General features: G+C 33.7%; 3 protein-coding genes and 1 non-coding gene across 4 annotated transcripts; 2 read left to right on the top strand and 2 right to left on the bottom strand.

Moving 5' to 3' along the window:
- The first annotated feature begins 122,222 nt into the window (after window positions 1-122,222).
- Window positions 122,223-234,798, top strand: LOC139866688 (uncharacterized). The gene is made up of 4 exons (XM_071854983.1): window positions 122,223-122,375; window positions 122,501-122,836; window positions 122,924-123,266; window positions 234,431-234,798. Exons 1-4 carry the CDS (start codon window positions 122,223-122,225, stop codon window positions 234,796-234,798), a joined length of 1,200 nt encoding a protein of 399 aa, XP_071711084.1.
- LOC139869824 (small nucleolar RNA R71) lies at window positions 131,116-131,222 on the bottom strand. Its single transcript, XR_011766401.1, has one exon. It is a non-coding gene; the product is annotated as a small nucleolar RNA R71 (small nucleolar RNA).
- Window positions 234,799-241,673: 6,875 nt separating the features above from the next.
- LOC139866219 (probable phospholipid-transporting ATPase 4) lies at window positions 241,674-247,894 on the top strand. The gene is made up of 11 exons (XM_071854371.1): window positions 241,674-241,829; window positions 242,279-244,128; window positions 244,205-244,315; window positions 244,647-244,923; window positions 245,006-245,094; window positions 245,189-245,273; window positions 245,500-245,709; window positions 245,788-245,913; window positions 246,062-246,160; window positions 246,239-246,430; window positions 246,972-247,894. The coding sequence occupies exons 2-11, from the start codon at window positions 242,342-242,344 to the stop codon at window positions 247,668-247,670; spliced, it is 3,675 nt and encodes a 1,224-aa protein (XP_071710472.1). The 5' UTR covers window positions 241,674-241,829; window positions 242,279-242,341; the 3' UTR covers window positions 247,671-247,894.
- A 4,193-nt stretch (window positions 247,895-252,087) lies between these two features.
- LOC139866686 (uncharacterized) lies at window positions 252,088-253,123 on the bottom strand. The gene is made up of 3 exons (XM_071854980.1): window positions 253,112-253,123; window positions 252,508-252,787; window positions 252,088-252,122 (listed from the first exon to the last, which is right to left on the bottom strand). Exons 1-3 carry the CDS (start codon window positions 253,121-253,123, stop codon window positions 252,088-252,090), a joined length of 327 nt encoding a protein of 108 aa, XP_071711081.1.
- Window positions 253,124-266,557: the final 13,434 nt, after the last annotated feature.

The raw sequence follows: 266,557 nt of genomic DNA, 5'->3' as shown, positions 1-266,557 counted from the left end.
TTATTGCCTTTGCTGAACGACTTGTGTACTAGCTAGAATTATCTTCACAACTATCTTGTATCAAAGTTATTGTGTGCTATATTTCATGCTTTATGTAAAATAAGCGGTATTGTAAGTTTGTAAAATATTGTATAAAAGTTTGAACGCGAAATATTATTACAATCAGTTTTTCATATAGAATTGTAGTAGTTGAATTGTATATTAGCTACTAAGTATGAACTTAACGGGTAGGTACTACCCGAATTTAAACTTATAAAACGCTAATATGAAGAAAAAGCTTTTATAAATGAGTTCATATTATGCTACGAAATACTATTAACTACTCTTAATATTCTGTATGATTAACTTGTTCCATTTGACTATTTTGAAGGAAATGGCACCGACTACTCGACACACCGTGAATATGAATGAAGAGGAATTCCGTTCTTTTCTAGCTTCATGTAACATCCCGCCTTTTTCCGTTTAACTATTTAAGTTCCGTTATAGGTTTATAACACATCCCGTTATTTTGCGTTGAATTATCTCGTTTAGGTAATTTCCGCACCCGGTTTAAAGTTGAGGGACCAAACTTGCCAAGGGTTGAAACTTTTGACTAGGTCAAAGAGTCAACCCTCATTCTCATCCATTCAATCCCATCTCTTTCACTCTTACTACTTCAACTTTTCTCTCAACTTCCATACAAAGATTCATCATCCAAAATCGAGCTAGCGGTCGTCTTGCCAAACAAATTACATATTTGAACTCCTCGTGATCTCCTCTTCGATTCCATACCAACTTCATCTCATTTGGGTAACTTTCTAAAATCACTAGATTTTGTGTTCTTGATGTTTTTAACTTATAAAAGTGTTAATTAATGTCTATGGCTCAAATCTAACATGAATATATGATTTATATGCTCGATCTCGTTGTTTTAGTGTAACTAGCATGAACTTGAATTTTGGTGTGTGGTTCTTGAATTTTGGATGATCATATGTTGTTTGATGATGAAAGTTCATGTTTAAATTGTGTTCCTAACATCACTAGCTTCAAATTGGTATGTAGGTTGACATGGATTAGTTTCATAATCATGATTGTTGAATTTGTGATTTTGGGTTAGGGTTTGATAGAAGTAAATTGAATCTTGATGCATTAAATGCTTGATAATGTTAATTGTAAGTGTTAGGTTGTGTTGTATGCTTAATTACCTTCGAAACGGCATACCGTTCATGTAATTTGGTTGCCAAATCATTTAATTGCATTTATGACTTGTATGCATTGAATGAGGAACATTAATTGCTGTTTTTGGTTGTTGCAAGTGGAAGTTTGATTGATGATATGTGTTTAGTTGTTTTACTCGTCAAAATACCTTTCCAACGATGTATGATAGGCGTTATAAGAGTTTGCGGGTCAAGAGTTGTGTTAGAAAAGGTTTTGGTTCGTGCACACTTTGAAAAACTGCCAGAATTCTCTGCACAGGTACCCGCGCGGCGCGCCATATACCCGCGCGGCGCGCCGTTTGGGTCTGTCCAACATGGTCAAATTTCGAATAATGTTTGCTATGCTACGCACCTCCGATTCACATGTAACTTGTCCTAACATGCTCATACATGATTAAAAACCTCAGAAAAATAGTTCGGGACACGACCCGAACGTGTTGACTTTTCGTTGACTTTGACCGACCAAAGTTTGACTTTTTGTCAAACTTAACCAAATGATTTTTGCAATCTTCCTAACATACTTTTATACTTGTATCTTGCATGAAACTTGACAATTTGCTTCACATGCTATATTAATCGAGTCGTAACGAGCCATAGGACTAATTGAACATCTTTGACCCTTCGTGACTATCGTTATTGATACAACCTATTTGTTTAGGTCAAGACTAGCATTATTCTTTGCACACGTGACTTGTCGAAGTACTTTTTGGTTCGTGCATACAAGGTGAGATCATAGTCCCACTTTTACTCTTTTAAACTTACTTTTGGGATGAGAAAGCATAAACGATTCTTTTGAACTAAGTGAACACAAGAACGGGAAAACAAACATTCTACATACGAGTTTAGAACGAAAATCCTCAATCCGATTATCATTAGTTACATCAGATGGTGTAAGCGAGAACTTATGTTATATGGCCATATGGGTTTGACAAACCCTCATTCAAACGGTTCGCTACCGTTTACGAATGAAATATATTTTCGGGAACAGTGTTGTTCTAGCACTAATTGATGGGGTATTCAACGGACGGAACGTTAAGCTTTGATAATTGGGTGCTCGTGAATATTAACTTTTAGAATGTACTATGGCTTTATCGATGTTGCAAATCTTGTGGTTCAACTTACTATTACTCTTTTACTTATTTAAACCTATGATTTCACCAACGTTTTCGTTGACAGATTCTCTATGTTTTTCTCAGGTCCTTGAACTTAGGTGATACATGCTTCCGCTCATACTACTTGATACTTGCATTGGATGTCGAGTATACTTGCTTACGTGGAACGTCTTTTTGACTACTTTTAATCGTGTCGCACGTGTTTCATACAAACTTTAAACATTGTTATGTACTTGTTATGGAAACTACTTTTGTAAACTTTGAAATACCCTTATTTATGAAATGAATGCGACATACTTTTCGGTCAAACTTTGTTATAAAGACTTACGACCATGTAATGGGACCATACGTAGATGACGCCGTCATTTGACGATTTGTCGGGGTCGCTACAAGTGGTATCAGAGCTTTGGTTGTAGGGATTTAGAGTTCATTGGTGTCAACCCCGAGTCTTAGGGTACATTGGTGAGTCTAGACTACAACCGGCATATAGACTTGACATAGGAATTACTTGACAAATTGTGCATTTATACTCTAACTCTTCTACTCGTATCTACTCTTATTCTATCTAAATCTTGCGTTATATAATTTAATTGACACGCCACCTTGACTATATGATGTAATGTCGAATGCACATATGAATTAGGGTAATATAATTCCCGGAAATTATATTACGGTGACTCATATGAACATACCGACATTATGACATAAAGAATTTAAGGCGGGTCAAGGATAATTTTCTCTCTATCTTTATCCCATATCACGGTTAGTATTATTTAGAATACTAACCAACGGTATTATTTTGTTTTGAAGGAACAATGGCTCCTCGTCGTGTACGCCGCAATGAAACTCCCGAACAAGCTCTCGAACGGATGATAGCTACCGCCGTAGATGCGGCCATGGCCGGTCACTCTTCCAACAACAATAACAATAACAACAACCACAACAACAACAACAACAACAATGGGGCCGGTAACTCAAACGAGGGATGCTCCTACAAAGCTTTCATGGGGTGCAAACCTCACACTTATGATGGAACCGGTGGACCGGTTGTGCTTACTCGTTGGTTTGAACAAACCGAGGCCGTCTTTAGCATAAGCGGTTGTCGGGATCAAGACAAGGTCAAATACTCCACCCACACGTTCTCCGGTGTTGCTCTCACTTGGTGGAACACCTATGTTCAATCGGTGGGTACCGATGAAGCTCATGCCCTCTCTTGGGCCGATTTGAAAGAAAAGATGATTGTCGAATACTTTCCGCGCGAAGAAACCCGAAAGCTCGAGGAAGAACTAAGAGCTTTGAAAGCGGTCGGAAACGATCTTAAGGCTTATAATCAACGCTTCGCCGAACTATCCTTGATGTGTCCTAATCTTGTTAACCCCGAATCTCAAAGGATTGAGCTCTACATGCTCGGTCTTCCAAAAAGCATCAAACAAGGGGTGATGTCATCCAAACCCACTACTCATCAAGCCGCTATGAACATGGCTCGCCAATTAATTGAAACGGTTGACGAAATCGTAGTACCGGCTCCTAAGGCCGAGGACAAGTCGGGTGGCAACAAAAGGAAATGGGAAGCCACTCCCTCAACTAACTACAACGACAACACCTTCACCAAAAAGCCCTTCAACAACGACGGCAAGAAGGGTTATGTCGGAAACTTACCTTTGTGCAACAAGTGCCACAAACATCACTACGGCGAATGTAACAAGCTAATTTGTCACCGTTGCCAAGGAGTTGGTCATAGGGCCAACAATTGCACAAGCACCGCCCCCGTCGCTCGAAAGGGGCCCAATCCTCCAAAAACGGTCACTTGTTACGAATGTGGCCAAACGGGCCATTATAAGAACGAATGCCCGAAAAAGAAAACCAACCCCAACAACCGAGGCCGAGCCTTTAACATCAACACCGAGGAAGCCCGAGATGACAACGAACTAGTCACGGGTACGTTTCTTCTCAACAACTCTTATGTTACTTGCTTATTCGATTCGGGTGCCGATAAATGTTTTGTGTCCAAGACTTTAGCTCCTACCCTTTGCACTCCACCACACCCTTTAGATACTACTTATTCCATCGAAGTGGCCGACGGAAAACTCTTAAGTGCCGACACATACTACCGGGGGTGTACTTTGAAAATTTTGGGTAAGGAATTTGAAATTGACTTGATACCCATGGAACTAGGAAGCTTTGATGTAATAATCGGTATGAATTGGTTAGTCAAAACGAAATCTCACATTCTTTGTGATCTTAACGCAATCCGAATTCCTATCGAGAATGGTGAACCTTTGATCGTCTATGGCGATAAGAGTTGCACCGGACTCAACCTCGTTTCGAGTATTAAAGTTAGAAAACTACTCCGTAAGGGTTGTTTTGCGATCCTTGCTCACGTTAAGAAAGTCGAGTCCGATGAGAAGCACATCGATGATGTGCCAATTGTTAGTGACTATTCCGATGTATTTCCCGACGAATTGCCGGGTCTTCCGCCTCATCGACCGGTTGAATTCCAAATCGATCTTATTCCGGGAGCCGCACCCGTAGCGCGTGCACCATATAGACTCGCTCCATCTGAAATGCAAGAATTGCAAAGTCAAATCCAAGAACTACTTGATCGTGGTTTCATCCAACCTAGCCATTCACCTTGGGGCGCTCCGATTTTGTTTGTTAAAAAGAAAGACGGATCCCTACGAATGTGCATTGATTATCGTGAACTAAATAAATTGACGGTTAAGAACCGATATCCTCTTCCTCGCATCGATGACCTCTTTGATCAACTACAAGGGTCTTGTGTATATTCGAAAATCGATCTCCGCTCGGGTTATCATCAACTAAGGGTTAAAGGGGAAGATGTCTCCAAAACCGCTTTCCGGACTCGTTATGGTAGTTATGAATTCCTTGTCATGCCTTTCGGTCTCACTAACGCACCGGCGGTGTTCATGGATCTTATGAACCGCGTGTGCAAACCGTATCTCGATAAATTCGTTATTGTGTTCATTGATGACATATTAATCTATTCTAAAAATGAAGAAGAGCACGAACAACATCTCCGACTTGTGCTTGAACTTTTAAGACAAGAACAACTCTATGCCAAATTCTCCAAGTGTGAATTTTGGTTAAAGGAAGTTCAATTTCTTGGTCATGTTGTAAGTGACCAAGGTATTAAAGTCGATCCAACGAAAATCGAAGCCATTAGCAAATGGGAGACTCCTACTACTCCTACTCACGTTCGTCAATTTTTGGGTCTCGCCGGGTACTATCGTAGATTCATCGAAAACTTCTCTTTGGTTGCACGTCCTCTAACCGCATTGACTCACAAGGGAAAGAAATTCATTTGGGCGACCGAACATGAATCCGCATTCCAAATCTTGAAAACGAAGCTAACCACCGCTCCTATCTTGTCACTTCCCGAAGGCAATGATGACTTTGTTGTATATTGTGATGCCTCGAAACATGGTTTTGGGTGTGTCTTGATGCAACGAACGAAAGTCATTGCTTATGCTTCTCGACAACTCAAAATTCATGAACGAAACTATACGACACATGATCTCGAACTCGGAGCCGTTGTCTTTGCACTTAAAATGTGGAGACACTATCTTTATGGGACCAAGAGTACTATCTTTACCGACCACAAAAGCCTCCAACACATTTTCGATCAAAAGCAACTAAACATGAGACAACGAAGGTGGATTGAAACCTTAAACGATTACGATTGCGAGCTTCGTTACCATCCCGGGAAGGCAAATGTAGTAGCCGATGCTTTAAGTCGAAAAGAAAGAGCGGTGCCTCTTCGTGTCCGAGCCTTAAACATCACCATCCACACAAACCTTAATAGCCAAATTCGGGTAGCCCAAGATGAGGCTCTCAAGGATGAAAACCTTTCACACGAGCTCTTGAACATTCTCGTCTCTCGATTCGAAATTAGGGAGACCGGACTCCGATATTACGCCGGAAGGATTTGGGTGCCTAGTTATGGGGACCTACGAAGCCTTATTTTAGATGAAGCCCATAAGTCACGATACTCGATTCACCCCGGTGCCAATAAGATGTACCACGACCTTAAACAACTATATTGGTGGCCGAACATCAAAAGGGACGTAGCTACTTATGTTTCCAAGTGTTTGACATGTTCCAAGGTCAAAGCCGAACACCAAAGACCGTCCGGACTACTTCAACAACCCGAAATCCCGCAATGGAAGTGGGAAAGGATAACGATGGATTTTATCACCAAGCTACCAAAAACGATGGGCGGTTATGATACCATTTGGGTTATTGTTGACCGTCTCACCAAATCCGCACACTTCCTTGCCATGAAAGAAACGGACAAAATGGAGAAACTTGCACAACTTTACATTAAGGAGATCATAGCCCGACACGGTGTACCTTTATCGATTATCTCCGACCGAGATGGCCGTTTCGTTTTTAGATTTTGGCGTACCTTGCAAGAAGCGTTGGGAACGCGTTTAGACATGAGCACCGCATATCATCCTCATACCGATGGACAAAGCGAACGTACAATTCAAACCTTAGAGGACATGTTACGAGCTTGCGTGGTTGATTTTGGAAAAGCTTGGGACAAGCACTTACCTCTCGCCGAGTTCTCTTACAACAATAGTTATCACGCGAGTATTAAAGCCGCACCTTTTGAAGCGCTATATGGCCGCAAATGTCGTTCACCTCTTTGTTGGGTCGAGGTAGGCGACGTGCAAATCACCGGACCCGAACTCATTCACGAAACCACCGAGAAAATCGTTCAAATCCGAGATAGGCTTAGGACGGCCCGAAGTCGTCAAAAGAGCTATACCGACAAACGACGCAACGATCTTGAATTTCAAGTCGGTGACCGAGTAATGTTAAAAGTCGCACCTTGGAAGGGTGTAATCCGTTTTGGGAAACGCGGGAAGCTAAATCCGCGGTATATTGGTCCTTTCGAAATCTTGGAGCGTATTGGAACCGTTGCTTATCGTTTAGATCTTCCGCCTCAATTGAACTCCGTTCATCCTACCTTCCATGTATCTAACTTGAAAAAGTGTCTTGCCGAACCCGATATCGTCATCCCTCTCGAAGAACTTACTATTGATGACAAACTTCATTTTGTGGAGGAACTGGTTGAAATTGTGGACACCTCCGTCAAGACATTGAAACAAAGCCGAATTCCGATTGTCAAGGTTCGTTGGAATGCCAAAAGAGGACCCGAGTTTACTTGGGAAAGACAAGATCAAATGCAAAGGAAGTATCCTCATCTATTCGTGAATTCGGAAACGCAAGATCTCGAGGAAGAAACAACGACTACTACGCCTACTTAAATTTCGGGACGAAATTTCTTTTAAGGTGTAGGTAATGTAACATCCCGCCTTTTTCCGTTTACTTTTCCGTTTAACTATTTAAGTTCCGTTATAGGTTTATAACACATCCCGTTATTTTGCGTTGAATTATCTCGTTTAGGTAATTTCCGCACCCGGTTTAAAGTTGAGGGACCAAACTTGCCAAGGGTTGAAACTTTTGACTAGGTCAAAGAGTCAACCCTCATTCTCATCCATTCAATCCCATCTCTTTCACTCTTACTACTTCAACTTTTCTCTCAACTTCCATACAAAGATTCATCATCCAAAATCGAGCTAGCGGTCGTCTTGCCAAACAAATTACATATTTGAACTCCTCGTGATCTCCTCTTCGATTCCATACCAACTTCATCTCATTTGGGTAACTTTCTAAAATCACTAGATTTTGTGTTCTTGATGTTTTTAACTTATAAAAGTGTTAATTAATGTCTATGGCTCAAATCTAACATGAATATATGATTTATATGCTCGATCTCGTTGTTTTAGTGTAACTAGCATGAACTTGAATTTTGGTGTGTGGTTCTTGAATTTTGGATGATCATATGTTGTTTGATGATGAAAGTTCATGTTTAAATTGTGTTCCTAACATCACTAGCTTCAAATTGGTATGTAGGTTGACATGGATTAGTTTCATAATCATGATTGTTGAATTTGTGATTTTGGGTTAGGGTTTGATAGAAGTAAATTGAATCTTGATGCATTAAATGCTTGATAATGTTAATTGTAAGTGTTAGGTTGTGTTGTATGCTTAATTACCTTCGAAACGGCATACCGTTCATGTAATTTGGTTGCCAAATCATTTAATTGCATTTATGACTTGTATGCATTGAATGAGGAACATTAATTGCGGTTTTTGGTTGTTGCAAGTGGAAGTTTGATTGATGATATGTGTTTAGTTGTTTTACTCGTCAAAATACCTTTCCAACGATGTATGATAGGCGTTATAAGAGTTTGCGGGTCAAGAGTTGTGTTAGAAAAGGTTTTGGTTCGTGCACACTTTGAAAAACTGCCAGAATTCTCTGCACAGGTACCCGCGCGGCGCGCCATATACCCGCGCGGCGCGCCGTTTGGGTCTGTCCAACATGGTCAAATTTCGAATAATGTTTGCTATGCTACGCACCTCCGATTCACATGTAACTTGTCCTAACATGCTCATACATGATTAAAAACCTCAGAAAAATAGTTCGGGACACGACCCGAACGTGTTGACTTTTCGTTGACTTTGACCGACCAAAGTTTGACTTTTTGTCAAACTTAACCAAATGATTTTTGCAATCTTCCTAACATACTTTTATACTTGTATCTTGCATGAAACTTGACAATTTGCTTCACATGCTATATTAATCGAGTCGTAACGAGCCATAGGACTAATTGAACATCTTTGACCCTTCGTGACTATCGTTATTGATACAACCTATTTGTTTAGGTCAAGACTAGCATTATTCTTTGCACACGTGACTTGTCGAAGTACTTTTTGGTTCGTGCATACAAGGTGAGATCATAGTCCCACTTTTACTCTTTTAAACTTACTTTTGGGATGAGAAAGCATAAACGATTCTTTTGAACTAAGTGAACACAAGAACGGGAAAACAAACATTCTACATACGAGTTTAGAACGAAAATCCTCAATCCGATTATCATTAGTTACATCAGATGGTGTAAGCGAGAACTTATGTTATATGGCCATATGGGTTTGACAAACCCTCATTCAAACGGTTCGCTACCGTTTACGAATGAAATATATTTTCGGGAACAGTGTTGTTCTAGCACTAATTGATGGGGTATTCAACGGACGGAACATTAAGCTTTGATAATTGGGTGCTCGTGAATATTAACTTTTAGAATGTACTATGGCTTTATCGATGTTGCAAATCTTGTGGTTCAACTTACTATTACTCTTTTACTTATTTAAACCTATGATTTCACCAACGTTTTCGTTGACAGATTCTCTATGTTTTTCTCAGGTCCTTGAACTTAGGTGATACATGCTTCCGCTCATACTACTTGATACTTGCATTGGATGTCGAGTATACTTGCTTACGTGGAACGTCTTTTTGACTACTTTTAATCGTGTCGCACGTGTTTCATACAAACTTTAAACATTGTTATGTACTTGTTATGGAAACTACTTTTGTAAACTTTGAAATACCCTTATTTATGAAATGAATGCGACATACTTTTCGGTCAAACTTTGTTATAAAGACTTACGACCATGTAATGGGACCATACGTAGATGACGCCGTCATTTGACGATTTGTCGGGGTCGCTACACTTCAAACATAGCTGCAGTACAGGCTGCGCTACATACCAACAATAACCTTGGATCTAGCAGTACAGGAAATCGTGTAGGATGCACCTACAAAGAATTCACTGCTAGCAAACCTTTGGAATTTGATGGAACCGAAGGACCGATCGGATTGAAAAGGTGGACCGAGAAGGTCGAATCGGTGTTTGCCATAAGTAAGTGTACTGAAGAGGACAAAGTGAAGTACGCTACGCATACCTTCACAGGTTCTGCGTTAACATGGTGGAATACCTATCTAGAGCAAGTGGGACAAGATGATGCGTACGCACTACCGTGGTCAGCATTCAAGCACTTGATGAACGAGAAGTACCGTCCCAGAACCGAGGTCAATAAGCTCAAGACAGAACTTAGAGGGTTACGAACCCAAGGATTTGATATTACCACGTACGAAAGACGATTCACAGAATTGTGCCTATTGTGTCCGGGAGCATTCGAAGATGAGGAAGAGAAGATCGACGCGTTTGTGAAAGGATTACCGGAAAGAATCCAAGAAGATATAAGTTCACACGAGCCCGCCTCCATACAACAGGCATGTAGAATGGCTTACAAACTAGTGAACCAGATTGAAGAAAGAATTAAAGAACAGACTGCTGAAGAGGCCAATGTGAAGCAAGTCAAAAGAAAGTGGGAGGAAAACGGTGATAAGAATCACCAATACAACAACAACAGCAATTACAACAATAATCGCAACAATTATCCCAACAATCGCAACATCAATCGCAACTACAACAAATGGCCCAACAACAACAACAACAACAACAACAACAACAGCAACTACAACAATCATCCCAATAATAATAATAACCGCAACAACAACAACAATCAGAAGCAGCTATGCCAAAGGTGTGAAAAGTATCACTCGGGGTTTTGCACCAAATTTTGCAACAAGTGTAAAAGAAATGGTCATAGCGCGGCGAAGTGTGAGGTCTACGGACCAGGGGTTAATAGAACGAAAGGAACAAATGGTGTCGGAACGAGTAATGGCGGAGCAAGTAGTGTCGGAGCAAGTTATGCCAATGTAGTTTGTTATAAATGTGAAAAACCGGGCCACATTATTAGAAATTGCCCGAACCAGGAGAACATGAATGGACAAGGCCGAGAAAGAGTTTTCAATATTAATGCGGCAGAGGCACAGGAAGACCCGGAGCTTGTTACGGGTACGTTTCTTATTGACAATAAATCTGCTTACGTTTTATTTGATTCGGGTGCGGATAGAAGCTATATGAGTACAGATTTTTGTGCTAAATTAAGTTGTCCATTGACGCCTTTGGATAGTAAATTTTTACTCGAATTAGCAAATGGTAAATTAATTTCAGCAGATAATATATGTCAGAATCGAGAAATTAAACTGGTTAGCGAAACATTTAAGATTGATTTGATACCAGTAGAGTTAGGGAGTTTTGATGTGATAATCGGTATGGACTGGTTGAAAGAAGTGAAAGCAGAGATCGTTTGTTACAAAAATACAATTCGCATTATACGAGAAAAAGGAAAACCCTTAATGGTGTACGGAGAAAAGGGCAACACGAAGCTACATCTTATTAGTAATTTGAAGGCACAAAAACTAATAAGAAAAGGTTGCTATGCTGTTCTAGCACACGTCGAGAAAGTACAAACTGAAGAAAAGAGCATCAATGATGTTCCCATTGCAAAAGAATTTCCCGATGTATTTTCGAAAGAATTACCGGGATTACCCCCACATCGATCCGTTGAATTTCAAATAGATCTTGTACCAGGAGCTTCACCAATAGCTCGTGCTCCTTACAGACTCACACCCAGCGAGATGAAAGAACTGCAAAGCCAATTACAAGAACTTTTAGAGCGTGGTTTCATTTGACCAAGCACATCACCGTGAGGAGCTCCTATTTTGTTTGTCAAGAAGAAAGATGGTACATTCAGGTTGTGTATCGACTACTGAGAGTTGAACAAACTTACCATCAAGAACCGCTACCCACTATCGAGAATCGATGACTTATTTGATCAACTACAAGGCTCGTCTGTTTATTCAAAGATTGACTTACGTTCCGGGTATCATCAAATGCGGGTGAAAGAAGATGATATTCCAAAGACTGCTTTCAGAACACGTTACGGTCATTACGAGTTTATGGTCATGCCGTTTGGTTTAACTAATGCACCAGCTGTGTTCATGGACCTTATGAACCGAGTGTGTGGACCATACCTTGACAAGTTTGTCATTGTTTTCATTGATGACATACTTATTTACTCAAAGAATGACCAAGAACACGGTGAACACTTGAGAAAGGTGTTAGAAGTATTGAGGAAGGAAGAATTGTACGCTAAGTTTTCAAAGTGTGCATTTTGGTTGGAAGAAGTTCAATTCCTCGGTCACATAGTGAACAAAGAAGGTATTAAGGTGGATCCGGCAAAGATAGAAACTGTTGAAAAGTGGGAAACCCCGAAAACTCCGAAACACATACGCCAGTTTTTAGGACTAGCTGGTTACTACAGAAGGTTCATCCAAGACTTTTCCAGAATAGCAAAACCCTTGACTGCATTAACGCATAAAGGGAAGAAATTTGAATGGAATGATGAACAAGAGAAAGCGTTTCAGTTATTGAAGAAAAAGCTAACTACGGCACCTATATTATCATTGCCTGAAGGGAATGATGATTTTGTGATTTATTGTGACGCATCAAAGCAAGGTCTCGGTTGTGTATTAATGCAACGAACGAAGGTGATTGCTTATGCGTCTAGACAATTGAAGATTCACGAACAAAATTATACGACGCATGATTTGGAATTAGGCGCGGTTGTTTTTGCATTAAAGACTTGGAGGCACTACTTAAATGGGGTCAAAAGTATTATATATACCGACCACAAAAGTCTTCAACACATATTTAATCAGAAACAACTGAATATGAGGCAGCGTAGGTGGATTGAATTATTGAATGAGTACGACTTTGAGATTCGTTACCTCCCGGGGAAGGCAAATGTGGTAGCCGATGCCTTGAGTAGGAAGGACAGAGAACCCATTCGAGTAAAATCTATGAATATAATGATTCATAATAACCTTACTACTCAAATAAAGGAGGCGCAACAAGGAGTTTTAAAAGAGGGAAATTTAAAGGATGAAATACCCAAAGGATCGAAGAAACATCTTAATATTCGGGAAGACGGAACCCGGTATAGGGCTGAAAGGATTTAGGTACCAAAATTTGGAGATATGAGAGAAATGGTACTTAGAGAAGCTCATAAAACCAGATACTCAATACATCCTGGAACGGGGAAGATGTACAAGGATCTCAGGAAATATTTTTGGTGGCCGGGTATGAAAGCCGATGTTGCTAAATACGTAGGAGAATGTTTGACGTATTCTAAGGTCAAAGCTGAGCATCAAAAACCATCAGGTCTACTTCAACAACCCGAAATCCCGGAATGGAAATGGGAAAACATTACCATGGATTTCATCACTAAATTGCCAAGGACTGCAAGTGGTTTTGATAATATTTGGGTAATAGTTGATCGTCTCACCAAATCAGCACACTTCCTGCCAATAAGAGAAGATGACAAGATGGAGAAGTTAGCACGACTGTATTTGAAGGAAGTCGTCTCCAGACATGGAATACCAATCTCTATTATCTCTGATAGGGATGGCAGATTTATTTCAAGATTCTGGCAGACATTACAGTAAGCATTAGGAACTCGTCTAGACATGAGTACTGCCTATCATCCACAAACTAATGGGCAGAACGAAAGGACGATACAAACGCTTGAAGACATGCTACGAGCATGTGTTATTGATTTCAGAAACAGTTGGGATCGACATCTACCATTAGCAGAATTTTCCTACAACAACAGCTACCTTTCAAGCATTGAGATGGCACCGTTTGAAGCACTTTATGGTAGAAAGTGCAGGTCTCCAATTTGTTGGAGTGAAGTGGGGGATAGACAGATTACGGGTCCGGAGATTATACAAGAAACTACCGAGAAGATCATCCAAATTCAACAACGGTTGAAAACCGCCCAAAGTCGACAAAAGAGCTACGCTGACATTAAAAGAAAAGATATAGAATTTGAAATTGGAGAGATGGTCATGCTTAAAGTTGCACCTTGGAAAGGCGTTGTTCGATTTGGTAAACGAGGGAAATTAAATCCAAGGTATATTGGACCATTCAAGATTATTGATCGTGTCAGACCAGTAGCTTACCGACTTGAGTTACCTCAACAACTCGCGGCTGTACATAACACTTTCCACGTCTCGAATTTGAAGAAATGTTTTGCTAAAGAAGATCTCACTATTCCGTTAGATGAAATCCAAATCAACGAAAAACTTCAATTCATCGAAGAACCCGTCGAAATAATGGATCGTGAGGTTAAAAGACTTAAGCAAAACAAGATACCAATTGTTAAGGTTCGATGGAATGCTCGTAGAGGACCCGAGTTCACCTGGGAGCGTGAAGATCAGATGAAGAAGAAATACCCGCATCTATTTCCAGAAGATTCGTCAACACCTTCAACAGCTTAAAATTTCGGGACGAAATTTATTTAACGGGTAGGTACTGTAGTGACCCGAACTTTTCCATGTTTATATATATTAATTGAGATTGATATTTACATGATTAAATGTTTCCAACATGTTAAGCAATCAAACTTGTTAAGACTTGATTAATTGAAATATGTTTCATATAGACAATTGACCACCCAAGTTGACCGGTGATTCACGAACGTTAAAACTTGTAAAAACTATATGATGACATATATATGGATATATATATAGTTAACATGATACTATGATAAGTAAACATATCATTAAGTATATTAACAATGAACTACATATGTAAAAACAAGACTACTAACTTAATGATTTTTAAACGAGACATATATGTAACGATTATCGTTGTAAAGACATTTAATGTATATATATCATATTAAGAGATATTCATACATGATAATATCATGATAATATAATAATTTAAAATCTCATTTGATATTATAAACATTGGGTTAACAACATTTAACAAGATCGTTAACCTAAAGGTTTCAAAAAAACACTTACATGTAACGACTAACGATGACTTAACGACTCAGTTAAAATGTATATACATGTAGTGTTTTAATATGTATTTATACACTTTTGAAAGACTTCAATACACTTATCAAAATACTTCTACTTAACAAAAATGCTTACAATTACATCCTCGTTCAGTTTCATCAACAATTCTACTCGTATGCACCCGTATTCGTACTCGTACAATACACAGCTTTTAGACGTATGTACTATTGGTATATACACTCCAATGATCAGCTCTTAGCAGCCCATGTGAGTCACCTAACATATGTAGGAACCATCATTTGGCAACTAGCATGAAATATCTCATAAAATTACAAAAATATGAGTAATCATTCATGACTTATTTACATGAAAACAAAATTACATATCCTTTATATCTAATCCATACACCAACGACCAAAAACACCTACAAACACTTTCATTCTTCAATTTTCTTCATGTAATTGATCTCTCTCAAGTTCTATCTTCAAGTTCTAAGTGTTCTTCATATATTCTACAAGTTCTAGTTACATAAAATCAAGAATACTTTCAAGTTTGCTAGCTCACTTCCAATCTTGTAAGGTGATCATCCAACCTCAAGAAATCTTTGTTTCTTACAGTAGGTTATCATTCTAATACAAGGTAATAATCATATTCAAACTTTGGTTCAATTTCTATAACTATAACAATCTTATTTCAAGTGATGATCTTACTTGAACTTGTTTTCGTGTCATGATTCTGCTTCAAGAACTTCGAGCCATCCAAGGATCCGTTGAAGCTAGATCCATTTTTCTCTTTTCCAGTAGGTTTATCCAAGGAACTTAAGGTAGTAATGATGTTCATAACATCATTCGATTCATACATATAAAGCTATCTTATTCGAAGGTTTAAACTTGTAATCACTAGAATATAGTTTAGTTAATTCTAAACTTGTTCGCAAACAAAAGTTAATCCTTCTAACTTGACTTTTAAAATCAACTAAACACATGTTCTATATCTATATGATATGCTAACTTAATGATTTAAAACCTGGAAACACGAAAAACACCGTAAAACCGGATTTACGCCGTCGTAGTAACACCGCGGGCTGTTTTGGGTTAGTTAATTAAAAACTATGATAAACTTTGATTTAAAAGTTGTTATTCTGAGAAAATGATTTTTATTATGAACATGAAACTATATCCAAAAATTATGGTTAAACTCAAAGTGGAAGTATGTTTTCTAAAATGGTCATCTAGACGTCGTTCTTTCGACTAAAATGACTACCTTTACAAAAACGACTTGTAACTTATTTTTCCGACTATAAACCTATACTTTTTCTGTTTATATTCATAAAATAGAGTTCAATATGAAACCATAGCAATTTGATTCACTCAAAACGGATTTAAAATGAAGAAGTTATGGGTAAAACAAGATTGGATAATTTCTCTCATTTTAGCTACGTGAAAATTGGTAACAAATCTATTCCAACCATAACTTAATCAACTTGTATTGTATATTATGTAATCTTGAGATACCATAGACACGTATACAATGTTTCGACCTATCATGTCGACACATCTATATATATTTCGGAACAACCATAGACACTCTATATGTGAATGTTGGAGTTAGCTATACAGGGTTGAGGTTGATTCCAAAATATATATAGTTTGAGTTATGATCAATACTGAGATACGTATACACTGGGTCGTGGATTGATTCAAGATAATATTTATCGATTTATTTCTGTACATCTAACTGTGGACAACTAGTTGTAGGTTACTAACGAGGACAGCTGACTTAACAAACTTAAAACATCAAAATATATTAAAAGTGTTGTAAATATATTTTGAACATACTTTGATATATATGTATATATTGTTATAGGTTCGTGAATCAACCAGTGGCCAAGTCTTACTTCCCGACGAAGTAAAAATCTGTGAAAGTGAGTTATAGTCCCACTTTTAAAATCTAATATTTTTGGAATGAGAATACATGCAGGTTTTATAAATGATTTACAAAATAGGCACAAGTACGTGAAACTACATTCTATGGTTGAATTATCGAAATCGAATATGCCCCTTTTTATTAAGTCTGGTAATCTAAGAATTAGGGAACAGACACCCTAATTGACGCGAATCCTAAAGATAGATCTATTGGACCTAACAAACCCCATCCAAAGTACCGAATGCTTTAGTACTTCGAAATTTATATCATATCCGAAGGGTGTCCCGGAATGATGGGGATATTCTTATATATGCATCTTGTTAATGTCGGTTACCAGGTGTTCACCATATGAATGATTTTTATCTCTATGTATGGGATGTGTATTGAAATATGAAATCTTGTGGTCTATTGTTACGATTTGATATATATAGGTTAAACCTATAACTCACCAACATTTTTGTTGACGTTTAAAGCATGTTTATTCTCAGGTGAATACTAAGAGCTTCCGCTATTGCATACTAAAATAAGGACAAGATTTGGAGTCCATGTTTGTATGATATTGTGTAAAAACTGCATTCAAGAAACTGATTTCGATGTAACATATTTGTATTGTAAACCATTATGTAATGGTCGTGTGTAAACAGGATATTTTAGATTATCATTATTTGATAATCTACGTAAAGCTTTTTAAACCTTTATTTATGAAATAAAGGTTATGGTTTGTTTTAAAAATGAATGCAGTCTTTGAAAAACGTCTCATATAGAGGTCAAAACCTCGCAACGAAATCAATTAATATGGAACGTTTTTAATCAATAAGAATGGGACATTTCAAGTAGTACGTGGGCGAGTTTGTAACAACCCATCCCATATCGGCTATATAATAAAACTGTGAGTCCCTTATAAGCTTAAAGTAGTGACTAATTAATATCTCTCATCATGGTTTATAGTTGAAACCCTGAGATACCCGGTTAGTCAACTTCTATAGCTTATGAGAGACCATAACCACTCGAGGTGTGATGGGTACTCGGATCATGCATCTCCATGAGTTATCCTCGTGGGGTGTGATGAGAACAATGCTTGTGCATCTCATGGGATGTGGATCCTGAGTACTGATTATATGTTTCGGCCTGACAAGGACGTCAGAAATTTAAGTGGATGAGTTTGTAACACCTCATCCCACATCGGATAGAAAAAAGAAAGTGTTTGTCTGTAAAAACCTTGCTTTTTCAGTTTCGATTTATTGACTCGATCACATGCGTTACGAAATTATCGACATTATTTGCATTAAATATACTTTGTGCATACATATATTTTATTATATGATTAGGAAATTCTATGCCTAGGGTTATTATTTTTTATTTTTTATTTAATATATTTATTTTTTCAATCCTTTTTAATTACCTTTTGTTATTTTAATTTTTAATTAAAGTGGGTTGGAAATGGGTGTCATCGGGTCGAGATGGACCCTCTAATATATTAATAGACTAAAGATGGGTTCATATTGGACTCATTCCTTTTGGTTTCTCAAGACCCAATGGACCCGAATGGTTGGCCCAATGGACCCAATTTTTGGAGAATGGGTCTCTATTGACAGGTATAATTTTATATCTAAAAACATATGGTTGCAGGAGCTGAATGCCATGTTTTCTAAGCCTGTAGAAGATCTATTTTCGTTAGAGAGTGAGGTGGATGATGTTTCACTTATATATATAAATAGTAAGGGGACTGACATTCGTGTCCGTCAAGGTGCACAGGTATGAAGTTTCTTACGAGATGTCTGACGTTACGCATTAAAAAATAAAAATGATAATAAATATACAAGGTTTTGTGTCATATTTATTTTATTTTATTTAGAAAAAGAATAGTTGACGGGGCCACAATGGGCCCTTGTCCGATCCGCCCTCACTCTCCCAGATGGCTCGAAGTGTGTTCTTATTATATAGAAAGTCTACTAATTACAGTTATTTCATGAAACCTTACACCAAAAGTTGGTCGTTCTTTCTATTTTCTCTGCCACGACCGTCGACCATTATCGTCATCTCATCTCCATCATTTTTTGATCTTTAACCTTGATTTTAGTTGAAAATCAAGAATTAGCAATCCTACGACCGTGTTTCGTAGGTGTTCTTGCTACTTTATCGATTAGAATTGCAAGAACACTCAAACCCTTAATTTATAATCTAAATTATTTGATCTTATATGTCATAATATGAGTTTGGTTATAGTTTATGATTTAAGATTAAGTGTATACACGTATTTATTTTGTTGTTGTGATGTTTGGATTCATAGTCTGACTTTAATTTGACACGCTACTTGCAACGTGAGATTCATAGCCTTTTTTTTTTTTTTTACTGTTTTCAAACATAGAGTTGAGAGTACATGTTCGTTTTACTGTTTTAAATTATGGAGACAAGTACTTAAACTTACTTATAGTCATGAGTTATAATCCACAAAGCCTTTAGCTAGATTATGTTTGATTACAGGATTGTAAGCACGAATCATATAGATAGATATATCAGGTTTGACAATCCCTCCAAATAGAACTGGGTGCTTATTACTTCGTAGCAATACACTTGGCTTAGTGTAGACTTTTGTAGGGTACTGGTTGTATATTTCTATATGCATTCGTTATGCTTCTTATATCGGGTGCTCATGACTTATAAACATTTTGCGAACTATTTATACTTTTAATCTCGTGGTCCATACTTATACATTTACTTTTCATCATAAACCAATACTCTCTATTTATACTATATTTATCCATGTAAAATATTTTTAAAAACACCAAAAAGCACCTTCAAAGGCTATTAACAACTATATTTTCCTTTTAAAAAGCCAGTTCAAATGACATCGCGACCACGATGGGTAGCATCACAGTCGCGATGGGAAGACAAAAAATCATATCCTCGTTAAATGGTTAGATTCGATTTAGAACCGGTATTTTCCGAATGTTAAGAACCGATGGAACCGGTTCGGTTCTCCAGAACCATATGTGGCTAATGGAGAACCGTTTCCTCTAAGAAACGGTTTCAATTCTTGGGCCATATATTTTTGGATCTGGTTTTGATTCCCATCTACCCCAACCATCACCTTTAAACAAAATAACCTATAAGCTCGAAACTTCCTACGAACTTAACGGTCACCTTTAAGCAATATCGTTTTCGTTCGCCACCACCTAACGAGATTACACCTTTCATACCGTTTATAATGATCTTAATGTGACGACCCGGAAATTTCTGACCAAATTTAAACTTGATCTTTATATGATTTCGATACGATAAGCAAAGTATGTAATGCCGAGTCTAGAAAATTTTGGAACAGTTTACATGAATGCAATTGCCCTTTTACCATTTTCGACGATTCACGAATAATTGTTTTTAAATAAATATGTATATATATATAGGTATATATAATGATTCGAAATTATAAAAATATAATTTAAATATTAGAATTAAAAATGTAAAATAAGATACAAAATAAGAAAGGGTAATTTAAAATGAAGCTATAAATATATATAATTTCTGTGTATAATTAATATAATATTGTATTATATAAAATGTATATATAAATAATAATTACATATTATAAATTAAACTATTATGTGATTTAGTTATATAAAAGATAACTTAAAACTTGTTATTTAAAACTGTGTAGTTATTTTTAAAGAGTATACTGAATGTAATTGATTTTGAATATAATTCGTCAACGTTAACAAAGTATTAAAGGTATATTTTGAATTAATTTATACATAGTTAGTATAGTTACCTACTCAATATTTAAAAACATAATTTCATATATAATAGTTAAAAATATATATGTATATGTATATAAATATATATATATATATATATATATATATATATATATATATATATATATATATATATATATATATATATATATATATATGATGCTATACATAATTGTTAATTGTATGTTGTAATATATTAGAATGTATAAAATTCAATATAAATTATTATGAAATGTATATTATATAAGTTATATCACATAATCAATAATATGAAATACTAATATATTAAATATAATTAAAAGTAAAAATATAGTTGTATTAATAATATTATCATTACATCATTTTCATATTGGAATTAACATTAATATTAGTATTATTAATATTATCAATATTATTATGATAATTAATTATTATTGATATAACTACTAATATTATTATTAGTGTTATCAATATTATTATTATTACTAAAAATAATCAATTTTATTATTATCATTATTCTTATTAATATTATTATGATATTAATATCATTATTATTTCTATTGTTATTATAATTAGTTTCATTATTATTATTATTAATATTAATATTAAATATTAATGTACGTATTATTATTATTAATACATTTTTTTTAAAAACTGATATACATATAGCTAGATACATATATACCGAATCAGATATATTGTACAGATATGTAATTACAGATAAAAATCAGAAAATTACGCGTTTATAAAGCACTATCTTTTTATTATATATATATATATTTTTTTTTGTTTTCTAATTAACCCGTGAACTGATTCGACGTTCAATCATCACAATAAAACAATCCATTTAAGTGTTAAAATGAATTACACAACTCCTCCATTATCAAATATCACCTACATCAACAAGTATGGGATCGAAATCAGCTGGAGAACGAGGAAGACACCGTAGTCCCCTGTTCGTGTCTAAGTTTTCTAACAACCCAATTTCGAATCAAATTTTAAAAACTATAAATGCAATTATGTTGTAAATCTTCTACTCAAGCTTTCTGCAAAGTTTCAAAAGCCAATTCGTTATAACGAATCCGAATTGTTGAGTCAAAGTTTTAAATTCAAAAGTCAACAGATTTGTTCTTGGTTAAATTCGAGTTGTATTTGATGTTTCGAGTTAAATTAACGATTTCAATAGATTTTAGGAGTGATTTTAAACTTATTTCATGTTGAAACAATTGTCCAAAAAGATCTCAAAATCAAAATCATATTTTTTTTTGGGTTTGTTACGAACAGCAGCAGCAGCAGAGGCACTCTTTATATTTTTTTTCTTTCCTGTTGATCACAACCACACAACACAGAACATTTAAATCACAAGTAAAAGTCCTAACTTAATTATTGTCAGAATGGATTAGGGCATTGGTCGATTGGTTTGATTACATGAAGAAGATGAGAAGGAAAATAGAAACATAAATGGGTTAAGTATAATTGAAAACGAATTAATTACAGAAAAACAAGAATGGTCTGATGGTTAAGGATGGTTGCGGGGGAGCGAGAGGTCTCGGGTTCGAGTCCCGTTTGGTGCAGTTTTTTTATAAAAAGCTCGCAAAGGGGTATACACTCTTATTGTAATTCTATCATTATTATTATTAATTAATATTATGTTTATTATTGTTATTGTTATTGTTAAGTATTAGTATTGTAGTATTATTATTACTATGTATTAGGAACATTATTATTATTATTATTATTATTATTATTATTATTATTATTATTATTATTATTATTATTATTATTATTATTATTGTTGTTATTATTATTATTAGCATTATAATTATTAAGATTATTATTATTACAAACATAAGTATTATGATAGAAATCCATTTATTATTAGTATAGAAACAAATATGAATTTCATTGTTATTAATGTTATTACCAATATCATTTAAAATATCACTTTATCATTTTAATACTAGCATAACTATTATTATTATTAATATGATTTGGATTATTATTATTATTGTTATTATAAAAACAATACATGTTATTGTTATTATTAATATCATTTTTGTAATTAATAGTTTTACTATTATTATTATTAACATAAGTATCAATTTTAACAATATCGTTATTATTAATAGTATTATAGATATTAAGAAAGTTATTATTATTAGTAAATTATTATTATCAAAATTATTATTTTCATTACCATTACTATTAAATTATTCACTTTATTAAAAGCTACTATTATTATCATTATTATTATGAGATTTATTGCATAAACTATCATTAATATTATCATTATTATTAATATTAGTACTATCATTATTATTATTGTTATCACTTAAAATATTATCTTAAAACACTACTTTAACAAATAAATGATATTTATATATAAATATATTTAATATATATAACATAACAAAATTTAATATTTTTATGTACAAAATGAATATATGAAACAAATATATATTATTAATATAAAAAGGGTATAATTAATAAATTTATATATATTGTTTGATTACAACTATGTATATTAATAAATATACAAATGATATAGGTTCGTGAATCCGAGGCCAACCCTGCATTGTTCAGTTGTTCAATGTCATCATATGTATTTTTACTATAAAATACAGTATTGTGAGTTTCATTTGCTCCCTTTTTAAATGCTTTTGCAATATATATATTTTTGGGACTGAGAATACATGCGCTTTTATAAATGCTTTACGAAAAAGACACAAGTAATCGAAACTACATTCTATGGTTGAATCGTTATACCGGATATTGCCCTTGTTGAACTTGGTAACCTAAGACTTGGTGTTTATTATAATTGCCACCAATTGACGTAAATCCTAAAGATAGATCTATGGGCCTTGACAAGCCCCAGTCAGAGAATTTGTACTACTTTAGTACTTCGATGTTTATATGTTTGGGGATATTCTAGATGCATTTTGTTAATGTCGGTTACCAGGTGTTCAATCCATACGAATGAATTTTAAACACTTGCGAGTGTATGATTATTGATTAAATGAAATCTTGTGGTCTATTAAAATGATGGAAATGAATGTTTATGATAAACTAATGAACTCACCAACCTTTTGGTTGATACTTGAAAGCATGTTTATTCTCAGGTTTGAAAGAAATCTTCCGCTGTGCATTTGCTCATTTTAGAGATATTACTTGGAGTCATTCATGACATATTTCAAAAGACGTTGCATTCGAGTCATCAAGTTCATCAAGATTGATAAGAAGTCATTGATAGATTGATATATTAGGAAATGATATGCATGCCTGTTTAACTTTCGATGTAATAAAGGTTGTCTTTTAAAAACGAATGCAATATTTGTAAAATGTATCATATAGAGGTCAAGTACCTCACGATGTAACCAAGTGTAATGTACTCATCCTGATGGATTAGGATGGGTCATGAAACTTAATGTCATTTGTATTTCATACAAATATTTATGTGAATAAAGTTAATAAAATATTTCTTAATCAACGTCTTATCCTTGTTAGAAATAGGGTATGGTATAACAATCTGGATTGATATTGAATCGTGTGAAACAATTTACAATTAAGTATCTCCAGCATATCAAGCATCGAGTTATAGAAAATCCTAACTAGGATAAGATAAGACTTCAATTCTTTTCCAGGCAAGAAGAAATTGAATCAATATCAGAGTGATTTGTTTTTTTTTTTTTTGTATTCTTAGAAAGAAAGTAAATTTTTTGTTTTCTGGATAGAAAACCTGTTAAAACAGTAAAACATTAAAGGGTGCAATTAGCGGTTACAACCCTTCGTTTGGTGGAAAAAACTGTTTTAACGACCCGTCAAAGTACACTTGACGACCATCGTTATCTTGGTCCCACAGCTTAATCATAACTCTAAATGAATTTAATAAATAACCTTGCATTCTTTATTTAAAAATGATTTCCTATAAAGGAAACCTACCAAAATATGTTAGTTTAGAAAAACCATACATAAATACTTAACCAAAAGTTGACCAAAACAAAGTCAACAAACACCCACAATTTAATGTATCAAAATAGAATGCAAGTTAATGTTTAACAAAAGCTGTAATCATAAATATGCAACCCTCTAAGCACAGTGGAAGCAATCAATCATGAATCTGAGAATAAAACATGCGAGTAAACTGTCAACAAAAATGTTGAGTGAATTATAGGTTTAATATTGCAAATAATATTTAATTTAAACCATAAAATTTATGTTTGAAAACATAAAGACTCATTTTGGACCACAAAAATTATATGCTCAAAAACATATAAAAAATTATTCCATTAACACGTGAGCCACCTGTGTCAAACCCCGTCCTAATCCATCTGGACGAAGTCACCAACATCTGGTCCCATTGCGATGATCGACTCCAAATAATGTCTTTTCAATGAGCAAATGCACAGCGGAAGATTTCTTTCATACCTGAGAATAAACATGCTTTCAAGTGTCAACCAAAAGGTTGGTGAGTTCATAGGTTTATCATAAAACAATAAAATTCATCATTTTGATAGACCACAAGATTTAAAACCTGCATGGTACAAATGAGCCCGAATCCTATACCCACCTGTAATGTACATGCGATATCTTTTAAATACAGTACACCTTTCTCGTGTACGAAATCATCTTTCATAAATCTTAGTAACCGTACACATATCTTGTGCACCAAAATAACATACACATAACCTGTGTATAAAATCATTCTCTCGATACATAACATTCACTTTTCATTGCTTTCATAGCGTGGCTTGGTAACCGACCTTAATATATAATGCCCATAATAATATCCCCAAAACAGAACATCTCGTCTGTATAATAATCATATAAACTTCGAAGTACTAAACACCACGCCCACTAGCCCTTCCGTCTAGTGAACATTCTGGGTGGGGGTGTTAAACCTGGTAGCTACCTTTAGGATTCGCGTCAATTAGGTGTGCACTAATTCTCAAAATTAGTGATGTTCCCTAATTCTTAGGTTACCAAGCAATAATAATCAGGGGAAAAATATTCATATCAATTGTGGCAATTATCACGTCCACATAATTCAATTGTGGCAATTATCACGTCCACATAATTCATTCGAGGAATGTTTTGCTTGTGTCTATCTCGTCAAACATTTATAAAAGTATTTCATGTATTCGCAGTTCAAAATGTATTTCAAAAGCATTTAATAAAGCAGTTGTAAAAGTAGCGCATGTATTCTCAGTTCCAAAAATGTAAAGAGTAAAAGGGAATCAAATGAACTCACAATACGATATTTTGTAGTAAAAATATGCATACGACGGAACTGAACAATGCAAGGTTGACCTCGGATTCACGAACCTATATCATTTATATATATATATATATATGTATATATATATATATATACACATATATATATATATACACACACACATATATATATATATACATATATATATATATATACATATATATATATATATATATATATATATTAATACGCATAATTGTAATCGTACAAATTTATATATATATATTTATATATATATTTATATATATATATATATATATATATATATATATATATATATATATATATATATAAATTTATTAGTTATATCATTTTTATATTAATAACCTATATGTTTCAAATATTCTTTTTATATATATGTAAAATAAAAAATATTACTCTTGTTATGTTTTATGTATTAGATATATTTTTGTGTATATATATATATATATATATATTTTTTTTTATATATATCGTTTGTTTGTTAAAATTATAATACTATTAAAATAATATTAGTAATGGTAAAAATAATAATAATGATAATAGAGTTAGAAATGATACTTAACGATAAAAATGATAACTTAAATAAAAATGATACATTTAATAAAAATGTTGAATTTTAATAATAATGAATACTAATACTAATAACTATAAAAATAATAATTTTACTAATAATAATAATGATACTAATATTTATATTTTTTAATATTTGTAATAACATAATAATAATAATAATTACTAATAACAATTATAATAATAATAATAATAATAATAATAATAATAATAATAATAATAATAATAATAATAATAATAATAATAATAATAATAATAAAAACTACCTCAATGTATCAAGCCTAAAAAAATAAATGTCCATGCCCAGGCTCGAACCCGAGACTTCTCAAATAACAATAACATCCCTAACCATCAATCCATTTCCTGTTTTCTGATTAATGTCACGACCAGATATATATAAACTGTTTTCGGTTTTTAATCCGAAAAGCCCAATCAAGCAAACTGAATCATGGCCCAACAACTAAATCTTTTACGGCCCACTATGGTAAAACAAAAGAAAACATCCAGCAATTTAGAAACCCTTACGTTCAGCGCTTCACTAACATCTATAATCATCATCACAATTAAATTATTATATCTATCATCCTTCCGTTATCCTTCACCTTCATCATCATCTATCATCACTTAATATTACCATTTGATCAATATCTCGTCTTCACAATATCATCATACATTCGAATTATCAACATCATCATTATGTTACTTGAGTCATGATCCTCATCACTATCCTTACTCATCATACGGATCAAACATAATCATAATCATACTCAAAATCATCACCTCATCGTCATCAATATCCTGAGTAACATCTAGTTACCATTATTTCTAACAAGCAAAAACCATTTTTCATTCGAGCACATGTGTATACTATATCCGATTTGTAAATTACTACCAAGCAAAAGGATCGGTGTTCAATTAATTAAATCAAATCGGCCCACAATCAAACATCACGGCCCACATAGAGAATTCAATAAACAATTTAATACGAACCAAAAGTTGGAATAGCATGATCTTGGCCCCATTAGATGGGTTTAGCTTATTGAGAGCAGGTGAAAATGTAAAAGCAAATGAATTTTTATACCATTTTTAACTCAAGTGGAGAATGAGTCATCACAAGCAACTAAAAAGATTTCGGTTCTAGCTAGTCTAAATACGGAAATGGTGAGATCGACGTGATTAAGTGGAATGAGGGTCCCCATTCAATTATCATGAAACAAGACGTTCAAGTCCTTGAGAGACAAGAATACTCCTTGATGTCCCACGATCCATTCAATAGCTCGATTCAAATAACAATGGAATAAGAACAGTTTAAACGTCCCCATCCTTACACTCACGTCACATTCCACTATCAATTTTATAACACGAAATTACCATCTGGATAGATATCACTTTATGTGGTTTCGGTAGTCAACATGAATGGAAACAAAGAGGAGAAAACACACGAGTATGCAGTAGCTGCAAGGTGTGTTTAGTTTAATCTAAGTTGAATAACATTAAGCAAGTGTATCTCCACTACCTCCTTTAAGATTCCAAGTGGGGTTATTTAATTAGGGTTGTCGGCTTAAAAAAAATGCACGATAGCATCTTTTTAAAACGAGTGAATCATGGGTTTTATATGAAACATAACTGATACAGCAAGTTAAATAGGTGATGGTTGGGTTGGCTGAAACAGAAACGATAGCATGAATCATAATATGATCGACCAGGTAAGCAGTTTGTTTAGGGTGTTCAATGATGATTTAATAGTGGAGATTATGGTTCGAGTAAAACAGGAAACATATAGTACCTTTATGTGGGTTGTGATGATCTCACTTAAACACAAAGATAATAGTAATAATAGACGTATAGCAGTAATTAATTGGTTGTATAGCAGTAAAAACAGAAATGTAACCTACAGTAGCAGTTCACAATCATAACAATAGTAGCAGCAGTTTTAAATGATGAGTGATGATGGTGATTGTGGATGAAGGTGATGAGAGGTGGTGGTTCTACGAAAGTGGTGAGGGTTGAAAATGGTGTGGAAACATGGTGGATGGTGTGAGGTTGCCGAAGGTGGAAATGGTGTTGATTTTGGTTCCCGGTGGTGGTGACCATTGGTGTTGGAGATGGTGGTTTTGAAATAGTAATTAGAAAGCAACGAAGACAACGGGTGGTGTTTTGTGTTCACGTTCTAAAAGAAAGAAATAGTTACAACAATGGTGGTTTAATTCGAGCATAACAAAATTAATGGTGATGGATTCATGTAGTACACGATAGCATTTTAAAGATTGAATTCCGTGACTGCTCCAGTAAATCTTTTGTTGACATCATATATCATAACTAACACATGAATGACAGGGAAAAGAGAATTTGATGGCAACGTTTAACAAATATGAATGATTACATGCCTTTATATTTAATATTTAACTATTATTAATAAATATAATAATAATAATAATATTAATAATAATTATTATTATTATATTAATAATAATAATAATGTTACTGATAATAAATAATAATAATAATAATAATGATAATATTAATTATTAAAAATGATAATATCATTAATGATGATAATAATAATAATTATAATATTAATAGTTTATAATTATAATAATATCAGAGTAATAATGTAAAAATATAGATTTACGTATGAATGACAAAAATATTAATACTTTAACTATACTCCATCCCAAAGTAGTATATACAGAGTGTTAAAACTCATTCTAAGGTATTTAAATATATTTTAGAAACCCTAAGGTTTATATGCTTAATTACAGATAGACGTTATTTTTACTTTCTCATAATTTCGTATTTTAATTTGTTCAATACTACTCGAAACGAAATTCGAGTATTACAATCATTTAATATGTATTTTTGATATACATTATTTATATATTTTTATAAATAAATATACATATATATATATATATATATATATATATATATATATATATATATATATATATATATATATATATATGTATTTATTTTAATATTAATATCATATTTTATTTTTTTATTTTACATAGTTCATTAAAGTATATTATATTTTAAATTATACTTCAATATGTACATATCTATATATATATATATATATATATATATATATATATATATATATATATATATATATATATATATATATATATATATATATATATATATATTAAGATATATATATGTATCTATTTACAAATAGTTGTTCGTGAATCGTCGAGAGCAGTCGAAGGGTAATTGATTACATGAATAAAATTTCAACATTTTTGAGATTCAACATTACAGACTTTGCTTGTCGTGTCGAAATCATATAAAGATTAAGTTTAAATTTGGTCGGAAATTTTCGGGTCGTCACAGTATCTACCCGTTAAAGAAATTTCATCCCGAAATTTGATTGGGATGGTCGTGGTTAACAATAAGTATGTTTTCATGACTCATATGAGTTGATAAATAGAGTTTTATCATTATTGAGTAATATGGATAAAACGATTCGATTATGTGATGCGTACGAGTGAAGCTATCACAAAAGATTGAGATAGAGATTTAACTTTTGATGTAGTCATGGTGGTTTTCCGGAATTTAAGGAATTTAGAGATAATCTTCGAAATCTATATAAGATTCGGTTCTTCGGTGAATAAGGAAATTAGGATCCTCTTTAATTAAATGTAATCATCTGTCTCGATTACTTTGTCTGGTATTTCCTTTATAAATGAACTTCTTCCGTTCCATTATTTCCCACCACTCTCATTTTCTTTAATTCATACTTCCAAATCATCAATCACTATGCTTCATCCAGTTTTAATTCTAGATATCTTCCTGACTTTCATATCGATCATTCTATTTTTTTCATCTACCACCGGAGGGATCTATTTACTTCTACTATGCTCTTGGGTTTATTGTGTTTATCATACTCCCGTGTCTTTATATTGCTATTCGTATTAATGTACACGATTTGTGATTTCTGTGTTGTTGTCGAGTTTTATATCTTCCCTTATATTTCAGAGTTCTTTGCCTTTTTATTCTCCTCTCGACCTCTAGTAAAGCGAGTAACGATCCAGAATTCGTAAGTATGGAGTTTCGAATGATTATAATGTTTTAAGCACGAAGAAACGTATTCTCACGATTTGATTGGTTAAATTATCAGAATTACAGAAGATAGAACTATCAAGAATATATTTTCTTGATATGTTCGGAGGTTAAGTTAGAATGAAGGTGCAATGTAACATGGTACATGATGAGGGTGTGATCTACTGTGAACCATCATCACATTCCATTAGAAACTCAGCATGACTTACTGTAATATAATCACGTTGGCCAAGCGCCATTATATTATACTAACTCATGCTTCAATTTTCAACACTTCTCCAGAATTCATTCATAATTTTAAACTTGAATAGAGAAACTAAAATAGTTTTCTTTATGATGTAATACTGATAGCATGAAGAGATCATTAATTTCGGACAAGAAGAGTTATAAAAATATCCTCAGAAATATCGAAGATATTTATGATGATATTTTCAGAATTTCTAAGATCGAAGATTGATGAAGAAAGATTTTTCCATAAGATTTAACATGGGTACGGAGCAAGATATTCTCTAAAGATTTCATCGGATACAGAATTATCCAGATTCTTTAAATTTAGGGTTTGGTCCTTGTATTTGCCCTTGTCTCCTTCATGGTTAGCTCAATCCATTTTTTCAGTACCAAATTTTCTATCGAGCATTCCCAACACTCCATTCTTATTATCAAGCTTTTGACCATTAAGACCATCTACAGTTTTGCTGCTTCATCAGCATTCAAAGTTATCATAACTGAATCATTGGTTATCAATCCAAGGTGTTTCCATGAGTTTGAAGGGTTTGAATGAAGATTGTAATCGTCAAGATACAAAAGATTGTTTAAGATGAAATCAAGTGGCAAACTTGAGGAAATATTTAGTTTCATATGTTATAATCAATATTTTAATATGTTTTAATTGTCCAATGTTAGTAGTCCAATAGTTTAACCAAGACTAGTATATTATAAGGAAAAAGTCATAACGGATATAGGAACAGTTAGCTAGGATATTGTTAGCGTGGATTCTTAATAAAATTTCTCATAGTTAATTTGTTTGTTTCTAACAAATTTTATTTTGTCCAATGTTTTCTTCATTATGCCACTTGTTGGATTCTGATAGGTCAAAATCCAATTATGAAATCGAATGAAAATGGTTATTCTGTGGTTAACGGATTCGTATATCTGTGGATGTAAGTAAGATAGTAAATAACTGTTGGATCAGATTCGAAGAATGTACAGTGTAACTTATTAATGTGAAACTAAATATTCCTCGGGTATTACCTACCCGTTAAAATATTTTCACCATTATCAGTTTGTACAAAAGAATTTTTAATTACAATCTTTATGAAAACATATATACATATATATTTTCTTCAGATGCAATCATAGATTTAATGAGTTAATATGATATTAAGCTCATATGATTTTCGGTTTGAGCTAGAATAAGTAATCTCTAAAACTATTAGAAACCACATATTCTTCGCAGAATATTTCTTCAATGAAGTTATGGATCAATACTTCATCGTTCATTGTTGTTGGTACTCCTTGGTATCTATGGTGCGTATTATGTTATTGTTCGAGGTACAGATTGTAATGTTGAGGTATGGGGTACGGATATTGCTGTTGCTGGTGGTGATGGTACTGTTGATGCTGATGCTGGTGGTGTTGTTGATATCGGTGCTGTTGCTGAAGCTGGTAATTTTTGCACCATAATTTCCAAAGTTACTACTCGAGCGCGAAGCTCGTTAACTTCCTCTATTACCCCGGAATGATTGACGGTTGTAACAAGCGGATGAATAAGGTTTTGAATTTTGAGATAGTATATAATCATGGTGAGATGTTCGGAAAAAATGAGGGTGAAAATGGTGTTTCAGATAGGTACACTGGTAAGTGCTTCAGGTTCTTTGTCAAGAGGTGAATTTGGTTGGTGAAAGGATCGCCTTCTTCTTGTCTCTATTGATTAAGTTGACTACGAACGCGTCAGATGAATTGAGGATGGCTGATTGGTTGATTCATTCTGGTGACACTGCTTTCGGAGCTTAAGTGAACTGGTTGCAGAATTCATCTTACACAGTTAGATAAAAGATTTTCGATATGAAATGATTCTCCGATATCGGATGATATTCTATCTACATAGAATACCTATAATTAGTACAGAAGATCCCGTAGATTACGGAGAGAATTAAGGAAACATGTCAGACAAGGTCTAATGTGATGTGATACGAATTTGTCTGTACACCATCTATGCAATAATTGCAATAAGACGTGTCGAGACTGAAAATGATAGGTAGATATTTTTCGACAAAGAATGATAAGCAAAACTTTTAACATGAAGACCAGGTTCAAGTCCAAACTTATTAATATATCCTAACAACTACTAGGTCGAAGTCCAGACTCATTAATGCATCCTAACAACTATATGTTTAGACACACTAATGCAAGACCTGGTTCGCTAAGACCACCGCTCTGATACCACATGTCAAACCCCGTCCTAATCCATCTGGACGAAGTCACCAACATCTGGTCCAATTGCGATGATCGACTCCAAATAATGTCTTTTCAATGATCAAATGCACAACGAAAGATTTCTTTCATACATGAGAATAAACATGCTTTCAAGTGTCAATCAAAAGGTTGGTGAGTTCATAGGTTTATCATAAAACAATAAAATTCATCATTTTGATAGACCACAAGATTTAAAACCTGCATGGTACAAATGGGCCTGAATCCTATACCCACCTGTAATGTACATGCGATATCTTTTAAATACAGTACACCTTTCTCGTGTACGAAATCATCTTTCATAAATCTTAGTAACCGTACACATATCTTGTGCACCAAAATAACATACACATAACCTGTGTATAAAATCATTCTCTCGATACATAACATTCACTTTTCATTGCTTTCATAGCTTGGCTTGGTAACCGACCTTAACATATAATGCGCATAATAATATCCCCAAAACAGAACATCTCGTCTGTATAATAATCATATAAACTTCGAAGTACTAAACACCCCACTAGCCCTTCCGTCTAGTGAACATTCTGGGTGGGGGTGTTAAACCCGGTAGCTACCTTTAGGATTCGCGTCAATTAGGCGTGCACTAATTCTCAAAATTAGTGATGTTCCCTAATTCTTAGGTTACCAAGCAATAATAATCAGGGGAAAAATATTCATATCAATTGTGGCAATTATCATGTCCACATAATTCAATTGTGGCAATTATCACGTCCACATAATTCATTCGAGGAATGTTTTGCGTGTGTCTATCTCGTCAAACATTTATAAAAGCATTTCATGTATTCGCAGTTCAAAATGTATTTTAAAAGCATTTAATAAAGAAGTTGTAAAAGTAGCGCATGTATTCTCAGTCCCAAAAATGTAATGAGTAAAAGGGAATCAAATGAACTCACAATACGATATTTTGTAGTAAAAATATGCATACGACGGAACTGAACAATGCAAGGTTGACCTCGGATTCACGAACCTATATCATTTATATATATATATATATATATATATATATATATATATATATATATATATATATAAATATAAATATATATATGTGTGTGTGTGTGTGTGTGTGTGTGTGAATTTATTAGTTATATCATTTTTATATTAATAACCTATATGTTTCAAATATTCTTTTTATATATATGTAAAATAAAAAATATTACTCTTGTTATGTTTTATGTATTAGATATATTTTTGTGTATATATATATATATATATATATATTTTTATATATATCGTTTGTTTGTTAAAATTATAATAATATTAAAATAATATTAGTAATGGTAAAAATAATAATAATGATAATAGAGTTAGAAATGATACTTAACGATAAAAATGATAACTTAAATAAAAATGATACATTTAATAAAAATGTTGAATTTTAATAATAATGAATACTAATACTAATAACTATAAAAATAATGATTTTACTAATAATAATAATGATACTAATATTTATATTTTTTAATATTTGTAATAACATAATAATAATAATAATTACTAATAACAATTATTATAATAATAATAATAATAATAATAATAATAATAATAATAATAATAATAATAATAATAATAATAATAATAATAATAATAATAATAATAAAGATGATTAAAAAAAAACTACCTCAATGTATCAAGCCTAAAAAAATAAATGTCCATGCCCAGGATCGAACCCGAGACCTCTCAAATAACAATAACATCCCTAACCATCAATCCATTTCCTGTTTTCTGATTAATGTCACGACCAGATATATATAAACTGTTTTCGGTTTTTAATCCGAAAAGCCCAATCAAGCAAACTGAATCATGGCCCAACAACTAAATATTTTACGGCCCACTATGGTAAAACAAAAGAAAACGTCCAGCAATTTAGAAACCCTTACGTTCAGCGGTTCACTAACATCTATAATCATCATCACAATTAAATTATTATATCTATCATCCTTCCGTTATCCTTCACCTTCATCATCATCTATCATCACTTAATATTACCATTTGATCAATATCTCGTCTTCACAATATCATCATACATTCGAATTATCAACATCATCATTATGTTACTTGAGTCATGATCCTCATCACTATCCTTACTCATCATACGGATCAAACATAATCATAATCATACTCAAAATCATCACCTCATCGTCATCAATATCCTGAGTAACATCTCGTTACCATTATTTCTAACGAGCAAAAACCATTTTTCATTCGAGCACATGTGTATACTATATCCGATTTGTAAATTACTACCAAGCAAAAGGATCGGTGTTCAATTAATTAAATCAAATCGGCCCACAATCAAACATCACGGCCCACATAGACAATTCAATAAACAATTTAATACGAACCAAAAGTTGGAATAGCATGATCTTGGCCCCATTCGATGGGCTTAGCTTATTGAGAGCAGGTGAAAATGCAAAAGCAAATGAATTTTTATACCATTTTTAACTCAAGTGGAGAATGAGTCATCACAAGCAACTAAAAAGATTTTGGTTCTAGCTAGTCTAAATATGAAAATGGTGAGATCGACGTGATTAAGTGGAATGAGGGTCCCCATTCAATTATCATGAAACAAGACGTTCAAGTACTTGAGAGAAAAGAATACCCCTTGATGTCCCACGATCCATTCAATAGCCCGATTCAAATAACAATGGAATAAGAACAGTTTAAACGTCCCCATCCTTACACTCACATCACATTCCACTATTAATTTTATAACATGAAATTACCAGCTGGATAGATATCACTTTATGTGGGTTCGGTAGTCAACATGAATGGAAACAAAGAGGAGAAAACACACGAGTATGCAGTAGCTGCAAGGTGTGTTTAGTTTAATCTAAGTTGAATAACATTAAGTAAGTGTATCTCCACTACCTCCTTTAAGATTCCAAGTGGGGTTATTTAATTAGGGTTGTCGGCTTTAAAAAAAAATGCACGATAGCATCTTTTTAAAACGAGTGAATCATGGGTTTTATATGAAACATAACTAATACAGCAAGTTAAATAGGTGATGGTTGGGTTGGCTGAAACAGAAACAATAGCATGAATCATAATATGATCGACCAGGTAAGCAGTTTGTTTAGGGTGTTCAATGATGATTTAATAGTGGAGATTATGGTTCGAGTAAAATAGGAAACATATAGTACCTTTATGTGGGTTGTGATGATCTCATTTGAACACAAATATAATAGTAATAATAGACGTATAGCAGTAATTAATTGGTTGTATAGCAGTAAAAAATAGAAATGTAACCTGCAGTAGCAGTTCACAATCATAACAATAGTAGCAGCAGTTTTAAATGATGAGTGATGATGGTGATTGTGGATGAAGGTGATGAGAGGTGGTGGTTCTGCGAAAGTGGTGAGGGTTGAAAATGGTGTGGAAACATGGTGGATGGTGTGAGGTTTCCGAAGGTGGCAATGGTGTTGATTTTGGTTCCCGGTGGTGGTGACCATTGGTGTTGGAGATGGTGGTTTTGAAATAGTAATTAGGAAGCAACGAAGACAACGGGTGGTGTTTTGTGTTCACGTTCTAAAAGAAAGAAATAGTTACAACAATGGTGGTTTAATTCGAGCATAACAAAATTAATGGTGATGGATTCATGTAGTACACGATAGCATTTTAAAGATTGAATTCCGTGACTGCTCCAGTAAATCTTTTGTTGACATCATATATCATAACTAACACATGAATGACAGGGAAAAGAGAATTTGATGGCAACGTTTAACAAATATGAATGATTACATGCCTTTATATTTAATATTTAACAATTATTAATAAATATATTAATAATAATAATATTAGTAATAATAATTATTATTATATTAATAATAATAATAATGTTATTGATAATAAATAATAATAATAATAATAATAATGATAATATTAATTATTAAAAATGATAATATCATTAATGATGATAATAATAATAATTATAATATTAATAGTTTATAATTATAATAATATCAGAGTAATAATGTAAAAATAGAGATTTACTTATGAATGACAAAAATATTAATACTTTAACTATACTCCATCCCAAAGTAGTATATACAGAGTGTTAAAACTCATTCTAAGGTATTTAAATATATTTTAGAAACCCTAAGGTTTATATGCTTAATTACAGATAGACGTTATTTTTACTTTCTCATAATTTCGTATTTTAATTTGTTCAATACTACTCGAAACGACATTCGAGTATTACAATCATTTAATATGTATTTTTGATATACATTATTTATATATTTTTATATATAAATATACATATATATATATATATATATATATATATATATATATATATATATATGTATTTATTTTAATATTAATATCATATTTTATTTTTTTATTTTACATAGTTCATTAAAGTATATTATATTTTAAATTATACTTCAATATGTACATATCTATATATATATATTAAAATATATATATGTATCTATTTACAAATAGGTGTTCGTGAATCGTCGAGAGCAGTCGAAGGGTAATTGATTACATGAATAAAATTTCAACATTTTTGAGATTCAACATTACCGACTTTGCTTGTCGTGTCGAAATCATATAAAGATTAAGTTTAAATTTGGTCGGAAATTTCCGGGTCGTCACAACCTGGTAACCACTTAACCAATTCCACCCTTACATAACACAATATACACTGAACAGGTGTATCTTCAAATAAATATGAAGTACTAATACATTCCGATTATAAACTACTAGCGCAAATAGCTCAAAATGGGGTTGTCAAACCCGATAGATCTATCCATACAATTCGCGTTCACCAGTAGAAACCATTGATTACAATTCGAGATTAGAGAATATTTTTATTCGACTCACAATGAATAATTTAAACCAATTTCCACTTGTGTCCAATATGAAAAATAAAATGCATGTATTCTCATCCCAAAAGATATAAACTAGAAAAATGGGACTATAACTCACCTTAACGTAAACGAAGCAACAACACAGAAATGTGAACCGCAAATGATAAAGTGATCAAGAATGATCACAACGCCGACCTATAAATAAAGCAGGTCGATATAAATAACTAACTTAGGTCAAGTCTTAGTATGATAGCTATAGTACTTATTGCAAATAAGCATAGAACAACACTCGGTATGTTTCGGTAAGATCAGGACAGCGTATAACACGTACTTTCTATTTTTAGCAGGTTTTCATTTTTGGAAAGTATCTATTTTTGGAAAGTTTCTATTTTTGGAAAGTTTCTATTTTTGGAAAGTTTCTGTTTTTGAAAAGTTTCCATATTTAGAAAGTTGCTATTTTTGGAAAGTTTTTAACTTAGGAAAGTTTCCTTAATTAGAAAGTCAACAAAAGTCAAATGAAAGTCAAAGTCAACCGAAAGTTAACTCAAAAGTCAACCTTGGTCAAACTTAGTCAACATTAAATTTTAAAGTATAAATTATATTAATAATATAAGTTATAATGTTATTTAAAGTCATATATGTAAAATCATGTCATATCATAAGTTTAATTAAATTAAATTGAATTATTAAAGTTAACATAAGTTTGAATGATATAATTAATATAACATAATTATTTAATTAATTAATTAAATATTAATCATAATATAAGTATTATTAATGAATAATAGATTTTTAATCATATCATAAGTATTATTAATTAATAATGAATTATTAATCATATCATAAGTATTTAATTATAATTATTAAATCATAAGTATTTAATAATTAAATTATAATTAAATAATAACTAAGCCTTATAATGATTAAATAATTAATTAATATTTATTATAAGTCTTATTATAATAATCTCATAACATAAGTTTAATACTTATCATAAGTATTTTTCATTAATAATAAAAGTATTATTAATCATAAGTTTAATTAAAAGTTTAATTAAGTCATAATGTAATTAATAAATTATATAATATATATATATATATATATATATATATATATCATAAGTCTTAAATTAAAATAATTACTTTTATATCATAAGTAATTTAATAATAATGAAAATTATTATTTATATCATAAGTTCAAATTTTATAACCATAAGTTTAATTAAACGTTCGTCGGGTCATAACTTGAGTCCCGGGTGTCGGTTTTCGGTGAGTCTTATATATATCTTGGCCTAACCAAACCACCCGACACATTAGTACACGCAAGAACATTCCAAGAACAGCCCCCAAGTCATGACTAACAGCCATAATTCAACTTGGGACTTTAATCCGATCAAAAACATGTTTTAGTCATACCGGGTGATCCGTGGCTCGGATTTCGATGACCTGAACATGAAAGTTCATCCAATAATCAATCCTAATACACTAGTACATCCTAGATACTCTAAAAGTGGTCACAAAGTCAGACCAATCCTGAAGACATTCGTTTTTATCTTTTGATTTCATGAAAACACCATTTTAATCATAACTTAAGTTCCGGGAATCGTAATAACATGAATTCGGAGTCTAAAATTAATGTATTAATGAGAGGAACACATCTAAATACTTAAATTTAATAAAAACATCAGTTAATTTTACAGAAAAGACCAATTACTCCGCTGTCCAAAATCAATCAAACCAAAATCATGAATTAACGAGTGATTCTACGCATACAATCAATAATCCAACATCATACAAGCACTATACTATCATAATAACATATAAAAACAGAAAAATTAAAGAAAAATCAAAAAGTTATGGTTTATACCCTAATCAAGAATCAAAGAGTATAGACGCGTAGAGAACGAAGAGTATAATCCGATTATACAAGAAACCCTTTGATCCAAGCTTTAATTGATGATCAATTGATGAGATGATGGTTGATGGGTGACGGCCAAGAAAAAAGAAAGGGAGGAAGAGAAAAAATTAGAGAGAATTAGGTTTAGGTAAGAGTGGTAAATGAGAAATGGATTTAGAAAATGAAAATGAAAAATGAAAAATGGTTAGGGGAGGGGTACCATTCGGCCGAAAATAATAGGGTAGGCCCCACTTGTGGGCCACTTTGATGTTTTGATAATTTGCTTTTAGCCCGAACGCTCGATCGAAGCCCGAAACGCGAAAACGCTACTACACGATTAATTATTCGGAGAGATAACAAATACGCGACGAATAAAATATATAAACACTATATATAATCACATGACATCAAAATATCATATTTAAAATAATTTGGATTTAAAAATCCCAAAAGTTTGACCGTTGGTTTGAAAACCGAAAAGGTTCGCCGAATAGAAATCCACGACACGTAGAAACGTACAATTTAAAATACGAATACAAATATTCTTATAACACATAATAAATAATATATTATTACTAAAATAATAATATAAGTCATAAAAATGACGTGGCACAAATACCAATTAACGGACGTTAAATAACAAACGGTAAAAGATAACGGAAAAAGTAGGGTCGTGACAGTACCTTCCCGTTACGGAAATTTCGTCCCGAAATTTAATCACGTGCAGGGGTTGACTCACCATCTGAGAACAAATGCGGGTATTTATGATTCATCTGATCTTCACGTTCCCAAGTGAACTCGGGTCCGCGTCTGGCATTCCATCTCACTCAGACGATAGGAATTCTACTCTTCTTGAAGGTCTTAACCTCAATCCATAATCTCAACAGGCTCCTAAAAAAATGGAGTTATTTATCAGCATGAAGCTCCTCAAGAGGAATGGTTTCATCGGCCTCGACCAAACACTTCTTCAAATTCGATACATGAAAAACGTCATGAGCAGCACTGAGTTCTTGTGGCAATTTCAAACGATAAGCCACGGTTCCAACACTCTCAGTAATCTCAAACGGTCCAACAAAACGAGGATTCAACTTTCCTCTTTTACCAAATCGTACCACACCTTTCCAAGGTGATACCTTCAATATAACACGGTCACCAACCTGAAATTCTATATCATTCATTCTCTTATCGGCCATAACTCTTTTGCCGACTTCTGGCGGTTCTCAATCTTTCTTTCATCTGTACGATCTTCTCGGTAGTCTCATGAATAATTTATGGGCCTATGAGTTGAGCATCCCCAACCTCATTCCAATAGATAGGACCCCTACACTTTCTACCATACAGTGCTTCAAACGGTGCGGCTTTAATACTTCCATGATAGCTGTTATTATAAGAAAATTCAGCCAACGGCAAATATCTATACCAACCATTACCAAAATCAATGACGCACGCTCATAACATGTCTTCTAACAATTGAATGGTCCTTGTAACGACCCGTCAAAATCGTCATTGACGGCGTCATTAACTTAGGTCCTGTTACGTTGTCGTGGTTCCTAAATGAGACACGTTTGACCAAAATTATGTCGCATTCATTTGAAACGTACAAGACTTACAAAGATTAGTTTACCAAACGGATCGAAAACAAGTTTAAGTTTACAAAAGTAGTAATGTATAAATGAAATAAACTTGCGACATAATATAAGTTAAAAATCACGGTTGCTATAAATAGTGTAAGTATGTAAACAATATGTTTAAGTTTGAATACAAAAGTGCTATCGCTAGCGTATGCATGTATGCTTGACTCCAAACAAGTAATCAAAGTGTGCGGAAGCATGTATCAAGTAGCCAAGTATGAACCTGAGAAACATATAGAAAAACTGTCAATGAAAAACGTTGGTGAAATTATAGGTGTAATTGAAAACGTAAGTTTTTGAACCACAAGATTTTGTATTTCCATAAAATTGATCATCCAAATAGTTTGCATTCCAAAATAAGTTCGCGAGCACCCAATTATCAAGGCTTAACTTTCCTTCCATAGAACCCCATCACAATAGTGTTAGAACATACACTATTTCTCGAAAATACATTCCATCCGAAATAACGGTAGCGAACCGTCCGAATGAGGGTTTGTCAAACCCGTATGGCCATACAACATAAGTTCTCGCTTACACCCTGCAAGTGTAACTAATGATAATCGAATTGAGGATTTTTTGTTCAAACTTGCTGTGGAATATTTGTTTCATCGAACTTGTGTTCAAAACATAAAAGTAAGTAGTACAAGATGTAACCAGGTATATGTTTCTCAGCCCACGATTTAAAAGAGATAAAAGTTGTTGAAAAGGTGGGACTATAATCTCACCTCGAGTGCAAGAGTAATAAATGTACTTCACAAAGTAAACATGTGCATGAAAGTTGTTTAGCCTTGACCTAAACAAGTAAGTTATATCAATTAACCGGTTACGACACAAGGTCGGGCAAAATGTGTTCAATTAGTCATATGGCTCGTTACGACTCGATTAGTATAGCATGTGAATCACGTTGTCAAGTTTCATGCAAGAATCAAGTATAAAAGTACGTTAGAACGATTGCAAAAATATTTGGTTAAAAGTCAAACTTGATCAAAGTCAACGAAGAAGTCAACACGTTCGGTTCGGGTCCCGAACTATTTTTCTAAGCTTAGAAGTCATATATGAGCATGTTGGCCAAGTTTCATGTCAATCGGGGGTGCATAGCATAGCTAGAATTAAACGAAAAATGACATTTTTGGGCAGTATGCCTCAGATGCGCCTCATCCAAGGCAGATGCGCCGCATCTGTGTCTGGTTCAGCAATTCTGGGGCAATTTAACACTTAGACGAATCCAACTTCAAACAACCATAACTTATGAACCGTAAACATTCAAAACACGTATCTTATATCGTTGGAAAGGTATTTTGACAAGGAATACAACTAAACACATTTCATCAAACAGAAACATCATTTACAAAAACAAAAACCTTGTCGAATGATCGTTAAACGTTCAAAATCAAAGCTTCAAGTTCATAAAATGCATTTCTTGACTCGGGAATCCAATCTACACATATGATATGCCGTTTCAAAGGTAATTAAACATACAATATAACTAAACACTTACTAATAATATTTCATGGCATTCAAAGCATCAAAAGTTCATTTTAAAGTTCATCAAACCCTAACCAAAATCATGAATTCAATCATTTTGCAAATGAAGTTTTTCTAAATCAACCTACACATCAAAATGAAGCTAATGATGCTTGTAACACATTTAATACATGAACTTTAACATTAAAACAACATTTAATCATCCAAAATTCAAGATTAAGCACACCCATTTCAAGTTCATGCTAGTTTATGCAAAACAACAAGATCGAGCAAATAATTCATATATTCATGCTAGACACGAGCCATAGACACTAACTAACACCATTTCAAGTCAAAAACACGAATTAGAGAAATCTAGAGTTTTAGAAATGTTATCTAAACGAGATGAAATTGGTACCAAAATGTAGAGGATAATGAGAGGATCACGAATATGTAATTTGTTTTGTTGTAAGCCTCCTAGATCGAATTTAGATGATGATTTTGTGATTGAGGGTTTGAGAGAATAAAAATAGAAGTAATGAAATGGGGAGGATGAAATGAATGGAGGAGGGTGAAGGTTGACTAGTTGACCTAGTCATCCCTTTGCCCTCTTGGCAAGTTTAGTCCCTCAAGTTTCAAAGCAGGTGCGGGAATTAACCAAACGAATATTTTAAAAACGCTAGAGTAAACGAGTGATGTTATAAATAAATAACGAAAACATTAAGAACGTTCGTTAACGAAAGGTACGAATTTAGATAACAAAGGATATTATAAAAAAAAGACGGTGTTAAAAATAAATTTAACGGAAAAATGCGGGATGTTACAGTCCTTTCACTCTGACCATCTGACTGTGGATGATAAGCGGTGCTCATATCCAACTTTGTTCCCAAAGCTTCCTGTAAGGATTGCCAAAACTTCAATGTAACTTGACTGTCTTGGTCTGAAATAATAGATACAGGAACACCATGTCTTGAAAACAATTTCCTTCAAGTACAAACGAGTAAGCTTCTTCATCGAATCTGTTTCCTTAATCGGTAAGAAATGAGCTGACTTTGTGAGTCGGTCAACAATAACCTAAATGGTATCATAGCCACCCACCACTCTCGGTAACTTCGTAATAAAATCCATCGTAATACCTTCCTACTTCCACCCGGGAATCTCAGGTTGCACCAAAAATCCAGACGGTTTCTGATGCTCAGCTTTAACCTTAGCACAGGTCAAACACCTAGCCACATACGTAGCCACATTAGTTTTTAAATTAGGCCACCAATATAGCTCCTTCAGGTCATGATACATCTTTCGTGAACCAGGATGAATAGAGTACTGATAACGCCAAAATTACACATATTTATTGCCGTTATTTCGATCCAAAGTTGTTCAATTTGTATGTAATTGTTGTACGTATGTATTGTAATTCGTGTATATTTGTAAAAGTCCATTGTGAATGAATAAATGAAGACCAACAGCGAAAACAGAGTCAAAACGAAGATTGTACGCGTAAAACAGCCCGAAACCACTGAAATAGGTCCAAATGCGGCGCATCTCTCTTAGATGCGGCGCATCTCTGCACCAAATAACTCCCGACAGTTTCAGATGCGGAGCATAAAGAATTCTGGACCAAAACAGCCTCAGATGCGGCGCATCTGAGATGGATGTGGCGCATCTGCTCCCCTTCCGACAGTCCTGAGTGCAGAATCGAGCTGGAATCTACTGAACGTAAAGAGATGCGGCGCATCCCAAAGAGATGCGGCGCATCTGGTCAATTTCTGGCCATTTTACCTAACTTTTTAGCCTATTTAAGAGAGCCTTTGGTTACATACTTCATATACCTTCACTACTACGTCCTCCCTCTGTTCTAATATGATTTTCAAGGTTCAAGGAAGGCTGCAAGTCAATCTCCACTCTTTCAACATCAAGATTAAGCTAGGATCATTCATCACTATTGGTACTTTTGTTCTATATCTTTTAAACATGAATTTGAATTGTATTTACTATTCCATTAGTTCTACAATGATTATGTTTGGCTAAAAGCCTTGTGTGTTTGCTTCAATGTAAGATTTATGGCTTGGGATTGTTCTATACTTTGATGTTATGCTAGTTATATATATGTTTGATTGATTAAATTATCTAGTTCAACCATAAGAACCATTGTTATGCTTGCTTAGTTCATTACTTTAATTATATGGATTGCAAACCTATTAATGTGAGTTAACTAGGAAAACAATCTATACTTCAATACACCTAGTAATCTAGACGATTAGATGCATAACTTAAGTGATTTTGTTATGTGTTTAATTCGGTAATTTAATAAATTCCAAAGCAACATAGTTATGAAATTACCTCAAGTGATTGTTGTAATTTAGGTTTCACGTGAGTTTAACCGGGTTGAATCTAGTTAGTTAATCAATCTAAATCACCATGTTCTTTCAAAAGATCCATAGTTGTAATCATCCTTGTATCCTAGTTCAATTATGTAAGTTATGACTTGGTTTATGTGAATTTATCAAAGATCATAGCTTATACTTCAACACCTAGTGATCTAGCCACCTATATGTGAGTATAGGATGTTAATTGAACGATATTTAGGATATACAATCATGTAGTTTACTTAGAGTGAGTTTAGTAAACTAGGTTTTATGTGAATTCAACCACGAAAGAATCTTGTTGATTAAACATAGCTCTTAAGTTTATAGAAATTGTGAAATTGATATAAACTGCTCTATTGTAACTATTACATAACGGTTTTAATTATAGAAGAACAATCCCTGTCATTTATCAAACATAGAAGTAAACATCGCATTCTCATTCTTGTTAATTACTAAATTTATTTACTGTTTCGTTAAACGAAAATACAACTTCAAACACAAAACCCCCCTTTTAGAATAATTAATCGTGGTAAAATCTTAAAAACAAACTTCTCCCTGTGGATCGAACTGGTCAATTTACTTGCTAGTTACTGCATGATCGGGTTTTAGTTGCCTGTATTATGTGTTAATTATTAAGCATATTGTCTTCATTTTAAAGGTTATGTTTTGACACATCAACTTTTTGGTCATTATATGCTTGTATTGTTGTTACTAATCCTTATTCATGCTCAAATTTCATGCTTAATTGCTCAAAAATTTACTTTAGAAATTAGGGTTCTTCATGAATTTGGGGATTTTGAAAAAATGACCATTACTTGTTTAAATTGGGATGCTTTAGAGTTCAATTACTAGTATACATTGGCAAATCCGCATGAACCTTAGTTGAATTACACGATTACACAAATTATTGAATGTTAGGGTTCTTAAATTGGGGATTTTAACTTTTGTTGACTAAGTGAGTGTTCTAAGTGGAATTAAAGCAATTCATTGATTATGCTAAACTCATATACGCCTTAACTTAGTGTTTGTTCGAATTCAAAAGTTTTATTTGTGAAAGTTAAGGATTGTATGCTAACAATTGATTGCATATTGTTTGACATGCTTATTGATGAATGCTAATGGTTTCATATACTTGTTTTGGTGAAACTAATTATGCTAGATATGATTGAACTTATGAAGTGATAAAGATTATGAGTCATATTAGTACATGTTTGTTAAAAATGAGATAAGTACATCCATGATAGAATCATGTTTGACATGAGAGTTTGTGTAATGCGTACGATATAACATGTTCTACATGGTTTTGGCTTGTACAATATGAAAGATGTTTTGAATTTCTTTAACGCTAATCAACTTGGTTTGTTGTTTTGTTTTTTTGGTTTTGTTGTGTTTTTGTAGACTAGAGCATCATCATCAAACCCAAAATCAAAGAAGCAAAAAGCCCCGACAATTGTAGATGAGGAAACAAGTGAAGAAGAAAATGCTGTTGAAGAGGAAGAAATGGATATTGACAACTGGCAGTTAAATGTCAGTGGATTAACCACTCCGGATCCATGGATCAACGCAGTTTTGAGGCATCCGGAATATCATGAACGGATGAAGGCACTTCTACACAAAGACGTATATCCAGGGAAATATATCGATTGGACACCATTAGAAGAAGCCGGCGAATATCAAAATTTTCGCAACCTTTTTCGAGTAACGTATCAAGGCCATCGAATATATGCATGGGAAAACCTGTTCAGAATGCAAGAAAGAGTGTACCCACTTTTAGTCAAAGAATTCGTTGGTTCACTTAGGGTTGATTACACGTCACCAACATCCGGTACCTTTATGAGATTTCGTCTTGGAGGACAAGACCAAACATTAACACTGCTATAATTTGTAAAGGAGTTGGATATCTATGAAGGGTTGCCACATCAATTAATGCAAAATTACTTTAATCAATATATATACTATGTTTCTTCTTTTAATCATTCAGAAGCATGGGTGTATATGAGCAATAGCGCATATAGTGCAAGCAAGCAGACTTGTGGCAAGCTACGTACCTACGAGCATCGATACGTCCAAAGATTCATTTCAAGTACCATAAACTCTCGAAAAGACAGTAGTGAAAAAGTTACCAACTTGGATATCTGGTACATTCACGCGATAATGGATCAATCCCGTGTTCATATTCCACGAATGATTCTCACTTTCCTTCTCGAAGAAAGGAAAAAGATTACACCAATCATGGGCAGCCATTTTGTAACCAGGATTGCCCAACATTTTTGTATTAATATAAGTGGGTTAGAGGAGAAACATATGATTGCCTTTGATAGAGTAAGCTATACAAGGGCAAACATTTTGACGAGGGGGTCGAACGGCCTTCTAACTAGGTATGTAGATCCCGTAAACAGGCAACCACAACAACCACAACCGCAGCCAGATCCACAGCCGAATGTTGGAAGTAGTTCGGGTCCAGGAAATGATTGGGAGGCTTACATGGCGCGACAGTTTTCGGATTTGCGACTCCATAATGATCGAAACACCCAAAAGGTAATTGATCACTACGATATAGGTAACAGGGAGATGCAACATTACATTAATGTAGGGAATGATCGAACGCGATACACTCAAGCGGGGCAGCAAAATCAGCTTAACTGGATACATGAACAGACTGTGTCATATGCTGCAGATCCCGCTAACTATACCACCTCTCCTTGGCCTACATACGAACCATGAGTTCGAATGGGTGATCCATATCCTGCGCCTTATCCTCCTCCTCCTAACCCGCCTACTGAAGACACCGATGTCGTCCCTGCTCAAGCAACTTATCAGGGGTACAACCCCTCAATATTTCAGGACGACGATGCGGGAAACCAAAATGAAGGTGGAGCTAGCCCAAGTAACTCTTTTTAGGGATTCTTCTGAAGTTGACATGATTATTAGTGAAGTGTGTAAACGGTTTGATTGATGTTGGTTTGTTTCAAAAACAATTTATCTTTATGTTTGGTGTGTAATAACTTGATAGTATTTTAGATGATTGTAATTTGAATAATTTAGATAATTATAAGTGGGGTTTTTAGTACATGGAGTACACCCCTATTTATTTGTGTGAATCGTATGTTTGCTTTGTTTGAATTGATACAGGTGAGAATTGTGCTATATGCTGCATTTTTACAAAGACTGACAGTAAGTTCAGCACATACTTGATTGATGATTGTTTTGTGATTGCAAGAAGCGGATGATGTTCTTATGCGGGCATTCAGTTCAGCGCCATCATCCCGTAAACTTCGGTTTTAGACGTTGAAAGTAATAAACTCTCTTACACTCTCTAACCCTCTTGAATTTAAATTTTTCTGATTTCATGTAACGAGGGCGATACATGAACTCAAGTGTGGGGAGGAAGTTATAAATTCTTTCGGGTTTTTGATTTTGGTTAAAAAGGCTTAAAATGGTAAAAAATTTTAAACTTTTATCTTCATAAATTTAAATTTTATTTAAAATTTGTAGATTTTAAAACTAGGTGTATACACCGAAATTATTATCACAAAACAAATTAAGAAACAACCAAATGATTGAGTTATATTTTGTTAAAAATCATAAAACTAGTAGTCATATAAAAGATATAATCATCATGCTATACCACATTCTGAATGAAAAAGAATCATCAAGTAATTTATTGTTCTAACAATCTAATCCAATGCTCATCTATGTAAGGATTGTAAAGGAAGTCAAGTCTTCCAATATGACACACTTGCTAACTTATGTTAGAAGATGTAGTCCAGAACAGCTGTAGGTTGACGAAAAATCTTGAAAAGTCATCTCTATTATCGGCTGGAAATCCACCTCACCTCAGCATCAAACAGGGTTTTTGGTGGTCAAACTTATCCTAACCATGAGATGGATCTGTCTCGTACAATGGGGGGCACATTGCAAATTAGCTTTTAAGACTAATGAATCTAATCCCTAGATGGATGATCTCCGGAAAGATCAACCGCATCTATGTTGACTGCGGCCAACATACATATGCCATAACAAATTGAGGTGTGCAAACTCATGGTTCACCGATGATATTTGGACATGATATAGTTTCTTCCAAAAACTTATGTTATTTTATGAACTATATTGTGTAAAACCATTTTTAGGACATCCGGTTTCAAGTTCCATGATACTTCAATCATGGGGGCAAGTAGCTTACTAAGCGCCGACTGAGGCTTCGGTTTTCAGTTACCCTCAACCGGACTTTGAGGTTAAAATCGGAAAACTTGTTAGTGTAAAAAAAACTAACATGTCTAATTTTCAAAATATAAAAGGTTTTTCGTAAAGGTCCCAATTTCCCTAAGGATCCAAATTTTTAAGAAATGTGGACTTTAAAACCCACCTTTCGACTTTGGTGTGATTTCATTTTGTGTATTTACTAAAAGTGTGTGTATTACATTGTGAAATAAATAAAAGTGTGTGTATTACATTGTGAAATAAATAAAAGCGTGTGTACTCCTAAGGGTTGTGTATACTCAAAACGCGTGAGTTTGATTCGTGTGTGAAATAAAAAGTGTAAGTGTATATATTGTGACCCGAGTGTGTGTTCCACATAGCGTGAGTTATTGTGTTACTAAATAACTTGTGTATCTTGTGTACTATATCGAGTGAGTGTGATTCCCATTTTTGTGTTCTCAATTAAATAAGTGTGTTCACTATTGTAAGTTTCGATTTCTTGTAAGTCTTGCTTGAGGACAAGCAAGGTTTAAGTGTGGGGATTTTGATAACGCCAAAATTACACATGTTTATTGCCGTTATTTCGATCCAAAGTTGTTCAATTTGTATGTAATTGTTGTACGTATGTATTGTAATTCGTGTATATTTGTAAAAGTCCATTGTGAATGAATAAATGAAGACCAACAGCGAAAACAGAGTCAAAATGAAGATTGTACGCGTAAAACAGCCCGAAACCACTGAAATAGGTCCAAATGTGGCGCATCTCTCTTAGATGCGGTGCATCTCTGCACCAAATAACTCCCAACAGTTTCATATGCGGAGCATAAAGAATTCTGGACCAAAACAACCTTAGATGCGGCACATCTGAGATGGATGCGGCGCATCCAAGCCAGATGCGGCGCATCTATCCCAGATGCGGCTCATCTACTCCCCTGCCGACAGTCCTGAGTGCAGAATCGAGCTGGAATCTACTGAACGTAAAGAGATGCGGCGCATCCCAAAGAGATGCGGCGCATCTTGTCAATTTCTGGCCATTTTACCTAACTTTTTAGCCTATTTAAGAGAGACTTTGGTTACATACTTCATATACCTTCACTACTACGTTCTCCCTCAGTTCTAATACGATTTTCAAGGTTCAAGGAAGGCTGCAAGTCAATCTCCACTCTTTTAACATCAAGATTAAGCTAGGATCATTCATCACTATTGGTACTTGTAATGACCCTACTTTTTCCGTTATCTTTTACCGTTAATTATTTAACGACCGTTAATTGTTATTCGTGCCACGTCATTTCTATGACCTAAATTTTTATTTTAGTAGTTATATATTAATTATTATATGCTATGTGAATATTTGTATTCATATTTTAAATTGTACGTTTCTACGTGTCGCGGATTTCTATCCGGCGAATCATTTCGGTTTTCAAACCAACGGTCAGACTTTTGAGATTTTTGAATCATAATTATTTTAAATATGATATTTTAATATCATATGATTATATATAGTGTTTATACATTTTATTTGTCGCGTATGTGTTATCTCTCCGAATATTTAATCGTGTAGCGGTGTTTTCGCGTTTCGGGCTTCGTTCGGGCTTTCGGGCCACAAGATTTTAGTCATTAATCATTGTGGGCCATGTGGGGCCCACCCCCATTCAAAATTCAGCCAAAAATCCCCATGGGAGGGGTGAAGTGTCAAACTTTGTAACTTGACATTTCCTTAGCCTAACTTCCTCACTACTCTTTCATTTTAATCAACACTTTATTTTTTTTCTCCTCTCCTCTTATTCTCCTCCCTAGCCGTCGCCACCATCAACAAAAACATCATCATCTTCAATCAATCAAGAGCTTAGATCATAGGGCTTTTAGTATAATCGGATTGCTTTCGTTCTTCTCTACGCGTTCATATAAATCAATTTTTGATTAGGGTATAAACCCTAACCCTAACTTTTTGATTTTTCTTTAATTTTACTGTTTTTATATGATATTATGATAGTATGATGATTGTATGTTATTGTATTATTGATAGTATGCGTAGAAATGCTCGTTAATTCATGTTTTTGGTTTGATTGATTTGGGACAGCAGTTTGTTTGATTGGTTTTGTAAACACAACTGATATAAAAGTGAAATTAAAGTGTCTAGATGAGTTCCTCTCATCAAGACATTAATTTTAGACTCCGGATTCATGTTATTTCGATTCCCGGAACATAAGTTATGATCAAAATGGTGTTTAATTGGAATTAAAAGGTGAAAACGAATTGGTACAGGTATGGTCTGACTTTGTGACCATTTTTAGAGTCTTTAGGGTGTACTAGTGTGTTAGGATTGATGATGGGATGAACTTTCATGTTCGGGTCATCGAAATCCGAGCCACGGATCACCCGTTATGACTAAAACACGTTTTTGAGCGGATTAAAGATCCAAACTGATTAATGGCTGTAAGTCACGACTTGGTGGATGTTCTTGGGATGTTCTTGAGCACACTAAGGTGTTGGGTGGGTTGTTTAGGCGAAGATATATATAAGACTCGTCGAAAACTGATTCCCGGGGCTCAAGTTATGACCCGATGAACTTTTAAATAAAACTTATGGTTATTAAATAAAACTTATGATATAAATAATGATTTTCATTATTATTAAATTACTTATGATATAAAAAGTAATTATTATAATTTAAGACTTATGATATATATTTATTATATCATTTAGTTATTACTTATGATTTAATTAAACTTTTAATTAAACTTATGATTAATAATTCTTTTATTATTAATGGAAAATACTTATGATAAGTATTAAACTTATATTATGAAATTATTATAATAAGACTTATAATAAGGATTAATTAATTATTTAATTATTATAAGGCTTAGTTATTATTTAATTATAATTTAATTATTAAATACTTATGATTTAATAATTATAATTAGAAACTTATGATTTGATTAATAATTCATTATTAATTAATAATACTTATGATATGATTTAAAATTTTTTATTAATTAATAATACTTATATTATGACTAATATTTAATTAATTAATTAAATACTTATGTTATATTAAATATATCATTAAACTTATGTTAACTTTAATAATTCATTTTAATTTAATTAAACTTATGTTATGACATAATTATACATATTTAACTTTAATTAACATTATAACTTATATTATTATTATAACTTATACTTTTAAAATTAATGTTGACTATGTTTGACCGAGGTTGACTTTTGAGTTGACTTTCGGTTGACTTTGACTTTCAGTTGACTTTTGTTGACTTTCTAAATAAGGAAACTTTCCTAACTTAAAACTTTCTAAAAATAGAAACTTTCTAAATTTGGAAACTTTTCAAAAATAGAAACTTTCCAAAAATAGAAACTTTCCTAAAATAGAAACTTTCCAAAAATAGAGACTTTCCAAAAATAGAAACTTTCTAAAAATGGAAACCTGCTAAAAATAGAAACTTTCTAAAAATAGAAAGTGTGTGTCCGTACGCTGTTCCGATCAAACCGATGCATGTTGAGTATTGTTCTATGTCTACTTGCAACATGTACAATAGCTATCATACTAAGACTTGACCTAAGTTAGTTATTTATATCGACCTACTTTATTTATAGGTCGGTGTTGTGATCATTCCTGATCACTTTACTTCAATTGCTGTTCGCTTATTTGTGTGGTTACTTCGTTTGCTATTAAGGTGAGTTATAGTCCAATTTTTCTATTTTAAATCTTTTGGGATGAGAATACATGCAATTTATTTTATATTTTGGACAAGTGGAAGTTGGTTTAAATTATTCATTGTGAGTCGAACAAAGATATTCCCTAATCTGGTAATTGTAATCACTGGTTTCTACTGGTGAACGCGAATCCTATGGATAGATCTATCAGGTTTGACAACCCCATTTCGAGCTAGTCGCGCTAGCAATTTATAATCGGAATGTTTAGTACTTCGTATTTTGTTGTAGATACACTTGTTCGGTGTATATTATTTATTGTGTTTGGTAAGGGTAAATAAATGGTTAAGTGGTTACCGGGTAGCTCACGGAAAATGGAATAATATTTGTATATGTTTTCTAGCATATAATTTTGTGGTCTAAAAAGGAGTTTTTATGTTTTCAAACATAAATTTTTATGGTTTTTATTAAATATTGTTTGCAATATTAAACCTATAATTCACTCAACATTTTTGTTGACAGTTACTCGCATGTTTTATTCTCAGGTTCATGATTGATTGCTTCCGCTGTGCTTAGAGAGTCTGCATATTTATGATGGCAGCTTTTGTTAAACAATAACTTGCATTCTATTTTGATACATTTAATAGTGGATGTTGTTGACTTTGTTTTGGTCAACTTTTGGTTAAGTAATAATGTATGATTTTTCTAAACTTACATATTTTAGTAGGTTTCCTTTATAGGAAATCATTTTTAAATAAAGAATGCAAGGTTATTTATCAAATTCATATAGAGTTATGATCAAGCTGTGGGACCAAGATAACGATGGTCGTCAAGTGTACTTTGACGGGTCATTAAAGTTGGTATCAGAGCTCTGGTTGTAGGGAATTAGGCTGCATTGATGGCGTTACCTGAGTCAATAGGGTGCATTAGTGAGTCTAGTCTACAGCCCGACCTATTATATATTATTATATGTGATTATTTGTATCGTATTGCCATGTATATTGTTATCATACATACATCTCTGTTATGTTCTGAATCCGGGAGGAACTCCCATTCCGATTTAAACGTATTCTCCGACTCATGCGAGTTTATCTTTTATAAGAACACCTCGGATAGTGAAACCGAGGGATGTCATTCTTGACTTCTGAAATTCTCGACATTCCTATGTCATATATTATGTTTATGTGTTTGACGTTTGAGTTATGTTACGCGAGATGTCATTTTTGACTTCTAAATGCTCGGCATTTCAATATCAGCTATTATGTTTAGGTATATAACATTCTTGTTATATTACGTGCCTTTGTGCCGTTGTGCCTATGTGCTTTGGTTTTTGAACCGGAAAACGTCATTCTTGACTTTTAGAGATTCTTGGTACCTCGAAGACATTTTTATGTCATCGTTACTCCTATTCATTACTTTTGATGTTTTTGTCTCTTGTGCTATCCTTAGCACATTGTTTAAGAAATCGTTTTAGAGAAATTGTGTGGAAATTTGAGGTTGATCGCGTGTCCTGACCTCATGTAGTGCTATTGGAATGGAACTATGAATTAGTGAAATATAATGGCGTCAGGCCAACGTGATTATATTACGTTAATTCATAAAGAAGTCTCAATATTGTGACATGAGGAATAGAAAGTGAGTCAAAGAAAATTTTTACACTACTCATTTAGAAATTCCGATGTATTACATGGGTAGGAAAAATATTCATTATCTTATTTGTTGATATACGAGGAGCTCGTCTTAACTAGATTATCTATCTCATGTTCTACCCTTTCATAACTAGCTTGTTAGCAACGGCTTCGCTCGGGAACAGTTTTGGCCCAAGGACTTATGTCCTGATAATAGTCAAAACAACATTTAACTCATTGGTTTTCATGACCTCGTAACATTTGTTGGTCAAATGTCGCACGACGATTCAGGTCATTTACTCGATCTTTCACAATCTTACTTCAATTTATAACCTCTGAAATACAGATACTCTGTTTATCATCAGGAGTTTTACACATTTGTTTAATTGGGTGGTTCTCACAGATTTATGGGCGAATAGAAGTAATGAAATATTTTGTCATGTATACAATTTATAAAATCGTATATGTACGTATGAATTCAAATGAATAAGTTTACCTTAACCTATTTTGATTAGTACATACTAAATTATACCTTCAAAATTATTTTAAAACCACACCTTTATTGAGTTGTTTAATTAAGTCAGATTATTTTATTTAAAATGGTACACATTGTACATACTTCTAAATTACTAAGAACTTCGTTCCGTTTATGTTGTCACATCAAACGTTTAAAGCTTTTCAAAACTCCTTTGATTAATTTTATCAACTTTTCGCATTACCCTACAGAGTGTCTGGATCACAGTTCTTCTCATCCTCGGTTTAAGGATGAAACTTACCATTAAGTTCATTAATAGAAACTCTTATGCCACTTTGGATGCCGGTTTTATAAAATTTGTTGGAAAGTCTTTGCGCTCATAAAATTTTCCCTCTTATGGTTGGACATGGCCGAAACACGGACCGATAAATCAATTTTCTGGGATACGCTTGGTGGTCACCCTATTGTAGAAAAGGCGCTAGGTGGGTTTCTACCCCAACTGTTGTTATAATGGGTATCATGGATATATATTACACTAGACCGTTTGAGGAGTTTCTACTCTCAATATTCGCTGTCAACCGCAACACCTTCGTAAACATCAATCCTAGGATTCAATACTTTGAGGTGCACGAAATTATTTTTGGAGATTCATCCCACCTGGAGTCGACCATTCTTTATAACCCATGATTCGCGTTCTTTTCATCCGCACATAAATTTAAGAATATGGATGAATCCTAGATTTCCTCGCTCATTGAGCAAGGGAGTTCACTCTCGTTGAAATATCACACCTTTCGTATGTCTTCCTTTCGAAAATGTAATGAAAATTTACTTTGAAATCCATGATCCTCGTTATTTCCTTTGAGAGAATTGCCTTAAATATCTATGCCACTTATGTGACTACTCCATATATTTCTTCCTTCATTGTTGCAACTATATTTCATTCGTCCCAGTTCGTCCCCTTAGGGAGCCTCTGTTTTGTTTGTTAAGAAGAAGGGTGGATCGTTCCGATGGTGTATTGATTATCGTGAATTGAACAAGCTTACTGTTAAAAACCGTTACCCTCTTCCGAGAATTGATGATCTATTCGATCAGCTTCAAGGTTCGTCTGTTTATTCTAAGATCGATCTTCGTTCCGTCTATCATCAGTTGCGTGTTAAAGAATCTGATGTTCCAAAAACTGCTTTTCGCACCTGTTATGGTCACTTTGAATTCTTTGTTATGCCGTTCAGATTGACAAATGCACCTACTGTGTTCATGGACCTCATGAACCGTGTGTGTAGACCCTATCCGGACAAATTCGTTATTATTTTCATCGACGACATCCTTATTTATTCTAAGAATGCTGAAGAGCACGAAGAACATTTGAAGTTAGTGCTTGATTTATTGAGAAAAGAAGAGTTGTACGCTAAGTTCTCTAAGTGTGCTTTCTGGTTAAGAGAAGTTCAATTCCTATGACATATTGTTAGTGAACAGGGAATAAAAGTTGATCCTGCTAAAATTAATGCGATTGAAAGGTGGGAAATTCCAAAAACTCCTACTCAGATTCGTCAGTTTCTAGGGTTGGCAGGTTACTATAGAAGGTTCATTCAAGATTTCTCTTGTATAGCGAAACCTCTGACTGCTTTAACGCACAAGGGGAAGAAATATGAGTGGAAGGATGAACAAGAGAATGCTTTTCAGATTTTGAAGAAGAAGTTGACTACCGCTCCGATATTGTCACTACCTGAGGGTAATGATGATTTTGTGGTTTATTGTGATGTATCACGTCAGGGCTTTGGCTGTGTTTTGATGCAGTGAAAGAAAGTTATTGCGTACCCGTCAGGTCAGCTAAAGATCCATGAACAGAATTATACAACCCATGATTTAGAATTGGGAGCTATTGTGTTTGCGCTTAAGATTTGGGGACAGTATCTTTATGGGGTCAAAAGTACTGTGTACACCGATAACAAAAGTCTTCAACATATCCTTGATCAGAAACAGTTGAATATGAGGCAATGAAGATGGATTGAGACGTTGAATGATTATGATTGTGAGCTTTTATATCATCCGGGAAAGGCCAATGTTGTGGCTGATGCGTTAAGTCGTAAAGAAAGGGGCTGAACCTCGCAGGTTTAGGGCCTTGAATATGACAATTCGAACAAACCTCGCTAGGCAGATTCTTGAGGCACAACAAGAAGCCTTGAAGGAGGAGAATTTTGTAACGGGAATGTCCGAGGCTTGTGTAAACAGTTAGAGGTACGAACCGATGGTACTCGGTATTTTGCGGGGCGCCTTTGGGTTCCGAAGTTTGGTGATCTGCGACAACTTGTTCTAGAGGAGGCTCATAGGTCTAGGTACTCTATTCATCCTGGTTCAGGAAAGATGTATCATGATCTTAAGGAGCTGTATTGGGGGCCTCATTTGAAGGCTGATGTGGCTACGTATGTGGCTAAGTGTTTGACCAGTGCTAAGGTTACAGCTGAACATCAGAATAGTCAGGACCTTTGGTGCAACCTGAAATTCCCGAGTGGAAGTGGGAAGGTAATACGATGGACTTAATTACGAAGGTACCAAGAGCTGTGGGTGGTTATGATACCATTTGGGTGATTGTTGACCGACTCACTAAGTCAACTCATTTCTTGCCAATTAAGGAAACAGATTCAATGAAGAAGCTTACTCGTTTGTATTTGAAGGAGATTGTTTCGAGACATGGTGTTCCTGTATCGATTATTTCGGACCGAGACAGTCAATTTACATCGAGGTTTTAAAAGTCCTTACAAGATGCTTTGGGAACTAAATTGGGTATGAGCACCGCTTATCATCCACATTCGGATGGTCAGAGTGAAAGGACCATCCAAACGTTGGAAGACATGTTGAGGGCATGCGTAATTGATTTTGGTAATGGTTGGGATAGATACTTGATGTTGGCTGAATTTTCTTATAACAACAGTTATCATGCAAGTATCAAGGCCGCACCGTTTGAAGCTCTGTATGGCAAAAAGTGTAGGTCTCCTGTCTGTTAGAATGAGGTTGGGGATGCTCAACTCACATGTCCAAGAATTATTCATGAGACTACCAAGAAAATTGTACAGATTAAAGAAAGATTGAGAACTGCCAGAAGTTGGCAAAAGAGCTATGCCACAAGGAGAAGGAAATATATTGAGTATCAGGTCGATGACCGTGTTATGTTAAAAGTATCACCTTGGAAGGGTGTGATACGATTTGGTAAGAGAGAAAAGTTGAATCCTCGTTTTTTTGGACCGTTTGAGATTATTGAGAGAGTTGGACCCGTGGCTTATCGTTTGAAATTTCCATAAGAACTCAGTGCTGTTCACGATGTTTTTCACGTGTCGAATTTGAAGAAGGGTTTGGCCGAGGCTGATGAAACTATTCCTCTGGAGGAACTTCATGTTGATAAGCAACTTCATTTTATTAAGGAACCTGTTGAAATTATGGATCGAGAGGTTAAGACTCTTAAGCAGAGTAGAATTCCTATTGTTCGAGTTAGATGGAACGCCAGACGCGGTCCCAAGTTCACTTGGGAGCGTGAAGATCAGATGAAGCAGAAGTACCCGCATTTGTTCCCAGATGCTGAGTCAACCCCTGCACCTGCTTAAATTTCGGGACGAAATTTCCGTAACGGGAAGGTACTGTAACGACCCTACTTTTTTCGTTATCTTTTACCGTTAATTATTTAATGACCGTTAATTGTTATTCGTGCCACGTCATTTCTATGACCTATATTGTTATTTTAGTAGTAATATATTAATTATTATATGCTATGTGAATATTTGTATTCATATTTTAAATTGTACGTTTCTACGTGTCGCGGATTTCTATCCGGCGAATCATTTCGGTTTTCAAACCAACGGTCAGACTTTTGAGACTTTTGAATCTTAATTATTTTAATATGATATTTTAATATCATATGATTATATATAGTGTTTATACATTTTATTTGTCGCGTATGTGTTATCTCTCCGAATATTTAATCGCGTAGCGGTGTTTTCGCATTTCGGGCTTCGTTCGGGTTTTCGGGCCACAAGATTTTAGTCATTAATCATTGTGGGCCATTTGGGGCCCACCCCCATTCAAAATTCAGCCAAAAATCCCCATGGGAGGGGGTGAAGTGTCAAACTTTGTAACTTGACATTTCCTTAACCTAACTTCCTCACTACTCTTTCATTTTAATCAACACTTTATTTTTTTTCTCCTCTCCTCTTGTTCTCCTCCCTAGCCATCGCCACCATCAACAAAAACATTATCATCTTCAATCAATCAAGAGCTTAGATCATAGGGCTTTTAGTATAATCGGATTGCTTTCGTTCTTCTCTACGCGTTCATATAAATCAATTTTTGATTAGGGTATAAACCCTAACCCTAACTTTTTGATTTTTCTTTAATTTACTGTTTTATATGATATTATGATAGTATGATGATTGTATGTTATTGTATTATTGATAGTATGCGTAGAAATGCTCGTTAATTCATGTTTTTGGTGTGATTGATTTGGGACAGCGGTTTGTTTGATTGGTTCTGTAAACACAATTGATATAAAAGTGAAATTAAAGTGTCTATATGAGTTCCTCTCATCAAGACATTAATTTTAGACTCCGAATTCATGTTATTTCGATTCCCGGAACATAAGTTATGATCAAAATGGTGTTTAATTGGAATTAAAAGGTGAAAACGAATTGGTACAGGTATGGCCTGACTTTGTGACCATTTTTAGAGTCTTTAGGGTGTACTAGTGTGTTAGGATTGATGATGGGATGAACTTTCATGTTCGGGTCATCGAAATCCGAGCCACGGATCACCCGTTATGACTAAAACACGTTTTTGAGCGGATTAAAGATCCACACTGATTAATGGCTGTAAGTCACGACTTGGTGTCTGTTCTTGGGATGTTCTTGTGATGACCCGGGAATTTCCGACCAAATTTAAACTTAATCTTTATATGATTTCGGCATGAGAAGCAAAGTCTACTAAACTGTGTCTCCAAAATTTTGAACTATTTTCATGAGATCATTTTACCTTTGAGCATTTCCGACGATTCACGAACGATTGTTTGTAACTAAAAACGCATATATAAATATATATAAAAGCTATAGATATTATATGTCGAAATTTATATTTATAAAAGAAAATAACATGTCAAGTAAATATATATATATATATATATATATATATATATATATATATATATATATATATATATATATATATATATATATATATATATATATATATATATATAATACTTATAAATATATAAAACAATCAAAATTATTATACAAACACAAATGTTATAATGTATTTATATTAAAATGAATAAATAATATTCAACATATGTTATATGTGGTACAACTATAATATATACAATTAATATATTAAATATAATTATACATTAACAATATGATTTGTTATATTAAAATCACTATTATTATTTTCATTATTATTATTAATATTACTAATAATATTTGTACCCTTAATATTATTACATCTAATATAAAATATATATATATATATATATATATATATATATATATATATATATATATATATATATATATGTATATATATATATATATGTATATATATATATATGTATATATATATATATATATGAAATTGTGTATGATAAGTTGGTATATATAAATTGATATGATATTAATATTATTAATATTATTGTTATTATTAATAATATTATTATAATTAGTATTATTGTTATTATTATCAAAAATGATATTGTTATTATTGATTTTATAGTTATTATTATCAATACTTTTATTACTCTTATCATTATACTTATTATTGGTATTATTTTGTTATTGTATTATTAATAGTGTTATGATTGTTATTAAATTCTATAATTATTATTATTAGTATTTTTTTATATATTATTATTATTATTAATATTAATTATTAAAATTAATTAATAAAGTATAGAATAAAGGACCCAAATAATTCAACCAGCTGGCATCACGATGGAATTCTGTCTTCAGATTATTCTGTGTTCGATATCAATTTACCCATTACACAACAAATTCTGTTAGAAGTCTATATCAGTATCATATAATGCTTCCAATCCATATCTGATATTTTTTTCTTTCTTTTGTTTTCTCTCTGTTGGCATCGAATGAAACTAACAACCCAGTCCTCAATATAATAAATCTATTGCTCAGTGTTATCAAGGAATTCAGTCGTTTTTTTTCTTTCTTCTTACCCTTTATAGCAATTACAACTACTTTCAAACAGAACCAAGTTGGCAATTCAGTTGATTTTTTTTTATTTACGATAGCCTCTGTTGCTAACAATTTATCTCATAATTCGAAATTGTTTACCATTTCAAAAACTAAAAATACAGTCTTGTTGGAAATCCTCTATTCGTACTATCTGTAAAATTTCAAATTCTAATTTGCAAAATCGAAGATGAATTTCGAAGTCAAAGATTAAAAGTAAAAAGTCAACATATTGTGTTCTTGAAGAAATTCGAGGTTATGTTTATATTTCTGATTCAATTAACGTTTGAGGAAGATTTTATGAGTGAATTAAAATAGATTTTGTGTTATAACCTCTAGCTAAAACGTACTCTTAATCAAAGTTTAATTTTTTTTTTTAAGCAACAGCGACGACAACAGTATTTGATTCATTTTTTTTTATTTTTTATTTAATCTCAAATAAATGGTTAAGTGTTGGATATTTAGTCCCAAATTCGATTACGTATTAGTTATCAAGAATAGAAAAGAGTTTTGGAATGGATTGAATTGGTGAAGAAGAAGGAGTTAGAATAACACAGAATACTTGGTTAAATAAATATAGTTGAGAGTTTTAATCAGAAAAGCAAGGATGGTGGGATGGTTTCAGGACGTTAGAACAGAACGAGAGGTCGGGGGTTCAAGCCCGGTTTGGGCCTTCTTTTTTTAGAACAAGTTTTAAAGGTAGTTTCCTTATTAATATTTATTTCTATTAACATTTATATTATTATGAATATTAATATTATTGTTGTTACCAAGTATTAATGTTATTATTTGTTCATATTGTAAGTATTATGAAGAGTACGAGTTTTATTATTATTATCACAAACAATTATTATTATTATTATCATGATTATTAACTAATATGATGTAAAAGAAAATATAGATTTAGAACTATTAATATGATAGTAAATATGGTTATGATTATGTATTATAATTAGAGATTATGTATAATATAAGAAGAGATAGGTTTATGAGTAATTAGGATACGATAAAGGTATATAATGTAATTACATATGATATTGATAAGATTAGATATAAACTTGTTGCGTTCGTGAAAACGTTTCTGTTATATATAAGAGTAATATGGATGCGATTACGCTTAATGCTATAATTAAGATATTGAGTATTTAAAACAACGTTATTATTATATGGACAGGATATATATGGATGCTATAAGTTAAATCATAAAACTTAATCGTTATTATTTTTAAGTATTATTTTTATTATCTTTATTATTATTATTATTATTATTATTATTATTATTATTATTATTATTATTATTATTATTATTATTATTATTATTATTATTATTATTATTATTATTATTATTATCAATAGTAGTAAAACTGTTGTATTCATAATTATTATTATTATTAGTATTACTACCAATAGATATTTTTATATAAAAATACATTATAAGAATATTAATACCACATATCTCTTTGATTTTATTATTAACAAGATAGTAACTAAGCTATATATAAAATATATCAAATTAATAGGTACATATATATTTTATCATATATAAACCCTAATATAAATTATTATTATTATTAATATGTTATAATGAAAGATAAATACTAGTTAAATAAAATATATAAATTAAATATATCTGTATCTATATAATAAATAATTTAACAAGTATATCATTAAAAATAATAAATATATTTATTTGATTACGATTATGTGTTTTAATATATATAATTGATATAGGTTCGTGAATCCGAGGCCAACCCTGCTTTGTTCAGATGTTCAATATCGTCATATGTATTTTTTCTACAAAATACAGTAGTGTGAGTTTCATTTGCTCCCTTTTACTCTTTAAGGTTTTGGGCTGAGAATACATGCAAATGCTTTATTAACTGTTTTACAATATTTATATGCGTGAGTTTCATTTGCTCCCTTTTTACTCATTACATTTTGGGCTGAGAATACATGCAAATGCTTTATTAACTGTTTTACAATATTTATATGCGTGAGTTTCATTACTCCCTTTTTAAATGCTTTTGCATTATATATTTTTGGGACTGAGAATACATGCGCTTTTATAAATGTTTTACGGAATAGACACAAGTAATCGAAACTACATTATATGGTTGAATTATCGAAATCGAATATGCCCCTTTTTATTAAGTCTAGTAATCTAAGAATTAGGGAACAGACACCCTAATTGACGCGAATCCTAAAGATAGATCTATTGGGCCCAACAAGCCCCATCCAATGTACCGGATGCTTTAGTACTTCGAAATTTATATCATGTTCGAAGGAGGATCCCGGAATGATGGGGATATTCTTATATACATATTGTGAATGTCGGTTACCAGGTGTTCAATCCATATGATTGATATTTTGTCTCTATGCATGGGACGTATGTTTATGAGAAATGGAAATATGAAATCTTGTGGTCTATTAAAAATTATGAAATGATTATTTATGTTAAACTAATGAACTCACCAACCTTTTGGTTGACATTTTAAAGCATGTTTATTCTCAGGTACGAAAGAAATCTTTCGCTGTGCATTTGCTCATTTTAGAGATATTACTTGGAGTCATTCATGACATATTTCAAAAGACGTTGCATTCGAGTCGTTGAGTTCATCAAGATTATTATAAAGTCAATTATATTTGCATATATTATGAAATGCTATATATATGTCTGTCAACTGTCGATGTAACAAAAGTTTGTCTTTTAAAAACGAATGCAACGTTTGTAAAATGTATCATATAGAGGTCAAGTACCTCGCGATGTAATCAACTGTTGTGAATCGTTTATAATCGATATGGACTTCGTCTAGATGGATTATGACATGTTATTACAGTTGGTATCAGAGCGGTGGTCTTAGCGAATCAGGTCTGCATTAGTGTGTCTAACTGATAAGTCGTTAGGATGCATTAGTGAGTCTGGACTTCGACCGTGTCTGCATGTCAAAAGTTTTGCTTATCATTTCGTATCGAAAATTACCTGCTTATCATTCTTAGAGAATCACTTGCTTATCAATCTTAGTCTAGACACGTTTTACTGCATTGACTGCATGAATAGTGTATAGACAAAAATTCATATCTTAGCGTATCTGCTACTTCATATCTTAGCGTATCTGTTACTGTAACTTTGCCTGACAACTTCCGTAGATTCCTCCGTAACTTATAGGATCTTAGTATTATATATGCATATGTAAATTATGTATTTCAGGGTACTAATCTACATCCTATAATCTAATTCTTTTCGAAAATCCTTCATCTGATCGTACGAGATGAATTCCTCAACCAATTCGAGTCCCTCAGATTCCGATAGCTATTCCGATAGTTATTTCGACAGCTATTCCGACATAGATGTTCACCTAAGCTCCGAAAACAGCGTCATCGGCATGAATCAACCAATCAGCCATTATCAATTAATCTGATGGGTTCGTAGTCGACTTAATTAATGGAAACGCGCAGAAGGCAATTCCTTCCATCAACCGAATTCACCTCTCGACAATGAGCCTGAAGTGTTTACCGGCGAACTTGTTCGAGACACCATTTTTAGTCTCATTTCCAGGGTAACTCGACAATATTATATCCTATCCACAATTCTGAACCTTATTTATCCGCTCGTTACCAACAATCATCCTGGAGTAATAAGTCAACGAACTTCGCGCTCGAATAATCAATTCGGAAAATATGGTGCAAAATGTACCAAATTCAGCAACATCACCGGCACCAACAGTACAATCAATAACAGCACCAGTACCATCAACAATCCAAGCTTCAATATCATCATATGTATTTTGAGTATGATCTTCGTTCTACGTATCGTTCTACCTCATTTATCTTCGTTCGACATGGCGAATATGTAATCTCTAAAGTTTTAGAGATTATTTATTCTAGTTCCAACCGAAAAGCAAATGAGTTTAATATCATATTAACTCATTAAATCCATGAATACATCAGAAGAAAATATATATGTATATATGTTTTCATAAAAATTGTAATTAAAAATTCTCTTGTACAAACTGTTAATGGTGAAAATATTTTAACGGGTAGGTAATACCCGAGGACTATTTAAATTTCACATTAATAAGTTACATTATACGTTCTTCGAATCTGTTTCAACAATCATTTACTATCCTATTTACATCTACCGATATACGAATCCGTTCACCACAGAATAACCATTTTTATTCAAATTCAAATTTCATATTAGGATTTTAACATATCAGAATCCAATAAGTGGCATAATGAAGAAGAAATGGACACAATAAAAATTGATTAGAAACAGACTAATTAACAATATGAAATTTTGTTAAGAATCCACGCTAACAAAATCCTAGCTAACTGTTCCTAGCTAACTGTTAATTCCGTATTACATTTTATTTATCGCAATTTAATTATCGCAATTTTAATTACCGTCATTTAAATTCTGTTATTTACTTTACGCATTTATTTATCGTCATTTAATTTCTGTATTTATTTTACGCACTTTAAATATCGGGACACGTATTCAAGCTTTTGACATATCATATCGACGCATCTATATATATTATTTAGAATCATCATAGACACTCTATATGCAGTAAGGATCGAGTTCTCTATACAGGGTTGAGGTTGATTCTACAGTAATATATATAGTTTGAGTTGTGATCGAGTCTGAGACGTATACGGGTCACGACACGTATTAATTAATTCGAATATTATATATTAAACTATATATATGAATTATTGGACTGTCAACTGTGGACTAATAACATTAAACAATTAAAATGAATTAAAATATTGATTATAATATATGAAACTAAACAATTCTTCAAGTTTGCCACTTGATTTCATCTTAAACGCCATTTGTATCTTGACAATTCTAATCTGCGTTCAAACCTTTCATGATTCTTGAAAACGCCTCAATCGAGAGGATGAACCAACCGCACTTCATTTACGGGAGAAAAGATTGATGCATATAGTTATGCACCTGAAAACACTCGGAACCTGAGTAAACGTTAACACATAACTGTGCCAATTTCTTTAGTGTTAACATTACCCAAAATAACTTTGCCATTTTTCTTCAAAATAGCCAATTTTGTCACAGCTCCAGCAAGAAAACTTCGACTTTTTGTACGAAACAACCTTATTATGACGTTGATATATACGCGTGCTCTTTTATTGTTACCGGGGAGCCTTTTATATTTCACCATATTACCATCAGCGTTTAATCATCTAAAAACACAATTCTCCTGAAACCACCTCGGATTGATAACCGATGATTCAGATATCATAGCATTAAATGCAGAAGAAATAGAAAAATGGTAGATGGTCTAAACGGTCAAAAGTTTGATGATAAAGAAAGGAGTGTTAGGAACGCACGATAGAAAATTGGGTATTGAAAAACAGATTGAGCTACCCATGAAGGAGACCAAGGACAAATACAAGGACCAAACCCTATATTCAAAGAATTCAGGTAATTCTGGATCCGTTGAAATCTTTAGAGAATATCTTGCTCCGAAGTCATCTTAAAATCTTGCGAAAAATCTTTCTCCATCAACCATCGAACTTAGAAATTCCAAAATATCATCATCAATATCTTCGATATTTCTGGGGATATTTTCATAAATATTCTCGTCCGAAATTATATACCTCCTCGTACTTCCTTGTACCATTATATTGAAAACATTCCATAGAAAATTTAGTACCGAAAATCAGATTATGCGAAACTAGGAAGAAAGCCGTGGACAAATCACAAAGAATAAGTTTGACTTCAAAGAATCCAAATGATTCAATGTCTGCTAAAGTCTTTAATGAATATCTTGCTCCTTACTCTAAACCCACGCAGACAATATTTTCTATCATCCTCTGAACTTAGATATTCCGAGATATTATCGTGTCTTTCATTATAAATATCCTCCATATTTCTGGAGATATTTTTATAACTATTCTTATCTGAAACCATTAATCTCTTCGTGCTATCAGTATTACATCATATAGAAACTGTTAGTTTCTATATTCTGTACACTTTCGAGCTTAAAATATGAATGTTATTGAAGTAATGTTGGAAACTGATGCATGAGTTAGGATAATATAATGACATTTGATCAATGTGATTATATTACAGTAAGTCATGCTGAGTTTCTAATAGGACGTGATGATTCACAGACTCTAACGTCATCATGTGCCATGTTACACGACTATTGTATTCTATTTAAACCTCTAAAATATCAAGAAAATATTCCTTGATGATTCGGTCTTTTCCAGGGTATTCTGGTAATTTAAAAAATCAAGATTCATGCCATTACCATTCCTTTCTTAGAACATTAGCAATGTTCATTTTGAAACTTATATCCGCAAATTCTGGACCATTACAATAGACGCCCAATCGCAAGAAGAAGAAACGAAGGGACAAAGCTCCGAAATAGAAAGTAGAGTATAAATCGCAGCAAATAGGAGGTAGTATTAACTGTGGATAACAATGATTATAGGAAACAGAAATTGGGACATTGAAATATAAGGGGAGATATAAATCCCAATAACAACACGGAAATTACAGACCGAGTATATCAATGTTTATCGCAACATAAAGACACGGGAGAATTAAAAACACTATAACCCCAAGGGCGAAGTAAAAGAAAACAGATTCCTCCGGTGGAGGATGGAAAAGAAGAATAATTGTTGCAATAGTCAGGATAAGGACAAGGATCAGAACTAGATTAAGCATTTTCACAATCTTGTGGATATAAGAACCGGGAAAGAAAGTATAGGAATGGTGAAAATTATGAAACGGGAAGAGTTTAATTTATAATGGAAATATCAGATGGAGAAATCGAGGCGGATCACCGTATTTAATTATAGAGATCTTAATTTCCTTATTCACCGAAAAATCAAATCTTTAAGATTTCGAAGATTTTCTTTAAATCTTTTGAATTCCGGAATTCAACCCCCTACTCCAAAAGTTAAGACGCACCTTACTTTCTAATTTCAACTCTGACTACGTCAAAAACTAAGGCGAATCTTATTTTCCTCATTTAAATCTTTTGTGATAACTTCATTCGTGCTCTTCGAATAATCAAATTATTTTATCTTTATTATTCAATAATGATAAAACTCTATTTATCAGCTCATATTCGTCAGGAAAACATATTTATTATTAGCCATGATGACCTCACTCAAATTTCGGGACGAAATTTCTTTAACGGGTAGGTACTGTGATGACCCGGGAATTTCCGACCAAATTTAAACTTAATCTTTATATGATTTCAGCATGAGAAGCAAAGTCTACTAAACTGTGTCTCCAAAATTTTGAACTATTTTAATGAGATCATTTTACCTTTGAGCATTTCCGACGATTCACGAACGATTGTTTGTAACTAAAAACGCATATATAAATATATATAAAAGCTATAGATATTATATGTCGAAATTTATATTTATAAAAGAAAATAACATGTCAAGTAAATATATATATATATATATATATATATATATATATATATATATATATATATATATATATATATATATATATATATATATATATATATATATATATATATATATATATATATATATATATATATATATATATATAATACTTATAAATATATAAAACTATCAAAATTATTATACAAACACAAATGTTATAATGTATTTATATTAAAATTAATAAATAATATTCAACATATGTTATATGTGGTACAACTATAATATATACAATTAATATATTAAATATAATTATACATTAACAATATGATTTGTTATATTAAAATCACTATTATTATTTTCATTATTATTATTATTATTATTAATATTACTAATAATATTTATACCCTTAATATTATTACATCTAATATAAAATATATATATATATATATATATATATATATATATATATATATATATATATATATATATATATATATATATATATATATATGAAATTGTGTATGATAAGTTGGTATATATAAATTGATATGATATTAATATTATTAATATTATTGTTATTATTAATGATATTATTATAATTAGTATTATTGTTATTATTATCAAAAATGATATTGTTATTATTGATTTTATAGTTATTATTATCAATACTTTTATTACTCTTATCATTATACTTATTATTGGTATTATTTTGTTATTGTATTATTAATAGTGTTATGATTGTTATTAAATTCTATAATTATTATTATTAGTATTTTTTTATATATTATTATTATTATTATTATTAATATTAATTATTAAAATTAATTAATAAAGTATAGAATAAAGGACCCAAATAATTCAACCAGTTGGCATCACGATGGAACTGTATATGTTTTGGATTCTGTCTTCAGATTATTCCGTGTTCGATATCAATTTACCCATTACACAACAAATTCTGTTAGAAGTCTATATCAGTATCATATAATGCTTCCAATCCATATCTGATATTTTTTTCTTTCTTTTGTTTTCTCTCTGTTGGCATCGAATGAAACTAACAACCCAGTCCTCAATATAATAAATCTATTGCTCAGTGTTATCAAGGAATTCAATCGTTTTTTTTTCTTTCTTTCTTCTTACCCTTTATAGCAATTACAACTACTTTCAAACAGAACCAAGTTGGCAATTCAGTTGATTTTTTTTTTATTTACGATAGCCTCTGTTGCTAACAATTTATCTCATAATTCGAAATTGTTTACCATTTCAAAAACTAAAAATACAGTCTTGTTGGAAATCCTCTATTCGTACTATCTGTAAAATTTCAAATTCTAATTTGCAAAATCGAAGATGAATTTCGAAGTCAAAGATTAAAAGTAAAAAGTCAACATATTGTGTTCTTGAAGAAATTCGAGGTTATGTTTATATTTCTGATTCAATTAACATTTGAGGAAGATTTTATGAGTGAATTAAAACAGATTTTGTGTTATAACCTCTAGCTAAAACGTACTCTAAATCAAAGTTTAATTTTTTTTAAGCAACAGCGACGGCAACAGTATTTGATTCATTTTTTTTTATTTTTTTTTCTTTTTTATTTAATCTCAAATAAATGGTTAAGTGTTGGATATTTAGTCCCAAATTCGATTACGTATTAGTTATCAAGAATAGAAAAGAGTTTTGGAATGGATTGAATTGGTGAAGAAGAAGGAGTTAGAATAACACAGAATACTTGGTTAAATAAATATAGTTGAGAGTTTTAATCAGAAAAGCAAGGATGGTGGGATGGTTTCAGGACGTTAGAACAGAACGAGAGGTCGGGGGTTCAAGCCCGGTTTGGGCCTTCTTTTTTTAGAACAAGTTTTAAAGGTAGTTTCCTTATTAAAATTTATTTCTATTAACATTTATATTATTATGAATATTAATATTATTGTTGTTACCAAGTATTAATGTTATTATTTGTTCATATTGTAAGTATTATGAAGAGTACGACTTTTATTATTATTATCACAAACAATTATTATTATTATTATTATCATGATTATTAACTAATATGATGTAAAAGATGAAATGTCCCGTTCTTATTGATTAAAAACGTTCCATATTAATTGATTTCGTTGCGAGGTTTTGACCTCTATATGAGACGTTTTTCAAAGACTGCATTCATTTTAAAACAAACCATAACCTTTATTTCATCAATAAAGGTTTAAAAAGCTTTACGTAGATTATCAAATAATGATAATCTAAAATATCCTGTTTACACACGACCATTACATAATGGTTTACAATACAAATATGTTACAACAAAATAAGTTTCTTGAATGCAGTTTTTACACAATATCATACAAGCATGGACTCCAAATCTCGTCCTTATTTAAGTATGCGACAGCGGAAGCTCTTAATAATCACCTGAGAATAAACATGCTTAAAACGTCAACAAAAATGTTAGTGAGTTATAGGTTTAACCTATATATATCAAATCATAATAATAGACCACAAGATTTCATATTTCAATACACATCCCATACATAGAGATAAAAATCATTCATATGGTGAACACCTGGTAACCGACAATGACAAGATGCATATATAAGAATATCCCCATCATTCCGGGACACCCTTCGGATATGATATAAATTTCGAAGTACTAAAGCATCCGGTACTTTGGATGGGGTTTGTTAGGCCCAATAGATCTATCTTTAGGATTCGCGTCAATTAGGGTGTCTGTTCCCTAATTCTTAGATTACCAGACTTAATAAAAAGGGGCATATTCGATTTCGATAATTCAACCATAGAATGTAGTTTCACGTACTTGTGTCTATTTTGTAAATCATTTATAAAACCTGCATGTATTCTCATCCCAAAAATATTAGATTTTAAAAGTGGGACTATAACTCACTTTCACAGATTTTTACTTCGTCGGGAAGTAAGACTTGGCCACTGGTCGATTCACGAACCTATAACAAATATGTACATATATATCAAAGTATGTTCGAAATATATTTACAACACTTTTAATATATTTTGATGTTTTAAGTTTATTAAGTCAGCTGTCCTCGTTAGTAACCTACAACTAGTTGTCCACAGTTAGATGTACAGAAATAAATCGATAAATATTATCTTGAATCAATCCACGACCCAGTGTATACGTATCTCAGTATTGATCACAACTCAAACTATATATATTTTGGAATCAACCTCAACCCTGTATAGCTAACTCCAACATTCACATATAGGGTGTCTATGGTTGTTCCGAAATATATATAGATGTGTCGACATGATAGGTCGAAACATTGTATACGTGTCTATGGTATCTCAAGATTACATAATATATAATACAAGTTGATTAAGTTATGGTTGGAATAGATTTGTTACCAATTTTCACGTAGCTAAAATGAGAAAAATTATCCAATCTTGTTTTACCCATAACTTCTTCATTTTAAATCCGTTTTGAGTGAATCAAATTTCTATGGTTTCATATTGAACTCTATTTTATGAATCTAAACAGAAAAAGTATAGGTTTATAGTCGGAAAAATAAGTTACAAGTCGTTTTTGTAAAGGTAGTCATTTCAGTCGAAAGAACGACGTCTAGATGACCATTTTAGAAAACATACTTCCACTTTGAGTTTAACCATAATTTTTGGATATAGTTTCATGTTCATAATAAAAATCATTTTCTCAGAATAACAACTTTTAAATCAAAGTTTATCATAGTTTTTAATTAACTAACCCAAAACAGCCCGCGGTGTTACTACGACGGCGTAAATCCGGTTTTACGGTGTTTTTCGTGTTTCCAGGTTTTAAATCATTAAGTTAGCATATCATATAGATATAGAACATGTGTTTAGTTGATTTTAAAAGTCAAGTTAGAAGGATTAACTTTTGTTTGCCAACAAGTTTAGAATTAACTAAACTATGTTCTAGTGATTACAAGTTTAAACCTTCGAATAAGATAGCTTTATATGTATGAATCGAATGATGTTATGAACATCATTACTACCTTAATTTCCTTGGATAAACCTACTGGAAAAGAGAAAAATGGATCTAGCTTCAATGGATCCTTGGATTGCTCGAAGTTCTTGAAGCAGAATCATGACACGAAAACAAGTTCAAGTAAGATCATCACTTGAAATAAGATTGTTATAGTTATAGAAATTGAACCAAAGTTTGAATATGATTATTACCTTGTATTAGAATGATAACCTACTGTAAGAAACAAAGATTTCTTGAGGTTGGATGATCACCTTACAAGATTGGAAGTGAGCTAGCAAACTTGAAAGTATTCTTGATTTTATGAAACTAGAACTTTTGGAATTTATGAAGAACACTTAGAACTTGAAGATAGAACTTGAGAGAGATCAATTAGATGAAGAAAATTGAAGAATGAAAGTGTTTGTAGGTGTTTTTAGTCGTTGGTGTATGGATTAGATATAAAGGATATGTAATTTTGTTTTCATGTAAATAAGTCATGAATGATTACTCATATTTTTGTAATTTTATGAGATATTTCATGCTAGTTGCCAAATGATGGTTCCCACATGTGTTAGGTGACTCACATGGGCTGCTAAGAGCTGATCATTAGAGTGTATATACCAATAGTACATACATCTAAAAGCTGTGTATTGTACGAGTACGAATACGGGTGCATACGAGTAGAATTGTTGATGAAACTGAACGAGGATGTAATTGTAAGCATTTTTGTTAAGTAGAAGTATCTTGATAAGTGTATTGAAGTCTTTCAAAAGTGTATAAATACATATTAAAACACTACATGTATATACATTTTAACTGAGTCGTTAAGTCATCGTTAGTCGTTACATGTAAATGTTGTTTTGAAACCTTTAGGTTAACGATCTTGTTAAATGTTGTTAACCCAATGTTTATAATATCAAAAGAGATTTTAAATTATTATATTATCATGATATTATGATGTACGAATATCTCTTAATATGATATATATACATTAAATGTCGTTACAACGATAATCGTTACATATATGCCTCGTTTCAAAATCATTAAGTTAGTAGTCTTGTTTTTACATATGTAGTTCATTGTTAATATACTTAATGATATGTTTACTTATCATAATATCATGTTAATTATATATATAACCATATATATGTCATCATATAGTTTTTACAAGTTTTAACGTTCGTGAATCACCGGTCAACTTGGGTGGTCAATTGTCTATATGAAACCTATTTCAATTAATCAAGTCTTAACAAGTTTGATTGCTTAACATGTTGGAAACATTTAATCATGTAAATATCAATCTCAATTAATATATATAAACATGGAAAAGTTCGGGTCACTACAAAAGAAAATATAGATTTAGAACTATTAATATGATAGTAAATATGGTTATGATTATGTATTATAATTAGAGATTATGTATAATATAAGAAGAGATAGGTTTATGAGTAATTAAGATACGATAAAGGTATATAATGTAATTACATATGATATTGATAAGATTAGATATAAACTTGTTGCGTTCGTGAAAACGTTTCTGTTATATATAAGAGTAATATGGATGCGATTACGCTTAATGCTATAATTAAGATATTGAGTATTTAAAACAACGTTATTATTATATGGACAGGATATATATGGATGCTATAAGTTAAATCATAAAACTTAATCGTTATTATTTTTAAGTATTATTTTTATTATCTTTATTATTATTATTATTATTATTATTATTATTATTATTATTATTATTATCATTATTATCAATAGTAGTAAGACTGTTGTATTCATAATTATTATTATTAGTATTACTACCAATAGATATTTTTATATAAAAATACATTATAAGAATATTAATACCACATATCACTATGATTTTATTATTAACAAGATAGTAACTAAGCTATATATAAAATATATCAAATTAATAGGTACATATATATTTTATCATATATTAACCCTAATATAAATTATTATTATTATTATTAATATGTTATAATGAAAGATAAACACTAGTTAAATAAAATATATAAATTAAATATATCTGTATCTATATAATAAATAATTTAACAAGTATATCATTAAAAATAATAAATATATTTATTCGATTACGATTATGTGTTTTAATATATATAATTGATATAGGTTCGTGAATCCGAGGCCAACCCTGCTTTGTTCAGATGTTCAATATCGTCATATGTATTTTTTCTACAAAATACAGTAGTGTGAGTTTCATTTGCTCCCTTTTACTCTTTACGGTTTTGGGCTGAGAATACATGCAAATGCTTTATTAACTGTTTTACAATATTTATATGCGTGAGTTTCATTTGCTCCCTTTTTACTCATTACATTTTGGGCTGAGAATACATGCAAATGCTTTATTAACTGTTTTACAATATTTATATGCGTGAGTTTCATTACTCCCTTTTTAAATGCTTTTGCAATATATATTTTTGGGACTGAGAATACATGCGCTTTTATAAATGTTTTACGGAATAGACACAAGTAATCGAAACTACATTATATGGTTGAATTATCGAAATCGAATATGCCCCTTTTTATTAAGTCTGGTAATCTAAGAATTAGGGAACAGACACCCTAATTGACGCGAATCCTAAAGATAGATCTATCGGGCCCAACAAGCCCCATCCAATGTACCGGATGCTTTAGTACTTCGAAATTTATATCATGTTCGAAGGAGGATCTCGGAATGATGGGGATATTCTTATATATATATATTGTGAATGTCGGTTACCAGGTGTTCAATCCATATGAATGATATTTTGTCTCTATGCATGGGACGTATGTTTATGAGAAATGGAAATATGAAATCTTGTGGTCTATTAAAAATTATGAAATGATTATTTATGTTAAACTAATGAACTCATCAACCTTTTGGTTGACACTTTAAAGCATGTTTATTCTCAGGTACGAAAGAAATCTTCCGCTGTGCATTTGCTCATTTTAGGGATATTACTTGGAGTCATTCATGACATATTTCAAAAGACGTTGCATTCGAGTCGTTGAGTTCATCAAGATTATTATAAAGTCAATTATATTTGCATATATTATGAAATGCTATATATATGTCTGTCAACTGTCGATGTAACAAAAGTTTGTCTTTTAAAAACGAATGCAACGTTTGTAAAATGTATCATATAGAGGTCAAGTACCTCGCGATGTAATCAACTGTTGTGAATCATTTATAATCGATATAGACTTCTTCTGGATGGATTATGACGGGTTATTATAGTTCTTGAGCACACTAAGGTGTCGGGTGGGTTGGTTAGGCGAAGATATATATAAGACTCGCCGAAAACTGATTCCCGGGGCTCAAGTTATGACCCGATGAACTTTTAAATAAAACTTATGGTTATTAAATAAAACTTATGATATAAATAATGATTTTCATTATTATTAAATTACTTATGATATAAAAAGTAATTATTATAATTTAAGACTTATGATATATATTTATTATATCATTTAATTATTACTTATGATTTAATTAAACTTTTAATTAAACTTATGATTAATAATTCTTTTATTATTAATGGAAAATACTTATGATAAGTATTAAACTTATATTATGAAATTATTATAATAAGACTTATAATAAGGATTAATTAATTATTTAATTATTATAAGGCTTAGTTATTATTTAATTATAATTTAATTATTAAATACTTATGATTTAATAATTATAATTAGAAACTTATGATATGATTAATAATTCATTATTAATTAATAATACTTATGATATGATTTAAATTTTATTATTAATTAATAATACTTATATTATGACTAATATTTAATTAATTAATTAAATACTTATGTTATATTAAATATATCATTAAACTTATGTTAACTTTAATAATTCATTTTAATTTAATTAAACTTATGTTATGACATAATTATACATATTTAACTTTAATTAACATTATAACTTATATTATTATTATAACTTATACTTTTAAAATTAATGTTGACTATGTTTGACCGAGGTTGACTTTTGAGTTGACTTTCAGTTGACTTTGACTTTCAGTTGACTTTTGTTGACTTTCTAAATAAGAAAACTTTCCTAACTTAAAACTTTCTAAAAATAGAAACTTTCTAAATTTGGAAACTTTCCAAAAATAGAAACTTTCCTAAAATAGAAACTTTTCAAAAATAGAAACTTTCCAAAAATAGAAACTTTCCAAAAATGGAAACCTGCTAAAAATAGAAACTTTCTAAAAATAGAAAGTGTGTGTCCGTACGCTGTTCTGATCAAACTAATGCATGTTGAATATTGTTCTATGTCTACTTGCAACATGTACAATAGCTATCATACTAAGACTTGACCTAAGTTAGTTATTTATATCGACCTGCTTTATTTATAGGTCGGCGTTGTGATCATTCCTGATCACTTTACTTCGATTGCTGTTCGCTTATTTGTGTGGTCACTTCGTTTGCTATTAAGGTGAGTTATAGTCCCATTTTTCTATTTTAAATCTTTTGGGATGAGAATACATGCAATTTATTTTATATTTTGGACAAGTGGAATTTGGTTTAAATTATTCATTGTGAGTCGAACAAAAATATTCCCTAATCTGGTAATTGTAATCACTGATTTCTACTGGTGAACGCGAATCCTATGGATAGATCTATCGGGTTTGACAACCTCATTTCGAGCTAGTCGCGCTAGTAATTTATAATCGGAATGTTTAGTACTTCGTGTTTTGTTGTAGATAGACTTGTTCGGTGTATATTATTTATTGTGTTTGGCAAGGGTAAATAAATGGTTAAGTGGTTACTAGGTGGCTCACGGAAAATGGAATAATATTTTTATATGTTTTCTAGCAATAATTTTGTGGTCCAAAAAGGAGTTTTTATGTTTTCAAACATAAATTTTTATGGTTTTTATTAAATATTGTTTGCAATATTAAACCTATAATTCACTCAACATTTTTGTTGACAGTTACTCGCATGTTTTATTCTCAGATTCATGATTGATTGCTTCCGCTATGCTTAGAGAGTCTGCATATTTATGATGGCAGCTTTTGTTAAACAATAACTTGCATTCTATTTTGATACATTTAATAGTGGATGTTGTTGACTTTGTTTTGGTCAACTTTTGGTTAAGTAATAATGTATGGTTTTTCTAAACTTACATATTTTAGTAGGTTTCCTTTATAGGAAATCATTTTTAAATAAAGAATGCAAGGTTATTTATCAAATTCATATAGAGTTTTGATCAAGCTGTGGGACCAAGATAACGATGGTCATCAAGTGTACTTTAACGGGTCGTTAAAGTACTTTTGTTCTATATCTTTTAAACATGAATTCGAATTGTATTTACTGTTCCATTAGTTCTACTATGATTATGTTTGGCTAAAAGCCTTGTGTGTTTGCTTCAATGTAAGATTTATGACTTAGGATTGTTCTATACTTTGATGTTATGCTAGTTATATATATATGTTTGATTGATTAAATTATCTAGTTCAACCATAAGAACCATTGTTATGCTTGCTTAGTTCATTACTTCAATTATATGGATTGCAAACCTATTAATGTGAGTTAACTAGGAAAACAATCTATACTTCAATACACCTAGTAATCAAGACGATTAGATGCATAACTTAAGTGATTTTGTTATGTGTTTAATTCGGTAATTGAATAAATTCCAAAGCAACATAGTTATGAAATTACCTCAAGTGATTGTTGTAATTTAGGTTTCACGTGAGTTTAACCGGGTTGAATCTAGTTAGTTAATCAATCTAAATCACCATGTTCTTTCAAAAGATCCATAGTTGTAATCATCCTTGTATCCTAGTTCAATTATGTAAGTTATGACTTGGTTTATGTGAATTTATCAAAGACCATAGCTTATACTTCAACACCTAGTGATCTAGCGACCTATATGTGAGTATAGGATGTTAATTGAATGATATTTAGGATATACAATCATGTAGTTTACTTAGAGTGATTTTAGTAAACTAGGTTTTATGTGAATTCAACCACGAAAGAATCTTGTCGATTAAACATAGCTCTTAAGTTTATAGAAATTGTGAAATTGATATAAGCTGCTCTATTGTAACTATTACATAACGGTTTTAATTATAGAAGAACAATCCCTGTCATTTATCAAGCATAGAAGTAAACATCGCATTCTCATTCTTGTTAATTACTATATTTATTTACTGTTTCGTTAAATGAAAATACAACTTCAAACACAAAACCCCCCTTTTAGAATAATTAATCGTGGTAAAATCTTAAAAAAAACTTCTCCCAGTGGATCGAACTGGTCAATTTACTTGCTAGTTACTACATGATCGGGTTTTAGTTGCCTGTATTATGTGTTAATTATTAAGCATATTGTCTACATTTTAAAGGTTACGTCTTAACACATCAACTTTTTGGCGTCGCTGCCGGGGAGCGGTTTTCTTTAAAAGATTTTAATAGACTTTTAGTTATTCGATCCTTTCGTGGGAAGTTATTTTCACGAAAGTTACCTGCTTTATTTTTGTTTTTTGTTTGTTTTGTTTTTCTTTTGTGGTGTGATTGCAGCTAGGTTACAGGTATAATTTGGCTGGGTATGATTATATGATTTCGAAAGCCATGTATGATGTCCAACAATCAGGTGAATCATCAGTTTTCATGGGTATGAATGAAGATTGGTATATGGGTTCTTGGGAAGCTAGGGTGGAACCAAGAGGTGTTTGTGAGACTTATGGAGGTTACTATATGCCCGAGGAGTGTGATGATAGTCTTATGTATCATTATAACCCTATGGACCAACCATGGGATTATTATGAAGATGGTAACTCATCCTGGGATTCATCTCAACAACACTTTTAAATTCAAGAAGGAGAGGAGAGTCAGTCGAATTTAGAAGATGTAATTTTAGACTTCATGAGAAACGAGACTGAACGGAGCCAAAATTTGCAAGAAACACTAGCGGGCCAACAAGAATCCATTGAGCGTTTACAGAGGACCATGAGCTGTCTACTCCAACAAAATGAAGAAAGGGAGCTGGACACTTTTCCGGCTAATTCACTAGCTGATTCGAGGGGTAATACGCAGATACCCGAGGTAGAAAGTTGTACCATTATTATACCACCTACCACCCCAGTTATGTCCACGTTTGCAATGCTTTATCCAGGAATTGATGAAGGAGAATTGCGGGCGATAGGTTGGTATTCATGGGATAGTGATGGTGATGACGTTTTAACTACCGAGGTCGAAGAAATGGATTCATCAAAGATCATCGACGATGAGGAGTCTAATATAGTGAAACCATTTGAGGAGTCACCTTCTCATGTGAAATTTATATATCCTCACGAGGTTAGCACTTGGAATATATTAAAAGATGATCCGTTTGGACATGATCCACCTGAAAGAATAAAATTTTTGCTGCAAGCCGCACTTAGGAGAGAGTCATGTGTTGACTCTCGGGTTAGGTATTTCTTTTTCAAGAAATTGAAAAAGGAATTATATGATATATTGTATACCACCCGAGGGGTTAATGACTGGCTCACGTTACTTATTCGTGAAATTTTTTCCACTGATTTTACATGTCGTCCGATAAGTGTGGGGAAGAATGACCCCATTAGGTGTTAAAAGAAGGGGTAAAGTTTGGTGCACAACTCATTAATAAATATGCACTATATAAAATGAGTATTGTGCTATGTGCTGCAATTTTCAAAGACTGGCATGAAGTACAGCAAAATACTTGCATGATGATTGGTTTGTGATAGCGTTTAAGGAATGGATGATGTTCTTATCGTGACAGCCAATCCAGCGCCATCATTCCATGATCTTCGGCCTAAAGCCTAGAAAGTATTAACTCTCTTTCATACTATTTTCCCTCTCGAATTTACAATTTTTCTGATTTCATGTAATGAGGGCATTACATGATCTTAAGTGTGGGGAAGGAGTAAATTCTTTCGGGTTTTACAAAAACATGGTTTAAAATGCCTTAAAATGTGGGTTTTACAACAAAAAAAAAATATATGGTTTAAAATGGCTTAAAATGTGAAAATTTGTAACTTTATAAATTCATTTGCATGAATTTATTTTTTATAAAAGACTCAAGAAATAGCCAACTAAGGAAATGATCAACACGCTATATCACATACTTCGCGTAAGGATTCTATAGTACTTTGTTGAATCGGAAATCAAATCCAATACTCATTGAATTAAGGAAGTCAAGTCTTCTAAAATGACGCACTTGCTAACTTATGTTAGAAGATGTAGTCCAGAACAGCTGTAGGTTGATGAAAAATCTTGAAAAGTCATCTCTATCATCAGCTGGAAATCCACCTCACCTCAGCATCAAACGGGGTTTTTGGTGGTCAGACTTATCCTAACCATGAGATGGATCTGTCTCGTACAATGGGGGGCACATTGCAAATTAGCTTTTAAGACTAATGAATCTAATCCCCACATGGATGATCTCCGTAAAGATCAACTGCATCTATGTTGACCGCGGTCAACATACATATGCCATAACAAATTGAGGTGTGCAAACTCATGGTTCACCGATGATATTTGGACACGATATAGTTTCTTCTAAAACTTATGCTATTTTATGAACTATATTGTGTAAAACTATTTTTAGGATATCCGGTTTCAAGTTCCATGATACTTCAATCATGGGGGAGAGTAGCTTGCTAAATGCTGACTGAGGCTTCGATTTTCGGTTACCCTCAACTAGACTTTGAGGTTAAAACCGGAAAACTTGTTAGTGTAAAAACTAACATGACTATTTTTCAAAATATCAAAGATTTTTTGCAAAGGTCCTAATTTCCCTAAGGATCCAAATTTTTAAGAAATGTGGGACTTTAAAACCACCTTTCGACTTTGGTGTGATTTCAATTCCCGTGTGTACTCTAAATGTGTGTGTATACTCAAAACGCGTGCGTGTGTTACATTGTGAAATAAATAAAAAGTGTGAGTGTGATTCGTGTGTGTTTTCAGAAATGTGTGTGTTCATCGTAATATATTTTAGTTTTTGTAAGTCTTGCTTGAGGACAAGCAAGGTTTAAGTGTGGGGATTTGATAACGCCAAAATTATACATATTTGTTGTCGTTATTTCGATCCGATTTTTTATCATTTTGTATGTAATTATTGTACTTGTGTATTGTAATAAGTTAAAATGTGTGTATAATCCATTGCGAGTGTTGAAGCGAAGATTTATGGAAAATATTGCTGATTTTAGAAGATTATGCGCACCTACACCGTTTTGGCCATAACTCGGTCATACGAACTCGAAAAAGGGTGAATCCCGAGCCCAGACGTCCGTAACTCAGAGCTCTACAACAATATATTGGAAAATTACCAATAAAAAGTACCAGATGCGGTGCATCTGAGGCCAAAATAGTCCCGACAGCTTTAAATGCGGCGCATCTGTGCCAGATGCGGCGCATCTGAGCCAGATGCGGCGCATCTGAGCCAGATGCGGCGCATATAACTCAGATGCGGCGCATCTGAGGTCCTGCCGACAGTTCTGGGTCCTAAAACGAGCTGAAAACCACTAAAAATAAAGGGATGCGGCGCATCACCTTTAGATGCGGCGCATCTGATGCATTTCTGGCCATTTTACCTAACTTTTGAGCCTATTTAAGAAGAGCTTTGGTTACACATTTGAGACACCACAATATAGATCAGTAGTAGTCCGATAAGGGGGTTTCCCCAGCCATTCTAAAGGGTTCTTCACCCTTTTGAGCATCAAGATTGAAGAAGAGATCATACGCTACGATAGGTACTCTCGGTTTCATTTATTTTAGTGATAAAATTATGAATTCCTATTGTTTCGATTGTATCGTTGTAACCTTCATTATTATGATTGGCTAAAGCCTTGTGTGTTTACTTTAATGTAAGATTTATGGTTTGGGATTGTTTTATCTTTTAATGTTATTTAAGTTACTATGATGTTTGATTGATTAAATTACCATGTCCAACCAAAAGAACCATAGTTATGCTAGTTTGGTACTTTCCTTCAATTACATAGATTGTTAACTACATGTGACACAAGGAACACAATCTATGCTTCAATACTTTTAGTAATCTAGACGGATAAACATATACTTAATTGACGACTTTGCTATACGTTTAGATCGGTAATTGAATAAGTACTAGAACTACATAGTCATGAATTTACCTCAAGTGATTGTTGTAATTTAGGTTTTACGTGAGTTTAATCGGGTTGGGTCTAATTAATCTAATCAATCTAAATCAATTATGTTCTTCCATAGATCCATTGTTGTAAGTATCCATTTACTCTAGTTCAATTATACAAGTTATGAATTGGTTTATGTGAGTTTATCAATGTTCATGGCTAGTACTTCAACACCTAGTGATTTAGACATCTACATGTGAGTGTAGGATGGTAATTGAATGGTAACTAGATTTTACAATAGTGTAGTTTATTTAGAGTGATCTTAATAAACTAGGTTTTATGTGATTTCAACCAAGGAAGAGTCTTATTGATTAAACATAGGTAAAGTGTAAGACCCAAATATTTATTGTACATAATGTATTTAAGGTGTACTATGTGTGTATGGAGTGTGCACAACATGTAGGTGTTGCTTGCTCGACCGTCGAAGGAAAACTGGACGTTGTTTGAGGTACAAGGTGTGTACGTACCTTTTCAACCCCAAATAAAGTTTGTGTTGATGTTTCAAAGCCTTACCATTGGAAAGAAAATCTTATTACGTTTCCAACGATATTTGATTCATCGAAAACGGAGCTACGGTCAAAAAGTTATGGCCAAAACAAGTTTCTGAAATCTGACCTGCAGAGTGGAGCGGCGCTCCACAATGTGGCGCGGCGCGCCGAATGGGTCAGAAGCAATTTTCAGCCTTTTTAAAGGCTTTAAATGAAGGGTACTTTGGTCTTTTCACTTGGGGTCGGTTTAGGGTCATCAAAACTGATCCTTTGATCAGTTTGGATCATATTTCACTCATCAAACACTCTCATCTTCAAACCCTAGAGTGAGAGGAGAGTTTTAGAGAGAGAGAGAGCTCCAATTGGAGAAGAAGAAGGGTGTTTCGGGTCAAACCTCGGGTATTAAAGTTGTTCCACTCGTCAACGGCATCATTTTGGCGGTATTGGTAAGTTCTAACTCCGAATTTCATTGTTGATTTTGCTATTCAAAGTTAGGGTTTGAACTTGATTTGTTGATAAACCCATTTAGACTCATGAAGTGACTTTAGTGATACTAGTAATCGGGTTTATTGTTATTGTTGGTGGATTTCGGTTTGGTGAACAAATTGGTTATGTTTAGAACTTGAAATTGGGTTTAATCACTAGGTTTAGTGATTGTGGTAGTATTGAAACCTATTTAGGGTTATTTGGTTGACTAACTTTGACTTTGGGTCAAATTAGGGTTTGGTGGTGATTATGACCCAATTGGCGATTTAACAAAGTTTATAAACTTAAAATGGATTAAGTTGAAGTGTTAAACCGAGTTAAATATGTTTTGGTGTCAAAACTTGCTAATAGCGTGATATTGACTTCTTATGGGTCAAACTAGGGTTTAAGTGTCATTTTGGGCAAGATAGGTGTTTAACACCTATGATCGGGTTTAATTGACGTATTAAGACCATTCTCACTTGTGTTAGTGATTATTGGTTAATTTTGGGCGCGTTTTGTACTTGGAAGTGCATTTGGGTCAAATTTGCACTAAGTGTCAATTTGGGTTGATTTGTGAATCCATTCTAAGTGTATTGTTGTAATTATGATAATGGAATAGGTATTTTCCATTGGCGAGTTGCAGATTATTTGGAAGCTTTCATCAAGACTTCAAGGTGAGTGTTAATATCCTATATGCATATGTATGTGTAGGATGGGTGCGGGTCGGGTGAAGTTATTCTCGGCTATAGAGCTCACTTCACATATAGGTGGATTTGATGGACTTGTGCATAGGTCCAATTGGCACGGTTGTGCGTTTTGGTTGACTACCTTTGGCAAAGTACACATTTTGGGTGTACGTTATCACACGTGGTTGTGAGTGGAATAATTATGCGTGTATGTATGTAATGTATTTAATTGTGTTGTACGAATGTGGTATTGTCGCGTTGTTTAAGACACCACGTTCTATGAAACTGTAACAACCCAAACCGTAACCGACCAAACACGACGAAATTTCCAACAAAAAAAAAAAATTTCTGGTGCAGGCCATCTGCGCGGCGCGCCAGGTGGCCGCGCGGCGCGCCAAACCACCTGGACAGCCCGCTGTCCCCGGAAGTCAATTTAATGAAAATGTTTGACTAGTTCCCGACACATTTAGCTAAAACGCTTTTAACCATGACTTCATATATGAAAAACTAGCACGTTTAATTAATAAAATCAAATTTACGAAGCGGGGCCCACATTGACCCAAATTACCCCTTAAGTACCAAAATACAATTTTCGACCATAAGACTTTTAATACAAAACAAAGCCGAGCATGGCGATTGGGGACACGCTACCCAATCCTAATAAATCCAAAAGCAAGCCTTCTACGCAAACTATGCAAGTCCTCTAATCCTCGCGCTTACCCGAGCCACCATCCGCATGCAATCTATAAAAAGAGTCAACAACGAGAGGGTAAGCTAATGCTTAGTGAATGATAATATACTACATACATATATATGTATAAAATGGACACGCCACAAAATAACAAATACCGCATACCGAGGCATCCATATAAGGCACTACACTAAGCATACCGTACGATCTCTAAGCAACGAGCTAAAGATACAATAACAATATAAGTTCACCAACGACGATGTGAACAACGCCAAATAGCTACACCCGGAGGGTTAGCTACAACACAACAATACATTAATATATACAATATAAACGAACAAGGTTAACACCTTAACCCAATACCGAGAACCAAATACCACAATGAAGATTGGCCGAACTACACGAGCCTTAGTATTCCGAAACCACACGAGATTACTATCTTCACAACATCGAGGTTGGCCGAACTACACGAGCCTTAGTAATCCGAAACCACACGAGATTACTACCTCAATAAGATGACCGAACTACACGAGTCACCATGAATCCGAACTACACGAGATTCATTCGATAAGATGACCGAAACTACACGCGTCATCGTGAATCCGAAACCACACGCGATTCACTTCTCCAACTCAAACCCACGGTCACGGGATTATATAATCCACCACATCGGGGCCACAACATCCAAATCACAATCACGTGTGATAATGTACACACGAACGTGTACTTCGCCAAAGATGGTCAACCAAAACGCACAACCGTGCCAATTGGACTTATACAAAAGTCCATCAAGTCCACCTACACGTGAAGTGAGCTCTATAGCCGAGATTCACTTCACCCGACCCGCACCCATCCTACACATACATATGTACATAGGATAATATCACTCACCTTGAAGTCTTGAAGAAAGCTTCCAAGTAATCCGCAACTCGCCAATGGAAAATACCTATTCCATTATCATAATTACAACAATACACTTAGAGTGGATTTACAAATCAACCCAATTCGTCACTTAATGCAATTTCGACCCAAATGCACTTCCAAGCACAAACCGTGCCCAAAACTAACCAATAATCACTAACACAAGTGAGAATGGTCCTAATACGCCAATTAAACCCGAACTCAAGTGTTAAACACGTGTCATACCCATTTTGACACTTAAACCCTAATTTTGACCCATAAAGGTCAAAATCTCCTTCTCTACCAATTTTGACACCAAAACACATTTAACACGGTTTAATATTCCAACTTAATCCATTTTAAGTTCATAAACCTCATTAAGTCACCAAATGGGTCATAATCACCACCAAACCCTAATTTGACCCAAAGTCACAATTAGTCAACCAAATACCCTAAATGGGTTTCAACACTTCCATAATCACTAACTTAAGTGATTAAACTCAAATTAAAGTTCTAAACATGGCCAATTAGTTCACCAAACCCAAAATCCACCAACAATTAACAACAAACCCGATTACTAGCTTCACTAAACCCATTTCATCACAAAAAAGGGTTTTACAACTAATTAACTCAAAACCCTAACTTGAATATCAAATTAGATAATTGAAATTCGGAGTTTGAGCTTACCAATACTATCACCGTGTAGCCGAGAACGAAAGGAACAACTTTAAAACCCGAGACTTTGAACGATTCGAGCTTCTTCCTCACCAAAACCTCCAATCTCTCTCTAAACTCTTACTCTCTCTCTAAAAATGGATGAAGATGATGAGTGGATGTGAATGGGATCCAAAACTGATCCAAACTAGCTCATAAGCCTCACAAATCCGGCCTCAAGTGAAATTACCCATTTGCCCTTCATTTAAACCAATTAAAAACAAGGGATTCTGTCAGCAGCAAACGGCGCGGCGCGCCAAATCCCCGCGCGGCGCGCGACATAACTGAAACAGATTCTTTTGCATTTTAACTCCCATAAATAGCCAACGAAACCCAATCTCGAATGTTATAAGTACACGAGTATGCAAGATAAATATTTGGGTCTTACAACTCTCCCCCACTTAAACTCGATCACGTCCTCGTGATCCTCGTCACTTAACCAAACGGACCCCACCCTATGGTCCTCGACATAAGTTTCAATCCGACTTTCCTAGACAATTCTTCCCAACGAATCGCCTTCAACAACTAAATCGTCACCCGCGATTTATCCCGATCACCATCCGAGCACTAAAACCATGCTCATTCCCTAACATCAGGAAAACTCAACCAATCTCGTACCGAGATATAAATCCCTTAGCGTACTATTACCGAGTACAACGCTAAAAGCAACCAAGTCTCAACCTAAGGTCAACAACCCGAAACGATGAAGACCGAACCAAACGAATCCTTACGGACAACACCAAACGATAACGTCCATTGTAGTGCGCAATACGACCAATACGCAACTACCGTAACATCGTAATCCAACGGTTAAAACCGATAACGCCCAAAACAATCATGGCAACGCTAGAACCCAAGGTGTACAAAATCGACTATTGTCACACCCGTAACAACACGTGAGCGAAACACGGCTATCGCATCACTAATCACACAACATGGTCCTTACGACCCCACCATCGGTGTATCAAACAACCGATAGATCAAACAACACATGAAGGCTGGCCGAAAACACACGCGCCTTAGTGAATCCGAACTACACGCGACCCACTACCTTCACCACAACAACAATCGGGAATGGCCGAACTACACGCGCCATAGTGAATCCGAACTACACGAGAGTCACTATCCCGGAGGAATGACCGAACTACACGAGTCAATTGTGAATCCGAACTACACGAGACTCACTCCTCAATACAATGACCGAAACCACACGAGTCATTTGTGAATCCGAAACCACACGCGATCCACTTCCACAATATGATGACCGAAACCACACGCGTCATCGTGAATCCGAAACCACACGCGATCCACTACTATGGCGAAGTCAGCGGACCCGAAGATCATGCTTCACCAAATCTCAACACCGGATAAAGTCAGCGGACCCGAAGATCATGCTTCACCGATCACGTACTCCCGTGATGAAGTCAGCGGACCCTAAAGATCATGCTCCATCACTCAACCGTACCATAATGAAGTCAGCGGTCCCCGAAGGTCATGCTTCATAAATCATCAATACCACGATGAAGTCAGCGGACCTAAAGATCATGCTTCATCGATCACATACGCACTTTCGGCCTCAAACAACGAGTAGTGCAACATCGCGCCCTGCTACACTATAGTGAATCCTAACGGATACCACTAACCATCCCCGCAATCGAGCAAGAACCACCTATATCAAACATAGGTACCAAACAATGATTCCCCAAAAGAGAATCCGACACACACCTCCCTTAACCGAAGGATTTCACCTTGCTCACCAAACACGTCCATTATCTCTCAACGAGATTTACCACATTACCACCTCAGTGGTAATTCCAATCCAATATCATAAGTACAATTTAACCAAAATTGTACTCTACCACAAGTTGACCAAACTAGGTCTCGACGAAATTTCCGGATCTACCAAAAACATCATCCGAAATATCACACTAAAACTTCCTCGTGCGGAAATGCGACTCCCCCTCTTGGAACCACGTTCCTATATCACACTCGTACAACCGTACAATGCTACCAAAGGTAGACTTTACCAACGATTGGGTACACACGACCCATCACTACACCTTGCTCCAACCTTGAGCATACGAAGGATTTCAAACAATCCTTAAACATTTCGAACGAAAAGTGTACCACGCATTACACAAACTACACCCTCGCAATCATCCAATTACTATAGTTGTCAATTTCACCGAGTCACTCGTGTACTTAAGGGTTCCTCCCGGTACCCTAAGTACAATGTAACTACAACACAATCGGAGTCGACACCACGCTAGTAGGTATAAAAGAGGCACCTAATGTCGCGTCATAAAGACTCCATTACCAACACACATCGAGATTTTAAACACTCGATCTCAAAGGTTCCAATCACCCGACGAACCTCGTGGTTCATCAACTTCAACACACAAGCGAACACGCGCTTAACAATCGAACACCAAAACCATTTCCGTGGCTTGGTAGAAACATACCCCAAATACTAAGGAATGCTTGGTTGCACCAAGTCTTACGCCCTTCGCCCGACAATCAAACATCACCTTAGGGTACTTCCATTAGGAACGTCACCCATAGCATAACATGCACAACAAAGGCATACAACTCAAACTCAACCGGCATTTTATAAATAATCAAAAGACCTATTTATTAAAATGAAGCGTACCTTAACGTCTCCTCGCCGCACCCGTCCCCGCTAACTTGGGACATTCCGACTTACGATGTCCTTCCTTTTGGCAATTGAAGCACACCATACTACCACCCTTTGGTACCGAACATTCCCAAGACTTGTGACCCCTTACGCCACAATTGTAACACCTAGCCGCACTAGAATCCGATATACCCGTTCGCGTACCACCCGTGCTCACACTCGGACCCTTAGTCCTCTTACTCGGAGCACCATAAGAAACAACTCTTCTCTCACTTGAAGATTCACCCCTCTTCGATCGTGAATACGACTCGAAACCTCTAGCCAAGTCGAATAATTCCGAAAACGATTTCGCTTGACCCCGACTAATCTTACCCTTCAAGTCATCATTCAAGGTCCGATAGAAATCCCCCATTAACAAACGATCATTCCCCAAATACTCCGGACAAAAACGAGCCTTCGCCATAAAGGTCGTCTTAAGAGTACTCAAATCCATAGATCCTTGTCGCAAATTTCGCAACTCATTACGCAATTCCTACAAATCGGCCGAAGTCCGGAACTCCTCAAAGAATTCTTCCTTAAACTCGTCCCATGATAAGGCCATAAACGTCTCACCACCGACAAGATCAATCTTACCATCCAACCAATCCCTTGCCCTACCCCGCAATAAACTCGTAGCGAGTCTCGTCTTCCTCTCGGGAGGGCAATCAATAGTACGAAAACACCCTTCGACATCCGAAATCCATGTTGTGCTCACCAAAGGATCCGGTTTTCCGTCGTACATCGGGGGTTTAGTCCTCATGAAGCTTTTAAGATAACGCTCCATTTCACTACTACTTTGAAGTTCGGAATACTTCCCATCCATTTCTTCTCGAAACGCTCTCATTTGCTCCGCAACGGCGGCCGCAACTCTAGCGTTAAATTCCGTGTCATTCGTCTCGGTCTCGTTTCGCGTCGTCATTCTAAAGAATGCAAAACGATTAGTCCACGCACGTATAAAACGACACGCACAACACCACCCCATCTTGCTAAACACTCGTCGTACATCACTTGTTAGACACGATTTGCACCCGTAATAAGGTCTGCAAGTTCTTATTACGTACGCACGCCGCATCGACTCGTTAGTACAACGACCGCCTCGCTCGATGCTATAAACAAACACAAACAGAATTCTACGCGATAGAAGCACACGCGAGAATTACTATCACAACACAAGAGCATATTAATAATATCCGCATTACTAATATAAACGTTAGTCAACCTATAAACAAGGCACTAACTAAACCCATTCCGACCCGTAATCCTACAAGTCCCGCAACAAATTAAGCACACACAAAAGTCTAAGTCTAGGCACCTATCTCAAGTCACCTAAATCCCTTAGACCATGCTCTGATACCACTTGTAACAACCCAAACCGTAACCGACCAAACACGACGAAATTTCCAACAAAAAAAAAAAATTTCTGGTGCAGGCCATCTGCGCGGCGCGCCAGGTGGCCGCGCGGCGCGCCAAACCACCTGGACAGCCCGCTGTCCCCGGAAGTCAATTTAATGAAAATGTTTGACTAGTTCCCGACACATTTAGCTAAAACGCTTTTAACCATGACTTCATATATGAAAAACTAGCACGTTTAATTAATAAAATCAAATTTACGAAGCGGGGCCCACATTGACCCAAATTACCCCTTAAGTACCAAAATACAATTTTCGACCATAAGACTTTTAATACAAAACAAAGCCGAGCATGGCGATTGGGGACACGCTACCCAATCCTAATAAATCCAAAAGCAAGCCTTCTACGCAAACTATGCAAGTCCTCTAATCCTCGCGCTTACCCGAGCCACCATCCGCATGCAATCTATAAAAAGAGTCAACAACGAGAGGGTAAGCTAATGCTTAGTGAATGATAATATACTACATACATATATATGTATAAAATGGACACGCCACAAAATAACAAATACCGCATACCGAGGCATCCATATAAGGCACTACACTAAGCATACCGTACGATCTCTAAGCAACGAGCTAAAGATACAATAACAATATAAGTTCACCAACGACGATGTGAACAACGCCAAATAGCTACACCCGGAGGGTTAGCTACAACACAACAATACATTAATATATACAATATAAACGAACAAGGTTAACACCTTAACCCAATACCGAGAACCAAATACCACAATGAAGATTGGCCGAACTACACGAGCCTTAGTATTCCGAAACCACACGAGATTACTATCTTCACAACATCGAGGTTGGCCGAACTACACGAGCCTTAGTAATCCGAAACCACACGAGATTACTACCTCAATAAGATGACCGAACTACACGAGTCACCATGAATCCGAACTACACGAGATTCATTCGATAAGATGACCGAAACTACACGCGTCATCGTGAATCCGAAACCACACGCGATTCACTTCTCCAACTCAAACCCACGGTCACGGGATTATATAATCCACCACATCGGGGCCACAACATCCAAATCACAATCACGTGTGATAATGTACACACGAACGTGTACTTCGCCAAAGATGGTCAACCAAAACGCACAACCGTGCCAATTGGACTTATACAAAAGTCCATCAAGTCCACCTACACGTGAAGTGAGCTCTATAGCCGAGATTCACTTCACCCGACCCGCACCCATCCTACACATACATATGTACATAGGATAATATCACTCACCTTGAAGTCTTGAAGAAAGCTTCCAAGTAATCCGCAACTCGCCAATGGAAAATACCTATTCCATTATCATAATTACAACAATACACTTAGAGTGGATTTACAAATCAACCCAATTCGTCACTTAATGCAATTTCGACCCAAATGCACTTCCAAGCACAAACCGTGCCCAAAACTAACCAATAATCACTAACACAAGTGAGAATGGTCCTAATACGCCAATTAAACCCGAACTCAAGTGTTAAACACGTGTCATACCCATTTTGACACTTAAACCCTAATTTTGACCCATAAAGGTCAAAATCTCCTTCTCTACCAATTTTGACACCAAAACACATTTAACACGGTTTAATATTCCAACTTAATCCATTTTAAGTTCATAAACCTCATTAAGTCACCAAATGGGTCATAATCACCACCAAACCCTAATTTGACCCAAAGTCACAATTAGTCAACCAAATACCCTAAATGGGTTTCAACACTTCCATAATCACTAACTTAAGTGATTAAACTCAAATTAAAGTTCTAAACATGGCCAATTAGTTCACCAAACCCAAAATCCACCAACAATTAACAACAAACCCGATTACTAGCTTCACTAAACCCATTTCATCACAAAAAAGGGTTTTACAACTAATTAACTCAAAACCCTAACTTGAATATCAAATTAGATAATTGAAATTCGGAGTTTGAGCTTACCAATACTATCACCGTGTAGCCGAGAACGAAAGGAACAACTTTAAAACCCGAGACTTTGAACGATTCGAGCTTCTTCCTCACCAAAACCTCCAATCTCTCTCTAAACTCTTACTCTCTCTCTAAAAATGGATGAAGATGATGAGTGGATGTGAATGGGATCCAAAACTGATCCAAACTAGCTCATAAGCCTCACAAATCCGGCCTTAAGTGAAATTACCCATTTGCCCTTCATTTAAACCAATTAAAAACAAGGGATTCTGTCAGCAGCAAACGGCGCGGCGCGCCAAATCCCCGCGCGGCGCGCGACATAACTGAAACAGATTCTTTTGCATTTTAACTCCCATAAATAGCCAACGAAACCCAATCTCGAATGTTATAAGTACACGAGTATGCAAGATAAATATTTGGGTCTTACAGAAACGAGTAGTATTGTCGCGGTGTTTAAGACACTACTCATTGTGGAATTGACGAGTAGTATTGTCGCGGTGTTTAAGACACTACTCATTGTGTAATTGACTTGTGGTATTGTCGCGGTGTTTAAGACACCACAATGTCATGGGAGTGGAAGTGTCGCGGTGTTCAAGACACCACTCATTGTATTGAATGAAGTGTGGATTCGTCGCGGTGTTTAAGACGCCACATTGTTGTAAGGGTGAGTTAGTCGCGGTGTTTAAGACATCACCCGGGGGACTAGTGATTACGCGGTGTGTAAGTAACACTAGTGGATGTTATGAACTCCAACGGACTTTCATGTACCGTTCTCTTGTGTACTTGGTTAACCATGGTTGTATGAGTTATGTATTGGCATATTTAATTATGAACTATATGCTTTTGGTATTGCTAGCTATTGTGGACTTGCGGTTATTGGTATATGCACGATATGTTGCATGATTGTCGAATTGCTAATTCGTGATTAATGTTGTGTTGTCGTGATGTAGTTAACCCTCCGGGGGTAGTTATTGGCGTTGTTCACATTGGCGTTGGTGAACTTACCTTATTGATGGTATTATTAGCTTGTTGCTTAGTGATCGTATGGTATACTTAGATTAGCTTGCCTTTAGGCTTGGACGCTCCGGTATGCGGTATTTGTTTATTTATGTGGCGTGTCCATTTTATGCATATATATGTATGTAGTATATTATCATTCACTAAGCGTTAGCTTACCCTCTCGTTGTTGACTCTTTTTATAGATTGCATGCGGATTGGTGGCTCGGGTAAGCGCGAGGACTAGAAGACGTGCATAGTTGCTTTAGTGACTTACTTTTGGATCATTTAGGATTGGGTAGCGTATTCCCAATCGCCATGCTCGGCTTTGTTGAATTAAAAGTCTTTTGGTCAAATATTGTATTTCGGTACTTAAGGTGGTAAAATGGGTCGTTGTGGGACCCGCTTCGTAAACTCAATTTTATTAATTAAACGTGCTAGTTTTATATATATGAATTTATGGTTAAAAGCGTTTTGGCTAAAAATGTCGGAAACTAGTCAAACATTTTCGTTAAATTGACTTCCGGGGACAGCGGGCTGTCCAGGTGGTTTGGCGCGCCGCGCACCCACCTGGCGCGCCGCGCAAATGAACTGCACCAGAAATTTTTTTTTTATGTTGTGAAATTTAACGGGAATTGTCGTGGTTTGGTTTGGGTTGTTACAAGTGGTATCAGAGCATGGTCTAAGGGATTTAGGTGACTTGAGATAGGTGCCTAGACTTAGACTTTTGTGTGTGCTTAAATTGTTGCGGGACTTGTAGGATTTCGGGTCGGAATGGGTTTAGTTAGTGCCTTGTTTATAGGTCGACTAACGTATATATTAGTAATGCGGATATTATTAATATGCTTTTGTGTTGTGGTAATAATTCTCGCGTGTGTTTGTATCGCGTAGAATTTTGGTTGTGTTTGTTCTTATCATCGAGCGAGGCGGTCGTTGTACTAACGAGTCGATGCGGCGTGTGTGCGTAATAAGAACTTGCAAACCTTATTACGGGTACAAATCGTGTCTAACAAGTGATGTACGACGAGTGTTTAGCAAGATGGGACGGTGTTGTGCGTGCGGTTTTATACGTTCGTGGACTAATCGTTTTGCATTCTTTTGAATGACGACGCGAAACGAGACCGAGGCGAATGACGCGGAGTTTAACGCTAGAGTTGCGGCCGCCGTTGCGGAGCAAATGGGTGCGTTGGAAGAAAGAATGGAAAGGAGGTATTCCGAACTTCAAGGTAGTAGTGAAATGGAGCGTTATCTTAAGAGCTTCATGAGGACTAAATCCCCGATGTATGACGGAAAGTCGGATCCTTTGGTGAGCACAACTTGGATTTCGGACGTCGAAGGGTGTTTCCGTACTATTGATTGCCCTCCCGAGAGAAAGACGAGACTCGCTACGAGTTTGTTGCGGGGTAGGGCGAGGGATTGGTTGGATGGTAAGATTGATCTTGTCGGTGGTGAAACGTTTATGGCCTTATCGTGGGACGAATTTAAGGAGGAATTCTTCGAGGAGTTCCGGACTTCGGCCGATTTGTGGGAATTGCGTAATGAGTTGCGAAACTTGCGACAAGGATCTATGGATTTGAGTACTCTCAAGACGACCTTTATGGCGAAGGCTCGTTTTTGTCCGGAGTATTTGGGAAGTGATCGTTTGTTAATGGGGGATTTCTATTGGACTTTGAATGACGACTTGAAAAGTAAAAATTAGTCGTGGTCAAGCGAAATTGTTTTCGGAATTATTCGACTTGGCTAGGGGTTTCGAGTCGCATACACGATCGAAGAAGGGTGAACCTTCAAGGGAGATAAGGGTTGTTTCTTATGGTGCTCCGAGTAAGAGGACTAAGGGTCCGAGCGTGAGCACGGGTGGTACACGGACGAGTATATCGAATTCTAGCGCATCTAGATGTTACAATGGTGGCATGAGGAGTCACAAGTCTTGGGAATGTTCGATGCCGTTTGAGTTTGAGTTGTTAATGCCTTGTGTTGTGCATATTGTTGTTATGGGTGACGTTCCTAATGGAAGTACCCTATGGTGACGTTTGATTGTCGGGCGAAGGGCGTAAGACTTGGTGCAACCAAGCATTCCTTGATATTTGAGAAATATTTCTACCAAGCCACGGAAATGGTTTTGGTGTTCGATTGTTAAGCGCGTGTTCGCTTTTATGTTGAAGTGATGAACCATGAGGTTCGTCGGGTGGTTGGAACCCTTGAGATCGAGTGTTTTTAATCTCGATGTGTGTTGGTAATGGAGTCTACATGATGCAACATTAGGTGCCTCTTTTATACCTACTAGCGTGGTGTTCGACTCCGATTGTGTTGCGGTACGCTTTCGTTCAAAGTGTATAAGGATTGGTTAAAATCCTTCGCGAACTCGAGGTTAGAGCGAGATGTGGTGATGGGTCGTGTGTACCCAATCGTTGGTAAAGTCTACATTTGGTAGCACTGTACGGTAGTACGAGTTATGGATATGGAACGTAGTTCCAAGTGGGGGAGTTACACTCCCGCACGAGGAAGTTTTAGGGTGAGATTTCGGATAGTGCTTATGGTAGATCCGAAACTTGTGTTGGGACCTAGTTTTTGGTCGATTTGTGGTGGAGTCCAATTTTGGTTCAAGTTGTACTATTGGTTTGGATTTAAATTACCACCGAGGTGGTAATGTGGTAAATCTCATTGTGAGATAATGGATGTGTTTGATGAGCAAGGTGAAATCCCTCGGTTAAGGGATGTGTGTGTGTCGGATTCTCTTTTAGAGAATTATTGTTTGGTTCCTATGTTTGATATAGGTGGTTCTTGCTCGATAGTGTAGACGGTTAGCGGTATCCGTTAGGGTTCACTATAGTGTAGCGGAGCGCGATGTTGCACTACTCGTTGTGTGAGGTATTGTTATAATGGTGAAGCATGACTTTCGGGGTCCGCTGACTTCATCATGAGGTATTGTTATATCGGTGAAGCATGACTTTCGGGTCCGCTGACTTCATCCGGTGTTGAGTGATCTATCAGTTGTTTTATACTCCTATGGTGGGATCGTGAGGACCGTATTGTGTGATTACTGATGCGATAGCCGTATTTCGCTCACATGTCGTTACGGGCGTGACAATGGTCGATTTTGTACGCCTAGGGTTTTAAGTTGTTATAGTCGATTGGACGCTAGCGGTTCTAGTCGTTCGCTTATGATGTTACGGTAGTTGCGTATTGGTTGTATTATGCGCTACAAGGGATGTTTAGTGATTGGTGTTATCCGTAAGGATTCGTTTGGTTCGGTCTTCATCGTTTCGGGTTGTTGACCTTAGGTTGAGACTTGGTTGCTTTAGCACGGTACTTGGTAATGGTACGCTAGAGGAGTGATATCTCGGTTAGAGATGGGATGAGTTTTTCGATGCGAGGGAATGAGTATGGTTTTAGTGCTCGGATTGTAGATTTGAGAAATCGTGGATGACGATTTAGTTGTGGAAGGCGATTCGTCGGGAAGAATTGCTTAGGAAAGTCGGATTGGGACTTATGTTGAGGACCGTGGAGTGTGGTCCGTTTGGTTAAGTGACGAGGATCACGAGGACGTGATCGATTCTAAGTGGGGGAGAGTTGTAAGACCCAAATATTTATTGTACATAATGTATTTAAGGTGTACTATGTGTGTATGGAGTGTGCACAACATGTAGGTGTTGCTTGCTCGACCGTCGAAGGAAAACTGGACGTTGTTTGAGGTACAAGGTGTGTACGTACCTTTTCAACCCCAAATAAAGTTTGTGTTGATGTTTCAAAGCCTTACCATTGGAAAGAAAATCTTATTACGTTTCCAACGATATTTGATTCATCGAAAACGGAGCTACGGTCAAAAAGTTATGGCCAAAACAAGTTTCTGAAATCTGACCTGCAGAGTGGAGCGGCGCTCCACAATGTGGCGCGGCGCGCCGAATGGGTCAGAAGCAATTTTCAGCCTTTTTAAAGGCTTTAAATGAAGGGTACTTTGGTCTTTTCACTTGGGGTCGGTTTAGGGTCATCAAAACTGATCCTTTGATCAGTTTGGATCATATTTCACTCATCAAACACTCTCATCTTCAAACCCTAGAGTGAGAGGAGAGTTTTAGAGAGAGAGAGCTCCAATTGGAGAAGAAGAAGGGTGTTTCGGGTCAAACCTCGGGTATTAAAGTTGTTCCACTCGTCAACGGCATCATTTTGGCGGTATTGGTAAGTTCTAACTCCGAATTTCATTGTTGATTTTGCTATTCAAAGTTAGGGTTTGAACTTGATTTGTTGATAAACCCATTTAGACTCATGAAGTGACTTTAGTGATGCTAGTAATCGGGTTTATTGTTATTGTTGGTGGATTTCGGTTTGGTGAACAAATTGGTTATGTTTAGAACTTGAAATTGGGTTTAATCACTAGGTTTAGTGATTGTGGTAGTATTGAAACCAATTTAGGGTTATTTGGTTGACTAACTTTGACTTTGGGTCAAATTAGGGTTTGGTGGTGATTATGACCCAATTGGCGATTTAACAAAGTTTATAAACTTAAAATGGATTAAGTTGAAGTGTTAAACCGAGTTAAATATGTTTTGGTGTCAAAACTTGCTAATAGCGTGATATTGACTTCTTATGGGTCAAACTAGGGTTTAAGTGTCATTTTGGGCAAGATAGGTGTTTAACACCTATGATCGGGTTTAATTGGCGTATTAAGACCATTCTCACTTGTGTTAGTGATTATTGGTTAATTTTGGGCGCGTTTTGTACTTGGAAGTGCATTTGGGTCAAATTTGCACTAAGTGTCAATTTGGGTTGATTTGTGAATCCATTCTAAGTGTATTGTTGTAATTATGATAATGGAATAGGTATTTTCCATTGGCGAGTTGCAGATTATTTGGAAGCTTTCATCAAGACTTCAAGGTGAGTGTTAATATCCTATATGCATATGTATGTGTAGGATGGGTGCGGGTCGGGTGAAGTTATTCTCGGCTATAGAGCTCACTTCACATATAGGTGGATTTGATGGACTTGTGCATAGGTCCAATTGGCACGGTTGTGCGTTTTGGTTGACTACCTTTGGCAAAGTACACATTTTGGGTGTACGTTATCACACGTGGTTGTGAGTGGAATAATTATGCGTGTATGTATGTAATGTATTTAATTGTGTTGTACGAATGTGGTATTGTCGCGTTGTTTAAGACACCACGTTCTATGAAACGAGTAGTATTGTCGCGGTGTTTAAGACACTACTCATTGTGGAATTGACGAGTAGTATTGTCGCGGTGTTTAAGACACTACTCATTGTGTAATTGACTTGTGGTATTGTCGCGGTGTTTAAGACACCACAATGTCATGGGAGTGGAAGTGTCGCGGTGTTCAAGACACCACTCATTGTATTGAATGAAGTGTGGATTCGTTGCGGTGTTTAAGACGCCACATTGTTGTAAGGGTGAGTTAGTCGCGGTGTTTAAGACATCACCCGGGGGACTAGTGATTACGCGGTGTGTAAGTAACACTAGTGGATGTTATAAACTCCAACGGACTTTCATGTACCGTTCTCTTGTGTACTTGGTTAACCATGGTTGTATGAGTTATGTATTGGCATATTTAATTATAAACTATATGCTTTTGGTATTGCTAGCTATTGTGGACTTGCGGTTATTGGTATATGCACGATATGTTGCATGATTGTCGAATTGCTAATTCGTGATTAATGTTGTGTTGTCGTGATGTAGTTAACCCTCCGGGGGTAGTTATTGGCGTTGTTCACATTGGCGTTGGTGAACTTACCTTATTGATGGTATTATTAGCTTGTTGCTTAGTGATCGTATGGTATACTTAGATTAGCTTGCCTTTAGGCTTGGACGCTCCGGTATGCGGTATATGTTTATTTATGTGGCGTGTCCATTTTATGCATATATATGTATGTAGTATATTATCATTCACTAAGCGTTAGCTTACCCTCTCGTTGTTGACTCTTTTTATAGATTGCATGCGGATTGGTGGCTCGGGTAAGCGCGAGGACTAGAAGACGTGCATAGTTGCTTTAGTGACTTACTTTTGGATCATTTAGGATTGGGTAGCGTATTCCCAATCGCCATGCTCGGCTTTGTTGAATTAAAAGTCTTTTGGTCAAATATTGTATTTCGGTACTTAAGGTGGTAAAATGGGTCGTTGTGGGACCCGCTTCGTAAACTCAATTTTATTAATTAAACGTGCTAGTTTTATATATATGAATTTATGGTTAAAAGCGTTTTGGCTAAAAATGTCGGGAACTAGTCAAACATTTTCGTTAAATTGACTTCCGGGGACAGCGGGCTGTCCAGGTGGTTTGGCGCGCCGCGCACCCACCTGGCGCGCCGCGCAAATGAACTGCACCAGAAATTTTTTTTTTATGTTGTGAAATTTAACGGGAATTGTCGTGGTTTGGTTTGGGTTGTTACATAAAGAAGAACTAATGACAAGGTTTATGTGAATTTACTAAGTTTATAGTTCTCGGTTTATAGATATTGTGATATTGATATGAACCATTTACTTGTAACTACAAAATAACGGGTTTAAGTATAAAAGAACAATCCTTATCATTTATCAAGCATTGAAGTAAACACTGCCTTCTCATCCTTGTTATTTATCTCATTTTATTTCCCGTTTGTTACTTAACAATTCTACAATTAAAACTCCCCTTTTTTCTTAGAATAATTAACTGTTTTTGAAGTCCTTAAAACAAACTTCTCCCTGTGGATTGAACTGGTCAATTTACTTGATAGTTACTATATGATCGGGTTTTAGTTGCCTGTATTATGTGTTAATTATTAAGCATATTGTCTACATTTTAAAGGTTACGTCTTAACACATCAAGTACCTAGACCTATGAGCTTCATCCAAAACAAGTTGTCGCAGATCACCAAATTTCGGAACCCAAAGACGTCCCGCAAAGTACCATAGGTTCGCTGCCTAAACCTGCGAGGTTCAGCCCTCTCTTTACGACTTAACGCATCGGCCACAACATTGGCCTTTCCCGGATGATACAACAGTTCACAATCATAATCATTCAACGTCTCAACCCATCTTCGCTGCCTCATATTCATCTGTTTTTGATCAAGAATATGTTGAAGACTTTTGTGATCAGTGTACACTATAATTTTGACCCCATATAGATAATGTCTCCAAATCTTAAGCGCAAACACAACAATCCCCAATTCTAAATCATGGGTCGTGTAATTCTGTTTGTGAATCTTCAACTGACGTGACGCGTAAGCAATAAATTTCCTTCGCTGCATCAAAACACAACCAAAGCCCTGATGTGAAGCATCACAATAGACAACAAAATCGTCATTACCCTCAGGTAGTGATAATATCGGAGCGGAAGTTAACTTCTTCTTCAGAGTTTGAAAAGCAGTCTCTTGTTCATCCTTCCACTCATACTTCTTCCCCTTGTGCGTTAAAGCAGTCAGAGGTTTCGCTATACGAGAGAAATCTTGAATGAACCTTCTATAGTAGCCTGCCAACCCTAGAAACTGACGAATTTGAGTAGGAGTCTTCAGGATTTCCCACTTCTTAATTGCCTCAATCTTGGTAGGATCAACTTGAATTCCCTGTTTACTAACAACGTGCCCAAGGAATTGAACTTCTTTCAACCAGAACGCACACTTAGAAAAATTTAGCATCCAGCTCTTATTTTCTTAAAAAATCAAGCACTAATCTCAAATGCTCTTCGCGTTCTTGATCACTCTTGGAATAGATAAGAATATTGTCGATGAAAATAATAACGAATTTGTCCAGATAAGGTCTACACACACGGTTCATGAGGTCCATGAACACAACAGGTGCGTTAGACAATCCGAACGGCATAACAAGAAATTCGTAGTGACCATAACGGGTTCGGAAAGCAGTTTTCGAAATATCAGTTTCTTTAACGCGCTATTGGTGATAATCAGAATGGAGATCAATCTTAGAATAAATGGACGAAACTTGAAACTGATCGAACAGATCATTAATTCTCGGAAGAAGGTGACGATTCTTAATAGTAAGCTTGTTCAAGTCGCGATAATCAATACACAATCGGAACGAACCATCTTTCTTCTTAACAAACAAAACAGGAGCTCCCCAAGGGGACGAACTGGGACGAATGAAGTATAGTTGCAACCAGCAAGAAAACATTATATAGAGTGGCCACATCAGTGATATAGATGTTTATGGCAATTCCTTCAAAGGGGATAACGAGGACCATGGACTTCAAAGTAATTTTCATTACATTTTCGAAAGGAAGACGTACAAAAGGTGTGATCTTTCAACGAGAGTGAACTTCCTCGCACAATGAGCGAGTCAATCTAGGAATCATCCTTATTCTTAAATTTATGTGTGGCTGAAAAGGAACGTGAATCATGGGGTATAACAAATAGTCGACTCCAGGTGAGATGAATCTCCAAAAATGATTTCGTGCACCTCAAAGTATTGAATCATAGGGTTGATGTTTACGAGGGTGTTGCGATTAACTGACAATATCGAGAGTAGAAACTTCTCAAATGGTCTAGTGTAATATCTATTTGTGATACCAACTATAACAACAGTTGGGATAAAAATTCACCCAGTGCCTTTCCTGAGAACAGGGTGACCACTGAACGTACCTCAGAAAACTGATCTATCGGTCCGCATTTCGATCATGTCCAACAATAAGAGAGAAAATTTTATGAGCGCAAAGACTTCCCAACAATTTTATAAAAACCACCATCCAAAGTGGCGTAAGATTTTTATCAATGGACCTAATGTTAAGTTTTATCCTTAAACACTGGACAAGAAGAACTGTGTCCCAAACACATGGTAGAGTAATTGCAAAAATTATAATATAATCAACCAATGGAGTTTTGAAAAAGCTCTAAACGTTTGATGTGACAATATAACAGACGAAATTCTTGGTAAATTTAGAAGTATGTACAACGTGTACCATTTTACATAAAACAATTTGATTTAATTAAACAACTCAATAAAGGAGTGGTTTAAAAAAAATTGAAGGTACAATTTAGTATACACTAACCAAAATAAGTTAAGGTAAATTCATTTATTTATTTGATTTTATACGTATATATGTGATTCTATAAATTGCATACGAGACAGAAAATCTTATTACTTCCATTCGTCCATAAATCTCATGAGGACCGCCTAATTAAACAAATGTGTAAAAATTCTGATGATAAACTGAGTATTCGTATTTCAGAGGTTACGAGTTGAAGTAAGATCGTAGAAGATCGAGTGAAGGACTTGAATCGTCATGCGACATTTGACCCACAACTATTACAAGGTCATGAAAACCAATGAGTTAAATATTGTTTTGACTATTATCAGGACATAAGTCCTTGTGCCAAAACTGTTCACGTGCGAAACTGTTGTTAATAAGTGAAGTATGAAGGATAAAGCATGAGATAGGTAGTTTGGTTAAAACGAGTTTCCCGTATTTCATCAATTAAGAAAATGAGTATTTTCCTTACTCATGTAATAACATTGGAATTTTTGAATGAGTGGTGTAAAAATTTTCTTTGACTCGCTTTCTATTCCTCATGTCACAATATTGGAATTTCTATATGAATTACCGTAATATAATCACGTTGGCCTCACGTCATTATATTATACTAATTCATAGTTCCATTCTAATAGCACTACATGATGTCAGGACACGCGATCAACCTCGAATTTTCACACAATTTCTCTAGAATGATTTCTTAAACAATGTGTTAAGGATAGCACAAGAGACAAAAATATCAAAAGTAACAAATAAGAGTAACGATGACATAAAAATGTCCTTGAAGCATTAAGAATCTTTAAATGTCAAGAATGACGTTTCCGGTTCGCAACCCAAAGCACAAAGGTACGTAATATAACAAGAATGTTATATACCTACACATAATAGCTGACATTGAAATGCCGAGCATTTAGAAGTCAAGAATGACATATCGGTAATATAACACAAACGTTATATACATAACCATAATAGATGACATAAAAATGTCGAGAATTTCAAAAGTCCTGAATGACATCTCACGTAATATAACTCGGACGTTATATCAATAAACACAATAGATGACATAGAAATGTCAAGAATTTCAGAAGTCAAGAATGACACCCCCTCGGTTTCACTAACCGAGGTGTTATTATAAAAGATAAACTCGCATAAGTCGGAGAATACGTTTAAATCTGAATGGGAGTTCCTCCCGGATTCAAAACATAACATAGATGTATGTATGATAACAATATACATACCATAGAATACAAATAATCACATATAATAATATGCTATAGGTCGGGCTGTAGACTAGACTCACTAATGCACCCTATTAACTCAAGTAACGACATCAATGTAGCCTAATTTCCCTACAACCAAGGCTCTGATACCAACTTTAACGACCCGTCAAAGTACACTTGACGACCATCGTTATCTTGGTCCCACAGCTTGATCATAACTCTAAATGAATTTAATAAATAACCTTGCATTCTTTATTTAAAAATGATTTTTTATAAAGAAAACCTACCAAAATATGTAAGTTTAGAAAAACCATACATAAATACTTAATCAAAAGTTGACCAAAACAAAGTCAACAAACACCCACAATTTAATGTATCAAAATAGAATGCAAGTTAATATTTAACAAAATCTGCCATCAAAAATATGCAGACTCTCTAAGCACAGCGGAAGCAATCAATCATGAACTTAAGAATAAAACATGCGAGTAAACTGCCAAAAAAAATGTTGAGTGAATTATAGGTTTAATATTGCAAACAATATTTAATTTAAACCATAAAATTTATGTTTGAAAACATAAAGACTCATTTTGGACCACAAAAATTATATGCTCGAAAACATATAAAATATTCTTCCATTAACACGTGAGCCACCTGGTAACCACTTAACCAATTCCACCCTTACCTAACACAATATACACTGAACATGTGTATCTTCAAATAAATACGAAGTACTAATACATTTCGATTATAAACTGCTAGCGCGACTAGCTCGAAATGGGGTTCTCAAACCTGATAGATCTATCCATAGGATCCGCGTTCACCAGTAGAAAGAAGTGATTACAATTACCAGATTAGGGAATATTTTTGTTCGACTCACAATGAATAATTTAAACCAACTTCCACTTGTGTCCAATATGAAAAATAAAATGCATGTATTCGCATCCCAAAAGATATAAACTAGAAAAATGGGACTATAACTCACCTTAACGTAAACAAAGCAACAACACAGAAATGTGAACCGCAAATGATAAAGTGATCAAGAATGATCAGAACGCCGAAATATAAATAAAACAGGTCGATATAAATAACTAACTTAGGTCAAGTCTTAGTATGATAGCTATAGTACTTGTTGCAAATAAGCATAGAATAATACTCGGTATGTTTCGGTAAGATCAGGACAGCGTATAACACGTACTTTCTATTTTTAGAAAGTTTTTATTTTTTGCAGGTTTCCATTTCTGGGAAGTTTCTATTTTTGAAAAGTTTCTATTTTTGAAAATTTTTCATATTTAGAAAGTTGCTATTTTTGGAAATTTTTTAACTTAGGAAAGTTTCCTTAATTAGAAAGTCAACAAAAGTCAACGAAAAGTCAAAGTCAACCGAAAGTCAACTCAAAAGTCAACCTTAGTCAAATTTAGTCAACATTGAATTTTAAAGTATAAATTATATTAAGAATATAAGTTATAATGTTATTTAAAGTCATATATGTAAAATCATGTCATATCATAAGTTATATTAAATTAAATTGAATTATTAAAGTTAACATAAGTTTGAATGATATAATTAATATAACATAATTATTTAATTATTTAATTAAATATTAATCATAATATAAGTATTATTAATTAATAATAGATTTTAAATCATATCATAAGTATTATTAATTAATAATGAATTATTAATCATATCATAAGTATTTAATTATAATTATTAAATCATAAGTATTTAATAATTAAATTATTATTAAATAATAACTAAGCCTTATAATGATTAAATAATTAATTAATCTTTATTATAAGTCTTATTATAATAATCTCATAACATAAGTTTAATACTTATCATAAGTATTTTTCATTAATAATAAAAATATTATTAATCATAAGTTTAATTAAAAGTTTAATTAAGTCATAATGTATTTAATAAATGATATAATAAATATATATATATTATAAGTCTTAAATTAAAATAATTATTTTTATATCATAAGTAATTTAATAATAATGAAAATCATTATTTATATCATAAGTTCAAATTTTATAACCATAAGTTTAATTAAACGTTCGTCGGGTCATAACTTGAGTCCCGGGTGTCGATTTTCGATGAGTCTTATATATATCTTCGCCTAACCAAATCACCTGACACATTAGTACACTCAATAACACCCCAAGAACAGCCCCCAAGGCGTGAGTAACAGCCATAATTCAACTTGGGACTTTAATCCGATCAAAAACATGTTTTAGTCATACCGGGTGATCCGTGGCTCATATTTCGATGACCCGAATATGAAAGTTCATCCAATCATCAATCTTAACACACTAGTACACTCTAGAGACTCCAAAAGTGGTCACAAAGTTGGACCAAACCTGAACACATTCGTTTTTATCTTTTGATTTCATGAAAACACCATTTTAATCATAACCTAAGTTCCGGGAATCGAAATAACATGAATCCGGAGTCTAAAATTAATGTCTTGATGAGAGGAACACATATAAACACTTTAATCTAACAAAAACATTAGTTAAGTTTACAGAAAATACCAATTACTCCGCTGTCCAAAATCAATCAAACCGAAATCATGAATTAACGAGTGATTCTACGCATACAATCAATAATCCAACATCATACAAGCACTATACTATCATAATTCATAATAACATATAAAAATAGAAAAATTAAAGTAAAATCAAAAAGTTAGGGTTAGGGTTTATACCCTAATCAAGAATCAAAGAGTATAGACGCGTAGAGAACGAAGAGTATAATCCGATTATACAAGAAGCCCTTTGATCCAAGCTTTAATTGATGATCAATTGATGATGATGATGGTTGATGGGTGACAGCCAAGAAAAAAGAAAGGGAGGAAGAGAGAAAATTAGAGAGAATTAGGTTTAGGTAAGATTGGTAAACGAAAAATGGATTTAGAAAATGAAAATGAAAAATGGTTAAGGGGGAGGGGTCCCATTCGGCCGAAAATAATAGGGTGGGCCCCACTTGTGGGCTACTTTGATGTTTTGATAATTTGCTTTTAGCCCGAACGCTCGATCGAAGCCCGAAACGCGAAAACGCTACTACGCGATTAATTATTCGGAGAGATAACAAATACGCGACGAATAAAATATATAAACACTATATATAATCATATGACATCAATATATCATATTTAAAATAATTTGGATTTAAAAATCCCAAAAGTTTGACCGTTGGTTTGAAAACCGAAAAGATTCGCCGGATAGAAATTCACGACACGTAGAAACGTACAATTTAAAATACGAATACAAATATTCATATAACACATAATAAATAATATATTATTACTAAAATAATAATATAAGTCATAGAAATTACGTGGCACGAATACCAATTAACAGATGTTAAATAACAAACGGTAAAAGATAACGGAAAAAGTAGGGTCGTGACAACTGTTAACTTAACAGACGTAACTTTTGGCGGTAAAATCCTTTAACATGAAACTATTTGATAAAACATATAGTGACTAACCAGGGACGGCTTCCCCTCGACCCCCGCCCGCTCACTTGAGAGCGGGACCCCAACCTGGGGTGATGCCCCTCCCCCTTGACCCAGCTATTTTTCTATAATGTCTATTGTAACGTCCCGTCAAAATCGCTTTGACGTAACACATTTACAAAAGGTCTCAAGGTATGGTCAACGACCTTTAAATGAGACGTTTTAACAATAGTTCACATTCATTATTTAAAAATTTTCCGAAACTAGAATGTTTGACCCAAACGTCAATGTAGTATACAAATATCTGAATAAATATACTAATAGCTTAAAGAATGTGAATAATAATAATATTAAACTCAGATGAGCTGAAACTCCAATGAAATGCAGTCAAACTTGACCTCTAGTCTAGAAGCAAGCCATGGACATGAGAATAAAACATGCTAAAAATGTCAACATGGATGTTGGTGAGTTCATGGTTTTAATGTAGACCATAAGATAAACACAAGGTGTGAAAGTTATGAAGTATTAAACATCCATTGACTGTTAGAGCGACTAAGCCGGTTAGAGTTGTCAAATTCAATAGATCAATCAATAGTATTTGCACTTACCATAAGCGATAATTAATTGTTACTTGAGCGAAGGGCTTTTTGGCTAACAACTCATGCATAGATAAAGAATGTACTTGTGTCTAGTATGTAAAACATAAAGCGTGCATGTATTCTCAGCCCAAAAATAATTATAAAGTTTAAAAATGGGGCTACGAAACTCACCTTTGAGTACGCAGCAAAAGTTACACAATTACCTTGTAAACGTGTGACCGAATAGTCAAACTATAGTGAGAGTGATCCTTTCGTAGTCAATCTTAATCAAGATATATGAAGTAGTATAGTTATGTCACAAATCACAATCTCTAATTACTTAGGTTCAAGTAATAAATACATCGTACGTTAAAGTCGTATTATAAAAACAACGTTTTAAAAATTTTCAACACACAACACCTTACACTGATCGCGCATAACTCACTAAAAATTCACCAAATTTTCCAAATCAGTATATTAAAATACCTTTCCACAAAGTCCAGCCACGTATCTAATTCATCCTATAATTTAAGTTATACACATTTTGCTCAGGTGTAGGTCTAAACCACAACACCGACTTCAAAAATTCATTATTGGATCATAACACATGAAAATAATTAGAAACCGCTTGAAAAAGTTTAGTTTTTAAGTTTCCTATAACCATAAAAATTCTCAATCCCAAATTCCATACTATTATTTTTAAAACGAATTAGTTTTACACATGTATCACAAAAATTTCCAGCAAAATAAGACATACAAGAAAATTCATAACTAAATGAGTTTTTTATCGAAAAAGCATGAATCCACTTTGAGAATTTAGATAATTCATAACTAAATGAGTATTTATCGAAAAAGCAACTAAAACCCGTTCATATAACTATTATTAAGTAAAAGACCAGTTCATTCCACATAGAGAAGTGTAATTAAAAATTTAAAAACTAATAATTATCCTAAGTAAATTGGAGGTTTTAAGAGTAAATTTGATTAAACTAAATTAACACAAAATTAAACTAGAACTTAAACCAATAGAGACAAATGTAGCCACTTAGATTCAATTTCCTTGGACCGGGATTGTTTGTTAAACACGTTTAAACAATTGTATTTATGGTGAAACCGCAATTATCTTTCAACTTTTACAGTTTATTAACTAGTTTCCTAATGTAGCTATCGCTAACCTAGTTATCTAATCACTTCACCAATGTAATTACTAATAATATAATTCAACTTACATTGTTCCGGTTTCCCTACACAATTTCACAATTACTTAGGTAGATCAATAGTTTAATTGTTAATCATTTAATCATATTGGTTTCCCGCATACAATTTTATGAATTCATAAGTCATTCACGTTCAATAACCTAATAAAGATTATTAATTTATCTAACTTTCGTTAAACAACTAAAAATCTCCGCAATTAAAACTAATTGATTAACCTAGATAACGGTCGTTCGTTGGTTGAACATAAACCAAGTAATTTAATTAATTGCATAAGACCTAAATATAGCAATCCATCAGCAAGGCTCATTCATCTACTTGAATACTAAGAATTTAGCTACTCATGATCATGCAAATAACAATCAAGCAAAAAAGAATAATCAATCACAACCATTGTATTAATCAAAATAATGAGAGTAGAAGTTACTGAATGATTAAACTTAGCCACAATTGAATCCAAAGTGTTGAAAGCCTTAAAACAATGATAGAAAACCTTAACAATCCGTAACTATGCCTCTGGTGGGTGAAAGTTCGTAAGTAAAAAGCGGATAATTTAATTTAGGGTAAAACCCGTCTATTTATAGAGTATTCTAAAAAGTTGAAACCGCCATATGTCGTGTTTTGCGAAGTCAACCTCGCGTTTTCGAGGTCATCCAAACTCGAAATTCTTGCTTCAAACGCGACCAAATGACCAGGAGCTGAATTCTTGAAAACCTGGAATTTTCGCATTTTGTACCTAAATCTCGCGTTCCGTGAGATCTATGAAATGCGGAATTTTTGTTTGGAACTGTGAACATCTGTTATCTTCACTTCTTTGCTTGATTCAAACTTTAACTTCTTCCAATTTGCTTTCTTTCTTTCAAACTTGATCAATAAACATCATTTAGCATCTAACACTCTTGAAATACACTTTCTTTCATTAAGCACATAATTTCTTTGTTTCTCGGTAAATCAATAACAAACTGAGATCGATATTGCCTTGATTTGATGTGTAAAACATGTATATATTTGGCGATATCCGTTACACAACGTTCCCCTCCCTCTCCCCAAACTGATAGGCATAGGGCTTGTGGCCCAAGTATAACTTTTTTATATAATAATGACAAGAAACATTGTGTGGTTACTCGTATGCGTTTCGGTAAATTTGCGATTTATGGTTTTTTTAACACAACCTAATTTATAAAATACTCTAGACATGAAAATCCTAAACAAATAAGGATTTCTATAAATGTACATAACAATTAAATCAAATAATTTTTGGGAGTGACGTTTTCCAGTTTTTAACAACCGGGTGTTTTCCAAAAGTTCTGAATACTTCTAAACTGAAACATGTAATCACATAATATGTATCCCATATTCAAATAGTATGTTTGTTCATGAAATAATTCATAACCTAGCAAGTTATATAACTTACGTAAAGGTCGTTAAATATTTAACCGAAAAAGTTAGGTTGTTACATCTATTCAACGCTTACGGGCGTGCACTATGTATTATTCAAATTCGTTGTTAACTATAACTAGATAAGTTTTACTTTCAATTCAATCTCAAATACCTAAAAAAATTGTAATATTATATCCAAATTACCAACAATCATGTTACTTTCTGAGATGTTGATTCTTGTTACTTCTTTAAATAAATAAGACTTAAATTTACAACCTTTTAATTAAAGGATCCTTATCATAAAATTAGGATCTTTAGGTTAATTTTTTAATTTTGTCATCTTTTCAGTGAAAGAACCAATAAAATTTTGTTATGTCATCTCTATATCTCTTGAGACATGTTGTCCTTACCATGGACACAATCACCATTAAAGAATTGTGAAATATTATTAGTAATGGGTGATGATAATTTTACTTGTCTTTTTGATAAATTCACTTTTACTAAGTCTTTATTTAATTGTACAGTACAAGTTATCAATGCGTAATATAAGTGGAATGATAATTTCACTTGTCGTTTTGATGAATCCACTTGTGCTTTACCTAATTATACAGTACAATCTCTCATAATGGGTGATGATAATTTTACTTGTCTTTTTGATAAATTCACTTTTACTAAGCCTTATCTAATTGTACAGTACAAGTTATCAATGCGTAATATAAGTGGAATGATAATTTCACTTGTCGTTTTGATAAATTCACTTGTGTTTTATCTAATTATACAGTACAAGCTATCAATGCATAATGTAAGTGGATTTATCAAAAGAGTAAGTACAAATATCATCACCAATTTACAATTATTTATAAACGTAACTTTGTGTAAATACAACGTTTAAAATCTACTAGATATTTTATTTGTTATATAGTCATACTATAACATGTTTAAATGGTTGTTAAAAAAAAATGTATTCTAACCCGTTTACCAATCTAAATAATATACTTCGTATTGTTTTTTTAATAAAGAACACGAGCTACTTTTGGGTCATCTTTGCTACGTTTGCTTTTAATAGAATAATATAATAATATAATATGTGTTTAAACTTTGCCTTCGCTTTAAAAAACAATGTGAAACCAACATAAATTGCTTTTAATTAAGAAAAAGTAAAGAATGCTAATATCAAAGTTACTTTCACTTACTTGTATGGATCCAAGGTGTTTGATGGTCTTATTTATTTTTTGGTATTTCATTTAACCAATTCTGCCTTTCAAGCTTACCATAAATCCATCTTAATAATGCAACAAGTATTCATCTTAACGATAATGTAACTAATAAAACAATGACATCATATTGATAATCAAATTCTTCCTTCATATAATCAGAATACAAGATGGTGTAAAGAATTACCAATTAAAATCAATATCTTACCGTGGAGAATTGTTCAGGACCGTCTTCCTACACGCTCAAATCTTCATCACCGAGATATCATCATCCAAAATCTCTTTTGCCCGATCTGCAATGGTGATGTTGAATCGTCTCAGCATTTGTTTTTTGAATGCGATTTAGCTCAATTTTTATGGCGTAAGATAAGAATATGGTGCGACATTGGTATACCAGGGTTTTCTAACTGGACTACTTGGATTTCAGTTTGAAAATTGGTCCGGGCCGATTGATTTAAAATGTCGAATATATTCCATCGTTGCTGCTTTATTTTGGTTCATATGGCGTTATCAAAACGGCGTTGTTTTTCAGAATGAGTTGTTAAGAAAAGACGATTTATTTGACTATTCGGTCTATTTCTTATCTTTGGGTTTTTTATAGAAGTAGAAACAAGGTTAATTGGAACAATTGGCTATCGGAGCCGTTGTAATTACTATTTGTATGTTTTATTTTCTTTTGTCTTCTAGTTACTTACTAGAGGCTTAATAAAATTGCATTTGCCGTTAAAAAAAATTAAGAACGATAAAGGAGATCGTGGGTTAAATTATACCAGTACTAATCAAAATTATACTAGTTATAATTAAGGTGTTAAATATTTGATTTCAAACCGTTTAAAATGAAAATCAAACTGAATTTAAACCGGAAAAAAACCAAACTGAATATATATTCGTTTTTTAAATCTGAATTCGATTATCGATTTTAGTTCTTTTGAATTCGGTTAAATCGAAAAGCAAATTCGGAATATGACTAATAATATATTAAAATATTGACTTATATAGATAAAAAATCAATATAAAAACCCAAAATTGAAAACCAAAGTCAATTTTTATGTTTATTTGATTTGATTGTATTATGTATTATGATTTTTGGGTTAAACTGAAATCGAACCGAATTCAAATTCGGTTTTCGATTCGGTTTCGGATTCGATTTTCGATTTTGGTCCCAAAATTTTCAAAACGAGGAAACCGAACCGAATTAATCGAAGAAACTGAAAACTGAACCAATGAACAACTTAGTACCATTGATTTGGACCGGTTTACAGATGTTCATTGTGTAATTACATAACTTATATTAAATATTTCTACAAAAGTAGCGTAGTTATTACATACTCCGTATAATATATGATCGATCACCGGATCACCGGAGTTTATTTGTAAACTATATGCGGCGGCATAAACAGAGGGTCTTACAAAATTGCTCAAATCATTTATATATTCATTATCCCATCTACTAAAAAATTTCGTTAAATGGTTAATAGCCCCTTTCTCTTATCCACAAATTAGGTTTTTGCGCCACAATAATAGAAGAAAATGTTATACGGAAACTAAGGAACAATTGGAACGGCCAGTGTGTTGGGTTACGAGATTAGAGGACTAAAATAAAAAATTAGCATAAGAGTAATATAGATAGTTTGGATTGGTGTGTAATGGGATAAAAGTTGTGTGAGATCGCCCCCTTTATCTAGACGATAGGCATGCTTGTTTTTAGTTCCAGTTGGTACTTGTTAATCTCAAGTTGCTGCCTTGTTTGACCCGATAAGAAGCACAAATTCGACAGATGTGCATTTGTTTACCCTGTAAAAGTCCAAACACCAATGTACATGTGCATAACGACATTGTATTACAGAGTATAATATTATATTATATTATATTAGATATTAGATATATATAATAATAAAATCAAACATATATATTTATCGGATGTTTCTAACGACAACACTTAATGCGTGACGGTTAATGAAATTTACAATATATTTAACTATTTAAGCATGTTAATGACAACTTTAAAGATTGTCGTTATAAAAATTTATATTTAATAAATAAGTACTCGTAGATAATAAAAAGATACTGTATTAAATAAGGTTGATGATACTCACACATCATTTTTTGATATATGTACACTTAATTACCTATTTTACCCTTAATTATACTTATAATAATAATAATAACAATATAAGTTTAACTTTATAAGATCATAACTGTGATTTTATGAGACAAAAATGTACATGAAAAAGTGGTGTGTGAGAATCACCTCCTAGAATCATGATTATGGAGTGGGAGGCCTCATCGTGGGGACTACTTCATTCTCCCCTTCGCCATATGATTGAAAAAAAAAACTATATAAAAAAAATACAACCTACTAAAATGCTAACCGATTTTCGTGTACAATAAATAGATATTCACTTCTATTTTAATTTTATATATATTTTATTAACTATTTATTTATATTTAATACGAGTAGTTAATTATCTTGTGCATAGATTTTATTTACGCACTGAATGAACTATAGAACGTTTATATTAACAAAAGACAGGAAAATGAAATAAATTTAGCCTCTACTAGTGATTTTTTAATCGAACTTTTCGAAATAAAAAATGGGAATTGACCAAAATACACTTTTTAAAAAAGTTTTAAAAGAAAATACATTTTTTTTAAAATTGCTAATATACACCATTGGGTAGACCAAAGTGTTGGTCGACCACCATATATCTTGGTCGACTACCTCATTTTTCAAGGTGTCTACCAAGCTTTATTGAGTTCCCGGTCGATTACCGTGTAAACATGGTCGACTACCTCTCATTTTTTCATGATCGGCTACCCAATACGTGGTCGACTACCAAAAATTGGTTTGTAGAGTAGCAATTAAATTATTGGTCGACTACCATGTTGAACCCTTGCAGGTAATAGGTTAAAGGTATCTTTCTTAAATCCAAATTGTTATTTAAATGCCTAAATGGCTGTTCTGATCTCCTTTCATTTTACGTAGGGAATCGGGAGAGCATGGCTTCATTAGGGCCTTTTAAAAATTTATTGATGTTCTTGCTGGGTGGAAAACTGATATACACTCTCCAAACTACACTCAACTCTTATTTTGTGTATGACTCTCTCATCTTCATCCTGATATTAATTCATAAACTAAATAATTAAGAAATAGCTATACAAATATTGTTTTTGTAATTACTTACGATTATCGGATGCAACTTTTTTGTGACTTGTTAATATCTTCGTAAAAGAAATCCTGGATTCGGTTGAGCTATATTTCATATGAATATTATCTACTAGTTTTATAGAACTTGAGAAAAATAATAGAATCGTTGAGATGGAAGTCTCACATCCATAGGATTATATGATTACAACACACGTGGTGTTGGTTGAATGTAAGTTAATACACTAAACGATAAACTTAAGTATGATTAACCAAATTGTAATTAACCAAAGAATATGTTTTGATGATGACACATACATATGCATAAGTGATGACTGACATCTTAACATAAAACACGTAAGGTCACTAATCCATACTTTATCTTGCAAACGACCAAGTCAAACATACGATTAAGAATGAAATTAAAAGTTCAGGTAAACACACGGTCGAGGTACAGTCGACCGCATAGCCAACCGTGAAACCCCAAACTGAATTGCAACGCAGTTTTGTGAAAACAAGTTGCATGGTCGCCACCACGGTCAACCGCAGTGCGACCGCAGTTTCTTCTGTCACCGTTTTTGATCAAATAAAGTTTGACTAGTTCCCGACATCTATAATTCATGAAACCTTTCTCAACATGCTTAGATAGATGTATTCTCCATACTCAATTGAGTTTTGATCATAAAAACACTAATTGTGATTAATTACGCCTAATGACATCTTAATGACAAATTAACCAAGATTAGGCATAACACATAAGTGTAATCAACAACTTGTGATCTTAATTCTTATCTAGATATCCTTAGTATGATCATCAAGTACCAACACACTTAAGCCAATATCACTAGAACAATAATTGCTATTAGAAATGACTTAGTGATTAATTAAGGCTAAATGAAGAACAATGCTCTCAAGATTAAACTAGAAATGACTTGTAATCCTAAAACACAGTTAGATACATTTAGGATGGTCACCAAGTCCCAACTAGAGATTGCTTTTCTCTTGTGCATGTGTTGGACATTAATGTGTGCTTACACATTAATCATGTAATGTGTTATATTGCACATTAAACTTATTAAGTGCTTGAATTTTAAGTTGTGCAAGTATCTATATGATTGATCCTAGAATAACTATCTCTTGCTATGTGAGTATTACTTGCTACTTGCTAATAATGGTTAATACTCATAAACTTGTCAACTTGATTAATATGTTTGCCATGTGCTCATTACTTAGGATTCAAGTAACTAACCTACTCCAATAGATTAAGTGTAAAATGGTTCACAATGAAACTATAGTCAATTGTCTATTTGGTCTAGTCTAAGTAACTAAGTGTGATTTCTTGTTCAAGAATAACTTAACCTTAATGTCTCTACATACTTCATGATTATCTTATAGAGACATTATTCAATTAATCCCTAACTAAACTCAAATGAAACATGACTTGTAATTAATTGGAACTAGGAAGTTAATGATATAGTGACTATCCTTTAGAATTGAACCAAGAGCATTAATGTGACTAACTAAGTCTTGACCAAACTGAAATTTCCCTAAATATCAATCAAGACACTTCTCCAAGAATGTTGGATTTGTCACTTTTGGAATGATTAGTCACTTTCATGCAATAAGACCAAATCTCACACTTAATGCATATAGTACTTGTATAGGATGTTTGATTTCTTTTGCAGGTGCTAGAAGGAGTAAAGGTGCCAAAATGTGGTGTTCAAATCTGAGTCAAAGGGCTATACAACAGATACCAATTTTGGACTGGAGCACGCACGGTCGCACCATGGTCGACCGTGCCGGCAACCGTGTGTCAACGGCTATTTTTTGAATCCCACTATAAAAGGCAAACATTTAAGAGCATTTGAAGCTGACCCTCTTGCACATTTCAAAGGCTTATCTCGAGTAATCATAAGTGCATCAACTACTACTCAAATGTGATCAAGCAAGAGAAGATTCTATGATCTTATAGATATAGAATTGGGTTGTTGTAAACTTACTAATCAAAATCATTTATCTTGTGAGTTTACTTAATGTAATGTGTGTCCTAGTATTGTGTTAGGATCATCATTGCAGAGTGTATAAGTCTTGTAACTTCAATTAGTGGAAGCATAGGCTAGCTTAGTGATCTACTTCCTTAAAGGGACTTAGGAAGTTGATTAATCTTATTTGGAGGTTAATGCTTGTCCAAGGTGAAGACAAGTTGATCTAGGTTGGAGTTGATCTTTCAAAGGGATAGAAAGATTAAGTTTATTGTATACTAAAGAAGATTGAAGACTTGTAAATCTGATCTCCACCGGGTTTGGAGAAAAGTGCTTAGTGAAGCAACAAATCCCGATTAATGTAATTGGGGAGTGGATTAAGGTGGATTAGTTAACATCCACCCGAACCACTATAAATCCTTGTGTCTATGTTCTTTACATTACTTCATTTATCATTTGAACATATACACTACACACATCAAGTTTGAGTTGAGTTGGTTGATCAAAGTAAAATCGAATTTGGTGATCAATCGAAAAATTGGTAAAAACGTATTAAGTAACTATTCACCCCCCTCTAGTTACTTACACGTGGCAATCTTACATCCATTGTCTTTTCTTTTAATTGAATGAATGATGAATGATTAGTGGCACTTATTAATAAACACATGTCGATCAATGAACGTAAAAAGGCTTCCTGAAGAATGATCATATCTTGCGGTGGTCGAGCCCTTGTTGGTCGACTACAATGTATTCAACATGAAGGTTGGTCGACCACCTTGTAAAATTTGGTGGTCGACCAAACTATAAGGTGGTCGACCAAAAAAGTGTTCGAACGAGTAGGGTATTCTGCCAATATTTTTGAAAAAAGTGTAAATTGTTCGAATTTTTTTTTAAAAAAGTCTATTTCAGCCAATTTCCCAATTAAAAATATGCACAAAGGTAAACAAATTTCCTTAGGCAAGTCGTTGATATAAAGAAGTACCTCTTTTATCATGTTAGTTTACTTTGTAAAATAAAAGTATATTGTAGATTAATGGCGTACATCACGCCATGACGAGTCACGTGCACCACATGGCGCCTGACTTGCCTTCTCTAGGGCCACTAGTTGAGCTGACGCATTCCAGTTAATTCAACGCCACGTCACGGATAGCTTGGCGTATCTCGAGTATTTGACTTGGCATTGCTGAGCTGGATCGAGTCCGAAATATCAGGTACATGGAGGACGTGGAGTAGGTTGTAGGTACGATCAGAAGATTCTAGAGTTCACTTAAAAAACGGTTATTGGAAATAACTGCTTATTACCCCTCTATAAATAGTGACCCCAATGATCATTTGGAGGTTAATCAACACATTAACACTTCAATCTTCTCATTGTTCTTACCTTAGAAGCTCGGAAAAAGACAAACAACACCATACCCCTCAAATCCAACATAACCAGAGGAACCCCTTCCGAAGGTTAGATCAATTTTCATTTACTTGCACCTGAGTCGAACTTTTTTGGCTTGATTATTTGGCGCCATCCGTGGGACCGAGTATCAATTTTTGCAAGAAGGATGTCAGGAGGTTTCATCTTTCCCTCACTCACAACAGGGGAAGAAGAGAGGCAAAATGGAATATCGAAAGCACCCCCTCGTGATTCAACGTGCGTTACACCTAAATTTGGCAAGCAGTCGAGCAAGACAAAGGACGCTGCACGCCAGGAGTTAATTTAAACCCTCATCTTGGGTGCTCCACCCTCAATGAGCTCACAAATTGAACAGACAGGTGTGGCAGATGGAATGTTAAACAACTGGTATGCCATGATGGGCAGAGACAAGGTAAAGAAACCGTTGGAGCCTTCCGCAATGTCGAAAAAGTTCATCAGGAAAATTGCAACCCACTCATTGCTTGTTGTTCTCACGACACCACTTACGTTGGGCGTATATGACGGGAGCAATGATCCGGAGGACTTTATGCAACAATTCGAGCACACTGTAAAGACTAAGCACTGGGATAACGCTACGGCTTGTCACATGTTCCCAGGACAACTCCAGTCTGTCGCGCGTGAATGGTTCGCCAAGTTACTGGCCTTAAGCATTTCTAGCTTCGCTGACTTGAGGATAAAGTTCATTCAGTGCTTTCAAAATTTTAGACGAACCGAGCTGACGCACCTGAATGTGCATGGAATGAAACAGAGGCCACGTGAGTCGCTGCCCAATTTCACTACCAGATTTACAACCGAATGCCAGACGATACCCGATCTGCCCGAGTCGCAACATATCTCTGCTTTTATAATGGGAATATGTCAAATTAGACATTTGTCATTTTTTAAATCCATGAGGAGGAAGTTACCCAAAACCTTCGTGGACGCTGTTCGAATGGTACGAGACTACATACGTTCCGAGAAATTTGCTGATGCCACCATCGTCGAGCACAAATCTGGCGGCAAGGATGATAAAGACAATAAGGGTAACAGACATAACCATTAGTCAGGGGGACGCTTCAAGGGCAATAGAGGAAGTAATAGCCGGGGACGCTCCGAAAACAAATTCAATAGTTCTAACGGCTATCTCCCATACGAAAGATACGATACGAAAAGATTGTCAGCATAGGAGGATTCCTTAATCAAATCCTTGTCCAAAACATCAAAGGAGATATTGGCAACAGAAGAAGTCAGCAGAAACTTTCTGCCACCTAAGCCCATGCAGCCGCTCTTCAAGGTAGACGAAAGCAAATATTATATCTTCCATAAAAAAAGGGGCATGATGCTGACAACTGTCGGGAGTTAAAGAAGGTCATAATCAAACATTTAAAGTTGGGTGAATTCGATCACTTAATGCCTTCAAACAAGGGAGGTTCCGTCACGCGAAAATTCGCTTGGCAGAGCAGCAAGGAAAAGGAACCGGAGAAACACATTCACATGATACAAATGTGGCACTCGGAGCATGTTAGGAAAGCTGAAGTGTTGGAGTAATCGGAATGCGCTCCGATCACGTTCCCAACATTCTGGAAAATTTGTCCATCCGATTCACCTTTAACAGTTACAGCCACCATTAGACGCTGCCACGTGTCCAGAATATACGATGTACTATATTGTTGACTTTTGTGGTAGTTAGAAGTCAATCTAAGTATAACGTTATTTTAGGACGAACAACGTTACAGGAATTGGGTGTCATACCTTCAACAGTTGGCATGTTAAAATTCCCCACAGCGCCTGGCGTTACGACTCTGTTTTCAGACCGCACCCTGATATGTGCCCAAGTTAGCCAACCGGTCCTTCAAGCAGCACCAGTTGTATAGGAAGGAGGTATTATCGTCAATCACGCATTCCTAGAAAAGGTTATAAAAATCGGGAATGCTCTTTCGAACAAAACCAAAAGTGCTTTATGTGAACTGTTATCTAACAACGCAGACATTTTTGCTTGGCAAGAATCGGACATGACGGGAGTACCAAGGGAAATAGAGAGCACCGTCTGAAGGCAAACCCAAGTCTAACACCGGTACGCCAAAAGAAAAGGGGAATGGCCTCGGAACGCAGCGTCTTTCTCTGAAACGAAGTGGATAAACTTATTGATGCCAACATCTTGAGGGAATTCAGGTACCAAACATGGGTAGCGAACCCGATATTAGTTAATAAGGTGGATGGATCGTGGCGTATGTGTGTTGATTTCAAAGATATTAATAAAGCGTGCCTAAAAGATAACTACCCATTCCCTAAAATCGACTGGAAGGTGGAGTCACTTGCCGAGTACCGTTTTAAGTGTTTCCTCGACGACTATAAAGGATATCATCAAATACAAATGTCCGAGGGCGATGAAGACAAGACAGCGTTTCATAGTGACCATGGGATATTTTGCTATACCAAGATGCCGTTTGGGCTGAAAAATGTTGGGGCCACGTACCAAAGAGTCATTGATGTTGCTTTCAAAGATCAGATTGGACGGAACGTTGAGGCTTACATTGATGGCATCATCATTAAGAGTCACAATGAAATCAGCCTCTCGAAAGATATACAGGAAACATGTGTGACTCCATGAGGAAAATTAACATGAAGCTCAACCCGGAGAAGTGCAGTTTCAGTTTCGAAGAGGGTGAGTTTTTGGGTCACGTCGAAATGTCACGCGGCATCAGAGCAAATCCAAAAAAGATCCAGACAGTCGACGAAATTATATCACCGAGAACTAAAAAGGAAGTTCAGAGTTTGAACAGAAAGCTCGCATCGCTGTCCAGATTTCTGTCCAAAGCAGCGGAACGCTCGCTACCATTCTTTCAGGTTTTGAAGGCTATCGTTGGAAAAAACTTTAGCTGGACATCAGAAGCAGAAAACGCCTTTCAAGAAATAGAGGCTTTGATTAGAACCTTACCTACGTTAACCTCTTTGGTATTGGGTAAAGTAATCATTCCAATTTATGTCATAAGAATAGTGAACTTCTTTGCTAATATTTTCAAGTTTTCAGGAGAAACTTTGACTGTATATCTGGCAGCGGGAACTGAATCCATCAGCTCGGTCCTCATCGCGGAACGTAACAGAACTCATATATTGGTACACTTTGTTAGCAACGTTCTACAACATGGTGAAGTTAATTACAACCCCATTGAAAAGATTATTTAAGCTTTGGTTCACACCACAAGGAGGTTAAGACGGTACTTTCAGGCACACCTCATTTTGGTGTTAACTGAATCTCCCATCAAACAGGTATAACATCACTTGAAAGTATAGGAAAAATGGATGACATTCCTAACATTTATTGTGCAAGTTTTAAGTAAGCCGGAGGTTTATGGCCGACTGGCGAAATGGGCAATTGAGCTTGGGGAACACGAAATCATTTACGCCCCCCGTAACGCCGTTAAGGGACAACTAATGGCTGATTTGATGGTAGAATTTATAAACCCCGGCACGGCGTCACCCATTAACTAAATGGTTCCGAGTGCCGCGATGTGGGAACTGTTTGCAGATGGTGCATCTAGTTCGGAAGGGGCTGGAGCAGGATTGATACTTACCAACCCCGAAGGGGAAGAGCACACTTACGCTCTACGTTTCTTGTTTCCCATCTCTAACAATGAGGCCAAATATGAGGCGTTACTCTTTGGATTACGCATTGCTGAGAAAATGGGTATCAAAGCGTTAAAAGTTTCAGTCGACTCCTAACTGGTAGCAAATCAACTGAATGGAGTATTCGAAGCCAGGGATCTAAAAATGCATAAATACTTGGAATTGGTAGAAGATATGGCCAACAAATTTGACTTATTCTCAATCACTCAAGTGCCTAGGTCAATGAACAAAAAGGCCGAAGTGCTTAGAAAGCTTGCTTCCTTAACGTTCAGCCATTTCACCAAGGATGTATGGATCGAAGTTCTTGAACAAAAATCTACTGACGTGGTACATGTATCAATCCCGTTAGGCTTGTAAACTAACAATCATGATTATGAACATTTCCTTGATGAAATACAAGTCTATGAACGCTTGACTTTCCTTAACGTTCTTTAAATAATAATGTTGTACAGATGACAGTCCCCGTGGAAGAGGTAGACACTTGGATGAGCCCTATTATTGTTTACTTAAAAGAGGGTACGCTTCGAGCTGACAGTGTGGCGGCCAGGAAAATACGTATCAAAGCACCCATGTACACAGTGCGTGATAATGTTCTTTACAAGAAATCCTTTATGGGTCCTTTGTTGCGTTGCGTCGACCCACAAGAAGCTGAAATGGTTATCAGAGAAGTCCATGAAGGAACATGTGGAATGCATTTAGGCTTCCGGACAGTTGTGGGGAAGATTATGCGATTGGGCTACTATTGGCCATCGAAGTACCGCGATACAAGTGACGTTGCCAAAAGTTGTGTTTCTTGCCAACGTCATGCGCCACTTATTCATGCTTCGTCGCACCAACTGATCCCTATATCAGCAGCATGACCTTTTCACAAGTAGGCAATAGATTTAGTTGGTCCATTCCCGGACGGAAGACATCTTGTTGTAGCGGTTGATTTTTTCACCAAATGGGTGGAGGCAAAACCATTGAAAAGCATAACGGGCAGGCAGATTGTTAACTTTGTATGGGAGGATATAGTTTTTCGTTTTGGGGTACCAAATGAAATTGTTAACGACAATGGGAAGCAATTCGCACATGATCTGTTTCGTGCATGGTATGACGGACTGAACATCAAGCAAAGCTTTAGTTCCGTTGCCCACACTCAGGCAAACGGCCAACTTGGGGTTAATATCAGGGACATTGTTGCTGGTATCAAATCCAGATTGGGTACGGACAGCAAAGGTTGGGTTGATGAATTACCAAAGGTTTTGTGGGCATTTCGAACAACACCCAATGGGAGCAATAGGGATGAAATGTCCCGTTCATATCGATTATAAACGTTCCATATTAATTGATTTCGTTGCGAGGTTTTGACCTCTATATGAGACGTTTTTCAAAGACAGCATTCGTTTTTAAAACAAACCATAACCTTTATTTTATCGACAAGGTTAAAAAGACACCGCCTAGATTATCCAGAAATGATAATCTAAAAATATCACACTTACACACTACCAATACATATTGGTTTACAATATTAATATGTTACAGCAAAGTAAATCTCGAATGCAGTTTTAAACAATATTATACAAGCATGCTGATACCAAATCTTGTCCATATATTAGCATGCAACAGGGGAAGCTCTTAATAATCACCTGAGAATAAACATGCTTTAAACTTCAACAAAAATGTTGGTGAGTTATAGGTTTAACCTATATATTTATCAAATCTTAATAATAGACCACGAGATTTCATATTTCAATATACATCCCATACATAGAGATAAAAATCATTCATATGGTGAACACCTGGTAACCGACATTAACAAGATGCATATAAGAATATCCCCATCATTCCGGGACATCCATCGGACATGATATAAAAACTCGAAGTACTAAAGCATCCGCTACAACGGATGGGGTTTGTTGGGCCCAATAGATCTATCTTTAGGATTCGCGTCAATTAGTAGACTGGTTTACTAATTCTTAGGTTACCAAGTAAAAAGGGGCATATTCGGCTTCGATCGTTCAACCATAGAAAGTAGTTTCATGTACTTGTGTCTATTTTGTAAAACATTTATAAAGCTGCATGTATTCTCATCCCAAATATATTAGATTTTAAAAGTGGGACTATAACTCACTTTCACAGATTTTTACTTCATCGGGAAGTAAGACTTGGCCACTGGTCGATTCACGAACCTATAACAAATATGTACATATATATCAAAGTATGTTCAAAATATATTTACAACATTTTTAATACGTTTTACTATTTTAAGTTTATTAAGTCAGATGTCCTCGTTAGTAACCTACAACTAGTTGTCCACAGTTAGATGTACAGAAAAAAATTGATATATATTATCTTGAATCAATCCACTACCCAGTGTATACACGTCTCAGGCTAGATCACAAGTCAAAGTATATATATATTTTTGAAATCAACCTCAACCCTGTATAGCTAACTCCAACATTACTGCATATAGAGTGTCTATGGTTGTTCCAAATAATATATATACATGGGTCGATATGATATGTCAAAACATTTGTATACGTGTCTATGGTATCCCAAGATTACATAATATATTAGAATACATGTATAATACAATATGAGTTAGCTAGGATATGATTAATATAGATTTGTTACTAATTTTCATGTAGTTACAACAAGCAAAAAAAATATCCAATCTTGTTTTACCCATAACTTCTTCGTTTTAAATCCGTTTTGAGTGATTCAAGTTGCTATGGTTTCATATTGAACTTAAATTTATGAATCTAAACAGAAAAAATATAAGCTTATAGTCAAAAATACAGGTTACAAGTCGTTTTTGTAAAGGTAGTCATTTCAGTCGAAAAAACGACGTCTAGATGATCATTTTGGAAAACATACTTCCACTTTGAGTTTAACCATGATTTTTGGATATAGTTTCATGTTCATAAGAAAAATCATTTTTCCAGAATAACAACTTTTAAATCAAAGTTTATCATAGTCTTTAATTAACTAACCCAAAACAGCCTGCGGTGTTACTACGACGGCGTATATCCGGTTTTATGGTGTTTTTCGTGTTTTCAGGTTTTAAATCATTAAGTTAGCATATCATATAGATATAGAACACATGTTTAGTTGATTTTAAAAGTCAAGTTAGAAGGATTAACTTTTGTTTGCGAACAAGTTTAGAATTAACTAAACTATGTTCTAGTGATTACAAGTTTAAACCTTCGAATAAGGTAGTTTTATATATATGAATCGAATGATGTTATGAACATCATTACTACCTAAAGTTTAGTAGGTAAACCTACTGGAAATGTTGAAAAAAATAACTTGAGCTTCAAAGGATCTTTGATGGCTTGGAAGTTCTTGAAATAGAATCATGACACAAAAACAAGTTCAAGTAAGATTATTACTTGAATTAAGATAGTTATAGTTATAGAAATTGAATCAAAGCTTGAATATGAATATTAACTTGATTTAGAAAGATAAACTACTATAAATAACAAAGATTTCTTAATCTTAGATGATTGCTTGGAATGGATTAGGAATCTTGGAAGTAAACTTGTAAACTTGGAAGTGTTCTTGATGTGTTCTTGAGTAATTGTTTTTATGATGATTATAGGTAATAATCAAAGCTTGTATTTGATGATTTTTGCTGGAAAAATAGTAACTTAGACGTTCATGGAAGAGTGTGTGTGTTTTGAGAGAGAATTGGGAAGAAAATTGGAAGTGAAATGGAGTAGGTGGTGAGTGGTGAAGGTGAGTGGGGTTAAAAGGAGTTCTTGTTTATGTTTCCTTGCTCATAAGTCATGCTAGTTGTCTAATTATTGGTTCCACATGTTTGTTGACTATCTAGGGCTGCTAAGAGCTGAATTATTATGTATGTAAACAAATAGTATATACGTCTAGGAGCTGGGTATTGTACGAGTACGAATACGGTTGCATACGAGTAGAATTGTTGATGAAAATGAATGAGAATGCAATTGTAAGCATTTTTGTTAAGTAGAAGTACTTTGATATGTGTATTGAAGTCTTTCAAAAGTGTACTAATACATCTAAATACACTACATGTATATACATTTTAACTGAGTCGTGAAGTCATCGTTAGTCGTTACATGTAAGTGTTGTTTTGAAACCTTTAAGTTAACGATCTCATTTAATGTTGTTAACCCATTGTTTATTATATCTAATGAGATGTTAAATTATTACATTATCAAGATATTATGATGTATGAATATATCTTAATATGATATATATACATTAAAATGTCGTTACAACGATAATCGTTACATATATGCCTCGTTTCAAAATTCTTAAGTTAGTAGTCTTGTTTTACATATGTAGTTCATTGTTAACATACTTAATGATATATATAATTATCATTTTATCATGTTAAATATAGTGTAACAATATCTTAATATGATACATATGTATTTAGTAAGACGTTGTAATAACGATAATCGTTATATATATCGTTTCGAGTTTCTTAACTTAGTAGTCTCATTTTTATGTATATAACTCATTGTTAATATACTTATGGAGATACTTACTTATCATAATCTCATTTTAACTATATGTATATCCATATATATATATCGTCATGTCATTTTTACAAGTTTTAACGTTCGTGAATCGCCGGTCAACTTGAGTGGTCAATTGTCTACATGAAACACATTTCAAATAATCAAGTCTTAACAAGTTTGATTGGTTAACATGTTGGAAATATTTAATCATGTAAATATAGTTTTCAATTAATATATAATCATGGAAAAGTTCGGGTCACTACAGTACCTACCCGTTAAATAAATTTCGTCCCGAAATTTTAAGCAGTTGGAGGTGTTGACGTATGATAATGCTAAAAACGAACATATATTTCATAGCATTATTCCTCAAGAAAGACAAGCTTTTAGTTGCAATTGTTCTATTTACAAGTAATATTCGTTTAAAATAATAAAAGGTGAAGACAAAAGACAGATTCGACGAATTGAAGACGCAAACGACCAAAAAGCTCAAAAGTACAAAATACAATCAAAGAGGTTCCAATTATTGATAAGAAACGTCTCGAAATTACAAGAGTACAAGATTCAAAACACAAAGTACAAGATATTAAATTATTCGCAAAGACGTTCGAAAATCCGGAACCGGGACCAGAGTCAACTCTCAACGCTCGACGCAACGGACTAAAAATTACAAGTTAACTATGTATATAAATATAATATAATATATAATTAATTATATAAATTATATATATATTATATTTATATAATAATCCGTCGGCAAGAAAGGCTCCAAAATGGTGTGAGCTGTAAAATTGAACTCCGCGACTTGCGGAGTTCAAAGAGGGAAAAGGCCGTGACTCGCGGAGCTCACCTGGACTCAAATCCCTATAAAAGCAAACGCAGTTTGATCGCAAAAATATCCAAAAAAAATTCAATCTCTCTCTATATATGTATACGTAAATATATATAATTTATATTTTAATTTTAATTTTAATTTTAAATTCTAATAATAAGGGTATGTTAGCGAATGTTGTAAGGGTGTAAGTCGAAATTCTGTCCGTGTAACGCTACGCTATTTTTAATCATTGTAAGTTATGTTCAACCTTTTTAATTTAATGTCTCGTAGCTAAGTTATTATTATGCTTATTTAAAACGAAGTAATCATGATGTTGGGCTAATTACTAAAATTGGGTAATTGAGCTTTGTACCATAATTGGGGTTTGGACAAAAGAACGACACTTGTGGAAATTAGACTATGGGCTATTAATGGGCTTTATATTTGTTTAACTAAATGATAGTTTGTTAATTTTAATATAAAGATTTACAATTGGACGTCCCTATAAATAACCATATACACTCAATCGGACACGATGGGCGGGATATTTATATGTATGAATAATCGTTCATTTAACCGGACACGGGAATCGATTAATAGCCACTAGAATTATTAAAACAGGGGTGAAATTATGTTCAAGGACACTTGGCATAATTGATAACAGAGTATTAAAACCTTGGGTTACACTCAGTCGACATCCTGGTATAATTATTAAACAAAGTATTAAAATCTTGTTACAGTTTAAGTCCCCAATTAGTTGGAATATTTGACTTCGGGTATAAGGATAATTTGACGAGGACACTCGCACTTTATATTTATGATTGATGGACTGTTATGGACAAAAATCAGACGGACATATTAAATAATCCAGGACAAAGGACAATTAACCCATGGGCATAAAACTAAAATCAACACGTCAAACATCATGATTACGGAAGTTTAAATAAGCATAATTCTTTTATTTCATATTTAATTTCCTTTATTTTATATTTAATTGCACTTCTAATTATTGCACTTTTATTTATTGTTATTGTATTTAATTGCACTTTTAATTATCGTACTTTTTAATTATCGCACTTTTATTTATCGCAATTTCATTATCGTTATTTACTTTACGCTTTAAATTAAGTCTTTTATTTATTTTTAATATTTTACATTTGGTTTTAACTGCGACTAAAGTTTTTAAAATTGACAAACCGATCATTAAACGGTAAAAACCCCCCTTTATAATAATAATATTACTTATATATATATTTGTATTTTTATAAATTTAAACTAATATAGCATTAAGCTTTGTGAAAAAGATTCCCTGTGGAACGAACCGGACTTACTAAAAACTACACTACTGTACGATTAGGTACACTGCCTATAAGTGTTGTAGCAAGGTGTAAGTATATCCATTCTATAATAAATAAATATCTTGTGTAAAATTGTATCATATTTAATAGTATTTCCTTGTAAAATATAAGCTATTTTATATACATCTCGCATAACATCAAGTATTTTTGGCGCCGCTGCCGGGGAACTTAAACGCCGAAAGCGCAATGCTAATAAATAGAAAAAAAAAAATTATTTTTAGTTTGCTAATAAAAAAAAAATACGCTTTTGTAAAAATACGTTTTAAATATTCAAAAATATAAAAAGAAAAACAAAAATATAAATATTTTTAAGAGTTTGTTAAATATTTAAGTTTTATAAAGTTTCTTTATTTTTATTTTATAAAAAAATTAAAAGTTTTATTTAAATATTTTGTTTTTATTAAAACATAAAAAAAACTAAATATATATATATATATATATATATATATATATATATATATAAATCTAGTTTTAAGATTTTTATTTATAAAATTATAAAGTATTTTATTTCTATTTTAGATTTTTTTAAGATAAGTTTTATTTAAATTATATAAATATATTAATTAAATTAAAAACAGAAAAAAAATAATTACGTCGAAAAACTGAAACGAAACAGCCTGTCATCTGAAATTTCGATCCCCGCGACTCGCGGAGTTTTTTGCCTGGAATACCGCAACTCGCGGAGCCGTCTGACACGGGTTACACAGAACCCTAATTTCGCATTAATTACGTAATTATTATTATTATTATTAATTAAAAACCCTAATTAGGTTTTAATTTTTAATTAATTAAGTTTAGTTTATTTATTTAATTTGTATATTTAGTTTAATTAATTTAAATAAATTATAAAATTAACACTCTTAATAAATAAATAATATAAAAATAATATTTTTATAAAAATTGTACATTTTACAACTTTTAGTATATTTTTATATTTTGTCCCTTTTTAATTGTTTTAACGTAATATTTGTGTTTTTCGCTAGTTTTTAGTTTTAAACATAGTTTTTGCCATAGTTATTTTTTTTTTTATAGATTTTTAGGCTTTGCCGTAAAATCCCTTAAGTGTTTTTTTCTTTAGACTAAGATTAAAGTGCTTTAGAATTTTGCGACTTCTTTTTAAGTTTTAGTACCTTTTTAAGTTATTTCTATTTGGGATATAGTTTTACTTGTAAGCTTTAATATTTTTAGACACCTTTTACCTATGTATCAATTATCATTCCAATTAGTAATCTCAATTTGCGATTATAATTTTAAGTTAGTGGTAGTAATAAAGTTGGGTTAGGCGAGTGTTTTAAAGTTTTATAAGTCACTCTTTTTATTTCTTATTTTTCGACACCTTTTATTTTTTCGATCTTTTCTTTTTCGACCTTTTTCGACGCACTCTTTTTCTTTCTTATTTCTCGCTATTCTAGTTTTAGGACATAGATTTTTTTTCTACTTCTTATCTAAATTTCTTAAAATTACGAAAATTTATTTTAAGTGGTTAAATTGATAGACATCAAAATTTTCTGGTTCGTAGTAATAGTTGAATTTGTACGTGGACCGGGTTATTGGAGCCAAACAGTCCTCAATTATATTGAGACCAAACGAATCCTGCCCCTCTGCTGCATCTTTTGGCTATTCGAAACGTGGGCAAAATCAGAAAAGTCTATTAATTGGATAACTTATATAATTTTTTCTTTCCTTTTAAAAACTAATAGGATATTCAGTGAATGCACCGAGCAAGACGTTCACCACCTTTTGTACGTTCACCACCTGTAACTAGATCAAGACATCTAGCAAATATTACCGCCGTTGATTTTCCTTTAGAATCGTCATCCAGTCGACCAAGTACTCCAATTCAAATTTCCGATAATCTATTTTTTGAACCCGACCTCACAATTGAGAATTCGGATAATATTCAGGGACAATTCATAGATCTTGAACCATTAAATTTTTCTCCGAAACCACCAATCATTCAAACAGAGATTGTTGAGGAACGAACCATTAAATCAGAATCCTCTAGTGATTCGGATTCAACAAATTCAATCATGGAAAATCTGGAACCTTTAACTATGGAAGACCGAATGAGAGCTAAACGCACTGGCCAAGGTCACACAATTACTCATCCAGACATTAATGCGCCAGATTATGAAATCAAAGGACAAATTCTACATATGGTGACTAATCAATGCCAATTTAGTGGTGCGCCGAAGGAAGATCCAAATGAACATCTTTGTACCTTTAATAGGATCTGCACTCTATTTAAAATAAGAGAAGTTGAGGATGAACAGATATATCTCATGTTATTTCCCTGGACTTTAAAGGGAGAAGCCAAAGATTGGTTGGAATCGTTACCTGAAGGGGCGATTGATACATGGGACGTTTAAGTTGAAAAATTTCTTAAACAATTCTTTCCGGCATCTAAAGCCGTAAGACTTCAAGGAGAAATTGTTACGTTCACACAGAAAACGAATGAAACTCTATATGAGGCATGGACTAGATTTAGAAAGTTATTAAGAGGATGTTCACAACATGGTTTAGACACCTGTCAAATAGTACAAATATTCTACCAAGGATGCGACATCACTACAAGAAAAGACATAGATATAGCAGCTGGTGGTTCTATTATGAAGAAAACCGAAACTGATGCTTACAAAATTATTGATAACACTGCTTCCCACTCACATGAGTGGCACCAAGAAAAAGATATCGTTAGATCATCTAAAGCAGCTAGAGCCGATTCTAGCCATGACTTAGATTCCATTTCTGCAAAGATAGATGCTGTCGAGAGACGAATGGAAAAGATGACTAAAGATATCCACTCAATACGAATTAGTTGTGAGCAGTGTGGAGGACCACATTTGACAAAAGATTGTCTCAGTATTGAATTAACAATGGAACAAAGAGAGAATATTTCATACATAAACCAAAGGCCTGGAAATAATTATCAGAATAATTATCAACCGCCAAGACCGATTTACAATCAAAACCAGAACTATAACCGAACTATTCCATACAACAACCAACATGGTCCTAGCAATCAACAAGTATCCAATAATACTTACAATCAGCAAAGACCTAATTTTCAAAGGAAACCACCACAAACCGATGATAAAAAGCCGAATTTAGAAGATATGATGACGAAGCTAGTTGAAACTCAAACGCAGTTTTTCACATCTAAAAAATAAACTAATGAACAAAATTCTCAAGCATTAAAAATCAACAAGCTTCTATTCAAAACTTGGAACAAGAAGTAAGTAACCTAGCAAGGTTAATAGGTGAAAGAAAACCGGGAAGTTTACCTAGTGATACAAATGCTAACCCCCGGAATGAAACAGCTAAAGCCATTATCACAAGAAGTGGTACAACACTTAAACCACCTGAAATACCTGTAACTTCTGATGAAGCTATTCCTACTCCACAAGAACCACAACCTGATCAAGATAAGGAAAAAGAACCGGTAGTTGAAAAGGTTAATGAAGATAACACAGCTAAGGATAAACCTTATGTTAAACCATACCAACCACCACTTCCTTACCCGAGTAAAATGAAGAAAGAGAAACTTGAAGCCGAGCAATCCAAATTCTTGGATATGTTTAAACAGATAAATGTAAATCTTCCTTTCATTGATGTGATTTCAGGAATGCCTAGATATGCTAAATTTCTGAAAGATCTAATCTCAAATAGAAAGAAAATGGAAGAACTCTCGGCCGTTACTATGAATGCTAATTGTTCAGCAGTGCTGTTGAATAAGATACCAGAAAAATTATCTGATCCAGGAAGTTTCACAATTCCATGTTTTCTGGGTAGTCTTAGTTCAATAGAAGCATTGGCAGACTTAGGTGCTAGTATAAATTTTAAGCCGTATTCACTATACGCTAAACTAGACCTTGGAGAATTGAAACCAACAAGAATAAGCATACAACTAGCCGATCGATCAATAAAATATCCTAGAGGGATAATGGAGAACATGCTAGTTAAAGTTGGTACTTTAGTATTTCCAGTAGATTTTGTTGTTCTGGACATGGAAGAAGATTCTCAAGTTCCTCTCATATTAGGAAGACCATTCTTAAACACGGCTAAAGCAATGATAGACGTGTTTGGTAAGAAACTGACCCTAAGTATAGAGGATGAGAGTGTTACCTTTTCAGTTGATAGAGCAATGCAACAACCACAATCTCAGATGATACATGTTATTATATTCAAACTATAGATTCACATGCAGAATTGTTAGAAGAATTTTCAGAATTACAAGGAAAAGGAGAATGTTCTTTAGGAGAAGGTAATGAACCAATTGATGAAGCTGAAATGTTAGCTACACTAATAGCTAATGGATATGAACCAACAACAGAAGAAATTCAAATGCTAAAAGAAGAAGACAGATATCGATATAAATCATCGATAGAAGAACCACCGACATTAGAATTAAAGCCACTTCCAAACCATTTGGAATACGCTTATTTACATGGTGAATCTGAATTACCTGTAATAATATCGTCTTCTCTTACTGAAAATGAGAAATCACAACTCATTTCTGTGTTGAAAGCTCATAAACCAGCCATTGCATGGAAGATTCATGATATTAAAGGAATAAGTCCTTCATGTTGCACACATAAAATCCTTATGGAAGAAGGTCATAAAACGTATGTGCAACGCCAATGAAGACTAAATCCGAATATGCAAGATGTTGTTAAAAAAGAAATAATTAAACTGCTAGATGCAGGTTTAATTTATCCAATTTCTGATAGTCTATGGGTAAGCCCAGTTCAATGCGTGCCTAAGAAGGGTGGCATGACTGTCATTACAAATGAAAAAAATGAGCTTATTCCTACTAGGACTGTAACAGGATGGCGTGTGTGTATTGATTATAGAAAATTAAATGACGCCACCAGAAAAGATCACTTTCCCTTACCTTTCATTGATCAAATGTTGGAAAGATTAGCCGAAAATAGTTATTATTGTTTTCTTGATGGATTTTTTGGATATTTTCAAATTCCAATAGCACCCGAAGATCAAGAGAAAACCACGTTCACGTGCCCTTATGGTACTTTTGCTTACAAACGCATGCCATTTGGACTTTGCAACGCCCCTGCAACCTTTCAAAGGTGTATGATGGTGATTTTTCACGACATGATAGAAGAATGCATGGAAGTTTTCATGGATGACTTTTCAGTCTTCGGTGATACTTTTGAAACATGTCTAGCTAATCTTGAACGAATGCTGATTAGATGCGAACAATCAAATCTAGTTCTTAATTGGGAGAAATGCCATTTCATGGTTAAAGAAGGCATCGTTCTTGGACATAAAATTTCAAAAGAAGGAATTGAAGTGGATAGAGCTAAAGTAGATGTAATTGCTAAACTTCCACATCCCACCAATGTTAGAGGAGTTAGGAGTTTTCTAGGGCATGCCGGTTTTTACCGACGTTTCATAAAAGATTTTTCTAAAATTGCCACTCCTATGAATAAACTCCTAGAAAAATATGCTCCATTCATCTTTTCAGATGAATGCATCAAATATTTTAATATTCTTAAAGAGAAACTCACTAATGCGCCGATCATGATAACACCAAATTGGAATCTACCGTTTGAACTAATGTACGATGCAATTGATTTTGCAATGGGAGCCGTTTTAGGACAAAGGATTGAAAAATGATTTCAACCTATATATTATGCTAGTAAGACGTTACAAGGAGCACAAACGAATTATATAACTACTGAAAAAGAACTCCTTGCTATTGTCTTCGCTTTTGACAAATTTCGTTCATATCTCGTTCTAGCAAAAACGGTGGTCTATACCGACCATTCTGCTCTTAGATACCTATTTTCGAAACAAGATGCCAAACCAAGATTAATTCGTTGGATCTTACTCTTACAAAAGTTCGATATTGAAATCCGAGATAAAAAAGGAGCAGAAAATCTCGCCGCTGATCATCTTTCTCGTCTTGAAAATCCCGAATTAGAAGTTCTAAATGAATCGGCCATACAAGACAAATTTCCTGATGAATATCTATTGAAGATAGATTATAATGAAATTCCATGGTTTGCAGACTATGCAAACTATTTAGTATGTGGATTCCTTGAAAAAGGATTATCGTACCAAAAACGAAAGAAATTCTTCAGTGATATAAAACACTATTTCTGGGAAGATCCACATCTGTTTAAAAGTTATCCAGATGAAATAATATGTCGATGTGTATTCGGAGATGAAGCTAGTAAAATTTTAAACCATTGTCACACAGGACCAACAGGAGGGCACTATGGGCCTCAACTAACAGCAAGAAAAGTTTATGATGCTGGATTCTATTGGCCTACAATTTACAAAGACGCACACCTTCTTTGCAAATCCTGTGATGCTTGTCAAAGGGCCGAAAAAATAAGTCAACGTGATGAAATGCCATAAAATGTCATCCAAGTATGTGAAGTATTTGACATTTGGGGTATTGACTTTATGGGTCCATTTCCAAAATCTCATAATAATCTCTATATTCTCGTAGCCATTGATTATATATCTAAATGGGCTGAAGCACAAGCTCTCCCAACTAACGATGCACGAGTTGTAGTCAACTTTTTAAAACGTCTTTTTGCAAGGTTTGGAATGCCGAAAGCTTTAATAAGTGATCGGGGTACTGATTTCTGTAATAATCAACTTGAGAAAGTTCTCAAAAGATATGGAGTAACTCATAAAATCTCCACCGCATATCATCCACAAACAAGTGGACAAGTTGAAAATACCAACCGAGCTTTAAAACGTATTCTAGAAAAAACCGTAGGATCAAATCCGAATGAATGGTCCATTAAATTGGAGGATGCACTCTGGGCTTTTAGAACAGCCTACAAAACTCCAATTGGAACCACACCTTTTAAACTTATTTATGGAAAGCATGTCATCTTCCAGTAGAAATTGAACACAAAGCATTTTGGGCTTTGAAGACATGTAATCTCGACTTACATGAAGCTGGACGTCTACGGTTAAGTCAACTAAACGAATTAGAAGAATTAAGACATGAAGCATACGAAAATTCGTTAATCTATAAGGAAAGAACGAAGAAATGGCATGATAAAAGAATCAGAAGTTCAAAAGAATTTAAAGAAGGAGACAGAGTTCTTCTTTTCAATTCACGATTCAAGCTATTTCCTGGAAAATTGAAATCAAGATGGTCTAGACCATTCATAGTCAAAAGAGTTTTCCCATACGGAATGATAGAATTAATAAATTCAAATGGGATTGAATTTAAGGTTAATGGTCACAGAGTTAAACATTACATAGATAGTCCAATGGAAGTTGACAATGAAGTTAATCACAATTTCGATACCACAGCTAACTAAGTGTGGGGAGAATCAAGTCTTTTAAAGGATAATATGTATTTCTGTTAGAGTTAGATTTTTTGTTTTCGTGTAGTTCTCGAAAATGAAACCCGAATGGTCTTTCCCTAGCAGACCCTAAAGAACTAGTCTTCTCCCCCCATTCTGAATTTTTATTTTTTTTTAGGTTTTTACGAAATGAAGACTTCATGTGAACTAAACCATGGTCTAATACGACACGCTTTGATCACTAAACGTAATAATGACACACTTCTGAGTGAAATAGTATCAGTAATCAGAGAAAGATTGGACGGAGTAAGAAAAGAATCCAGATGCGAAGATAATAAGTTACAATTTGGTAAAGGAAAATCAAAATCCGCAGCGAAAAGAAGAGCACGACACCTAGAAAGATGTCACAAATGCGGAAAATGGTCACATGGAGGTAAATGTTCAAATAATCAAACCTATTCAAACACCGAATTTGTTACTTTATGCAGAGACGGACCGTTCATATGTTTAGAAGAAAAAACACTGAATGCTAGAGGTTACGCCTTTGTAGCTATGGAAAACCAATTAAACCGAGTGGGATAGATCATATCACTAAGAATACTATCTCACAGGTAAGTCTGTACAGTTTTTATTTTTTTTTATTTTCATTTTTAACCTTTTGATAATAAACGCTAATTTTTTCGCTATAAAGTATTAAATTGGTATTCGATAAAATTAGGTTTGGCGACCGAAATTATTGATATCATACAAAAATTTATTACATCACTGCGAAATTTAACGTTTATTCTTAAGGTATATAAATATCTTTAATCAATCAAACCAAAATATTTCAAAAATTCGTCATGAGTTAAATTAGGTCATGGAACCGAAATTACTTTACCGAAAAGAGGGGCGCATATTTTTGATAATATTTGATTGATTAAAGTGGGATAAAAGCCAAAAAGATTTTTAATTTTATTTTTACTTTGTTTTTAAAATTAATATTAAAATAATATTGTAAACTTTTTAAAATCAATATACTTAAAATTGTAAATATTTGAAAAATTAATATTTTTAATATAAGTTTGCATGTATAAAAACAAAAATATAATTTAAGTTTGGTGTGAATTTATAATATGAATTTTTAATTAAGTTTGGTGTGAATTTTTAATTTTATGCATTTTAAATTTAAGTTTGGTGTGAATTTAAAAACAAAAATTTACTTTATTTCGCTAAGTTAAAAATATGATTTTTAAAATTCGTCGTAAGTTGAAGACTAGGTCTTTGAACTGAAATTGCTTTACCCGAGGGAGGGATGAGAACTTTTATTATCATTATTTTTAAACTTATTGAATTAAAGTATGGCAAAAACATTAAAAAAACCCAAAAATCTTAGCTTTTAAAACAATCGCTACAAAAAGACAAATTTTAAAATTTTATCGAGGGACGAACTAGGACATCGATCCGAAACGACCTCGTCCTAAATAACAAGGGAAACAAAATTTTAAAATTAATTACTTAATTGTTTTATAAGTTATAGATAGTTAAAAAAAAAAAACAAAAAAACACCGCGACTCGCGGAGTTTGAAAGAGTCAAACACCACAAGTCGCGGAGTTCCAAAAATACAGAAAAAAAAATAAAAGGGCCGAACAGATCAGTCTACACACTACCACACACATAAAACTGCAAAAAATACCGAAAATCACCTCTAAAATCTGAATTTTTTCACCAAAAATCATCACATTTTTTACTAAAATCATGTTGAGAAGGATGCTATCAAGGAATTACTCAAGAAAAACGGTAAATTTCTACACCTAAACACCATTTAATCCGAAAATTAGTGTTCTTGAGCAATTTTTTACCCAATTCGATTTTGATACTTTTTAGTGTAATTATGCTTAAATTGCTTATGTATTATGCTTGTATAACCTAGATTGATGCTATTTAACATGATTAGAAGCCTTAAACTTTTAAATTTTGAGTAATCTAGGTTTTGTGTTCTTGAGCAATTTGGGGCTTTTTGATATAAACAGGTTATGGCCGATTTTTGTCATGAATTGTTGCTAAATTAAGTAGTGTAACATGTTTAGGTAGTTAAATGATCCAAACTTTGAGCCTAAACATGATTTTGAGAATTAAAGTGGACTTTTTCAAGTCTAAAATTCATGAACTTGATTTTTAAGAGATAATGCCATTTGAAACTTGTTTAATTGCTAGTAATGATTATTTTGACATGTTATTTAAGTTGAATGCTTATGAACTTGGCGAACATTTTCGTATATGCTTATTTGAAAAAGTGTAGATTTGATAAAAATATGAAAATGAGCTTAAGTTTGATATAAATTGAACATGTCATTGTAATTATTTTGATTGATGATTTTGCTGACACTAATGCATATTTGGATGCACAAAAATTGTGTTTGATGTGTTTTGCAGACTGAAAGGGGTGAATCTTCATCCCAAGCTCGCAATGCTCCTGCTGAGAATGCGGAACAACAGGAGGTGGATAACTACTACAAACAAGATATACCTCATCCAGTCATGACATTTTCAGATATGCACTTGGAAGAGTTGCACCCGAACTTGAGATTTGACAGACATTGGATAGATTATCCAAAATACCAAAGGGGTTTGCATACTCTTCATTCTAAAGCTGTTGAAGTACCAAGGGTAATAGAATGGACACCATTAGAAGCTGTAGAATTAGCCGGGTCAATTAGAGAATTACTTACACAGAGGTATGGTAATTCTACTTTTAACGATTGGGTACGATTATTCAGCATACGTAGACCTGTATATAAAGTATGGTGTGAAGAATTATTGTGTAGTATAGAAATAAATGATCGGGTAGTTAGTTTAACCGATCGATCTTTTATTAGATTTTTGTTAGGAGGTTCGATGCGCCACATGTCTTTACTAGACATAGCTCAGGCCTTACGTATATATACGCCTGAGGAGTTAGCATCTGCCGATTGTAGAGAGTTGATATTAAATGGTAGAAAGATTGATGAAAATTTTGATACACATGGTGTATGGAGTCAAATGACTAGCCATCACCGATTTAAAGGGGTAAATTACTCTTATTTGGATATAGATAGAGCAGAGTTAAGAGTAATTCATAGGTTTTTGGCTAATTCGATTACGCAAAGAGGTAAGAATAAGGAAAAGGTAAATGAACAGGATTTGTTTTACCATATGTGTATTCGAGACCCACAAAGCGCTGTAAGTATACCGTATTGTGTGGGTTATTATTTATCAACTATGGTTAGAGGGATGAGACCGTACAGTATAATAGGAGGTGGTATATTTATTACTTTGATTGCTGAATATCTCAGTGTGGATATAAGTCCGGGGGATTACTAATCGAAGAACCAGAACCCCACGATACAATTGGTTTAAATGTATACCATGGTGCTAAAGTTTTGAAGAGGCGAAATAATGAAGCAGTACGATATAATGGTAGACATCCACAGGTTGAGAGAAACCAACAGCCAGGTAATGTGGGAGGGGGAAATGAAATGACAGAAATGCAAAGGTTTATAGCTTCACAAGAGTACGAAAATGCTAGACATCGAGCATTTGAAGATTGACAAGTTCATCAAAACCAAATCATAGCTTATTGCCAACAAATAGGTAGAAACTATATTCCTACTCCATCGCCCGTATTTCCTCCCTGGTCTATAGAGATCCAACCACCGTATCCTACGTATAACCCAGTCGAAGCATTCTATAACACATACGGTTATGCATGAAACCCCTACTGGTATCAGTATCATCCCTAGTCTACTTAGTTTTATTTATTTTATTATTTGTAATGTTGATACATTTAATACTTATGTTAATATTGTAATAGTTTTTATAATGTACTAACTTTTATTATTAGATTTTAATAATTTTTGAATGTGGGGTAATATACCAAACTTCAAAAATATGTATATATGTTTGCAGTTTATCTTATGTACACAACAGGGAAAAACAACGCATTTTCAAAGACTGGCATTAAGTTCAGCAAAAGCAACTAATTTTGACGAAAAGATGCAAAATATATGTGAAATAACAACAAGACGGAATGAACAAATGATATGCACCATTTATCATTCAGAAAACAAACGCCAATATGTTTGGAAACTTTGGTAAAATTTAATCATTTTTCTACGCTAATCACCCTCAATAATTTAAATTGTTACTGATTTCTTGCAAATGAGGGCATTGCAAGATCTTAAGTGTGGGAAGGGGTTAAATTCTTTCGGATTTTTATCTTAAACACTTGGTTACCATTAAAAATACTAGTAAAGCAGTAGTTGTATTAGAATCTAGTGCTCTCTGATAATAAAGAACAGCCCTAGTCTCATATACTAACTACCCAATTCTAGTAAAATTTTTCAAAATTTTCAATTAAATGAACTCAAAATCATGTTTATACATATTTATGAATGATAAAACTAGGTTTTAACACCGAAATTATTGTTACCTCGGAAAAGACATAAATTGAGAAACAAACCAAAATATTAAAATTCATTTAAAATGGAATAGAGGACAATAAAAAGGAAAATAAAAGCCAAGTGTAGAAAAATTTACCAAGATATTTTAAACATATGTCACATATTTCTGTAACAAATAACTGAAAATACTTTTGCTTTGGACTAAACTAAACTGTTTTACCCGATGAAAGAAAAGAAGAGATGGATCTACACGATGAATCAATTCCATCATTAAAAGGAAGTAAAGTCTTCCGAAAAAGAAACGCGCTTCTTGATTTAGGTCAGGAAGTTGTCGTCCAGACCAGCTGTAAAGGTTGACGAAAAATCTAGAAACGTCATCACTAAAATCAGCAGAAAATCCACGGACCTCAGCATAAAACAGGGTCGCTAAGTGGTCAGATTTATCCTAACCATGAGAAGGATTTATCTCGTACAATGGGGAGGGCACCGTGCAAATTAGCTTGATAAGACTAATGAATCAGATCCCCAGAAAGGATAATCTCCTTAAAAATTAAAAATCAGCTTTTAAGACTGATATTACTCAATCCTTGAGATTGACCTTAAAGATTGAGAATTCAAACTCATGGAATTCAATGATATATAAATTCGAGCTTGAACGAGAAAATATTTTGATAAAATTACAAACCGATTTGTTTTCTGAAAATCCTATTTTCAATGCGTTCATTACCATTGAACGTAAAATCCTAGGAATTCACCTGGAATTCATTAGGTCATCTGAACCAAATCGGGTGTCAACCGTAAGAACGGTGGTTGCATAGCATGGTCAAAGACAGGACCTTGTGCCAGACCGAAAAATTATAAAGGTGAGCTTTACTATTGCTCCTACAAAGGATAGTAATTGCGTCCGACACGTTATAGACCATAATTAAAAGCATGTCAAGGGACATTGCCTTAACAGTTGCTTGTTCAACGCTTTCCTTTACAACCGGACGGTAGTTTATCAAAAGGTAATATACGGAGCAAGTATACTGGACGTGTTGCTTTCCTAATACAAGCTTAGCAAGTGGGTGAAACAAAATTGCAAGTTTTGAGCTAAAATTTTCAAATCTGAAAACTACCAAACCCACAAAAATATTTTGCAAACACCGGTGAAGGGTTATTCCGGAAAACTTATCTAGGGTAAAAGCTAGATTAAAATTTTCAAAAGATCAAATGTTTTCATAAAGATCCAATTTCCTTAAAGGATCTAAATTTTATAGTCATGTGGGACTGTAAACCATATCGTTACTACCATTGTTTATACCGCCGTATAGAAATCACTGATGTACAAAGTGTGAAGAATAAAGAAGTGATTCTAGTATTTCAAGACTATATTGCTTGAGGACAAGCAACGCTCAAGTGTGGGAATATTTGATAATACTAAAAATGAACATATATTTCATAGCATTATTCCTCAAGAAAGACAAGCTTTTAGTTGCAATTGTTCTATTTACAAGTAATATTCGTTTAAAATAATAAAAGGTGAAGACAAAAGACAGATTCGACGAATTGAAGACGCAAACGACCAGAAAGCTCAAAAGTACAAAATACAATCAAAGAGGTTCCAATTATTGATAAGAAACGTCTCGAAATTACAAGAGTACAAGATTCAAAACGCAAAGTACAAGATATTAAATTATTCGCAAAGACGTTCGAAAATCCGGAACCGGGACCAGAGTCAACTCTCAACGCTCGACGCAACGGACTAAAAATTACAAGTTAACTATGTATATAAATATAATATAATATATAATTAATTATATAAATTATATATATATATATATATATATATTTATATAATAATCCGTCGGCAAGAAAGGCTCCAAAATGGTGTGAGCTGTAAAATCGAACTCCGCGACTTGCGGAGTTCAAAGAGGGAAAAGGCCGCGACTCGCGGAGCTCACCTGGACTCAAATCCCTATAAAAGCAAATGCAGTTTGATCGCTGATGTGCAGCGGGGTGTATATAAAATAGTTATTAATTTTAGCAGGAAATACTATTAAATACGATACATTTTTACACAAGATATTTATTTATTTAGAGAACGGATATACTTAAACCTTGCTACAACACTTATAGGCAGTGTACCTAATCGTACAGTAGTGTAGTTTTTAGTAAGTCCGGTTCGTTCCACAGGGAATCTTTTTTTAAACAAAGCTCAACGCTATATAAAAATACAAACATATATATAAGTAATATTATTATTATAAAGGGGGGTTTTTACCGTTTAATGACCGGTTTGTCGATTTTAAAACTTTAGTCGCAGTTAAAACCTAATGTAAAATATTAAATAAATAAAAGACTTAATTTAAAGCGTAAAATAAATAACGATAATGAAATTGCAATAAAAGTACGATAAAATAAAATTGCGATAATTAAAAAGTACGATAATTAAAAGTGCGATTAAATAACAATAAATAAAAGTGCGATAATTAGAAGTGCAATTAAATATAAAATAAAGGAAATTAAATATGAAATAAAAGAATTATGCTTATTTAAACTTCCGTAATCATGATGTTTGACGTGTTGATTTTAGTTTTATGCCCATGGGTTAATTGTCCTTTGTCCTGGATTATTTAATATGTCCGTCTGGTTTTTGTCCATAACAGTCCATCAGTCATAAATATAAAGTGCGAGTGTCCTCGTCAAATTATCCTTATACCCGAAGTTAAATATTCCAACTAATTGGGGACTTAAACTGTAACAAGATTTTAATACTTTATTTAATAATTACACCAGGATGTCGACTGAGAGTAACCCAAGGTTTTAATATTTTGTTATCAATTATACCAAGTGTCCTTGTACATAATTTCACCCCTGTTTTAATTATTCTAGTGGCTATTAATCCATTCCCGTGTCCGGTTAAATGAATGATTATTCGTACATATAAATACCCCGCCCATCGTGTCCGATTGAGTGTATATGGTAATTTATAGGGACGCCCAATTGTAAATCTTTATATTAACATTAACAAACTATCATTTAGTTAAACAAATATAAAGCCCATTAATAGCCCATAGTCTAATTTCCACAAGTGTCGTTCTTTTGTCCAAACCCCAATTATGGTACAAAGCCCAATTACCCAATTTTAGTAATTAGCCCAACATCATGATTACTTCGTTTTAAATAAGCATAATAATAACTTAGCTACGAGATATTAATGTAAAAAGGTTGAACATAACTTACAATGATTAAAAATAGCGTAGCGTTACACGGACAGAATTTCGACTTACACCCTTACAATATTCGCTAACATACCCTTATTATTAGAATTATAATTAAAATTAAAATTAAAATATAAATATATATATATATTTTACGTATGAGAAGAAGAAGAAAAAGATGATGATTTGCGATCAGAATTCGGTTGCTTTTATAGGAAAAGTCGACTTTTGGGGCTCCGCGACTCGCGGCATTTTTGCCTTCAAACTCCGCGAGTCGCGGAGAATAAAATTACAGCTCAGTCCCTTTGGAGTCTTTCTTTCCGACGGTTTTTATTATTTATTATAATATATAAATAATTATAAGAATTATTTAAATATTATATTATATTTATGTGCATAGTTGACTTGTAATTTTTAGTCCGTTGCGTCGAGCGTTGAGAGTTGACTCTGGTCCCGGTTCCGGATTTTCGAACGTCCTTGCGTACAATTTTATATTTTGTACTTTGCGTTTTGAATCTTGTACTCTTGTAATTTCGAGACGTTTCTTATCAATAATTGGAACCTCTTTGATTGTCTTTTGTACTTTTGAGCTTTTTGGTCGTTTGCGTCTTCAATTCGTCGAATCTGTCTTTTGTCTTCACCTTTTATTATTTAAACGAATATCACTTGTAAATAGAACAATTGCAACTAAAAGCTTGTCTTTCTTGAGGAATAATGCTATGAAATATATGTTCGTTTTTAGCATTATCAAATATTCCCACACTTGAGCGTTGCTTGTCCTCAAGCAATATCGTCTTGAAATACTAGAATCACTTCTTTATTCTTCACACTTTGTATATCAGTGATTTCTATATGGCGGTATAAACAATGGTAGTAACGATATGGTTCACAGTTCCACATGACTATAAAAATTTAGATCCATTAAGGAAATTGGATCTTTATGAAAACATTTGATCTTTTGAAAATTAAATCTAGTTTTTTTTTTTTACCCTAGATAAGTTTTCCGGAATAACCCTTTACCGGTGTTTGCAAAATATTTTTGTGGGTTTGGTGGGTTTCAGATTTGAAAATTTTAGCTCAAAACTTGCGGTTTTGTGTCACCCACTTGCTAACCTTGTATTTGGAAAGCAACACGTCCAGTTTACTTGTCCCGTATATTACCTTTCGGTAAACTACCGTCCGGTTGAAAGGAAAGCGTTGAACAAGCAACTGTTAAGGCAATGTCCCCTGACATGCTTTTAATTATGGTCTATAACGTGTCGGACGCAATTACTATCCTTGGTAGGAGCAATAGTAAAGCTCACCCTTATAATTTTTCGGTATGGCACAAGGTCCTGTCTTTGACCATGCTATGCAACCACCGTTCTTACGGTTGACACCCGATTTGGTTCAGGTGACCTAATGAATTCCAGGTGAATTTCTAGGATTTTACGTTCAATGGTAATGAACGCATTGAAAATAGGGTTTTCAGAAAACAAATCGGTTTGTAATTTTGATCAAAATATTTTCTCGTTCAAGCTCGAGTTTAGATATAATTGAATTCCATGAGTTTGAATTCTCAATCTTTAAGGTCAATCTCTATGATTGAGTAATATCAGTCTTAAAAGCTGATTTTTAATCTTTAAGGAGATTATCCTTTCTGGGGATCTGATTCATTAGTCTTATCCGGCTAATTTGCATGGTGCCCCCCATTGTACGAGATAAATCCTTCTCATGGTTAGGATAAATCTGACCACTTGGCGACCCTGTTTTATGCTGAGGTCCGTGGATTTCCTGCTGATTTTAGTGATGACTTTTCTGGATTTTTCGTCAACCTACAGCTGGCCTGGATGACAACTTCATGACCTAGATCAAGAAGCGCGTTTCTTTTTCGGAAGACTTTACTTTCTTTTAATGATGGAATTGATTCATCGTGTAGATCCATCTTTTCTTTTCTTTCATTTGGTAAAACAGTTTAGTTTAGTCCAAAGCAAAAGTATTTTCAGTTATTTGTTACAGATATATGTGACATATGTTTAAAATAACTTGGTAAATTTTCCCACACTTGGCTTTTATTTTCCTTTTTATCGTCCTCTATTCCATTTTAAATGAATTTTAACATTTTGGTTTGTTTCTCAATTTATGTCCTTTTTGAGGTAACAATAATTTCGGTGTTAAAACCTAGTTTTATCGTTCATAAATATGTATAAACATGATTTTTAGTTCATTTAATTGAAAATTTTGAACAACAAAATTACTAGAATTGGGTAGTCAGTATATAAGACCAGGGCTGTTCTTTATTATCAGAGAGCACTAGATTCTAATACAACTACTGCTTTACTAGTATTTTTAATGGTAACCAAGTGTATAAAGTAAAAATTTTTAAAATCCGAAAGAATTTAACCCTTTCCCACACTTAAGATCTTGCAATGCCCTCATTTGCAAGAAATCAGTAACAATTTAAATTATTGAGGGTGATTTGTGTGAAAATGATTAAATTTTACCAAATTTTCCAAATATATTGGCGTTTGTTTGCTGAATGATAAATGGTGCACATCATTTGTTCATTCCATCTTGTTGTTATTTCACATATATTTTGCATCTTGTCGTCAAAATTAGTTGCTTTTGCTGAACTTAATGCCAGTCTTTGAAAATGCGTTGTTTTACCCTGTTGTGTACATAAGATAAACTGCAAACATATATACATATTTTTGAAGTTTGGTATATTACCCCACATTCAAAAATTATTAAAATCTAAGAATAAAAGTTAGACAATTATAAAAACTATTACAATATTAACAAAAGTATTAAACGTATCAATCATTACAAATTACAAAAAATAAATAAAACTAAGTATACTAGGGATGATACTGGTACCAATAGGGGTTCCAGGCATAACCATAGGTGCTATAGAATGCTTCGGCAGGGTCATACGTAGGATACGGTGGCTGCATCTCTATAGACCAGGGAGGGAAGATGGGTTTCGGTGTAGGAATATAGTTTCTACCTATATGTTGGCAATGAGCTATGATTTGGTTCTGATGAACTTGCCAATCTTCAAATGCTCTCTGTCTAGCATTTTCGTATTCCTGAGAAGCTATAAACCTTTGCATTTCTTGCATCTCATTCCCCCCTCCTACATTACCTTGCTGTTGGTTTCTCTCCACCTGTGGATGTCTACCATGGTATTGTACTGCGGCGTTATTTCGCCTCTTCAAAACTTTCGCACCATGGTATACATTTAAACCTATAGTATCGCGGGGTTCTGGTTCTTCTACTAATAATCCCCCCCGACTTATATCCACACTGAGATATTCACCAATCAAAGTAATAAAAATACCACCTCCTATTATGCTATGCGGTCGCATCCCCCGAACCATAGCTGATAAATAATAACCCACACAATACGGTATACTTACAGCACTTTGTGGGTCTCGAATACACATATGGTAAAACAAATCCTGTTCATTTACTTTTTCCTTGTTCTTACCCCGTTGTGTAATCGAATTAGCTAAAAACCTATGAATCACTCTTAATTCGGCTCTATCTATATCCAAATAAGAGTAATTTCCCCCTTTGAAACGGTGATGGCTTGTCATTTGACTCCACACACCATGTGTATCAAAATTTTCATCTATCTTTCTACCGTTTAGTATCAACCCTCTACAATCGGCAGATGCTAACTCCTCAGGCGTATATATACGTAAAGCCTGAGCCATGTCCAGTAAAGACATGTGGCGCATCGAACCGCCTAACAAAAATCTAATAAAAGAACGATCGGTTAAACTAGCTACCCGATCATTCAACTCTATACTACATAACAATTCTTCACACCATACTTTATATACAGGTCTACGCATGGTGAATAAACGTACCCAGTCATTAAAAGAAGAATTACCATACCTCTGTACAAGTAATTCCCTAATTGGCCCGGCCAATTCTACAGCTTCTAAGGGTCCCCATTCTATGACCCTCGGTACCTCAACAACCTTAGAATGAAGAGTATGTAAACCCCTTTGATATTTTGGATAATCTATCCAAAGTCTGTCAAATCTCAGGTTCGGGTGCAACTCTTCCAAGTGCATATCGGAAAAGGTCATGACTGGATGAGGTATATCCTGCTTGTAGTAGTTATCCACCTCCTGTTGTTCCGCATTCTCAGCAGGAGCATTGCGGGCTTGGGATGAAGATTCACCCCTTTCAGTCTGCAAAACACATCAAACACAAATTTTGTGCATCCAAATATGCATTAGTGTCAGCAAAATCATCAATCAAAATAATTACAATGACATTATCAATTTATATCAAACTTAAGCTCATTTTCATATTTTCATCAAATCTACACTTTTTCAAATAAGCATATACGAAAATGTTCGCCAAGTTCATAATCATTCAACTCAAATAACATGTCAAAATAATCATTACTAGCAATTAAACAAGTCTCAAATGGCATTATCTTTCAAAAATCAAGTTCATGAATTTTAGACTTGAAAAAGTCCACTTTAATTCTCAAAATCATGTTTAGGCTCAAAGTTTGGATCATTTAACTACCTAAACATGTTACACTACTTAATTTAGCAACAATTCATGACAAAAATCGGCCATAACCTGTTTATATCAAAAAGCCCCAAATTTGCTCAAGAACACAAACCCTAGATTACTCAAAATTTGAAGTTTAAGGCTTCTAATCATGTTAAACAGCATCAATCTAGGTTATACAAGCATAATACATAAACAATTTAAGCCTAATTACACTAAAAAGCATCAAAATCAAATTGGGAAAAAAATTGCTCAAGAACACCAAATTTCGGATTAAATGGTGTTTAGGTGTAGAAATTTACCGTTTTTCTTGAGTAATTCCTAGATAGCATCCTTCTCAACATGATTTTAGTAAAAAATTTGGTGATTAACGGTTAAAAATTGTGATTTTGAGGGTGTTTTTGGTGTATTTTCGCGCAGTATTTCGGGTTTATTTTGCAGGTTTGGTTTTGTGGTGTGTGGAACTGAGCTGTTGCAGCTCTTTATTTTTTTCTGATATTTCGTAACTCCCGCGACTCGCGGTGAATAACCCTTCAAACTCCGCGAGTCGCGGAGTTTGCAATTTTTTTTTTTTTTTTTAAAAAAAAAAATCATTAACTTATGAAACAATTAAGTACTTAATTTTAAAATTTTGTTTCCCTTGTTATTTAGGACGAGGTCGTTTCGGATCGATGTCCTAGTCCGTCCCTCGACAAAATTTTAAAATTTGTCTTTTTGTAGCGATTGTTTTAAAAGCTAAGATTTTTGGGTTTTTTTTCAATGTTTTTGGCATACTTTAATTCAATAAGATTAAAAATAATGATAATAAAAGTTCTCGTCCCTCCCTCGGGTAAAGCAATTTCGGTTCAAAGACCTAGTCTTCAACTTACGACGAATTTTAAAAATCATATTTTTAAGTTAATGAGATAAAGTAAATTTTTGTTTTTAAATTCACACAACTTAAATATAAAATTCAAAATTAATATTAAAAATTCACACCAACTTAAAATTTGAAATGCATAAAATTAAAAATTCATATTTTTTTTAAAATTAAAAATTCACACCAAACTTAATTTAAAAATTTATAAATTCATACCAAACTTATATTAATTTTTTCAAATATTTACAATTTTAAAAATATTGATTTTACAAAGTTTACAATATTTATAAAGGGTTCAAATATTAATTTTAAAAACATGGTAAAAATAAAATTAAAAATCTTTTTGTCTTTTTATCCCACTTTAATCAATCAAATATTATCAAAAATATGCGCCCCTCTTTTCGGTAAAGTAATTTCGGTTCCAAGACCTAATTTAACTCATGACGAATTTTTGAAATATTTTGGGTTGATTGATTAAAGATATTTATACCTTAAGAATAAACGTTAAATTTCGCAGTGATGTAATAAATTTTTGAATGATATCAATAATTTCGGTCGCCAAACCTAATTTTATTCAATACCAATTTAATACTTTTTAGCGAACAAATTAGCGTTTATTATCAAAAAGTTAAAAATAAAAATAAAAATAAAAACTATACAGACATACCTGTGAAATAGATTTCTTAGTTATATGATCTATCCCATTCATAAGATAGTCGGTTTAATTGGTTTTCCATGGCTACATAGGCGTAACCTCGAGCATTCAGTGTCTTTTCTTCTAAACATATGAACGGTCCGTCTCTGCATAAAGTAACAAATTCGGTATTTGAATAGGTTTGATTATTTGAACATTTACCTCCATGTGACCATTTTCCTCATTTGTGACATCTTTCTAGGTGTCGTGCTCTTCTTTTTTCTGCGGATTTTGATTTTCCTTTACCAAATTGTAACTTATTATCTTCGCATCTGGATTCTTTTCTAACTCCGTCCATTCTTTCTCTGATTACTGATACTATTTCACTTGGTAGTATGTCATTATTTCTTTTAGTGATCAAAGCGTGTAGCATTAGACCATGGTTTAGTTCACAGGCAGTCTTCATTTTGTAAAAACCTAAAAAAAATAAAAATTCAGAATGGGGGGAGAAGACTAGTTCTTTAGGGTCTGCTAGGGAAAGACCATTCGGGTTCCATTTTCGAGAACTACATGAAAACAGACAATCTAACTCTAACAGAAATACATATTATCCTTTAAAGACTTGATTCTCCCCACACTTAGTTAGCTGTTGTGTCGAAATTGTGATTAACTTCGTTGTCGACTTCCATCGGACCATGTATGTAATGTTTAACTCTGTGACCATTAACTTTAAATTCAATCCCATTTGAATTTATTAATTCTATCGTTCTGTATGGGAAAACTCTTTTGACTATGAATGGTCCAGACCATCTTGATTTCAATTTTCCAGGAAATAGCTTGAATCGTGAATTGAAAAGAAGAACTCTGTCTCCTTCTTTAAATTCTTTTGAACTTCTGATTCTTTTATCATGCCATTTCTTCGTTCTTTCTTTATAGATTAACGAATTTTCGTATGCTTCATGTCTTAATTCTTCTAATTCGTTTAGTTGACTTAATCGTAGACGTCCAGCTTCATGTAAATCAAGATTACATGTCTTCAAAGCCCAAAATGCTTTGTGTTCAATTTCTACTGGAAGATGACATGCTTTTCCATAAACAAGTCTAAAAGGTGTGGTTCCAATTGGAGTTTTGTAGGCTGTTCTAAAAGCCCAGAGTGCATCCTCCAATTTAATGGACCATTCCTTCGGATTTGATCCTACGGTTTTCTCTAGAATACGTTTTAAGGCTCGGTTGGTATTTTCAAATTGTCCACTTGTTTGTGGATGATATGCGGTGGAGATTTTATGAGTTACTCCATATCTTTTAAGAACTTTCTCAAGTTGATTATTACAGAAATGAGTACCCCGATCACTTATTAAAGCTTTCGGTGTTCCAAACCTTGCAAAAAGACGTTTTAAAAAGTTGACTACAACTCGTGCATCGTTAGTTGGGAGAGCTTGTGCTTCCGCCCATTTAGATACATAATCAATGGCTACGAGTATATATAGATTATTATGAGATTTTGGAAATGGACCCATAAAGTCAATACCCCAAATGTCAAATACTTCACATACTTGGATGACATTTTGTGGCATTTCATCACGTTGACTTATTTTTCCGGCCCTTTGACATGCATCACAGGATTTACAAAGAAGGTGTGTGTCTTTATAAATTGTAGGCCAATAGAATCCAGCTTCATAAACTTTTCTTGCTGTTAGTTGAGGCCCATAATGCCCTCCTGTTGGTCCTGTGTGACAATGGTTTAATATTTTACTAGCTTCATCTCCAAATACACATCGGCGTATTATTCCATCGGGACAACTTTTAAACAGATGTGGATCTTCCCAAAAATAGTGTTTTATATCACTGAAGAATTTCTTTCGTCTTTGGTACGTTAATCCTTTTTCAAGGAATCCACAAACTAAGTAGTTTGCATAGTCTGCAAACCATGGGATTTCTTTATAATCTATCTTCAATAGATATTCATCAGGAAAGTTGTCTTGTATGGCTGATTCATTTAGAACTTCTAAATCGGGATTTTCAAGACGAGAAAGATGATCAGCGGCGAGATTTTCTGCTCCTCTTTTATCTCGGATTTCAATATCAAACTCTTGTAAGAGTAAGATCCAACGGATTAATCTTGGTTTAGCATCTTGTTTTGAAAATAGGTATCTAAGAGCAGAATGGTCGGTATAGACCACCATTTTTGCTAGAACGAGATATGATCGAAATTTGTCAAAAGCAAAGACAATAGCAAGGAGTTCTTTTTCAGTAGTTGTATAGTTCGTTTGTGCTCCTTGTAATGTCTTACTAGCATAATATATAGGTTGAAATTGTTTTTTAATCCTTTGTCCTAAAACGGCTCCCATTGCAAAATCACTTGCATCGCACATTAGTTCAAATGGTAGATTCCAATTTGGTGTTATCATGATCGGCGCATTAGTTAGTTTTTCTTTAAGAATATTAAAAGATTTGATACACTCATCTGAAAAGATGAATGGAGCATCCTTTTCTAGGAGTTTATTCATAGGAGTGGCAATTTTAGAAAAATCTTTTATGAAACGTCGGTAAAAATCGGCATGCCCTAGAAAACTCCTAACTCCTCTAACATTGGTGGGATGTGGAAGTTTAGCAATTACATCTACTTTAACTCTATCCACTTCAATTCCTTCTTTTGAAATTTTATGTCCAAGAACGATGCCTTCTTTAACCATGAAATGGCATTTCTCCCAATTAAGAACTAGATTTGATTTTTCGCATCTAATTAGCATTCGTTCCAGATTAACTAGACATGATTTAAATGTATCACCGAAGACTGAAAAGTCATCCATGAATACTTCCATGCATTCTTCTATCATGTCGTGAAAAATCGCCATCATACACCTTTGAAAGGTTGCAGGGGCGTTACAAAGTCCAAATGGCATGCGTTTGTAAGCAAAAGTACCATAAGGGCACGTGAATGTGGTTTTCTCTTGATCTTCGGGTGCTATTGGAATTTGAAAATATCCGGAAAATCCATCTAGAAAACAATAGTAACTATTTCCGGCTAATCTTTCCAACATTTGATCTATGAAAGGTAAGGGAAAGTGATCTTTTCTGGTGGCGTCATTTAATTTTCTATAATCAATACACACACGCCATCCTGTTACAGTCATAGTAGGAATAAGCTCATTTTTCTCATTTGTAATGACAGTCATGCCACCCTTCTTAGGTACGCATTGAACTGGGCTTACCCATGGACTATCAGAAATTGGATATATCAAACCTGCATCTAGCAGTTTAATAATCTCTTTCTTAACTACATCTTGCATATTAGGATTTAGTCTTCGTTGGCGTTGCACATACGTTTTATGACCTTCTTCCATAAAGATTTTATGTGTGCAATACGAAGGACTTATTCCTTTAATATCATGAATCTTTCATGCAATGGCTGGTTTATGAGCTTTCAACACAGAAATGAGTTGTGATTTCTCATTTTCAGTAAGAGAAGACGATATTATTACAGGTAATTCAGATTCACCATGTAAATAAGCGTATTCCAAATGGTTTGGAAGTGGCTTTAACTCTAATTTCGGAGGTTCTTCTATCGATGATTTGTATCGATATCTGTCTTCTTCTTTTAGCATTTGAATTTCTTCTGTTGTTGGTTCATATCCATTAGCTATTAGTGTAGCTAACATTTCAGCTTCATCAATTGGTTCATTACCTTCTCCTAAAGAACATTCTCCTGTTCCTTGTAATTCTGGAAATTCTTCTAATAATTCTGCATGTGCATCTATAGTTTGAATATAATAACATTTATCATCTGCAGATTGTGGTTGTTGCATTGCTCTATCAACTGAAAAGGTAACACTCTCATCCTCTATACTTAGGGTCAGTTTCTTACCAAACACGTCTATCATTGCTTTAGCCGTGTTTAAGAATGGTCTTCCTAATATGAGAGGAACTTGAGAATCTTCTTCCATGTCCAAAACAACAAAATCTACTGGAAATACTAAAGTACCAACTTTAACTAGCATGTTCTCCATTATCCCTCTAGGATATTTTATTGATCTATCGGCTAGTTGTATGCTTATTCTGGTTGGTTTCAATTCTCCAAGGTCTAGTTTAGTGTATAGTGAATACGGCATTAGATTTATACTAGCACCTAAGTCTGTCAATGCTTCTATTGAACTAAGACTACCCAGAAAACATGGAATTGTGAAACTTCCTGGATCAGATAATTTTTCTGGTATCTTATTCAACAGCACTGCTGAACAATTAGCATTCATAGTAACAGCCGAGAGTTCTTCCATTTTCTTTCTATTTGAGATTAGATCTTTCAAGAATTTAGCATATCTAGGCATTCCTGAAATCACATCAATGAAAGGAAGATTTACATTTATCTGTTTAAACATATCCAAGAATTTGGATTGCTCGGCTTCAAGTTTCTCTTTCTTCATTTTGCTCGGGTAAGGAAGTGGTGGTTGGTATGGTTTAACATAAGGTTTATCCTTAACTGTGTTATCTTCATTAACCTTTTCAACTACCGGTTCTTTTTCCTTATCTTGATCAGGTTGTGGTTCTTGTGGAGTAGGAATGGCTTCATCAGAAGTTACAGGTATTTCAGGTGGTTTAAGTGTTGTACCACTTCTTGTGGTAATGGCTTTAGCTGTTTCACTCCGGGGGTTAGCATTTTTATCACTAGGTAGACTTCCCGGTTTTCTTTCACCTATTAACCTTGCTAGGTTACTCACTTCTTGTTCCAGATTTTGAATAGAAGCTTGTTGATTTCTAAATGCTTGAGCATTTTGTTCATTGGTTTGTTTCTGAGATGTGAAAAACTGCGTTTGAGTTTCAACTAGCTTCGTCATCATATCTTCTAAATTTGGCTTTTTATCATCGGTTTGTTGTGGTGGTTTGTTTTGAAAATTAGGTCTTTGCTGATTATAAGTATTATTGGATACTTGTTGATTGCTAGGACCTTGTTGGTTGTTGTATGGAATATTTCTGTTATAATTCTGGTTTTGATTGTAAATCGGTCTTGACGGTTGATAATTATTCTGATAATTATTTCCAGGCCTTTGGTTTATGTATGAAATATTCTCTCTTTGTTCCATTGTTAATTCAATACTGAGACAATCTTTTGTCAAATGTGATCCTCCACACTGCTCATAACTAATTCGTATTGAGTGAATATCTTTAGTCATCTTTTCCATTCGTCTCTCCACAACATCTATCTTTGCGGAAATGGAATCTAAGTCATGGCTAGAATCGGCTCTAGCTGCTTTAGACGATCTAATGATATATTTTTCTTGGTGCCACTCATGTGAGTGGGAAGCAGTATTATCAATAATTTTGTAAGCATCAGTTTCGGTTTTCTTCATAATAGAACCACCAGCTGCTATATCTATGTCTTTCCTTGTAGTGATGTCGCATCCTTGGTAGAATATTTGTACTATTTGACAGGTGTCTAAACCATGTTGCGGACATCCTCTTAACAACTTTCCATATCTAGTCCACGCCTCATATAGAGTTTCATTTGGTTTCTGTGTGAACGTAACAATTTATGCTTGAAGTCTTACGGCTTTAGATGCAGGAAAGAATTGTTTAAGAAATTTGTCAACTAAAACATCCCATGTATCGATCGCCCCTTCAGGTAACGATTCCAACCAATCTTTGGCTTCTCCCTTTAAAGTCCAGGGAAATAACATGAGATATATCTGTTCATCCTCCACTTCTCGGATTTTAAATAGTGTGCAGATCCTATTAAAGGTACGTAGATGTTCATTTGGATCTTCCTTCGGCGCACCACTAAATTGGCATTGATTAGTCACCATGTGTAGAATTTGTCCTTTGATTTCATAATCTGGCGCATTAATGTCTGGATGAGTAATTGCGTGACCTTGGCCAGTGCGTTTAGCTCTCATTCGGTCTTCTATACTTAAAGGTTCCAGATTCTCCATAATTGAATTTGTTGAATCGGTATCACTAGAGGATTCTGATTTAATGGTTCGTTCCTCAACAATCTCTGTTTGAATAATTGGTGGTTCCGGAGGAAAGTTTAGTGGTTCAGGATCTACGAACCGTTCCTGAATATTTTTCGGATTCTCAATTGTGAGGTCGGGTTCAAAAAATGGATTATCGGAAATTTGAACTGAAGTACTTGGTTGACTGGATGACGATTCTAAAGAGAAATCAACGGTGGTTATATTTGCTAAATGTCTTGATCTAGTTACAGGTGGTGAACGTACAAAAGGTGGTGAACGTCTTGCTCGGTGCATTCACTGAATATCCTATTAGTTTTTAAAAGGAAAGAAAAATTATAATAAGTTATCCAACCAATAGACTTTTCTGATTTTGCCCACGTTTCGAATAGCCAAAAGATGCAGCAGAGGGGCAGGATTCGTTTGGTCTCAATATAATTGAGGACTGTTTGGCTCCAATAACCCGGTCCACGTACAAATCCAACTATTACTACGAACCAGAAAATTTTGATGTCTATTAATTTAACCACTTAAAATAAATTTTCGTAATTTTAAGAAATTTAGATAAGAAGTAGAATAAAAATCTATGTCCTAAAACTAGAATAGCGAGAAATAAGAAAGAAAAAGAGTTCGTCGGAAAAAGGTCGAAAAAGAAAAATGGTTGAAAAAAATAAAAGGTGACGAAAAAATAAAAGAAACTTATAAAACTTAAAAATACTTGACTAACCTAACCTTATTACTACAACTAACTTAAAATTATAATCGCAAATTGATATTACTAATTGGAATGATAATTGATACATAGTAAAAGGTGTCTAAAAATATTAAAGCTTACAGGAAAAACTAAATCCCAAATGAAAATAACTTAAAAAGAAACTAAAACTTAAAAAGGCGTCGCAAAATTCTAAAGTACCTAAATCTTAATCTAAGAAAAAGCACTTAAGGAATTCTACGGCAAAGCCTAAAAATCTAGGAGTAAAAATAACTATGGCAAAAACTAAGTTTAAAACTAAATATGAGCTAAAAATACAAAAGTTACGCTAAAGCGATTAAAAAGGGACAAAATATAAAAATATACAAAAAGTTGTAAAAATTACAATTTTTATAAAAATATTATTTTTATATTATTTATTTAATAAAACTACTAATTTTACAAATTAATTAAACTAATTTAAACAAAATATACAAAATAATAATAAAAACTAAAAACTAATTAAAAACTAAAAACATAATTAGGGTTTTAATTAATAAATAATAATAATAATAACTCCGTAATTAATGCCTGATTAGGGCTTCTGTCGCGTGTCAGAATACCTCCGCGAGTTGCGGTATTTAATGCATCAAACCCCGCGAGTCGCGGGGTTCAGAATTTCAACTGACAGGTTTAATTTCAACGCGTTTTTCTTTATTTATTTATTTATTTTATTTTCTGTTTTTAAATATGTGTATTAATAAAACTTTATATTTAAAACTTAAATAAAAATAGAATCACTTTATAATTTTATAAATAAAAATCTTAAAACTAGATTTATATATATATATTTTTTTTATATTTATATGTTTTTAAATAAAAACAAAATACTTAAATAAAACTTATGTTTTTATAAAAACAAAGAAACTTTATAAAACTTAAATATTTATCAAACTCCTAAAAATATTTATATTTTTGTTTTTCTTTTTATATTTTCGAATATTTAAAACGTTTTTTTTTTTTACAAAAACGAATTTTAATAAAAGTAAACTAAAAATCTTTTTTTTTATATAGCGTTGCGCTTCCGGCTTTTAAGAAGATGTCCCCGGCAGCGGCGCCAAAAATACTTGATGTGCAGCGGGGTGTATATAAAATAGTTATTAATTTTAGCAGGAAATACTATTAAATACGATACATTTTTACACAAGATATTTATTTATTTAGAGAACGGATATACTTAAACCTTGCTACAACACTTATAGGCAGTGTACCTAATCGTACAGTAGTGTAGTTTTTAGTAAGTCCGGTTCGTTCCACAGGGAATCTTTTTTTTAAACAAAGCTCAACGCTATATAAAAATACAAACATATATATAAGTAATATTATTATTATAAAGGGGGGTTTTTACCGTTTAATGACCGGTTTGTCGATTTTAAAACTTTAGTCGCAGTTAAAACCTAATGTAAAATATTAAATAAATAAAAGACTTAATTTAAAGCGTAAAATAAATAACGATAATGAAATTGCAATAAAAGTGCGATAAAATAAAATTGCGATAATTAAAAAGTACGATAATTAAAAGTGCGATTAAATAACAATAAATAAAAGTGCGATAATTAGAAGTGCAATTAAATATAAAATAAAGGAAATTAAATATGAAATAAAAGAATTATGCTTATTTAAACTTCCGTAATCATGATGTTTGACGTGTTGATTTTAGTTTTATGCCCATGGGTTAATTGTCCTTTGTCCTGGATTATTTAATATGTCCGTCTGGTTTTTGTCCATAACAGTCCATCAGTCATAAATATAAAGTGCGAGTGTCCTCGTCAAATTATCCTTATACCCGAAGTTAAATATTCCAACTAATTGGGGACTTAAACTGTAACAAGATTTTAATACTTTGTTTAATAATTACACCAGGATGTCGACTGAGAGTAACCTAAGGTTTTAATATTTTGTTATCAATTATACCAAGTGTCCTTGTACATAATTTCACCCCTGTTTTAATTATTCTAGTGGCTATTAATCCATTCCCGTGTCCGGTTAAATGAACGATTATTCGTACATATAAATACCCCGCCCATCGTGTCCGATTGAGTGTATATGGTAATTTATAGGGACGCCCAATTGTAAATCTTTATATTAACATTAACAAACTATCATTTAGTTAAACAAATATAAAGCCCATTAATAGCCCATAGTCTAATTTCCACAAGTGTCGTTCTTTTGTCCAAACCCCAATTATGGTACAAAGCCCAATTACCCAATTTTAGTAATTAGCCCAACATCATGATTACTTCGTTTTAAATAAGCATAATAATAACTTAGCTACGAGACATTAATGTAAAAAGGTTGAACATAACTTACAATGATTAAAAATAGCGTAGCGTTACACGGACAGAATTTCGACTTACACCCTTACAATATTCGCTAACATACCCTTATTATTAGAATTATAATTAAAATTAAAATTAAAATATAAATATATATATATATATTTTACGTATGAGAAGAAGAAGAAAAAGATGATGATTTGCGATCAGAATTCGGTTGCTTTTATAGGAAAAGTCGACTTTTTGGGCTCCGCTACTCGCGGCATTTTTTCCTTCAAACTCCGCGAGTCGCGGAGAATGAAATTACAGCTCAGTCCCTTTGGAGTCTTTCTTGCCGACGGTTTTTATTATTTATTATAATATATAAATAATTATAAGAATTATTTAAATATTATATTATATTTATGTGCATAGTTGGCTTGTAATTTTTAGTCCGTTGCATCGAGCGTTGAGAGTTGACTCTGGTCCCGGTTCCGGATTTTCGAACGTCCTTGCGTACAATTTTATATTTTGTACTTTGCGTTTTGAATCTTGTACTCTTGTAATTTCGAGACGTTTCTTATCAATAATTGGAACCTCTTTGATTGTCTTTTGTACTTTTGAGCTTTTTGGTCGTTTGCGTCTTCAATTCGTCGAATCTGTCTTTTGTCTTCACCTTTTATTATTTAAACGAATATCACTTGTAAATAGAACAATTGCAACTAAAAGCTTGTCTTTCTTGAGGAATAATGCTATGAAATATATGTTCGTTTTTAGCATTATCAATCGCAAAAATATCCAAAAAAAAAATTCAATCTCTCTCTATATATGTATACGTAAATATATATAATTTATATTTTAATTTTAATTTTAATTTTAAATTCTAATAATAAGGGTATGTTAGCGAATGTTGTAAGGGTGTAAGTCGAAATTCTGTCCGTGTAACACTACGCTATTTTTAATCATTGTAAGTTATGTTCAACCTTTTTAATTTAATGTCTCGTAGCTAAGTTATTATTATGCTTATTTAAAACGAAGTAATCATGATGTTGGGCTAATTACTAAAATTGGGTAATTGGGCTTTGTACCATAATTGGGGTTTGGACAAAAGAACGACACTTGTGGAAATTAGACTATGTGCTATTAATGGGCTTTATATTTGTTTAACTAAATGATAGTTTGTTAATTTTAATATAAATATTTACAATTAGACGTCCCTATAAATAACCATATACACTCAATCGGACACGATGGGCGGGATATTTATATGTACGAATAATCGTTCATTTAACCGGACACGGGAATGGATTAATAGCCACTAGAATTATTAAAACAGGGGTGAAATTATGTACAAGGACACTTGGCATAATTGATAACAGAGTATTAAAACCTTGGGTTACACTCAGTCGACATCCTGGTGTAATTATTAAACAAAGTATTAAAATCTTGTTACAGTTTAAGTCCCCAATTAGTTGGAATATTTGACTTCGGGTATAAGGATAATTTGACGAGGACACTCGCACTTTATATTTATGACTGATGGACTGTTATGGACAAAAATCAGACGGACATATTAAATAATCCAGGACAAAGGACAATTAACCCATGGGCATAAAACTAAAATCAACACGTCAAACATCATGATTACGGAAGTTTAAATAAGCATAATTCTTTTATTTCATATTTAATTTCCTTTATTTTATATTTAATTGCACTTCTAATTATCGCACTTTTATTTATTGTTATTGTATTTAATTGCACTTTTAATTATCGTACTTTTTAATTATCGCACTTTTATTTATCGCAATTTCATTATCGTTATTTACTTTACGCTTTAAATTAAGTCTTTTATTTATTTTTAATATTTTACATTTGGTTTTAACTGCGACTAAAGTTTTTAAAATCGACAAACCGGTCATTAAACGGTAAAAACCCCCTTTATAATAATAATATTACTTATATATATATTTGTATTTTTATAAATTTAAACTAATATAGCGTTAAGCTTTGTGAAAAAGATTCCCTGTGGAACGAACCGGACTTACTAAAAACTACACTATTGTACGATTAGGTACACTGCCTATAAGTGTTGTAGCAAGGTTTAAGTATATCCATTCTATAAATAAATAAATATCTTGTGTAAAATTGTATCATATTTAATAGTATTTCCTTGTAAAATATAAGCTATTTTATATACACCTCGCATAACATCAAGTATTTTTGGCGCCGCTGCCGGGGAACTTAAACGCCGAAAGCGCAACGCTAATAAATAGAAAAAAAAATTTATTTTTAGTTTGCTAATAAAAAAAAGATACGCTTTTGTAAAAATACGTTTTAAATATTCAAAAATATAAAAAGAAAAACAAAAATATAAATATTTTTAAGAGTTTGTTAAATATTTAAGTTTCATAAAGTTTCTTAATTTTTATTTTATAAAAAAATTATAAGTTTTATTTAAATATTTTGTTTTTATTAAAACATAAAAAAAACTGAAATATATATATATATATATAAATCTAGTTTTAAGATTTTTATTTATAAAATTATAAAGTATTTTATTTCTATTTTAGTTTTTTTTAAGATAAGTTTTATTTAAATTATATAAATATATTAATTAAATTAAAAACAGAAAAAAAAATAATTACGTCGAAAAACTGAAACGAAACAGCCTGTCATCTGAAATTTCGATCCCCGCGACTCGCGGAGTTTTTTGCCTGGAATACCGCAACTCGCGGAGCCGTCTGACACGGGTTACACAGAAACCTAATTTCGCATTAATTACGTAATTATTATTATTAATTAAAAACCCTAATTAGGTTTTAATTTTTAATTAATTAAGTTTAGTTTATTTATTTAATTTGTATATTTAGTTTAATTAATTTAAATAAATTATAAAATTAACACTCTTAATAAATAAATAATATAAAATTAATATTTTTATAAAAATTGTACTTTTTACAACTTTTAGTATATTTTTATATTTTGTCCCTTTTTAATTGTTTTAACGTAATATTTGTGTTTTTCGCTAGTTTTTAGTTTTAAACATAGTTTTTGCCATAGTTATTTTTTTTTTTTTTTGATTTTTAGGCTTTGCCGTAAAATCCCTTAAGTGTTTTTTTCTTTAGACTAAGATTAAAGTGCTTTAGAATTTTGCGACGTCTTTTTAAGTTTTAGTACCTTTTTAAGTTATTTCCATTTGGGATATAGTTTTACTTGTAAGCTTTAATATTTTTAGACACCTTTTACCTATGTATCAATTATCATTCAAATTAGTAATCTCAATTTGCGATTATAATTTTAAGTTAGTGGTAGTAATAAGGTTGGGTTAGGCGAGTGTTTTAAAGTTTTATAAGTCACTCTTTTTATTTCTTATTTTTCGACACCTTTTATTTTTTCGATCTTTTCTTTTTCGACCTTTTTCGACGCACTCTTTTTCTTTCTTATTTCTCGCTATTCTAGTTTTAGGACATAGATTTTTTTTATACTTCTTATTTAAATTTCTTAAAATTACGAAAATTTATTTTAAGTGGTTAAATTGATAGACATCAAAATTTTCTGGTTCGTAGTAATAGTTGGATTTGTACGTGGACCGGGTTATTGGAGCCAAACAGTCCTCAATTATATTGCGACCAAACGAATCCTGCCCCTCTGCTGCATCTTTTGGCTATTCGAAACGTGGGCAAAATCAGAAAAGTCTATTAATTGGATAACTTATATAATTTTTTCTTTCCTTTTAAAAACTAATAGGATATTCAGTGAATGCACCGAGCAAGACGTTCACCACCTTTTGTACGTTCACCACCTGTAACTAGATCAAGACATCTAGCAAATATTACCGCCGTTGATTTTCCTTTAGAATCGTCATCCAGTCGACCAAGTACTCCAATTCAAATTTCCGATAATCCATTTTTTGAACCCGACCTCACAATTGAGAATCCGAATAATATTCAGGGACAATTCATAGATCCTGAACCATTAAATTTTCCTCCGGAACCACCAATCATTCAAACAGAGATTGTTGAGGAACGAACCATTAAATCAGAATCCTCTAGTGATTCGGATTCAACAAATTCAATCATGGAAAATCTGGAACCTTTAAGTATGGAAGACCGAATGAGAGCTAAACGCACTGGCCAAGGTCACGCAATTACTCATCCAGACATTAATGCGCCAGATTATGAAATCAAAGGACAAATTCTACATATGGTGACTAATCAATGCCAATTTAGTGGTGCGCCGAAGGAAGATCCAAATGAACATCTTCGTACCTTTAATAGGATCTGCACTCTATTTAAAATAAGAGAAGTTGAGGATGAACAGATATATCTCATGTTATTTTCCTGGACTTTAAAGGGAGAAGCCAAAGATTGGTTGGAATCGTTACCTGAAGGGGCGATTGATACATGGGACGTTTTAGTTGAAAAATTTCTTAAACAATTCTTTCCGGCATCTAAAGCCGTAAGACTTCAAGGATAAATTGTTACGTTCACACAGAAACCGAATGAAACTCTATATGAGGCGTGGACTAGATTTGGAAAGTTATTAAGAGGATGTCCGCAACATGGTTTAGACACCTGTCAAATAGTACAAATATTCTACCAAGGATGCGACATCACTACAAGAAAAGACATAGATATAGCAGATGGTGGTTCTATTATGAAGAAAACCGAAACTGATGCTTACAAAATTATTAATAACACTGCTTCCCACTCACATGAGTGGCACCAAGAAAAAGATATCGTTAGATCATCTAAAGCAGCTAGAGCCGATTCTAGCCATGACTTAGATTCCATATCTGCAAAGATAGATGCTGTCGAGAGACGAATGGAAAAGATGACTAAAGATATCCACTCAATACGAATTAGTTGTGAGCAGTGTGGAGGACCACATTTGACAAAAGATTGTCTCAGTATTGAATTAACAATGGAACAAAGAGATAATATTTCATACATAAACCAAAGGCCTGGAAATAATTATCAGAATAATTATCAACCGCCAAGACCGATTTACAATCAAAACCAGAACTATAATCGAAATATTCCATACAACAACCAACAAGGTCCTAGCAATCAACAAGTATCCAATAATACTTACAATCAGCAAAGACCTAATTTTCAAAACAAACCACCACAAACCGATGATAAAAAGCCGAATTTAGAAGATATGATGACGAAGCTAGTTGAAATTCAAACGCAGTTTTTCACATCTCAAAAACAAACTAATGAACAAAATGCTCAAGCATTTAGAAATCAACAAGCTTCTATTCAAAACTTGGAACAAGAAGTAAGTAACCTAGCAACGTTAATAGGTGAAAGAAAATCGAGAAGTTTACCTAGTGATACAAATGCTAACTCCCGGAATGAAACAGCTAAAGCCATTACCACAAGAAGTGGTACAACACTTAAACCACCCGAAATACCTGTAACTTCTTATGAAGCTATTCCTACTCCACAAGAACCACAACCTGATTAAGATAAAGAAAAAGAACCGGTAGTTGAAAAGGTTAATGAAGATAACACAGCTAAGGATAAACCTTATGTTAAACCATACCAACCACCACTTCCTTACCCGAGTAAAATGAAGAAGGAGAAACTTGAAGCCTAGCAATCCAAATTCTTAGATATGTTTAAACAGATAAATTTAAATCTTCCTTTCATTGATGTGATTTCAGGAATGCCTAGATATGCTAAATTTCTAAAAGATCTAATCTCAAATAGAAAGAAAATGGAAGAACTATCGGCCGTTACTATGAATGCTAATTGTTCAGCAGTGCTGTTGAATAAGATACCAGAAAAATTATCTGATCTAGGAAGTTTCACAATTCCATGTTTTCTAGGTAGTCTTAGTTCAATAGAAGCATTGGCAGACTTAGGTGCTAGTATAAATTTAATGCCGTATTCACTATACGCTAAACTAGACCTTGGAGAATTGAAACCAACAAGAATAAGCATACAACTAGCCGATCGATCAATAAAATATCCTAGAGGGATAATGGAGAACATGCTAGTTAAAGTTGGTACTTTAGTATTTTCAGTAGATTTTGTTGTTCTGGACATGGAAGAAGATTCTCAAGTTCCTCTCATATTAGGAAGACCATTCTTAAACACGGCTAAAGCAATGATAGACGTGTTTGGTAAGAAACTGACCCTAAGTATAGAGGATGAGAGTGTTACCTTTTCAGTTGATAGAGCAATGCAACAACCACAATTTGCAGATGATACATGTTATTATATTCAAATTATAGATTCACATGCAGAATTGTTAGAAGAATTTCCAGAATTACAAGGAACATGAGAATGTTCTTTAGGAGAAGGTAATGAACCAATTGATGAAGCTGAAATGTTAGCTACACTAATAGCTAATGGATATGAACCAACAACAGAAGAAATTCAAATGCTAAAAGAAGAAGACAGATATCGATATAAATCATCGATAGAAGAACCACCAACATTAGAATTAAAGCCACTTTCAAACCATTTGGAATACGCTTATTTACATGGTGAATCTGAATTACCTGTAATAATATCGTCTTCTCTTACTGAAAATGAGAAATCACAACTCATTTCTGTGTTGAAAGCTCATAATCCAGCCATTGCATGGAAGATTCATGATATTAAAGGAATAAGTCCTTCGTATTGCACACATAAAATCCTTATGGAAGAAGGTCATAAAACGTATGTGCAACGCCAACGAAGACTAAATCCGAATATGCAAGATGTTGTTAAAAAAGAAATAATTAAACTGCTAGATGCAGGTTTAATTTATCCAATTTCTGATAGTCCATGGGTAAGCCCAGTTCAATGCGTGCCTAAGAAGGGTGGCATGACTGTCATTACAAATGAAAAAAATGAGCTTATTCCTACTAGGACTGTAACAGGATGGTGTGTGTGTATTGATTATAGAAAATTAAATGACGCCACCAGAAAAGATCACTTTCCCTTACCTTTCATTGATCAAATATTGGAAAGATTAGCCTAAAATAGTTATTATCGTTTTCTTGATGGATTTTCCGGATATTTTCAAATTCCAATAGCACCCGAAGATCAAGAGAAAACCACGTTCACATGCCCTTATGGTACTTTTGCTTACAAACGCATGCCATTTGGACTTTGCAACGCCCCTGCAGCCTTTCAAAGGTGTATGATGGCGATTTTTCACGACATGAAAGAAGAATGCATGGAAGTTTTCATGGATGACTTTTCAGTCTTCGGTGATACTTTTGAAACATGTCTAGCTAATCTTGAACGAATGCTGATTAGATGCGAACAATCAAATCTAGTTCTTAATTGGGAGAAATGCCATTTCATGGTTAAAAAAGGCATCGTTCTTGGACATAAAATTTCAAAAGAAGGAATTGAAGTGGATAAAGCTAAAGTAGATGTAATTGCTAAACTTCCACATCCCACCAATGTTAGAGGAGTTAGGAGTTTTCTAGGGCATGCCTGTTTTTATCGACGTTTCATAAAAGATTTTTCTAAAATTGCCACTCCTATGAATAAACTCCTAGAAAAAGATGCTTCATTCATCTTTTCAGATGAATGCATCAAATCTTTTAATATTCTTAAAGAGAAACTCACTAATGCGCCGATCATGATAACACCAAATTGGAATCTACCGTTTGAACTAATGTGCGATGCAAGTGATTTTGCAATGGGATCCGTTTTAGGACAAAGGATTGAAAAACGATTTCAACCTATATATTATGCTAGTAAGATATTACAAGGAGCACAAACGAACTATACAACTACTGAAAAAGAACTCCTTGTTATTTTCTTCGCTTTTGACAAATTTCGTTCATATCTCGTTCTAGCAAAAACGGTGGTCTATACCGACCATTCTGCTCTTAGATACCTATTTTCGAAACAAGATGCCAAACCAAGATTAATCCGTTGGATCTTACTCTTACAAGAGTTCGATATTGAAATCCGAGATAAAAAAGGAGCAGAAAATCTCGCCGCTGATCATCTTTCTCGTCATGAAAATCCTGAATTAGAAGTTCTAAATGAATCGGCCATACAAGACAACTTTCCTGATGAATATCTATTGAAGATAGATTATAATGAAATTCCATAGTTTGCAGACTATGCAAACTATTTAGTATGTGGATTCCTTGAAAAAGGATTATCGTACCAAAAACGAAAGAAATTCTTCAGTGATATAAAACACTATTTCTGGGAAGATCCACATCTGTTTAAAAGTTGTCCAGATGAAATAATACGCCGATGTTCGGAGATGAAGCTAGTAAAATTTTAAACCATTGTCACACAGGACCAACAGGAGGGCACTATGGGCCTCAACTAACAGCAAGAAAAGTTTATGATGCTGGATTCTATTGGCCTACAATTTACAAAGACGTACACCTTCTTTGCAAATCCTGTGATGCTTGTCAAAGGGCCGGAAAAATAAGTCAACGTGATGAAATGCCACAAAATGTCATCCAAGTATGTGAAGTATTTGACATTTGGGGTATTGACTTTATGGGTCCATTTCCAAAATCTCATAATAATCTCTATATTCTCGTAGCCATTGATTATGTATCTAAATGGGCGGAAGCACAAGCTCTCCCAACTAACGATGCACGAGTTGTAGTCAACTTTTTAAAACGTCTTTTTGCAAGGTTTGGAACGCCGAAAGCTTTAATAAGTGATCGGGGTACTCATTTCTGTAATAATCAACTTAAGAAAGTTCTCAAAAGATATGGAGTAACTCATAAAATCTTCACCGCATATCATCCACAAACAAGTGGACAAGTTGAAAATACCAACCGAGCTTTAAAACGTATTCTAGAAAAAACCGTAGGATCAAATCCGAAGGAATGGTCCATTAAATTGGAGGATGCACTCTGGGCTTTTAGAACAGCGTACAAAACTCTAATTGGAACCACACCTTTTAAACTTATTTATGAAAAAGCATGTCATCTTCTGGTGTCGTGCGAGGTGTACGTGAAATACTATATATTTTTGATACGAAAAGCGATACAAATTACACAAGTTTTAATTATTTATTTACAGAATGGATATACCTAAACCTTGCTACTACACTATAGGCAGTGTACCTAATCGTAGAGTAGTATAGTTTTTAGTAAGTCCGGTTCGTTCCACAGGGAGCTGGCTTATTTCACACTATATTTTAAACAATTATATTCGTACAAAATATATTATATTAATAATATATAAAAGGGGGTTTTACCATTTAATGACCGGTTTGTCGATTTTATATTTTAAGCGAAGCCTAAAGTAAATGACGATATTTAACTAACAATATAAAATAAATAACAATAATTAAAATGACAATAAATAAAAGTACGAGGAAAAATGAAATAAAATATATTATGCTTATTTAAACTTCCGTAACCATGATGGTTGACGTGTTGATTTTAGTTTTATGCCCATGGGTTAATTGTCCTTTGTCCTGGATTATTTAATATGTCCGTCTGGTTTTTGTCCATAACAGTCCATCGGTCATAAATTTAAAGTGCGAGTGTCCTCGTCAATTTATTCTTATACCCGAAGTCAAATATTCCAACTAATTGGGGACTTAAACTGTAACAAGGTTTTAATACTTTGTTTAATAATTACACCAGGATATCGACTGTGTATAACCCAAGGTTTTAATACTTTGTTATCAATTATGCCAAGTGTCCTTGTACATAATTTCACCCCTGTTTTAATAATTCCATAGACTATTAATCCATTCCCGTATCCGGTTAAATGAACGATTATTCGTACATATAAATACCCCGCCCATCGTGTCCGATCGAGTGTATATGGTTATTTATAGGTACATCCAATTGTAAATCTTTATATTAAAATTAACAAACTATCATTTAGTTAAACAAATATAAAGCCCATTAATAGCCCATAGTCTAATTTTCACAAGTGCCGTTCTTTTGTCCAAACCCCAATTATGGTACAAAGCCCAATTACCCCGTCTTTAATATTTAGTCCAACATCATGATTACTTTGGCTCAAATAAGCATAATAATAACTTAAGTACGAGACATTAATTTAAAAAGGAGAACATAACTTACATTGAGTATTTATCGCGTAGTGTTACACGGACAGAATTTCGACTTCAAAAACCCGTAAAATAACCTTTACATAACTCAAACTAATCTAATATAAAACTACCCTATACTATATTATATATATATATTTATTATTATTAGAGGAGTATTATTATTATTATTATATTTTATGGCCAAAACTCGTTGCCTTTTATAGATGTGGTCTGATCCTGAGGCCCATGCAATCGCATGGGTTCTCAGTGTTAATCTCATGCGATCGCATGGCCAGTCTGGCCATGCCCAATTGCTTTGTTTGCTAGCTTGTCGACGTTATATTTAATTATATAATATAATATATATAATTTTATATAATTATATATATATTATATTATATTCTTGTGCATAGTAGACTCATAATTTTTGGTCCGTTGCGTCGGGCGTTGATAGTTGGCTCAGGTCCCGGTTCCGGATTTTTGAACGTCCTTTCGTATAATTTAATATCTTGTACTTTGCGTTCCGCAACTTGTACTTTTGTCATTTTTAGACGTTTCTTATCAATAAATTGAATCACTTGGATTGTATCTCGTACATTTGAGCTTTTTGGTCATTTGCGTCTTCAAATTGTCGTTTTCGCCTTTTGTCTTCGCACTTATTTAATATAAACGATTACAACTTAAAATAGGACAATTACAACTAAATAATTTACATATTGGGAGGATATTGCTACTAAATATATGTTCATTTGGAGCACTGTCAAATATCCCCACACTTGAACTTTGCTTGTCCTCAAGCAATACAGAACTTGAAATTAAATCACACTTCACTCGAATCACTTTTTTTTTTCTCACACTTTATACATCAGTGATTTTGATACGTCGGTATAAACAATGATAGTAACGATGTGGTTTACAGTCCCACATGACTATAAAAATTTAGATCCTTTAAGAAAATTGGATCTTTATGAAAACATTTTGATCTTTTGAAAATTAAATCTAGCTTTTACCCTAGATAAGTTTTCTGGAATAACCCTTCACCGGTGTTTGCAAATTCTTTTTGTGGGTTTGGTGGGTTTCAGATTTGAAAATTTTAGCTCAACACTTATGGTTTTGTGTCACCCACTTGCTAACCTTGTATTAGGAAAGCAACACGTCCAGTTTACTTGTTCCGTATATTACCTTTCGGCAAACTACAATCCGGTTGTAAAGGAAAGCGATGAACAAGCAACTGTTAAGGCAATGTCCCGTGACATGCTTTTGATTATGGTCTATAAACGTGTCGGATGCTAGTACTATCCTTTGTAGGAGCAATAGTAAAGATCATCCTATGATTTTTTGGTCTGGCACAAGGTCCTGTCTTCGACCATGCTATGCAACCACCGTTCTTACGGTTGACACCCGATTTGGTTCAGGTGACCTAATGAATTTCAGGTGAATTCCTAGGATTTTACGTTCAATGGTAATGAACGCATTGAAAATGGGTTTTCAGAAAACAAATCGGTTTATAATTTGATCAAAATATTTTCTCGTTCAAGCTCGAGTTTAGATATCATTGAATTCCATGAGTTTGAATTCTCAATCTTTAAGGTCAATCTCTAGGATTGAGTAATATCAGGCTTAAAAACTGATTTTTGATCTTTTAAGGAGATTATCCTTTCTGGGGATCTGATTTATTAGTCTTATCAAGCTAATTTGCACGGTGCCCTCCCATTTTACGAGATAAATCCTTCTCATGGTTAGGATAAATCTGACCACTTGACGACCCTGTTTAATGCTGAGGTCCGTGGATTTCCTGCTGATTTTAGAGATGACTTTTCTAGATTTTTCGTCAACCTACAGCTGGTCTGGATGACAACTTCTTGACCTAAACCAAGAAGCGCGTTTCTTTTTTGAAAGACTTTACTTCCTTTTAATGATGGAATTGATTCATCGTGTAGATCCATCTTTCATTACAGTAAATCGGGTAAACCAGTTAATTTAGTCCAAAATAAAAGCACCTGCAATAACTTTACAAAAACATGTGATAGATAGTTTTTTAATTGAATAACTTGGTACATTCTCCCCACACTTGGCTTTTTTCATGCGTCTTTTTATATCTTAATAAATAAATTCAAGTTTTTTAGTTGTTTCTCAATTTATGTCCTTTTCGAGGTAACAATAATTTCGGCATTAACACCTAGTTTATCGTTCATAAATATGTATAAACATGATTTTGAATTCATTTAGTTGAAATTTTTTTAAAATTTTCACAATATTTAGAAAACAAGCCAAGAATAAATCCGAGAGAATTTATAACCCTTCCCCACACTTGAGATCATGCAATGCCCTCATTTGCATGAAATCAGACTTTAATTATAAATTCATGAGGGTGATTAGTGTAGAAAAGTGATTGAAAATACTCAGTTTGTAATTACAGAGCTCGTCGAATGATATATGGCGCGCCTCATCGTTCATTCCTTCTTGTTTCATCACAAATGTTTTTCTTCAAAAACGGTTGCTTTTTTGAACTATTATCTAATATTTGAAAATACGTATTTACCCTAACTCATCATGCATTTTTATTAACGATTTATGCACTAACCCGAACCCCTAATTTAATGTTAAGTGGGGTTAGATTTCCCCACACTTAGCTGACGACATGTGAAGTCGGTAGAATAAGTTCCACGAATTAAAATAGTGAGCCAGTTATTTACATCTCGGGTGGTGTATAATATATCAATGGGTTTAAAGTTTAGACTCACCCGATCGTCACTACTTAATTCTTTTTTAAGTGTAGCTTTTAGTAAATGGATATGTCTCTTTTCTGGTTCTTGGTCAAATGGATCTATATACACCGACATACATATTTTTATAGGGTGGACAATTTCTAACGTTTCCTTTCGTTCATTCTCGAGATCAAAGTTTTCACCTCTATTACCCAATTGGGTGAAATCCGAAGTGTCATTATCTATTACAGCTCGTAGTTCATCTTCGGTAGATGACTCGTCTATTGAGAATATTGGGTTGGAAGGTTGTGGAATGGTGAATTTCGGGATCAAAGCAAATTCTTCTTCATTAATCGGTCCCACCATTTTGGTCTCGGGGGTAAAATTTTCAACGTTATCGTTTTTCCAAGAGTACCAATTTCTCACCCTTACTTCTTCTTCTTCATCCATTGATGGATCATTGATTTCGTCGGTAGAGGCTAATGTGTCGATATGTTGTGAAATTGGTAAAGCTGAATAAAAAGTATCATCGGGATAATTGGTGATTTCGGAGCTCTCGAATTCATCAAAATTCGATGATATGAGATTTTCTTGCACACGACTCCTCAGATCAACAGGTGTGTAATCTGATAGAGTTTCAGCTTGCCGATTTACAAACACTTTCATTTGTTCATTTTGAGCATCAAGTTCTTCGAGTTTGATTTTCATATTGTCTAAAAGATTTTCAGACACATAATTCTCCTCGTCTTCTGGTTGTTGACTTTGGATATATTCTTGGGAATAATCCCAATTTGAATTGTATTCTTCATAATCATTCCATTCAGGTTCCATGGGTGCATAATTTTTCATAGGAACGTAATAATAACATTCCCATGTTGAGTGATAATCTCCACAAATTTCACAACCAGTTATTATTTCGTCATTCATGATCCAAGATTGACCGAACGAATTGTCATCAACACCCGTTTGAGAGTATCGATTAAATTGATTTCGGATGTCATAAAGAGTTTCCAAAATATTCTCGAGATTTTCCATAATGCGCTTTTTTTTACCAAATTTTAGCTACAATGTGGTGCATTTACTTAATTATCCTATTAGTTATAAAAATAAAAATTATATAAGTTATCAAATTAATAGACTTTTCTGATTTTGCCCACGTTTCGAATAGCCAATAGATGCAGCAGGGAGCCAGAACCCTTTAAATCGGAAGCTCACAACTTAGCCACTAACAAATCCAACTATTACTACGAAGCAGAAAATTTGGATGTCTATCAATTTAACCGCTTAAAATAATTTTTCGTAATTTAAAGAAATATTAGATAAGAAATAGAAAATTCGATGTCCTAAAAACTAGAATGGCGAGAAATAAGAAAGAAGAAGAGCGCGTCGAAAAACGTCGAAAAAGAAAAGGGTTGAAAAAATAAAAGGCGTCGAAAAATAAAAATAAGAAAGTAGCGCGTCGAAACTTAAAAAGGAACTAAAAATTAAAAGTTGCGTCTAAAAATATTAAAGCTTAAAAGAAAAATTATATCCCAAATGGCAATATCTTAAAAAGGTACTAAAACTTAAAAAGGACGTCGCAAAATTCTAAAGCACCTAAATCTTAGTCTAAAGAAAAAGCACTTAAGGGATTTTACGGCAAAGCCTAAAAATCTAGAAATAAAAATAACTATGGCAAAAACTATGTCTTAAAACTAAATATGAACGGAAAATACAAATATTACGCTAAAAACAATTAAAAAGGAACAAAATATAAAAATATACTAAAAGTTGTAAAAATTACAATTTTTATAAAAATATTATTTTTATATTATTTATTTTTATAAAAGTATTAATTTTATAATTTATAAAACTAATTAAACTTAAAAATACAAATTAAATAAATAAAACTAAACTAATTAATATTAATTAACTAATAAACCCTAATTAGGGTTTTAATAATAATAATTAAAATATACTTCGTAATTAATGCAGTTGCAGAGTCAAACCTGACGTGTCAGTTGGCTTCATGCGATCGCATGGTTTTAAGGCACCCGGCTCATGCGATCGCATGGGTCTGGGTTCCAGGTTTTTTTTTTTTAAATTTTATATTGTTTTTCTAAAAATTATATATAATTATATTTTTACAAATATATATTAAAAATATAGCGTTTCACCGAGTCCCCGGCAGCGGCGCCAAAAACTTGGTGTCGTGCGAGGTGTACGTGAAATACTATATATTTTTGATACGAAAAGCGATACAAATTACACAAGTTTTAATTATTTATTTACAGAATGGATATACCTAAACCTTGCTACTACACTATAGGCAGTGTACCTAATCGTAGAGTAGTATAGTTTTTAGTAAGTCCGGTTCGTTCCACAGGGAGCTGGCTTATTTCACACTATATTTTAAACAATTATATTCGTACAAAATATATTATATTAATAATATATAAAAGGGGGTTTTACCATTTAATGACCGGTTTGTCGATTTTATATTTTAAGCGAAGCGTAAAGTAAATGACGATATTTAACTAACAATATAAAATAAATAACAATAATTAAAATGACAATAAATAAAAGTACGAGGAAAAATGAAATAAAATATATTATGCTTATTTAAACTTCCGTAACCATGATGGTTGACGTGTTGATTTTAGTTTTATGCCCATGGGTTAATTGTCCTTTGTCCTGGATTATTTAATATGTCCGTCTGGTTTTTGTCCATAACAGTCCATCGGTCATAAATTTAAAGTGCGAGTGTCCTCGTCAATTTATTCTTATACCCGAAGTCAAATATTCCAACTAATTGGGGACTTAAACTGTAACAAGGTTTTAATACTTTGTTTAATAATTACACCAGGATATCGAATGTGTATAACCCAAGGTTTTAATACTTTGTTATCAATTATGCCAAGTGTCCTTGTACATAATTTCACCCCTGTTTTAATAATTCCATAGACTATTAATCCATTCCCGTATCCGGTTAAATGAACGATTATTCGTACATATAAATACCCCGCCCATCGTGTCCGATCGAGTGTATATGGTTATTTATAGGTACATCCAATTGTAAATCTTTATATTAAAATTAACAAACTATCATTTAGTTAAACAAATATAAAGCCCATTAATAGCCCATAGTCTAATTTCCACAAGTGCCGTTCTTTTGTCCAAACCCCAATTATGGTACAAAGCCCAATTACCCCGTCTTTAATATTTAGTCCAACATCATGATTACTTTGGCTCAAATAAGCATAATAATAACTTAAGTATGAGACATTAATTTAAAAAGAAGAACATAACTTACATTGAGTATTTATCGCGTAGTGTTACACGGACAGAATTTCGACTTCAAAAACCCGTAAAATAACCTTTACATAACTCAAACTAATCTAATATAAAACTACCCTATACTATATTATATATATATATATTTATTATTATTAGAGGAGTATTATTATTATTATATTTTATGGCCAAAACTCGTTGCCTTTTATAGATGTGGTCTGATCCTGAGGCCCATGCAATCGCATGGGTTCTCAGTGTTAATCTCATGCGATCGCATGGCCAGTCTGGCCATGCCCAATTGCTTTGTTTGCTAGCTTGTCGACGTTATATTTAATTATATAATATAATATATATAATTTTATATAATTATATATATATTATATTATATTCTTGTGCATAGTAGACTCATAATTTTTGGTCCGTTGCGTCGGGCGTTGATAGTTGGCTCAGGTCCCGGTTCCGGATTTTTGAACGTCCTTTCGTATAATTTAATATCTTGTACTTTGCGTTCCGCAACTTGTACTTTTGTCATTTTTAGACGTTTCTTATCAATAAATTGAACCACTTGGATTGTATCTCGTACATTTGAGCTTTTTGGTCATTTGCGTCTTCAAATTGTCGTTTTCGCCTTTTGTCTTCGCACTTATTTAATATAAACGATTACAACTTAAAATAGGACAATTACAACTAAATAATTTACATATTGGGAGGATATTGCTACTAAATATATGTTCATTTGGAGCACTGTCATCTTCCAGTAGAAATTGAACACAAAGTATTTTGGGCTTTGAAGACATGTAATCTCGATTTACATGAAGCTGGACATCTACGGTTAAGTCAACTAAACGAATTAGAAGAATTAAGACATGAAGCATACGAAAATTCGTTAATCTATAAGGAAAGAACGAAGAAATGGCATGATAAAAGAATCAGAAGTTCAAAAGAATTTAAAGAAGGAGACAGAGTTCTTCTTTTCAATTCACGATTCAAGCTATTTCCTGGAAAATTGAAATCAAGATGGTCTGGACCATTCATAGTCAAAAGAGTTTTCCCATACGGAACGATAGAATTAATAAATTCAAATGGGATTGAATTTAAGGTTAATGGTCACAGAGTTAAACATTACATAGATAGTCCAATGGAAGTTGACAATGAAGTTAATCACAATTTCGATACCACAGCTAACTAAGTGTGGGGAGAATCAAGTCTTTTAAAGGATAATATGTATTTCTGTTAGAGTTAGATTTTCTGTTTTCGTGTAGTTCTCGAAAATGGAACCCGAATGGTCTTTCCCTAGCAGACCCTAAAGAACTAGTCTTCTCCCGCCATTCTGAATTTTTATTTTTTTTAGGTTGTTACGAAATGAAGACTTTCTGTGAACTAAACCATGGTCTAATGCTACACGCTTTGATCACTAAACGTAATAATGACACACTTCCGAGTGAAATAGTATCAGTAATCAGAGAAAGATTGGACGGAGTAAGAAAAGAATCCAGATGCGAAGATAATAAGTTACAATTTGGTAAAGGAAAATCAAAATCCGCAGCGAAAAGAAGAGCACGACACCTAGAAAGATGTCACAAATGCGTAAAATGGTCACATGGAGGTAAATGTTCAAATAATCAAACCTATTCAAACACCGAATTTGTTACTTTATGCAGAGACGGACCGTTCATATGTTTAGAAGAAAAACACTGAATGCTCGAGGTTACGCCTTTGTAGCTATGGAAAACCAATTAAACCGACTATCTTATGAGTGGGATAGATCATATCACTAAGAATACTATCTCACAGGTAAGTCTGTACAGTTTTTATTTTTTTTATTTTCATTTTTAACCTTTTGATAATAAACGCTAATTTGTTCGCTATAAAGTATTAAATTGATATTCGATAAAATTAGGTTTGGCGACCGAAATTATTGATATCATACAAAAATTTATTACATCACTGCGAAATTTAATGTTTATTCTTAAGGTATAAATATCTTTAATCAATCAAACCAAAATATTTCAAAAATTCGTCATGAGTTAAATTAGGTCATGGAACCGAAATTACTTTACCGAAAAGAGGGGCGCATATTTTTGATAATATTTGATTGATTAAAGTGGTATAAAAGCCAAAAAGATTTTTAATTTTATTTTTACTTTGTTTTTAAAATTAATATTAAAATAATATTGTAAACTTTTTAAAATCAATATACTTAAAATTGTAAATATTTGAAAAATTAATATTTTTAATATAAGTATGCATGTATAAAAACAAAAATATAATTTAAGTTTGGTGTGAATTTATAATATGAATTTTTAATTAAGTTTGGTGTGAATTTTTAATTTTATGCATTTTAAATTTAAGTTTGGTGTGAATTTAAAAACAAAAATTTACTTTATTTCGCTAAGTTAAAAATATGATTTTTAAAATTCGTCGTAAGTTGAAGACTAGGTCTTTGAACCGAAATTGCTTTACCCGAGGGAGGGACGAGAACTTTTATTATCATTATTTTTAAACTTATTGAATTAAAGTATGCCAAAAACAATAAAAAAAAAAAACCCAAAAATCTTAGATTTTAAAACAATCGCTACAAAAAGACAAATTTTAAAATTTTGTCGAGGGACGAACTAGGACATCGATCCGAAACGACCTCGTCCTAAATAACAAGGGAAACAAAATTTTAAAATTAATTACTTAATTGTTTTATAAGTTATAGATAGTTAAAAAAAAATTAAATAAATAAACACCGCGACTCGCGGAGTATGAAAGAGTCAAACACCGCAAGTCGCGGAGTTCCAAAAATACAGAAAAAAAATAAAAGGGCCGAACAGATCAGTCTGCACACTACCACACACATAAAACTGCGAAAAATACCAAAAATCACCTCTAAAATCCGAATTTTTCACCAAAAATCATCACATTTTTTACTAAAATCATGTTGAGAAGGATGCTATCAAGGAATTACTCAAGAAAAAGGGTAAATTTCTACACCTAAACACCATTTAATCCGAAAATTAGTGTTCTTGAGCAATTTTTTACCCAAATCGATTTTGATACTTTTTAGTGTAATTATGCTTAAATTGCTTATGTATTATGCTTGTATAACCTAGATTGATGCTATTTAACATGATTAGAAGCCTTAAACTTCAAATTTTGAGTAATCTAGGTTTTGTGTTCTTGAGCAATTTGGGGCTTTTTGATATAAACAGGTTATGGCCGATTTTTGTCATGAATTGTTGCTAAATTAAGTAGTGTAACATGTTTAGGTAGTTAAATGATCCAAACTTTGAGCCTAAACATGATTTTGAGAATTAAAGTGGACTTTTTCAAGTCTAAAATTCATGAACTTGATTTTTAAGAGATAATGCCATTTGAAACTTGTTTAATTGCTAGTAATGATTATTTTGACATGTTATTTAAGTTGAATGCTTATGAACTTGGCGAACATTTTCATATATGCTTATTTGAAAAAGTGTAGATTTGATAAAAATATGAAAATGAGCTTAAGTTTGATATAAATTGAACATGTCATTGTAATTATTTTGATTGATGATTTTGCTGATACTAATGCATATTTGGATGCACAAAAATTGTGTTTGATGTGTTTTGCAGACTGAAAGGGGTGAATCTTCATCCCAAGCTCGCAATGCTCCTGCTGAGAATGCGGAACAACAGGAGGTGGATAACTACTACAAACAAGATATACCTCATCCAGTCATGACATTTTCAGATATGCACTTGGAAGAGTTGCACCCGAACTTGAGATTTGACAGACGTTGGATAGATTATCCAAAATACCAAAGGGGTTTGCATACTCTTCATTCTAAAGCTGTTGAAGTACCTAGGGTAATAGAATGGGCACCGTTAGAAGCTGTAGAATTAGCCGGGCCAATTAGAGAATTACTTACACAGAGGTATGGTAATTCTACTTTTAACGATTGGGTACGATTATTCAGCATACGTAGACCTGTATATAAAGTATGGTGTGAAGAATTATGGTGTAGAATAGAAATAAATGATCAGGTAGTTAGTTTAACCGATCGATCTTTTATTAGATTTTTGTTAGGAGGTTCGATGCGCCACATGTCTTTACTAGACATGGCTCAGGCCTTACGTATATATACGCCTGAGGAGTTAGCATCTGCCGATTGTAGAGGGTTGATATTAAATGGTAGAAAGATTGATGAAAATTTTGATACACATGGTGTATGGAGTCAAATGACTAGCCATCACCGATTTAAAGGGGTAAATTACTCTTATTTGGATATAGATAGAGCAGAGTTAAGAGTAATTCATAGGTTTTTAGCTAATTCGATTACGCAAAGAGGTAAGAATAAGGAAAAGGTAAATGAACAGGATTTGTTTTACCATATGTGTATTCGAGACCCACAAAGCGCTGTAAGTATACCGTATTGTGTGGGTTATTATTTATCAGCTATGGTTAGAGGGATGAGACCGCACAGTATAATAGGAGGTGGTATATTTATTACTTTGATTGCTGAATATCTCGGTGTGGATATAAGTCCGGGGGGATTACTAATCGAAGAACCAGAACCCCACGATACAATTGGTTTAAATGTATACCATGGTGCTAAAGTTTTGAAGAGGCGAAATAACGCCGCAGTACGATATAATGGTAGACATCCACAGGTTGAGAGAAACCAACAGCCAGGTAATGTGGGAGGGGGAAATGAAATGACAGAAATGCAAAGGTTTATAGCTTCACAAGAGTACAAAAATGCTAGACATCGAGCATTTGAAGATTGGCAAGTTTATCAAAACCAAATCATAGCTTATTGCCAACAAATAGGTAGAAACTATATTCCTACTCCATCGCCTGTATTTCCTCCCTGGTCTATAGAGATCCAACCACCGTATCCTACGTATAACCCAGCCGAAGCATTCTATAACACATACGGTTATGCATGGAACCCCTACTGGTATCAGTATCATCCCTAGTCTACTTAGTTTTATTTATTTTATTATTTGTAATGTTGATACATTTAATACTTATGTTAATATTGTAATAGTTTTCATATTTTTCTAACTTTTATTATTAGATTTTAATAATTTTTGAATGTGGGGTAATATACCAAACTTCAAAAATATGTATATATGTTTGCAGTTTATCTTATGTACACAACAGGGAAAAACAACGCATTTTCAAAGACTGGCATTAAGTTCAGCAAAAGCAACTAATTTTGACGACAAGATGCAAAATATATGTGAAATAACAACAAGACTGAATGAACAAATGATATGCACCATTTATCATTCAGAAAACAAACGGCAATATGTTTGGAAACTTTGGTAAAATTTAATCATTTTTCCACGCAAATCACCCTCAATAATTTAAATTGTTACTGATTTCTTGCAAATGAGGGCATTGCAAGATCTTAAGTGTGGGAAGGGGTTAAATTCTTTCGGATTTTTATCTTAAACACTTGGTTACCATTAAAAATACTAGTAAAGCAGTAGTTGTATTAGAATCTAGTGCTCTCTGATAATAAAGAACAACCCTAGTCTCATATACTGACTACCCAATTCTAGTAAAAATTTTCAAAATTTTCAATTAAATGAACTCAAAATCATGTTTATACATATTTATGAATGATAAAACTAGGTTTTAACACCGAAATTATTGTTACCTCGAAAAGGACATAAATTGAGAAACAAACCAAAATGTTAAAATTCATTTAAAATAGAATAGAGGACAATAAAAAGGAAAATAAAAGCCAAGTGTGGGAAAATTTACCAAGATATTTTAAACATATATCACATATTTATGTAACAAATAACTGAAAATACTTTTGCTTTGGACTAAACTAAACTGTTTTACCCGATGAAAGAAAAGAAGAGATGGATCTACACGATGAATCAATTCCATCATTAAAATGAAATAAAGTCTTCCGAAAAAGAAACGCGCTTCTTGATTTAGGTCAGGAAGTTGTCGTCCAGACCAGCTGTAGGTTGACAAAAAATCTAGAAAAGTCATCACTAAAATCAGCAGGAAATCCACGGACCTCAGCATAAAACAGGGTCGCCAAGTGGTCAGATTTATCCTAACCATGAGAAGGATTTATCTCGTACAATGGGGGGCACCGTGCAAATTAGCTTGATAAGACTAATGAATCAGATCTCCAGAAAGGATAATCTCCTTAAAAATTAAAAATCAGCTTTTAAGACTGATATTACTCAATCCTTGAGATTGACCTTAAAGATTGAGAATTCAAACTCATGAAATTCAATGATATCTAAACTCGAGCTTGAACGAGAAAATATTTTGATAAAATTACAAACCGATTTGTTTTCTGAAAACCCTATTTTCAATGCGTTCATTACCATTGAACGTAAAATCCTAGGAATTCACCTGGAATTCATTAGGTCATCTGAACCAAATCGGGTGTCAACCGTAAGAACGGTGGTTGCATAGCATGGTCAAAGACAGGACCTTGTGCCAGACCGAAAAATTATAAGGGTGAGCTTTACTATTGCTCCTACAAAGGATAGTAATTGCGTCCGACACGTTATAGACCATAATTAAAAGCATGTCAAGGGACATTGCCTTAACAGTTGCTTGTTCAACGCTTTCCTTTACAACCGGACGGTAGTTTATCGAAAGGTAATATACGGAGCAAGTATACTGGACGTTTTGCTTTTCTAATACAAGGTTAGCAAGTGGGTGACACAAAACCGCAAGTTTTGAGCTAAAATTTTCAAATCTGAAAACCACCAAACCCACAAAAATATTTTGCAAACACCGGTGAAGGGTTATTCCGGAAAACTTATCTAGGGTAAAAGCTAGATTAAAATTTTCAAAAGATCAAATGTTTTCATAAATATCCAATTTCCTTAAAGGATCTAAATTTTATAGTCATGTGGGACTGTAAACCATATCGTTACTACCATTGTTTATACCGCCGTATAGAAATCACTGATGTACAAAGTGTGAAGAATAAAGAAGTGATTCTAGTATTTCAAGACTATATTGCTTGAGGACAAGCAACGCTCAAGTGTGGGAATATTTGATAATGCTAAAAACGAACATATATTTCATAGCATTATTCCTCAAGAAAGACAAGCTTTTAGTTGCAATTGTTCTATTTACAAGTAATATTCGTTTAAAATAATAAAAGGTGAAGACAAAAGACAGATTCGACGAATTGAAGACGCAAACGACCAAAAAGCTCAAAAGTACAAAATACAATCAAAGAGATTCCAATTATTGATAAGAAACGTCTCGAAATTACAAGAGTACAAGATTCAAAACGCAAAGTACAAGATATTAAATTATTCGCAAAGACGTTCGAAAATCCGGAACCGGGACCAGAGTCAACTCTCAACGCTCGACGCAACGGACTAAAAATTACAAGTTAACTATGTATATAAATATAATATAATATATAATTAATTATATAAATTATATATATATTATATTTATATAATAATCCGTCGGCAAGAAAGGCTCCAAAATGGTGTGAGCTGTAAAATCGAACTCCGCGACTTGCGGAGTTCAAAGAGGGAAAAGGCCGCGACTCGCGGAGCTCACCTGGACTCAAATCCCTATAAAAGCAAACGCAGTTTGATCGCAAAAATATCCAAACAAAAATTCAATCTCTCTCTATATATGTATACGTAAATATATATAATTTATATTTTAATTTTAATTTTAATTTTAAATTCTAATAATAAGGATATGTTAGCGAATGTTGTAAGGGTGTAAGTCGAAATTCTGTCCGTGTAACGCTACGCTATTTTTAATCATTGTAAGTTATGTTTAACCTTTTTAATTTAATATCTCGTAGCTAAGTTATTATTATGCTTATTTAAAACGAAGTAATCATGATGTTGGGCTAATTACTAAAATTGGGTAATTGGGCTTTGTACCATAATTGGGATTTGGACATAAGAACGACAATTGTGAAAATTAGACTATGGGCTATTAATGGGCTTTATATTTGTTTAACTAAATGATAGTTTGTTAATTTTAATATAAAGATTTACAATTGGACGTCCCTATAAATAACCATATACACTCAATCGGACACGATGGGCGGGATATTTATATGTACAAATAATCGTTCATTTAACCGGACACGGGAATGGATTAATAGCCACTAGAATTATTAAAACAGGGGTGAAATTATGTACAAGGACACTTGGCATAATTGATAACAGAGTATTAAAACCTTGGGTTACACTCAGTCGACATCCTGGTGTAATTATTAAACAAAGTATTAAAATCTTGTAACAGTTTAAGTCCCCAATTAGTTGGAATATTTGACTTCGGGTATAAGGATAATTTGACGAGGACACTCGCACTTTATATTTATGACTGATGGACTGTTATGGACAAAAATCAGACGGACATATTAAATAATCCAGGACAAAGGACAATTAACCCATGGGCATAAAACTAAAATCAACACGTCAAACATCATGATTACGGAAGTTTAAATAAGCATAATTCTTTTATTTCATATTTAATTTCCTTTATTTTATATTTAATTGCACTTCTAATTATCGCACTTTTATTTATTGTTATTGTATTTAATTGCACTTTTAATTATCGTACTTTTTAATTATCGCACTTTTTTTATCGCAATTTCATTATCGTTATTTACTTTACGCTTTAAATTAAGTCTTTTATTTATTTTTAATATTTTACATTTGGTTTTAACTGCGACTAAAGTTTTTAAAATCGACAAACCGGTCATTAAACGGTAAAAACCCCCCTTTATAATAATAATATTACTTATATATATATTTGTATTTTTATAAATTTAAACTAATATAGCGTTAAGCTTTGTGAAAAAGATTCCCTGTGGAACGAACCGGACTTACTAAAAACTACACTACTGTACGATTAGATACACTGCCTATAAATGTTGTAGCAAGGTTTAAGTATATCCATTCTATAAATAAATAAATATCTTGTGTAAAATTGTATCATATTTAATAGTATTTCCTTGTAAAATATAAGCTATTTTATATACACCTCGCATAACATCAAGTATGATACATAAATATAAAAATAGCTACATTTAAAACTTGATGTTATGCGAGGTGTATATAAAATAGCTTATATTTTACAAGGAAATACTATTAAATATGATACAATTTTACACAAGATTTTTATTTATTTATAGAATGGATATACTTAAACCTTGTTACAACACTTATAGGCAGTGTACCTAATCGTACAGTAGTGTAGTTTTTAGTAAGTCCGGTTCGTTCCACAGGGAATCTTTTTCACAAAACTTAACGCTATATTAGTTTAAATTTATAAAAATACATATATATATATATATAAGTAATATTATTATTATAAAGGGGGTTTTTACCGTTTAATGACCGGTTTGTCGATTTTAAAAACTTTAGTTGCAGTTAAAACCAAATGTAAAATATTAAAAATAAATAAAAGACTTAATTTAAAGCGTAAAGTAAATAACGATAATGAAATTGCGATAAAAAAAGTGCGATAATTAAAAAGTACGATAATTAAAAGTGCAATTAAATACAATAACAATAAATAAAAGTGCGATAATTAGAAGTGCAATTAAATATAAAATAAAGGAAATTAAATATGAAATAAAAGAATTATGCTTATTTAAACTTCCGTAATCATGATGTTTGACGTGTTGATTTTAGTTTTATGCCCATGGGTTAATTGTCCTTTGTCCTGGATTATTTAATATGTCCGTCTGATTTTTGTCCATAACAGTCCATCAGTCATAAATATAAAGTGCGAGTGTCCTCGTCAAATTATTCTTATACCCGAAGTCAAATATTCCAACTAATTGGGGACTTAAACTGTTACAAGATTTTAATACTTTGTTTAATAATTACACCAGGATGTCGACTGAGTGTAACCCAAGGTTTTAATACTCTGTTATCAATTATGCCAAGTGTCCTTGTACATAATTTCACCCCCGTTTTAATAATTCTAGTGGCTATTAATCCATTCCCGTGTCCGGTTAAATGAACGATTATTCGTACATATAAATATCCTGCCCATCGTGTCCGATTGAGTGTATATGGTTATTTATAGGGACGTCCAATTGTAAATCTTTATATTAAAATTAACAAACTATCATTTAGTTAAACAAATATAAAGCCCATTAATAGCCCATAGTCTAATTTCCACAAGTGTCGTTCTTTTGTCCAAACCCCAATTATGGTACAAAGCCCAATTACCCAATTTTAGTAATTAGCCCAACATCATGATTACTTCGTTTTAAATAAGCATAATAATAACTTAGCTACGAGACATTAAATTAAAAAGGTTGAACATAACTTGCAATGATTAAAAATAGCGTAGCGTTACACGGACAGAATTTCGACTTACACCCTTACATCATTCGCTAACATACCCTTATTATTAGAATTTAAAATTAAAATTAAAATTAAAATATAAATTATATATATTTACGTATACATATATAGAGAGAGATTGAATTTTTTTTTGGATATTTTTGCGATCAAACTGCGTTTGCTTTTATAGGGATTTGAGTCCAGGTGAGCTCCGCGAGTCGCGGCCTTTTCCCTCTTTGAACTCCGCAAGTCGTGGAGTTCGATTTTACAGCTCACACCATTTTGGAGCCTTTCTTGCCGACGGATTATTATATAAATATAATATATATATAATTTATATAATTAATTATATATTATATTATATTTATATACATAGTTAACTTGTAATTTGTAGTCCGTTGCGTCGAGCGTTGAGAGTTGACTCTGGTCCCGGTTCCGGATTTTCGAACGTCTTTGCGAATAATTTAATATATTGTACTTTGCGTTTTGAATCTTGTACTCTTGTAATTTCGAGATGTTTCTTATCAATAATTGGAACCTCTTTGATTGTATTTTGTACTTTTGAGCTTTTTGGTCATTTACGTCTTCAATTCGTCGAATCTGTCTTTTGTCTTCACCTTTTATTATTTTAAACGAATATTACTTGTAAATAGAACAATTGCAACTAAAAGCTTGTCTTTCTTGAGGAATAATGCTATGAAATATATGTTCGTTTTTGTAACATCCCGCCTTTTTCCGTTTACTTTTTCGTTTAACTATTTAAAATCCCGTTATATGTTTATAACATCTCCCGTTAATACGCGTTTTAAAAATATCTCGTTTAGGTAATTCACGCACCCGCAACCGAACTAGAGGGACCATTGTTGCCAAGAGAGCAAAGAGGTGACTAGGTCAACTAGTCAACCCTTCACTCTCATCCATTCATTAATTCTTTTTCTTTTTCCATTTTTCTCTAATACTTTCACCAAATCTCTCAAACACCACTTCAAGGATTCATCATCCAAATCAAATCGAGCAAGCATCCATCTAAACAAATTGCATATTCGGAATCCTCTCATCTTCCTCTTCGATTCCATACTGATTTCATCAAGTTTGGGTAACTTTCTAAAATCACTAGATTTTGTGTTCTTGATGTTTTTAACTTATAAAGTTGTTAATTAGTGTCTATGGCTCAATTCTAACATGAATATATGATTTATATGCTCGATTTCGTTATTTGAAGTAACTAGCTTGAATATGAACTTTGGTGTGTTTGATTTGGTAATTTGGTTGCTTAAATGTTGTTGTTATGGTAAAGTGCAAGTATTATATGTGTTACTAGTAGCACTAGCTTCAATTTGATGTGTAGGTTGTTTTAGAAAACTTCATAAACTTGATTATTGGTTTTGGTGGATTTGGGTTAGGGTTTGATGAACTTGAAATGAACTTTTGATGCTTTGAATGACATGAAATGTTATTTGTAAGTGTTAGGTTGTATTGTATGCTTGATCACCTTCGAAACGGCATATCATTCATGTAAATTGGTTGCCCAATCATCGAATTTCATTTATGAACTTGAGTGCATTTAATGAGGAGCTTTGAATGTGATTTTGGTTGTTGTAAAAGTAAATGTGATGGATGAAATGTGTTTAGTTGTTTTCCTTGTCAAAATACCTTTCCGATGATATAAGATACATGCTTTGGTTATTTGCGGGTCATAAATGGTGATTGGTTGAAGTTAGGTTCGTGCATAAAACTTAAAAACTGCCAGAATTTCTCTGCACAGGTAATGGCGCGGCGCGCCATATACCCGCGCGGCGCGCCAAAGTGGTCTGTCCAACTTTGTCGATTTTTGAATAATGTTTGCTATGCTACGCACCTCCGATTCACATGTAACTTGTTCTAACATGCTCATACATGATTAATAACCTCAGAAAAATAGTTCGGGACCCGTCCCGAACGTGTTGACTTTTTCGTTGACTTTGACCGACCAAAGTTTGACTTTTTGTCGAACTTAACCAAATGATTATGCAACCTTCCTAACTTGTTTCTATACTTGTATCTTGCATGAAACTTGACAATTTGATTTCACATGCTACATAATCGAGTCGTAACGAGCCATAGGACTAATTGAACATCTTTGACCTATCGTGTTTACCGTTATTGATACGACCTATTTGTTTAGATCAAGACTAGCACTATCCTTCGCACACGTTATTTTGTGAAGTACTTTTCGTACGTGCACTCAAGGTGAGATCATAGTCCCATCTTTTAAACAACTTTTATGCTTTAAACTATGGGATGAGAAACATATACGTATCATACTTTTATACATTGAACACAAGTACGAAAACGAACATTCCACGTACGGGTTTGAACGAAAATCCTCAATTCAATTATCATTAGTTACACTTGCAGGGTGTAAACGTGAACTTATATTATGTGATCACATGGGCTTGACGAGCCTCATTCGGACGGTTCGCTACCTTTAGCGGATGAAATATATTTTCGGGTCTAGTGTATGTTCTAACACTACGCAAAGGGTGCAAAACAGTTAAGTTTGATAATTGGGTGCCCGCGAAACAAATAACAACTTTGGAATGCAAATGATTTTGATAATCATATTATATTAAATCTTGTGGTTCAAATGCAACGTTTACCAAAACACCTATGATTTCACCAACGTTTTCGTTGACAGTTTTCTATATGTTTTCTCAGGTCCTTGAAAGCTACTTGATACATGCTTCCGCACTCTTTTTGATACTTGCTTGGATGTCGAGTATGCATGCGTAGTTGGAGCGTCTTTTGACTACTTTAAATTGTGTCGCATAGGTTTCATTCGTACGTTAAACTTTGTATTGTAACTAATCTTTTGAACTACATTTGTAAACTTGAAACATCCTTTCACTTATGAAATGAATGCGACATATTTTGGTCAAACGTCATAATAAAGACTTATGACCACGCAACGGGACCGAAGTAGTCGGCGCCGTTAAACATGATTTGGTCGGGTCGCTACAGATGGTATCAGAGCGTTGGTTGTAGGGATTTAGAGTTCATTGGTGTCAACCCCGAGTCATAGGGTACATTGGTTAGTCTAGACTACAACCGGCATATAGACTTGAAGTAGAAATTACTTGACTACTTGTGCATTATACTCGAACTCGTCTATCACATAAAATTCTTATTCAATCTTAATCTCACGTTACTTAATTTAATTGACGCGCCACCTTGAGTATATGAATTAGTGTCGAATGCACATATGAATTAGGATAATATAATTTCCGGGATTATATTACGGTGACTCATATGAACATTCCGACATTATGACATAAAGAATTTAAGGCGAGTCAAGGAAAATTTTTCTCTATCCTTATTCCATATCATGGTTAGTATTATTAAGAATACTAATCAACAGTATTCTTGTGTTTTGAAGGAACAATGCCTCCTCGTCGTGTGCCATGCCATGAGACTCCCGAACAAGCTCTACAACGAATGATAGCCACCACCGTGGAAGCGGCCATGGCCGATCACTCCTCCAACAATAACAACAACCACAACAACAACAACAACAATGGAGCCGGTAACTCAAACGAAGGGTGCTCCTACAAATCCTTCATGGGGTGCAAACCTCACACTTTTGATGGAACCGGGGGACCGGTTACTCTTACTCGATGGTTCGAACAAACGGAGGCCGTCTTTAGCATAAGCGGTTGTCGGGACCAAGACAAGGTCAAATACTCCACTCAAACCTTCGCCGGTGTCGCTCTTACATGGTGGAATACTTATGTACAATCGGTGGGTACCGATGAAGCTCACGCCCTCTCTTGGGCTGATTTAAGGGAAAAGATGGTCATCGAATATTTCCCTCGCAAAGAAACCCGAAAGCTCGAACAAGAGCTAAGAACCTTAGAGGCGGTCGGAAACGATCTCAAGGCCTATATTCAACGATTCGCCGAACTATCCTTGATGTGTCCCAACCTCGTGAACCCCGAATCTCAAAGGGTCAAACTTTATATGTATGGTCTTCCAAAGAGCATCAAACAAGGGGTGATGTCATTCAAACCCGCTAACCTACAACAAGCATTGAACATGGCCCGCCAATTGATCGAAACGGTTGACGAAATCGTAGTTCCGGCACCTAAGGCCGAGGATAAATCGGGTGGCAACAAAAGAAAGTGGGAACCCTCCCAATCAAGCAACAACAACTTTGCTAAGAAGCCTTACACCTCCGACGCCAAGAAAAGTTATGGCGGAAATAAACCCTTTTGCAACAAATGCCACAAGCACCACTATGGTGAATGTAGCAATCTATTTTGCCACCGGTGCCAAAGGGCTGGTCATGTGCCCAACGATTGTAGAAGTGCTGCCCCCGTCGCTCAAAAGGTGCCCAATGCACCAAAACCGGGTACTTGTTATGAATGTGGCCAAACGGGACATTTTAGAAATGCATGTCCGAAGAAGAAAGCCAACCCCAACACACGCGGCCGAGCTTTCAACATCAACACCGAGGAAGCCCGAGATGACAATGAATTAGTCACAGGTACGTTTCTCCTCAACAACACTTATGTTACTTGTTTATTCGATTCGGGTGCCGATAAGAGTTTTGTATCCAAGACTTTGACTCATCCTTTTAATACTCCACTACTCCCACTAGATACCACTTATACCATTGAAGTGGCCAACGGAAAACTATTGAGTGCTGACACATATTACCGGGGGTGTACGTTAAACATTTTGGGTAATGAGTTTGAAATTGACTTGATACCCATGGAACTAGGAAGCTTCGATGTATTAATCGGTATGAATTAGCTAGCCAAAACAAAATCTCACATCCTTTGTGATCTTAACGCAATCCGAATCCCTATCGAGAATGGTGAACCTTTGATCGTCTATGGTGATAAGAGTTGCACCGGACTCAACCTCGTTTCGTGTATTAAAGTTAGAAAACTACTCCGTAAGGGTTGTTTTGCGATCCTTGCTCACGTTAAGAAAGTCGAGTCCGATGAGAAGCACATCGATGATGTGCCAATTATTAGTGACTATTCCGATGTATTTCCCGACGAATTGCCGGGTCTTCCACCTCATCGACCGGTTGAATTCCAAATCGATCTTATTCCGGGAGCCGCACCCGTAGCACGTGCACTATATAGACTCGCTCCATCCGAAATGCAAGAATTGAAAAGTCAAATCCAAGAACTACTTGATCGTGGTTTTATCCAACCTAGCCATTCACCTTGGGGCGCTCCAATTTTGTTTGTTAAAAAGAAAGACGGATCCCTACGAATGTGCATTGATTATCGTGAACTAAACAAATTTACGGTTAAGAACCGATATCCTCTTCCTCGCATCGATGACCTCTTTGATCAACTACAAGGGTCTTGTGTATATTCAAAAATCGATCTCCGCTCGGGTTATCATCAATTAAGGGTTAAGGGGGAAGATGTCTCCAAAACCGCTTTCCGAACTCGTTATGGTAGTTATGAATTTCTTGTAATGCCATTTGGTCTCACTAACGCACCGGCGGTGTTCATGGATCTTATGAACCGCGTGTGCAAACCGTATCTTGACAAATTCGTTATCGTGTTCATCGATGATATTTTGGTTTATTCTAAAAGCGAAGAAGAACACGAGGAACACCTCCGGCTCGTGCTTGAACTTTTAAGACAAGAACGACTCTATGCCAAATTCTCCAAGTGTGAATTTTGGTTGAAGGAAGTTCAATTTCTTGGTCATGTTGTAAGTGACCAAGGTATTAAAGTCGATCCAACGAAAATCGAAGCCATTAGTAAATGGGAGACTCCCACTACTCCTACTCACATTCGTCAATTCTTGGGTCTCACCGGATACTACCGTAGATTCATCAAGGATTTCTCTTTGGTTGCTCGTCCTCTAACCGCTTTAACTCACAAGGGAAAGAAATTCAATTGGGCGACCGAACAAGAATCCGCATTTCAAATCTTGAAAACAAAGCTAACCACCGCTCCTATCTTGTCACTTCCCGAAGGCAATGACGATTTTGTTGTGTATTGCGACGCCTCGAAACATGGTTTTGGGTGTGTGTTGATGCAACGGACGAAAGTCATTTCTTATGCTTCTCGACAACTCAAAATTCATGAACGAAACTACACGACACATGATCTCGAACTCGGAGCCGTTGTCTTTGCACTTAAAATGTGGAGACACTATCTTTATGGAACCAAGAGTACTATCTTTACCGATCACAAAAGTCTCCAACACATCTTCGACCAAAAGCAACTAAACATGAGACAACGAAGGTGGATTGAAACCTTAAACGATTACGATTGCGAGCTTCGTTACCATCCCGGGAAGGCAAATGTAGTAGCCGATGCCTTAAGTCGAAAAGAAAGAGTGGTGCCTCTTCGTGTCCGAGCCTTAAACATCACCATCCACACCAATCTTAATAGCCAAATTCGGGTAGCCCAAGATGAGGCTCTCAAGGATGAAAACGTTTCACACGAGCTCTTGAACATTCTCGTCTTTCGATTCGAAATTAGAGAGACCGGACTCCGATATTTAGCCGGAAGGATTTGGGTGCCTAGTTATGGGGACCTACGAAGTCTTATTTTAGATGAAGCCCATAAGTCACGATACTCGATTCACCCCGGTGCCAATAAGATGTACCACGACCTTAAACAACTATATTGGTGGCCGAACATCAAAAGGGACGTAGCTACTTATGTTTCCAAGTGTTTGACATGTTCCAAAGTCAAAGCCGAACACCAAAGACCATCCGGATTACTTCAACAACCCGAAATCCCGCAATGGAAGTGGGAAAGAATAACAATGGATTTTATCACCAAACTACCAAAAACGACGGGCGGTTATGATACCATTTGGGTTATTGTTGACCGTCACACCAAATCCGCACACTTTCTCGCCATGAAGGAGACCGACAAAATGGAGAAACTTGCACGACTTTATATCAAGGAGATCGTAGCCCGACACGGTGTACCTTTATCGATTATCTCCGACCGAGATGGCCGTTTTGTTTCTAGATTTTGGCGTACCTTGCAAGAAGCGTTAGGAACGCGTGTAGACATGAGCACCGCATATCATCCTCAAACCGATGGACAAAGCGAACGTACAATTCAAACCTTAGAGGACATGTTACGAGCTTGCGTGGTTGATTTTGGAAAAGCTTGGGACAAGCACTTACCTCTCGCCAAGTTCTCTTACAACAATAGTTATCATGCGAGTATAAAAGCAGCCCTATTAGAAGCATTATATGGCCGAAAATGCCGTTCTCCTCTTTGTTGGGCCGAAGTAGGCGACGTACAAATCACCGGACCCAAACTCATTCACGAAACCACTGAGAAGATCGTTCAAATCCGAGATAGGCTTCGGACGGCCCGGAGTCGTCAAAAGTGCTATACCGACAAAAGACGCAACGACCTTGAATTTCAAGTCGGTGACCGCGTCATGTTAAAAGTCGCACCTTGGAAGGGTGTAATCCGTTTTGGGAAACGCGGGAAGCTAAATCCGCGGTATATTGGTCCTTTCGAAATCTTGGAGCGTATTGGAACCGTTGCTTATCGTTTAGATCTTCCGCCTCAATTGAACTCCGTTCATCCTACCTTCCATGTATCTAACCTGAAAAAGTGTCTTGCCGAACCCGATATCGTCATCCCTCTCGAGGAACTTACTATTGATGACAAACTTCATTTTGTGGAGGAACCGGTTGAAATTGTGGACACCTCCGTCAAGACATTGAAACAAAGTCGAATCCCGATTGTTAAATTCCGTTGGAACGCCAAAAGGGGACCCGAGTTTACTTGGGAAAGGCAAGATCAAATGCAAAAGAAATACCCTCATTTATTCCCGGCTCCGGAAACGCAAGATCCTGAGGAAGAAATAACGACACTACGCCTACTTGAATTTCGGGACGAAATTTCTTTTAAGGAGTAGGTAACGTAACATCCCGCCTTTTTCCGTTTACTTTTCCGTTTAACTATTTAAAATCCCGTTATATGTTTATAACATCTCCCGTTAATACGCGTTTTAAAAATATCTCGTTTAGGTAATTCACGCACCCGCAACCGAACTAGAGGGACCATTGTTGCCAAGAGAGCAAAGAGGTGACTAGGTCAACTAGTCAACCCTTCACTCTCATCCATTCATTAATTCCTTTTCTTTTTCCATTTTTCTCTAATACTTTCACCAAATCTCTCACACACCACTTCAAGGATTCATCATCCAAATCAAATCGAGCAAGCATCCATCTAAACAAATTGCATATTCGGAATCCTCTCATCTTCCTCTTCGATTCCATACCGATTTCATCAAGTTTGGGTAACTTTCTAAAATCACTAGATTTTGTGTTCTTGATGTTTTTAACTTATAAAGTTGTTAATTAGTGTCTATGGCTCAATTCTAACATGAATATATGATTTATATGCTCGATTTCGTTATTTGAAGTAACTAGCTTGAATATGAACTTTGGTGTGTTTGATTTGGTAATTTGGTTGCTTAAATGTTGTTGTTATGGTAAAGTGCAAGTATTAAATGTGTTACTAGTAGCACTAGCTTCAATTTGATGTGTAGGTTGTTTTAGAAAACTTCATAAACTTGATTATTGGTTTTGGTGGATTTGGGTTAGGGTTTGATGAACTTGAAATGAACTTTTGATGCTTTGAATGACATGAAATGTTATTTGTAAGTGTTAGGTTGTATTGTATGCTTGATCACCTTCGAAACGGCATATCATTCATGTAAATTGGTTGCCCAATCATCGAATTTCATTTATGAACTTGAGTGCATTTAATGAGGAGCTTTGAATGTGATTTTGGTTGTTGTAAATGTAAATGTGATGGATGAAATGTGTTTAGTTGTTTTCCTTGTCAAAATACCTTTCCGGTGATATAAGATACATGCTTTGGTTGTTTGCGGGTCATAAATGGTGATTGGTTGAAGTTAGGTTCGTGCATAAAACTTAAAAACTGCCAGAATTTCTCTGCACAGGTAATGGCGCGGCGCGCCATATACCCGCGCGGCGCGCCAAAGTGGTCTGTCCAACTTTGTCGATTTTTGAATAATGTTTGCTATGCTACGCACCTCCGATTCACATGTAACTTGTTCTAACATGCTCATACATGATTAATAACCTCAGAAAAAATAGTTCGGGACCCGACCCGAACGTGTTGACTTTTTCGTTGACTTTGACCGACCAAAGTTTGACTTTTTGTCAAACTTAACCAAATGATTATGCAACCTTCCTAACTTGTTTCTATACTTGTATCTTGCATGAAACTTGACAATTTGATTTCACATGCTACATAATCGAGTCGTAACGAGCCATAGGACTAATTGAACATCTTTGACCTATCGTGTTTACCGTTATTGATACGACCTATTTGTTTAGGTCAAGACTAGCACTATCCTTCGCACACGTTATTTTGTGAAGTACTTTTCGTACGTGCACTCAAGGTGAGATCATAGTCCCATCTTTCAAACAACTTTTATGCTTTAAACTATGGGATGAGAAACATATACGTATCATACTTTTATACATTGAACACAAGTATGAAAACGAACATTCCACGTACGGGTTTGAACGAAAATCCTCAATTCAATTATCATTAGTTACACTTGCAGGGTGTAAACGTGAACTTATATTATGTGATCACATGGGCTTGACGAGCCTCATTCGGACGGTTCGCTACCGTTAGCGGATGAAATATATTTTTGGGTCTAGTGTATGTTCTAACACTACGCAAAGGGTGCAAAACAGTTAAGTTTGATAATTGGGTGAACGCGAAACAAATAACAACTTTGGAATGCAAATGATTTTGATAATCATATTATATTAAATCTTGTGGTTCAAATGCAACGTTTACCAAAACACCTATGATTTCACCAACGTTTTTGTTGACAGTTTTCTATATGTTTTCTCAGGTCCTTGAAAGCTACTTGATACATGCTTCCGCACTCTTTTTGATACTTACTTGGATGTCGAGTATGCATGCATAGTTGGAGCGTCTTTTGACTACTTTAAATTGTGTCGCATAGGTTTCATTCGTACGTTACACTTTGTATTGTAACTAATCTTTTGAACTACATTTGTAAACTTGAAACATCCTTTCACTTATGAAATGAATGCGAGATATTTTGGTCAAATGTCATAATAAAGACTTATGACCACGCAATGGGACAGAAGTAGTCGGCGCCGTCAAACATGATTTGGTCGGGTCGCTACAGTTTTTAGCATTATCAAATATTCCCACACTTGAGCGTTGCTTGTCCTCAAGCAATATAGTCTTGAAATACTAGAATCACTTCTTTATTCTTCACACTTTGTACATCAGTGATTTCTATACGGCGGTATAAACAATGGTAGTAACGATATGGTTTACAGTCCCACATGACTATAAAATTTAGATCCTTTAAGGAAATTGGATCTTTATGAAAACATTTGATCTTTTGAAAATTTTAATCTAGCTTTTACCCTAGATAAGTTTTCCGGAATAACCCTTCACCGGTGTTTGCAAAATATTTTTGTGGGTTTGGTGGTTTTCAGATTTGAAAATTTTAGCTCAAAACTTGAGGTTTTGTGTCACCCACTTGCTAACCTTGTATTAGGAAAGCAACACGTCCAGTATACTTGCTCCGTATATTACCTTTCGATAAACTACCATCCGGTTGTAAAGGAAAGCGTTGAACAAGTAACTGTTAAGGCAATGTCCCTTGACATGCTTTTAATTATGGTCTATAACGTGTCGGACGCAATTACTATCCTTTGTAGGAGCAATAGTAAAGCTCACCCTTATAATTTTTTGGTCTGGCACAAGGTCCTGTCTTTGACCATGCAATGCAACCACCGTTCTTACGGTTGACATTCGATTTGGTTCAGATGACCTAATGAATTCCAGATGAATTCCTAGGATTTTACGTTCAATGGTAATGAACGCATTGAAAATAGGGTTTTCAGAAAACAAATCGGTTTGTAATTTTATCAAAATATTTTCTCGTTCAAGCTCGAGTTTAGATATCATTGAATTCCATGAGTTTGAATTCTCAATCTTTAAGGTCAATCTCAAGGATTGAGTAATATTAGTCTTAAAAGCTAATTTTTAATTTTTAAGGAGATTATCCTTTCTAGGGATTTGATTCATTAGTCTTATCAAGCTAATTTGCACGGTGCCCCCCATTGTACGAGATAAATCCTTCTCATGGTTAGGATAAATCTGACCACTTGGCGACCCTATTTTATGCTGAGGTCCGTGGATTTTCTGCTGATTTTAGTGATGACTTTTCTAGATTTTTTGTCAACCTACAGCTGGTCTGGACGACAACTTCCTGACCTAAATCAAGAAGCGCGTTTCTTTTTCGGAAGACTTTACTTCCTTTTAATGATGGAATTGATTCATCGTGTAGATCCATCTTTTTTTTTCTTTCATCGGGTAAAACAGTTTAGTTTAGTCCAAAGCAAAAGTATTTTCAGTTATTTGTTACAGAAATATGTGACATATGTTTAAAATATATTGGTAAATTTTCCCACACTTGGCTTTTATTTTCCTTTTTATTGTCCTCTATTCCATTTTAAATGAATTTTAACATTTTGGTTTGTTTCTCAATTTATGTCCTTTCCGAGGTAACAATAATTTCGGTGTTAAAACCTAGTTTTATCATTCATAAATATGTATAAACATGATTTTGAGTTCATTTAATTGAAAATTTTGAAAAATTTTACTAGAATTGGGTAGTCAGTATATAAGACTAAGGTTGTTCTTTATTATCAGAGAGCACTAGATTCTAATACAACTACTGCTTTACTAGTATTTTTAATGGTAACCAAGTGTTTAAGATAAAAATCCGAAAGAATTTAACCCCTTCCCACACTTAAGATCTTGCAATGCCCTCATTTGCAAGAAATCAGTAACAATTAAATTATTGAGGGTGATTAGCGTAGAAAAATAATTAAATTTTACCAAAGTTTCCAAACATATTGGCGTTTGTTTTCTGAAAGATAAATGGTGCATATCATTTGTTCATTCCGTCTTGTTGTTATTTCACATATTTTGCATCTTGTCATCAAAATTAGTTGCTTTTGCTGAACTTAATGCCAGTCTTTGAAAATGCGTTGTTTTTCCCTGTTGTGTACATAAGATAAACTGCAAACATATATACATATTTTTGAAGTTTGGTATATTACCCCACATTCAAAAATTATTAAAATCTAATAATAAAAGTTAGAAAATTATAAAAACTATTACAATATTAACATAAGTATTAAATGTATCAACATTACAAATAATAAAATAAATAAAACTAAGTAGACTAGGGATGATACTGATACCAGTAGGGGTTCCATGCATAACCGTATGTGTTATAGAATGCTTCGGTTGGGTTATACGTAGGATACGGTGGTTGGATCTCTATAGACCAGGGAGGAAATACGGGCGATGGAGTAGGAATATAGTTTCTACCTATTTGTTGGCAATAAGCTATGATTTGGTTTTGATGAACTTGCCAATCTTCAAATGCTCGATGTCTAGCATTTTCGTACTCTTGTGAAGCTATAAACCTTTGCATTTCTGTTATTTCATTTCCCCCTCCCACATTACCTGGCTGTTGGTTTCTCTCAACCTGTGGATGTCTACCATTATATCGTACTGCGGCGTTATTTCGCCTCTTCAAAACTTTACCACCATGGTATACATTTAAACCAATTGTATCGTGGGGTTCTGGTTCTTCGATTAGTAATCCCCCCGGACTTATATCCACACCGAGATATTCAGCAATCAAAGTAATAAATATACCACCTCCTATTATACTGTGCGGTCTCATCCCTCTAACCATAGCTGATAAATAATAACCCACACAATACGGTATACTTACAGCGCTTTGTGGGTCTCGAATACACATATGGTAAAACAAATCCTGTTCATTTACCTTTTCCTTATTCTTACCTCTTTGTGTAATCGAATTAGCTAAAAACCTATGAATTACTCTTAACTCTGCTCTATCTATATCCAAATAAGAGTAATTTCCCCCTTTAAATCGATGATGGCTAGTCATTTGACTCCATACACCATGTGTATCAAAATTTTCATCAATCTTTCTACCATTTAATATCAACCCTCTACAATCGGCAGATGCTAACTCCTTAGGCGTATATATACGTAAGGCCTGAGCCATGTCTAGTAAAGACATGTGGCGCATCGAACCTTCTAACAAAAATCTAATAAAAGATCGATCGGTTAAACTAACTACCCGATCATTTATTTCTATACTACACAATAATTCTTCACACCATACTTTATATACAGGTCTACGTATGCTGAATAATCGTACCCAATCGTTAAAAGTAGAATTACCATACCTCTGTGTAAGTAATTCTCTAATTGGCCCGGCTAATTCTACAGCTTCTAACGGTGCCCATTCTATTACCCTAGGTACTTCAACAGCTTTAGAATGAAGAGTATGCAAACCCCTTTGGTATTTTGGATAATCTATCCAACGTCTGTCAAATCTCAAGTTCAGGTGCAACTCTTCCAAGTGCATATATGAAAATGTCATGACTGGATGAGGTATATCTTGTTTGTAGTAGTTATCCACCTCCTGTTGTTCTGCATTCTCAGCAGGAGCATTGCGAGCTTGGGATGAAGATTCACCCCTTTCAGTCTGCAAAACACATCAAACACAATTTTTGTGCATCCAAATATGCATTAGTGTCAGCAAAATCATCAATCAAAATAATTACAATGACATGTTCAATTTATATCAAACTTAAGCTCATTTTCATATTTTTATCAAATCTACACTTTTTCAAATAAGCATATACGAAGATGTTCGCCAAGTTCATAAGCATTCAACTTAAATAACATGTCAAAATAATCATTACTAGCAATTAAATAAGTTTCAAATGGCATTATCTCTTAAAAATCAAGTTCATGAATTTTAGACTTGAAAAAGTCCACTTTAATTCTCAAAATCATGTTTAGGCTTAAAGTTTGGATCATTTAACTACCTAAACATGTTACACTACTTAATTTAGCAACAATTCATGATAAAAATCGGCCATAACCTGTTTATATCAAAAAGCCCCAAATTGCTCAAGAACACAAAACCTAGATTACTCAAAATTTGAAGTTTAAGGCTTCTAATCATGTTAAATAGCATCAATCTAGGTTATACAAGCATAATACATAAGTAATTTAAGCATAATTACACTAAAAAGTATCAAAATCGATTTGGGTAAAAAATTGATCAAGAACGCTAATTTTCGGATTAAATGGTGTTTAGGTGTAGAAATTTACCGTTTTTCTTGAGTAATTCCTTGATAGCATCATTCTCAACATGATTTTAGTAAAAAATGTGATTATTTTTGGTGAAAAAATTCGGATTTTAGAGGTGATTTTCGGTATTTTTCGCATTTTTATGTGTGTGGTAGTGTGCAGACTGATCTGTTCGGCCCTTTTATTTTTTTCTGTATTTTTAGAACTCCGCGACTTGCGGTGTTTGACTCTTTCAAACTCCGCGAGTCGCGGTGTTTGATTTTTTTTTTTTTTTTAACTATCTATAACTTATAAAATAATTAAGTAATTAATTTTAAAATTTTGTTTCCCTTGTTACTTAGGACGAGGTCGTTTCGGATCAATGTCCTAGTTCGTCCCTCGACAAAATTTTAAAATTTGTCTTTTTGTAGCGATTGTTTTAAAAGCTAAGATTTTTGGGTTTTTTTTAATGTTTTTGGCATACTTTAATTCAATAAGTTTAAAAATAATGATAATAAAAGTTCTCGTCCCTCCCTCGGGTAAAGCAATTTCGGTTCAAAGACCTAGTCTTCAACTTACGACGAATTTTAAAAATCATATTTTTAACTTAGCGAAATAAAGTAAATTTTTGTTTTTAAATTCACACCAAACTTAAATTTAAAATGCATAAAATTAAAAATTCACACCAAACTTAATTAAAAATTCATATTATAAATTCACACCAAACTTAAATTATATTTTTGTTTTTATACATGCAAACTTATATTAAAAATATTAATTTTTCAAATATTTACAATTTTAAGTATATTGATTTTAAAAAGTTTACAATATTATTTTAATATTAATTTTAAAAACAAAGTAAAAATAAAATTAAAAATCTTTTTGGCTTTTATCTCACTTTAATCAATCAAATATTATCAAAAATATGCGCCCCTCTTTTCGGTAAAGTAATTTCGGTTCCATGACCTAATTTAACTCATGACGAATTTTTGAAATATTTTGGTTTGATTGATTAAAGATATTTATACCTTAAGAATAAACGTTAAATTTCGCAGTGATGTAATAAATTTTTGTATGATATCAATAATTTCGGTCGCCAAACCTAATTTTATCGAATACCAATTTAATACTTTATAGCGAACAAATTAGCGTTTATTATCAAAAGGTTAAAAATGAAAATAAAAAAAATAAAAACTGTACAGACTTACCTGTGAGATAGTATTCTTAGTGATATGATCTATCCCACTCATAAGATAGTCGGTTTAATTGGTTTTCCATAGCCACAAAGGCGTAACCTCGAGCATTCAGTGTTTTTTCTTCTAAACATATGAACGGTCCGTCTCTGCATAAAGTAACAAATTCGGTGTTTGAATAGGTTTGAATATTTGAACATTTACCTCCATGTGACCATTTTTCGCATTTGTGACATCTTTCTAGGTGTCGTGCTCTTCTTTTCGCTGCGGATTTTGATTTTCCTTTACCAAATTGTAACTTATTATCTTCGCATCTGGATTCTTTTCTTACTCCGTCCAATCTTTCTCTGATTACTGATACTATTTCACTCGGAAGTGTGTCATTATTACGTTTAGTGATCAAAGCGTGTAGCATTAGACCATGGTTTAGTTCACAGGAAGTCTTCATTTCGTAAAAACCTAAAAAAAATAAAAATTCAGAATGGGGGAAGAAGACTAGTTCTTTAGGGTCTGCTAGGGAAAGACCATTCGGGTTCCATTTTCGAGAACTACACAAAAACAGAAAATATAACTCTAACAGAAATACATATTATCCTTTAAAAGACTTAATTCTCCCCACACTTAGTTAGCTGTGGTATCGAAATTGTGATTAACTTCATTGTCAACTTCCATTGGACTATCTATGTAATGTTTAACTCTGTGACCATTAACCTTAAATTCAATCTCATTTGAATTTATTAATTCTATCGTTCCGTATGGGAAAACTCTTTTGACTATGAATGGTCCAGACCATCTTGATTTCAATTTTCCAGGAAATAGCTTGAATCGTGAATTGAAAAGAAGAACTCTGTCTCCTTCTTTAAATTCTTTTGAACTTCTGATTCTTTTATCATGCCATTTCTTCGTTCTTTCCTTATAGATTAAAGAAATTTTCGTATGCTTCATGTCTTAATTCTTCTAATTCGTTTAGTTGACTTAACCGTAGACGTCCAGCTTCATGTAAGTCGAGATTACATGTCTTCAAAGCCCAAAATGCTCTGTGTTCAATTTCTACTGGAAGATGACATGCTTTTCCATAAATAAGTTTAAAAGGTGTGGTTCCAATTGGAGTTTTGTAGGCTGTTCTAAAAGCCCAGAGTGCATCCTCCAATTTAATGGACCATTCCTTCGGATTAGATCCTACGGTTTTTTCTAGAATACGTTTTAAAGCTCGGTTGGTATTTTCAACTTGTCCACTTGTTTGTGGATGATATGCGGTGGAGATTTTATGAGTTACTCCATATCTTTTGAGAACTTTCTCAAGTTCATTATTACAGAAATGAGTACCCCGATCACTTATTAAAGCTTTCGGCGTTCCAAACCTTGCAAAAAGACGTTTTAAAAAGTTGACTACAACTCGTGCATCGTTAGTTGGGAGAGCTTGTGCTTCCGCCCATTTAGATACATAATCAATGGCTACGAGAATATAGAGATTATTATGAGATTTTGGAAATGGACCCATAAAGTCAATACCCCAAATGTCAAATACTTCACATACTTGGATGACATTTTGTGGCATTCCATCACGTTGACTTATTTTTCCGGCCCTTTGACAAGCATCACAGGATTTGCAAAGAAGGTGTGCGTTTTTGTAAATTGTAGGCCAATAGAATCCAGCATCATAAACTTTTCTAGCTTCATCTCCGAATACACATCGGCGTATTATTTCATCTGGACAACTTTTAAACAGATGTGGATCTTCCCAGAAATAGTGTTTTATATCACTGAAGAATTTCTTTCGTTTTTGGTACGATAATCCTTTTTCAAGGAATCCACATACTAAATAGTTTGCATAGTCTGCAAACCATGGAATTTCATTATAATCAATCTTCAATAGATATTCATCAGGAAAGTTGTCTTGTATGGCTGATTCATTTAGAACTTCTAATTCGGGATTTTCAAGACGAGAAAGATGATCAGCGGCGAGATTTTCTGCTCCTTTTTTATCTCGGATTTCAATATCGAACTCTTGTAAGAGTAAGATCCAACGGATTAATCTTGGTTTGGCATCTTGTTTCGAAAATAGGTATCTAAGAGCAGAATGGTCGGTATAGACCACCGTTTTTGCTAGAACGAGATATGAACGAAATTTGTCAAAAGCGAAGACAATAGCAAGGAGTTCTTTTTCAGTAGTTGTATAGTTCGTTTGTGCTCCTTGTAACGTCTTACTAGCATAATATATAGGTTGAAATCATTTTTCAATTCTTTGTCCTAAAACGGCTTCCATTGCAAAATCACTTGCATCGCACATTAGTTCAAACGGTAGATTCCAATTTGGTGTTATCATGATCGGCGCATTAGTGAGTTTCTCTTTAAGAATATTAAAAGATTTGATGCATTCATCTGAAAAGATGAATGGAGCATCGTTTTCTAGGAGTTTATTCATAGGAGTGGCAATTTTAGAAAAATCTTTTATGAAACGTCGGTAAAAACCGACATGCCCTAGAAAACTCCTAACTCCTCTAACATTGGTGGAATGTGGAAGTTTAGCAATTACATCTACTTTAGCTCTATCCACTTCAATTCCTTCTTTTGAAATTTTATGTCCAAGAACGATGCCTTTTTTAACCATGAAATGGCATTTCTCCCAATTAAGAACTAGATTTGATTGTTCGCATCTAATCAGCATTCGTTCAAGATTAGCTAGACATGTTTCAAAAGTATCACCGAAGACTGAAAAGTCATCCATGAAAACTTCCATGCATTCTTCTATCATGTCGTGAAAAATTGCCATCATACACCTTTGAAAGGTTGTAGGGGCGTTGCAAAGTCCAAATGGCATGCGTTTGTAAGAAAAAGTACCATAAGGGCACGTGAACGTGATTTTCTCTTGATCTTCGGGTGCTATTGGAATTTGAAAATATCCGGAAAATCCATCAAGAAAACAATAATAACTATTTCCGGCTAATCTTTCCAACATTTGATCAATGAAAGGTAAGGGAAAGTGATCTTTTCTGGTGGCGTCATTTAATTTTCTATAATCAATACACACACGCCATCCTGTTACAGTCCTAGTAGGAATAAGCTCATTTTTTTCATTTGTAATGACAGTCATGCCACCCTTCTTAGGCACGCATTGAACTGGGCTTACCCATGGACTATCAGAAATTGGATAAATTAAACCTGCATCTAGCAGTTTAATTATTTCTTTTTTTAACAACATCTTGCATATTCGGATTTAGTCTTCGTTGGCATTGCACATACGTTTTATGACCTTCTTCCATAAGGATTTTATGTGTGCAATACGAAGGACTTATTCCTTTAATATCATGAATCTTCAATGCAATGGCTGGTTTATGAGCTTTCAACACAGAAATGAGTTGTGATTTCTCATTTTCAGTAAGAGAAGACGATATTATTACAGGTAATTCAGATTCACCATGTAAATAAGCGTATTCCAAATAGTTTGGAAGTGGCTTTAATTCTAATGTCGGTGGTTCTTCTATCGATGATTTATATCGATATCTGTCTTCTTCTTTTAGCATTTGAATTTCTTCTGTTGGTTCATATCCATTAGCTATTAGTGTAGCTAACATTTCAGCTTCATCAATTGGTTCATTACCTTCTCCTAAAGAACATTCTCCTGTTCCTTGTAATTCTGGAAATTCTTCTAACAATTCTGCATGTGAATCTATAGTTTGAATATAATAACATGTATCATCTGCAGATTGTGGTTGTTGCATTGCTCTATCAACTGAAAAGGCAACACTCTCATCCTCTATACTTAGGGTCAGTTTCTTACCAAACACATCTATCATTGCTTTAGCCGTGTTTAAGAATGGTCTTCCTAATATGAGAGGAACTTGAGAATCTTCTTCCATGTCCAGAACAACAAAATCTACTGGAAATACTAAAGTACCAACTTTAACTAGCATGTTCTCCATTATCCCTCTAGGATATTTTATTGATCGATCGGCTAGTTGTATGCTTATTCTTGTTGGTTTCAATTCTCCAAGGTCTAGTTTAGCGTATAGTGAATACGGCATTAAATTTATACTAGCACCTAAGTCTGCCAATGCTTCTATTGAACTAAGACTACCCAGAAAATATGGAATTGTGAAACTTCCTGGATCAGATAATTTTTCTGGTATCTTATTCAACAGCACTGCTGAACAATTAGCATTCATAGTAACGGTCGAGAGTTCTTCCATTTTCTTTCTATTTGAGATTAGATCTTTCAGAAATTTAGCATATCTAGGCATTCCTGAAATCACATCAATGAAAGGAAGATTTACATTTATCTGTTTAAACATATCCAAGAATTTGGATTGCTCGGCTTCAAGTTTCTCTTTCTTCATTTTACTCGGGTAAGGAAGTGGTGGTTGGTATGGTTTAACATAAGGTTTATCCTTAGCTGTGTTATCTTCATTAACCTTTTCAACTACCGGTTCTTTTTCCTTATCTTGATCAGGTTGTGGTTCTTGTGGAGTAGGAATAGCTTCATCAGAAGTTACAGGTATTTCAGGTGGTTTAAGTGTTGTACCACTTCTTGTGGTAATGGCTTTAGCTGTTTCATTCCGGGGGTTAGCATTTGTATCACTAGGTAAACTTCCCGGTTTTCTTTCACCTATTAACCTTGCTAGGTTACTTACTTCTTGTTCCAAGTTTTGAATAGAAGCTTGTTGATTTCTAAATGCTTGAGCATTTTGTTCATTAGTTTGTTTTTGAGATGTGAAAAACTGCGTTTGAGTTTCAACTAGCTTCGTCATCATATATTCTAAATTCGGCTTTTTATCATCGGTTTGTGGTGGTTTGTTTTGAAAATTAGGTCTTTGCTGATTGTAAGTATTATTGGATACTTGTTGATTGCTAGGACCTTGTTGGTTGTTGTATGGAATATTTCGGTTATAGTTCTGGTTTTGATTGTAAATCGGTCTTGGCGGTTGATAATTATTCTGATAATTATTTCCAGGCCTTTGGTTTATGTATGAAATATTCTCTCTTTGTTCCATTGTTAATTCAATACTGAGACAATCTTTTGTCAAATGTGGTCCTCCACACTGCTCACAACTAATTCGTATTGAGTGGATATCTTTAGTCATCTTTTCCATTCGTCTCTCGACAGCATCTATCTTTGCAGAAATGGAATCTAAGTCATGGCTAGAATCGGCTCTAGCTGCTTTAGATGATCTAACGATATCTTTTTCTTGGTGCCACTCATGTGAGTGGGAAGCAGTGTTATCAATAATTTTGTAAGCATTAGTTTCGGTTTTCTTCATAATAGAACCACCAGCTGCTATATCTATGTCTTTTCTTGTAGTGATATCGCATCCTTGGTAGAATATTTGTACTATTTGACAGGTGTCTAAACCATGTTGCGGACATCCTCTTAATAACTTTCCAAATCTAGTCCACGCCTCATATAGAGTTTCATTCGGTTTCTGTGTGAATGTAACAATTTCTCCTTGAAGTCTTATGGCTTTAGATGCCGGAAAGAATTGTTTAAGAAATTTTTCAACTAAAACGTCCCATGTATCAATCGCCCCTTCAGGTAACGATTTCAACCAATCTTTGGCTTCTCCCTTTAAAGTCCAGGGAAATAACATGAGATATATCTGTTCATCCTCAACTTCTCTTATTTTAAATAGAGTGCAGATCCTATTAAAGGTACGAAGATGTTCATTTGGATCTTCCTTCGGCGCACCACTAAATTGGCATTGATTAGTCACCATATGTAGAATTTGTCCTTTGATTTCATAATCTGGCGCATTAATGTCTGGATGAGTAATTGTGTGACCTTGGCCAGTGCGTTTAGCTCTCATTCGGTCTTCCATACTTAAAGGTTCCAGATTTTCCATGATTGAATTTGTTGAATCCGAATCACTAGAGGATTCTGATTTAATGGTTCGTTCCTCAACAATCTCTGTTTGAATGATTGGTGGTTTCGGAGGAAAATTTAATGGTTCAGGATCTATGAATTGTCCCTGAATATTATCCGGATTCTCAATTGTGAGGTCGGGTTCAAAAAATGGATTATCGGAAATTTGAATTGGAGTACTTGGTCGACTGGATGACGATTCTAAAGGAAAATCAACGGCGGTAATATTTGCTAGATGTCTTGATCTAGTTACAGGTGGTGAACGTACAAAAGGTGGTGAACGTCTTGCTCGGTGCATTCACTGAATATCCTATTAGTTTTTAAAAGGAAAGAAAAAATTATATAAGTTATCCAATTAATAGACTTTTCTGATTTTGCCCACGTTTCGAATAGCCAAAAGATGCAGCAGAGGGGCAGGATTCGTTTGGTCTCAATATAATTGAGGACTGTTTGGCTCCAATAACCCGGTCCACGTACAAATCCAACTATTACTACGAACCAGAAAATTTTGATGTCTATCAATTTAACCACTTAAAATAAATTTTCGTAATTTTAAGAAATTTAGATAAGAAGTAGAAAAAAAATCTATGTCCTAAAACTAGAATAGCGAGAAATAAGAAAGAAAAAGAGTGCGTTGAAAAAGGTCGAAAAAGAAAAGATCGAAAAAATAAAAGGTGTCGAAAAATAAGAAATAAAAAGAGTGACTTATAAAACTTTAAAACACTCGCCTAACCCAACCTTATTACTACCACTAACTTAAAATTATAATCGCAAATTGAGATTACTAATTGGAATGATAATTGATACATAGGTAAAAGGTGTCTAAAAATATTAAAACTTACAAGTAAAACTATATCCCAAATGAAAATAACTTAAAAAGGTACTAAAACTTAAAAAGACGTCGCAAAATTCTGAAGTACTTTAATCTTAGTCTAAAGAAAAAAACACTTAAGGGATTTTACGGCAAAGCCTAAAAATCTAAAAAAAAAATAACTATGGCAAAAACTATGTTTAAAACTAAAAACTAGCGAAAAACACAAATATTACGTTAAAACAATTAAAAAGGGACAAAATATAAAAATATACTAAAAGTTGTAAAAAGTACAATTTTTATAAAAATATTATTTTTATATTATTTATTTATTAAGAGTGTTAATTTTATAATTTATTTAAATTAATTAAACTAAATATACAAATTAAATAAATAAACTAAACTTAATTAATTAAAAATTAAAACCTAATTAGGGTTTTTAATTAATAATAATAATAATAATTACGTAATTAATGCGAAATTAGGGTTCTGTGTAACCCGTGTCAGACGGCTCCGCGAGTTGCGGTATTCCAGGCAAAAAACTCCGCGAGTCGCGGGGATCCAAATTTCAGATGACAGGCTGTTTCGTTTCAGTTTTTCGACGTAATTATTTTTTTTCTTCTGTTTTTAATTTAATTAATATATTTATATAATTTAAATAAAACTTATCTTAAAAAAAACTAAAATAGAAATAAAATACTTTATAATTTTATAAATAAAAATCTTAAAACTAGATTTATATATATATATATATATATCTTTTTTTCGGTTTTTTTTATGTTTTAATAAAAACAAAATATTTAAATAAAACTTATAATTTTTTTATAAAATAAAAATAAAGAAACTTTATAAAACTTAAATATTTAACAAACTCTTAAAAATATTTATATTTTTGTTTTTCTTTTTATATTTTTGAATATTTAAAACGTATTTTTACAAAAGCGTATTTTTCTTTTATTAGCAAACTAAAAATAATTTTTTTTTTCTATTTATTAGCGTTGCGCTTTCGGTGTTTAAGTTCCCCGGCAGCGGCGCCAAAAATACTTGATGTTATGCGAGGTGTATATAAAATAGCTTATATTTTGCAAGGAAATACTATTAAATATGATACAATTTAACACAAGATATTTATTTATTTATAGAATGGATATACTTAAACCTTGCTACAACACTTATAGGCAGTGTACCTAATCGTACAGTAGTGTAGTTTTTAGTAAGTCCGGTTCGTTTCACAGGGAATCTTTTTCACAAAGCTTAACGCTATATTAGTTTAAATTTATAAAAATACAAATATATATATAAGTAATATTATTATTATAAAGGGGGGTTTTTAACGTTTAATGACCGGTTTGTCGATTTTAAAAACTTTAGTCGCAGTTAAAACCAAATGTAAAATATTAAAAATAAATAAAAGACTTAATTTAAAGCGTAAAGTAAATAACGATAATGAAATTGCGATAAAAAAGTGCGATAATTAAAAAGTACGATAATTAAAAGTGCAATTAAATACAATAACAATAAATAAAAGTGCGATAATTAGAAGTGCAATTAAATATAAAATAAAGGAAATTAAATATGAAATAAAAGAATTATGTTTATTTAAACTTCCGTAATCATGATGTTTGACGTGTTGATTTTAGTTTTATGCCCATGGGTTAATTGTCCTTTGTCCTGGATTATTTAATATATCCGTCTGATTTTTGTCCATAACAGTCCATCAGTCATAAATATAAAGTGCGAGTGTCCTCGTCAAATTATCCTTATACCCGAAGTCAAATATTCCAACTAATTGAGGACTTAAACTATAACAAGATTTTAATACTTTGTTTAATAATTACACCATGATGTCGACTGAGTGTAACCCAAGGTTTTAATACTCTGTTATCAATTATGCCAAGTGTCCTTGTACATAATTTCACCCCTGTTTTAATAATTCTAGTGGCTATTAATCCATTCCCGTGTCCGGTTAAATGAACGATTATTCGTACATATAAATATCCCGCCCATCGTGTCCGATTGAGTGTATATGGTAATTTATAGGGACGTCCAATTGTAAATCTTTATATTAAAATTAACAAACTATCATTTAGTTAAACAAATATAAAGCCCATTAATAGCCCATAGTCTAATTTTCACAAGTGTCGTTCTTTTGTCCAAACCCCAATTATGGTACAAAGCCCAATTACTCACTTTTAGTAATTAGCCCAACATCATGATTACTTAGTTTTAAATAAGCATAATAATAACTTAGCTACGAGACATTAAATTAAAAAGGTTGAACATAACTTACAATGATTAAAAATAGCGTAGCGTTACACGGACAGAATTTCGACTTACACCCTTACAACATTCGCTAACATACCCTTATTATTAGAATTTAAAATTAAAATTAAAATTAAAATATAAATTATATATATTTACGTATACATATATAGAGAGAGATTGAATTTTTTTTTGGATATTTTTGCGATCAAACTGCGTTTGCTTTTATAGGGATTTGAGTCCAGGTGAGCTCCGCGAGTCGCGGCCTTTTCCCTCTTTGAACTCCGCAAGTCGCGGAGTTCGATTTTACAGCTCACACCATTTTGGAGCCTTTCTTGCCGACGGATTATTATATAAATATAATATATATATAATTTATATAATTAATTATATATTATATTATATTTATATACATAGTTAACTTGTAATTTTTAGTCCGTTGCGTCGAGCGTTGAGAGTTGACTCTGGTCCCGGTTCCGGATTTTCGAACGTCTTTGCGAATAATTTAATATCTTGTACTTTGCGTTTTGAATCTTGTACTCTTGTAATTTCGAGACGTTTCTTATCAATAATTGGAACCTCTTTGATTGTATTTTGTACTTTTGAGCTTTTTGGTCGTTTGCGTCTTCAATTCGTCGAATCTGTCTTTTGTCTTCACCTTTTATTATTTTAAACGAATATTACTTGTAAATAGAACAATTGCAACTAAAAGCTTGTCTTTCTTGAGGAATAATGCTATGAAATATATGTTCGTTTTTAGCATTATCAAATATTCCCACACTTGAGCGTTGCTTGTCCTCAAGCAATATAGTCTTGAAATACTAGAATCACTTCTTTATTCTTCACACTTTGTACATCAGTGATTTCTATACGGCGGTATAAACAATGGTAGTAACGATATGGTTTACAGTCCCACATGACTATAAAATTTAGATCCTTTAAGGAAATTGGATCTTTATGAAAACATTTGATCTTTTGAAAATTTTAATCTAGCTTTTACCCTAGATAAGTTTTCCGGAATAACCCTTCACCGGTGTTTGCAAAATATTTTTGTGGGTTTGGTGGTTTTCAGATTTGAAAATTTTAGCTCAAAACTTGCGCTTTTGTGTCACCCACTTGCTAACCTTGTATTAGGAAAGCAACACGTCCAGTATACTTGCTCCGTATATTACCTTTCTATAAACTACCGTCCGGTTGTAAAGGAAAGCGTTGAACAAGCAACTGTTAAGGCAATGTCCCTTGACATGCTTTTAATTATGGTCTATAACGTGTCGGACGCAATTACTATCCTTTGTAGGAGCAATAGTAAAGCTCACCCTTATAATTTTTCGGTCTGGCACAAGGTCCTGTCTTTGACCATGCTATGCAACCACCGTTCTTACGGTTGACACCCGATTTGGTTCAGATGACCTAATGAATTCCAGGTGAATTCCTAGGATTTTACGTTCAATGGTAATGAACACATTGAAAATAGGGTTTTCAGAAAACAAATCGGTTTGTAATTTTATCAAAATATTTTCTCGTTCAAGCTCGAGTTTAGATATCATTGAATTCCATGAGTTTGAATTCTCAATCTTTAAGGTCAATCTCAAGGATTGAGTAATATCAGTCTTAAAAGCTGATTTTTAATTTTTAAGGAGATTATCCTTTCTGGGGATCTGATTCATTAGTCTTATCAAGCTAATTTGCATGGTGCCCCCCATTGTACAAGATAAATCCTTCTCATGGTTAGGATAAATCTGACCACTTGGCGACCTTGTTTTATGCTGAGGTCCGTGGATTTCCTACTGATTTTAGTGATGACTTTTCTAGATTTTTCGTCAACCTACAGCTGGTCTGGACGACAACTTCCTGACCTAAATCAAGAAGCGCGTTTCTTTTTCGGAAGACTTTACTTCCTTTTAATGATGGAATTGATTAATCGTGTAGATCCATCTCTTCTTTTCTTTCATCGGGTAAAACAGTTTAGTTTAGTCCAAAGCAAAAGTATTTTCAGTTATTTGTTACAGAAATATGTGACATATGTTTAAAATATCTTGGTAAATTTTCCCACACTTGGCTTTTATTTTCCTTTTTATTGTCCTCTATTCCATTTTAAATGAATTTTAACATTTTGGTTTGTTTCTCAATTTATGTCCTTTCCGAGGTAACAATAATTTCGGTGTTAAGACTGATATTACTCAATCCTTGAGATTGACCTTAAAGATTGAGAATTTAAACTCATGGAATTCAATGATATCTAAACTCGAGCTTGAACGAGAAAATATTTTGATAAAATTACAAACCGATTTGTTTTCTGAAAACCCTATTTTCAATGCGTTCACTACCATTGAACGTAAAATCCTAGGAATTCACCTGGAATTCATTAGGTCATCTGAACCAAATCGGGTGTCAACCGTAAGAACGGTGGTTGCATAGCATGGTCAAAGACAGGACCTTGTGCCAGACCGAAAAATTATAAGGGTGAGCTTTACTATTGCTCCTACAAAGGATAATAATTGCGTCCGACACGTTATAGACCATAATTAAAAGCATGTCAAGGGACATTGCCTTAACAGTTGCTTGTTCAACGCTTTCCTTTACAACCGGACGGTAGTTTATTGAAAGGTAATATACGGAGCAAGTATACTGGACGTGTTGCTTTCCTAATACAAGGTTAGCAAGTGGGTGACACAAAACCGCAAGTTTTGAGCTAAAATTTTCAAATCTGAAAACCACTAAACCCACAAAAATATTTTGCAAACACCGGTGAAGGGTTATTCCGGAAAACTTATCTAGGGTAAAAGCTAGATTAAAATTTTCAAAAGATCAAATGTTTTCATAAAGATCCAATTTCCTTAAAGGATCTAAATTTTATAGTCATGTGGGACTGTAAACCATATCGTTACTACCATTGTTTATACCGCCGTATAGAAATCACTGATGTACAAAGTGTGAAGAATAAAGAAGTGATTCTAGTATTTCAAGACTATATTGCTTGAGGACAAGCAACGCTCAAGTGTGGGAATATTTGATAATGCTAAAAATGAACATATATTTCATAGCATTATTCCTCAAGAAAGACAAGCTTTTAGTTGCAATTGTTCTATTTACAAGTAATATTCGTTTAAAATAATAAAAGGTGAAGACAAAAGACAGATTCGACGAATTGAAGACGCAAACGACCAAAAAGCTCAAAAGTACAAAATACAATCAAAGAGGTTCCAATTATTGATAAGAAACGTCTCGAAATTACAAGAGTACAAGATTCAAAACGCAAAGTACAAGATATTAAATTATTCGCAAAGACGTTCGAAAATCCAGAACCGGGACCAGAGTCAACTCTCAACGCTCGACGCAACGGTCTAAAAATTACAAGTTAACTATGTATATAAATATAATATAATATATAATTAATTATATAAATTATATATATATTATATTTATATAATAATCCGTCGGCAAGAAAGGCTCCAAAATGGTGTGAGCTGTAAAATCGAACTCCGCGACTTGCGGAGTTCAAAGAGGGAAAAGGCCGCGACTCGCGGAGCTCACCTGGACTCAAATCCCTATAAAAGCAAACGCAGTTTGATCGCAAAAATATCCAAACAAAAATGCAATCTCTCTCTATATATGTATACGTAAATATATATAATTTATATTTTAATTTTAATTTTAAATTCTAATAATAAGGGTATGTTAGCGAATGTTGTAAGGGTGTAAGTCGAAATTCTGTCCGTGTAACGCTACGTTATTTTTAATCATTGTAAGTTATGTTCAACCTTTTTAATTTAATGTCTCGTAGCTAAGTTATTATTATGCTTATTTAAAATGAAGTAATCATGATGTTGGGCTAATTACTAAAATTAGGTAATTGGGCTTTGTACCATAATTGGGGTTTGGACAAAAGAACGACACTTGTGGAAATTAGACTATGGGCTATTAATGGGCTTTATATTTGTTTAATTAAATGATAGTTTGTTAATTTTAATATAAAGATTTACAATTGGACGTCCCTATAAATAACCATATACACTCAATCGGACACGATGGGCGGGATATTTATATGTACGAATAATCGTTCATTTAACCGGATACGGGAATGGATTAATAGCCACTAGAATTATTAAAACAGGGGTGAAATTATGTACAAGGACACTTGGCATAATTGATAACAGAGTATTAAAACCTTGGGTTACACTCAGTCGACATCCTGGTGTAATTATTAAACAAAGTATTAAAATCTTGTTACAGTTTAAGTCCCCAATTAGTTGGAAAATTTGACTTCGGGTATAAGGATAATTTGACGAGGACACTCGCACTTTATATTTATGACTGATGGACTGTTATGGACAAAAATCAGACAGACATATTAAATAATCCAGGACAAAGGACAATTAACCCATGGGCATAAAACTAAAATCAACACGTCAAACATCATGATTACGGAAGTTTAAATAAGCATAATTCTTTTATTTCATATTTAATTTCCTTTATTTTATATTTAATTGCACTTCTAATTATCGCACTTTTATTTATTGTTATTGTATTTAATTGCACTTTTAATTATTGTACTTTTTAATTATCGCACTTTTTTTATCGCAATTTCATTATCGTTATTTACTTTACGCTTTAAATTAAGTCTTTTATTTATTTTTAATATTTTACATTTGGTTTTAACTGCGACTAAAGTTTTTAAAATCGACAAACCGGTCATTAAACGGTAAAAACCCCCTTTATAATAATAATATTACTTATATATATATTTGTATTTTTATAAATTTAAACTAATATAGCGTTAAGCTTTGTGAAAAAGATTCCCTGTGGAACGAACCGGACTTACTAAAAACTACACTACTGTACGATTAGGTACACTGCCTATAAGTGTTGTAGCAAGGTTTAAGTATATCCATTCTATAAATAAATAAATATCTTGTGTAAAATTGTATCATATTTAATAGTATTTTCTTGTAAAATATAAGCTATTTTATATACACCTAGCATAACATCAACGTATCTTCTGAAAATAGGTGCGGGTATTTCTTCTTCATCTAATCTTCTCATTCCCAAGTGAACTCGGGTCCTCTACGAGCATTCCATCGAACCTTAACAATTAGTACCTTGTTTTGCTTAAGTCTTTTAACCTCACGATCCATTATTTCGACGGGTTCTTCGATGAATTGAAGTTTTTTGTTGATTTGGATTTTGTCTAACGAAATAGTGAGATCTTCTTTAGCAAAACATTTCTTCAAATTCGAGACGTGGAAAGTGTTATGTACAGCCGCGAGTTGTTGAGGTAATTCAAGTCGGTAAGCAACTGGTCCGACACGATCAATAATCTTGAATGGTCCAATATACCTTGGATTTAATTTCCCCCGTTTACCAAATCGAACAACGCCTTTCCAAGGTGAAACTTTAAGCATGACCATCTCTCCAATTTCAAATTCTATATCTTTTCTTTTAATGTCAGCGTAGCTCTTTTGTCGACTTTGGGCGGTTTTCAAGTGTTGTTGAATTTGGATGATCTTCTCGGTAGTTTCTTGTATTATCTCCGGACCCGTAATCTGTCTATCCCCCACTTCACTCCAACAAATCAGAAACCTGCACTTTCTACCATAGAGTGTTTCAAACGGCGCCATCTCAATGCTTGAATGGTAGCTATTGTTGTAGGAAAATTCTGCTAACGGAAGGTGTCGATCTCAACTGTTTCTGAAATCAATAACACATGCTCGTAGCATGTCTTCAAGTGTTTGTATCGTCCTTTCGCTCTGCCCATCAGTTTGTGGATGATAAGCAGTACTCATGTCTAGATGGGTTCCTAATGCTTGTTATAATGTCTGCCAGAATATTGAAATAAATCTGTCATCCCTATCTGAGATAATAGAGATTGGTATTCCATGTCTGGAGATGACTTCCTTCAAATATAATCGTGCTAACTTCTCTATCTTGTCATCTTCTCTTATTGGCAGGAAGTGTGCTGATTTGATGAGACGATCAACTATTACCCAAATAGTATCAAAACCACTTGCAGTCCTTGGCAATTTAGTGATGAAATCCATGGTAATGTTTTCCCATTTCCATTTTGGGATTTCAGATTGTTGAAGTAGACCTGATGGTTTCTGATGCTCCGCTTTGACCTTAGAACACGTTAAACATTCTCCTACGTATTTAACAACATCGGCTTTCATACCCGGCCACCAAAAATGTTTCTTGAGATCCTTGTACATCTTCCCCGTTCCAGAATGTATTGAGCTTCTGGTTTTATGAGCTTCTCTAAGTACCATTTCTCTAATTTCTCCAAATTTTGGTACCCAAATTCTTTCAGCCCTATACTGGGTTCCGTCTTCCCGAATATTAAGATGTTTCTCCGATCCTTTGGGTATTTCATCCTTTAAATTTCCCTCTTTTAAAACTCCTTGTTGCGTCTCCTTTATTTAAGTGGTAATGGGTTTGTGAATCATTATATTCATAGCTTTTACTCGAATGGGTTCTCTGTCCTTTCTGCTCAAAGGATCAGCTACCACATTCACCTTCCCAGGGTGGTAACGAATCTCAAAGTCGTAATCATTCAACAATTCAATCCACCTGCGCTGCCTCATGTTCAGTTGTCTCTGATTAAATATGTGTTGAAGACTTTTGTGGTCGGTATATATAATACTTTTGACCCCATATAAGTAGTGCCTCCAAATCTTTAATGCAAAAATAACCGCGCCTAATTCCAAATCATGCGTCGTATAATTCTGCTCGTGAATCTTCAATTGTCTAGACGCATAAGCAATTACTTTCATTCGTTGCATTAATACACAACCGAGACCTTGCTTTGAGGCGTCACAATATATCACAAAATCAGCATTCCCTTTAGGTAATGACAATATAGGTGCCGTAGTTAACTTTTTCTTCAACAATTGAAACGCTTTCTCTTGTTCATCCTTCCATTCAAATTTCCTCCCTTTATGCGTTAATGCAGTCAATGTTTTGCTATTCTGGAAAAATCTTGTATGAACCTTCTGTAGTAACCAGCTAGTCCTAAAAATTGGCGTATATGCTTCGGAGTTTTTGGGGTTTCCCATTTTTCAACGGTTTCAATCTTTGCTGGATCCACCTGAATACCTTCTTTGTTCACTATGTGACCGAGGAATTGAACTTCTTCCAACCAAAATGCACACTTTGAAAACTTAGCCTACAATTTTTCTTTTCTCAGCAACTCTAACACTTTTCTCAAATGTTCTTCGTGCTCTTGATCATTCTTCGAGTAAATAAGTATGTCATCGATGAAAACAATGACAAACTTGTCAAGATATGGCCCACACACTTGGTTCATGAGGTCCATGAACACAGCTGGTGCGTTAGTCAATCCAAACGGTATAACCATAAACTCGTAATGACCGTAACGCGTCCTAAAAGCATTCTTTGGAATATCATCCTCCTTCACCCGCATTTGATGATACCCAGAACGTAAATCAATCTTCGAATAAATCGACGAGCCTTGTAGTTGATCAAATAAGTAGTTGATTCTCAGTAGTGGCTAGCGATTCTTGATGGTAAGTTTGTTCAACTCTCGGTAGTCGATACACAACCTAAATGTACCATCCTTCTTCTTGACAAACAAAACAGGAGCTCCCCACGGTGATGTGCTTGGTCGAATGAAACCACACTCTAAAAGTTCTTGTAATTGGCTCTGAAGTTCCTTTATTTCGCTGGGTACGAGTCTGTATGGAGCATGAGCTATTGGTGCAGCTCCCGGTACAAGGTCTATTTGAAATTCAACGGATCGGTGTGGAGGTAGTCCCGGTAATTCTTTCTGAAACAGCCCAAACCGTATTCCATACGATAATTTTTTTTTAAATACACATTTACGCACCAATTAAATATGTAAACCATTCCACAAGTTCCATTTAAAACGTACCACAATTTAAATGTTTACAAGGCACGAAGGCCATTAATTAAGTTTAATACACGTTCGACCCACTACAAATGATAGTTTATAATCCAAACGACACTTCGAGCATGGTTTGGGACTAAACTACCCAAAACGTTAGGCCAACTTCCAAAAGCTCCAACGAAACACCATCAAAGGACACCTAGTGCCCAACAACCCCTTTTCCCCTATCCGCACCTGCATTTAAAAAGATAAACAACGAGAGGGGTAAGCTAACGCTTAGTGAATGCGACAATTATACATGTTCATATATAACCTACTTACTTGCAATCACTTACCATACCGCATACAAGCTAGCAATTCAATAACTATGCAAACATCATGCATAAACTACTATCCACAATTCACAAGAAGCTAGCAACAACAATAGCATGTAGTTCACAATTCAATTATGCTAGATACGAATTCACAAAACCATGGTTAACCAATCGTACAAGGGAACGGTACTCGTAAAAGACCGTCAGAGTTCATAACATCCATTAGTGTTACTTAAACACCGCGTAATCACTAATCCCCCGAGTGATGTCTTGAACACCGCGACTAACTCACCCTCATGACAATGTGGCGTCTTGAACACCGCGACGATTCCACATGTCAATCCAAACAATGAGTGGTGCCTTGAACAACGCGGCATCCACTCCCATGACAATGTGGTGTCTTAAACACCGCGACAATACCACATATCAATCAAACAATGAGCAGTGTCTTGAACACCGTGACAATACTACTCGTTACGTAGAATGTGGTGTCTTGAACACCGTGACAATGCCACATTCATACAACACAAATAAATACATTATATACGTACACGCATAATTATTCCACTCACCTTGACACAAGGATGATGATTATGCGCTTCCGAACTTCAAAGCAATGTACCTAATACATTAAGTACACTTTCAATACACAAACTAGTGGAACTAGCCATATTACTTACACTTGAGCATTTAATGACCCATTTTGCATTAAATGACTCAACTACACCAAAACCGCCCATAAATGGCCAAGACACATATTAAATCACTAAAGCTAGTGATTTAAAGTCTACAAACATTAACTAACACAAACTTAGGGTAATTCATACCCATTTCGCCCAAACTAGGTCAACATTACTCTCTTGACCCACTTTAATACTTAAACTTACAATTTTAGTCAAACATGACCCATTTACAATTCTTCCTTCAATTACAAGTGCATTAGTGACTAAGAACACCATTTAACACTTACAACCCCAAATCATAAGACCAAACCCTAGATTATGGCTATTTAGGGTTTCCTTTTATCACATAACCCAAAATCCACCCATATTACCCCCAAATGGGTCTTACAAGTTCCAAATGAACCAAACCCTAGCATAAACTAATTAAAACTCAAAACATGGAGTTAGGACTTACCAACACTATCCTCTTGTAGCTAAGAACAAGGAGAACAACTTTAATTCTTGCTCCAAGGTTTGTTTCTCAAATCTCCACCCTCAAATCTTACTTGAAATCAATTGGGTTTTTAAGTTTTGAGAGTAATTAGATAAAGAAAATGAAAAAGTAATCAATAATAAAGGATAAGTGGCTGAGGCTTAAAGTCTCCATCAGATCTATATGCGAAAAGATGTTTTTGCCCTTGAACCACTTATTTTAAAACAAAAATCTGAAACCAGTTCGCCCAGTGGGTCACGGCGCGGCACCAATTGTCGCGGCGCGGTAATTAACGTATTTTACAAGCTTTCTTAAATCATTCCTGACTCAGATTCTAGTTATTTGTCGCGGCTCGACCCTCTTCTCTGCGGCGCGACATATAAAGGGAAACTCGACCCTTCTTAACATGCCTCCTGACTTTGCTTTGCGTTCAACGCCGTGGCGTGACAAAGGCTTCCGCGGCATGGCAATGGCCTTCAACTGAGCCATTCGACAACTTTACACAACTTAACGATTTATCCAACTTGTACACTTTGTTCACGCTTCATATGCACGTCTAAACCTCATCTTTTAGTCTCACAAGCCTTAACATCAACAAAGACTCATGCATATACCTATACATGCATATATTCTAAACACACACACATATATATATACATACATATTCGTATATATACATAATTAAACCATTACTAACACTTAGGTCCTTTAATCACATAAATGCACAAGTTATAAGTGTACAATAACTAAGTATGTACCTTTAGACATGTACGGGAAAAACGGGATGTTACAACTCTCCCCCACTTAAATCGGAGCACGTCCTCGCGATCCAAGCCGCATGACATGCCGGAAGATAAACCAAAACAAACTCTTCGGATTCCCACGTAAACTCGAAACCCTTTCAATGACGCCATTGCACCTTGTAAGTTCTAACTTCTTTGTTCCGCAACATTTTAACCTTCTCATCAAGAACGAGTATCGGTTCTTCAACATACTCTAGCTTGTTGTTCAAGGTAATCTCCTCTAACGGCACCCAAGTCGAGTCATCCGCAAAACACTTACGGAGATGGCAAACATGAAACGTATTATGAATCCTCGCAAGCTCTTCGGGCAACTCTAGTCTATAAGCAACCTCACCAACACGTTCCAAAACCTTGAAAGGACCAATAAATCGAGGAGCTAACTTTCCTCGCTTTCGGAACCGAATAACACCATTCCATGGAGAAACCTTAAGCATCACCATGTCACCTTCTTGAAATTCGATCGTTCGTCTACCTTTATCGGCATAAGATTTTTGTCTATCTTGCGCCGCCTTAAGTCGAGCCCGAATCATCTCAATTTTACTATTCGTCTCTAGGACTAAATCAGTACTCCCGATTTCTCGTTGTCCCACTTCACCCCAACAAATAGGAGTTCGACACCTACACCCATAAAGCATCTCATAAGGTGGCATTCCAATACTAGTGTGGTAACTATTATTGTACGAGAATTTCACCAATGGTAAGTGCTCATCCCAACTACCACCAAAATCAATAATACACGCCCTTAACATATCCTCCAACGTTTGGTTCGTACGCTGGGTTTGACCGTCCGTTTGAGGATGATACGCCGTGCTCATCTTCAATTGAGTACCCATATCTTCATGAAACTTATTCCAAAACCGAGACGTGAAACGAGTATCTCGATCTGAAACAATAGATATAGGAACCCCATGTCTCGATATCACCTCCTTGATAAACAATTTGGACAAGGTCTCTGACGATATCGTTTCCCGAATGGGAAGAAACAAAGAACTCTTCGTCAATCTATCAACTATCATCCAAATCGTATCATATTGGGTTCTCGCCGTCTTTGGTAACTTGGTAATGAAGTCCATGGTAATGTGTTCCCATTTCCATTTCGGGACTTCCAATGGTTGTAACTTACCGTACGGCTTTTGGTGTTCGGCTTTAACTTGCAAACATGTGACGCATTGTTCAACATACTTAACAACATCACGTTTCATGCCCGGCCACCAATACTCCTTCTTTAAATCAAGGTACATTTTCGTTGCACCCGGATGAATGGAATACTTTAACTTATGTGCTTCATCAAGGAGCACTTGTCGGTAACCACCCATCTTAGGCACCCACACTCTTTCTTGAAAAGATAACAAGCTATGCGGGCCTAACGTAATAGACTCCGCTTGCCCCACAATCCGCTCTTCATGCTTGTGGTTAACGAAAGCTTCAATTTGAATCTCACCAAGCTTCACAAGAAAGTCGTTAGTAATAATCATGCGTAACGATCCTACTCGTATCGCCGGATGTTGACTCTTTCGGCTTAGCGCATCCGCGACCACATTCGCCTTCCCCGGATGATAAAGTATTTCACAATCATAATCCTTTACCACATCCATCCACCTACGTTGACGATAATTCAAATCTCGTTGATCAAAGAGATGTTTCAAACTCTTATGATCCGAATAAATTGTACACTTGACACCATACAAGTAGTGGCGCCAAATTTTCAACGCATGTACCACCACCGCCAATTCAAGATCATGAGTCGGGTATTTCTTTTCGTGTTCCTTTAATTGTCGAGAGGCATAAGCGATGACTTTACCCCTTTGCATTAGAACACACCCGAGCCCATTTAAAGAAGCATCACAATAAACCGTCATGTCTTCTACCACTTCCGGCAACACTAACACCGGAGCTTGACACAACTTCTCTTTTAACAATTGAAAAGTAATTTCTTGCTCGTTTTCCCAATTGAACCTTACGTTCTTCCTTGTTAACTTCGTCAAAGGAGAAGCAATCTTAGAAAAGTCTTGGATGAACCGACGATAATAACCGGCCAATCCGAGAAAACTTCGGATTTCTATAGGCGTAGTCGGTCTTCCCTAACTCTTCAACATCTCAATCTTCCCCGGATCTACTTGAATACCTTCTTTATTCACAATATGGCCAAGGAATGGAACTTCCCTTAGCCAAAATTCACATTTGGAGAATTTAGCATACAACTTCTCCTTCCGCAATGTCTTTAACACTTCACGCAAATGGTGTTCATGTTCCTTCATACTCTTAGAGTAAACAAGTATGTCGTCGATGAACACGATTATCGACTTGTCCAACATGGGTTGGCACACTTGGTTAATTAGATCCATGAATGTCGCCGGTGCATTCGTAAGACCAAAAGGCATAACTACAAACTCAAAATGCCCGTAACGAGTTTGAAAAGCCGTTTTCTCTATGTCTTCCTCACGGACACGTACTTGATGATAGCTGGACCGTAGGTCAATCTTAGAAAAATACGTTGCACCTTGGAGTTGGTCAAACAAATCGTCGATCCGAGGCAATGGATAACGATTCTTGATCGTCACTTTGTTCAACTCCTGATAATCGATGCACATCTGCATACAACCGTCTTTCTTCTTCACAAATAAAATCGGAGCACCCCATGGCGAGGAACTCGGTCGAATAAAACCCTTTTCAAGCAATTCTTGGGTTTGATTTAACAACTCTTGCGTTTTCGTCGGTGGTAAACGATAAGGAGTTTTAGCAATGGGGGTAGCCCCCGGAACCAACTCAATGCGAAATTCAACTTGTCTTTCCGCCGGGACACCTGGTAACTCTTCCGGAAAAACATCTTCAAATTCGTTAACCACCGGAATTTCACGAATGGGTGGTGACTCATCACGAGTATCAACTACATGGGCAAGAAAAGCCATGCCACCACTAACAAGGAAACGACGTGCTCGTGCAAAAGTGCATATCGGCACAAGTCTTCTTCGCTTATTGCCATGAATAATTAACTCTCCCCCACTTGGGGTCTTCACACGAATGAATTTATCATGGCATGCGATATCAGCTCTATAACGATCGAGCCAATCCATACCAACAGCAATATCAAAATCACCCAAAGTCATCGGAATGAGATCGATTTCAAAAGTTTTAGTACCAAACACAACATTACAATTTTTACAAACATCAACCCCTAGCACCGTTTTACTATCCACTATTTTGACTTCTACCGGATGACTTAACTTAGCTAGCGGTTTATTCAACTTAGGCACAAATCTTGGAGACACAAACGACAAGTTAGCACCACTATAAAAAAGTATACGTGCCGGACTAGAGTTAACCATGAAAGTACCTGAGATGACTTCATTTGATTGTTTGGCTTCTTCATTCGTCGTTAAGTAGTTGCGACCCCTAGCCGTACCCACCGCTTTCTCCAATTTCTTAACATGATCATTGTTCAAATTGGGACATTCCGGCCTCTTATGCCCTTCTTTACCACAATTATAACAAGTAAGTTTGGTTGTAGAAGGAGGGTTGGTGCAATCACGGGCCATATGTCCCTTTCGTCCACAATTGTGGCAAGAATAACGGAACTCTCCGGGAACACTTTTCTTTACACTACCGACACTCTCGGTTGCACCCTTACTCTTCTTGTTCGAATGACTTGTAGCTTCGAACTTCCTCTTGCCAAAAGTAAAGCCACTCTTTCTTAACACGAGCACCTCAAAACCTTTGGCCATATTAAACAACTCATCGAAACTCTTCACCACGTTCACACTTATCTTTTCTTGATAACTATCATTCAAGATTCGATAGAAATCTTCTTTCAATATTTTATCATTTCCGACATACTCCGGGCAAAATTGGGTCTTGGACAAAAACACGAATTTGAGAGTGTTCAAATCCATCGACCCTTGCCTCAAGGAATGTAACTCGTCCTTAAGCCAAGTAAGATCGGCCGGAGTTCGGTATTCATCGAAAAACTCTTTCTTGAATTCATCCCAAGTGAATTCCGTGCATTGTTCTTCGCCATAAAGTTGGATCTTCGCGTCCCACCACAATTTAGCATAGCCTCTCAACATACTACACCCGTACCTTGTCTTCTTATCGAGAGGACATTCACAAGTACGGAAAGCCCCCTCCATATCGGAGATCCATCGGGCATTCTTAAGAGGATCCCTTTCACCTTCAAAGGTGGGAGGTTGAGAATCCTTGAAGTTCTTATAGAAAAAGTCCCGTCTTCCCACATTATCTTCGTGAAGAACGGCCTTAACTTAATCCTTTACTACATTGACTAGTTGCTCGTCAATCGTATCAAGAAACATTTTCTTAATGTCTTCGAGAAACTCCACTTTTTGACGTTTAAAGATGGCCTATACCTTGGCCGTGAACCCGGGGTCCTCGCTCGTGCCCCCATTATCGGTGTCATGTCCATTTCTCATCTTCATTCTATAAAAGGAGAGAGGTTAAACAACGAATGAAAAGACATGACACGCACATATACACATATTCATCATACCGCTCCACCTTGCTCCACAATCGTCGTACATCGCTCGTTTGACATGATTTGCACCCATAACAATGGTAGCTGGTCATTGCTACGCGAGCATCTCGCATTAACTTGCCAATTAAATATGTAAACCATTCCACAAGTTCCATTTAAAACGTACCACAATTTAAATGTTTACAAGGCACGAAGGCCATTAATTAAGTTCAATACACGTTCGACCCACTACAAATGATAGTTTATAATCCAAACGACACTTCGAGCATGGTTTGGGACTAAACTACCCAAAACGTTAGGCCAACTTCCAAAAGCTCCAACGAAATACCATCAAAGGACACCTAGTGCCCAACAATCCCTTTTCCCCTATCCGCACCTGCATCTAAAAAGATAAACAACGAGAGGAGTAAGCTAACGCTTAGTGAATGCAACAATTATACATGTTCATATATAACCTACTTACTTGCAATCACTTACCATACCGCATACAAGCTATCAATTCGATAACTATGCAAACATCAAACATAAACTACTATCCACAATTCACAAGAAGCTAGCAACAACAATAGCATGCAGTTCACAATTCAATTATGCTAGATACGAATTCACACAACCATCGTTAACCAATCGTACAAGGGAACGGTACTCGTAAAAGACCGTCATAGTTCATAACATCCATTAGTGTTACTTAAACACCACGTAATCACTAATCCCACGGGTGATGTCTTGAACACTGCGACTAACATTAACTAACGCATATTAAATCACTAAAGCTAGTGATTTAAAGTCTACAAACATTAACTAACTTAGGGTAATTCATACCCATTTCGCCCAAACTAGGTCAACATTACTCTCTTGACCCACTTTAATACTTAAACTTACAATTTTAGTCAAACATGACCCATTTACAATTCTTCCTTCAATTACAAGTGCATTAGTGACTAAAAACACCATTTAACACTTACAACCCCAAATCATAAGACCAAACCCTAGATTATGGCTATTTAGGGTTTCCTTTTATCACATAACCCAAAATCCACCCATATTACCCCCAAATGGGTCTTACAAGTTCCAAATGAACCAAACCCTAGCATAAACTAATTAAAACTCAAAATATGGAGTTAGGACTTACCAACACTATCCTCTTGTAGCTAAGAACAAGGAGAACAACTTTAATTCTTGCTCCAAGGTTTGATTCACAAATCTCCACCCTCAAATCTTACTTGAAATCAATTGGGTTTTTAAGTTTTGAGAGTAATTAGAGAAAGAAAATGAAAAAGAAATCAATAATAGAGGATAAGTGGCTGAGACTTAAAGTCTCCATTAGATCTATACGCGAAAAGATGATTTTGTCCTTGAACCACTTATTTTAAAACAAAAATCTGGAACCAGTTTGCCCAGTGGGTCGCGGCGCGGCACCAATTGTCGTGGCGCGGTAATTAACGTATTTTACGAGCTTTCTTAAATCATTCCTGACTCAGATTCTAGTTATTTGTCGCGGCGCGACCCTCTTCTCCGCGGCGCGACATATAAAGGGAAACTCGACCCTTCTTAATATGCCTCCTGACTTTGCTTTGCGTTTAACGTCGCGGCGCGACAAAGGCTTCCGTGGCGCGGCAATGGCTTTCAACTGAGCCATTCGACAACTTTACACAACTTAACGATTTATCCAACTTGTACACTTTGTTCACGCTTCCTATGCACGTCTAAACCTCATCTTTTAGTCTCACAAGCCTTAACATCAACAAAGACTCATGCATATACCTATACATGCATATATTCTAAACACACACATATATATATACACACACATATTTGTATATATATATATATATATATATATAATTACACCATTACTAACACTTAGGTCCTTTAATCACATAAATGCACAAGTTATAAGCGTACAATAATTAAGTATGTACCTTTAGACATGTACGGGAAAAACGGGATGTTACACTTTCGGAAATACATCGGGAAATTCTTTTGTGACGGGAACATCATTGATGTTCTTTTCTTCGGAATTGACTTTCTCAACGTGTGCTAGCACAGCATAGCAACCTTTTCTTATTAGTTTTTGTGCCTTCAGGTTACTAATAAGATTTAACTTCGCGTTGCTCTTTTCTCCATACACCATTAAGGGTTTTCCTTTTTCTCGTATAATGCGAATTGCATTTTTGTAACAAATGATTTCCGCTTTCACTTCTTTCAACCAGTCCATAACGATTATCACATCAAAACTCCCTAACTCTACTGGTATCAAGTCAATCTTAGATGTTTCGCTAACCAGTTTAATTTCTCGATTCCGACATATATTATCTGCTGTAATTAATTTACCGTTTGCTAATTCGAGTAAAAATTTATTATCCAAGGGCGTCGGTGAGCAACTTAGTTTAGCACAAAAATCTCTACTCATATAGCTTCTATCACCCGAATTAAATAAAACATAAGCAGATTTATTGTCAAGGAGAAACGTACCCGTAACAAGCTCCGGGTCTTCCTGCGCTTCTGCCGTATTAATATTGAAAACTTTTCCGCGGCCCTGCCCATTAGTATTCCCCTGATTCAGGCAATTTCTACTAAAGTGGCCCGGTTTTCCACATCCAAAACAAACTAGGGCGGTGTTATTTGTTCCGACATTATTTGTTCTTTTAGTTATGTTATGCATTGGTCCGTAGATTTCGCACTTCTTTGCGCTATGACCATTTCTTTTACACTTGTTGCAAAATGTCGTGCAGAACCCCAGGTGACGCTTTTCACATCTTTGGCATGGCTATTTTTGGTTTTTGTTGCCATTGTTGTTATTGAGATTGTTGTTAGGATTGTTATTGTTGCTGTTGCTGCTGTTGTTGTTGTTGTTATTGTTGTTGGGACGATTATTGTAGTTGTTGTTGGGACGTTTGTTGAAGTTGTTGTTGCTATTGATGTTGCGGTTATTGGGATAGTTATTGCGATTGTTGTTGTGATTGTTGTTGTTGTATTGGTGACTCTTGTCATTGGTTTCTTCCCACTTTCTCTTGACTTGTTTCATGTTAGCCTCTTCGGTCGCCTGCTCTTTAATCCTTCCTTCGATCTGGTTCACTAATTTGTGAGCCATTCGACTTGCCTTTTGTATGGAGGCGGGCTCGTGTGAACTCACATCTTCTTGAATCCTTTCCGGTAACCCTTTTACAAATGCGTCGATCTTCTATTCTTCGTCTTCGAACGTTCTGGGACACAATAGGCACAATTCTGTGAATCGTCGTTCGTACGTGGTGATATCAAAACCTTGCGTACGTAATCCTCTAAGCTCTACCTTGAGCTTATTGACCTCGTTTCTGGGACGATACTGCTCGTTCATCAATTGCTTGAATGCTGACCACGGTAGTGCGTAAGCAGCATCTTGTCCTACCTGCTCGGGATAGGTATTCCACCATGTTAACGCCGTACCTGTGAAGGTATGCGTAGCGTACTTTACTTTGTCTTCTTAAGTACATTTACTTATGGCAAACACCAATTCAACCTTCTCGGTTCACCGTTTCAATCCAATTGGACCCTCGATTCCATCAAATTCCAAAGGTTTGCAGGCAGTGAATTCTTTGTAGGAATATCCTACACGATTTCTTGTGGAATTTGTTCCACTACTAGAACCAGAGTTATTTTTGTTATTTTGCATTGCGGCTATGTTCGAAGCCAGGAAAACACGGAAGTCTTCCTCACTCATGTTCAAGTTCGGACGAGTCGTCGGTGCCATTTCCTTCAAAAATAGCCAAAAGAATTGAGTTAATCATATAGAATTTAAGAGTAGTCTATAGTATTTCATAGCATAATATGAACTTATTTATAAAAGCTTTTTCTTCATATTAGCATTTTATAGTTTTAATTAGGATAGTACCTACCCGTTAAGTTCATACTTAGCAGCTATTATACAATTCAACTACTACGATTCTATATGAAAAACTTATTACAATAATATTTCGCGTTCAAACTTATACAATATTTTACAAACTTACAATACCGCTATTATACATATAGGATGAAATATAGCACATAATAACTTTGCTACTCGGCAGCTATAAAGGCAATTCTAGTTAATACGCAAGTTGTTCAGCAAAAGAAATAAAGACACGTAATTCATAAGTCCAGAAATAAGTCATGCATTCTGGTTTTACTAAGACGACTTCCCATCCTTGGTCTTGTGGAAAGCAACCGTTATGACCATTGGCTAGGCATCATGTTGTAATGTCGTCAAAAGGACGAGGGTTTCGTAATATCCAACAACCCCGTAATAATTTAAAAACCTTGTTTCTCACCCCCAACTACTGAATCTGTCACCTGTGGGAATGTTTCATTTAATAGTTGTAATCCGATGTTATTTTTCTCACTTTGGTAAGAAGCGAACATCACTAACCCGTAAGTATAACATGCTTCTTTATGTTGCATGTTAGTAGCTCTTTCTAACTCACGAAATCCTATGTTGGGATATGTTGAGTCAAAATAGGTTCTTAACCTGTAGCGTAAAATTGCATTTGGGTTCCCAGCATTTAACGCTTTAAAGAAAACACGGCGTAACTTACGGTCTCCCCAATGTGATATACCCCACCTATCAAAGGAAAGCCTTTTATAAACTAAGGCATTTCTGGAAAGTCTTTCAAATGTTTGACAAGTAAATTTCGCCATAACTAAATGTGCTGATGAATTCTGAGTGACTCTAGACAAGATTTCCTTAATCATATCCTCTGGTAGGTCTTCTAAAATATTCGGTTGTCTACCCTTAACGTCTATTTTGTTTTTATACTGTAAAATAGAAAAGGATTAGATTCGTAAAAGATAATTAACAAACAATACAAGCAAGTTTTACATAGAACATAAAAGTACAAGCACACTACAATACATATAATACACAACATGTTTACAACTCCCTAATCTGAATCACTGATTTCTTCTTCTTCGGACTTGGTTCGTTTTCCTAATTTTCTAGGGATATATGGTGTTCCTCTAATATGAGCCGTCGTTTTCCACAATGGTTTAGAAAAACCTGGTGGTTTAGAGGTTCCCGGGTTATTGTTACAATTTAGGAAATACGGAGGTTGCCGATACATATAAAGCTCATCGGGGTTGGAATCATGTTTCTCTATTTTTATACCTTTTCCCTTATTATTTTCTTTTGCTTTATTAAATTGGGTCGAGGTAATTTCTATAACATCATCGGAATCCTCATTGGGATCCGATTCATCAAAAAATTGGTAATCTTCCCATTATTTTACTTCCTCTGTGAAACACCATTGACCATTACTAACTTTGGTCCGTTGGTTGAGGGTTTTCTTTTATTTAATCGATTTACTGTAGGTATCAATATTTCTTCCTTCGGAACCTCTTCTTCTTCCGGTTCCTCCTCTTTCGGTTCCTCCTCTTCTGGTTCCTCTTCTTCCGGTTCCTCCTCTTCCAGTTCCTCCTCTTTCGATTCCTCTTCGGGAATTTGTGAATCTTCCCAAAGTATATTCGACTCTTCATTATTATTAGGTGAGTCGATGGGATTTGTACTAGAGGTAAACATCTATCACACAATATCAAACACGTTAAGAGATTAATATATTTATATGTTAATAATATATAGTTTCCAACAAAAAATGTTAAGCAATCGTTTTTGAAGAAAAACACGGTCGAAGTTCAGACTCACTAATGCATCCTAACAAACACGGTCGAAGTCCAGACTCACTAATGCATCCACAGTTAGATGTACAGAAAAAATCGATATATATTATCTTGAATCAATCCACGACCCAGTGTATACACGTCTCAGGCTAGATCACAACTCAAAGTATATATATTTTTGGAATCAACCCCAACCCTGTATAGCTAACTCCAACATTACTGCATATAGAGTGTCTATGGTTGTTCCAAATAATATATATACATGGGTCGATATGATATGTCAAAACATTTGCATACGTGTCTATGGTATCCCAAGATTACATAATATATAGAATACATGTATAATACAATATGAGTTAGCTAGGATATGATTAATATAGATTCGTTACCAATTTTCACGTAGTTACAACAAGCAAAAAAAAATATCCAATCTTGTTTTACCCATAACTTCTTCGTTTTAAATCCGTTTTGAGTGATTCAAGTTGCTATGGTTTCATATTGAACTTAAGTTTATGAATCTAAACAGATAAAATATAAGCTTATAGTCATAAATACAGGTTACAAGTCATTTTTGTAAAGGTAGTCATTTCAGTCGAAAAAACGACGTCTAGATGATCATTTTGGAAAACATACTTCCACTTTGAGTTTAACCATGATTTTTGAATATAGTTTCATGTTCATAAGAAAAATCATTTTCCCATAAGAACAACTTTTAAATCAAAGTTTATCATAGTTTTTAATTAACTAACCCAAAACAGCCCGCGGTGTTACTACGACGGCGTATATCCGGTTTTACGGTGTTTTTCGTGTTTTCAGGTTTTAAATCATTAAGTTAGCATATCATATAGATATAGAACATGTGTTTAGTTGATTTTAAAAGTTAATTTAGAAGGATTAACTTTTGTTTGCGAACAAGTTTAGAATTAACTAAACTATGTTCTAGTGATTACAAGTTTAAACTTTCGAATAAGGTAGTTTTATATATATGAATCGAATGATGTTATGAACATCATTACCACCTCAAGTTTAGTAGGTAAACCTACTGGAAATGATGAAAAAAATAACTTGAGCTTCAAAGGATCTTTGATGGCTTGGAAGTTCTTGAAATAGAAGCATGACACAAAAACAAGTTCAAGTAAGATTATTACTCGAATTAAGATAGTTATAGTTATAGAAATTGAACCAAAGCTTGAATATGAATATTACCTTGATTTAGAAAGATAACCTACTGTAAATAACAAAGATTTCTTGATCTTAGATGATTGCTTGGAATGGATTAGGAAACTTGAAAATAAACTTGTAAACTTGGAAGTGTTCTTGATGTGTTCTTGAGTAATTGTTTTTATGATGATTATAGGTAATAACCAAAGCTTGTATTTGATATTTTTGCTGGAAAAATAGTAACTTAGACATTCATGGAAGAGTGTATGTGTTTTGAGAGAGAATTGGGAAGAAAATTGGAAGTGAAATGGAGTAGGTGGTGAGTGGTGAAGGTGAGTGGGGTTAAAAGGAGTTCTTGTTTTTGTTTCCTTGCTCATAAGTCATGCTAGTTGTCTAATTGTTGGTTCCACATGTTTGTTGACTGTCTAGGGCTGCTAAGAGCTGAATTATTATGTATGTATACAAATAGTATATACGTCTAGGAGCTGGGTATTGTACGAGTATGAATACGGTTGCATACGAGTAGAATTGTTGATGAAAATGAATGAGAATGCAATTGTAAGCATTTTTGTTAAGTAGAAGTACTTTGATATGTGTCTTGAAGTCTTTTAAAAGTATACTAATACATCTAAATACACTACATGTATATACATTTTAACTGAGTCGTGAAGTCATCGTTAGTCGTTACATGTAAGTGTTGTTTTGAAACCTTTAAGTTAACGATCTCATTTAATGTTGTTAACCCATTGTTTATTATATCTAATGAGATGTTAAATTATTATATTATCAAGATATTATGATGTATGAATATATCTTAATATGATATATATATATATATATATATATATATATATATATATATATATATTAAAATGTCGTTACAACGATAATCGTTACATATATGCCTCGTTTCAAAATTCTTAAGTTAGTAGTCTTGTTTTACATATGTAGTTCATTGTTAACATACTTAATGATATATATAATTATCATTTTATCATGTTAAATATAGTGTAACAATATCTTAATATGATACATATGTATTTAGTAAGACGTTGTAATAGCGATAATCGTTATATATATCGTTTCGAGTTTCTTAACTTAGTAGTCTCATTTTTATGTATATAACGCATTGTTAATATACATATAGAGATACTTACTTATCATAATCTCATGTTAACTATATGTATATCTATATATATATCGTCATGTCGTTTTTACAAGTTTTAACGTTCGTGAATCGCCGGTCAACTTGGGTGGTCAATTGTCTACATGAAACACATTTCAAATAATCAAGTCTTAACAAGTTTGATTGCTTAACATGTTGGAAACATTTAATCAAGCAAATATAGTTTTCAATTAATATATAATCATGGAAAAATTCGGGTTACTAAAGGGACGCCCTTTAGTCTTGTCTATAGGTACGAGGTGCTTATTGTAACGACCCGTCAAAATCGCTATTGACGCGGTACGTTATTCATTGATTTCATAGTAAGGTTTTGACCTCTCTATGATACGTTTTGTAAACATTGCATTCTTTTGAAAAGGCACACCATAAATGAATATATAAATTTAAGGTTTTTGACATCTGATAATTTCTACGTATAGATAATCACCGTAAACAATAGTTTACAATACTACATCCGTTGACAATACAGTCAAAATAAGTTACATGGTGATGATTTTGTGAATACAAAGTTTTCTCGAATAAAGCATATGAAAAGTTTTCTCGAATAAAGCATATGCAAAGTTTTCTCGAATAAAGCATGTATGACTCCATGCACATAGCTTGTATAACGTATAAGTAAACAGTGGAAGACTTCTAGGAACCTGAGAATAAACATGCTTAAAAGTGTCAACACAAAGGTTGGTGAGTTCATAGTTTTAATGTTGCGCATAATCTGTATATAAAGGTGGATCACAAGATTTCAGTTGTTTCATCCAGAAACGTTTATCAAAATATTCTACAAGATTGAGCACCCTGGTAACTAAACTTTAATTTTATATATAATAAGTACCTCTATTTTAACATACATGCAACCAACAAGTATAATACACGCAAACCAACGTGTACTAAACTCAAATAGCATACGTCTGCTTTATAGTTCAGGCAAGGGTCTCTATACCTGGAACGAATGGGGATGTCAAGCCCTATGGATCCATATATAACTACTCGCACCCACCAGTTCTTATAACCGTCAGTTACTAGTTACCAAAGCTAAGGGATTTTCAGTTCAAACTCGGTGTAGAATTTAGTATGTACTTGTATCCATTGCGTTTAAAATAAAGTGCATGTATTCACAGCCCAAATATATAGATTGCAAAAGCAATTAAAAAAGGATCTATAAACTCACATATCAATATTGTGGTTCAATATTGTAGGAAAAGTATGCAGACGCAACGGAAATATTAAATGCAAGGTTGACCTTTGATTCACGAACAATAACCCCGATCAATATCTATAAACTCCTTATTTAATACCCATGAATTCCTTAGCTTTAACCCGTTTTGAAAATCACCCGAGCATAACTCCGTCGTAGTATTTTATGTAGTAATAATACTAATACTACTTAATAATAATAATAATAATAATAATAATAATAATAATAATAATAATAATAATAATAATAATAGAATCTTAGGGAGTGTATATATGAAAAAAAATGATATGTGTCTTCGATCATTCATATATATATATATATATATATATATATATATATATATATATATATATATATATATATATTAATAAAATAATAATATAATAATTTTGAAATAAAATATAATAATATAATAATATAAATATAATATAATAAAGTAATAAAGTAATAATATAATAATAATTTAAAAAAACATGTGAATTCATTTTGTCAATTTCTACCGACAGTTTTTACGGACCGGTATTTCATATTCTTTTGCTAATAATTGACGGGTAAAAATATGGATAAAAATTCTAATTTTTATACTTGAATATATATATATATATATATATATATATATATATATATATATATATATATATATATATATATATATATATATATATATATCTGTTTTGGTCTTAAGCTTTATAAAATTAGTTGTAAAAAGGTTCGTTTATAAAGTTTGTACACGTAATATGTGTTTTCCTAGTTTTTGACTGGACAAAGATATATAATATAATATTAATTTAAATATAATAATATAATAATATAATAATATTAAAATAAAATATACTAATATAATAATAAATTTTGAATTCAAAGATTTTAAAAAGTTGTATTTATCAAATATATTAGGGTTATATTATGTAACTTATTTCTATCAAGTCGCTTTCATGTGAATAGTAAATTAATTAATTTCTTTCATTTACTATTCATATGAATAGTAAATGAATTAATTTCAATTTAACTATTTAAGTTACATTGTTGTACGTTGTACTTTACAGATTGTACATCTTTGATTTAATTGCTTTTTTCTTATAAATTAAAAAAATTACATCATAAAAATAAAATGATTAAATACGTAAAAATTTAAATTTGAAAATTGCATCATTCAATAGTAAATTTTTATCATTTCATATATAAATATTATTCGCATGTTTACGTGTATATATATATATATATACACACACACACACACAATTATATAATTATCACAAGTTATGACGTTCGTGAATCGTCGGACAAACAAGGTGGTCAACCGTTATATAAAACTCATTTACAAAAGTTTTAAAACTTGTCAAAATGCATTGCTTATCATGACAAAAATATTAAATCATATAGAGAATTGGTTTAAATAAGTCAAAATTTTCCGGGTCATCACACTTATCCCTGCAGAAATAGTTGTTCCGACGCAATGCGTCACTGAATTCGATGAGGAATCTAATGTAATGTATTTGAGCGAAAACTTGAATTTGTTGGAGGAACGCATGTCAATAGCAGCTATCAACGAGGCGTCTAATAAGCAAAAGATTGCCAAGTACTATAACCAACGTCTCCGTGAACGAACGTTCCGTCCCGGTGACTATGTGTGGCATAACAATAATGCTAGCAGGGTCGAAGACGTTGGTAAATTGGGACCTAATTGGGAAGGTCCTAATGAAGTTGTGGAAGCCCTTGGTAACGGAGCGTACAACTTAAATGCGAGACGACTAATTTATACCGCGCACTTGGCATGTAACCAATCTGAAAAAGTTCTATGTTAAGAAATTTGGAACTTTACGTTTTCCTTTTCAGTATTCTCATTTTTAGTTTGTGATTGATCAACGCGACTATGTAAGCGCGTTGCGCCTTGGATTTGTTTGGTTGTTTTGTTCAAACTTAATGCATTTTTCAGTTTTGTTAATTAAGGCATTACGTAACTGTTTATGGCAGCACTTCGGTGTAATAATTGTAAGTCCATTCTTATTTTACACATACCTTGAACGAAGTACAATCTAACCTTCGAACGGCATGAACGATGTCAAACGTCACCGTAATGGAATGCCTTCGGTACAATATTTTGAGGTATAATATATTCACTTATAATTTCAATTTCAAGTGAGATAGATAAAAAAATAGAGAAAGGAGAATTTAAAGTAATATAAAATAAATTTAATTGATTAATAGAATATGTTACAGTAGTGTTAAACTGCTAAATGAGTAAATAAATACCACTCATCTCAAAAATAATTGTCTTAGTTTATTTTTTAAAAATAATTTCCATTTTTTTAAATATTTTTATTTGTATAATATAATATTGGATGAAATTTATATGAATGATTAGATATTAAACGTGTTTTAATTAGTATACTTTTTATCAAATGTTTATATAAACAAAGAAAAATATTTAAAGTAAAAGTTGTTTGAAAAATGCTTTTGAAAAATTCAAATGATATCGAGTAGTTCATTTTTGATAGAGATAGTAAGATTTATTTTGTCCATGCTACCTGATGAAATAATCAGGTTATTCCATGACTACTTTTGATTGTTTTTCCTTAACATATGCTGTTAGTGAGGTTTGAAACTAAAAAAATGTTGATCGTGCATGTGAGCCTTCACTTTTTGTCCATATATTATTCGTACTTACTTCGATTTAGTTGAATGTAAATTTTAACGTTTGTAATTCAAAGGAATATAAATTTCACTAACTGATTGAGAATTCAAGACCCCTGAATAACTTTTAATTGAATGGTTCAACGCTGAATAGTGAACCATTCAACATTTAGCGTGTTTTTTCCTGACTTTCTAATGATATATATGGTGCTGAATGGTTCATCATTCAGTACTGAACCATTAAGAGTTGAAATACTCTTTTTCAGTTGTAATAGAATTTATGTAATATTCTTTATAAATTATATCAAGAAACATATTGAACAATTATAATATTTTTTCTCATGCAAAAAAATTAATAAAGTAATTTTATATCATTCACATTGTTCATTCTAAATGATTATGAAACAAGTTATTGTCACTCAAAATCAACTACATTCAGAATTTTAATTATTCGGATTATAAACCATTAAACATTTAATTATTTAGTTTCATTAAACGCACCCTTAACGTTTACTCGGCTCGTCCCATAAAAAGAGTTCACATTACTATTTATATTTGTCCCAAAATAAATGTCATGTACTCAAAATAATGTTAAAAAGTCACTAAAGTTCCAATTCCACTTTTTATATATGAAAGTCGGCAAAACATTTTAATACATATTTGATTTCTTTCTTACTTTATTTGAAAGTTAGCTAATTTGTAACCTGCGATTTCGGGTACTACAATTAGAGATTATGAAAGTTATTTTGAGGGTAAGCATAAATACAATGAAATGAATACTCATTAGCGAATGAAAAAAAAAAGATAAAGATGATGAAATATAATTCACAATATTATAAACATTAAATCAACCAATTAAGTAATATGAAGTTCAATATAACAGTTTAATGAATCCGCATACAGGATGTATAGATGTGAATAGTAAAGGAAATAAAGAACATTTTACTTTATGGACGCGATTGTCAAGCATAATTTATTGCTTCTATTCTTTTAAAGTATGCGTTAATTGACAATAATCATTCTTCAAATTGTTTAGTTGTCAACCTCTTAAAGCTTAGTCAAAGTATTTATACGCAACTGATTAGCCTGCAATGGGTCAAAAGTGGTTGAGTGTTGAAAACTATATTCTTAGTATTGATGTTGTTGTGCTTATTTTATAATCACTCTTTATTCTTTTAAATAATTATTTGTCGGATAAAACCTATTATCAAAAAAATATTGATGTAATTATTGTTAAATTTCATTAATAACTAAAATATTTAAATTTAGTTTGTGTACATATTAAAGTAAACTTAGAAATTAATAATAATTAGAACCTAATTTAAATTTAAATAAGTTTTTATATCATAGAAATTTTTCATAGATTGCGAAATTCGAGTCATATAACTTGTTAATGCTAATCCATTTCATTAAATCAACCAATTAAGTAATATGAAGTTCAATATAACAGTTTAATGAATTCGTATACAGGATGTATAGATGTGAATAGTAAAGGAAATAAAGAACATTTCACTTTATGCACGCGATTGTCAAGCATAATTTATTGCTTCTATTCTTTTAAAGTATGCATTAATTGACAATAATCATTCTTCAAATTGTTTAGTTGTCAACCTCTTAAAGCTTACTCAAAGTATTTATACGCAACTGATCAGCCTGCAATGGGTCAAAAGTGGTTGAGTGTTGAAAACTATATTCTTAGTATTTATGTTGTTGTGCTTCTTTTATAACCATTCTTTATTCTTTTAAATAAATATTTGTCGGGTAAAACCTATTATCAAAAAAATATTGATGTAATTATTGTTAAATTTCATTAATAACTAAAATATTTTGTGTACATATTAAAGTAAACTTAGAAATTAATAATAATTAGAACCTGATTTAAATAAGTTTTTATATCATAGAAATTTTTCATAGGTTAAGAAATTCGAGTCATATAACTTGTTAATGCTAATCCATTTCTTTTATCTTTAAATCTAACTAGTTTTCGAACCCTCGCTTCGCGCAGGGGGTTCGGTTTTTAATGTATTTTATTGTGTTTAGTTACGGAGTCTGCGAGTGAAAAATCAACGTATATGAAAAGTACCCTAAATATTTAGCGTTTTTTATTAGCAATTACTGAATTACCGTAGAGTAACACAATACTCTTAACCATCTCCATTGGTGAGAACTTGATATAATGTGTAGCCGGTAATAAGTTGATACATTACAAACTTGAAAAAGAATAGAGAAAAAGGAAGAAACAAATGACAAATATGAAAACTCACCTGAGATTTTTCACATCAGTATCGAAAGATCCTTCAGCTATATTTGTACTTCAATAACCAATTCTTGACCTTTCAATCTAGATGGCTGTAATTGATAACCGATTGACATATATTGTTACACTAGCGTTAGATATCTGTTGTTTGTTACAAATACGATGACAAATTGATGAATGAATGGATCAACAGCTAACTCTATTTATGCTATTTATGCTCAAATAAATAGTGCAAATACTTACTTTTGAGAACCAACAGCTGATGCCAAATTCGCCGTTAAAAAAAAATGGCGAACACGTCAAAGAGTCCCTCAAAGTGTATGTTTAATTTGAGAACCAAGTACATCAAATTTTACAGTTTCTTATTATTATTGAAATGAATGAATATAGATTTAATCAGATTACATTGTAATAAGTTATGAAAGAAAAATGAGTTGTTCTAATGAACTCGTAAAAAAAGTATCCACAATTATGACCCTACCTAGTCCGGAATAATGTGTTAGTTCTGTATATTATAAACAATGGATGTAAAACATATCGTAGGCAATAATGCAGGTTGATTGTAAGCAGCTAAGTGCTTAAAGATTAGATATGTTCCATCATCATGTCCATCGATCTGCAATAACATAATTTGAAACATAAGTGTCAAACAATTCATATAATTAATACATAATCATACTAAGTATTCGATGCATACTGCTAATAAAATATTGTTCAATTTATAATTTTGAAATGAATTGATGTAGTCATACTTGAAATCAGTTAATTTATAGACTAGATGTAACTATCATAAAATCTATATAATTAATACATAATCATACTAATACACAATGGAAGCATATTGAAACGAAAAAAATTTATTTCACCTTTCCAACATCTGCAATCATCAATAATCTAAGTATAACAATCTAAAAATTAATCATGACTCTATATTAGGAGTGTCACATATCCATAATTGTAACAAACATGTAAGAATAACAAGCATGATTGTAAATAATCATAAAAAGAACGAAGAAAGGACGATAAATTCAGAAGGTAGCAACAATTTCATATTCAAGAAACATTTGATTATCAAGATCAACAATTTCAACGACAACTAAATTCCAGTAATATATTATATACGCAGGATGATAAATTTAATCTATAGTTAATATTAAATCTCTAAAATGATGATGTCATAAATAAACATTTATAAGTATAAAAATAATTTAAAATAAAAAAAAATTTAAAACATCTTTGATGATGTCATTATTTAATATTAAATTTAATTAAGAAAATAATACAAAATCTTTTATAAAAGGAAATACTAATCTTTAACAGAACACCAACATATTTTCAAATATTAAAGCATATTGTACAACCTTTATATAATAATTGTATTTTAATTTTCCAAAAAAAATTTCAAAAGACATTTATTATTAAAAATATAAATTATCAATTTGAGCAAACTTTATTATTAATTTTTATTATAGTAATTATTATTATAATTATTATATTATTAATATTTAAATATGGGTTTACTTTACGAGATTAATTACGTTATATATGTATGCGAAAGTACATATCTCTATATATTTGTAAAAACAACGACAAGTTTCTTAGTCGAACGGGTCGTTACAAAACATCTTTGATGATGTCATTATTTAATATTAAATTTAATTAAATTAATAATACAAAATCTTTTATAAAAGGAAATACTAATTTTTAACATAACACCAACATATTTATAAATTTTAAAGCATATTGTATAACCTTTATATAATAATTGTATTTTAATTTTCAAAAAAAAATTCAAAAGACATTTATTATTAATAATAATAATTATTAAAAATATAAATTATCAACTTTGAGCAAACTTTATTATTATTATTTATTTTTATTATAGTAATTATAATTATAATTATTATATTATTAATATTTAAATATGGATTTACTTTACGAGATTAATTACGTTATACATGTATGCAAAAGTACATATCTCAATATATTTGTAAAAACAACGACAAGTTTCTTAGTCGAACAAGTCATTACAATAAATGACTTTAACATTTACATTTAGTTAATACCTAAAACATGTCATTAAATTATTTCGTTTAAACAAACCCGTGATTTCACAGGTCATTTCACTAGTTTACTGATAAATTTATAACTCTCGTGTCGATTGTGGATGCTGATAGATTTAATGACAACTTCTATTGTATACTTCGATTACTATAACCTAATTTAGATAAAGATTGAGCTGTGCAGACCCTAGTCGCATCTTAGCGGAGGGATTGTGTTGCATCGAGTTGAATGTTTAAAAAAAAAGAAATAAGGGTTGAGTTCAAATGTTTCATCACCAATGTATTTCGCCAGGCGCCTGTAAAATTCTCGATATGAATTTGAGAACGAAGAACTCTAATTCTCGTAAAATTTGATGTAGTGGTGGATAGTGGATTATTTAGGGTATTATTGTCAATTATTGTCAATATATAATCAGGAATACAATTGATGCCTAATCAATGTTCTTAGTGGTTGAGATTGAATAATAAGATTGCATTTAATGGTCTTTATTTTGCCTACAAAGCATTTGATATAATGGATTAGAGGACTAGTATCGGTCCCACCCTTGGACCCGTGAATGGTTAGTGAATCGAAGACACCAATACTAGCAAATAGCCCTTGGTTAGTCTTTGGAAGCTCGTGCTGCAAAATGTCGTTGTATGACATTTTGGATCACGGATATAATGCAGTCAAGTGTTGTACATTTTTCTTTGAAACTTGTACCCGTAAATAATTAATTAATTTAGTGGGTGTGGGGAGGTGTGTAAATGGGTACGTCATGGTTGTTAGTATTTAGTGGTTGGTTAGAGATGAGAAGAAGGTGCTGATGTGGCGCTGATGTGGCACTCAGCGATCCCATGACGGACCGTCATGGTTAAGAGTGGTCTTAGCTATATATCTAACTTTGTTACCTAATATAAAAATAATATATATATATATATATATATATATATATATATATATATATATATATATATATATATATATATATATATATATATATAGATAGATTAATTATAATGACTTATTAAATGAATGATAAAGTTTACATTTTACTAAACTATTATAAATTTAAAAAAATTTGTTGATGAACATTTAGTCGACGGAGGGAGTATTAAGTTATGTCTATGTGTTATATGTACTATAATAATAATAATAATAATAATATTTTGTGAAAGTTATTTAGTAAATTTTTGTAGGATTACACTTTCACTCAATTATTTTTACTACGCACTTTATTTCACTTTATTCAAATTTCAATATTTCAATTTCAATATTCATAATTAAAAAATCAAAAATTCAATACTCCGTAGTATAAACTATAAAGGCAATACCTATTTTATTCATGAATTCGGAAAAGAAAGAAAGTGGACCCATGATATCAATAATCAAGCCACGTAAGAACGAGTGGGACCCAAATCACTCGGATGTGGGTCGGTGTAAGTTGGACCGATTCAATCTAAACTTGTTTCGTAAGAAAAAAAATACTTCTATTTTTGCACTAAATTCACATTTCCCATCCCCTAATTAATTCTTACAAAATCATTTCCCAAAATAAAAAATTCACATAATCTATAATCAAATTTTAATGAAGTTTAAAACTCTAAAAAAATATTAATATATTTTAAATTTTATTTTAAAATACTGTAATTAATTAAATAGAGGGCAGCTAACAAGTATACAGTATATTTAGTGATAGAGACGAAGGGAGAAACAAGGAGGTTTTGTAATTTTATTTCTCCGTTGCCTGAACCCTTTTTTTTTTTCTTCATAAAATTAATTTCAGGATATTGAAAACAACATCAATGAATTAGTTTAGCTAGCTGGCATTCTTTGATCTTATCGTCTTTGAATTTATCGCTGCCATTTTCGTTATTATTGATGATAGCTCATGCTTATCAGGTGCAATTTTCTGTTTATTTATTTGTTTTTATTATTATTATTATTATTATTTTATTTTGTTAATAGGTACGTTCTAGTGTAAGAAACTAAGAATAATTGGCTTTTGCTTGATTCATCTTCAGGCAATGCATATTCCTTTCTTCACTTTATTTTTTGTTTACCTCATTTTCATTATAATTATATATTAAACATAATTATAGGTATTCATTTATTAGAGTTTGAGTTTTGTGATGACTTAGGGTTTTAAGTTGTTTTTTATAATTGTGTTAATCATCGGTTTAAACTAGAATCATAGGTGTTTAGGACTAATAAGTTGCGAATTTTGTGTTATTATGAGTATATTTTATATTTTTATATATCAATAAATTTATTTATTAGTTAGATTTGGGTACATGATTTAGGTTTGTAGTGATACTGATTTTTAAAATGCTGAAACTAAATTTGTGCAGGATTATTAGCCTTTAGTGTTATTGGGAGGTTATTGATTTAATTCTGCTGAAATTTAATTAAATATGCCTGGTGGAATGTTAAGAGCAAGGCTAAAAAGGAGCAGTTTGTACACATTTGGGTGTATTCGACCACCTCGTGAATCAGTCGACGAGCCTCATGAGTTTAACGGGCCAGGTTTTTCGAGACACATTTGTTGTAACCAGCCCGGTTTTCATAGGAAGAAACCTCTGAAATATTCAACAAATTACATATCAACTACAAAGTATAACGTCATCACGTTTTTACCTAAGGCGCTATTCGAACAATTCAGGCGTGTTGCTAATTTGTATTTCCTATTAGCTGCATTGTTATCGTTGACGGCTGTTTCACCGTTTTCGCCGTTTAGTATGATTGCACCGCTAATGTTTGTGATCGGGGTGAGTATGACTAAAGAAGGTGTTGAAAATTGGAACCGATTTAGGCAGGATTTGAAAGTAAACATGCGAAAAGTTTTAATTCATGTTGGAGATGGTGTGTTTGTTAAAAAACCATGGATGAAACTTGAAGTTGGGGATGTGGTTAAAGTTGAAAAAGATAACTTTTTTCCTGCTGATTTACTGTTTTTATCCTCGAGTTATGAAGACGGGATTTGTTATGTTGAAACGATGAATTTAGATGGTGAGACGAATTTAAAGGTGAAAAGATCGTTAGAGGTAACATTAAGTCTAGATAACGATGCAAGTTTTAAAGATTTTAGTGCAACGATTAAATGTGAGGATCCAAACCCTAATCTTTATTCGTTTGTTGGGAACTTTGAATATGAAGGACGAATGTATCCGCTTGATCCTAGTCAGATTCTTCTTAGAGATTCGAAGCTTCGTAACACAAGTCATGTTTACGGTGTGGTAATTTTTTCGGGTCATGATACTAAAGTGATGCAAAACGGTACGAAACCGCCTTCAAAACGGAGCACAATCGAGAAAATTATGGATAAGATTATTTATGTTTCTTTTTCGATTCTCGTGTTTATTTCGGTAATTAGTTCAATAGGTTTTGCTATCAAGACTAAATTTCAAATGCCGAAATGGTGGTATTTGCCACCCGATGATAAGAAATTAGTTGATCCGCATAACGCGACACGATCGGGCGTGGCTCATTTAATAACCGCACTTATATTGTACGGTTATTTAATACCTATATCTCTTTATGTTTCGATTGAGCTCGTTAAGGTGTTACAAGCATTGTTTATAAACCAAGATATACACATGTATGATGAAGAAACTGGTACACCTGCTCAAGCCCGGACCTCGAATTTAAACGAGGAGTTAGGGATGGTTGACACGATACTTTCGGATAAAACCGGGACGTTAACATGTAACCAAATGGATTTTTTGAAATGTTCTGTAGGTGGGACCCCGTACGGTATACGTTCAAGTGAAGTTGAAGTTGCAGCTGCAAACCAAATGGCTATGGACCTCGAACAACATGATCATGATCATGGGTTTTCGAGAACCGATGCGGGTAACGGGTCGGAAATTGAATTAGAAGTTGTGGGTACTCCAAATGGTGTAAGTGGTAGAAATCGGGTTAAAGGGTTTAGTTTTGAAGATCCTAGGTTAATGAATGGGAATTGGGCCGGAGAGCCCAATAAGGATGTTTTGTTAATGTTTTTTCGGATTCTTGCACTTTGTCATACTGCGATTCCGGAATTAAACGAGGAGACGGGGGGTTATACGTATGAAGCTGAGTCACCCGATGAAGGAGCGTTTCTTGTTGCAGCAAGAGAGTTTGGGTTTGAGTATTGCAAACGAACGCAATCGAGTATATTTGTTCGTGAAAGATATCCTTCATATTTCGAGCCCGTTGAAAGGTATCAATATGATCTGATCAATCGATTTTATTGTCATTGTGATGTTCATATTCTTACATATTATATCGTTATGCAGGGAGTATAAACTTTTGAATATTTTGGATTTCACGAGTAAACGAAAGAGGATGTCAGTTATTATCCAAGATGAAAACGGGCAGATTTTGCTACTTTGCAAAGGCGCAGACAGGTAAGTCTTGTACAAATATCAAAATGGAGGGATCGGGTGGGTTTGGATGACGGGTCAAACTAGATGGGTTAGTTTTTTTCCCCCCAAACAGCTTTTTGAGAAATAGTTGGTGAGTAAATTTAAAGTCAGATTTACATGTGTCTAAGCATTTCAAAGTATCATGTTGGACCCATTTTCTTTTTTAATCTAATATAGCTGCCGTTTGAGTTTTGACCCATTACAGATCAAGCACAACCTGAATCAACCCAATGGGTCAAAATATGTCATCTTCAACATTATATATATATATACTGAAATGAAATTTAATCCGTCTTTTTGGTAAACAATTCAGCATAATCTTTGATCGGTTATCCAAAAACGGAAGATCATTTGAGGAGGCCACCAAAAAGCATTTAAAAGAGTATGCAGAAGCTGGATTGCGTACGTTAGCATTTGCTTACCGAAAGCTCGAATCGTCTGAATATTCTGCATGGAACGATGAATTTATGAAAGCCAAAACGTCGATTGGTGGTGATAGAGATACAATGCTTGAACACTTATCGGATGTAATGGAAAAAGATCTAATTCTGGTTGGTGCAACTGCTGTTGAAGACAAATTGCAGCCAGGGGTATTTTGGACATTTTGATAGTAGCTTATTATCGAAGCTTGGTTTTAGTTATGTTACTTTTCATTAATGGTTTGCTTTATAGGTGCCTCAATGTATCGATAAACTGGCGCAAGCTGGGCTTAAAATATGGGTTCTGACAGGTGATAAGATGGAAACTGCAATTAACATAGGGTATAGTTTATTATTTATTATGATTATTATATTATATTGAAGTCCAAATTGATACATGCAATTTTTTTTTAAAAATCTGAATCTTTTTGTGCAGATTTGCTTGCAGTTTGCTTCGGCAGGGGATGAAACAAATATGTATAACAACAAATGTGGAATTGTTAACCCAAGACTCTAAGAAGGTACTTGTTCTTATTATCTCATACATAAAATGTCAAAATGGGCAATCCAGTAGCTTGGGTAACATGTCAAAATGGTTCGGGTCAGAATGTTTAGTAATTTATACATGACAAGGCCGAGTGGGTTTTAACCACAAACATACTTTGTCCAGGTTTCTTAGACTTTATAAACAATTAATATCTTATTCATGATTAAAATGATTTATAAATGTTACTTTTTTCTGATCAGGCTGTAAAGGAGAATATCTTGATGCAAATTACGAATGCATCTCAAATGGTTAAACTTGAAAAGGATCCACATGCTGCATTTGCGTTGATTATTGATGGGAAGACGTTAACTTATGCATTAGAGGGCGATTTGAAGCATCAGTTTTTAAATTTAGCCATTAATTGCGCTTCTGTCATATGCTGTCGTGTCTCTCCAAAGCAAAAGGCGTTGGTAAGTTTACTTTTTGTTGCTGATTGCATGTTACTTTTCTTGGTTATATATTATTAACCTTGTTAAATCTTCATTTAGGTTACGAGATTGGTAAAAGAAGGCACCGGGAAAACAACTTTAGCAATCGGTGACGGTGCAAATGATGTGGGAATGATTCAAGAAGCTGATATCGGTGTTGGTATTAGCGGTGTTGAAGGAATGCAGGTTTGAAATACATTAACACACCAAGTCAAACTTGGTCAAACTTAGTCAAACTTAGTCAAACTCGGTCAAAACTTAAAATTCAGTCAAAATTGGCCAAACTTAGTCAAACTTGGTTAAAAAAATGATGCAACTTTATGATTTTGTGTAGGCTGTGATGGCTAGTGATTTTTCTATAGCACAGTTTCGGTTTCTTGAAAGGCTTCTTGTTGTACATGGTCATTGGTGCTATAAGAGAATTGCTCAAATGGTACAAACGAATTCGTCTTGATGTGTTAATTGTTAAATTTGTTGACTTTTGTTTGACTTTAAATTCTCTACAACACAGATATGCTATTTCTTTTACAAGAATATTGCTTTCGGCCTAACGCTATTCTACTTTGAGGCGTTTACGGGCTTTTCTGGACAGTCGGTGTATGATGATTGGTATATGCTATTATTCAATGTCGTTCTCACATCGTTGCCGGTTATTTCACTTGGAGTTTTTGAACAAGACGTTTCTTCCGAGATCTGTTTGCAGGTCAGTGTTCATAAACTTATGTCATGTTTATATATGCCAACATAGGCAGGTTGGTTAATGGGTCAAAACGGGTCATGTTTAAACTTAGTTGGGTTGCCATGAATGCACACACTTTTCTTGTATGTTCAACCTGCTCCCATTATTATATAATATATAAGAGGCTATTTGACCCATTTATGCTTTAAGAAAAAAATTGACCCATTTATTTGTCAATGGGTTCCTTTGGGTTATGTTTAATATCTAATGGGTTAAAGGGTTTGAGTAAAAAGTAATTCAATTTAATGCCTGATTTCTCCATAATCATATTATATGGTAAGCTAGTTAAAAAAATTATTTACACGAATAAAAATATTGAAATCATACATGTAACCTAGTAATTTGTAAAATATAATACAATTTTACATTTTTACTACCCGTTTTGACCTATAACCCGTACCCATTAATGCTAACTTTGCCATCTGTAATATTCACATTTTTTTGGAGAGAATAAAGTATATGAAACTTACTGTTGATTTTATGAACAATTTTTGAACAACTACAGTTTCCAGCATTATATCAGCAAGGACCAAGAAACCTATTTTTCGACTGGTACAGAATATTCGGTTGGATGTGTAACGGTCTCTACTGTTCCCTAATCGTCTTCTTTCTCAACATCATTATCTTTTACGACCAAGCTTTCCGGGTAGACGGTCAGACCGCTGACATGGCGGTGGTGGGGACCGCCATGTTCACGTGTGTCATCTTCGCAGTGAACTGCCAAATCGCCCTAACAATGAGCCACTTCACTTGGATACAACATTTCCTAATCGGGTTCAGCATCGTTATGTGGTATGTATTTCTCGTTTTATACGGGATGCTTTCACCGAGTATTTCGGGAAACGTGTACAAAATCTTTCTAGAAGCTCTTGCACCCGCACCAATTTACTGGCTTAGTATTGTATTAGTAACTGTAGCCTGTAATTTACCTTATTTGGCTCACATATCGTTTCAAAGATCGTTTAACCCAATGGATCATCATGTAATTCAAGAAATCAAATATTATAAAAAGGACGTTGAGGATCGACATATGTGGAGAAGAGAAAAATCGAAAGCTAGACAAGAGACAAAAATCGGGTTTACTGCAAGAGTTGATGCAACAATCAGACATTTGCGGTCCAAGTTGCAGAAGAAGACATCATTGTTAAGTCCCCGGGACCCAACCCCGACCCCAACCCCAATCCCAACCCCAACCCAAACTTAAAGTTTATATTATCGGCTCGTTGTTAGGTTTCGTGGTTGTGTAATTATATGAAGTGGGTGCTCGTTTTATCGTTGTTTACCGTTGTTATCTGCAACTAGTTGAAAATATCAGGGTATAGTTAATATATGGGCTTGTTTTGGCAAATAGAAAGTATGCTAACTTTAGGATGCTAGTATGTACAAATTGTAAAAGGGGCTTTTTTGTTTGAAGGATTTATGAGATCATATTGATATCTTCTTTTTTTTTTTTTTATCTTTCGTGCATGTATACATGTTCGTCCGCGTATTAAACCAAAAAAAAAAAAAAAAAAAAAAAAAAAAAAATGCAAACTTGACATATTGTTGTCATAAATAAGTGTTTTTAAAGTCTTGGCATATAAATGACATATATGTTGCTTATTATCATCATCCAAGACTTGAAGTCAAAAAATGATTTGAAGATCACAAATATATCAAAATGCAATCCGTTTTCAGAATATCAATCTCACAATTCCTGTAAAAATGGCTGAACCTAAACATATTTTCATCATCTTCAACGTAATTGTTGGCTAGAAGATTGTAAACCTCTGAACACGTCTTATTTGAATCCATGTCACATGTAATCCATTCGTAAGGACCTGGAAGATTATAAGGTTCTAGCTTAACTTCTGATAACGGTGTCGGAGGTTCGATCGGGCCTTCAAGTAAGGTAGAATTACTAAAAATTTTGAACTGTCCAACAGGTTGTGTTTCCCAAAACTTATGCCTATTGGAAACAGTCATTGATTGTTGGACCTTTTGTGCTATTGCATCGATTTAAGTCGGATTATTAAAAGTACCATCAGAGTTGGGGTTTAGTTTTCAGCAGGTGAACTAGAATTCACATTGTTATCCCCATCAGCCATCTCAGTTTATGATCCGTTGCGAAATTATGAACACGACGATTTCGTAAGGATGATAAATATTACTAGTGTTTTTGGTGTATTGATGAAATAGACATAAATGATCATCAAGTGAAGTAAAGAAGATAACGTGGAGACAAGAAGTTGTGATGTGGTCCAACGGTTGGTGGCCTGCCTCCTTTAGGGGAGGTCAGGAGTTCAACCCCCGTTGGCTACATATTAAAAACACAATTTCATCTCTGCCATGAAGTATCCACCCATGACACCTTTCCCATATCGTTTGGGGGGTAAAGGGGAGGGGGTTTTACTTGGCTGTGCCCTTGGATCGGTTTCAAGGTTTCCTCCCGGGCAGCGATGGGGGCTGGGTTATTATAGCTGCATCGGCATGGTCGAAACGGGAGATGATCGCAACGGGTGGCTTAGTCCCTCTCGGGTGATCCCAATCGCTGTTCAAAAAGAAAAAAAAAAAAAAACATGGAGACAATGTTTTTTTTCATCTCTCTAAATTTACATGCTACAGAAAATGCAAATTAGAGGCATTGTTTCTTACGTATGAAAGGTATACAAATAATTAGAGGCCTATTTTGGATTTTTGTTTTTCTCTCTCAAGTTACAAATGAATGAAAATATGTAGCTAGAGACTATCTTTAATCTCCCATTCACCATCTATAGATATTTGACAGTAAATGGAGCATATTCTCCATGTTTACTAAATCCAATAAAACATGGGATCATGGGTAGGAAGTTATCAACCCACATGGATTTACATATTTCTCGTTGGTTTTTTTTTAAGACTTGGTCTTTGTCTCTAACGGTTAAATTCACAAAGGAGCTTCTTTAACTATAAGGACTTCTTTACTATCCTTTTTAACGGATCACTCCATTTGACTCTCGGATTCGGGTCGGGTAGCATCTACTCGGGTCACTGCAACCTTTCTCCGCCGAAGATGAGCAACTCCTGTTGCGCATAAACTATTTGTTGATTACTTTCTCAAAATACAACACTTGCGTTGTCTTCATTTGAGACTAATCTTCTTTTTTTTTCTACCTTTTTTCCCCATTTGTTATGATAAACAAATGACAAGTAGATGGCTTTTTTTTCTCCTTATTTTTTCAAGAATATTTTTTCATGAGGCTATGAGTAAATTTTTTTTTTCTTCTTCTTCCTTTTGTTAACAAAGAAAGAGTTGGAACTCTTCTCATGTTTAACATTATTAGAAATATAAACATGACAAATAGTTTTTTTCTTCATACCCATTTTTTGTTATCTTCTTTTTCTTCTTTTTCCTTTTGGTCATTCCTATGCAACTTGAACAAAACTCGCGGAGCCTTTAAATTGTCAGATGCAGAAACGAATGCTCTGAATATCACTTGATCCGTTACGAAAAGAGATGAACACAACGTATTTCGTAAGGATTGAACTAAGGGGTTGTTTCTGTTAATTGTTGATGTAACAGGAATTAACAAGATAAAAGAAGTAATGTGGGGAATATCTGTTTATTATTTCTCTCCTTAATTTGCATACAAGTATTACAAAATAAAGAGACTATGTATCTCTCTAGCTATCACATGCATCTTACTAGCTATGACATTCTTTGATGCTTACGTAAATAACTAGAGGCCTATTTTGAATTTTTATTTCTCTCTCAAATTACAAATAAATGAAAATATGTAACTAGAGGTAATCTTTAATCTCCCATTCACCATCTATAGATATTTGACAGTAAATGAAGCATATTCTCCATGTTTACTTAGGCTTCGTTTGATTAGAACTTAATGAACTTAATTGGACTTAATGATATAAAATTGAATAAGTAGTGTAATGTTTGTTTTAGACTTAATGAAAATAGAATGTCTTAATAATTTAAGTCATGAAAATGTGAATTATCATATTCGTCCCTTCTGTTTCAAAACTGCTAAAATAACTGTCTATAACTGCCGTATGTACATGGTTAAATTTGTAATTATAATTATTCAGTCACTCTTCAGCACATAAAATAAATAATAACTATTTAGTCGCCACTTATTCCTCACAGACGTCATGATTTCATTCGGACAACAGAACTTAGTAAAAGTAAAAAACAAATGGGGCCTTAATCCAATGAAACATGGGATCATGGGTAGGAAGTTATCAACAACCCACATGGATTTACATATTTCTCGTTGGGTTTTTTTAAGACTCGGTCTTTGTCTCCGACCATTAAATTCACAAATGAGCTTCTTTAACTTTAAGGACTTCTTTACTATCCTTTTTAACGGATCACTCCATTTGACTCTCGGATTCGGGTCGGGTAGCATCTACTCGGATCAGTTTATCAAATAAACCACCAGTGTAAATTTTACCTAACATTTCGTTGGTAATAACTGACAGGATTCAATTTCGTAGATTATGAGATTTAAATTTTAAAATTTTTTTTTTTGAAAGGCAATAATTTTATTGATATGAAAAAGATAAACGGAAATGACAATATAAAAAAAACACGAAGGATCCAACATGACGGTTATATACAAGACCACACTAAAAATTATTATAAACTGAAAAGTGAACCTAAGTTTATTAATTTGTATTTATAGCTCACTCACATTTAAAAATGATCATAAACATCACTTAAATTTATGTATTGATGATCAATCTATATACAAAATTCATATAAAATTCATTCGGAAAAATATAATTACACACAAATTTCTTATCTTACACAATTTCTATAATTTAATTTACTTCAAATATAAGATTACTTACTTTCTTTTACATTTTTACAATAATTGAGTGGCTTACAAAATCATTCAAAAGTATACTTTTGGGTATTTATAAAAAAAGGATGAGTATCAAATACGGCCTACATCCATAAATAAGTGTATTAAAATTTTTTTGTTTTTAATTTAAAATAGATTTGATAAATGTTACTGCATATACACTAATGATATATACAAAAAAAATTAACTTTATGAAAACTTTTAACACTTGATATTACAATATTACGGTTACTCAAGAAAACAATATATTTTATCACGGAAAATAATTTTTCCTACTACTAATTCATTTTTATAACATATGTCTTTCACTAATTCTCTCTTCACCCTATGAATCTTGAATTTTCTATGTATCATTATGCTATTGAGTAGCATGATTAGTAAGTTAACTTATTATTACTCATGTGATATATCCAGAATCCATCTAGATAAATCGTTATTCAGGTGAACCGTGTGCATAGACACCCCAATGTTTTAAGTGTTGTTATATCACTTCAAATATCAAAACTATGTTATATGACGATTTAAGAATGGTAATCTAATTTAAACTCGATCAAATCAATCACGAACTAACAGCCAATATGGCGGTTAAGACTAAATGAACCAATTTGTGAAAAGTTAGATGAACCAATATAACCCAAACAAACACGTCAAATCAAAGCCAACTAATAGTCGATACAAAAACTACACAAACATTGTCAACAACTAGCAAACGGAACCCAAATCAAATAAACATGAGCAACCACCCAATGACCACTCAAACCAACCTAAAAAGTAGCAGTTTCAGGTTTTCAGCACAAACATTCCCTTTTCATTGCCTGTATATCATACATACATACAATCATGTTTCTAGCAATATATTATATTATAACTTTATAAGATTTATACTTGTAACACACAACTTTGCATTTGGTTACGCATAAGTGGATTCTAAAAGGGTAGTTACTATTTGTACCCCATATGTGTAACCGAATGCAAAGTTACTATTATACCTTTAATTATACTTTAAATAATAATATAAGTCCAACTCACTAGATTAATTTAAGGGTATAACTGTAAATTTATGAGACAAAAGTGTAGATAAACCAAAAAGTGGTATTTATGAAACAAAAGTGTAGATAAACCAAAAAGTGGTGTGCGAGGATCACCTACTATAAATTTATGTCAAAAAACATATGTTTAAATAACAAAGAGGTAACTTACATTGTTTATGAATATTTTTAGCAATCTCAAGCATTATTGTGCTCTCTTCTAAGATCTTATCAAGTGTTTTCACCTTTTTATTAGCTCTAAGCATTCGATCATTCAACCTTTCAGCCACAACAATTGCGCGTGCAGCAACTCTAGCAGCATCTTCCTTAGCTTCTCGAGGAACAGGTATCAAAGATTTGTCATTACGTCGTTTGACTGGTTTTAAGATAATGACGTCAGACGATGTACCTGTATCAGATGATGAACCCGTGACCTTGTAACACTTGTTTACCTGTACATTGATTGATAATTAAAAGGGTTGTCAGATGGAATACGGTGAATAACTCAAGGTGCTGAGGTGGCGCCGAATAGGTCAAAACATAATGACTAGCAAATGAACAACATGCAACCAAGTTTGAAATAGAATGCAAATCCATGAATCTATTTGCTACAAGAATAAATCATGTGTGTTCTTATTAGTCAACTAACTTATTTTCCAACATATATTTCAAATTGACTTCGATTACCTTTTCAATTATACCATTATTGAATGATATAATAGAGGAAGAGAGATATTGAATTGAACTTGTATGTGCTGTGTGTATATTATCAGTACATAAGCCTCCATTATATAGGAGTAACAATTACATAATATATCCCTACACTATAGCAATAACATAGCCTTATACAATTATATTTGTCTAATATTCCCCCGCAAACTAAGGGCGGGAAACGGCATGTAGCTTGGATCGTAACAGGTGAAATCTTGGTGAGGACAGCGGCTTGGTGAAGATATCTGCAATCTGATCATCAGTAGTTATAAACTGAACTGAAAGTTTTTGTTGAGCAACTCTTTCTCGAACAAAGTGAAAATCAACTTTTACATGTTTTGTACGTGCATGAAAGACTGGGTTAGCTGAAAGATACGTAGCACCAAGGTTATCACACCATAAGGTAGGAACTGATTTAACAGGAACACGAAGTTCACGTAATAGATCTTGAAGCCATGTTAGTTCCGCAATTGTGTCAGCTAGGGCCTTGTATTCAGATTCTGTTGAGGATCGAGAGACGGTCTTTTGTTTTCGTGCAGACCATGATACTAGATTTGAACCTAGATATATTGCATATCCTCCCGTGGATCGACGGTCATCTGGACAACCTGCCCAGTCAGCATCAGAGAAGCTATTCAGCGAGTTGTATGTTGAATCAGTGTAGGCGTGAAGCAGGCATGAAGCACTGTTCCGGAGTCGTGAATAAAACGTAACCCATAATTGGCCGTACCCTGTAAGTAACGGAGAATTCGTTTAACTGCTGACCAATGATTTATCGTGGGACAATGCATATACTGACAGACTTTGTTGACTGCGAAAGTGATGTCCGGTCGAGACAATGTAACGTACTGAAGAGCACCGACAATTTGACGATATTGAACGGGGTTGTCAAATGTGGCACTATCACCAAGAGCAAGGTTTGCGTTGGTTGTCATCGGAGATGAAACTGGCTTAGCATTAGATAAGTCAGCACGTTCCAAAAGTTCATGGATCTGAAATCGAAAATGATTCGCCGCCAAATGATACTACATTTGGCGACGCATATTTATGAGTTAAAATTTGTACTTAGTGAAGTGATATTAGTTCCAAATTAGATGCGTTATACATAATTACAATGCGAGAGAAATAATAGGCCTTAAAACTATTTATACCATCCTAAGTCATGCTTTAACAAAAATAATAATATGATAGAAACTTAAGACGTTTAAAAAGAACATTAAAATGAATAAAATATCATTTTCGTCATCTAGACGAACTCTAATGGCAAAACACCTTCAGGGAGTCTTGCTCCTTTTCTCTTTTAGGGTGATCTTTGGAATTTCAGCACAGTCTGAAATCGAAAATGATGCTTCGCCAAATGATACTACATTTGGCGGCGCATATTAATGAGTTAAAATTTGTACTTACTGAAGTGATATTAGTTTCAAAATTAGATAAGTTATACATAATTACAATGTGAAAGAACTAATAGGCCTTAAAACTATTTATACTATCCTAAGTCATGCTTTTGACAAAAATAATAATATGCTAGAAATTCAAGACATATAAAAAGAACATTAAAATGAATAAAATATCATTTTTGTCATTTGGACGAACTCTAATGGCAAGACACCTTCAGGGAGTCTTGCTCCGTGTTCTCTTTTAGGGTGATCTTATGAATTTCAGCACAATTTGAAAACTAAAATGATGCGCCGCCAAATGATACTGCATTTGGCGGCGCATATTAATGAGTTAAAATTTGTACTTAGTGAAGTGATATTAATTACAAAATTACATGCGTTATACATAATTACAATGTGACAGAAATAATTGGCCTTTAAACTATTTATACCATCCTAAGTCATGTTTTAACAAAAATAATAATATGATAGAAATTCAAAACATTTAAAAAGAACATTAAAATGAAAAAATTATAATTTTCGTCATCTAAACGAGCTCTAATGGCAAGACACCTTCAGGGAGTCTTGCTCCTTGTTCTCTTTTAGGGTGACCTTAGGAATTTCAGCACAATCTGGAACCGAAAATGATGCGCCGCCAAATGATACTACATTTGGCGGCGCATATTAATGAGTTAAAATTTGAACTTAGTGAAGTTATATTAGTTTTAAAATTAGATGAGTTATACATAATTACAATGTGAGAGAACTAATAGGCCTTAAAACTATTTATACCATCCTCAGTGATGCTTTAACAAAAATAATAATATGCTAGAAATTCAAGACATTTAAAAAGAACATTAAAATGAATAAAATATCATTTTCGTCATCTAGACGAATTCTAATGGCAAGACACCTTCAGGGAGTCTTGCTTCTTGTTCTCTTTTAGGGTGATCTTAGGAATTTCAGCACAGTCTGAAATCGAAAATGATGCGCCACCAAATGATACTGCATTTGGCGGCGCATATTAATGAGTTAAAATTTGTACTTAGTGAAGTGATACTAGTTTCAAAATTAGATGCGTTATACATAATTACAATGTGAGAGAAATAATATGCCTTAAAACTATTTATACCATCCTAAGTCATGCTTTAACAAAAATAATAATATGATAAAATTCAAGACGTTTAAAAAGAATATTAAAATGAATAAAATATCATTTTCGTCATCTAGACGAACTATAATGGCATGACACCTTCAGGGAGTCTTGCTCCATGTTCTCTTTTAGGGTGATCTTAGGAATTTCAGCACAGTCTGAAATCGAAAATGATGCGCCGCCAAATGATACTGTATTTGGCAGCGCATATTAATGAGTTAAACTTTGTACTTAGCGAAGTGATATTAGTTTTAAAATTAGATGCGTTATACATAATTACAACGTGAGAGAAATAATATGCCTTTAAACTATTTATGCTATCCTAAGTCATGCTTTAACAAAAATAATAATATGATGGAAATTCAAAACGTTTAAAAAGAACATTAAAATAAATAAAATATCATTTTCTTCATCTAAACGAGCTCTAATGGCAAGACACCTTCAGGGAGTCTTGCTCCTTGTTCTCTTTTAGAGTGATCTTAGGAATTTTAGCAGAATCTGAAATCGAAAATGATGCGCCGCCAAATGATACTACATTTGGCGACGCATATTAATGAGTTAAAATTTGTACTTAGTGAAGTGATATTAGTTCCAAATTAGATGCGTTATACATAATTACAATGCGAGAGAAATAATATGCCTTAAAACTATTTATGCCATTCTAAGTCATGCTTTAACAAAAATAATAATATGATAGAAATTCAAGACTTTTAAAAAGAACATTAAAATGAATAAAATATCATTTTCGTCATTTAGACGAACTCTAATGGCAAGACACCTTCAGGGAGTCTTGCTCCTGTTCTCTTTTAGGGTGATCTTAGGAATTTCAGCACAATCTGAAACTGAAAATGATGCGCCGCCAAATGATACTGCATTTGGCGGCGCATATTAATGAGTTAAACTTTGTACTTAGTAAAGTGATATTAGTTTCAAAATTAGATGCGTTATACATAATTACAATGTGAGAGAAATAATAGGCCTTTAAACTATTTATACCATCCTAAGTCATGCTTTAACAAAAATAATAATATGATAGAAATTTAAAACGTTTAAAAAGAACATTAAAATGAAATAAATATCAATTTTCGTCATCTAAACGAGCTCTAATGACAAGACACTTTCAGGGAGTCTTGCTCCTTGTTCTCCTTTAGGGCCATCTTAGAAATTTCAGCACAATCTGAAACTGAAAATGATGTGCCGCCAAATAATATCACATTTGGCGGCGCATATTAATGAGTTAAAATTTGTACATAGTGAGTGATATTAGTTTCAAAATTAGATGTATTATACATAATTACAATGTGAGAGATAAATATGCCTTAAAACTATTTATACCATCCTAAGTCATGTTTTAACAAAAATAATAATATGATAGAAATTCAAGACTTTTAAAAAGAACATTAAAAAGAATAAAATATCATTTTGTCATCTAGACGAACTCTAATGGCAAGACACCTTCTGGGAGTCTTGCTCCTTGTTCTCTTTTAGGGTGATCTTAGGAATTTCAGCACAGTCTGAAATCGAAAATGATGCGCCGCCAAATGATACTGCATTTCATGGCGCATATTAATGAGTTAAAATTTGTACTTAGTGAAGTGATATTAGTTTCAAAATTAGATGCGTTATACATAATTACAATGTGAGAGAAATATTAGACCTTAAAACTATTTATACCATTCTAAGTCATGCTTTAACAAAAATAATAATATGATAGAAATTCAAGACGTTTAAAAAGAACATTAAAATGAATAAAATATCATTTTCGTCATCTAGACGAACTCTAATGGCAAGACACCTTCAGGGAGTCTTGCTACTTTTCTCTTTTAGGGTGATCTTTTGAATTTCAGCACAGTCTGAAACCGAAAATGATTGTTCGCCAAATGATACTACATTTGGCGGCGCATACTAATGAGTTAAAATTTGTACTTAGTGAAATGATATTAGTTTCAAAATTAGATGAGTTATACATAATTACAATGTGAGAGAACTAATAGGCCTTAAAACTATATATACCATCCTAAGTCATGCTTTAACAAAACTAATAATATGCTAGAAATTCAAGACATTTAAAAAGAATATTAAAATGAATAAAATATCATTTTCGTCATCTAGACGAACTCTAATGGCAAGACACCTTCATGGAGTCTTGCTCCTTGTTCTCTTTTAGGGTGATCTTAGGAATTTCAGCACAGTCTGAAACCGAAAATGATGCGCCGCCAAATGATACTGCATTTGGCGGCGCATATTAATGTGTTAAAATTTGTACTTAGTGAAGTGATATTAGTTTCAAAATTAGATGCGTTATACATAATTACAATGTGAGAGAAATAATAGGCCTTAAAACTATTTACACCATCCTAAGTCATGCTTTAACAAAAATAATAATATGATAGAAATTCAAGACGTTTAAAAAGAACATTAAAATGAATAAAATATTATTTTCGTCATCTAGACGAACTATAATGGCCAGACACCTTCAGGGAGTCTTCCTCCTTGTTCTCTTTTATGGTGATCTTAGGAATTTCAGCACAGTCTGAAATCGAAAATGATGCGCCGCTAAATGATACTGCATTTGGCGGGGCATATTAATGAGTTAAAATTTGTACTTAGCGAAGTGATATTAGTTTCAAAATTAGATGAGTTATACATAATTACAACGTGAGAGAAATAATATGCCTTTAAACTATTTATGCTATCCTAAGTCATGCTTTAACAAAAATAATAATATGATAGTAATTCAAAACGTTTAAAAAGAACATTAAAATAAATAAAATATCATTTTCTTCATCTAAACGAGCTCTAATGGCAAGACACCTTCAAGGAGTCTTGCTCCTTGTTCTCTTTTAGAGTGATCTTAGGAATTTTAGCAGAATCTGAAATCGAAAATGATGCGCCGCCAAATATTACTGCATTTGGCGGCGCATATTAATGAGTTAAAATTTGTACTTAGTGAAGTGATATTAGTTTCAAAACTAGATGCGTTATACATAATTACAATGTGAGAGAAATAATAGGCCTTAAAACTATTTATACCATCCTAAGTCATGCTTTAACAAAAATAATAATATGATAGAAATTCAAGACGTTTAAAAAGAACATTAAAATGAATAAAATATCATTTTCGTCATCTAGACAAACTCTAATGGCAAAACACCTTCCGGGAGTCTTGCTCCTTTTCTCTTTTAGGGTGATCTTTGGAATTTCAGCACAGTCTGAAACCGAAAATGATGCTTCGCTAAATGATACTACATTTGGCGGCGCATATTAATGAGTTAAAATTTGTACTTAGTGATGTGATATTAGTTTCAAAATTAGATGAGTTATACATAATTACAATGTGAGAGAACTAATAGGCCTTAAAACTATTTATACCATCCTAAGTCATGCTTTAAGAAAAATAATAATATGCTAGAAATTCAAGACATTTAAAAAGAACATTAAAATGAATAAAATATCATTTTCGTCATCTAGACGAACTCTAATGGCAAGACACCTTCAGGGAGTCTTGCTCCTTGTTCTCTTTTAGGGTGATCTTAGGAATTTCAGCACAATCTGGAACCGAAAATGATGCGCCGCCAAATGATACTACATTTGGCGGCGCATATTAATGAGTTAAAATTTGTACTTAGTGAAGTGATATTAGTTTCAAAATTAGATGCGTTATACATAATTACAACGTGAGAGAAATAATATGCCTTTAAACTATTTATGCTATCCTAAGTCATGCTTTAAAAAAATAACAATATGATAGAAATTCAAAACATTTAAAAAGAACATTAAAATGAATAAAATATCATTTTCGTCATCTAGACGAACTATAATGGCAAGACATCTACATAGCGTCTTGCTCATTGTTCTCTTTTAGGGTGATCTTAGGAATTTCAGCACAGTCGTAAATCGAAAATGATGCGCCGCCAAATGATACTGCATTTGGCTACGCATATTAATGAGTTAAACTTTGTACTTAGCGAAGTGATATTAGTATTAAAATTAGATGCGTTATACATAATTACAACGTGAGAGAAATAATATGCCTTTAAACTATTTATGCTATCCTAAGTCATGCTTTAACAAAAATAATAATATGATAGAAATTCAAAACGTTTAAAAAGAACATTAAAATAAATAAAATATCATTTTCGTCATCAAAACGAGCTCTAATGGCAAAACACCCTCTGGGAGTCTTGCTCTTTGTTCACTTTTAGAGTGATCTTAGAAATTTCAGCAGAATCTGAAATCGAAAATGATGCGCCGCCAAATGATACTACATTTGGCGACGCATATTAATGAGTTAAAATTTGTACTTAGTGAAGTGATATTAGTTTCAAATTAGATGCGTTGTACATAATTACAATGCGAGAGAAATAATATGCCTTAAAACTATTTATACCATTCTAAGTCATGCTTTAACAAAATAATAATATGATAGAAATTCAAGACTTTTAAAAAGAACATTAAAATGAATAAATTAATATTTTTGTCATTTAGACGAACTCTAATGGCAAGACACCTTCAGGGAGTGTTGCTCCTGTTCTCTTTTAGGGTGATCTTAGGAATTTCAGTACAATCTGAAACTGAAAATGATGCGCCGCCAAATGATACTGCATTTGGCGGCGCATATTAATGAGTTAAAATTTGTACTTAGTAAAGTGATATTAGTTTCAAAATTAGATGCGTTATACATAATTAAAATGTGAGAGAAATAATAGGCATTAAAATTATTTATACTGTAGTGACCCGAACTTTTCCATGTTTATATATATATTAAATGAAACTGTTATTTACATGATTAAGTATTTCCAACATGTTAAGCAATCAAACTTGTTAAGACTTAATTAATTGAAATAGGTTTCATATAGACAATTGACCACCCAAGTTAACCGGTGATTCACGAACGTTAAAACTTGTAAAAACTATATGATGACATATATATGGTTATATATATAGTTAACATGATATTGTGATAAGTAAACATATCATTAAGTATATTAATAATGAACTACATATGTAAAAACAAGACTACTAACTTAATGATTTTGAAACGAGACATATATGTAACGATTATCGTTGTAACGACATTTAATGTATATATATCATATTAAGAGATATTCATACATCATAATATCATGATAATATAATAATTTAAAATCTCATTTGATATTATAAACTTTGGGTTAACAACATTTAACAAGATCGTTAACCTAAAGGTTTCAAAACAACACTTACATGTAACGGCTAACGATGACTTAACGACTCAGTTAAAATGTATATACATGTAGTGTTTTAATATGTATTCATACACTTTTGAAAGACTTCAAGACACTTATCAAAATACTTCTACTTAACAAAAATGCTTACAATTACATCCTCGTTGAGTTTCATCAACAATTCTACTCGTATGCATCCGTATTCGTACTCGTACAATACACAGCTTTTAGATGTATGTACTATTGGTATATACACTCCAATGATCAGCTCTTAGCAGCCCATGTGAGTCACCTAACACATGTGGGAACCATCATTTGGCAACTAGCATGAAATATCTCATAAAATTACAAAAATATGAGTAATCATTCATGACTTATTTACATGAAAACAAAATTACATATCCTTTATATCTAATCCATACACCAATGACTAAAAACACCTACAAACACTTTCATTCTTCAATTTTATTCATCTAATTGATCTCTCTCAAGTTCTATCTTCAAGTTCTAAGTGTTCTTCATAAATTTCAAAAGTTCTAGTTTCATAAAATCAAGAATACTTCCAAGATTGCAAGTTTACTTCCAAGTTTTCTAAATCCATTCCAAGTAATCATCCAAGATCAAGAAACCTTTGTTACTTACAGTAGGTTATCTTTCTAATACAAGGTAATAATCATATTCAAACTTTAATTCAATTTCTATAACTATAACAATCTTATTTCGAGTGGAAATCTTACTTGAAATTATTTTCGTGTCATGATTCTGCTTCAAGAACTTTCAAGCCATCCAAGGATCCTTTGAAGCTAGATCTATTTTTCTCATTTCCAGTAGGTTTATCCAAGGAACTTGAGGTAGTAATGATGTTCATAACATCATTCAATTCATACATATAAAACTATCTTATTCGAAGGTTTAAACTTGTAATCACTAGAACATAGTTTAGTTAATTCTAAACTTGTTCGCAAATAAAAGTTAATCCTTCTAAATTGACTTTTAAAATCAACTAAACACATGTTCTATATCTATATGATATGCTAACTTAATGATTTAAAACCTGGAAACACGAAAAACACCGTAAAACCGGATTTACGCCGTCGTAGTAACACCGCGGGCTGTTTTGGGTTAGTTAATTAAAAACTATGATAAACTTTGATTTAAAAGTTGTTATTCTGGGAAAATGATTTTTATTATGAACATGAAACTATATCCAAAAATTATGGTTAAACTCAAAGTGGAAGTATGTTTTCTAAAATGGTCATCTAGACGTCGTTCTTTCGACTGAAATGACTACCTTTACAAAAATGACTTGTAACTTATTTTTCCGATTATAAACCTATACTTTTTCTGTTTAGATTCATAAAATATAGTTCAATATGAAACCATAGCAATTTGATTCACTCAAAACGGATTTAAAATGAAGAAGTTATGGGTAAAACAAGATTGGATAATTTTTCTCATTTTAGCTACGTGAAAATTGGTAACAAATCTATTCCAACCATAACTTAATCAACTTGTATTGTATATTATGTAATCTTGAGATACCATAGACACGTATACAATGTTTCGACCTATCATGTCGACACATCTATATATATTTCGGAACAACCATAGACACTCTATATGTGAATGTTGGAGTTAGCTATACAGGGTTGAGGTTGATTCCAAAATATATATAGTTTGAGTTGTGATCAATACTGAGATACGTATACACTGGGTCGTGGATTGATTCAAGATAATATTTATCGATTTATTTCTGTACATCTAACTGTAGACAACTAGTTGTAGGCTACTAACGAGGACATCTGACTTAATAAACTTAAGACATCAAAATATATTAAAAGTGTTGTAAATATATTTTGAACATACTTTGATATATATGTATATATTGTTATAGGTTCGTGAATCAACCAGTGGCCAAGTCTTACTTCCCGACGAAGTAAAAATATGTGAAAGTGAGTTATAGTCTCACTTTTAAAATCTAATATTTTTGGGATGAGAATACATGCAGGTTTTATAAATGATTTACAAAATAGACACAAGTACGTGAAACTACATTCTATGGTTGAATTATCGAAATCGAATATGCCCCTTTTTATTAAGTCTGGTAATCTAAGAATTAGGGAACATACACCCTAATTGACGCGAATCCTAAAGATAGATCTATTGGGCCTAACAAACCCCATCCAAAGTACCGGATGCTTTAGTACTTCGAAATTTATATCATATCCGAAGGGTGACCCGGAATGATGGGGATATTCTTATATATGCATCTTGTTAATGTCGGTTACCAGGTGTTCACCATATGAATGATTTTTATCTCTATGTATGGGATGTGTATTGAAATATGAAATCTTGTGGTCTATTGTTACGATTTGATATATATAGATTAAACCTATAACTCACCAACATTTTTGTTGACGTGTAAAGCATGTTTATTCTCAGGTGAATACTAAGAGCTTCCGCTGTTGCATACTAAAATAAGGACAAGATTTGAAGTCCATGTTTGTATGATATTGTGTAAAAACTGCATTCAAGAAACTAATTTCGATGTAACATATTTGTATTGTAAACCATTATGTAATGGTCGTGTGTAAACAGGATATTTTAGATTATCATTATTTGATAATCTACGTAAAGTTTTTTAAACCTTTATTTATGAAATAAAGGTTATGGTTTGTTTTAAAAATGAATGCAGTCTTTGAAAAACGTCTCATATAGAGGTCAAAACCTCGCAACGAAATCAATTAATATGGAACGTTTTTAATCAATAAGAACGGGACATTTCAGTTGGTATCCGAGCGTTGGTCTTAGAGAACCAGAAAATTTGCATTAGTGTGTATTATCGAGTTTGTTAGGATGCATTAGTGAGTCTGGACTTCGACCGTGTTTTCTTTAAAAATGATTGCTTAACATTTTTGTTGAAAACTATATATTATTAACATGTATATATTATGTGATATATTAATCTCTTAACATGTTTGATATTGTGTGATAGATGTCTACCTCTAGCACAAATCTCATTGACTCACCTAATAATAACGAAGAGTCGAATATATATTGGACTGATTCACAAGTTCCCGAAGAGGACCCGGAAGAAGAATCAGAACCGGAAGAAGAATCAGAACCGGAAGAGGAGGAACCGAAGGAGGAAATAGAACCGGTGGGGGAAATAATAAAACGGTTAAGTAAAAGAAAATCCTCAACCAACCGACCAAGGTTAATTAAGGTCAATGGTGTTTCCGCCAAGGAAGCAAAATATTGGGAGGATTACCAATTCTCCGATGAATCGGATTCCGACGAGAATTCCGATGATGTTATAGAAATTACCCCAACTGAATTTAAAAAAGCAAAAGAAAATAATAAGGGAAAGGGCATAAAAATAGAGAAATCTAATTCCAACCCCGATGAACTTTATATGTATCGTCAACCCCCGAAGTCCTTAAGTTGTAACAATGACCCGGGAACCTCTAAACCACCAGGTTTTTCTAAACCGTTGTGGAAAACGACAGCTAGTATTAGGAGAACATCATATATCCCTAGAAACTTGGCAAAACGAACCAAAACCGAAGAGGAAGAAACGAGCGAGTCGGAATAAGATAGTTGTATTCGTGTGGTGTAATATATGTAATATAGTGTGCTTATGCTTTATGATATATGTAAAAATTGCTTGTATTAATAAGTATTTTTTTATGAATCTAACTCTTGTCTATTTTACAGTTTAAAAACTCAAAATGGATAGACAACCCAATATTTTAAGAGACCTACCCGGAGACATGATTGATGAAATCTTGTCTAGAGTCGGTCAGAATTCCTCGGCACAACTATTTAAGGCGAGATCAGTTTGTAAGACATTCGAAGAACGTTCCAAGAATGTCTTGGTTTATAAGAGACTTTCGTTTGAAAGATGGGGGATATCACATTGGGAAACCCATAAGTTACGATGTGTTTACTTTGACGCATATATTGCGGGGAACCCAAATGCTATTTTACGCAACGGGTTAAGAAATTATTTTGACTCAATGTATCCGAATATAGGACTTCATGATTTAGAAAAAGCGGCTAACATGCAACATAAAGAAGCATGCTATGCTTACGGGTTAGTAATGTTCGCTTCTCACCAAAGTGAGAAAAAGAACATCGGGCTACAGCTATTAAACAAAACGTTCCCACAAGTGACGGAGTCGGTAATTGGGGTAAGAAATGAGGTTTTTAGGTTATTACGAGACTGTTGGTCATTACGTAACCCTCGTCCCTTTGACGACATTACAACACGCTGTCTTATCAACGGCCATAACGGTTATGTTCCACAAGACCAAGGATGGGAAGTAGTCCTAGTAAAACCAGAATGCATGAATTGTTTCTGGACGTATGAATTACATGTCTTTATTGCCTTTGCTGAACGACGTAGTGACCCGAACTTTTCCATGTTTATATATATTAATTGAGATTGATATTTACATGATTAAATGTTTCCAACATGTTAAGCAATCAAACTTGTTAAGACTTGATTAATTGAAATATGTTTCATATAGACAATTGACCACCCAAGTTGACCGGCGATTCACGAACGTTAAAACTTGTAAAAACGACATGACGATATATATATGGATATACATATGGTTAACATGAGATTATGATAAGTAAGTATCTCCATAAGTATATTAACAATGAGTTATATACATATAAACAAGACTACTAATTTAAGGATTTCGAAACGAGACATATATGTAACGATTATCGTTGTAACGACATTTAAATGTATATATATCATATTAAGATATATTAATATATCATAATATCATGATAATATAATAATTTAATATCTCATTAGATATAATAAACAATGGGTTAACAACATTAATTGAGATCGTTAACTTAAAGGTTTCAAAACAACACTTACATGTAACGACTAACGATGACTTAACGACTCAGTTAAAATGTATATACATGTAGTGTATTTAGATGTATTAAAATACTTTTGGAAGACTTCAAGACATATATCAAAACTTAACAAAAATGGTTACAGTTACTTTCCATTCTTTTCTTTCATCAAGAATTCTAGTCGTATTCTTACCCGTATTATACACAGCTTCAAAACGTACTTACTATGAGTATATACCAATAGGAACTAGCATGGGATTCCACTCTTGATTATGTCATGTATGACTAATCAATTTTAACTTCTACCATGAGCTAGTCAACTAACTAGAACTCCTTTTAACCCCACTCACCACTCACCAATTACCACTCATCATTCACTCCATTTCACTTCCAATTCTCTTTCTAATTCTCTCTCAACACACACACACACACACACACACTATTATGAACGTATTTTTCCAGTAGTTAATCATCATCTTCATCAAAAATCACTTCAAGAATCAAGCTATAATCATCATAGGAAGAACACTTCAAGAACACTTCAAAAATCCCTTCAAGTTTACTAATTTACTTCCAAGCTTTCTAATCCATTCCAAGTAATCATCTAAGATCAAGAAACCTTTGTTATATACAGTAGGTTATCTTTCTTATTCAAGGTAATATTCATATTCAAACTTTGATTCAATTTCTATAACTATAAACTATCTTAATTCGAGTAAAAATCTTACTTGAACTTGTTTTTGTGTCATGATCCTACTTCAAGAACTTTCAAGCCATCCAAGATCTTTTGAAGCTAGATCATTTCTTGTCACTTCCAGTAGGTTTACCTACTAAACTTGAGGTAGTAATGATGTTCATAACATCATTCGATTCATATATATTAAACTATCT

The sequence above is a fragment of the Rutidosis leptorrhynchoides genome, chromosome 9 (assembly GCF_046630445.1).
Source record: "Rutidosis leptorrhynchoides isolate AG116_Rl617_1_P2 chromosome 9, CSIRO_AGI_Rlap_v1, whole genome shotgun sequence".
NCBI lineage: Eukaryota > Viridiplantae > Streptophyta > Magnoliopsida > Asterales > Asteraceae > Rutidosis > Rutidosis leptorrhynchoides.
This window is presented reverse-complemented; position numbering and strand designations above follow the sequence as displayed.

Bases quoted from the DNA above. Each gene is read 5' to 3' on its own strand.
- LOC139866686 (XM_071854980.1), bottom strand. The intron at 252,123-252,507 runs GTAAGTTACCTC...TATGATATACAG, and splicing joins TAAAAATATTCATAAACAAT to GCAATGAAAAGGGAATGTTT.
- LOC139866219 (XM_071854371.1), top strand. From the start codon at position 242,342: ATGCCTGGTGGAATGTTAAGAGCAAGGCTAAAAAGGAGCAGTTTGTAC. The intron at 245,095-245,188 runs GTATAGTTTATT...CTTTTTGTGCAG, and splicing joins GAAACTGCAATTAACATAGG to ATTTGCTTGCAGTTTGCTTC. The intron at 245,274-245,499 runs GTACTTGTTCTT...TTTTCTGATCAG, and splicing joins TAACCCAAGACTCTAAGAAG to GCTGTAAAGGAGAATATCTT.
- LOC139866688 (XM_071854983.1), top strand. From the start codon at position 122,223: ATGGCCAACAAATTTGACTTATTCTCAATCACTCAAGTGCCTAGGTCA. The intron at 122,837-122,923 runs GTTTCTTGCCAA...TTTCACAAGTAG, and splicing joins GTGACGTTGCCAAAAGTTGT to GCAATAGATTTAGTTGGTCC. The intron at 123,267-234,430 runs GTTGGGTTGATG...TTATCCCTGCAG, and splicing joins ATTGGGTACGGACAGCAAAG to AAATAGTTGTTCCGACGCAA.